This window comes from Scyliorhinus torazame, chromosome 21 (genome assembly GCF_047496885.1).
Source record: "Scyliorhinus torazame isolate Kashiwa2021f chromosome 21, sScyTor2.1, whole genome shotgun sequence".
NCBI classification, from domain to species: domain Eukaryota; kingdom Metazoa; phylum Chordata; class Chondrichthyes; order Carcharhiniformes; family Scyliorhinidae; genus Scyliorhinus; species Scyliorhinus torazame.
This window is the reverse complement of record NC_092727.1, coordinates 93,199,324-93,408,720: the sequence shown is the minus strand read 5'-3', so window position 1 is coordinate 93,408,720 and position 209,397 is coordinate 93,199,324. Positions and strand designations below refer to the sequence as shown.

General features: G+C 49.0%; 1 protein-coding gene across 4 annotated transcripts; it reads left to right on the top strand.

The window, feature by feature from the left end:
* Nucleotides 1–56,564: 56,564 nt before the first annotated feature.
* LOC140398411 (gap junction gamma-1 protein-like) lies at nucleotides 56,565–207,067 on the top strand. Of its 4 annotated transcripts, none has more exons than XM_072487075.1 (3): nucleotides 175,249–175,467; nucleotides 185,697–186,020; nucleotides 203,066–207,067. In XM_072487075.1, exon 3 carries the CDS (start codon nucleotides 203,094–203,096, stop codon nucleotides 204,264–204,266), a length of 1,173 nt encoding a protein of 390 aa, XP_072343176.1. In that variant the 5' UTR covers nucleotides 175,249–175,467; nucleotides 185,697–186,020; nucleotides 203,066–203,093; the 3' UTR covers nucleotides 204,267–207,067. The 4 variants fall into 4 exon arrangements, with proteins under 4 accessions (XP_072343175.1, XP_072343176.1, XP_072343173.1 ...); XM_072487072.1 differs by lacking the exon at nucleotides 185,697–186,020 and adding an exon at nucleotides 175,789–175,857 and having other exon boundaries at nucleotides 175,250–175,467; XM_072487074.1 differs by lacking the exons at nucleotides 175,249–175,467; nucleotides 185,697–186,020 and adding an exon at nucleotides 56,565–56,865.
* The last annotated feature ends 2,330 nt before the right edge of the window (nucleotides 207,068–209,397 follow it).

Below are 209,397 nucleotides of genomic sequence, written 5' to 3'. Positions count from 1 at the left end.
CATCAATCGGTACACGCAGCTCGCGCATACCCCCTCGCGCGCATATCTGATAAGGTCAATCAGATTGCGCAGTACCGGGTCTTCTCAACAATTGAACTGAAGTGCGCCTACCACCAGCTCCCCATCCGGACGTCGGACCGGCCATACACTGCCTTCGAGGCGGATGGTCGCCTCTACCACTTCCTTAGGGTGCCTTTCGGTGTCACAAATGGGGTCTCGGTCTTCCAAAGAGAGATGGACAGAATGGTCGACCAGTACGGTTTGCGGGCCACCTTTCCGTACTTAGATAATGTCACCATCTGCGGCCATGACCAGCAGGACCACGATGCCAACCTCGATAAATTCCTCCGCACTGCCACTCTTCTCAACCTGACCTACAACAAAGAGAAGTGTGTGTTCAGCACGACCCGGTTAGCCATCCTCGGCTATATAGTCCAAAACGGACTTCTCGGGCCCGACCCCGAGCGCATGCGCCCCCTCATGGAACTTCCCCTCCCCCACTGCCCCAAGGCCCTCAAACACGGCCTGGGGTTCTTTTCCTACTACGCTCAGTGGGTCACAAACTATGCGGACAAGGCCCGCCCACTCATTCAGTCCACCCAATTCCCCCTCGCGGCCGAGGCACAACACGCTTTCGGCTGCATCAGAGCAGACATCGCCAAGGCCGGGATGCGCGCAGTGGACGAGTCACTGCCTTTCCAAGTAGAAAGCGACGCTTCAGACGTCGCCCTTGCCGCCACTCTAAACCAGACAGGCAGACCCGTGGCATTCTTTTCCAGCACCCTCCATGCCTCGTAAATTCGACACTCATCCGTCGAAAAGGAGGCCCAAGCTATCGTTGAAGCTGTGCGGCATTGGAGGCATTACCTGGCCGGTAAGAGATTCACTCTCCTTACGGACCAAAGGTCGGTAGCCTTCATGTTCAATAACACACAGCGGGGCAAGATCAAAAATTATAAAATCTTCCGGTTGAGAATCGAGCTCTCCATCTATAATCACGAGATCTTGTATCGCCCCGGTAAACTCAACGAGCCCCCAGACGCCCTCTCTCGAGGTACATATGCCAGCGCACAAGTGGACCAACTCCGGCCCCTACACGACAGCCTTTGTCACCCGGGGGGTCACTCGATTGTACCATCTGGTCAAAGCTCGCAAACTGCCCTACTCCGTCGAGGAAGTAAGGACAGTCACCAGGGACTGCCAGGTCTGTGCGGAGTGCAAGCCGCACTTCTACCGGCCAGACCGTGCGCGCCTGGTGAAGGCTTCCCGCCCCTTTGAACGCCTCAGCTTGGATTTCAAAGGGCCCCTCCCCTCTACTGACCGTAACACGTACATTCTCAGTGTGGTCGATGAGTACTCCAGATTCCCCTTCGCCATCCCATGCCCCGATATGATGTCTGCCACCGTCATCAAGGCCCTCAGCACCACCTTCGCTCTGCTCGGTTTCCCCGCCTACATCCACAGTGACAGGGGATCCTCATTCATGAGCGATGAGTTGCGTCAGTTCCTGCTCAGCAGGAGTATAGCCTCCAGCAGGACGACCAGCTACAACCCCCGGGAAAACGGGCAAGTAGAACGGGAGGATGGGATGGTTTGTAGGGCCGTCCAGCTGGCCCTACGGTCCAGGAACCTCCCAGCCTCTCGCTGGCAGGAGGTCCTCCCTGACACTCTACACTCCATCCGGTCACTATTGTGCACCGCCACTAATAACACACCCCATGAACGTATTTTTACCTTCCCCAGGAAGTCCACATCTGGGGTGTCGCTCCTGACTTGGCTCGCTGCTCCAGGACCAGTCCTTCTCCGTAGGCACGTCCGACTCCACAAGGCGGACCCCTTGGTGGACAGGGTTCACCTGCTCCACGCCATCCCTCAATATGCCTACGTTCAGTTCCCCGAAAGCCGCCAAGATACTGTCTCACTCAGGGATCTGGCACCGTCAGGTTCCACCCCACAACACCCCCCCACCAATACGCCCCGCCCCCCACCTCCCACCGCGCCGCCAATATTGACCCCACCAGACCACCCCCCCCCTCCCCTTTTCCGCACAAGAGGACAAAGAGGACTTCCGCACGCTCCCAGAGTTCCCCGATGACTGGCCAGCATCAGCACCGCCACCACTGCCATCGGTGCCACCTCCATCACCGCCAGCACCGACTTCGCCGCCACCGTTACGCCGCTCGGAATGAAGCACCAAAGCACCGGACCGGCTGAACCTTTGATGGGCTCCGGACCGTCAACATGGACTTTTCTTTCCCTACCACTGTACATAATTGCACTAATTGTATATAGTTTCCCGTCACCCCCACCGGACTCATTTTTAACAGGGGGCTGGCTCTGCCCACGGAGAACTGTATAAATATGCATGACCTCCAGTGCCCTGCCATTTCGCCAGCTGCAGCAGGAGGCCACGCATCTGACTGTAATAAAGCCACAGTTGTACCCAACTTTGGTCTTTGTGAAATTGATCGTGCATCACCCACGTCCCTGAAGCATTAGCCTAGGCCTCTGGGTCACTAGACCAGTGACAATACCACCAGGCCGCCATCTTTCCCTTATTTATAGGACTGGTTGGGCCGAAAGGCCTGTTTTTGTGCCCCGTATCCTATATAAACCTATGAATATCTGAAAGAAGACAAGCCCTAATTATTTAATCATGCTTCACAACTTTATAATCTTGTAATCTTTATTAGTGTCGCAAAGTAGACTTACATTAACACAGCAATGAAGTTACTGTGAAAATTACCGAGTCGCCACACTCCGACGCCTGTTCGGGTACACTGAGGGAGAATTCAGAATGTCCAATTCACCTCACAAGCATGTCTTTCGGGACTTTTGGGAGGAAACCCACGCAGACACGGGAAGAACGTGCAGCCTCCTCACAGGTAGTGACCCGAGACGGGAATCTAACCCGGGCCCCTGGCGCTGTGAAGCAACAGTGCTAAACACTACCGTGGGTAGCACAGTGGCACAGTAGTTAGCACTGCTGCCTCACAGCATCAGGGACCCGAGTTCAATTCCGGCTTGGTTCACTGCCTGTGTGGAGTCTATACTTTCTCCCGTGTCTGCGTTGGTTTCCTTCAGGTGCTCCAGTTTCTTCCCACAGTCCAAAGATGTACAGGTTAGGTGGGTTGGCAATGCTAAATTGCCCCTTAGTGTTCAGGGATGTGTAGGTTAGGTTATGGGTTTCCGGGGGTAGGGAGGGGTGGTTGGGTGAGTGGATATGGGTAGGGTGCCCGTTCGAAGGGTCGGTACAGACTCAAAGGGCCGAGTAGCCACCTTCAGCACCATATAGATTCTATGACTTTAAATACTGGGACTCATTTTCATTAGTAATTATATATTTCCAATTAAATCGAATAATTAACATCAAACAATTAACATCTATAGGATTAGACTTCCGGGTGCGGCAATGCGGAGCTGAGCCACACGATTCGGCAGCTCCCGCTACCACGGATGTTCGGGCTCGTTAGAAGAGCCCCTACGGAACTTTTTTCGAAACTAACCTGTGGGGAAGGTAAGAGGGAGGCCCCCCTCCAACTTGTATGAAACGGACTCGAAGCGTAACGGCCACAAAAGTGACATTGGAGCAACGGGAAAAACTGGGGAAAAAAGACAAAATGGCGGCGGCCAGAGACAAAGTGGAGCTGCAGGAGTTTATTAAGCACTGCTTCGAGGAGCAGCGCGAGGAGATGCGTAAGGAAATGCTGGCGCCTATGCTTTCGGCAATCGAAGGACTAGGGATCACCCAGAAGGCCCACGAGGTTCAGATCCAGGGGGTACAAAAAAGAGTTGGTCAGAACGAGGACGCGATCTCGGGCCTGGTGGTGAGAGTGGAGCTACACGAGGCGCTACACAGGTGGTGGGCGGGAAGACTCGAAGACCTGGAGAACAGGTCGAGGAGAAAGAATCTGCGGATCCTGGGTCTCCCTGAAGGAGCGGAGGGGGCCGATGCCGGGGCATACGCGAGCACGATGCTCGGGGCGATGATGGGCAAGGAGGCCCTTTCGAGGCCGCTGGAGTTGGACGGGGCACACCGGGTGCTGGCGAGGAGGCCCCGGGCAAATGAGCCACCAAGTGCGATGGTGGTGAGGTTTCACCGGTTCACGGACAGAGAGTGGGTCCTGAAATGGGCCAAGAAGGAGCGGAGCAGTAAGTGGGACAATGCAGAGATCCGAATATACCCGGACTGGAGCACGGAGGTTGCAAAGCGGAGAGCGGGTTTCAACCGGGCCAAAGCGGTGTTGCACCGGAAAGAAGTGAAATTTGGAATGCTGCAGCAGGCACGACTGTGGGTCACATACAAGGGCCAACACCACTACTTTGAAACGCCTGAAGAGGCGTGGACATTTATACAAACCGAAAAGTTGGACTCTAACTGAGGGTTTGTGAGGGTGGGGGGGATATTTGAGGTTTGATGTGTGATGGTTGTTGTATATAGGGGGTCAATCACAATCACGCGCAGGAAATGTTACATGGGCTGGGGGAGAGAGACAAGGCCGTGATAGGAGCTGCGCCAGAGGGCGGGGGAGCGGGCTTTGGAAAGCGCGGGGTCTTGTTTTTCCCACGCGCGGGAAGAAAGGTGGGAGGGGGAACTCCCACACGGGGAGGTCAATGGGATAGCGGGGGTAGCCGGGGTCAGCAGGTGTCAGCTGACTTACGGGAGTGACATGGGGGGAGCAAAAAAGCTAGACAGGGGTCTAGCGGGGAGGGGGGGGGGGGGGATGGAAGGGGAGGAAAAGGGTTGCTGCTGCACTGGCCGAAAGGGAATGGGACATAGATGAGGTGGTCGGGACGGGGGGACTGGAGGGTGAGGGCATGGACACGGGACTGGCCCAGAAAAGGAGATGGCTAGTTGGCAGGGTGGGAGGGGGGGGTGGGGGGTGGGTGAGAGCCCCTCCAATCCGGCTGATAACGTGAGGGGGCTGAATGGGCCGGTGAAGAGGGCTCGAGTGCTCGCGCACTTAAAGGGACTGAAGGCGGACGTGGCCATGCTCCAAGAGACTCACCTGAAGGTGGCGGACCAGGTCAGGTTAAGAAAGGGATGGGTAGGACAGGTTTTCCACTCGGGACTGGACGCGAAGAATAGAGGGGTGGCAATATTAGTGGGAAAGCGGGTGTCATTTGAGGCCAAGACTATTGAGGTGGACAATGGAGGGCGATATGTAATGGTGAGCGGTAGGCTGCAGGGGACGTGGGTGGTGTTGGTAAACGTATACGCCCCGAACTAGGATGATGCAGGATTAATGAAGCGCATGTTGGGGTGCATTCCGGACCTGGAGAAAGGAGGCCTGATAATGGGAGGGGACTTCAATACAGTGTTGGACCCAGCACTGGACTGCTCCAAATCAAGGACTGGAAAGAGGCCGGCGGCGGCCAAGGTACTCAGGGGGTTTATGGATCAGATGGGGGGAGTGGACCCATGGCGGTTTGCAAGGCCGCAGGCCAGGGAATTTTCTTTCTTTTCCCATGTACACAAAGCCTACTCCCGGATAGATTTTTTTGTTCTGGGCAGGGCGCTCATCCCGAGGGTGGAGGGGACGGAGTATTCGGCCATAGCCGCTTCGGACCATGTCCCGCACTGGGTGGAACTGGAGCTGGGAGAGGAGAGGGACCAACACCCGCTGTGGCGGCTGGATGTGGGACTGCTGGCGGACGAGGTGGTGTGTGGGAAGGTGAGGGGGTGTATCGAAAGGTACTTGGAGGTCAACGACAACGGGGAGGTGCGGGTGGGGGTGGTATGGGAGGCGTTGAAGGCGGTGGTCAGGGGAGAGCTAATCTCCATTAGGGCTCATAGGGAGAAGACAGAGGGCATGAAAAGGGAGAGGTTAGTGGGGGAAATTTTGAGAGTGGACAGGAGATACGCAGAGGCCCCGGAGGAAAGATTACTTGGGGAAAGATGACGGCTCCAGACGGAGTTTGACCTGTTGACCACAGGGAAGGCGGAGACACAGTGGAGGAAAGCGCAGGGGGCGACCTATGAGTATGGGGAAAAGACTGGTCGGATGCTGGCACACCAGCTCCGTAAAAGGATGGCAGCGAGGGAAATAGGGGGAGACAAAGATGGAAGGGGAGCCACGGAGTGCGATGAAAATAAACAAGGTATTTAAGGCCTTCTATGAAGAGCTGTACAGATCCCAGCCCCCAACGGGGGAAGAGGGTATGAGACGATTCCTAGACCAGTTGAGATTCCTGAGGGTGGAGGAGCAAGAGGTGGCTGGTCTGGGGGCACCAATTGGGTTGGAGGAGCTGAGCAAGGGTTTGGGGAGCATGCAGGCGGGGAAGGCCCCGCGACCGGACGGATTCCCGGTGGAGTTCTACAGGAAGTACGTAGACCTGTTGGCCCCGCTACTGGTGAGGACCTTTAATGAGGCAAGAGAGGAGGGGACCCTACCTCCGACAATGTCGGAAGCGACAATTTCTTTGATCTTAAAGCGGGACAAGGACCCACTGCAATGTGGATCGTACAGGCCGATCTCGCTCCTCAATGTGGATGCAAAGTTGCTGGCAAAAATGCTGGCCATGAGGATCGAGGACTGTGTCCCAGGGGTTTATTCACGAGGACCAGACAGGATTTGTAAAGGGTAAGCAGCTAAACACCAATGTGCGGCGGCTCTTAAACGTGATAATGATGCCATCGGTGGAGGGAGAAGCGGAGATAGTGGCAGCTATGGACGCAGAGAAGGCCTTTGACCGAGTAGACTGGGAGTATCTCTGGGAGGTGCTGCTTAGGTTTGGGTTCGGGGGAGGGTTTATCAGTTGGGTTAAGCTCCTTTACAGAGCCCCGGTGGCGAGTGTAGTGACGAACCGGCGGAGGTCGGAGTACTTTCGGCTGTACCGAGGGACGAGGCAGGGGTGCCCCCTGTCCCCCCTGTTGTTCGCATTGGCAATCGAACCATTGGCCATATCATTGAGGGAGTCTAATAAATGGAGGGGGGTGGTCCGAGGGGGAGAAGAGCATCGGGTGTAGCTATATGCGGATGACCTGTTGCTGTACGTGGCGGATCCAATGGAGGGGATGGTGGAGGTCATGCAGACTTTAAGGGAGTTTGGGGAGTTTTCGGGCTATAAGCTCAATGTAGGGAAGAGTGAGCTCTTTGTATTACAGGCGGGGGACCAAGAAAGAGGGATAGGGGTCCTACCGCTGAGGAGGGCGGAGGGGAGCTTTCGGTATCTGGGGATCCAGATAGCCAGGAGTTGGGGGGCCCTACATAAACTGAATCTGATGAGGTTGGTGGAGCAAATGGAGGAGGATTTTAAAAGATGGGACATGCCACCGCTCTCGCTGGCGGGTAGAGTGCAATCGGTCAAAATGGTGGTCCTTTCGAGGATTTTGTTTGTGTTTCAGTGCCTTCCCATCGTGATCACTAAGGCCTTTTTTAAGAGAGTAGGCAGGAGTATTATGGGGTTTGTGTGGGCGAATAAGACCCCGAGGGTCAGGAGAGTGTTCCTGGAACGCAGTAGGGACTGAGGAGGGTTGGCGCTGCCAAACCTGGGGAGCTACTACTGGGCAGCAAATGTGGCGATGATCCGCAAGTGGGTTCTGGAGGGAGAGGGGGCGGCATGGAAGAGGGTGGAGATGGCGTCCTGTAAAGGAACGAGCCTGGGGGCGTTGGTGACGGCACCGCTGCAGCTCTCGCCGACAAAGTATACCACGAGCCCGGTGGTGGCGGCAACGCTAAGGATCTGGGGCCAGTGGAGATGGCACAGGGGTGCAATGGGAGCATCGGTGTGGTCCCCGATCAGGGGTAACCATCGGTTTGTCCCGGGGAAGATGGACGGGGGGTTCCAGAGCTGGCATAGGGCGGGGATCAGAAGAATGGGGGACCTGTTCATTGACGGAGCGTTTGCGAGCCGAGGGGCATTGGAGGAGAGGTTTGAGTTACCCCCTGGAAATGCCTTTAGATATATGCAGGTGAGGGCTTTTGTGAGGCGACAGATGAGGGAATTCCCGTTGCTCCCGGCACAAGAAATTCAAGACAGGGTGATCTTGGGTGCATGGGTCGGGGAGGGCAAGGTGTCGGCAATACACTAGGAGATGAATGAAGAGGGGGAAGCGCTGGTAGAAGAGTTGAAGGGTAAATGGGAGGAGGAGCTGGGGGAGGAGATCGAGGAAGGTCTGTGGGCTGATGCCCTGGGTAGGGTTAATTCCTCCTCCTCGTGTGCCAGGCTCAGCCTGATAGAATTTAAGGTGGTTCACAGAGCTCACTTGACGGGGGCGAGGTTGAGCAGGTTCTTTGGGGTAGAGGTCACATGTGGAAGGTGCTCAGGGAGCCCGGCGAACCATGTCCATATGTTTTGGTCATGCCCGGCACTGGAGGGGTTCTGGAGAGGAGTGGCGGGAGCAATATCTCAGGTAGTGAAAGTCCGGGTCAAGCCAAGCTGGGGGCTAGCAATATTCGGAGTGGTGGACGAGCCGGGAGTGCAGGAGGCGAAAGAGGCCGGCATTCTGGCCTTTGCGTCCCTAGTAGCCCGGCGAAGGATCTTGCTAATGTGGAAGGAGGCGAAGCCGCCCAGCGTGGAGGCCTGGATAAACGATATGGCTGGGTTCATAAAGTTGGAGAGGATTAAGTTCGCCTTGAGAGGGTCTGCGCAGGGGTTCTACAGGCGGTGGCAACCGTTCCTAGACTATCTCGCGGAGCGTTAGAGGAAGGTCGGTCAGCAGCAGCAGCGACCGGGAGGGCGGGGGCGGGGGGGGGGGGGGGGGGGGGGGGGGGGGGGGCTGCCTGGGGGGGGGTGTTAATAAATATATATATTTTTAAAACATCTATAGGATTAGACTATTGTTGGGATTTTCTGGCCACATCAAGGTGGGACCTGCCGTGGGAGATGTGGCAGCCACTCAAAAAGTTCATTGACTTTTGGCAGGACTGGATAACCCCAGTAGTGGACAGGGCTGGAAAATCCTACCTTTAGGTCCTGGAAATGCAAAGAGCTTTAAAACTAGGATTGAGTTTTAAAGAAGGTATATTATAGTTTTAGACCAAAAATCATGGGGTTGACTTTATGTGATTGACATTTACAAGTATGTACAGTAGGCCTCTCACCAGCCACAACCGTAATTGAGTGGCATCATTCAGAGCTGCAAAGATAATTTTAGTGTCATGTGTCGGAGGTGAGATGCATTGTACAGCCCTATGAGTGAAGACGTGTAGCATGTTGAATTGGTAGACATTGCCAAGTTGATTACTTTGGTTCTGTCTTCACAAAGGTGGATGCAAATAACATACAGAAATGTTGGGGAACACAGGATTTAGTGAGAGGAAGGAACTGAAGGAAATCAGTATTAGTAGAGAAATGGTGTTGGGGCAATTGATGGGATTGAAGGCTGATAAATCCCCAGCACTGAATATTTCTGGGAGATGCTACTTCAGAATGCTGACAGCCACATGGACATTTGGCATGTTTTTAATGTGGTATCACAGGTCAGGTGCGTAGTCCTTCCATTTGAAGTTAGCTGTAAGTTAATAACTGACTCCGGAGTCTCAACTTCAGAAGGAATTTTTCACTCAACAAGTCTCTTTCAAAATCTGAAACTTCAGATTTGCCAGTACCTCCCTGCATTTCACACACATGGGCCAGGATTCTTCGCTATCCATCGTGGTGGGCCGTACCGGCGCCGAGGAGTGGCGTGAACCACTCCGGCGCCGGGCCGTCCAGAAGGTGCGGAATCCGCCGCAACTTCAGGGGCTAGGCTGGCGCCGGCAGGGTTGGCGCTGCGCCAACCGGCACCGAAGGGCCTCCGCTGGCCGGCGCGAGTTGGCGCATGTGCGGTAGCGCCAGCGTGTTCTGGCGTGATCCCAGCGCATGTGCAGGGGGGTTCTTCTCCGCGTCGGCCATGGCGGACCGTTACAGCGGCCAGCGCGGAGGGGAAGAGTGCCCCCACGGCATAGGCCCGCCCGCAGATCGGTGGGCCCTGATCGCGTGTCAGGCCACCTTGGGCCCCCTCCCCCCCCCCCCGAGGCCAGATCCTCCCGCGCCCCCCCAAGGACTCCGCAGGCCACCCGCAGAGCCAGGTCCCGCAGGTAAGGACCCTGTTTGATTTACGCCGGCGGGACTGGCCGAAAATGGGCAGCCACTCAGCCCAGCGTGGAGCGGAGAATCGCCGATGGGGGCCACTGCTAACGGCCCCCGACCGGCGCGAGGCGATTCCCGCCTTCGCCGAAAAACCGGCGCCAGAGAATCCGGCAGCCGGCATCGGGGCGGTTTTCACGGCCCCCCCCCCCCGGCGATTCTCCGGCCCGGCGGGGGGTCGGAGAATCCTGCCCGTGGGCTTTGCATCCTTATTTGCATTGGCACAATTGACAAAACCATCTCTCAAGAAATCATCTTTGTACTGCTTTGTTCCTGAGTTACATTTCTTCCTTGCAGGCTGTTAAGCAGAGGCCCTGGAGCTCTATAGAGGTAACAGCTCTCTCCAGCAGATTTAGTTGTGAAATCCTGGCCAGTAGGTACATTGCCTATTTGAGCCTCTGGCAATCTTTTCCTTGTAAGAAAATGATCCGTCTTTGCCGTCCTCTTGTTTTGCCCGCGAGCAGGTAGAAAACGGAAGAAGCTCTCCTCTGTAATTTAGTGCCAAAAGCACATACATACAGGGTGCTTAACGTCAAGTGTACGTACAGGGCCCATGACCTGCTCACTGTTCCGCTTCTGGCTGAAAGACTGTACACAGCCTAATTTCCTTCTTATTTCTCAATAAAAACGGCGGGTAGCGGCCATTGGGCGCGTCTCACATGATCAGGACTACTGCGGGAACGGCGCGACTGGTTGCTGAGCGACTCTCCCGACACACGCCTGCAACCCTCCTGACACGCGCCAGTGTCCCTCCCACAAAATCCCCGGGATGCGCAAGTAGTTCATAAGTTAAGAATTTGCGTGTGTGGATAGGCAGAGCCCCCTTTTAGTTTATGAGTGGTTTAATTTGAAAGTAACCCAGCAGACCAACTTTATTTTTAAACGAGATGAAGGTTGGTGTGATGAACGGTTACTGCCTTATCATCATGTAAGGTGATGTCCCCTTTAAGACCGGGCTTGGAACCCTGGGGACTCCGCCTCTGGCTCCGCCCATCTGGGAGCCATACATAAAGGGCTGCCTCATGGTCTGAGTAACAGTCATCTCTCGTCTCGAGCTGTAGTATAGTTATTAGTCTAATAAAGCCTTCTTTACAGTTTAATCTCGAAGCGTCATTATTGAGGGTACCTCAATTTATTGGACTAAACTAGATTCAGGATGGACGCAGGCCTAAAACCAGAGAAGCTCAATCTGGAAGCACGAACGCCGGAGGCAAAGGAAATTTTTTTATACTGGCTGCGGTGCTTCGAGGCCTACCTGGACTCCGCAGAGATTCCCATCCTAGGGCCACGCAAGCTGCGTCTACTCCACGCCCGGGTGAGTCACAGAATCTCCGCCACGCTCGAAAGGCGATGACTTATGAGGAAGAGATTGAGTTGCTCCACAAGCGGTTTGTCAAACCCGTCAATGAGGTGCACGCCCGGCGTCTGCTCTCTACCTGCCGGCAGCGCTCGGGGGAATCGCTTGACGAGTTTGTTGAAAAACTCACCGCGCTTGCCAGGGACTGTGACCATCACGATGTGACAGGGGAAGTCCATATGAACCTGCATATCAGAGATGCTTTCGTGTCCGGCATCCGCTCGACCTACATCCGGCAGCGGCTGCTCAAAAACGGGGCAAAAGACCTCCAGGAGACGCTAACGCTCGCCTCCTCGCTGGAGGTGGCCCGACATAACTTGGGTACGTACCCCGCGGACTCTGCCAGCCCCCCCCGGACTTCCTCAGACTCAACCGTATTACAGGCCTGCGCCACGCGGCAACCCGCTCACCATGGGGGCACACACCATGCTACTTCTGCGGGCAGGGCCAGCACCCACGCTGCCCAGCCCGCTCCGCGATCTGCAGCGACTGCGGGAAGAAAGGGCACTTTGCGAGGGTCTGCCTGGCCAGACCCAGGGGCCAGAAAAACAAAGAACAGCCGGCCCGAAAATCAGGCTCTCAGGCCCGCAGGCCTCGCAATGCTGCTGCGCACCGACCCGACACGCCCTCTTCTGATGCGTCATCAGCCTCGTGCGAATCATGGGAGCGGCCATCTGGTCGGCGCCCATCTTCTCGACCCGACACGTGCGACCGACGGCAGCGGCCATTTTACGAGTCCGACTCGGCTGACGAATCCGACTACCCGCGACTGGGTGCGATCACCCTCGATCAAACTCGGCCAAAACACCTGCAGAACTCCATGATGCAGATCCAGGTCAACGGGCACGACACTGCATGCCTCTTCGACTCCGGGAACACGGAGAGCTTTATCCACCCTGAAACGGTAAGGAGCTGCTCCCTACGCACCCATCCCGCATCCCAAACCATAGCCCTCGCATCTGGGTCCCACTCGGTACAAATCACGGGGTACTGTATTGCGGATCTCTCGATCCAGGGTGCCAAATACACCCGTTTCAAATTTTATATCCTCCCTCACCTCTGTGCCCCCTGCTGCTCGGACTGGATTTCCAGTGCAGCCACCGAAGCCTGACACTGAAGTTCGGCGGACCCTTGCCCCCCGTCACAGTATGCTGCCTTGCGACACTGAAAGTCGCACCCCCCTCGCTATTCGCTAACCTCACTCCTGACTGTAAGCCCGTCGCCACCAGGAGCCGGCGCTACAGTGCCCAAGATATGGCTTTTATCAAGTCAGAGGTCCAGTGTTTACTGGTAGAGGGGGTCGTCGAGGCTAGCAACAGCCCTCGGAGAGCGCAAGTGGTGGTAGTCCAGTCCGGGGAGAAGAAACGGATGGTCGTGGATTATAGCCAGACCATAAACCGATTCACGCAACTTGATGAGTACCCCCTTCCTCGCATCGCGGAAATGGTAAATCGGATCGCCCAATACCGAGTCTTTTCCACGGTCGACCTCAAATCTGCCTACCACCAGCTCCCCATCCGACCAAAAGACCACCCCTATACTGCCTTCGAAGCAGCCGGCCGGCTCTTCCACTTCCTCAGGGTCCCCTTTGGTGTCACAAATGGGGTCTCCGTCTTTCAAAGGGCGATGGACCAAATGGTGGACCAGTACGGTTTGCGGGCTACGTACCCGTACTTGGACAATGTCACCATCTGCGGCCATGATCAGCAGGACCATGACGCTAACCTCAAAAAGTTCCTCCAGACCGCCCGAGCCCTTAACCTGACCTATAACGAGGGCAAATGCGTTTTCCACACCACCCGGCTGGCCATCCTCGGCTATGTCGTGGAAGACGGGGTCCTAGGTCCCGGTCCCGACTGCATGCGCCCCCTTAAGGAACTCCCACTCCCCCGCAGCCTCAAGGCCCTCAAACGGTGCTTGGGGCTTTTCTCCTATTACGCCCAGCGGGTCCCCAAATATGCAGACAAAGCCCGCCCACTCCTAAAGACCACCACTTTTCCCCTCTCGGCTGAGGCTCAATTGGCCTTCAACCGCACCAACGGTCGGTCGCCTATATGTTCGATAACACGCAACGGGGCAAAACAGAAAACGATAAAATTTTGAGGTGGAGGATCGAACTCTCCACCTACCCGTACGATATCAAGTATCGTCCAGGGGAGCTCAACGAGCCCCCAGATGCCCTGTCCCGCGGCACATGCGCCAACGCGCAGGAGGACCACCTGCAAGCCATCCACAATGACCTCTGCCACCCGGGGGTTACCCGGCTCGTCCATTTCATCAAGTCCCGCAACCTACCTTACTCAACCAAGGAGGTCAAGGCCATGGTCAGGGCCTGCCAAGTCTGTGCGGAGTGCAAACCGCACTTCTAGCGGCCAGACAAGGTTCGGCTTGTGAAGGCCTCGGGCCCCTTTGAGCGACTGAGCGTGGACTTCAAGGGGCCCCTCCCATCCACCAACCGTTATGCCTATTTCCTTACCGTGATCGATGAGTTCTCCCGTTTCCCATTCGCCATTCCCTGCACCAACATGACCTCAGCCACGGTGATTAAGGCACTGCACAGCATCTTCACAATGTTCGGTTTCCCTGCTTATATCCACAGCAACCGGGGTATATCGTTCATGAGCGATGAACTGCGTCAGTATCTGCTCAGCAAAGGCATCGCCTCGAGCAGAACGACCAGTTATAACCCACGGGGAAACGGGCAGGTGGAGAGGGAGAACGCGACCGTGTGGAAGGCTGTCCTTCTGGCCCTGCGGTCGAGAAATCTCCCAACCACCCGCTGGCAGGAGGTCCTACCCGATGCCCTACACTCCATTAGGTCACTCCTCTGCACGGCCACGAATGAGACCCCTCACGACTGATTGTTTCTCTTCCCCAGGAAGTCTACCTCCGGGGTCTCGCTTCCACCTTGGCTGATGGCTTCGGGACCTGTTCTTCTCCGGAGGCACGCGAGGAGCCATAAAACGGACCCCCTAGTTGAAAAGGTCCGACTGCTCCACGCCAACCCCATTTACGCCTACGTGGAGTACTCTGACGGCAGGCAAGATACGGTTTCCCTCCACCACAGACGCCCCTTCCCGCGCCGCGCCCCTGCAGGACCCGTCGCCCCCTACAACACACCCCCTTCCGGCCCTACCACCCATTGGTGAGCTCCTACCGTGCCCCCCCTTGTGCCCCCCCCTTTACACACCCCGCCGGCGCCAGCTCCGCTACCCCCGGCCCTGCCTAGTTCCTCTGCCCCGACCCGGACCGAAGCTCCGACCGCTGTGCTCCCGGATGTGCCCTCAACCAGGACGTCCGTGCCCGCCGCACCACCGCCCGAATTGAGGAGGTCGAGGAGGACGATCCGGCCACCGAGACGGATGGACCTATGATGGCACTTCACCCCCGCCGGACTCCTTTTTAAACAGGGGGTGAATGTGATGAACGGTTACTGCCTTATCATCATGTAAAGTGATGTCCCCTTTAAGACCGGGCTTGGAACCCTGGGGACTCCGCCTCTGGCTCCGCCCATCTGGGAGCCATACATAAAGGCCTGCCTCATGGTCTGTGTAACAGTCAGCTCTCGTCTCTAGCTGTAGTACAGTTATTAGTCTAATAAAGCCTTCTTTACAGTTTAATCTCTAAGCGTCATTATTGAGGGTAACTCAGTTGGTTTATTACTAAACTACTGCTGACAGTTACTTCTGTAATAATGATAAAGTTACAAGCTAAAATATAGTTACAAAGATTGAAATACCAATCAAGTTACTTAAAGATGAGATTTTCAGATGCGTATCTGTGAGATATTGTTGCGGGCCCATTGCTTGAGCTCCTTGAGTGAAGAGTGTGGTAAACCACTTTATTGTGCTTATTGTATTATATTCACTGAGCTGTGTTGCACATGCCTGGGCTTGTCCAGGCTGGCTCTGCCTGTGGCTCCTCCCCTCGGGGCTTCTGTATAAAAGTGGCAAGTCTCCGCCTCCGGACCCAGTTCGGGTCCAGAGGCAGGAGGCTTGCTGTTAGTGTATTAAAGCCTCAGTTATGTTTATCACTCTTTGTCTATTATTGATGGTGTACCAATTTAATACACTAAACTTCTAAAGATAGACTCTTCACTCAAGATGAACTCCTCACTCAAGCCTGATCTCTTGCAACCGGACCCACAAGCAACTGACGCTACAGAGACTTTTGAACACTGGCTAAGCTGCTTCGAGGCCTACCTCGCATCTTTCAACGAAGACTTCACGGACCTCCAGAAGAAGCCGGTCCTCCATGCACGGGTGAGCCCAGGAGTCTTTAACTTCATCAGTGATGCCCCCTCATATGCGGAGGCGATAATCAGGTATATGCTCGGCACCTCCTCGCCACGAGACGCCAACGCCCTGGGAAATCACTCGCGGAATTCCTGTGCGCCTTGCGCATCCTCTGTCGAAACTGTGACTGCCGGGCAATATCGGCTACTCAGCACGCGGAGCTGCTGATAAGGGATGCCTATGTCACGGGCATGCACTCGAACTATATCCGCCAGCGTTTATTAGATGGGGGGACACTCGGCCTCCCAGAGACAGTACAACTCTCCAACTCACTGGAGGTGGCCTCCCAGAACATGGGGGCCTACACCTCCGACCACGCCTCGTGGGCCTCGTGGGCGCAGCCATCAATCAACTCGGGCGCAACGCAGTTCTGCGCCGCGCAGCGGCTCGCCAACGCCGGAGGCCCGAAGTGCTACATTTGCTGCCAGGATACTCATCCCCGACAACGCTACCCGGCATGGAACGCTACTTGTAACAGCTGTGGGAAGAAGGGCCACTTTGCAAAAGCCTGCCAGGCCGGACCCCCCCCCCTTAAATCTTCTAGGCCCAGCAGCGCTGCCTGCTGCCGGTCGGGGCCACCCCCAGCTGCCGCACCACCCACCATGTGCGACCCGTGGGTGCCACCAACGTTAATCTCAGCCGACACGTGCGACCCATGGAGGTCGCCATCTTGGATGCCATCTTGCACCTCTCCCGCCACCTGCGACCCACGGGGGCCACCATCTTGGATGCCATCTTGCACCTCTCCCGCCACCTGCGACCCACGGGGGCCACCATCTTGGATGCCATCTTGTGCCTCGCCCGCCACGTGCAACTCATGGAGACCGCCATCTTGGGACTCCTCCGCTGCCTCCCGGGAACCCAGATCGCCCGACCGTACGCTGGCCGCTGCTACCGCTGACCGGTCCGCCGACTGTCTTCCGACACTCGCCTCCGTCACACTACACCAGTAACGGCCGCACCACCTCACGAAGTCTACAATGACCGTCTGGACCAACGGGCTCGAGACGGCCTGCCTTTTCGACTCCGGGAGCACGGACAGCTTCATACACCCAGATACGGTAAGGCGTTGCTCCCTCCCCATCTTACCCGTGACCCAGAAAATCTCCCTGGCTTCCGGTGGATAGCACAATTGCTTCACAGCTCCAGGGTCCCAGGTTCGATTCCGGCTTGGGTCACTGTCTGTGCGGAGTCTGCACATCCTCCCCGTGTGTGCGTGGGTTTCCTCCGGGTGCTCCGGTTTCCTCCCACAGTCCAAAGATGTGCAGGTTAGGTGGATTGGCCATGATAAATTGCCCTTAGTGTACAAAATTGCCCTTAGTGTTGGGTGGGGTTACTGGGTTATGGGGATAGGGTGGAAGTGTTGACCTTGGGTAGGGTGCTCTTTCCAAGAGCCGGTGCAGACTCGACGGGCCGAATGGCTTCCTTCTGCACTGTAAATTCTATGATAATCTATGATAATCCGGGGGGTACTGTGTTGCGGCCCTCACTGTGCAAGGCGTAGAGTACACCAACTTTAGGCTCTACGTCCTCCCCATCTCTGCGCTGCCCTATTACTGGTACTCGACTTCCAGTGCCACCTCCAGAGCCTTAGCCTAAAGTTCAACGGACTCCTGACCCCCCTCACCGTCTGTAGCCTCGTGACCCTTGAGGTCGCCCCACCCTCCGTCTTCGCAAACCTCACCCCGGACTGTAAGCCCATCGCTACCAGAAGCAGACGCTACAGTGCCCAGGACGGGGCCTTCATCAGGTCGGAGGTCCAGCGACTCCTGCAAGAGGGGATCATTGAGGCTAGTAACAGCCCCTGGAGAGCCCAAGTTTTGGGCGTCAAGACTGGGGACAAGCACCGGATGGTCATCGATTATAGCCAGACCATCACCCGGTACACGCAGCTCGATGCGTACTCCCGCCCCCACATATCTGACATGGTCAATCAGAGTGCGCAGTATCGAGTCTTTTCTACAGTTGACTTGAGGTCTTCGTACCACCAGCTCCCTAGCCGCCCGGAGGACCGCCAATACACTGCCTTCGAGGCAGACGGCTGCCTTTATCACTTCCTCAAGGTTCCCTTCGGCGTCACCAACGGGGTCTCGGTCTTCCAAAGGGAAATGGACCGAATGGTTGACAAGTACGGGCTGCGGGCCACGTTCCCGTACCTAGACAACGTCACCATCTGCGGCCGTGACCAGCAGGACCATGACGAGAACCTCCGGCGCTTCCTCCACACCAAAAAACTCCTGTACCTCACTTATAATAGAGAGAAATGCGTCTTTCGCACAACCCGCCTGGCCATCCTCGGCTATGTCGTGGAACTGGAGTCCTAGGGCCCAACCCCAACCGCATGCGCCCCCTCCTGGAACTCCCCCTTCCCCACTGCCCCAAGGCCCTGAAGAGATGCCTGGGGTTCTTCTCTTACTATGCCCAGTGGGTCCCCAACTACACGGACAAGGCCCACCTACTGATCAAGTCCACCACGTTTCCCCGGCGACTGAGGCCCGGCTGGCCTTCGATCGCATCAAAGCAGACATCGTCAAAGCCGCGATGCACGCTGTGGACGGGTCCATCCCTTTCCAAGTGGAGAGCGATACGTCGGACTTTGCTCTGGCCGCTACACTCAACCAGGCGGGCAGGCCCATGGCTTTCTTCTCCCGTACCCTCCATGCCTCTGAAATTCGACACGCCTCCATCGAAAAAGAGGCCCAAGCCATAGTAGAAGCTATGAGACATTGGAGGCATTACCTGGCCGACAGGCGATTCACTCTCCTCACTGACCAACGGTCAGTTGCCTTCATGCTTAACTATACACAGCGGGGCAAAGTCAAGAATGACAAGATCCTGAGGTGGAGGATCGATGTCTCCACCTACAGTTATGACATCTTGTATCGGCTCGGGAAGCTCAATGAGCCCCCAGATGCTTTCTCCCGCGGTACATGTGCCAGCGCACAAGTAGACCGACTCAGGGCCCTCCACAACGACCTCTGTCACCCGGGGGTCACCCGCTTTTTCCACTTTATCAAGGCTCGCAACCTGCCCTACTCCATTGAGGAGGTCTGGGGCGACATTCTCCGGAAACGGCGCGATGTCCGCCGACTGGCGCCCAAAACGGCGCAAATCAGACGGGCATCGCGCCGCCCCAAAGGTGCGGAATGCTCCGCATCTTTGGGGGCCGAGCCCCAACCTTGAGGGGCTAGGTCGGCGCCGGACGAATTTCCGCCCCGCCAGCTGGCGGAAAAGGCCTTTGGTGCCCCCCAGCTGGCGCGGAAATGACATCTCCGGGCGGCGCATGCGCGGGAGCGTCAGCGGCCGCTGACGGCATTCCCGCGCATGCGCAGTGGAGGGAGTCTCTTCCGCCTCCGCCATGCTGGAGACCGTGGCGGAGGCGGAAGGGAAAGAGTGCCCCCACGGCACAGGCCCGCCCGCGGATCGGTGGGCCCCGATTGCGGGCCAGGCCACCGTGGGGGCACCCCCCGCGGCCAGATCGCCCCACGACCCCCCCCCCAGGACCCCGGAGCCCGCCCGCGCTGCCTTGTCTCGCCGGTAAGGAAGGTGGTTTAATTTACGCTGGTGGGACAGGCATTTTAGCGGCGGGACTTCGGCCCATCCGGGCCGGAGAATCGAGCGGGGGGGCCCGCCAACCGGCCCCGCCGAATATCCAGTGGGGGAGACTTCGGCAACCGGCGGGGGCGGGATTCACACCAGCCCCCGGCGATTCCCCGACCCGGCGGGGGGTCGGAGAATCTCGCCCCAGGTCTGTGACCAGTGACTGCCAGGTCTGCGCAGAGTGCAAACCGCACTTCTATCAGCCAGACAGAGCACATCTGGTAAAGGCCTCCCGACCTTTTGAGTGCCTCAGCATGGACTTCAAAGGGCCCCTCCCCTCCACTGACCATAACGTGTACTTCCTCAACATCGTTGACGAGTACTCCAGATTCCCCATCGCCATCCCCTGCTCTGACATGACCTCTGCCTCCGTTATCAAGGCCCTACACCGTCTTTTCACCCTGTTCGGGTTCCCCGCCTACATCCACAGCGATCGGGGCTCCTCCTTTATGAGCGACGAGTTGCGTCAGTTCCTGCTCAGCAAAGGCATCGCCTCCAGCAGGACGACCAGCTATAATCCCCGGGGAAACGGACAGGTGGAGAAGGAGAATGCGATGGTCTGGAAGGCCGTCCTCCTGGCCCTACGGTCGAAAGGTCTCCTAGTCTCCCGCTGGCAGGAGGTCCTCCACGATGCGCTCCATGTGCAGCCACTATGTGCAGCCACTAACCAGACTCCTCATGAGCGTATGTTTGCCTTCCCCAGGAAGTCCACCTCTGGGGTCTCGCTTCCGTCCTGGCTGACTGTCCCGGCGCCCGTCCTTCCCCGCAAGCATGCGAGGAGCCATAAAACCGACCCCCTCGTCGAGAAGGTTCTGCTGCTCCATGCATACCCCCAATATGCGTACGTGACACACCAGGACGGGCGGCAGGACACGGTCTCCCTTCGGGATTTGGCTCCTGCAGGCTCCCCAGCGACAACCACCACCACACCCTCCCCCCACCTCCGCCCACATCTCTCACGAATTGACTCCCGCAGGCTCACCAAGGACAAGCACCACCACCCCCGCCCATACACCGCACACCCTTCGCCGACTCAACATCTGGGTGAAGAAGATGACAACACACTCCCGGACGCGCAGGTCTCGACGCCAGCGGCAACACCACAGCCGGGACTGAGGCGGTCACAGCGGAAGGTCAAGGCCCCCGACAGATTTGACCTTTAACACCACTTCACCCCCGCTGGACTTTTTTTAAACAGGGGGTGAATGTGGTAAACCACGTTATTATGTTTATTGTATTATATTCACTGTGCTGTGTTCTACATGCCTGGGCTTGTCCAGGCTGGCTCCGCCTGTGGCTCCTCCCCTTGGGGTTTCTGTATAAAAGTTCTCAAGTCTCCGCCTCCGGACCCAGTTCAGGTCCAGAGGCAGGAGGCTTGCAGGGGTTACAAAATGGCGGCGCCATGGAACGCATGTTGCGGGGGTGGAGCAAGATGGCGGTGCCCATGAAACACATGTATTGCGCGGAGGGGAATATGGCGGCGCTCGCTGATCGCACATGGTCTGGGGGGCAGGAGAAGATGGCGGCGCCCATTGTCCGTGACTGGGGGGGGGGGGTGCGGGCCTGGCACACTGCGGCAAAGTGGCCCTTCTTCCCGCAGGCTTTACAAAGGGCAGCGCGGGACGGGCAGCGTTGGCGGGGGTGCTTTTGCTGGCCGCAAAAGTAGAATCGGGGCTCCCCGGGGTTTGCTGGCTGGCGTATAGCGCAGGCATTTTGGATGGGCAGTGCCCACACTGGGGCGGCTGCCTGTGAGGTCCATGAAGCGTAGGAGGGGTGGGCCGCGTGTTTGGGGGTGTAGGACTGGACATTGCGCAGGGCGACCGTCATGGAGAGCGCTAACATTTTAGTCTCTGCGAGGTCGCGCGCGGCCCCTTCTAGGAGCACTGACGTATGATATCTGACCCAATTCCAGTCACAAAGACGTCCCTCATAAGGAGGTCTGAGTGTTCCTTAGCTGTAACGTCCTGGCAGTCACAGTCCCGGACTAGTGGGATTAGGGCCTTCCAGAGGTCTTCTATGGACTCACTCGGTAGTTGAGAACGAGTTGCGAGTGCGTGCCTGGCGAAGAGCGTGTTTGTCTTGTACTCGTAATTGTCCTTGTGTCGAGTTATGGCTTCGGTGTAGTTTGGTGCATCCTGGAGCGGGAAGAGTTTGGAGCTCAGCCTGGAATATAAGATCTGGATCTTCTGAGCCTCCGGAACAGGGGTCGGCGCCGCGTTGACAGCCAGTGCTGGAAGTCCTTTCTGGTGTCGCTTGAGTGAGGATCCAGCTGCAGGCGACCTGGTTTAATACGGAGGTCCATCCTTCGAAACTGATACCAATAAATTGAGGCACGATCAATTTGACTAAAGACGAAAGTTGAATCCAAACTGAGGCTTTATTGGTATCAGATGTGTGGCCTCCCACAGTAGCTGGCAAAATGGCTGCGAGCTGGAGGACACGCATATTTATACCCCGCCTCCTGGGCGGAGCCAGCAGGCAGGGGCCACAGGCGAACCTGTACTGCAGGTCCTACTGTACATCCTCTAATATAAATACAATAGTGGTTTACCACAATGACCATCTCGTGAGCAAAATAGTGGAGGTGGACAGGGAATATTCGAGAGTGCCCACTGTGGAGGGATTGGCAATGAGGAAAAAGTTGCAGGGCAGTTTGACAGGCTGACAATGGGGAGGGCGGTAGGGCAACTGCATAGGGCAAGAGGGGTGCAATATGAATATGGGGGGAGAAGGCGAGCCGCATGCTGGCGCATCAGCTGTGGAGGCAGGCTGCGTCCAGGGAAATATTGAAGATACGGACTGGGGCTGGGGATGTGCTGTTGGAGTCAGGGAAGCTAAACGAGACATTTAGGGAGTACTACCAAGGACTTTACAAGGCGGACCCGGGGGGAGAAGAGCGGGACATGGGGCGGTTTCTGGACGAGCTGGAATTTCCCCAGGTGGAGGAAGCAAAGAGGCAGGCGTGGAGGAGCCCCTGGGGTTGAGGGAGGTGTTGGACAATATCAGGGGTATGGAGTCGGTGAAGGCCCTGCGCCGGATGGGTACCCGGCAGAATTTTATAAGCAATTTGCGACGGACCTGGCACCACATCTGTTGGGGGTGTTTAATGAAACACTGGAGAAGGGGGAGTTGCCGGAGGCGATGATGCAGACAGTAATCACACTAATCCTGAAAAAGGGGAAGGACCCGGTGGAATGTGGGTCATATATGCCCATATCAATATTGAACACGGACGTGAAAGTATTGGCTATTTTGTTAGCGGGGAGGATGGAGGATTGTGTCGCTTGTGTGGTTGCAGAAGATCAAACAGGCTTTGTGAAGGGCAGGCAGCTCGCGGGTAATATGAGACGTCTGTTGAATGTGGTGATGAATCTGTCGGTGGCTCTGGTATTAGAGGTGGTGGTGTCCATGGATGCGGAGAAGGCAATTTATCGGTGGAGTGGTGATACTTGTTCGAGATTTGGGAAGATTTGAATTTGGGCCAAGATTTGTGGCATGGGTGCGGTTGCTGTATGTGGTACCAAGGGCGAGGGTGAGGATGAATGATATGAGCTCACGAAGCTTTGACTTACACAGGGGTACGAGGCAGGCATGCCTGCTATCACCGTTGCTGTTTGCGCTGGCCAGAGAGCCGTTGGTGATGGCTCTCAGGGGGTCGGCGGAGTGTCGGGAGTTTATGAAGGGAAAGAGGGAGCAATGGGTGTCTCTCTATGCCGATGACCTCTTGGATCCATTGGAGAGTATGGGAAGGATTATGGGCCTGCTGGTTTGGAGGGTTCTCAGGGCACAAACTTAACTAGGGAAAAGCAAGGTATTCCCGGTGAATGAATTGGGACAGCAGGCTAATTTAGGGTGGATGCCATTTACGGTAGCAAGGGATAGGTTTAGGTATTTGGTGATTCAGGTAGCGAGGGAATGGATGGAGATCCACAAGTGGAATTTAACAAAGCTGGTGGAGGAGGCCAGGGAGGATCTCAAGATGTGGGAAACACTGCACTTAAAGCTGACGGGGAGGGTCCAAGTGGTGAAAATGAATATTCTGCCGAGGTTCTTGTTTATCTTTCGAGCTCTCCCGATCTTTATACCAAAGGCCTTCTTTTGGAAAGTGGACACAATCATTTCGGTTCCGAGTAGGTATTCAGGGAGCCCGGTGGTGCAGTCCACGGTGAAGATATGGAATCAGTTGAGGAGGCATTTTAGGGTGGAAGGGATGTCGGTGCTAACGCCCTGTGCGATAATCATGAGTTTGAGCCGGGGGGGATGGATAGTGTATACAGGGAGTGGAGGGAAGTGGGGCTGGTCAAGGTGAGGGTTCTGTATTTGGAGGAAGGGTTCGCCAGTCTGGAGGAGTTAAGGGAGAGGGAGTGAGTTCAGGTATCTGCAGATTAGGGACTTTGCGTGAAAGGTCTGGGGGATCCCTAGTTAGCCAGAATACACCCTGCTGGAGCGAATGCTGCTTCCGAATGTGGAAGGCGAGGGAAGAAGTGGAGAAATATACAAGCGGCTAGCAGGAGGGAGGCGAGCGGGTGGTGAAGATCAAGGAGAAATGAGATGCGGGGTTGGCAGGGGGGATCAATTGTGGAGTATGGAGTGAGGCACTGCGTAGGGTAAACTGGACCTCCACTTGTGCAAGGATGAGCCTGATACAGTTTAAGGTGGTGCACAGGGTGCATATGACTCGGGCGAGAATGAGTGGGTTCTTTCAGGGGGTAACAGATGAGTGTGAGAGGTGTGGGCGGGGGCCAGCGAATCACGTGTACATATTTTGGGGTTGCGCAAAATTGGGAAGATTTTGGGCGGGAGTGTTCGCGGTCTTAGCCAAGATAGTGGAGGAGGAGGTGGACCCGGACCCTTTGGTGGCAATGTTTGGGGTTTCAAAGAAGCCGGAACCCATGGAGAGGAGGAAGGTTGATGTTGTGGCCTTCGCCTCTCTGATTGCACGGCAGCGCATTTTACTGGAGTGACGGTCGGCATCACCACTGGAGGTAACGGCTTGGTTGGGTGACGTGTACGACTTCCTGCGGTTAGAGAAGATAAAGTATGAGTTAAGGGGATCTGGAGGGGGGTTTGAGAAAAGGTGGGGGATGTTTGTGACCATGTTTGAGGAGCTGTTCGCCATGCGCCGAGGCGGGGGGGGGCGGGGGGGGGGTGAAAATGGGGAAAAATCTGGACAGACTGTATAGTTGATTGCTGGGAAGTGTGTCTCCCAGGGTGTTTCTTTGCTGTAACCTGTTTTGATACATGTTTGTAATAAATGCATTAAAAAAAATGAAGTCCCTTCTTGTCTCCTGTTCCCTCAGAGGCCAAGGGTTTTCGCACCTTTTTAGATGAGAGGTTACAATGGACATCGCTGGAGAAGTATTTTGTATTTTAAAGTCTCCTCATATCCAACTCTAAAGAAGATTTTGACAAAGTTTAAACTAATACAGAAACCAATAGAGGACTAATACATACATATTTCCATTTCCAGAAAAGCTCAGTGTAAAATTTTGAAAACATAAAGGTTTCTTCAAAATAATTGGCCATAAAATCTGCAATATCATAATTACATGTTGGTGACTGCGCTAAGATCCTGGAAGGTTGTAAGACAATCAGAATCCTCATATTCAAATTACAATTTTAGCGTACTCATTCATCTCTTCCTTGCATTCAAATGAGGTTTGTGTAAGACCATGGGCGGGATTTCCCAGACCCCTGCCCCGGCAGAGGTGACCTGCCACTGGCTGTTGGCAGGATCTTCAGGCCCCCCTGCCAGTATGTCCAGGGCATGTCCCCCACCCTCCGCTGCTCGGGAATGTGCCATGGGGAGGCTGGGCGGGGGGGAGCACCGTGGGCAGGACCGGAAGATCCCGCCAGTGGAAGGCCCGGAAAATTTCAGACCATAAAAGAACTGCACCTTCGATACACGGTAAATAATGTTCACCAGTTCCATGCATACGATTTTATTGGCTATCCATTAGAAAGGTTTCCATTAGCTGCAAATCAATTTTCTAGATTAGCCTCCTGGCAACGGCTAGCTTCAGCTGTGACCTTAAACAAAAACCAAATCATTCTTTAATGTGAAAATTGTATCAAAACCAGGAAGCAATTTACCCCAAGTAAACATGGCTAATGTTCTTTGCGATTTGTTGATCCCTAGATCAGTGGAACTGGAGGATGAATTTCTGCTCAGCAATCAATTTACGAGAGCATCATGTTCATTGGAATTATCATCCGACTGGTATATTTGGGCCATGTGTGAGAAAAGAAAAATATCATAATTGCCAAGGATCTATTTGCATTGGGAATTGGTTAAGTAGACAGGACGCCAACAAGTCAGAGCAGATGAGGCCTCAAAATGAAAGGGCTTCATTTTGTAACTATGTGGATCAGAGATTGTTTTAGTCCAACAGGGCTGAAAGCTAACTCCCGGTCTGCTTCAGAACTGATCCACCAGCAAGCGATTGCGTGGGAGGCTGAAAACCATTGTGCCCTGGCGTTAGATGTTGTGCTGTGTAAATCTGATAGAAGGGCTGAAAGACGCTGGTATGAAGTGGAGTGAGATCACCTCCTACGGGGCAGAATCTCTCATATTTATTCCAATGTGATCCTCACCGTGAGTCTGGATTCTGACTGCTGCAGTTGATGGTAAGGAGTGAAATCACTTTCACCAAAATTACAGCCTTAACTGGTTAAATTTAAAAAAAAGGATTATACAAGTCGAGGACTGAAAACAGTATGATAAAAATATACTAGCAACTTAAGCTTGACTTGTCTATTTATGTCAGGGGCTCTGGATGCACCTCATTCTGTGTCAGTCAAATGGAATTCTGGAAACAAAACATCACTTCTGCCTATGGAACTCAATCTCAGATACAGTCATCTCTGACTGTCCTTAAATGCAGAGATGTTAACAGTCAACCGTAGCTTTCTTCATTAATGTATTAAAACAGAACATTTTGCTGCCTCACTTTCAGATTGACCAGGTCCGCCCTCTACTGCCCATAATTGGTATATTTTCTTTATGTTTATAACTCGGACTCCTCCTCACATGTAGAAAACTAATTGTATTGATAGAATTGAATAAACTCAGCAGAGAGCTTTTTAAAACATTTGCTCTCCCAGATTTCTGAAACATATTTGCGTTCCTTCTCTCCAGTGTCTTTGTTTAAACATCTATTGAACCTTAGAATTCCTACAGTGTGGTGGAAGAAGGCCCATTCGGCCCATTGAATCTGCACCAGCCCTCTGAAAGAGCATCCTACATAGGCTCGCACCACTGCCCTATCCCTGTAACCTCATCTAATCTGCATATCTTTGGACACTAAGGGACAATTTAGCATGGCCAATCCACCTAACCTGCACATCTTTGGACGATGAGAGCAAACCAGAGCAGTGCTAACCATTGCAGGGAAAGGGGAGGGGGCTCACTGTGATGGTCGCAGGAAAATATAAAAATAAGTTTAAAAGATTAAATGAGAGAGCCATGAGCAACGTATCTTTCCTGAAAGTACATAATTTAGGTTAAATCAGTGACTTTGATTTAACAAACGACTTCAGAACAAATTAATCGCCAGGAATAGGCTGTGTAAATTTCTCGAGTTTACTATCGGAGAAAACCTGAGGATTACATATTCGATGCCAACATTATACCGTGAGTCAACATGATTTCAGTTGGGGAGGATTTCATGCGATAAATCCTGTTGACGTTTGCTAGAAAATTACATCCGAAATAGACTGAAAACCCCAAAGATGCACCTTGACTTTCAAAAGGATTTTGTCTGCCTTCTCATGTCCAGAGCAGGAAGATTTTGTAGCTTTGATGTTCTTTAAGGAACCCAGTGGTAATAGCCACCCTAAGGATGTGGAACCGGTTTAGGTGGGATTTCGAACTGGACGAGATGTCCACGGGGGCCCCCATCGGCAACAATCATATGTTCACACCAGCGAGGATAGATGCCACATTTGGGGCGTGGGAGGAGGACAGAGGGACGCTGATGGTAGAGGACATGTACATGGACAACAGACTGGCGACCCAGGGGCAACTTACAGAGAAGCTCCAACTCCCGAAAGAGAACAAACTCAGATATCTGCAGCTGCGTAACTTTCTCCGCAAGGAGAGAAAGTAGTTCCCTCAGAGACCCACGCACATTCCTTGACAAGATGATAGGGTTGGACTGGTTAGGAGATGACAAATGCGGCAATATATATATAGACGGCTTATAGAAAAGGTCAGGACTCCACTGGATGAGTCCAGATGGAAGTGGGGAGAGGAACTGGCCACAGAGATAGGGGGAGGCCTTCTTTGAGACTATGTCCAGGGTGGTGGGGGTCATGATGGAGCCGTGCCTGTCTGTGGTGGTCTTCTGGGTGTCAGAGCGCTCAGAGCTCTGGACAGAGATAGGGGACGGACACCCTGGCCTTCGCCTCACTGATTGCCAGGTGGACGTTTGCTCGGGTGGAAACCGTCAGCGCCACCCCGGGCCTCGGAGTGGCTCTCAGGCCTGGCTAAATTCCTGAGGCTAGAAAAGATAAAATTTGAAAGAAGGAGAGATTCCAAGGCACTCGGAACAAAATCGCAAGCCTCTTCACTGACCTGTTTGCAACCAGCAGCCAACAAGGGTGTGGGGGGAGCTAGTTAGGGTAGGGGGGAGGGGGGGGGGGGGGCAAAAAGGGGGGACATGGAAAGCTGTCCAGAGGGAAAGGTGCTGGCGAGGAAAAGGGGAAAAATGGGGAAGAGGGCCAAACACTGAAGGGATCACTGGCCTCCCCCACACGGGGAGAAACCGAGGTATCGAATGGACCCACCCGCATTCGGAAACCCAAGCGCAAGGGGGGAGCGTGACCTCCCCGCCACCCCCCCCCCCCCACCGCCCCTCCCACCCACCACCAGTGAAACGGAGTTTACTGACAAGCAAGGGAAACGAGCAACTACATCTGTGGGTAAAGCTGGAGGCAGCCCTTACCGCCAAGCAGCAGGAGTCCTGGCTGAACCATAACAAGCCATTGTAAATACCAAGCACTCATGTATAGATCTAAATATCAAGTAGCATTGGAGCCCTAGTTACAGTGACAGCGAGGAGCTCCAATCTTGTTGTTCCTATTGTTGGTTATTATTGCTATTGCTGCATTGCCTATTACAGGCGAGACTCAGTTTCCTCTATGATTTTTTCTGTATAACTCAAAACACCAATAAAAATATTTTTCAAAAAAAATGAAACACACTTTTCTATAAAATATGAATTATTTTCAAAAAAACATGCTAATTTCTTAGTATTTATTTGAATTTGATTCCATTTATTTTTGATATGTTAATCATCATGATAATTTCAGCCTTTTTAAAAGAAAGCATTCGCTTAACATGCTTCAATTAGTGTGAGTGCCATTTTAATCAGTGGCGTATGTTTCCCCATTCCTCGGTAATACAGAGTTGGACACACGCCTTGTCCCAAAACCTCTCCAACAAAGAAAATAAAGAAACAGCCATTGAAAGCAGATGGTTGCGTGCAACCACTAAAACACCATCATGATATTTCTGGCTGTTTCCAATCTGTCATAATGGAGGTGCCCTTTTGTCAGACCACAAAAATTACCATTGTTTATGTCTGCTTGGATAAAGTGCACTTCTGCCATAAGGACTGCCTTCTTGTTTAATAGGCCAGGTGATTTCAAGAATAGATGGCCAATTCTCCATTCCTGAGATTGTGTTGACCCCAGGGCAGGATTCGTGGACTTCTACGGCAGCAAAACTGGTGCCGCAGCTGGACCGATTCAGCGACCATTGAGGGGCGAGCACCGGCACAATTGATTCCAATGGGAAATGATGCTAGATTCACCGGGTCCAAGATTGGCACTCAGCAGGCTGACAAGCTGTAGCCTCAGATACACACTATGCTCCCCACACACACCATCCTGGCCAACAAGGTGGCAACAAGACGCGCGGCCCCGATATTCACAGACATGGAACTGGAGACCCTGCTGAATGTCGTGCTGCCGCTGCTCTTTCCAGCGGTACGCTCCACAGTCCCAATCCCCCCTTTAGGAGCTACTGTGGCAGATGCCCTTGGTGGGCCATGTGACATCCCACTGGTGGATGGTGGCCAGTTGGGGGTGGGGGGTGTCATAATATACACCAGTATATCATGGTGCAGCCACACACTGATGGACACACAGTGGGACCAATCAACATACACAACACCGCAGCCAATCACCAGTTAGAGCACACGCACTATAAAGACAGGGGGCATCAGAGTTCCCGCTCATTCGAGTAGCAGCTAGCTAGGAGCACAGAGCTCACAGCCTGCAACACAGACATTCACCATGTGCTGAGTGCATCAACTGGTTAGGACAAGGCAAAGGTCTTTAGTTAAAGCTAGTAGCGTATTTACCCACAGTTCAAGTATGTTTAAATAGTTAACCTTTTAATAAAATAGTGTTGCACTACTTCAAGTGTTGGTGACCTGTATGTGATCCAGAACACCCAACACATCATGATACCAGGAGTGGTTGTATACTAGCACTTCTTAGACCTAGGCAAGTGATCTGCCTTCCGCCAGCATTCTGTCATCCTGCAACATGGACAACATCAGCCCGCCGCTGCCGCTCCGCATCGCCGGCAACCTCGGGGCCAACTGGAAGATTTTCAAACAGCGCTTCCAGCTCTTCCTCGAAGCCATGGACAGGGAGGGCGCCTCGGACACCAGAAAGATTGCTCTTCTCCTCTCCACGGCCGGGGACCATGCCATCCACATTTTCAATTCTCTCACCTTTGCAGATGACGAAGACAAGACGAAGTTCAAGACGGTGCTCCTCAAATTTGACACTCACTGCAGCGTAGAGGTGAATGAAAGTGAATGAAAGCGCTATGTGTTCCATCAGCGTTTGCAGGGTAAGGACGAACCTTTCCAATCCTTTCTAACGCAGCTCCGCATCCTTGCGCAATCTTGCAGCTACGGGCCCACCTCCAACTCCATGATTCGCGACCAGATCGTTTTTGGTGTTCAGTCGGACCCCCTCGCCAGCAGCTCCTCAAAGTAAAGCAACTCACCCTAGCGACTGCCATCGAGACCTGTGTCCTACATGAAAATGCCACCTGTCGGTACTCCGATATACAAGCGGCTGAAACGGCGCGGCAAGGTCCCCACGAGGTGGAATGGGTCCAAGTGATTGAGCACCTCCAAGGCCTCAGCCTGGATGAGGGCGGCCATTTCGCGTGCTTTTCGCGGACTCCCGCGCTTGTACGCCCCAAACAAGGGGACGGCGACATGGAGGAACGTAATGCGCAGGCGCGAACCACGCATGACCGCACCGCGCATGTGCGGTGGCGCAGCAAACGTGCTGACGTCACGACGTGCGGCAACTGTGGCTCCGCCCATTTAAAGCGGCAAAGACCTGCAAAATCTCAACAATGCCTACAATGCGGAAGACTTGGCCACTATGCTGCCTGCTGTCGAGCAGCTCAGCCTTCCAATTCATATCGCTTCAGCCAGCCTCGCAGGAATGTTCGGGCAATTCAACCCACGGTCACCGAGTCCGATTCCGACCTCCCGCACAGCAGTGACACCGAGGACCCGAAGGCGCCTTTTCGAGTCGGTGTCGTAACGAAAAACAGGCTGTCCCCGAAGCAAAGACACCAGCCGCTGTCGGTATACAGCATCGATCCAGACGATGAGTGGTGTGCCACCCTGATGGTCAACCGGTCCCAAATACGATTCCGCCTGGACACTGGTGCCTCCGCCAATCTCATGGTGTGGTCTGTTTTCCAAAGCCTTCATGTCAAACCAACCATTCTCCCATTGGCCTGCCAGCTATTGGACTACAATGGCAACATCATTCCTGCTACCGGCTCATGCCAACTCGAAGTGACGCACAAGTCACAAAAAGCCATCCTTCCTTTCGCGATCGTGGGCTCCTCGAAGGACTCTCTGCTTGGCGCACAGGCGTGCAAGCTGCTAAACCTCGTTCAAAGAGTTCACTCTCTCTCTCCTGATGACGCGTCTGCCTTCCAGGATGCTGACTTCAGGGCGCAACTCAACGCCATCATCGACCAGCACCGCAACGTCTTCGAAGGCATGGGCACGCTCCCATATACTTACAAGATTGTACTCAAACAGAACACCACGCCTGTGGTGCATGCACCTCGCAGAGTCCCAGCACCCCTCAAGGACCGCCTCAAGCAGCAGCTGCAGGACCTCCAAGACCAAGGAGTGATCTCCAGAGTTACGGAACTAACCGACTGGGTCAGTTCCATGGTGTGCGCAGAAAAGCCTTCCGGCGAGCTCAGAATCTGCATTGACCCAAAGGATCTGAATTGCAACATAATGAGGGAGCATTACCCAATCCCCTAGCGCGAAGAGACCACATGCGAGATGGCTCGCGCCAAGCTCTTCACCAAACTTGACGCCTCGAAAGGATTCTGGCAAATTCAACTAGACAGATCCAGCAGGAAACTGTGTACCTTTAACACCCCTTTTGGCAGATATTGTTACAACAGGATGCCGTTTGGGATCATATCGGCGTAAGAAGTGATCCACAGGATCATGGAACAAATGACGGAAGGCATTGAAGGTGTTCGCGTCCAAGTCGACGACATAATCATTTGGTCCACCATCCCGCAGGAGCATATCATTCGCCTCCAGCGCGTGTTCAAACGCATACGGGAGCAGGGCCTACGCCTCAACAGAGCCAAATGCTCCTTCGGCCAGACTGAACTCAAGTTCCTAGGGGACCACATCTCCCAGTTGGGTGTGCGGCCGGATGCAGACAAGGTAGCTGCCATCACAGCCATGAAAAGGCCAGAGGACAAGAAGACGGTCCTCCGATTTCTGGGCAAGGTCAACTTCCTGGGGAAGTTCACCCCTAACCTCGCCTCTCATACCACAGCTCTCAGGAACCTGGTCAGGAAGACGACAGATTTCCAATGGCTTCCTGCCCACGAGCGCGAATGGACAGAACTTAAAACCAAATTTACCACGGCCCCGGTATTGGCCTTTTTTGATCCAGTGAAAGAGACAAAAATTTCGACCGATGCCAGCCAACCTGTGCTCCTACAACGCGATGAGGCCTCATCATGGGCCCCCGTTGCATATGCGTCACGCGCCATGACCCCCACGGAAAAGCGCTACGCGCAGAATGAAAAGGAGTGCCTGGGCCTTTTGACTGGTGTCGTCAAGTTTCATGATTATGTGTACGGCCTTCCCCAATTCACCGTCGAGACCGACCATCGCCCGCTGGTCAACATAATACAAAAAGACTTGACCGACATGACGCCTCGCCTCCAGCGCATTCTGCTCAAACCCCAGCGATACGACTTTCAGCTCGTATACACCCCGGGCAAAGACCTGATCATAGCCGACGCTCTGTCCAGGGCAGTCAACACCCCGTGTGACCCAGCGGGATTCGTCTGCCAGGTTGAAGCCCATGTGGCCTTCGTGGCCTACAATCTACTGGCCACGGATGAACGCCTCGTCCAAATTCGCCGCGAGACTGCGGCTGACCCCCTGCTACAGCGTGTCATGCGCCATCTAACAGACGGGAGGCTCAAGGGCCAATGCCCGCAGTTCTACAACATCAGAGACGATCTGGCAGTAGTCGATGGTGTCCTCCTGAAGCTGGACCGCATTGTTATCCCGCACAGCATGCGCCAGCTTGTCTTGGAACAGCTACACGAGGGCCATCTTGGCATGGAGAAGTGCCGCCGACGGGCCCGAGAGGCAGTGTACTGGCCCGGCATCAATGACGACATAGCCAACACAGTGCTCAACTGCCCCACCTGTCAGCGGTTCCAGCCGGCCCAACCACGTGAGACCCTACAGCCCCATGAGTTGGTCATGTCCCCTTGGTCCAAGGTCGGCATCGACCTGTTCCACGCGCTGGGCAGGGACTATGTTCTGATTGTAGACTATCAAACTACCCGGAGGTGGTACGTTTGCACGACATCACATCGCTGCAGTCATCCGTGGTTGTAAGGACACCTTTGCTCGTCACGGCATCCCACTCACTGTGATGTCGGACAATGGCCCCTGCTTCGCAAGCCAGGAATGGTCCAACTTTGCCAGGAGGTACAACTTTGTGCATGTGACATCCAGTCCCCTGTACCCAATCCAATGGCAAAGCGGAGAAGGGCGTCCACATAGTCAAACGGCTCCTCTGCAAGGCTGCCGATGCGGGATCCGACTTCTACCTCGCCCTGCTGGCCTATCGCTCGGCCCCACTGTCCACTGGCCTGTCACCAGCCCAGCTGCTCATGGGTCGCACCCTGAGGACAATGGTGCCGTCCATTCACGTCCCAGACCTCGACCACGTTCCGGTCCTTCAACGAATGCAACTGTCTCGTGCACAGCACAAGGCGGCTCATGACTCCCGTGCAGCTGATCTCCATGCTCTGGCTCCAGATGAAAACGTCCGCATCCATCTTCCGGATGGTGGCTGGTCTGCAACTGCTGTGCTTCTTCGGCAGGTGGCTCCCCGCTCGTTCCTGGTTCGTCTACCGGATGGTTCCATTCTTCGCCGTAATCGGCGTGTCCTTCATCTCGTTCTGCGCTCGCTACACCAGTGCCACACCTTCCTGTTGTCCCTGACCTGGCTTCCAGCGTCCCGGATGGCTTCATCTGCAGAAAGTGCACCCAACTGGAGCTCCTCACAGACCGCATGGTTCGGTTGGAGCAGCAATTGGATGCACTTAGGAGCATGCAGGTGGCGGAAAGCGTCATAGATCGCAGTTATATAAATGTGGTCACAACCAAGGTGCAGGCAGAGAAATGGGTGACCACCAGAAAGGGCAGGCAGTCAGTGCAGGAATCCCCTGTGGTTGTCCCCCTCTCGAACAGGTATACCCCTTTGGATACTGTCGGGGGGGATAGCCTATCAGGGGAAAACAGCAGCAGCCAGAGCAGTGGCACCACGGCTGGCTCTGATATTCAGAAGGGAGGGTCAAAGCATAGAAGAGCAATAGTAATCGGGGACTCTATAGTCAGGGGCACAGATAGGCGCTTCTGTGGACGTGAAAGAGACTCCAGGATGGTATGTTGCCTCCGTGGTGCCAGGGTCCATGATGTCTCTGAATGGGAAGAGGGCATCCTGAAGGGGGAGGGCAAACAGGCAGAGGTCGTTGTACATATTGGTACTAACGACATAGGCAGGAAGGGGCATGAGGTCCTGCAGCAGGAGTTCAGGGAGCTAGGCAGAAAATTAAAAGACAGAACCTCCAGGGTTGTAATCTCGGGATTATTCCCTGTGCCACGTGCCAGTGAGGCTAGAAATAGGAAGATAGAGCAGCTAAACACGTGGCTAAACAGCTGGTGTAGGAGGGAGTGTTTCCATTATCTGGACCACTGGGAGCTCTTCTGGGGCAGGTGTGACCTATATAAGGACGGGTTGCATCTAAACTGGAGAGGCATAAATATCCTGGCCGCGAGGTTTGCTAGTGTTACACAGGAGGGTTTAAACTAGTATGGCAGGGGGAGTGGGCACGGGAGCACTAGGTCAGAAGGTGAGAGCATTGAGGGAGAACTAGGGAATAGGGACAGTGTGGCTCTGAGGCAGAGCAGACAGGGAGAAGTTGCTGAACACAGCGGGTCTGGTGGCCTGAAGTGCATATGTTTTAATGCAAGAAGTATTACGGGTAAGGCAGATGAACTTAGAGGTTGGATTAGTACTTGGAACTATGATGTTGTTGCCATTACAGAGACCTGGTTGAGGGAAGGACAGGATTGGCAGCTAAACGTTCCAGGATTTAGATGTTTCAGGCAGGATAGAGGGGGTGTAAAAGGGGTGGCGGGGTTGCGCTACTGGTTAGGGAGAAAAGGAGATGGCTAGTCGGGGGGGGGGGGGGGGGGCGAGTAGCCCCCCCCCATTCTGGCAGATAACTTAGAATGTGAGGGGCCTGAACTGGCCGGTCAAGAGGGCCCGGGTGCTCGCGCACTTAAAGGGACTGAAGGCAGACGTGGCTATGCTCCAGGAGACACATCTGAAGGTGGCAGATCAGGTTAGGCTGAGAAAGGGATGGGTAGGGCAGGTCTTTCATTCAGGGCTGGATGCGAAGAACAGAGGGGTTGCAATACTGGTGGGGAAGCAGGTGTCGTTCGAGGCACTGAATACTGTAGTGGATAATGGAGGTCGATATGTGATGGTGAGTGGTAGGTTGCAGGGGGTGCGGGTGGTACTGGTTAACGTATATGCCACGAATTGGGATGATGCCGGATTTATGAAACGCATGCTGGGTCGGATTCCGGACCTGTAGTTAGGAAGCTTGATAATGGGGGGGGGACTTCAATACAGTGCTGGACCCAGCACTGGACCGTTCTAGATCCAGGATGGGTAAGAGGCCGGCTGCGGCCAAGGTGCTTAGGGGGTTTATGGTCCAGATGGAGGGACTGGATCCATGGAGGTATGCCAGGCCGCAGGCCAGGGAATTTTCCTTCTTTTCCCACGTCCAGAGAGCCTACTCCCGGATAGACTTTTTCATTTTGAGTAGGGCGCTAATCCCGAAAGTGGAGGGAACAGAATATTCGGCCATAGCCATCTCGGACCACACCCCGCATTGGGTGGAGCTGGAGTTGGGGGAAGAGAGGGACCAGCACCCACTGTGGCGCCTCGATATGGGACTGTTGGCAGATGAGGGGGTGTGCGGACGGGTTCGGGGGTGTATTGAAAAATACTTGGAGGCCAACGACAACGGGGAGGTGCAGGTGGGGCTAGTTTGGGAGGCGTTGAAGGCGGCAGTCAGGGGAGAGCTAATCTCCATTAAGGCCCACAGGGAGAAGAGAGAGGGGAGGGAGAGGGAGAGGTTGGTGGGGGAGATTTTAAGGGTGGACAGGAGGTATGCAGAGGCCCCCAAGGAGGGGCTACTTAGGGAGTGACGGAACCTCCAGACGGAATTCGACCTGTTGACCACGGGGAAAGCAGAGGCACAGTGGAGGAAAGCGCAGGGTGTATGGGGAGAAGGCGAGTTGGATGCTGGCACACCAGCTTCGTAAGAGGGAGGCAGCGAGGGAATTGGTGGAGTCAAGGATAGAGGGGGAATATGGTGGGGAGTGCGGTGAGAATAAACAAGGTATTTAGGGACTTCTATGAGGATCTTTACAGGTCTGAGCCCCCAGCGGGGGGGGGGGGGGGGGGGGGGGGATGCGACGGTTCCTGGATCAGCTGAGGTTCCCGACGGTGGAGGAGGAGGAAGTGGCTGGTTTGTGGGTTCCCGGTTGAATTTTACAGGAAATACGTGGACCTGCTGAGCCCATTGCTAGTGAGAACTTTTAATAAGGCGAGGGAGGGGGGGACCTTGCCCCCGACAATGTCCAGGGTGCTGATTTCTTTGATCTTGAAGCGGGACAAGGATCCATTGCAATGTGGGTCGTATAGACCGATCTCGTTCCTCAATGTTGACGCTAAGTTTCTGGCGAAGGTGCTGGCTACGAGAATTGAGGACTGTGTCCCGGGGGTGATTCATGAGGACCAGACGGGATTTGTGAAGGGTAGGCAGCTAAATACAAATATGCGGAGGCACCTCAATATGATTATGAGCCCTCGGTGGAGGGGGAAGCGGAGGTACTGGCTGCTATGGACGCGGAGAAGGCCTTTGATCGGGTGGAGTGGGAGTGTCTTTGGGAAGTGCTGCGGAGGTTTGGGTTCGGGGAGTGGTTCATCAGTTGGGTCAGGCTGCTATATGGAGCCCCGGTGGCGAGTGTGGCTACGAACCGGCGGAGGTCGGAGTACTTTCGGCTGTCCCCCTTGTTGTTTGCACTGGCAATTGAGCCGCTGGCCATGGCACTGAGGGAATCTAGGAAATGGAGGGCATTGGTCCGGCGGGGAGAGGAACACCGGGTGTCGTTGTATGCCGATGACCTTTCGTTGTATGTTGCGGATCCCGTGGAGGGGATGGCGGAGGTTATGCGGATCCTTAGGGAGCTTGGGGACTTTTTGGGGTATAGACTCAACATAGGGAAGAGTTAGCTCTTTGTGGTGCATTCAGGGGACCAGGGAAGGGGGATAGACGAGCTACCGCTGAAGAGGGTGGAAAGGAGCTTTTGGTACCTAGGGATCCAAGTAGCTAGGAGCTGGGGGGCCCTGCACAAGCTCAATTTGATGCAGATGGTGGAGCAGATGGAGGAGGATTTTAAAAGATGGGATATGCTGCCACTCTCACTAGCGGGTAGGGTGCAGTCGGTCAAAATAACGGTCCTCCCGAGGTTCCTTTGTGTTCCAGTGCCTTCCCATTCTGATCCGCAAGGCCTTTTTCAAACTGGTAAGCAGGAGCATCATGGGATTTGTGTGGGCGAATAAGACCCCGAGGGTGAAGAGTGTGTTTCTGGATCGTAGCAGGGACAGGGGGGGCTGGGGCTGCCGAATTTGTGTGGCTATTATTGGGCTGCCAATGTGGCGATGATCCGTAAGTGGGTAATGGAGGGAGAAGGGGCAGCGTGGAAGAGGCTAGAGATGGCGCCCTGTGTGGGCACGAGCCTGAGGGTGCTGGTGACGGCACCGCTGCCGCTCTCGCCGACAAGATACACCACGAGTCCGGTGGTGGCGGCGACGCTGAAGATCTGGGGGCAGTGGAGGCGACACAGGGGCGAGGTGGGAGCCTCGGTTTGGTCACCGATTCGGGAGAATCATCGGTTCGTCCCGGGAAGGATGGATGGGGGGTTTTGGAGCTGGCATCGGGCAGGGATTAGAAGAATGGGGGACCTGTTCATCGATGGGACGGTTGTGAGCCTAGGGGGCACTGGAGGAGAAGTTTGGGCTACCCCCAGTGAGGGCGTTTGTGAGGCGGCAGGTGAGGGAATTCCCGCTGCTTCCGGCACGTGGGATTCAGGACAGGGTGATTTTGGGTGTATGGGTTGGAGAAGGTAAGGTTTCGGCGATTTACCAGGAGCTGAAGGAAGAGGAGAAGGCCTCGGTGGAGGAGTTAAAGGGCAAGTAGGAGGAGGAACTTGGGGAGGAGATAGATGAGGGTCTGTGGGCTGATGCCCTGAGTAGGGTTAATTCTTCCTCCTCTTGCACCAGGCTCAGCCTAATACAGTTCAAAGTTACTCACAGAGCGCAAATGACAGGGGGGAGGTTGAGTAGGTTCTTTGGGGTGGAGGACAGATGTGGGAGGTGCTCGGGGAGCCCGCAAATCACGTCCGTATGTTCTGGTCGTGCCCGGCGCTGGATGTGTTTTGGGAGGACTATGTCCAAGGTGGTGAACGCCCGGGTCAAGCCGAGCTGGGGATTGGCAATATTTGGGGTATCGGACGAGCCGGGAGTGCAGGAGGTGAAAGAGGCCGGTATTCTGGCCTTTGCGTCCCTGTTAGCCCGGTGGAGGATTTTGCTACTATGGAAAGATGCGAGGCCAACTTAGTGTGGAAGCTTGGATCAATGACATGGCAGGGTTCATCAAGCTGAAGAGGATAAAGTTTGCCTTGCGAGGGTCTGTGCAAGGGTTCTCCAGGCGGTGGCAACCGTTCCTAGACTATCTCGCGGAGCGTTAGGAGGAGGTCAGCAGCAGCAGCAGACCAGGGGCGGAGGGGGGGGGGGTTCTTTTGGGGTGGCATTTGGGTGAAGGTGTTTTTTTCCCCCTATATTGTGCTTTTAAAGGTTATTGTATATGGGGGAAATCCAATGTATAATTTCTGATTGTTGTGTTTTTGCTTCTTTTTTCTTGTTGGGGGGGGGGGGGTTTGTTGAAAATTTGTTGGAAAATTTGAATAAATATATTCTTTAAAAAAAAGAATCTTGGGATTATTATTATTATTTGAGATAATTTAAAGGGAGTGACTGTTTTACTGTGTTTAATAATAAATTTGGTTGAATCACAAACTTTATTTGTCCATTCTTCATCTCACAACTAAGGGCGCCTGGGTAAAATGTTTGAGTAATAAACAGGTCGAAGTGTCTGAGAATTTTACAGACCACAATTTGCACCTGTCTTCCATCGCCTCCAAGGTAGCATCCTGAAACCATTTCTTGGCTTCACCTTCCCTGTCTCTGTAAATCAACAATGCAATACCAGTCCCCCCTCCACATCCCCTGCCCTTCGCCATCCTGAGAGAGCCAGTACCTTCAGTCACCAAAGATCCATGCTCTTCCATTCAATTCCCTCCCTAATTCTTTCTGATTCTCTGCCTCTTTCTCTGACTTTTGAGACTCTCCTGAAAACCCATCTCTTTGGCCAAACTTCCCATCACACATCCTAATTGGTGATCGGTGACTAGGCACCCATTCTATTTATCTGTGAAGCACCGTGCGATTTAAAAAAAAAACTACATTAAAGATGCCGTATAAATCCAGTTGTTGTTAAAATGGGCTCAGCCAGTTGATCAACTAGTCTATCCAGTAATTATCCAAGCTGGTCAGGCGATGAAGGATTGGAATTCGACCTTTGTTTTGTTTGGGCCGAGGGGAAGGTGTTCACTATTGCTGGACTCGAGAGGATCCAGTCAAGCATCCTATCTACACAATCCATTGGAGATGCAAGTGTGCAACGTGCAATGTAGGCTGAATTTGGATTGAACGTGGCGGAATAGCCTATAGCTTATGAATATCGCTGTTGAGGTATATGCAGTGTTAGGGTTGCTGACCGTTGACTGGTGAATTATCCCAGCAGTCACTGCGTTCGGGGGACAGCCAAGGGAATAATGGAAACAGGTCCTAAAGGCAACACTTTGAAATAAATCCGTTGTTGATTTATTGTATTTTCTCCATGAATGTGTTTGTTATTTTCCACTTGTTAGTAATATACTTAAAAGGTCATATTTAAAAATGACTTGCGTGACTCAATCGATAGCACACTCATTTCTGAGTCAGAAAGTTCAACCCTGAGGCGAGAATTTGGGTGCATTATCTAGGCAGGCACTGTCTCGCTCGGTAATTGTATTGTTGGACCCGCTTTGGCTGCAGATGAAGCTTCTAATGGATGTCTTATTTGCCTGTCCGTGGGTGAAATCGTGTCCTGGTGTGGTTAACCATTATCCCTCTCTCTCAGCTAACACCAGATTGCCTGATCCTTCATTCACTTGCTGCTTGTACAACCTAGCTGTAAGCAGGATGCCAAAGTCAGTTTGATAAACAACAACACTTCAAGAAAATTATTAATTCAGCACGACTTGTTCAGGGGCAGCATTGAGATGTGACAATGCAGTTCATAATTAACATTTCTGTTTCTCAGATGTTTTATATTTACAGCATTTTCAGTTTTTTGTTTGATTTTCAGGATTAATAGTTTATCACTGTGAATCTGTAACTCTTATGGGTTTGAGTCACATCTTTTTGGTTGGAGAATCAGATGAGGCTCAGTTAGTCGCATCTCTGGGCAGGATTTTCCATTCTGTTAAATCTTAAGTCCTGGTTCAGGCGCGAATAGTGGTGTGCAACCAACTTTTATTGCCCTTTTGTCCAACAAGAAGAAAATAATCCTGGGCGTGCCCCACAGTGCCACTCCGTTGGGATGTAAAATGGTGCCGATCTCCGGTAAAAAAACAAACAACTCCCCAACTTGAGAGGGGGGCATTCCCGTACCAGCCTCCCCGAACAGGCGCCGGAATGTGGTGACTAGGGGCTTTTCACAGTAACTTCATTTGAAGCCTACTTGTGACAATAAGCAATTTTCATTTTCATTTTTCATTTCAACTCCCCATCCCCCACATGCACACGGAGCCCAGCCTATCTCCACGTACACAGGGGACCTGCCCCCCCCCCACACATATACGGTGTCACCACATCCTGGGCTAGTGTGCGGTCAATTCCAGCCCAACTTGACCGGGAGATTAAATTAGATTTTATTTAAAATATCCAAGGTCCTTGATTGAGCACAATAAACTACAGTCACCAGGCTTATAACTTTCAAACGCAAATAACCTTTTATTATGCCCAGTACTTTAATTAACAGACAGAATATGTAACTGACTGTCTAATACCCCGTTCCCAGTCCCCCCTTCCTAACTCACCTATTCTACACACACACAGACAAACAGGTAAAGGTAAAATCGCCAAAGTCCCAGGTGACCATGGGCTGCTTTTCCCTTTGAAGGGGAGAGCTGACTGGTGGTGATTTAACCTTAGGATCACCACACCTCAGGCAAGCGGCAAGATTGAGAAGGTGGGGCCTTCATGAATAATGGGAAAGGGTGGTAGAAAAGGAAAGAAAATATAACGAAAAATAAAAGAATAAGGATCTCTGATGCACTGGGATGACTTCCAGTCAATGTCTTTCTGAAGTTCAGGCTTTTGTTTTGGTACTTCTTCCTTTTAGTCTTGAGATAGTTTCGCTGGCAAGGTTGTTTACCTTCTCTGCAGAGTCAGCATAATTTCAGGTTTAAAGCAAAGGATTGGCCAGGCACTCACTGCTTTCAGAAATAATAAAGCAGTTATTTTGCTTCAGTAAACAGGAGGGAGGGAGGGAGTGAGTTCCTTTCACTTCCAACGTCTAAACACTTCTGCCCACTTCTCTCAGAAAGCAGGAACCAATCACCGAGCATTGTCAGGCAGAACACTGTCCCTGGCCAATCCAGGCTTGCCAGTTAACCAAGTCCTTCCAAAACTGGTTCCCAGTATCCACTCGGTGCCAAGGACTCTGGCTTCTTCTCTCCAAAATACGGAAGCTGGGAACTCAGTGGGCGGGATTCTCTGGTCCACCAGGTGCATGTTTCTCGGCCGCGCGCCGTTTGCTGGCGGCGGGATTCTATCTTCCGCCATTTGTCAATGGGATTTCCCATTGTAGCTACACCATGCCCCCGCAAAACCCGTTGGCGGGGGTGTGCTGCCAGCGGGAAAATTGAATTGTAATGACTGGAGAATTCCGGCCAGTGTCCTGGAAATCAGTCTGCTTCAACTGTGAGTCATCTGCTTAAAGGCACACCCCAATTATTGGTCCATGGAACAAAGTAAATAAACAGGCAAAACTCTTACAATGGAGCAATGGAGCCTCTTACAACGGGGCAATGCCAAAAGTACATCCTTGGCTGGTGGTTGTGAAAGGTGCTTTTTAAATGCAAGCCTTTCTTTTTGAGACATGGCTTTACATATTCTCATTTATTGAAACTGTGTTCAAGTCATCTCACATAAACCTACTTTTAAATAAGTAAAGTTGTAATATTGATGAAAAATGAAGAGGCAAGTTGAAGCTTTTCATCTTGCACTCATCAGGCATGGAATTAATGTGTTCCATGATTTTACCCAGCTCTAGTGATGCTTCCAGCCCTGTTTCCTGTCCTCCCCCACCCCTGCATATCCAGTCTGTTGAGGAACTGCTCCATCACGAGTCCCCCTCCGGGGGTTCGGAGGTGTATAATAATAATAATCTTTATTGTCACAAGTGGGCTTACATTAACACTGCAATGAAGTTACTGTGAAAAGCCCCTAGTCGCCACATTCCGGCGCCTGTTCGGGTACACAGAGGGAGAATTCAGAAGGTCCAAATTACCTAACAACACGTCTTTCGGAACTTGTGGGAGGAAAGCGGAGCACCCGGAGAAAACCCACGCAGACACGGGGAGAACATGCAGATTCCACACAGACAGTGACCCAAGCCGGGAAAGAACCTGGGACCCTGTAGCTCTGAAGCAACAATGCTAACCACTGTGCTACCGTGCTGGTAAAAGTTAGCAAAGGCATCGTTAACCTTGTTTGGGTCTGCCACCTTCCTACCATTTCAGTCCCTAACTTGTGCTCTTAATTTGTTTTCTTAGCTGGTGTGCCAGCATGCGGCTGGCCTTGTCTCCATGTTCATAGAGGGCCCCGTATGCCTAGTGGAGCTGGTGGGCTGTCTTCCATGTGGAGAGCAGACCAATTTCCATCTGCAGATTTTTCTTCTCCGCCAGCAGTTCCACGGTTAGGGCGGTGGGGCACCGCCGATCCACCTCCAGTATGGAGTCAATCAGCCGCTGCTTGGCTGCCCTTTCTTTCCTGTCCCTAAGGGCCCTATAAGCTATGATTTCACCTCTGATCACCTCCTTCAGTGCCTCCCAGAGCAGGAGGGTGAGACCTCCCCGTTCTGGTTGCAGATTACATAACCACCGATGGTTTGGGATATCTTTGTACAGAATTCCTTTTCAGCGAGGAGAGCTGCATTCAGCCTCCATGGGGGGCCCGGCCCTTCTCCAATCTCACGTCTATGTAATGTGGTGCGTGGTCGGAGATTACAATTGTGGAACATTCCGCCTTTGTTACCCCTGGAATCACCCTTCTCCCTACAACAAAAATGTCTATACGTGAGTAGGCCTTATGTACATGGGAGAAGAAAGAGAATTATTTTTCTCTCGTGTGATTGAACCTCCACGGGTCTATCCCCCCATCTTCTCTCTAAAGGCGTTTAATTCCCCTGCCATACCTGACGCGGCTCCTGTCCTGGGGTTGGATCTGTCTATTATCGGGTTCAGACACAGTCAAAGCACCGCACCCCCCCCCCCCCCCCCCTCCCCCTGCCCCTCATGATAAGTCGATGGGTATCTAGGTGCGGGATTTTGACCACCGATTTTTGGTGAATCCTGTGTCGTCCAGTTTGGTGCGTATATATTTATCACGGTCTGGCCTTCTTTTCACCTCTGATTGGCTTTAATTAATTTATAATGCACGCATTTCGGACAAACTGTCTGTCTATCAATTTTAAGAGATATATGTATTTGAAAACCTTGGTTCAACTTTCCCATACCATCACTTGCCAATTTTTGTTCAGAAAGTATCTCTAGACTGGCTGTTTCCATAGAGACGGAACAACCAGTTCTTACTGTATAACAATGGAGCCTTTTAGCTAGTTGACGTCACTGGTCTTACAGTCTCAAGCAAGTTTCAAGCAACTTGCAAAATGTTCCCAGCTATTCGGCTTCCCTTACTCTCATGGTTAATATGATTATAGTTAATTATTCTTAATGAGTTCTCATTTGAACCTCTTATATCTGACTAGAAAAATCAATTTCCATCAATCCCTCTTTCTTAAGTGTGTTTCCTGTGGGAAGGCTACATCCACCCTTAGACGCTTGAGATGGTCGAGGACTCTGAATCTCTTCACCAGTCAGTTGCACATTAATATTTGGTTGAGGGGTACTGTCCCCCCTCCTGTGGGATCAACCATGCTCACCCCGTGTGCCTGGCCCTGTTCGTCTGGGCCTGCACTTGCTCACAGGCCATTCAAGATGGCCACCGATTACATTTTCATTTTCACCACCTCCTCAAATGGTCTGCTGCAACCAGCGTGTACTCTCCCTCCCAGTGTACTCCTGTACAGCAGCCTGCTCGCTCGTGTAGTGGTTCCCCTAATAGTCTACCCCCATCTACTCTCTCCGTCTTTCAGTCCCTCCCTCCGTGTCTCTGCCTGTAGTTGCCCATGCTCCTCTCGAATTTTTGCAGCCCGCGTTCTGGCCATTGTCTTTATTGTGGGTTGCCCAGTTCATTTTTCTGGAGAAACTTATTGGCCTCCTCCGATGGGGTTGAAGTAGTGTTCTTTACCATGGTATGTGAGCCATAGCTTGCCAGGGTAGAGCATGCCAGACTGTGCCCCATTTTTGTATAGCGCGAATTTGGCACCGTTGAATTTTGCCCGGCACTTGGCCAGGTCTGCCCCAATGTCCTGGTACAAGCAGATGGAATGTCCTTCCCGCTTGCACCCTCTCGTGATCTTCGCTCACCTCAGGATCCACTCTTCGTTCTGGTAGCTGTGGAGCCGCACAATTATCACCCATGGTGGTTCCCCAGCCTTAGATCTCTGCCAAAGCGACCTGTGAGAGTGGTCCACCTCCGGGGGCTTGGCGAAGCCCTTCTGGCTGACCAGCTTCCCGACCATCGCTGCTATCATTCTGAGCTTGGTTAAGTCCACCTTGCGGACCAGCTTCCCGAGCATCGCTGCTATGTGTTCTGGGCTTGGTGAAGCCCTCCTTGCCGACCAGCTTCCCAGCATCGCTGCAATGTATTCTGTGGGGTTTCTTCCCTTCGTTCCATCTGGCAGCCCCACGATTCTCAGATTTTGCCGACCCGATCGATTCTCTTGTCGTCGACTTTATCCTTCAACCCCTTCTGGGTTTTGTCCAGGCTCGCCACCTCGGCCTTGAGTGCCATGATCCGGTCCCCTTGGTCCATGGTAGTTTTGTAGTTTTTCCGAGATCCGGTGCCATCGTTACCTGAGCCTCTAGCCTCCACTCATATTGTCCATTGCCTCCTACATTGGGTGCTGCCGAGGCCTCCCCTGCTGCCTCGACGGCTGCCAGGTCTTTTTTCATCTCCTCCCTCTGTCTCTGGAGCTCGGAGGTGATGAAGCACATCAATTTGTCCATCAGGGCCTGGGAGCTCTGCGGGGTCGACCCTCACCATGTGCCTCCATGTGCGGTTCCCTGCTCCCAGGCTGGGGATTCCCTCCCCTCGTCTTTACTGGCTTTCCTGCTGAGCGGCTAGTACCTGTTTGTTGGCGTTAAAAGGCCTTATTCAATGTTCATGGACGAAATCAACCTTTCGTGCGACTGCTAAGCTCATGGCCGCCACCGGATGTCCGAAAGCCACAATTTATAATTAAATCAGCCGCTGTCTCATTTGCATTACTAAACTGAGTAACTCATGAAAATAATCTGGATTGGGTTTTTTTTGCAGAGTTTTATTTCACTGTGTTCCACATCAGTGAAGGATGCAGCATCACTGAAATGCCTTCAAATAACTTGAGGCGGTTTCTAATTCAGAAAAGTCTATTACATAAAGATTCATACCTGTCATGGGCTAATTGTTGCAAGACCTTACATTGGCTGCTGGCTGCATAACCACCCTTCGAATGACATTTTCATTCTTTTTTACAATGACCAGTTTATTAGGAATGAGTGACTGAAGCCTCTAGAAATTCCCCATTCATTATTAGTTGGGACAACATGGGATCAATCTAACATTCAGTAGATGGCATTTAATTTCAATACGGCATGACCTTAGCTCAACAACGTTGCCTATGGTGTCATGCACCAGATGTTAATCCTCAACTGTATAGCAGTGAAAAGTAAAACCCGGTTTGAAATAATGCCAATCCATTTCCAGTCGGTTTCTGCTCTGTGAGCCTTCACACATTAAGACTTTATTCTGCCCTGTAGTTCTGAGCCCAATCTGTGTGCCAGTTCCAAATATAGCGTGTGATGTATAATCTTGAGGAGACGAGTGATGCAAAACGCACAGTGTTCTGCTTTATATTATGATCTCGGGAGACACCAGTAATAGCTTTTATGGAAATGTAAAAACCCAGGTATTTACTAAAAGAATGAAGCCACAAGGGTAACAGTTTAAAACAAAACAATTTTATTCCAAAACAAAAATTCAAAGAAAGTCAGTACTAATAAGTATACCCTACCTTAAATAGTCAGTTATATTATATTAAAAATACAATGGACACAGTTATTTGTAAAGTAAATTTCGTAACTCAAATTTCCTTTTACATTTGACTGACACCCCCAAATCTCAAGTCAGATACTTATTAGAAATTGGAAGATTAACTACTTGCCTGTGTAGATTCGTATAAGGGTGAGATTCCTTGTGCCTTCTGCTCACTTCTGGTAAGATTGTCCCTTCAAAGCACGGTGGCGCAGTGGTTAGCACTGCTGCCTCACGGCGCCGAGGTCCCAGGTTCGATCCCGGCTCTGGGTCACTGTCCCTGTGGAGTTTGCACATTCTCCCCGTGTTTGCGTGGGTTTTGCCCCCACATCCTAAAGATGTGTAGGGTAGGTGGATTGGCTACGCTAAATTGCCCATTAATTGGAAAAAATGAATTGGGTACTTTAAATTTATTTTTAAAAAGGTTGCCTCTTCAAGCCTCCACCAACCATCCCATGTTTGCAGACTCCCAGTTCAATACAGGCTTCTCAAGCATCTTAAATGTAGCCACCTTGTGTCAGAACTCTCCCGGTTCTGACATTCTGAAGTATTGGGGTAGAATTTTAATGATGGTGAATGATCATCATTTACCATCCTGAGAGTCTGCACCTAGAGGGCATTGAGAGGGTGGCATGGCGGCACAGTGGTTAGCACTGCTGCCTCACAGCGGCAGGGACCCAGATTCAATTTTGGCCTTGGGTAACTGTCTGTGTGGAGTTTGCACTTTCTCCCCGTGTCTGCATGGGTTTCCTCCAGGTGATCCGGTCTTCTCCCACAGTCCAAAGATGTGCAGGTTAGGTGGATTGGTCATGCTAATTTGCCTCTTAGTGTCCAAAGGTTAGGTGGGATTATGAGGATAGGATGGGGGTGTGGACATAGGTAGGGTGCTCTTTCAGAGGGTCGGTGCAGACATGATGGGCCAAATGGCGTCCTTCTGCACTGTAGAATTCTATGTTCTATGTCCTAATGCGCATCAGTCAACTCTCACACTCCAACTGCTGTTTAACACTCACTGGAGCGTTGATTGGTAGTGGGCTTGGAAGGAAGTTCCACCCATGAGCGCTGTCAGCCAATCAGATTGGTTGACAGCTCTTCAACCCAGGGACGCACAGCACTGCAGTGGCCAGAAGCAGTACTGCAGTGGTCTGCCTGGTACAAAGTCCTGGGACCTTTGAAATGGTGGGGGTGGGGAGGCATTTGGGATGGGGGGGGGGGGGGGGGGTAGACTGGGGTGAAGGTGGTCGCGGAGATCCAGAAACCTTGGGGGGGTGGGTACACCCCCAACTCTTCGGGGTCCTTCTGAGTGAGGTGCACCCACCTCCCCATCTGAAATGGAGAGAAGTTTAAATTGTCACTTTCCCACCCTCCCTGCACTCGCCTGCCTAAAAAGTGAGTCTAGGCAGGATAAGGATATTAAGTGGCTATTAAGTGGCCAGTTAGGAGACTTAATAGATGAAATGGCAGGTTTCCCATCTGAGGCCGTGTCCACCCAAATGTGAAATTGCAGCTTGGGCGGGTTGCCAGAGGAATCCCATCCATTCAATTTTATGCTCCTGCCACCTCAGAACCCACCTTGGGAGGAGTGTAAAATTCTGCCCTTGCTTCCAGAACTTACACTCTCTCTCTTTTCTCAGTTTGACTATTGCTAAAGTCCAAATCACTCTTTGCAGAGTCCTTCAGTTGCCAAGATTTTTAAACCCCTTTAGCTTGCACACAGAATTCCAAGTGGGTCCAGCTTGAAACAAATGTTCTCTGCACCCAGTTTGTTCTAAACTAACACTAAAGCACTTGAACACAGAAACACCCCCAGAAACCTGCTCGCCTGTATAATTAACTTCTGGTTGACCCTTTTTTCTCCTATTGTTTATTTCCCAAGCAGCTTTTTGACATGATCAGTTACTAAAAGCAAGCTGCTTTTTACAATAAATTGTCTTTCAAAGAAACCTCAAAGGGACAAATACCCCAGCGTAAAATGTAAATTTTCCCCGAAAAGTACAAAGGCCATCACAATTTTAAAAAATAATAATTTGTTCCGTACCATTGCTGAAGTAACTGGAAAACAGCAATTATATTCTTCTGAGTAGATAAATGGAGTGCAAATGTTTCATTCTCTTAGGTACTTTTCTTAATAGGTTAGATTTAGTAACTTCTTTCACATATCAAATGCAAAAAAACCCATTATGAATGGAACAATGTTACATATCAGATAGTAAAAGCACAAACACACAGAAGAATATACCAGTTTAATAGCTTTCCATTGATCATTAGTTGGATAACGCCAAAATTTACCAAACCATTTCTACCTTGGAGCTAATTAACTGTTAAGGTTGTATCTTTAGACAATCATTTGATGATCTGCAGTGGATCATGCACTGAAATTTTTGCACACATTATTGACCTTCCTTTATATGTTCCTGGGAAGTGGCAAAACCAGCATTTATTGCCCATCCCTAATTGGCCTTGAAAATATGGTAGTGAGTCATCTCCTTGAACCTCACCAGACTATGTGATGTGGGAATATCCAGAGGGTTGTGAAAGAGGGAGTTCCAGGATTTTGACCCAGCGACAGTGAAGGAATGTTGACATAGGTCCAAGTCAGGGTGGACAGTTAATTGATTAGTGGTTTTCCCAAACTCTCGGCAGTAGAGGTCACAGGTTTGGAAGATGTTGTTGCAGGATGATTCCAGGGGTAACAAAGGTGGAATACTCCACGATTGTAATTTCCGACCTCGCACCACACCACGTGGACAGGCTTTGAGGAGTCAAGAGGTGAGTCGCTCACTCCAGAATTCCCAATCTCTGACCGGCTCTTGTTAGTATTGCATTTATCTGACTGTTCCAGTTAAATTTGGTGACCCCACAAAACTTTGCTGGTGGGAGACTCAACAATGGTGATGCCAGAGAGTGTCAAGGGGAGATGGCCAGACTTTCTCTTGTCAGAGATGGTCATTATTGGAAAACTGATGTGTTGCGAATGTCAGTTTCTTTTCCCAGTTTCCCAGCTTTGATCTCAAACTGATAATGAATCATTATATCCATGTGTTATATTTTCCACTCGGGTACCAGAATCTTTGTTTGTTCTGGTTAGGATGGTGCATGTTGAAGCTTTTCACAGCGGATACCCATTTTCATCTTAATTGAATTCTTCTGAATGTCCAATTTGTTCCAGTCCTGGTTTTATTCCGCTCCTTCCAGTCTGTTACAGTCTATTCTAAAGCATCTTTTCCTCTGCTTTTGCCTCTCTACATTAATAATTCTTCTGTTACATACAGTCCTGGAAAAGGATATTAGAATTGACAGAATAAACTTCGGAATCCAACATCCAACTGCCAGCTCCAAAAACAGTTGCATTGTGGGACATGTTTTGGCCAACTTCACATCCAGAAAATATGTTCTGAATAAATGACTTTTAAGATCTGAGAGATGTATTTATTTCCACGAAATATTCAATAGGACAGTGAAAACTGTGATAAGTCACTGAGGAGAAGCTGCCAGGAAAAGTGAGGGGTTGTGTGGAAGGTGTGGCATGTTCTGTTGCTCCATGATTCAAGGTACGAGGGAAACATTGAAAATTCAATGTTAAACTCTGCTCCTTCCTACTTTCACTATCCAATTAAATCCACTATTTATCTCCTCCAGTTTCTGGCAGCTCAAAGCTGGGGCCAAACAACAAGCCACAGAGTGCAAGGAAAATGGATGATTATAAACCTGGGGCTAGACTCTCTGCACCCTAGCGCTGAAATTGCAGCCGGTGCAGTTTGACGCCGTAATCAGACCCGGCGTAGGCTCGGTGATTCTCCGGGCACCAAAAATTGCCGCCATCGGGGAGTACGCCGCATCGCCAGGGGGCCATTGCCAGAGGCCCGCTCAGGAATCCTCCACCCCTGACTGGCCGAGTTCCTGACGGCATCGAACTAACCTGCTATTGCCGGTCGGGATGCTCGCGTGGCGGCTGCGGACTCAGGGCGGATCAGAGATCAGGGGGAGGGGCCTTATAGGCGGCCGGGGAATTAATGTGCGGGGTTTGAGGGTCGGGCGCGCAGCCAATCGGGGGGTCAGTTTCTTGGGTATGGTTCCGCGGTCCGATTCCGCCATGGAGGACGGTGCGGCCGCTGGAGGCCGCCGCCGTGCGCATGCACGCCCTCCGACCCAGAAGTGCGGGGGCCCGTATCTGCAGCAAAAGCTGAGAGATTCACTCCAGGTCCCTGCTCACCCCCTGCAGGGCTATGAATTTGTTTCACTTTTTTTGCAGGAATTTCAGGAGTAAACCTCCACCGTTTTGACGCCGGCATGGGGACATAGTCTCAATAATGGAGAATCCAGCCGCTGTTCTTTTGTAGAGCATTGGCAATAAGGATGTTCACCTGCCAGTAACTAAGTGTTATAACCTGCCTGCTTACCATTGGCTGGGGACTAATGACAATCCCACAATCCTGTGGGAGTATGAGCTGCCCCAATGAGGGGGGCGGAGAAATCATTAGCAGACTCCCTGTATAAATAAAGCTGGCCAGTTTGGAACCAGCAGAAAGGAGTAAGCAGCAAGCGAGGTTGCTGTGTGTATATATATTATTGTAAATAAATGTTATTTCTTTGTATCCTTGAAACTTGTGCTGGATTCTTCGTGGCCCTCAAAACTAAGGATGAACTTTATATCACATGTAAGTAATTAAATTGCCTTGCAATATCTTAAAAACTGCTGAAGTCTGAAGATGGGTAATGTTGAGATTATATACAGTATAGTCCATCCAGCTCATTCACAGAATAGTTCGCCAGTCTAATAATTAGCTTTGTCATCCAATACGTTTCCACTTGGTTGGAAGAATATATTTTGTGTAAAGGATGAAGAAGGCCAAGTGGAATTATTCTTACATCAAGTTACCATCTTCAGATGCTTCATCAGTGAACTTCCTTCCATCATGAGATGTTTGTTGATTATTACACAATGCTCAGTTCTAGGCCCAACAACTCAGAGACTGAAGCAGTCTGTGCCCGCATGCAGAAAGACTTAGACACTTTTTGTTTGATAAGTGGCAAATAACATTTTCCCCACACCAGTACCAGGCAAATAATATCTCCAACAAGAGAGAATCTAACCATCTCCCTTAGCCATCTTTCTCAATAACTGGACCAGACATATAAATACTGTGACTACAGGAGCAGGTCAGAAATTGGGTGTTGCGGCATTTAACGCGCCACCTGATTCCTCAAAATCTTTCCACCACCTACAGGGAATAAATCAAGTGTGTGGCGGGATATTCTCCACTTGCCTGGATGAGTACGGCTCCAACAAAAGAAGCCTGACAAAGCAATCAGCTTGGTTGGCACCCCATCTTCAACATTCACTCCCTTCACCACCAAAGCAGAGTGACAGCAGTGTGTACCATTTACAAGATGCACTGCAGCAACTTTACAGAGTTCCTATGGCAGCACCTTCCAAACCTGCCACCAGTACCACCTAGAAAAACAAGGGCAGCAGACACATGGTAACACCACCATCTGCAAATTCCCCTCCAAGTCACACAACATTTTGAATTGGAATTATATTACCGTTCCTTCATTGTCGCTGGGTCAAAATCCTGAAACTCCTTCACGAACAGCACTGTGGGTGTACCGGCATCACAAGGGCACAGCAGGTTAAGAAGGCAACTCACCACCATCTTGTCAAAGATAATTAGGTATGGGCAACAAATGCTGACCTTGCCAATGATGCTCACACTCCAAGAGCAACCAAAATAGAAGTCTCCTGTGTGGTAAACACCACGAGTGATATATTGTATGTATTACGGCACTGCCCGTATAGTGCAGGCACAAAAGCAAATTCCTGCCTGCCACCCAGGGATGCGCCCACCTACTCAGAAGCGATGACGCTCCTAAAGGGACATTACGTTAAACCGGTGAATCAAGTGTACGCCAGGCACCTCCTGGCCAAAAGACGGCAACTCCCCGGGGAGACTCTGGACGATTTCTTGCGGGCCCTACAGATCCTTGGTAGGAACAGTGACTGCCAGGCAGTTTCTGCAGTCCAACACACCAAACTATTAATTAGAGACGCTTATGTCTCGGGCATGAAGTCTACATACGTCCGCCAGCGACTATTGGAAGGGGGTAAGCTCAATCTTGCGGAGACAAGGCAGCTTGCTAATTCGCTAGAAGTGGCCTCCCGAAACCTGGAGACCTACACCCTCGACCGCGCGGCACCCTCGTGGGCATCGTGGGCCCCACCAGCTGCCGATTACAGCTCACCGCAAGCCTACGCCGCACGGCAGCCAGCCAGCTCTGGGGGGCCCAAGTGTTATTTTTGTGGACAAAGCAAACACCGAAGGCAGCGCTGCCCGCGCGGAGCGCGACCTGCAACGGGTGTGGGAAGAAAGGACACTTTGTTTCTGTTTGCAGGCCCGGTTGGTCGCCGCTGTTTCCAGGCCCGGCATTTCTACACCCCCACGTGCGACCCAGGGGTGCTGCCATCTTCTCCTCTGCAAGCCACGTGCGGCCCGTGGGCGCCGCCATCTTTGATGCCGCCTGCCATGTGCGCCCCATGGGCGTCGCCATCTTCGGTGCCATTTTGGATTGCGCCTCAGGATGCCTGCTCGTCTGGCCGTTTGCCACCTACTGCTACCTCCGCCACTGCTGACCAGCCCGGGACCTCCCAGCATCTTCCGCAGCTCGCCTCCATTACCCTGGATCAGTGTCGGTCCTGCAACCTCGCAACCGCTACGACGACGGCGAGGATCAACGGGCACAAGACGACCTGCCTCTTCAACTCCGGGAGCACAGAGAGTTCCATCCACCCCACTACGGTAAGGCGCTGCTCCCTCCCTGTACACCCCGTCACCCAGAAAATATCCCTGGCCTCCGGATCCCATTCCATTGAAATCGGGGGTACTGTATCGCGACCCTCACCGTCCAGGGCATAGAGTTCAGCAACTTCAGGCTCTACGTCATCCCCCACCTCTGCACTGCCCTGTTGCTCGGCCTGGATTTTCACTGCCATCTCCAAAGCCTTACTTTGAAATTCGGCGGACCCCTGCCCCCCCTCACCGTGTGCGGCCTCAATGACCCTTATGGTGGATCCATCTTCACTGTTTGCGAACCTCACCCCGGACTGCAAACCCGTTGCCACAAGGAGCAGACGGTACAGTGCCCAGGACAGGACCTTCATCAGGTGGGAGGTCCAACGGCTTCTGCGGGAGGGGATCACTGAGGCCAGCAACAGCCCCTGGAGAGCTCAAGTGGTGGTAGTGAAGACTGGGGAGAAGCACAGGATGGTCATTGACTACAGCCAGACCATCAACTGGTACACGCAGCTCGACGCGTACCCCCTCCCACGCATATCTGACATGGTCAATCAAATTGCACAGTATCGAGTCTTCTCCACAGTAGACTTGAAGTCTGCCTACCACCAGCTCCCCATCCGCCCGGAGGACCACCAATACACTGCGTTCGAAGCAGATGGCCGCCTCTATCACATCCTCAGAGTTCCCTTCGGCATCATCAGTGGGGTCTCGGTCTTCCAGCGAGAGATGGACCGAATGGTTGACCAGTACGGGCTGCGGGCCACCTTCCCGTACCTAGATAACGTCACCATCTGCGGCCACGATCAGCAGGACCACGACACAAACCTCCAAAAATTCCTCCATAACGCCAAACTCCTTAACCTCACCTACAATCAGGAGAAATGCGTGTTCCTCACCAACTGCTTAGCCATCCTTTGCTACATCGTGGAAAATGAAGTCCATAATTATGCGGACAAGGCCCGCCCACTCATCAAATCCACAGTTTTTCCCCTGACGGCTGAGGCCCGCCAGGCCTTCAACCACATCAAGGCAGACATCGGCAAGGCCACGATGCACGCGATCGATGGGTCCCTCCCTTTTCAGGTGGAGACCGATGCATCGGACGTGGCTCTGGCCGCCACCCTCAACCAGGCGGGCAGACCCGTGGCCTTTTCTCGCACCCTCCATGCCTCCAAAATGCGGCACTCCTCTGTCAAAAAGGAGGCGCAAGCCATTGTGGAAGCTGTGCGACATTGGAGGCATTACCTGGACGGCAGGAGATTCACTCTCCTCACTGACCAACGGTCGGTTGCCTTCATGTTTAATAATACACAGGGGGGAAAGATCAAAAATGACAAGATCTTAAGGTGGAGGATCGAGCTCTCCACCTATAATTATGAGATCTTGTATCGCTCGGGGAAGCTCAACGAGCCTCCTGATGCCCTATCCCGCGGTATATGTGCCAGCAAACAAGTGGACCGACTCCGGGCTCTCCACAATGACCTCTGCCACCCGGGGGTCACCTGGTTCTTCCATTTTGTCAAGGCCAGCAACACGCCCTACTCCATTGAGGAGGTCAGGACCATCACCAGAGACTGCCAAGTCTGCGCAGAGTGCAAGCCGCACTTCTACTGGCCAGATAGAGCGCACCTGGTGAAGGCCTCAGCGTGGACTTCAAAGGGCCCCTCCTCTCCACCGACCGCAACGTGTACATCCTCAACGTAATTGATGAATACCCCCGGCTCCCTTTCGCCATCCCATGCCCGACATGACTTCTGCCACGGTAATCAAAGCCCTGCACAGCATCTTCACTCTGTTCGGTTTCCCCACCTACATCCACAGCGATCGGGGATCCTCTTTTATGAGCGATGAGCTGCGTCAGTCCCTGCTCAGCAAGGGCATTGCCTCGAGCAGGACGACAAGCTACAACCCCCAGGGAAACGGGCTGGTGGCCAGGGAGAGAGCGACGGTCTGGAAGGCCGTTCTGCTGGCCCTGTGGTCTAAAAATCTCCCGGTCTCCCGCTGGCAGGAGGTCCTCCCCGACGCGCTCCACTCCATCCGGTGCTCCTGTGCACCGCCACTAATGAGATCCCTCACGAACGTGTGTTTGCCTTCCCCAGGAAATCCACCTCCGGGGTCTCGCTCCCAACATGGCTGACAGTTCCTGGACCCGTCCTCCTCCGGAAGCATGTGCGGAGCCCTAAATCGGACCCCTTGGTCGAGAAGGTCCACCTCCTCCATGCAAACCCGCAGTACGCCTACGTGGCACACCCCGACGGGCGCCAAGACACAGTCTCCATCCAGGATCTGGCACCTGCTGGGTCCCCACCCACGACCCCCGACCTGACACCGCTGCCCCCCCCCCCGTTTGCCTCTTCACCCCTGCGCCACTCACCCTCCCACCAGCGAACTTCACCGCAGCCCCCACCCCAGTAGGATCCGTCCTCCCACTGGATTCACTCAGGGGTGACGAAGACAAGGACAGCACGCTCCTGGATTCGCAGGTGACCACGTCGGCGCCCACATCACCACCAGGACTGAGGCGATCGCGGCGGAGGGTCAAAGCCTCCGACAGATTAAATCGACAAATAGCAGGTCAGATTTGCACAACTTGCCACACCTGCCAATAACAAGAAAATTGGTTGAGCTTACAGAGAGAATGTTGCTCACTGCAGCAAGGCCACCTACCACCAACTTACAATACAGACTTGGCATCGTCAATATTGTGCGGGGTAAGTCAACTTTAATACCTGTGGCATTTTCCACCTGACATTGCAACAATGTCCTGCTCACCGAGGTATCATACAGATGACTAATCGGTTAAGCTAGTCAGCATTTTCATCTCCTTTCCCATTGGATAACACAGCATGGCGAAAAGCTGCAACAGGACTTCTGCATTTTCCAAATTGCAAAGGTTTTACTGATGGATGCCATATGCCCCCAAACATTTGTGATTGGTCAAATCTCCAGGAATCCTTTCAACCAGAGTTGTCAACCAGAACAGATTTTAATGTCGTTACCCATTCCAAGTATAATGGGTTGCCTTGCCAATATAACTAAGGAAAACCAAGGGAGAATGCTCCAGATCCCATTTATCCATGACAGGATTTATCCGTCTCTTAATTGCTGCAGTCTGGTCTCGCATTCAGACAAATTCACAGAAAGGGGGGCCCCAGTTACTACTTTAAACGCATCCAGAGCTGACCGACTCTGTAGTTATGAGCAGTCCTCATCTGTCTCTGCTAACACCGAGGCCTTGGCTCACTCATCAGGAATTAATTCATTGCTTAGCCCACTGCTGCTGATGTACAGACACATTTCTAAGCATATACAAGAAGACAGCTTTCCTGCCATCTCTTGGCAGTAATTGATTTGGGGAAGCATTGGATCTTAAGGAGTCTTGTCTGGAATTCCTGATGGCGTGAACTCCAAATAGTTTGACAAACTGCTGCACACTGAGAGATAAAGTGAAGAATTACAGAAGGTAAGGAGATCTGGGGAAGCTGTCCCTAACTGAAATGTGCAGTACAACCGTTCAGTTCGACCAAAGCATTAATTGTAATCATGGCACACTTGTCACCACTTATAAACAGCGCAAGCCTAAATATTATCAGTATTTTCCAGGTAACTGCACAGGGTCTTTGTATTCTTATTGTTTTGTGAAAATTAGAGTTGCTGAATTGCTTTGCCGCTCCAGGAATCTCAACTATGTGCAGTTACTGATTTGTTCGACCTGTGCTAGATTGCGAAAGCTCTGATTTTGCTTTTCATTTTGGTAATGTGTCTCACTTCCTTGGACATATTTGTCTTGTGGAGATTAGATCAACAAATATTAAAAAGAGGACAATTTACTTGCAAGTTCTTTGTTTTTTTTTTAAGCTTGTCTGTGTTGCCTTTTCAGTGAACTCATTGTGGCCCATACGGAGCTTTGTGATTTCCCTGCGCCCTGGCCATCTAACTTAGTTTTGTTATTTCAATATTCTTTTTGACACAAAACCCCCCCCCCCACCTTTTATTTCCTTTAGGCTAAAAAACTTTATTTTTCGCTCATATGTTTTTATCATGCATTCTTTTTCCGTGTTTTCCACATTACATTCCAGCTCCTTGCTTTTATACCCAGCTGTTTAACAAATAGAGGTCATTTAACTTTTTTACTCCCCCACTCGCACTATTTTAAGCATTGCCCTACCTTCCACCAGTAAAGAAAGAACTTGCATTTGTATAGCGCCTTTGGGATGTCCTTGGGATGTCCCCAAAGTGCTTTGCAATCAATTAAATACTTCTTGAAGTAGGGCCACTCTTGTAATGTAAGAAACATGGCTACTAATTTTTAAACAGCAAGATTTTGCAAACATCAATGAAATAAATGACCAATCCGTTTTCCGGTGTTGAGCACCCTCGCCAGCGTCGGAATTCTCCGTCCTGCCAGCCGGTCAATTGGGCTTCTCATTGTGGGCGCCCCCATGCCACCGGGAAATCCGCGGGCGTGGGTGCGCTGCTGGCGAAGCGGAGGATCCCACTGATTGAGAATCCAGCCCTCCGACCCTGCAGCACTTCCTGTACTGCAGGGAATTGCTAGGCCCAGCGGTGAGGCTTTGACCCACAGCCAAATCAGTTCTGATTAAAGTGCCTGTGGTAAACCACTGTATTGTATTGTATTGTTACATGCCTGGGGTGGTCCCTGCTGGCTCCAGCTGTGGCTCCTTCCCTCGGGCTCACGTATAAAGGTGACTGGTCTCCGCCTCTGATCCAGTACGGGATCAGAGACCAGGAGGCTTTCTGTTTAGTGTATTAAAGCCTCAGTTACATTCACCAGTCGTCGTGTGTTCATTGATGGCATATCAATTTAATAAACTAAACATCTAAGATGAATTCATCACTCAAGCCTGATCGCCTGGAGCTGGACCCACAGGAGCCGACGCCACTGCAACATTCGAGCACTGGCTAAGCTGCTTCGAAGCGTGCCTCGGATTCTTCACCGAAGACTTAACCAACCTCCAAAAGAAGCAGATCCTCTGGATCCTCCAGAGCCCGCAAGTCTTTCTTCTCATCAGGGACGCCCCCTCGTATACGGAGGCGATAATGCTGCTGAAGGGGCACTGTTAAGCCTGTGAACGAGATGTACACTAGGCACCTTCTTGCCACGAGATGACAACGCCCTGGGGAGTCACTAGCATAATTCCTGTGTGCCTTGCGGGTACTCTGCCGGAGCTTTGACAGCCAGGCGGTATCAGCTACCAAACACGTGGAGCTGTTGATCAGCGACGCTTATATCGCGGGCATGAAATCGAGCTACATCTCGATTGCTAGAAGGGGGTACACGCGGCCTCCCAGAGAGAGTGCAGCTCTCAAACTCGTTGGAGGTGGCCTACCAGAACATGGAGGCCTACACGTCCGACCGAGCGGCACCCTCGAGGACCTTGTGGGTGCCGCCATCATCCGACCCGGGTGCGACCCGTGGGCGCCGCCATCTTTTCCGCCATCTTTGATTTCAGCCGCCATGTGCGACCCATGGGGGCCGCCATCTTTAACACCATTTTGTACTTCACCCACCACGTGCAACCCATGGGGGCCGCCATCTTTGATGCCATCGCCAATGCACCCGCCACACGCGACCCATGGGGGCCGCCATCTTGGGACCACTCCGCAGCCTCCCGGAAGCCCTGCTCACCCGATCGTACGCTGGCCGCCGCTACCTCTGACCAGCCTACTCATCACCTTCTGAAGCTCGCCTTCATCATGCTCGACCAGTCCCGGCCCCATCACCTCACAAAATCGACGATGACTGTCCGGATCAACGGGCATGAGACGGCCTGTCTTTTCAACTCCGGGAGCACAGACAGCTTCATAACCCAGATATGGTAAGGCGCTGCTCCCTCCCAATCTTACCCGCGACCCACAAAATCTCCCTGGCTTCCGGATCACATTCAGTAGAAATATGGGGGTACTGTGTCGCGACCCTTACTGTACAAGGCGTAGAGTACACTAACTTCAAACTCTACGTCCTTCCCCATCTCTGCGCTGCCCTATTACTGGGGCTCGACTTCCAGTGCCACCTCCAGAGCCTTACTTTAAAGTTCGGCGGACCCCTGCCCCCCCCCTCACCGTCTGACGCCTCGCAACCCTTAAGGTTGCCCCACCCTCGCTCTTCGCTAACCTCACCCCGGACTGTAAGCCCGTCGCTACTAGAAGCAGGCGATACAGTGCCCGGGATAGGACCTTTGTCAGGTCGGAGGTCCAGCGACTCCGACGCGAGGGGATCGTGGAGGCTAGTAACAACGGTAGTTGTCAAGGCTGGGGAGAAGCACCGGATGGCCATCGACTACAGTCAGACTACCAACTAGTACACGCAGCTCGATGCGTACCCCCTCCCCCGCATATCTGACATGGTCAATCAGATTGCGCAGTATCGAGTCTTCTCCACAGTTGACTTGAAGTCCGCGTACCACCAGCTCCCTATACGCCCGGAGGGCTGCCAACACACTGCCTTCGAGGCAGATGGCCGCCTCTACCATTTCCTCAAGGTTCCCTTCGGCGTCACCAATGGGGTCTCGGTCTTCCAACGGGAAATGGACCGAATTGTTGACCAGTACGGGCTGCGGGCCACGTTCCCGTACTTAGATAATGTCACCATCTGCGGCCATGACCAGCAGGACGATGACGAAAACTTCTGGCACTTCCTCCACACCGCCAAACTCCTGAACCTCACTTACAATAAGGAAAAATGCGTTTTCTGCACAACCCGCCTAGCCATCCTTGGCTACGTTGTGGAAAACGGAGTCCTGGAACTCCCCCTCCCCCACTGCCCCAAGGCCCTGAAAAGATGCCTGGAGTTCTTCTCCTACTATGCCCAGTGGGTCACCAATTATGCGGACAAGGCCCGTCCGCTTTTTAAATCCACCGTTTTTCCCCTGACGGCTGAGGCCCTCCTGGCCTTCAACCGCATCAAGGCAGATATTGCCAAAGCCGCGATGCACGCTGTGGATGAGTCCATTCCGTTGATGGTGGAGAGCGATGCGTTGGACTTTGCGTTGGCCACTACCCTCAACCAGGCGGGCAGGCCCGTGGCTTTCTTCGCCTGTACCCTGGAGGGATGCTTTTCTAATTGGAGGGCTGTGACCAGTGGTGTTCCACAGGGATCAGTGCTGGGACCTTTGCTCTTTGTAGTATATATAAATGATTTGGAGGAAAATGTAACTGGTCTGATTAGTAAGTTTGCAGACGACACAAAGGTTGGTGGAATTGCGGATAGCGATGAGGACTGTCTGAGGATACAGCAGGATTTAGATTGTCTGGAGACTTGGGCGGAGAGATGGCAGATGGAGTTTAATCCGGACAAATGTGAGGTAATGCATTTTGGAAGGTCTAATGCAGGTAGGGAATATACAGTGAATGGTAGAACCCTCAAGAGTATTGAAAGTCAAAGAGATCTAGGAGTACAGGTCTACAGGTCATTGAAAGGGGCAACACAGGTGGAGAAGGTAGTCAAGAAGGCATACGGCATGCTTGCCTTCATTGGCCGGGGCATTGAGTATAAGAATTGGCAAGTCATGTTGCAGCTGTATAGAACCTTAGTTAGGCCACACTTGGAGTATAGTGTTCAATTCTGGTCGCCACACTACCAGAAGGATGTGGAGGCTTTAGAGAGGGTGCAGAAGAGATTTACCAGAATGTTGCCTGGTATGGAGGGCATAAGCTATGAGGAGCGGTTGAATAAACTCGGTTTGTTCTCACTGGAACGAAGGAGGTTGAGGGGCGACCTGATAGAGGTATACAAAATTATGAGGGGCATAGACAGAGTGGATAGTCAGAGGCTTTTCCCCAGGGTAGAGGGGTCAATTACTAGGGGGCACAGGTTTAAGGTGAGAGGGGCAAGGTTTAGAGTAGATGTACGAGGCAAGTTTTTTACGCAGAGGGTAGTGGGTACCTGGAACTCGCTACCGGAGGAGGTAGTGGAAGCAGGGACGATAGGGACATTTAAGGGGCATCTTGACAAATATATGAATAGGATGGGAATAGAAGGATACGGACCCAGGAAGTGTAGAAGATTGTAGTTTAGTCGGGCAGTATGGTCGGCACGGGCTTGGAGGGCCGAAGGGCCTGTTCCTGTGCTGTACATTTCTTTGTTCTTTGTTCTTTGTTGTTCCTCTGAAATTCTACACTCCTCCGTCGAAAAGGAAGTCCAAGCCATTGTAGAAGCTGTGCGACATTGGAGGCATTACCTGGCCGGCAGGCAATTCACTCTCCTCACTGACCAATGGTCAGTTGCCTTCATGTTCAATAACGCACAGCGGGGCAAGATCAAGAATGACAAGATTCTGAGGCAAAGAATCGAGCTCTCCACCTACAACTACGATATCTTGTATTGACCTGGGAAGCTCAATGAGCCCCCTCTGCCCTATCCCGCGGTACATGTGCCAGGGCACAAGTTGACCGACTCCAGGCCCTCCACAATGACCTGTCACCCAGGGGTCACCCATTTTTTTCACTTTATCAAGGCCCGCAACCTGCCTTACTCCATCAAGGAGGTCAGGACCGTGACTTCTAGTGGCCAGACAGAGCACACCTGGTAAAGGCCTCTAGCCCCTTTGAGCGCCTCAGCATCGATTTCAAAGGGCCCCTCCCTCCACTGATCGTAACGTGTACTTCCTCAATATTGTTGACGAGTACTCAAGATTCCCCTTTGCCAACCCATGCCCTGACATGACCTCTGCCACCGTCATCAAGGCCCTGCACAGTCTTTTCACCTTGTTCGGGTTCCCCACCTACGTCCATAGCGATCGGGGTTCCTCCTTTATGAGCGACGAGTTGCGTCAGTTCCTGCTCAGCAAGGGCATTGCCTCCAGCAGGACGACCAGCTACAATGGACAGGTGGAGAGGGAGAACGCGACGGTCTGGAAGGCTGATCTCCTGGCCCTACGGTCTAGAAGTCTCCCAGTCTCCCGCTGGCAGGACGTCCTCGCCGATGCGCTCCACTCCATCCGGTCGCTCCTGTGTACTGCCACCAACGAGACTCCTCACAAGCGTATGTTTGCCTTCCCCAGGAAGTCCACCTCTGGGGTCTCGCTCCCATCCTGACTGGCAGTCCCAGGGTCCGTCCTCCTCCGGAAGCATGCAATGAGCCATAAATGTTGAGAAGGTCCTGCTCCTCCATGCCAATCCACAATATGCCTACGTGGCACATCATGACGGGCGACAGGACACAGTCTCCCTTCGGGATTTGGCACCTGCAGGTTCTCCAGCGATCATCACCACCACCCCTGACCCTACACTGTCTCCCCCCACCTCTACCCACCCACCCGAAGAACTGGCACCGGCAGGCCCACCGGCGACCACCACCCCCGCCCATACACCGCCCCCCCTCCACCAACTCAACAACTGGGTGAAGAAGAGGACAACACGCTCCCGGACGCGTAGGTCTCGACACCGGTGCCCACACCACAGCCGGGACTGAGATGATCACGGCGGAAGGTCGAGGTCCCCGACAGACTTGATTTTTAAGCCCACTTCATCCCCGCTGGACTCTTTTTTTTAAACAGGGGGTGAATGTGGTAAACCACTGTATTTTATTGCATTGTTACATGCCTGGGCTTGTCCCTGCTGGCTCCGCCTGTGGCTCCTCCCCTCAGGCTCATGTATAAAGGTGGCTGGTCTCCGCCTCTGATCCAGTTCGGGATCAGAGGCCAGGAGGCTTTCTGTTTAGTGTATTAAGGCCTCAGTTACGTTCACCACTCGTCGTGTGTTCATTGATGGTACATCAGTGTCAGTATAATTATTGTCTCTGCATTAGACGGTTGTGGATTGAAGACCCACTCCAGATACTTGAACAAATAATCTGAACTTTCACTTCACTGTAGTATTGAAGAAGTACCTCACTGTTAGAAGTACCATCTGCATTCTCAGACGGACTTAAAAGATCTATTTGACGAGGCACTGAGGTTCCAAGGACATAGAATATACTCGAGGCAGGGGGACTTCAATATCCATCACCAAGTGTAACTCGGCAGCACCATTGCCAATCAAGCTAGTGGGATCCTGAAGAGGAAATGAGAGAACCAAAGTGAGGGGGGGAAAAACATTTGACCCTTGACCTTGTCAACCTAGCTGCTGGAGATGCATCTTCCAATGATGGTATTAACAGGAGTGACCATTGCACTGTTTTCGTGGAAAGGAAGCCCCATCCTCACACTGAGGCTACCCTTCATTTTATTGTGTTGAGACTATCACTTTGCTACATGGGGGCAATTTTGAATAGATATCGTGGCTCAAGTTCGTGGGCGGAATCCCCCCATCTGGGGACTATGTCCTATGGTGGGGGGCGGGAATGTGGAATCTTTCTGCTGCAGAGGTGGGTGGGAAAACATTCCAAATCCTGCGGCCCTGACCTCATTAACTGTGCAACTGGGTGTTATTTGTGGGGCAGCACAGGGCTGATGACCCGTTGTCCGCCATCCTAACCAGATGCCATATTTAAAAGGCGGCCAACATCACTTGACCCACTGTTGAAAAAAAAAGGTGACCTCTTGAAAATGAAGATGGATCTCTAGGTGGACTTGAAGGCTGGGAAATGGGCCTCCTGGGAACGAGATAGATGTCCAGGAACATTCTGAGGCTGGAAGATGAACCCCCTCCAGGGCACCGATTCTGGAAAGTCCACCTGCAGATGCTCCCCCCACCCACTGCTGTGGTGCGCTGGGATCCAGGGTTGCCATTGGCCTCCAGAGGCAATACCGAGCATTGTTCAGGTGAGTCTTGGCATCTGCATACCATGTTGTTCCAAACGTGTTTTGCACCGGTATGTTTTCCTGCAGGCACCACGGAGATGGCCAGACCTATAACTGTATCCCATTAGCGGGATGAGGTTCATGCCGGCCTCCAGCGGGTTCCCGATCTGCCACGGCGGCCACCAGGTGGAAGATCCTCTTGTCAATTCACACCAACGTAAAACTGAATTTAGGGCCTCCAGCTGAATTACTCCTCCCCAACCCGTCATTGAACTCAGGTGCTTGGAGGAATTCCGCCCTCTCGACCTATAACCTGTACGAGGCATTAGCAACAGGACTGTACCCTACCATAATCAGTAAACTCATGGCCTGGCATGTTCTTCACACTGTCATTTTTATCAAGCCAGAGGATCAATTTTAGTTTAATAAGGAGTGCAGGAAAGCATGTCAAGAGCAGCACCAGACCTATGCAAATAGAGATTCTCTGATCCTGAGGCTAAGTGTTGACGCCGTCGTAAACACGTCAACAGGCCCCCAGGATCAGCGATCCTGCACCTCACAGGGGGCCAGCACGGCACTGGAGTGACTCATGCAGCTCCAGCTGCCGATACCGGCGTCAAACGGGCGGCACGGGTCTGCGCATGCGCGCTGCGGCCAGCGCGAATTCGCCCGGCGCGGAGTATAAAAAAGGCCCCCACCAGGAGAAGCCGGCTCGCCGATCGGTAGGCCCCGATCGCGGGCCAGGTCACGGTGGAGGCACCCCCGGGGTCGGATTCCCTCCCCCCCCCCCCCCCCACCCCACCCCCAACCAGGTCGTCCCCTGCAGGATGAACGCCGAGGTCCCTCCGGGTAGGACCACACGTGAACGGCGCCGGCGGGACTCGGCCTATCTCAGCGGCCACTCGGCCCATCACGTGCGGAGAATCGCCGGGGGGGGGGGCAACCATGCCGGTGCCAATGCCGCCGATTCTCCAGTCACCGGAGAATCGGCAGACTGGCGTCGGAGCGGTAACGCGTGAATTGCAACCCCCCCTGGCGATTCTCCGACCCGGCCCAGGGTTGGAGAATCCCTCCCAAGAGGTGCCAAACTGGTGAAACTACAACATAAGACTATATGCACATTAAACAGAATAAGCAGCATCGTAAACAATCTCTGAACCAACGGATCGGTTCAAATCTCTGCAATCCTGCCACATCCAGTGTTTTTGCACAGTTAAACAACTAACAGAACAACTTCCCGTACCAGCCTCCCCGAACAGGCGCCGGAATGTGGTGACTAGGGGCTTTTCACAGTAACTTCATTGAAGCCTACTTGTGACAATAAGCGATTTTCATTTTCATTTTTCAGAAGGACAAAGCCAAATCAACATGGTTCAGTGATTGGGCAGCTCAGCATGTGAGAAAAAAGACAAGACTGAAACATTTGCAACATTCTTCAGCCAGAACTGTCAAGTGGATGATCTATCTTTGCCTCCTCATGTGGTCCCAACATCACATATTGAATTATCTCTTCAGCTAATTCAATTTTTGGAATTGTTGTGAAACTGGACCAGATCCCAGTGATGTTTGCTAAAAATCTGATTAGTGTCATGGGAGTATCCCTTTAAGAGATATTTTTGTCTTATCACATGGCTTCAGTGATGTCATTGTGTGCGTGGAGCTGGGCTGTGGCTCTGAATTTTTACTTTTGTTTTTGAGGTGGGAGCTGGCCTGTGGCTCTGGAAGTTAGTTTTACTTTTGCTTTGAGTTTGAACTGGTGTTTTGTTCTGCACAGGTTGAAAAGGAGGGTTTCTCTATCTGCATTTTAAAAGCTATTTCCAGATTACTTAATAATTTAATAACTGTTTTCTGGAAGGAATTCAAACCTGCTGTTTTGGAAAGGAAACAAGAGCATCCAAACCAGGTCTTAAAGACAGTAAGAGTGCTGTGTGCTGGCTACACCTTTGAAAAGGGGTTTCTGGTTTCTGGGATCTTGTTATTAAATTGGAACAGCTATAGGGGGAATTTATTAAGGGTTATATGTAGAGTACTGTAGCGGTGTAGGGTATTTATGTTTGTAGTTGATAAAAATGCTTACTGGATGTGCTTATAAAAGTGTTAACTAAATTTGTAGAAAGAAATGTGTTTTTTTATGAAAAGCGCCTAAGCTCTCTGTTGAATAACACCTGAAAGGCAGGCTCTTGTGCCCATCGTAACCAAAATCAATAAACAGTTGTAGGTCAGGTGAACTCCATGAAATACTTTGGAGATTTCTAAACCCTGGTCCATAACATTCGGGACCAGTAACATTTTGTTTAAAGTAGACAAAGTTTTAGATTCATGACACTTGCTCAGTGAATCAAACCACAAGATTATGGGTGGCTTGGTGGCACAGTGGTTAGCACTGCTGCCTCACAGCACCAGGGACCCGGGTTTGATTCCAGCTTTGGGTGACTGTCTGTGTGGAGTTTGAACATTCTCCCCGTGTCTGCGTGGGTTTCCTCCGGGTGCTCCAGGTTCCTCCCGCAGTCCAAAGATGTGCAGGTTAGTTGGATTGGCTATGCTATATTGCCCTTCAGTGCCCAAAGGTGTGCAGTTTGGGTAGATTGACCACGATCTTCGCATGGGTTTGCGGGGATAGGTGGGAGAGTGGACCTAGGTAGAGTGCTCTTTTAGAGGGTCGATGCAGGCTCGATGGGCAGATTGGCCTCTTTCTGCATTGTAGGGATTCTATGGATTCCATGGGCTTTGAAGAAACAAAAATAAATGTTACTATCCAAGATCAGAAAGATAAAACAATTTACAATATCTATCGTATGCCTCTAACATTCAGGATTTATATGAGGCATGTGAAAATGAACAAGCAAACTGTGGTTGAACACACCACACTGCATAATTAGTGGCAGATATGACTAAGACAGATTCCATCGATTTCTCAACAACCCACCCAGATGTCAGTAAATGCTGTGAGTCAACCAATTTCATTGAATCTCTTGTCTCGCTCCTGAGGGATTCCAGTCTTCAACTTCAAAGCTCTAACCCTGGAATTCTCTCCAAAAGTTACTCCAGCTCGGATACCTCAACGATGGCCCAACTCGCATGGTTTCAGTTTCATCTCCCGAGACTCTGTTCCCGTGGATCCCTCAGTCTGCACCCCAATGCTAACTCATAAGCACAGCTTCAGCTCTTCAGCCACGCCGAGCAGAATATTACTGCTCCAGAGGGATACCTTCGCTCCAGCAACCTGCAGCATGGAGTCACGGGTCTTCTGCTGTTTACTTCAATCGGCGGGTCTTCTCCTGAACCCTCTCAATTTTGGTATCATACTTTACAATTCCTGCAATGCCGTGTTATAATATGGGGACCAGAAATGTCCACAGCACTCCAAGTGGGACAGCAGCCAATATATTTGGGAGCAGCACGGTAGCATTGTGGATAGCACAATTGCTTCACAGCTCCAGGGTCCCAGGTTCGATTCCGGCTTGGGTCACTGTCTGTGCGGAGTCTGCACGTCCTCCCCGTGTCTGCGTGGGTTTCCTCCGGGTGCTCCGGTTTCCTCCCACAGTCCAAAGATGTGCAGGTTAGGTGGATTGGCCATGCTAAATTGCCCTTAGTGTCCAAAATTGCCCTTAGTGTTGGGTGGGGTTGCTGGGTTATGGGGATAGGGTGGAGGTGTGGACCTTGGGTAGGTTGCTCAAGAGCCGGTGCAGACTCGATGGGCCGAATGGCCTCCTTCTGCACTGTAAATTCTATGAAATATTTCAAATTCTATGAAATATTACCATAATGGATCGTGATGAATTTGTGAAGGATGTACGAGTTAAAGAAGTATTATTTTACTCTTTCTTTTTTTCCTCCTGTAGCCTGCTGCTAAAATTGTAATCTCAGAAGAATGGAAAGGCTAAAACTGCAACCCTCAAAGCTGCAATACTCTGGGCTAGATCTTCAAATGTATTGTACCACTTAAGTGTTATTACAAAGAAATATGTGAGATGCAAGGTGAAGACAAACAGAAATTTGAAACTAAAATGCTGGTTTGTCCTCAATAAAGAATTAAATGAAAAAGAGGGAGAAAATGATAATTAGGGAAGTGACATAATCTAGTTCACTATCAGGCTAAATCTGCATAAAGATAGGGGCCAGAATTCCCCGATTGGGAGACTGTTCTCCTGCCGGAGATTAAGCTGATTTGTGCTCAGGCTGGGAGCACAAATCCAAAACCGATTCACAATCACTTGCCATGCAAATTTATGTATGGCAGGGATTGCCACAAACCCTGCTATCAGGCCACCATTTTGAGCGGGCGGCCTGATAACAAGGTCCGGAGGCTGGGCCCCCTGCAACACAATTCAACTCCTCCCCCACGGGACTTTATGGTTTACCCCCCACTCCACAGTACCCACGTTTGGGCACTGAAGGGCAATTTATCATGGCCAATCCATCAACCGTACAGAGTTAAGTGTTTTTTCAAAGAAAAAGAGGAAGGGGGCGATTCTCCAAAATGGAGACTAAGTGTTTGCGCCGTCGTGAACGCCGTCGCATTTCACGACGGTGCGAAACGGGCACGGGGACAATCAAATCTGACCCTCACAGAGGGCCAGCATGGCGCTGGAGCGGTTCACGCCGCTCCAGCCTCCCTTCCCAGCGCCAAATGTGCACCGCGCCAACCCGCGCTGACTTCTTCAGCGTGCCGGCCCCTAAGCAACATGGCGTAAGGGTTCAGGTGCCGGCCGTGCAACAAAGTAGGCCTGGGGGGAGAGAGACCCCATCGGAGGCCCCACCCCGGTGAAGGAGCGCTTTCCCCTGCCCCACAGGCTGCCCCCCGACCCTTCGCGCAGAGTTTCCGCCGGCAGCAACCAGGGGTGAAGGGCGCCGGTGGGACTCTGATTTTTCCGCGCAGCCGCTGGAAACGCGGCGTCAAACGCGCCGGCGCAAATGGTGCCGATTCTCCGCACCTCGGAGAATCGCGCGCCAGCATCGTGGCGTCGTGGCGCGGTTGTTTATGAATATTGCTTTAGTTTCACGGCGACTATTTGAAAACTACTCAAACATAAAGGGAGATGAATTAAGCAATCTAGACCGCTGTGTGTGTGTGGAAGCTGTCAATTGCAGCTTAGTTGGCATGGCGCCATCCCCTTCGGTGCCGGCCTAGCCCCCGGAAGTGTGGAGGATTCCGCAACTTCCGGGTGGCCCGGCGCCGGAGTGGTTCGCTCCGTTCTTGGCGCCGACGTCGGGCCATCCCGCCAATTGCGGGAGAATCCCGCCCAGGATGTTTCGGGAACAATTTTGGCAGTGGAGCATTTAGTCCATCTGCCAGGCTAAGTGACCTTTTAAAATCAATAATTTTGTGTAAGGATTTTACCACTTCAGCACTGTTGGGGATGACAGTCTGTATAGGCTTTGATTCTTCTGTGATTCCTATGACAACAGGAGGATTCCATGTCCCCTCATGCTGAATCCTCACTGTCACTCCCATGTTCATTTCAGGTCCCTCGATCAAAATACTGCTCCTGCTTCTGCTGCTCTGTTTGAGCAGGTTTTGCTCACTGACTTTGGAAATAGCAATTTAAAGCTTAGTTCTTAGTCTTCTCCCCGTGAGGAGCTGTGCTGGAGATGATCCATTGCCTTCTAATGGCATTTTCCTGTCATCCAGCGGTGCCAGATAGGGGTCACTTCTGTACACCTCTGCCTCTTTCAACAGGTGTATCAGGGTCTCCATGGTATGTTCCACTGTTTCTTTCGGTGGTCAGTATTTGGGCTTGATGTAGTGTGGCGAAACTCCTAGTCCCAATCCTGTGCAAATTTTTAAAGCTCAGTGCCTCAGAATTGTGAACCATTGTCTGAGATGAGCACTCCGGGTGTGCCATGGCGAGCATAAAAAATGGCTTCAAATTATTTATTATAGCGCTGCCCTTATTCAGACTCAAAAAGTTAGTAATAATCTACTGCTAGTAGGTACTCACCACTTCAAATGTGATCAAGTCTATGCCAATTTTCTACCAGGGCCTCGCTGGAACAGTGCGGTTGAAATGATTTTTTTTGTTGTGACTGATGGAACTTTTGGTGTCGCGCACACACATCACCGTTTCCCCGATTTATGCTCCCATTCCAGGCCAATAGATTACATCTCGATCTCTTCTCTTGTATGTTTCCATGCTGCAGTGACTATTGTGTACGGCGTTGCAGCATTCCTTCCCTCGGTGTTGTAAGAATGACTATGTTTTCTCCCTTGAAAAGTATTCCCTCTGCTACGTGAAGGTCCTCTCAAAAGTTCCACTACTCTTGAGCAGCAGAAGGGGCTGCGCACTGATTTGTGAGCCAGCCATTTTGAGCAATCTGCTGCAGTTTTCTCAGGGTGGCATTATTCTTGGTCACTTCGCTGATCTCATCCAGTTTGGTTACAGCCACAGGCAATTTTCTTTTGTCAGAATGTGAATCTAAACTTGTGCTTCTTTGTCCTCTTTTTCTGTGATGGGCAGCTGTGTACGTGACACAGTGTCTGTGATGTACGTTTCCTTGCCCGGTTTGTATTTAACTCTGACCTGGGAATTCTGCAGATGCATGAGGAATCTTTGGATTTTTATTGGTGCACAGTACAGAGACTTTTTATATATGGCTTCCAAAACTCTCAGACTCTCTCTCCACCTCTTTGCCACAGACAAACTGGTGGCAGAGTTCCAAGCCAAACACAATTGCCAGCGTTTCCTCCTCTATTTGGGTACAGCGCTGCTGTGTTTCAGTCATTACCTTTGAAATGCTCACCATTGGTGCCTCATTTTGCAAGAGCACAGCTCCCAGGCTGGTGATGTGTTGGGTGTTCTGGATCCGTGGAACACATACAGGTCACCAACACTTAAAATAGTGCAACACTATTTTATTGAATCATTAACTGTTTAACATACTCAGACTGTGGGTTAACACGATACTAGCTTTAACTAAAGACCTTTACCTTGTCCTAACCAGTCGATGCACTCAGCACATGGTGAATGTCTGTGATGCAGGCTGTGAGCTCTGTCCTCCTAGCTAACTGCAACTCGAATGAGCGGGAACTCTGATGCCCCCTGTCTTTATAGTGCGTGTGCTCTAACTGGTGATTGGCTGCAGTGTTATGTGTGTTGATTGGTCCCACTGTGTGCCCATCAGTGTGTGTCTGCACCATGATATACTGGTGTATATTATGACAGCTGGTTTCTGAAGCATCCACTGATATCTTGACTGGCTGACTGACTTTGTAATTCTTTAACACTGGGGTCTGGGTCAGTATTCTCTTTAGATTGGTCAAAACTTCTTGGTGACTTTGTTCCCAGTGCCATTCCACATCATTGTGTAGAAGATCTCCAAGATGTGCTGTCAGGTCTGATATGGGCAAAATAAATTTCCCAAGATAGGTCACCATGTCCAAAAACCTCTCCAAGTCTTTCTTACATTCTGGGGATGCAATGTTCACGATTGTTTCAATTTTCCTCTGGTCCGGCCTCAGCCCTTCACTTGTCAGCACATGTCCCAAATACTTGATTTCAGGAAGATTTACTTGCACTTTTCCTTCTTCAACTTGAAGTTCCTTTCTCGAGCTCTTGCCAGCACCTGTCTCAGTCTGTCGTCGTGTTCATCTCATGTGACCCCCCAGACCAGCACATCGTCATTATAGGTTTCCACAAATGTCTAACCTTTTAAGCAGCTGCTTCACTGTTCTGTGGAGCTGCATTAATACCAAATGGTAAGCGTAAATCTTGAGCGCCCGTATGGTGTGTTAAAGATACAGATAGGAGCTGTATCCATCTAGCTTAACCTACCAGATGCCTGAACTCACCTCCAAGGCTGAGTAGTATTTGGCATCATCTGAGCTTACATTTGATGTCTTCTACTGTGTGGTACCTGGTTTAGGTCGCTGGTATCCAAACAGACTCATGGATTCCCATCAGACTTTTTACAATTACAATTGGAATGACCCACTTTGTCAGTTCTTCAATTTTCTTGATGATGTGAAGTTGTCCCATTCTGTCCAACTCTGCTTTCAGTCGGTCTCTCAGCATTACTGGTATTTTCATGTGGGTGTATTTTGGGTGTCACAGTTCCGTCAGTCTCGATGGTGTGCTTTCCCCTTAGGCAACTGTTATGGGTCTGGGTTTACAGAACCCCAAAGTGTTTCATGGAGTTCAACCGACCCACAACTTTTAATAGATTGTGGTGTGGGAAGCACACGGCGTACTCTCCAGGTGTGATACAGCAATTATGGACAAATGGTTTTTGAAACAAAACAATGTTTATTCTATGAACTCAAGTTAACCTTTTAAAATCAAACATTGAATATCTTAACGCCCATTACATCAAAGATAACCCCAAAGGACTACAACACTAAATAATCCTTCAAACTGTTCCTTTAAATATCCAAAAGACTTCACACCTTCAAAAATAATAACACATTAGGTTACATTCAATATATTTATACTCTTTGGATTGCAGACTTCAACAGACCAGCTCTGAGTTTCTTCCTGCAGCTCTCAGCAAAACGCACAGACACTCCCAGCTGCCTTCTCAAACTGAAACTCAAAAAAGCAGAATGAGCTCAGCTCCCCCCCCCCCCCCCCACACCCTCTGACATCACTTCAATGATATGATCAGCTCCATTTCTTAAAGGTACATTGCTTAAACATCCATTTCTTAAAGGTACTCTCACATGACAGCAACTAATCCCTTTGAACACATCTTTGCACTCACTCAGGTTGTCATCAGAGATGACAGTCGTTATTCTCTTGATTAGCTTCAGATTTTCACAAGCTTTGATTCCAAGAATGGGTATTGCATCAGTTTTCACCACCATAAATAGAAGTGCTCGGGATTATTTTTTGCAGTTCACTTTAAGTGCGTATTGGCTTCCTGCACTAATTTATTCATCTGGGGTAAGTAGACAGCTTCACTTTTGTTTTGGTTGGCCATTTCCCTTTGCTTAGCTTACCATACAGGTTTATGGGAATGGCATTTGCTTGTGCACTAGTGTCAAACTTGAAATTCACCAGCATGTTGGCAATTTGTGAACCAAACTTCTACTTGTCTTCTTTAGAATTAGGGTTAAAGTTCAGTTAGAGTGACTGCATCATCATCTGCAATAATGGACACTTTCTTTGATTTACACCTATTAGCAAAGTGATTTAGTTGATCACTGTCCTTACACTGCTTTCTGTAGGCTAAACAACTATGTGATAAATGCCCCATTCCACGTCAATTGCATTCAAATGTTTTAACAGTAGTTTTATTATTTTTTACCTTCAGGCTGTCTATTTGTTTTTCCCCAGCGCTATTTCTGTTTAACTGCATCCAACTGCTTGACCATGTACGGCGTATCACCATCCGTCATCTGTTTAATCTGGCATTTTGTTGTCTGCCTCTCTGCAGCTGTTTACTGCTTTCTCCTGTTTGAGATCTACTTCTCTCAATAGCCGTTCTCTCAGAGAATCATTTGTGATCCCACAAACTTTCTATCTTGGATCAGTGATTCTTCAACTTCTCCAAACTCAAACAATTTAGCTCATTTTCACAGCTCAGTTACGTACTGACTAATATTCTCATTGCCTTGTGTGAACGTAAATAAATTCTACCTTTCATGTGTAATGTTTTTCTTAGGGCCGCAATAATCTTCTCATTGTTCTGTTATTTCTTTCAAGTCATTTCATTTCGCATCACTTTCAAAGGTGAATGTGCTATGAACTTCTAAGGCTTCTTCCCCCTGCTACATGAAGGAAGATGGACGACTGTGCCTGGGGTCTTTCTTATCACTGCCCATTATTGTAACGTATGGGCCAAAATAGTGCTGGACTCTCTTCCAGTTATCAACAAGATTGCCCTCCAAACCGAGCTCTGTTGGTGGTTTCAGAACCTCCACTGTTGTGTTTAATTTATTTTCAACACTCTGGGCAGGATTTTCGATGCCCCCTGGGTGTTTCGCCAGGTGAGGAAGGAGCAGTGCTCCGAAAGCTAGTGTTTGAAACAAACCTGTTGGACTTTAACCTGGTGTTTCGCCATGGTGGAGGCAGCCCATCATTGGCCACTGGAATTTTGTAGTCCTGCCGCTCTCAACAAGGTTTCGTTGTATACATCCCCCTGCCACCAGGGAATCCACAGCAAGGTTTCTCCGTCAGCAAGACCGGAATATCCTGCCGGTGGGAATGGCCTGAAAATTAGGGCCACTGTCTTGATTTTATGATGCAGGCTGACCAACATCGTTGCTGTGAACTAACTTTATTAATAACACATTTCCGTGACATGAATACACATGTGCTATCTGATCTTTGACCCCTGTTAAGGTGAGCCCCATGTGGTACAGAGTGTACCATATTTTATCTAATACTGAAATGCACTTTCACAATCAACTATTAATATCACACCACCCTCCTCATACCCACATATCTTCTTATGTGGAACAGTGTCAAATGTTGTTTGATTATGTTGCTATGTAGCGGTTTGAAATGTTTCATTACACATTAAAAGTGCAATATAAACACAAGTTGTTGTTGCAGGAGCCAACTGTCTCTGTTCCCACCTAAAAGTGGCCGATCTTACTGTTGAATTTAAATGTTGCTTTATGTAAACCCTGTGTTGCTCTCCGTCCCATACATCCTGCTCGGGTGAGGCAGAATCTCAGAAGAAAGGACACATTACAAGTTGATTTTTGTGTGAATCCCTTTTTAAAAAAAAATCAATCAGGACACTTAATAAAACCAAAATGCAGATCTAAGCACGACAGTAATATAACGCATTTTAATCAACCCTAAATTTAAAATATTGAAAAATTGAATTAGCAGCCTAAAAATAAATTGCACGCACATGTTCAGTCTTGTTGTGGGAGTGAGAAACTTTTCTGCGTAATATTCATTGAGCTATTTGTTTTGTTGATTCCGTCAGTTTGCCTAAAGGCCTGACAATCAGTGTCAGTCGCAAAGAAAATCACTTCCCAACTTGATTCCGTTTAGTTGTAGTTGTTACCTGATGGCTGAGTGAGGGACAAGCTGGTAAACAGCAGCCTCTGTGATATGTTCAGATACATGTTGGCAGATTGTAAAACAAAAATAACAAACAGTCGCTCGAGGGAATTATCAGCATGTCGTCAAATTGAAGATAGTTTCCAGATGATGTGAGACAATCACAGTCATAGGTTTACACCGCAGTTGAAAATTATTTTTCTACAAGAGGCAGTTAAGCTTAACAAGTTGTTTTTTTAAATGCCGAGACACTTCCACCGTTTCTTTCCTTTTACATTGCAGTTAAATCCTGAGTAAAAATCGAGCATATTGTTCTTCTCTTTATTTTAGTGCCAGATAATAAAATGTCTGACTTGAATAAACTGAGGAGGAGTCTTTGCTCATTCTTTGGAAGCACATTGAATTTATTTGGGCAAATATGAACACTCAAAATGTCAAGATCTCGCCAAAAACTGGCATGGAACTCTCCAGTCCCACAGAGCAGTTTTCCCTCCAGATCTTGAGCCACTTTGCCAAAAAGAAAGTGAGTGGGCGTGGTTCACGCCATCACTCTGGTGGGGCGAGGCCTCTCAGAGCCGTAAACTGGCTCCACACAGATCGGGGTGCCAGCTTTAAAAGGCGCCCCGACCAGCGCTGCGATGGGAACCAGGCCACAAGCAATCCAGTGATTTCTTATTGCTCTTCATTCTCTCATTACTCTGCAGCTCACTTAGGGGCAGCACGGTAGCATTGTGGATAGCACAATTGCTTCACAACTCCAGGGTCCCAGGTTCGATTCCCGGCTTGGGTCACTGTCTGTGCGGAGTCTGCACATCCTCCCCGTGTGTGCGTGGGTTTCCTCCGGGTGCTCCGGTTTCCTCCCACAGTCCAATGGTGTGCAGGTTAGGTGGATTGGCCATGCTAAATTGTCCTTAGGGTCCAAAATTGCCCTTAGTGTTGGGTGGGGTTACTGGGTTATGGGGATAGGGTGGAGGTGTGGACCTTGGGTAGGGTGCTCTTTCCAAGAGCCGGTGCAGACTCGATGGGCCAAATAGCCTCCTTCTGCACTGTAAATTCTATGATAAGTATCCTGGAGGTTTCAGCGGCTGTGCATTCCCCACCCCGACTTTCATACCCTCCCCCCACATACACACACACCCCTGACATTCATTCTGGGCACCCTCCCCATTGACATTCATCACTCGCATACCTCTTCCCCCCACCAACCCCCCCGCCTCCGACATAATCACAACCCCCTCCCACCATTGAGCTCCTACAAGTGCCTGTCCCTGGCACTGCCTGGGCATGTCCCTCTACCTCGCCTGGGCCACACTTAATTCTGGGTCCCAGAGGGATCCCCATGACAGCCTCACACCTGGTCCAACCTGTTGTAAACCTCACCATCGATGATGTTTAAAGATCTCATGTGGGGACATCATGTGTCTGGTGGGGGGAGGGCAGGGGGGGGGGGGGGGGGGGGGGGATGGACCTCATTTATTCAAATGAGGTCCATGCCGTTTGTGGGTGTGAATCCTGTGATGGCGTCGGCGAGAGGTGGGGAAAGTCAGGAAATGTGATCTCGCTGGCGAGACTCGCGTTTTCCAATTCTCGTGAAACTTTCTGCCCTCACTGCCGATCCCGTGAGCACAGTCTCACGATTGTGCCCAGAATCCTGGATATCAGGAACAGCAACGCTCCAACTCACAGACTCAGAATTTACTGTGTGGAGGCCACTGGGCCTATCGAGTCTGCACCGGCCCTTGGAAAGAGCACCCTACCCAAGCCAACAAAACCAATCAAACCCATAAAGGTGAAAAATACATTTTGAATAAAAGGGAAAATTTATTAGGTTATTGAGATGATTCAAAGCTGGTGCTTTCTTTTAACATTAGAACGGGGCCAGGCCATTCAGCTCCTTGAGTCTGTTCTACTGTGATCATATATGATTCATATTCTAACTCACCTCACCTACCTTGGTTCATATAATAGAAATTTACAGCAGAGAAATAGGCCATTCAGCCCATCCAGTCTGTGCCGGCCAAGAGGACATCCAGCCTAATTGCACTTTATGCCTCTTCATCCTGAGTATATTATTATTATTAAATCCCTCAATAGGCCTTGGCTGGCAAAAAAAATCAATTGATGTCAGATTTGAGATGATTAATTTATCTCCTTCCGTGGGGAGAGTCACAAACTTTTATTACTCTTTTCGGAACAAAGTGTTTCTAATTTCTCTCCAGAATGGCCTCGTTCTGATTTTTACATCCCCTTGTCCCAGACTTCCCCATCGATGGAAAAGCTTCCCTCTTAGTAACTCCTCACAGAATCGTAAAAATAACTCAATAATATTACTTCTTAACCTCTATATTCCAGGGACTATAAACTTGGTTTATGTAATCCTCGTCATTGTATCACCCTTGCAGGTCTGGTAACATTTTAGTACACCCATGTTTGGCTCCTTCTAAGGCTAAGATATTCTTTCAGATGTGTGGTGACCAGAACTGTACTTGATTTAACTTCATAAATAATTAGAGCTGTACAATCTGTTATTTCATAGAACGCTGACAGGCAGCCATTCGGCCCATCGAGTATGCACAGACTCTCTGAAAGAGAACCCTACCTAGGCCCATTCCCTCGCCCTATCCCCATAACCCCACATCCTAACCTGCACATCTTTAAACACTAAGGGAAAATTTAGCACGGCGATTCCGCCTAACTTGCACATCTTTGGACTGTTGGAGGAAACCAGAGCACCCACTGGAAACCCATGCAGACACAGGGAGAAATTGCAAACTCCACACAGACAGTCACCCGAGGCCGGAATTGAACCCGGGTCCCTGGTGCTGTGAGGCAGCAGTTGCTAACCACTGTGCCACCATGACGCTTAGAGCTGGGCTGCCAATTTATAGGGTGGGAATTCTCAGCCCATTCACGGCGTGTCTTCTGGCGGGAGATGTAGCTTGCCATTGGTACTGGTGGGATTTTCCGGTCTTGCCAATGGCTATGGTGTTTTGTGTGGCTCACCTGTCCCACTGCCAGGGTACCTGCCATGGGAGAGGGGGGGGTGGCATTGACTTCAGCTGGCCTGGAAGATCCCGCTGGCGAGAATAGCTGGGAAATCCCACCCATAGTGTTTTGCTTGTGTATAGCTCCATAGGTGCCATTGCCCTGTCGTATGTCATTCACATAGCCTTGGTATGTGATTGTTGGCAATGTGCCCACCTATAAGTGTCAGGGCATATTGCAGCCAAACTTGGCTGTCCACACATGAGCTCCTAGAGAGGGTGAATGGTAACGATCAGGAGCAGGAGCCCTTGGATTTTTCTCTCTCTTTACTTCCCAACGCAGGTAAGCTGAGGCCAAGTTCAGTGTACATCCCTGTAACCCAGCTGAGTTCAGGTAACGTTGCAGAATGAGATCAAAGCCTCGACCTTTCCATCCTGCATGACATAGCTGCTTGATTATCATAGATTATCATAGAATTTACAGTGCAGAAGGAGGCCATTCGGCCCATCGAGTCTGCACCCGCTCTTGGCTAGTGCACCCTACCCAAGATCAACACCTCCACCCTCGCCCCGTAACCCAGTAACCCCACCCAACACTAAGGGCAATTTTGGACACTAAGGGCAATTTATCATGGCCAATCCACCTAACCTGCACATCTTTGGACTGTGGGAGGAAACCGGAGCACCCGGAGGAAACCCACGCACACACGGGGAGGATGTGCAGACTCCGCACAGATATAACCACCTGGGCAGCCATTCATTTTACAACTTTTACCTATTCAAAATTTGATGCAAATCACATCCTTTAAATCACATTTGAAACTTCATGGGGCCAGTAAAGGATTCAGATTTGCGTAAAATCCCAGGATGTGTGTATCCTGCATTGGCCTACCCTGCTGAAGATGTTGCAGAGTTACCAATACTTCAGTACTGAGTTGATGCCAAACTTAAACATGCGGATGAGAAATAATCCGTGCTAGAATTAGAGTTCTTAAATTCCATTGTGTATTTCCCCAAAAGTGCTTAAAGCAATGATGGCTACAATATGCAAGCCACTGACTCCTGCTTTCACTAACACACGAGGTCTGAGATTGTTATCAGAGAAATCCATGCGATGCTAATGCTTAAAAAGGGAAATAGATCTGTGCTAGGAAATTATCACCCAATTCAGTTTAACTTCAGTTATATGCGATTTTCTAGAAGAGATTATTAGAAGTTGTTCTATAAGTATCTTGAAAGTGTAAGGGCTATTGGGGAAATGCAGCCTATTTCCTGGAAAGTAAATGTCTGATCAGTTTAACTGCATTTTTTTGAGTAAGATTAATAGTTGGAAGATGAGGGAAACCCGATTGATACTAAACCGTCAGAAGTGGCATAATGGAAAGGTGGCAACAAGATATACGTGGGTTACAAGGGGAAGCAAGTTCCAGGATTGCAGGGAAGGGCTTAGGGAATAGGTTACTGCTTCCACATTGGGAATTCAAACTCCTTGCTGTGTGAAGACACCCAAGCAATAAGTGTGCTGGGGGTTAAAGCGCCGCTGTTTAACTTCCAGTCACAGTCATTAATAGATATTGGGCCCAATTGAATGGCCTCATTGCGCCCAACATGGGACCTAGCAAGGCCATGAAACCTCCCGCACGATTTGCAACACTTGGGACGTCTCGCGAGTTCAAATGAGATCTCGCGAGACGTCACTATCTGGATCTTGCCCTCACTGGGCAGGATCCAGATTTGCATATTTTAAGTGAGCAATTAGCGTCACTTAAATATGTCTGTACCCGGGCAGCACGGTGGCGCAGTGATTAGCACTGCTGCCTCACGGTGCCGAGATCCCAGGTTCAATCATGGCTCATGGTCACTGTTCGTGTGGAGTTTGCACATTCTCCCCACGTGTGCGTGCATTTTGCCCCTACAACCCAAAGATGTGCAGGGTAGGTGGATTGGCCACGCTAAATTGCCCCTTAATTGGAAAAAATGATTGGGTACACTAAATTTAAAAAACATATGTCTGTACCAAAGTCTCCCAAGGCCCGGATCGAATGACCTCGCAATGGCGCATGTAGTACAGACGTGGACCAGGCGCCATGGCATCTGGGGGGGCCTCCCAGGCCAACGGAGGTCCCTGGGCGGTCGGGCTCTGGGCAGGGTAGCACCCTGGCACCCCTGCTCGCACCCAGGCACCTTGGCACTGCCAGTCAGCCAGGATCCTAGGCTGTCAGTGTCAAGTTGCTCGGGTGCCAGATTGGGACTGCCATGCATCAGGTCCGCGGGTGTCCTGCCTTTATGTGGGATGAGGTGGGGCTCGAGGACTGCCTAGTTGGTGTTAGGGGGATACAGTCAGGGGGGGGGGGTGGCCTGGAGATCCCCTCCTGAAGAAATGAAGCTAAGTATGACCTAGGCAGGCATTCTTCGCCGAGGCCATAATAATTGGGGTCATTCTTGGCAATGCAGGTGCCCAGAAAACCCCCGCTAAACACGCCCAAAATGTGACTGTTTTTTCCCCATTAAATCACACCCATAATGAACTTTAGCAGAAAGCCTTTCTAAACAAATTTCTGACCCGATCAGGAGTGGAATGAACTGAACCCCTTCTCTCGCCCATCATAGTCAGCCTAACGCTTGCTGGCCATGCCTGATCACCCAATGAAATTCAAATCCCATCACAGGCCGCCATAATCCCAGCCAAGCAGCGTCCTCCTGGCTTTTCTTCCACTTAAAGAGGTTTAAATTTGATTGGGTAGCACTGCGCTGGTTCTGATAATACTGTGTAGCAATACTTACGGCTGATGGGAGATGGAGCTTCTTTCCTTTTGGTTTCTGATGATGAAATATGGGATTGATTTATCAAAATCGCTGGGTTTTGGTTCCCATCTTTTAAAAAAGCTCGGAATCTTTTCCTGCACCTGACCCACTGATGCGCCCATCAATTCCCGCGAAACAGAGAGTAGATGTAAACTGTGGCTTTACTCGACCAGAACAGTGCCTGCCTGCGACTGCTCTGCTAGAGAGAGCCGCCTACAGGGCTGCTGCTCTTTATACCTCCTATCAAGGGGCGGAGTCAGAGTCGGAGCCCATAAGGGCACCAACCTGATACATTCCATGTAATATCGTACAATGGTCCATACGTGGAGCCCACATGGGCAAGAGAGTGATACAGTAACATACAAGGTGAATGGTTAATACAATACGTTCACCACATTCACCCCCTGTTAAAAAATTGAAGTCCGGCGGGGGTGAAGGGTTCACAGGTTCAGTCTATCCGGCGCCCTGATCGTGCGCTGTGATCGCCGAAGCTCTGGTATCGCAGCTGGCCCGGATGTCGTACTCATTCGTGCGGGCGTGGGTGGTGAAGCCGCCGGTGCGGGGACAGACGTGAACTCCGGGAGAGTATCTTCTGGAGCTTCCTGTGGGTCGGTGAAGAGGGGAGGGGGGGCAGGAGGGTTACGGGTACCATGTAGCAGCGGGGGCGCTGGTCAGTGTAGGTTGGGCGGGATCATTTGGGGTGGCGGTAGTAGTGGAACCTGCGGGTGCCAGGTCCCGGAGGGAAACCGTATCCTGTCGGCCATCGGGGTGTTCTATGTATGCCTACTGGGGGTTGGTGTGAAGGAGCTGGACCCTCTCGGCCAGGGGGTCGGGCTTTCGGCTCCTGACGTGTTTGCGGAGTAGGACGGGCCCCGGTGTCTTCAGCCAGGATGGAAGCGAGACCCGGGAGGTGGATTTCCTGGGGAAAACAAACAGGCGGTCATGAAGGGTCTCGTTTGTGGCCGTGCAAAGGAGGGACCTAATGGAGGGGAGCGCGTCGGGGAGGACTTCCTGCCAGTGGGAAACTGGGAGATTCCTAGACCGTAGGGCCAGGAGGACGGCCTTCCAGACCGTCGTGTTCTCCTTCTCCACCTGCCCGGGGGTTATAACTGTTAGTCCTGCTCGAGGCGATGCCCTTACCGAGCAGGTATTGACGCAGTTCGTCGCTCATGAACGACGAGACCCGGTCACTGTGGACGTACGTGGGGAAACCGAACAGAGTGAAGACACTATGCAGGGCTTTAATGACGGTGGCCGCGGTCATGTCGGGGCAAGGGATTGCAAAGGGGAAGCGGGAGTACTCGTCAACGATGTTGAGGAAATACGTGTTGCAGTTGGTAGTGGGGAGGGGCCCTTTGAAGTCAATACTGAGGCGCTCAAAGGGCCAGGATGCCTTTACCAGGTGGGCCTTATCAGGTCGATAGACGTGCGGCTTACACTCCGCGCAGATTTGGCAATCCCTGGTCATGGCTCTGACCTCCTCAGTGGAGTAAGGCAGGTTGCGGGCCATGATGTAGTGGAGAAGCCGGGTGATCCCCGGGTGGCAGAGGTCATTGTGGATAGCCCGGAGTCGGTCATCTTGCGCGCTGGCACACGTGCAAGGGACAGGGCATCTGGGGGCTCGTTGAGCTTCCCAGGACGATATACTATATCGTAATTATAGGTGGAGAGTTCGATCTTCCACCTCAAGATCTTATCATTCTTGATCTTGCCCCGCTGCTTATTATCAACCATGAAGGCTACCGATCGTTGGTTGGTGATGAGGGTAAACCTCCTACCAGTGAGGTAGCGTCTCCAGTGCCGCACAGCTTCCGCGATGGCTTGGGCTTCTTTTTTGGCCGAGGAGTGTTGAATTTTGGAAGCGTTGAGGGTACGTGAATAAAATGCTACTGGCCTGCCTGCCTGGTTAAGGGTGGCGGCAAGGGCAACCTCTGACGCATCGCTCTCCACCTGGAAGGGGACGGACTCGTCCACCGCGCGCATCGCGGCTTTGGCAATATCTGCCTTGATGCGGCTGAAGGCCTGGCGGGCCTCGGCCGCCAGTGGGAAGATGGTAGCCTGAATTAGTGGGCGGACTTTGTCCACATAGTTGGGGACCCACTGGGCGTTATAGGAAAAGAACCCGAGGCACCTTTCCAGGGCCTTGGGGCAGTGGGGAAGGGCGAGTTGCAGGAGGGGGCGCATACGTTCGGGGTCGGGTCCTAGAACTCCGTTTTCCATGACGTAGCCGAGGATGGCTAGTATGGTTGTGCGGAAAAAATAATTTCTCCTTGTAAGTGAGGTTAAGGGTTTGGGCGGTTTGGAGAAATCTCTGGAGGTTGGCGTCGTGATCCTGCTGATCATGGCCGCAGATGGTGATGTTGTCCAAGTACGGAAATGTGGCCCGCAGCCCGTACTGGTCCACCATTTGGTCCATTGTTCTTTGGAAGACCGAGATCCCGTTTGTGACGCCGAAGGGGACCCAGAGGAATTGGAAGAGGCGGCCGTCTGCCTCAAAGGCCGTGTAGTGGCGGTCCTCCGGGCGGATTGGGAGCTGGTGTTACGCAGACTTCAGATCCACCGTGGAGAACACCCGGTAGTGTGCGATCTGGTTAACCATGTCTGCGGTCCGGGAAGGGGGTACGCATCGAGGTGCGTGTACCGGTTTATGGTTTGGCTGTAGTCTACAGCTATCCGGTTCTTTTCCCCGGTCCTGACAACCACCACCTGAGCTCACCAGGGGCTATTGCTGGCCTCGATGATCCCCCCCTGCAAGTGTCGCAGGATCTCGGACCGGATGAAAGTCCTGTCCTGGATGCTGTACCGCCTGCTTCGGGTGGCAACTGGCTTACAGTCGGCGGTGAGATTTGCGAAGAGTGGGGGAGGGTCGACCTTCAGGGTCGTGAGGCTACATACGGTGAGTGGGGGTAGGGGCCCGCCGAACTTCAGAGTTAGGCTCCTGAGGTTACACTGGAAGTCCAGTCCCAACAGGAGAGGACTGCAGAGGTCTGGGAGTACATATAACTTAAAATCGGTGTATTCGGCACCCTGTATTGCAAGGGTTGCGGTAGTGCACCCCCGGATCTGCACCGAGTGCGACCCAGAAGCAAGGGAGATGGTTTGATGTGCAGGGAAGATTGGGAGCGAGCAGCGCCTTACCATGTCTGGATGAATGAAGCTCTCTGTGTTCCCGGAGTCAAACAGGCAAGGCGTTTTGTGTCCATTTACCCGGACAGTCATCATGGAGCTCCGGAGGTATTTGGGTCGCGACTGGTCAAGGGTGACCGCGCTGAGTTGCAGGTAGCCGGTGTGGTCGGAGGTACGGGGATGGTCCCAAGATGGCTGCCCCCGTCGGTCGCACGTGCCGGGCCACAATCTGTCCCCACATGCTACACCCAGGATCTCCACTTCCAAAAACCAGAAAAGTTAACTGAAAAGTTAAATGCAGCTTTTCCTGGGGTCCTCCCAATCCAACATGTAGCAAAGCCTTCACCTGGCTAGCTTCTGGCAGGAGGTTTTTCAATGCACTCACACAAACCCATGCCAATTCGAGAAAGGTGCCCTTCCAGATTTTACAAGCCAAATTCCACACCCCAGTCCATGACCCATCCCAATCTCACACAAGCTCCAAAACCCTGCCCCAAAGAATATCCGGTCTGAGTTCTGTTCTTTTTACCATCTAAACTTTTCACAAATGGGAAAACTCTGGATGTGAATCACCAGTCTCTTGTGGAGGACAATGCACATGAAATTAAAGGTCAGGCTTGGGCCTTTAGGCCTCTTGCTCCAGGGGTTGACACTCTAATGCATTGTAGAATTAACTTTTTATGGTATGATTTAGATTGACCTATAATTTTATCACTTTGGATTATGCGTCATGCATTTGTCATACAATATTTTAGCATCAGCTGTCAGCTAATTAATGAGTCTGATATTCATTTTCGCATGAGCTCAGGAATATCTGCAAGCGTACCTCTGAAATATCCCACATTTAAATGGCAGGAAACTTGCTATACACCCCCTTCCATCCCCTAAAGCCCAGAATAGTCCTGTTTCGCAATGACAGTCTGGGCTGGTGTGTGATTACAGAATTTTCCATGGTTTTCAGTTTGAAATTTGTCCCCTGGAGTTCAACTTAAACTCTTTCTGTGTACGAAGACTCAGGAGGCGCTTGTAAATGAATACATGAGAGTTTTTTGTAGCCACAGAAAATGGCCATTTCAGGGGCATGCACACACAATAAGTGCCGGTAGGGACTACCAGGATGTCGGTCCCTTTCCAGGCTTGCTTTTACATGATCTAGAAATGAGCCCAAGCTTGGCAGGCCTCTGCCCACTAGAGAGGAAGCTCGTATTCCACGGGTCCCATGGAGAGATCGATTTGGGTATTGCCGTGGCCTCTTGAGGATTATGACACTGCAAAATCTTGCTGCAGATTGATTGAGTCATTCATTGTTGAGGTTGAAAGAGCAGGGTTCATCATATCCATGTAGATGGTCTACCCAACTACATAAAACTGCAGAGGTTTAAGCTGAGGCAGCATATGGCTCAGAGGAGGAAGTCAAACCCATGGCGTGGGTCGGACAATGCTGGGCGGACTCATCCCCATATCCCTTGATTCCTAAGAGACCAAATATTGTTCATCTCAGCATTAAATACAGTGAGTGAGGGAGCATCCGCAACCCTGTGAGGTAGAGAATTTCAAAGATTAACAATCCTTTGAGTGAAGAAACATCTCCTCATCCCAGTCCTAAATAATGGTCCTGCTCTCCTGTGCCCCTCTGTTTTAGCCTCCCAAGCAAGTGAAACGATTTCTCAATGCCTACTCTGTCAAGCCGCTTCAGAATGTCCGCTCCACCACCAGCGTGTTTCTTGGCGACGGGAGACGGCGCACCATTCACTAATGGTGGGATTCTAAGTTCCCTCCATTGTCATTGGGAATTCCCATTGTGGCCACCCTACACCGCCAGGAAACCTGCGGGCAGGGGAGAGCTGCCAGTGGGACCAGAGAATTCTAGCCTATGTTTCAATGAGCCCACATCTCGTTCTTCTAAACTCCCATTTCCACCCTGATGCACAATCAATACTCTCGAGACAAAGAGGAGTCATATCTAATCGGCTTTAATCAGCTAGAACTGTACCCAGCAGCGATGATACAGAACGTGAAGGCTGCTGGGACAGCATCGGTCCTTATACCCCGCCTCTCATGTACATTATCCAATGGTAGACCCCTCGGTCTAGCCAATGGTCATTCACCTCTCAGGTACTGCAATACCTGGTATTACCACATTCACCCCCTGTTAAAAAAAAGAACCCAGCGGGGTGATGGCCAGTGTTACTGTCGCCTTTTGTATGGTAGGACCAGGTATTGCAGGTACCATGATGTCGAGGGTAGCAGAGAAAGTTTTTTAAAAAAAAATTGTTTCATGGTGCAGCAATCAGACGATCGGGTGGCCTGGTCATCCTTCTGGAGCGTCTGAGTTTCGGCGGCGGGGGGGGCACCGTGCGCGCGGGGGCATACGCGAGTGCGTTCTTGTACGCAACGTCCATGGACCCTGCCAGGGCCCGGGCCTCAGTGAGGCCCAGTGTGTCGATTTTGAGGAGCCTTCGGCGGATGTCGGGGGAAGCCATACCTGCCACGAAAGCATCCCGAATTAAAAGTTCCGTGTACTTGTCCCCGTCACTGCTGGGCAGCCGCAGTTTTGGCCCAGCATTATCAGTGCCCGGTAGAAGTCTTTGAGTGTCTCATCTGGGCTCTGTCATCTCGTTGCCAGCAGGTGACGGGCATAGACCTGGTTCAGTGGACGAATGTAATGTCCTTCTAGCAGCTCCATAGCTGCAGCATAGTTTGCCGCCCCTTCGATCAGGGGGTAGATCGCTGGGCTGACCCCGAGCGTAAGAGGTGTATCTTCTGCCTTTCCGTGGGGGTGTCGGCAGACGTTTCGAGGTAGCTCTCAAAACACGCCAGCCAATGCTTAAAAATAGCAGCGGAGTTTTCTGCGTGGGGGCTGAGCTGAAGGCACGCCGGCTTGATGCGGAGATCCATCCTTCAAAAGTACTGGCTGATTAAATTGATGCACAATCAATACTCTCGAGACAAAGAGGAGTCATATCTAATCGGCTTTAATCAGCTAGAACTGTACCCAGCAGCGATGATACAGAAAGTGAAGGCTGTTGGGACGGCATCGGTTCTTATACCCCGCCTCTCAGGGCGGGGTTAAGTACATTATCCAATGGTAGACCCCTCGGCCTAGCCAATGGTCATTCACCTCTCAGGTACTGCAATACCTGGTATTACCACACACCCATTTTACTCAACTTCTCTTCAGAGAACACCTTATCCCAGGGACCAATCTAGTGAATTGTCGCCGTACCACCTCCAAAGCAAATATATCCTTTTGTTAAGCGTGGAGATCAAAACCGCACATAGTTTTCCAGATGCATCTCACCAACACCTGGATAATTGTAGAAAGACTTAGTTTGTCACGTACTCCATTTCCCTTGCAATAAAGGCCAACATGTCAACTGCCTTCCGAATTGCTTGCCGCACCCGCACGTCAATTTTCTGAGCTCCTTACACGAGCACACGCAAGTCTCTCTGAGCAGCAACATTTACAAGTTTCGATGCATTGCCATTGCGGTCATTAGCCTGTTCCTGTTCTTGTTTTGGGGCACGAAAATGTCTTGGGTGCACTCTTGATCTCAATGCTGTGTTGAGTTCTAACTGTCATTGCGGAAGTGGTTTTGCAATATGATGCAGCTGTCTGTGTATTCCAAACTCGCTGAATAAGTGAGAGGTCAAACTCCCAAGACCTACTTCCAAAGTACGTTCATAATGTCTGCACAACAATGCTTCTGAGATATTTCCATTCCACCTCTGCCCTCGCCAACAAAAACATACGCTTTATTTAATATTTCCAAAACCAATGATATCATGAACTATTACTGTTCCTAAAAGGAAGGAGTGTGAAGTTGGAAGAGAGAGCGTAACAATTAGTGAGGAGAGAAATATTGACATTGAAACATCTTCAAGGGTGCTAAAATGATGATTGTGATGTTGGAAAAAGGGAAATGTTGTAAAAAGGGAAATGTTGTAAAACAACAAAAGTTGAAATAACAAATATGCAGTGAAAGTAATGAGGGTCAATAGTACATTAAGCATTACTAATGCTGTGAAATTTCATAATGCAATGGATAATTTAAGCCTCATAACTTTACATGACCTGGACCATGACCTGGAGTAGCTGTTTCAATATCAAAATGTTTGCAATCCGTTTTAAAAACTGGCTTGCCACAAAAATCGACCACACATTGGCTGGGCACTACTTTGAGTTCAGATTCAGCCAACTTTCTTTCCCTGCTGAAAGATGCCTCCCATTTTGAAAAATCAAGTGTGTGTTCAATATAGATTGCAACCTATGTTTACTTTTCCTGTTTCATCCACTTCTGTATTTAGGTTGCGAAATGTATCAAGGACCCTTGAAGGAGACTCAAAGGAATTTTCACACAACACTGCAAGAAAACAGAATAAGTTAAAAGTGATTCCATGTCAAATCATATACTAAGAGCCTCACGTTGGTGGTAGCACTCTCATCTCAGAAGATGCTGGTTTCAAGCCCCACTTCAGAACTCAGGTTCATAACCTGGGCTGATGCTTCAGTGCGACACTGAAGGAGTGCAACAATGCTGAGGTTGTTGCCTTTTGAATGAGGTGTTAAAATCGAGATTCTGCCTTAACCGATCGGGTAGGTGGATAAATGTCAAATCACTATTTGACGGGGAGCATAGGAATTCTCCTGGTCAATATTTGTCCCACAACTATCAGCACCAAAAACAGTCTAATTAAACACTGGTCTCATTTTCTGCTTGTGGCAGCTTTGTTGTGCACACATTGGCCATGGGTGAAACATTGCTCAGAGGCAAGGCTGGAAAACGTGGCTCGCCGTTGCAGATGCAGATTATTTCAACCAGTTCCTTGATTAGATCAACTTGAACAAAAATTGGACAGAAGACGTTAACTTTGATACAAGGTTGCCTGAATCATATCCCTAATTCAAAACCTATTGCCGTTCATTTTAAACCATGTCAAGCTCCCAGTTTCAACAAGATGAGGATCTACAGCCGTGAAGCAATGTTGTACATGTTCCTGAGACTTATCATCCTGAACTTTGGTTGAACTTGTGTTTTCCGCCTGCATTGAAATAAATTGCATAAGTTATAGAAGCAGAAAAATGCTGCAGTCTTCTATTATAGGAATACTTTAAAACATATCATTAAGACATTCCCATCTCCCTGCACATATACAGGCACCAATTTGATCTGTGAGATCTGAAGGGTGGCACAGTGGTTCGCACTGCTGCCTCACAGCGCTACAGGCCTGAATTCAATTCCAGCCCTGGATGACTGTGTGGAGTTTGCACTTTCTCCCTGTGTCTGTGTAGGTTTCCTCTGGTCTCCTCCACTGTCCAAAGATGTGCAGGTTAGGTGGATTGGCCATGATTGAAAATTGCCCCTTAGTGCCCAGGGATGCACAGTTTAGGTGGTGTTACGGGGATAGGGCAGGGCAGTTGGCCCTCTGTCATGTGAGAGTACCTTTAAGAAATGGGTGTTTATTACTGCAGTGATGTCAGAGAGTGGGTGGAGCTGGGCTGTCTGTCAGCTTTTTACTTTTGTTTTAGGCTGTTTGCTGCAAGTTTCGTTTTCAGAGCTGGATAGCTGGAGTCACAGCTAGAAGGAGTATTAGAGTCTCTCTCTGTAATCTAAAGACTGTAAGTCGATCCTGGTGATTTAAAACTAATACCTGCTCTCAGTAGTGACTTTAACCTGATGTGCTTCTGTTGAAAGGTTTTTTTGTATGTCTTCTGGATGTTAAAAGGACAGCTTAAGGATTACTTAGTGTTGTATTCTTTGGGGGTTGTCATGTGAGAGTACCTTTAAGAAATGGATGTTTAAGCAATGTACCTTTAAGAAAACAGTGATGTCAGAGAGTGGGTGGAGCTGAGCTCAGTTCAGCCATTTTGAAGTTTCGGTTTTGAGGAAAAGAGTTTGGGTGTGTACTGTGTTTGCAGTGAGCTGTATTTGCTGTGATCTCTGCCACGAAAGACTATCTCTGGATCATTTGGGTGATGTAAACTCATAATAGTGAAGCCTTTAAACTGATGTGTTTCTGTTTAAAGGTGTTAAGTCTCTTGGATGTTGAAAGGACTATCTGAAGGATTATTTAGTGTTGTAATATTTTCGGGGTTATCTTTGAAGTAAGGGGTGTTAAGAGATCCAATGTTTATTTAAGAGGTTAAGTTGAGTTCATGGAATAAACATTGTGTTGTGTTTAAAAGCCCACGTGTCCATAATTGTAATCCCACACCTAGGGAACAAGCCGTGTGCTTGGAAAAGCAACAAATACATTAAAGGGAGAGGTTGGTTGAACTCCATGATACATTTTGGGGTTCTGAAAATGCTTTGCCCATAACAATTGGGGGTTCGAGGGGGATAAAAGTCTATCTATTGGATTGGCTTTTGTGAACTTAAAGACAGTGAAGGATTGTTGCTTTTCCGGTGTGGTACTTTAGTTTAAGTGGGGAGTGTGTTGTGGACAATGGCTCTTTCAGAGGCTCAGACGTTTTTGGGGGTGGAGACTGTCACACGCAGTAGCTTACGGACAGAGACTAAACGCAAACTGTTGGGTCTGGCAAAAACATTGCAGTTAACATTACCTAACAAAATGCGAAAAGATGACGTAATTATAGCAGTGGTTAAGTATTTAAAGTTGCCTGAGATAGAGTTTGACTCATTGGAAATGGCAAAAATTCAGTTGCAAATTAAACAAATGGAACATGAGAAAGAATTAAAGTGGCTTGAATACGAGAGTGAGAGAGAGGAAAAAGAGAGAGGAAGAGTGAGAGGGGAAAAATAAATGGAGAGAGAAGAAAGGAGAAAAGAAAGAATAGCCCTAGCAGAACAAAAAGAAAAGGAAAGGGAGATACAGATCAGGGAAAAAGATAAAGAGAGGGAGTTTGAACTTCAGAAAATGGCCATGAAACATGAAAGTCAGTTAAAATTGGCAGACGTAAAGGGAAACATACAGTTGGATGCTAGTGATGAGGATATTGAGAAAGAGCATCATAGTCAAAGGCTTGGTGGGAATTTATTTAAATATGTCCAAGCATTGCCAAGGTTTGACGGGAAGGAAGTGGAAGCCTTTTTCATTTCATTTGAGAAGGTAGCTAAACAAATGAAATGGCCACAGGACATGTGGGTATTACTGATTCAAACAAAGCTGGTAGGTAGAGCTAGTGAAGTGTTTGCATCACGACCGGAGGAAGTATCTGGAACGTATGAGGAGGTGAAGAAATCCAATCTAAGTGCACATGAACTAGTGCCTGAAGCTTACAGGCAAAGGTTCAGAAATTTAAGAAAAGAATTTGGTCAAACATACATGGATTTTGAAAGGCTCAAACAGAATAATTTTGATAGGTAGATCAGGGCTTTGAAAATAGACTAAACGTATGAAGCTCTCAGAGAAATTATTCTTTTGGAGGAGTTTAAAAATTCAATTCTTGATGTTGTGAGAACTCATGTGGAAGAACAGAGGGTTAAAACTGCGAGATTAGCAGCGGAAATGGCAGATGATTATGAATTCGTTCATAAATCAAAGATTGGTTTCCGACATCAGTTTCAGCCGGTGAGGGATAGAAACCTGGGACATGAGAAATACTCAAGTGGTAAAGGTAAAGGTGATCTGATGGGAGACAATAAAGAGAGTGTACCTCAGATTAAAAAAGAAATCCAGAAGGGTGGAAAAGAAATGAAAAGTTTCAAATGCTTTCACTGTAATAAACTAGGCCATGTAAAGTTACAGTGTTGGTGGTTGAAAAAAAGCACTGGGAAGGCTGATGTGGTAAAACAGGATAAGACAGTGGGATTTGTTAGAGTGGTAAAGGAAAGCCCAAGGGAAGTGAAGGAGGTGCAAACGATTGTACAGCCTGTTCAAGAAGTAATTGTTCAGAAGGTGCCAGATGTCTTTAAAGAATTTACTTGTGTGGGTAAAGTTTACTCATGAGTATCAGGAGGAGCAGGTAAAGAAGTCACAATTTTAAGAGATACAGAGGCTAGTTAATCTTTAATGGTAACAGATGAGGAATTATGTAGTTTGGGAAGAATGTTGCCAGAAAAGGTGGTGATATGTGGAATTCAGGGTGAGAGGAGTAGCGTTCAATTATATAAGGTAGTTTCGGAAAGTCCAGTGAAGAGAGGTGAAGTGGTAGTAGGAATAATAGATACACTATCTTGTCCAGGAATACAGTTTATCTTGGGTAATGATATAGCTGGATCACAGGTGGGAGTGATGCCTACTGTGGTTGATAAGCCAGTGGAAAATCAGACAACTGAAGTGTTGAAGGACGAATATCCTGGGATTTTCCGGATTGTGTAGTAACAAGGTCGCAAAGTCACAGGTGAAGACAAGAGGAGAAATTAAAGAGTGAAGATGAAGTTGAAGTGCAATTATCAGAAACAATTTTTGATCAGATGGTTGAAAAAGAACAAGGACAGGTGGAGGATGAGGCGGATATTTTTAGTTCAGGAAAATTGGCGGAGTTACAACAGAAAGATGTAGAAATAAAATGGATATATCAGAAAGCATATACGGAAGAGGAATCTGAGAGTATACCAGAGTGTTATTACCGTAAAGGTGATGTCTTGATGAGAAAATGGAGACCTGTACATATGCAGGCGGATGAAAAGTGGGCAGAAGTTTGTCATGTAGTATTGCTGGTAGGGTATAGAAAGGAGGTGTTGCGAGTTGCACACGAGATACCAGTGGGAGGTCATTTGGGAATAAGGAAAACTCAAGCTAACATCCAGAAACATTTTTAGTGGCCTGGACTACATAAAGATGTAGTTAAATTTTGTCAATCATGTCACACATGTCAAGAGATAGGGAAACCTCAAACAGTGATAAAACCAGCGCCCTTAATACCCATTCACCATAGAAAGCATCCTATCAGGCTGCATCACAGCCTGTTATGGCAACTGCTCGGCCCAGGACCGCAAGAAACTTCAGAGAGTCGTGAACACTGCCTAGTCCATCATACGAACCTGCCTCCCATCCATTGACTCCATCTACACCTCCCGCTGCCTAGGGAAAGCGGGCAGTATAATCAAAGATCCCTCCCACCCGGCTTACTCACTCTTCCAACTTCTTCCATCGGGCAGGAGATACAGAAGTCTGAGAACACGCACGAACAGACTCAAAAACAGCTTCTTCCCCACTGTCACCAGACTCCTAAATGACCCTCTTATGGACTGACTTCATTAACACTACACCCTGTATGCTTCATCCGATGCCAGTGCTTATGTAGTTACATTGTATATGTTGTGTTGCCCTATTATGTATTTTCTTTTATTTCCTTTTCTTCTCATGTACTTAATGATCTGTTGAGCTGCTCGCAGAAAAATACTTTTCCCTGTACCTCAGTACACGTGACAATAAACAAATCCAATCCAATCCAATCCATTACAGCATTTGAGGAACCTTTTACGAGGGTCCTAATTGATTGTGTAGGACCGCTTCCTAAAACCAAAAGTGGGAAGCAATATCTTTTGACTATAATGGATGTGTCTACTAGGTTTCCAGAGGCCATTCCAGTACGTAATATTACAGCTAAAAAGATTGTGGAAGAGTTACTTAAATTCTTTACTAGATATGGACTACCCACAGAAATTCAATCGGATCAAGGATCAAATTTTACCTCAAAGTTTTTCAAAAAAGTTATGGATAGTTTAGGAATAAAACAACTTAAATCAACTGCGTACCATCCAGAATCGCAGGGAGCGTTAGAAAGATGGCATCAGACATTAAAGACAATGTTGAGGGCTTATTGTCAAGATTATCCAGAGGCTTGGGATAAAGGAATCCCATTTGTACTGTTTGCAATTAGGGATGCACCGAATGAGTCTACCAAATTTACTCCTTTTGAACTAATTTTTGGTCATGAGGTAAGAGGACCACTTAAATTGATTAAGGAAAAGTTGGTGGGTGAGAAATTGGATTACGTATCAAATTTTAGGGAACAATTAAATGGAGCAGGTGAATTGGTTAGACAACATTTGAAAGTTGCACAGAATGTGATGAAACAGGTAGCGGACAAGAAATCCAAAGTTCGTAGTTTTGTCAGTGGAAATGAAGTTTTAGTGTTGTTAACAGTGGTAGGTGAGCCTTTAAATGCTAGGTTTTGTGGACAGTATCAGATTGAAAGGAAATTAAGTGAGGTGAATTATGTGGTAAAAAGACCAGATAGAATGAAGACTCACCGAGTGTGTCATGTGAATATGCTTAAAAGGTACTTTGAAAGGGAAGGAGAGAAATAGGAGGTTTTAATGATTCTGACTCAAAGTGACGAACCAAATCCAGATACCTGTGAATTTGACATACCTCAAATTAAATTGGAAAATGAGGATGTTCTTAAAAATTGGGATGAATTGTTAAGTTACCTTCCAGAGGAAAAACGAACTGACCTGAAAGAGTTATTGATATCACATGGGCACGCTAGTAGCGATAAATTGGGAAGTACTAAAATGGCTATACATGATGTAGATGTGGGAAATGCTGCTCCTATCAAACAACATCTTTTAAAATTGGCACAGGTTAACAAAGAGATTGAGAGTATGCTTACAAATGGCATAATTGAAGTGGGTTGCAGCCAATGGAGCTCACCCATAGTGATGGTACCTAAACCAGACGGTATCCAACAGTTGTGTGTGGACTATCGAAAGGTGAATGTAGTGACAAGAACGGACTCTTATCCTATCCCACGTTTGGAGGATTGCATTGAGAAAGTGGGGCAATCCGCTTTTATTTCCAAATTGGATTTACTTAAAGGTTACTGGCAGGTACCTTTATCCGAAAGGGCAAAGGAGATTTCAGCTTTTGTGACTCCAGATGGTATATACCAGTTCAAAGTTATGCCATTTGGCATGAAAAACAGTTAACTAATACAGTTGTTTCAGGACTACCCAATTGTGCGGTATACATCGACGATCTGGTAGTTTTCAGCCAGACATGGAAAGAACATTTAAAACATCTGAGGGAGTTATTCGATCGACTTCAGGAGGCGGGTTTGGTGATAAACCTAGCCTAAAGTGAATTTGTAAAAGCCCAAGTCACTTTCCTTGGCCATACAATCGGACAGGGTCGACTGGTCAAACGGGATGTGAAAACGAAAGTTATTGGGGAGTTTCCGATACCCTCGACACGACGGGAAATAATGCGATTTCTTGGTATGAGTGGATTTTACCGGAAATTTGTACCACATGTTAGCAGTGTGGTCACTCCACTGACGGACTTGCTCAAGAAGCGTAACACATTCCAGTGGACAGCGGAGTGTCAACAGGCATTTGATGGCCGGAAGGCTGTGTTAACCACTGCTCCTGTGTTAGTCATCCCAAATTATACCAAACCCTTCAAAGTGGCTGTTGATGCGAGCGATGTGGGCGTAGGTGCGGTGCTTCTACAAGACGACGACGAAGGGCTAGAGCGGCCTGTTGGTTATTTTTCAAAGAAATTGAATTCTCACCAGAAAAAGTATTCGACGATTGAGAAGGAGACTTTGAGTTTGGTGCTGGCTTTGCAACTTTTTCGCATTTATGTGACCAGCAATCCATCTGACACCATTATATATACTGATCATAATCCGTTGACGTTTTTGGAGCGATTCCGGAATAACAATGCAAGGCTGTTTCGCTGGAGTTTATTGTTACAGCCATTTCATTTAAAAATAGTACATGTGGCAGGACGGGAAAATGTGATAGCTGATGCTTTGTCACGAATGTGATCAATTGAGAAGGTTTTCGGTTGGAGGAAGAAGAACAAAGAAAAATGGACTATATTATTATACCTGTTTCAGTGTGTTGTTTTCTTTAAATGAAAATGTATATTTACTGTGTGCATTTCTTAGTGGATGGTGCAAAAGTGAAAAATGAAACCATCTTGAAGTTGATGGTTTTTTTTTTTTTCTTGGGGGGAGGTGTCATGTGAGAGTACCTTTAAGAAATGGATGTTTAAGCAATGTACCTTTAAGAAAACAGTGATGTCAGAGAGTGGGTGGAGATGAGCTCAGTTCAGCCATTTTGAAGTTTCGGTTTTGAGGAAAAGAGCTTGGGTGTGTGTCTGTGTTTGCAGTGAGCTGGATTTGCTGTGATCTCTGCCATGAAAGACTATCTCTGGATCATTTGGGTGATTTAAACTCATAATAGTAAAGCCTTTAACCTGATGTGTTTCTGTTTAAAGGTGTTACGTCTCTCTTGGATGTTGAAAGGAATAACTGAAGGATTATTTAGTGTTGTATTGTTTTCGAGGTTATCTTTGAAGTAAGGGGTGCTAAAAGATCCAATGTTTATTTAAGAGGTTAAGTTGAGTTCATGGAATAAGCATTGTGTTGTGTTTAAAAGCCCATGTGTCCATAATTGTAATCCCACACCTAGGGAACAAGCCGTGTGCTCGGAAAAGCAACAAATACATTAAAGGGAGAGGTTGGTTGAACTCCATGATACATTTTGGGGTTCTGAAAACGCCTCGCCCATAACAGGGTTATATTTGAATTAATGGTTGCTAAGATGTTCATTGTATGTTTTAAAAAGGTTAACTTGGGTTCATAGAATAAACATTGTTTTGCTTTAAAAAAATACTTTTCCATTTCTGCTGGACCACACCTGTAAAGTGGGCCGTGTGCTCCCCATACCACAATCTAGTAAAAGTTGTGGGTCAGGTGAACTCCATGATACACTTTGGGGTGCTCTAAACCCTGGTCCGTAACACCTCTTTCAGAGGGTCGGTGCAGGCTCAGTGGGCCAAATGGCCTCTTTCCGCACTGTAGAGTTTCTATGATATATTGCACTGTTAGGTATGAAGAATAGAATATAAACCCTTATACTTTCATTTATAAGTCCAATGCAGTTTCGTGGAAAGTGATTTTATTTCCTTCTAATGAATGCAATTTGGATACATACTCATTTGTTTATAGATGTGTTTTAATTGACTGGCTACCTTTATTACTACAACTTTTAATCTTTCCTATTGTTTTAATATTCATGTAATTTAAAAGGTTGAATTCCATTTCATCGGCTAAGAGTTAAACTATTTTTCTTTCAAGTTAGATTTATAGCAACATGGATATTTTTAAGATAGATTTTATTTCAAATTGTTGCAAATTCTTATGTATTGCTTTTTTTTGCATGCTTAATACGCATTCTTATTGTTGATTAGTTTGTCCTTAATAAAATTGGCAGCATTTCTATTGGCAAGGATAGAAGTAGTTGCCCTTACTGATTGCTTAATTTTTGTTGTAAACCCTACATTCTCTGTAAAGAATTGACCACTCAAGAGAAAAAGATTTGCATTTATATTGCACTTTCCACAACCAGCAAATGTTTCAAAGTGTGTTATAGCCAATTAACTAGTCACGGTTGTAAGGCAGCCATAAATAGTAATGCGATAATGACCAGCTAATCTATTGCTTGCAATGTTGATTGAGAGATAAATATTGGTCAAAACACCAGGGATAACTTGCCTGTTCTTCTTCAAAACAGTGCCATAGGACCTTTAAATCCACCAAAGCAGGCAGTTGAAGCTTTAGCTTAACGTCCCATCCGAAAAATGGAAACTTCAACAATACAACACTCCCACAGTACTGCATTAAAGTGTCAGCCTAGATTTTTTTATGCTCAAGTCCTGGAGAGGGACTTAACCTGGAACCTTGTGATTCGGGGATGAGAGTGTTACCAACTGAGCCATGGTTGACATCGTAATACACCACATGGGACCCACAGGTGGGAATACTTGTCTTCCCCATGTTCCTTGAGGAGTACAAACTGCCTCGCTAGGAGCAGGGTATCTCAATCACCCAGAGTACATAAGGTTGGCCAGTAATTTTGATCTTATTTTTACTCGGTGTGGACTCCCGCCGCCCAGGATTCTCCAAGCATACGCGCCGAAATCGCGCTCGCCGCGGGGGCAGAGAATGGGAAGAATCCATTTGACACAGCACTGGTTGGGGACTGTTGAAAGAGGCCCCCGTGGCGATTGTCCGCGATCAACCAGCCGAGTTCCCGCCGAGTTCTGCCGGCATGGTTCCAACCCGGTTCTACCCAGTGGGAGCGCAGACTCGCGCTGGCCATCTTGGTGGGGAGGGTGGCGGGGGGATCAGATTCCGAGGGTGCCTCCACGACGGACAGGCCCGCGATCGGGAGCTACCGATCGGCGGCAGGGCGCATTCCAGGGGGCCCTATCTTCTTCCGCGCTGGCCCGCTGTGTGGTTCTGCCATGTTGCACGGGGATCGACGTGAAAATGGCCACCGCGCGGACCCGCGGCCGGAAGTGCAGGTCCCGTATCGGCAGCAGGAGCTGCACGGCACATGCCAGGGCCCTGCTACCTCCCTTAACTCTGGAGAATCACGCGGGACTTTTTGAAAAAAGTCTGGAGTGATTCGCGCCCGTTTTCCGGCGGGATTGGGGACGTAGCCCCATTTTCGGAGAATCCCGCCCTCCGTATACTTATTAAAGACAGCTAATCCAAAGGGATCTTTTTTATTTCTTCAGACTATTAACCTAACCCTTGCTTTTCCTTGTGAACCAGCTGGTAGTTAAGCATTACAGATTTGCTCAAATTTAACATGTGTTTCAAAATAAGATCTGAAATACTGCATTTTGCCTGTTTGATAAAACTGATATTCTGGCTAATTACTCTGAACATTGAACACTAGAATTAGTGTGTGCGCAAATAACAGAGGAAGGAGAGTTGCTGATTTGTACCCTGAACTTTGGAGCTCCTTTTAAGGATCCTGTTTATTACATGCCTAGAACGTACATGGTCTCAGATGTAAAAGTAATTGAATCAAAAAACAGCTGGAATTGTTTTGTGAAACAAAATAGAAAAAGTTTCCATACATATCTCCTATCACTTTTTGTCTTTGAATCACACTGCTCTGCATATCACCAGTATTCTCTTCTAACAATAAATTTGTACTCCCGACCTTTAACCTTGATATAATGTTGTTAGTAACTATTAATCTGTGGTAAGTTGTTATTTTCATTCAGTAGCAATATCTGATATGACAACTGCTGTCTAAGGATAGATGAAAAAAAGACATGTAATCACTACCTAGTCCATAAAGACTGCCACATGCAGATGTGGTGCAAATTTGTACGCTAAAAATCCAACCTCAAGTCACCCCATGGGAAAGCAAAAATATAAATTGAAAGTAATTTGGAAATATCTCTGGGAATTTGCTTTCTGAAAGTGGCAGACAAATAAGCAAGCTCCAGGAAAAAAGATCATGCACTCTATCCTCGTGTAACCTAAAATGACTCTTCTCACTGAAGACCTCCCTGTTGAAAAGGAGAAAGGAATCGTATTCATGAGGTGCTCGAGTCCCTCTGCAGTGATCTATCTTCTCAATGATCAATCGTGGAAAGGTTAATCTGGAAATGTTATACTTATTGCAACCTGTTGTCTGATCCCTCTCTCACTGATATGACCCTATTGACTCAGCATTTTGGACAGCCAGATCTCCTGTCTATATCTCACTCATGTTATCCCCAAATTGCCTGAACCTATCCAGATAGCTCAGAACCTCAGGGTTGTGTGTTATTTTTCTCACCTTCCTCTAGTTTCAAGGTTTCACCTCCAAGGTTTCAATATGTAAAGACTAAAACTGGATGTGGGGCCTATAAAAGTGGCCGTATCAAGGTACGTACAGCATAACAAAAATAATTGATACACAGAACCTGGGCAGAATCCATTTTTGTTTTCATTTTGGATACCTCAATCATACTTCCTGGATATATATGTTTCCACTGCAACCCCAAATTCCACGTGAGCCTTTAAGGTTTTATCCACTAAGATCTGCCATTTCCGCTCCTACTCTAGAACCTTTGGTGAGTATGTTTGCGTTGAGATTTGGACTCGAAACTAAACCTCAGAGTAAGAAAGCTTTTGTGGGGGAATAGCCTCATTGGCAAAAAGGACAACCACTAATTTAGAATGCAAGCTAAGAAGATTTATTGGCCAACAATTAACCTTCCAATAGTCGAGGCATGGCACCATACATAGGTTCAAGCCGCTGTATTTCCTTGGATCGCACGACTTCTGGGGTCTTCCCTTCTTCCTGGTCCCTTGCACTTTGTACCTTGGCTCATGGGGTGGGATTTTGTGCTGCCCTCCTCCACCCTTAAAGCATGTTTTGAGGCTGCTAGGGCAGCCTACCATTGGCCGGCGGTGGGTTCTTGCAATCCTTGCTTTTTCTGTGGCTTGCACCCTCCACTGCCGGGGAACCTGTCGTGGTGGGGGGAGGGTCACCATCGGCGGGACTGGCAGAACCCCCCGTTGGGAAAGGCCGGAAAAATTTGGCCATAATGTTCTCTGAATTTTTAACTAAGTCAACTTAACTCAAACATATATGGAAACCCCTTTACAACTTAAAGATTGTAACTGTAATTTCCCAAATCTACCTTATCTGCTGTAACTGTATGCTTCACAGCTGCAACTGTATATGTGCTCTCACACCACCTCCCACCCCTCTCTCTCTGAAGCTGGAAGTAGCTTTGTGACAAAGATCATCAACTTTTCCATTAGACAATTACTTTAGTCTTAATATTGAATTTTAATACTGACCTGGATTCTTATAGCAATCCCTAACCTCACTTCTGGAATCTTATTCCAATCCTCAACCCAATTCCATTGGTCACTTTTGGATTCTATTTTAAGGAATAAGTTTAGAGTACCCAATTCCTTTTGTTCCAATTAAGGGGCAATTTAGCGTGGCCAATCCACCTAGCCTGCACATCTTTGGGTTGTGGGGGTGAAACCCACGCAAACACGCGGAGAATGTGCAAACTCCACACGCACAGTGACCCAGAGCCGGGATCGAACCCGGGTTTCCAGCGCCGTGAGGCAGCAGTGCTAACCACTGTGCCACCGTGCTGCCCACGATCCATCCTTAAACAAAGGGATGTATGAATCCCCAATATGACCATGAATGTCCATATTTGATTAGGTATTTGCTTAAGACTTAAATCTGTCTAAAGCTCAAAATGCATTAGGTTGCATGATTTACAGCAGCAATTTATGTCCAGTTTTAAGTATTGACTGAAAGTTCATAATCTACTGGGGCATGGCGCAACCTTATACACGTGTCAATCAGATACTGCCATTCATAATTTAAATAACAGTCCGAAGTTCGAAATAATAGTCCAAAGTACGAAGATGTGAAGGTTAAATGGACTTGCCATTTTAAATCTTCCCTTTGTGTCCAAAAGATTAGATGAGGTTAAGGGGTTACAGGAATGAGGTTAAGGGGTTACAGGGATAAGGCGGGGGAATGAGCCTAGGGAGGGCGCTCTTTCAGAGGGTCTGTGCAGCCTCGATGGTCTACTCTTGCACTTTAGGATCCTATGATAGGATTCTAACAGTAGTTTACCCCACTTCACACCTCTTAGTCCTGCCCAAATAAACATCCAGACATTGATAGAAACAGATCCATGAAAGAATAGCTCATTATAACTTAACAAAGATGTCAATCAATCAAAGCTAACACTCCACTTCAACCTGTGTAAACAGCCTCCTACTGAGCTGGTCCATTAGTGAGTCTTTGAGCTCACCCAATCAGTCAGAATTACATTGTCTGTTGAATCCTGGCTTCCACTTCCCATTTTTAAAGGCTCTGGAGTTGACCTGACTGTAAAAATCCAAGCCTTTATATTTGCGTTCTGTTCCTAACTTTTTGCACATTTATTGCATTGCTAATAATTTGTAAACATTTCCATTCAAGCCCCCATCAAAATCATTTGTGGAGTTAATGACCAACAATGATCCTGAATGATACTGAAATACCTCTATTGATGACTAGCATCTACTCATGAGAATGCAACAAATTTACTAAACTGTATTTTTCATCTTGCTCGAAATTCTACACAATGAAATATTACCCAATAGCTTTCTGAATAGCATTTTATCAAAGGTTTTCTAGATCATTTCCTTTCTTTCTCAGTTGAGATGGGCAAAACCACTTGAATCAGGCGCCCTAGTTACATCGCTAGTTAACTGCAAGGTGAGATAAGTTTAGAGTGTGTTGTTTACAACTTAATTGAATTAAGTGATGTCTTTGCAACCTTTTCCACAGGCTTGTCCTTCAAAGCGTGTTCCAGCAGCAAACAAAGATTAAACAAGCCAGTTTGCAGACTTTAGAATGCGGCACGGTGGTAGAGTGGTTAGCACTGCTGCATCACAGCACCAGGGACCCGGGTTCAATTCCAACTTCGGGTGACTGTGTGGAGTTTGCACGTTCTCCCCGTGTGTGCGTGGGTTTCCTCAGTGTGCTCCCGTTTTCTCCCACAGTCCAAAGATGTGCAGCTTAGGTGGATTGGCCATGCTAAATTGCCCCTTAGTGTCCAAAGGTTGGGTGGGGTTACAGGGATAGGGCAGAGGGTTGGGACAGGGTAGAGAGGTCTTTCGAAGGACCGGTGCAGGCTCAATAAGCCAAATGGCCTCCTTCTGCACTGTAGGGATCTATAAATATTTAAACTTTAAAAGAGATTTCCAATCGTTCTTTTTTCAATGCATTAGTCTACAGTACCGGACATCGATATTGTTGTAAGCTCCACATCTTTAGTATTCGATTCCCCGCTGGGTCACTGGCTGTGCGGAGTCTGCACGTTCTCCCCGTGTCTGCGTGGGTTTCCTCCAGGTGCTCTGGTTTCCTCCCACAGTCCAAAGACTTGCAGGTTAGGTGGATTGGCCATACTAAATTGCCCTTCGTGTCCAAAAAGGTTAGGAGGGGTTATTGGGTTACGGGGATGGGGTGGAAATGAGGGCTTAAGTGGGTCGGTGCAGATTCGATGGGCCGAATGGCCTCCTTCTGCACTGTATGTTCTATGTTCTATTCCTGGAACTCAATATTAGAGCTTTGTATGCTGGATGTCAGATTCCACTTGGGCATTGACCAGCCTTTCCCAGGCATGACTGCTATTTGTCTGTTCTTTATGCCTTCCAATTATGAATTCCACGGCTATCAACACTGTGACTATTCTTGTAGGCATCTTTGGTGTTTAAGTTGCAGTTAAGTAGCAATAATAAATGGTCATCAAACTACCAGCCAAGCTATGAGAATTTTTTTAAATCAGACAGTAAACTATCTGCCTGACTTTGAAGGTTCATTATGATTTGGCTTCTAGAAGTAATTTATTTTCTCCCTGATTGAGTTTAACAAAAATGTTAAACACAATCAGGATTTCTTCAAGAAGAAAGTTGGCACAATGTTAGCACTGCTGCCTCACAGCACCAGGGCCTGGGTTCAATTCCGGCTTCAGGTGACTGTCTGTGTGGAGTTTGCACTCTCTCTGCATGGGTTTCCTCCAGGTGTTCTAGTTTCCTCCCACACTCCAAAGATGTGCAGGTTAGGTGGTTGGTTATGGTAAATTGCCCCTTAGGGTCCAAAGATGTGCAGATTAGATAGGGTTATGGAGATATGGGGATAGAGCGGGAGAATGGGCCTAGGTAGGGTGCTGATTTGGAGGGTCGGTGCAGAATGGCCTCCTTCTGCACTGCCGGGGCTCTATGTTGAAACCCCCCCCCTTAATTATAAAAAAGCACCACAATAGCCTTCACCTCATTCACCTCAATATACAGAGAGAAACCAAAAGAGCTATCAAAGTACAAAAGTAATTACTTGAGGCTCAGGTTGACTCCTATCAGAACTGTTTTGACAAGCTGATTCTTGGATCCCTTAAAGATTATGAAAGAGATGGCAAACATAGTTTGAGCCAATTTGTTCGTTATGGCAAAGAATTCAAATGCCAAAGGACACATATTCAAAACCTGCGTAAGAAGCTTAGTGATTTTAAAAAAACTAATTCAGACAGAAAATTGTTTCTTCAGATGTTGTAGACTTGTGGGATGAACAACCTGTGAGGGATGTTGAAGAGGAGAGTATAAACAGATTTGAGATGTAATCAAATACATTTCTAGAATAGTGAGTGGGATTAAGAGTTCTGTGAGATGATGAGTAGGTCGGCTTAATCCATTAACAGAATACATGCTGATTAGACCTATAATGGCGTTTCTTGTTAATAAAGCTAATTCTTGTGCTCTTTCATGTGAAATATGAACGGATTCCTTTCACTATTCACCAGCATTGCAGAGTATTATTCCCTATTTAGCTTGCTAATCAGATCTTAATTTGTGTCCACTTTTTAAAATGTAGCCGTACTTTATTATTTTATCAAAAGGGCTTAACTTCCCCTCCTCCCTCCACCCACCAACACTCACCAGTGGAAACTGAACTGATCAGGCACTCAGCTGCCAACACTTGAGGAAGTTTATGCCAGTAAGAAGAAGAAAAGGAATCATAGCGAGGGAATTTCAATTCTTCGTCTGCCCATTCATGCCGTGCAAAGTAATACTATGAGTAAAATGCAAATTGGCTTTGACCACTTATCACAACTATTCTGGTTTGCTTGACTGGTCGTTTTTAACCAGAAGAGGAGCCTGTTCTTTTGGACTACTTCATTACAGTAGCTCCTTTGGCATAGTGACCAAAGAATGTTTTCGTAATGTTATTGCCATTTTCTTCAACTGAATAGTGTCTGAGTCAATGTGACTCCCCAGCTCGGCTCTTACTCATTAGCAAAACAGTAGACATACGAGAGCCAAATTGACTGCTTCCACTCTTTAACAGCTTGGTAAAAAGGCTTTTCTTCATCATTTAAATTGATTCCTCATATTGAGGTCAGATGCACATTTGTGTGCTGGATTATAAGAACATGCTCATCTTGCTGGCATTGTGTACAGATTGCAAGTAGATGTCAATGGTATTTACTGATAACTAGAGGCTGCTTTTCCCTTTGAGATGATTAAACCTGAGGATCACCACACCACAGGCAAAGTTGTGAAGGTGGGGCCTGTCATGATATGCAAACATGCAACCAATGAACACTCAGAATAGGACACAACCAATGGGCAGTCAGGACACTCCGAGATAGCTTCACCACAAGGGGGCATGACATAAACACTATAAAAGGGATGAGGCACTCACACCCTGCTTCTTTCCACAGACAGACATCTAGAGAGTTAGACAAGGTTGATCAGCAGCATCACACCCCAGCACGTGGCTTAGAGCAAGCTGGTACAGTTAGACTGAGTTACTACAGTTAGATTAGCAGAGAGTCAAACTCATTTAAGAACTGTGCTAATAGTTCAATAAACACGTTGAACTCATTTCAGAGTGTGGAGCATCCTTTAGTTAAGACTGCATCAAGTAGCAGCCTGTGGTATCCGAAGCAGCATAACACAACATGATACCAGGAGTGACTGTTCAATCTATTTAGTTCAACTCAGCAAGATCTGTGACAAACAGCTACTGAATACAGGCACAATGGACAAGATTCAAGCTCCTCATCAGCTCAGGACCACCGGCAATCTTAGTGCCAACTGGCGATCATTCAAGCAGAAATTTCAACTATACGTGGAAGCATCCGACTTCAATGGCGCGACCGATGCTCGGAAGATAGCTCTTCTACTCACCACTGCGGGTGACCATGCAATAGAGATCTTCAACTCCTTTCACTTTTCCGAAGGGCAGGACAAACCAAAGTACCAAACCATCCTGGACAAATTCGACAGCCACTGTGAGTTGGCCACCAACAAAATCTTCGAGCGCTACATCTTCAAGCAGAGGATGCAAGGTAAAGACGAATCCTTCAACTCCTATCTAACTAACCTTAGACTGCTAGCGCAATCCTGCAACTTCGGTGATAACACTGACTCCATGATCAGAGACCACATTGTTTTTGGAGTCCACTCTGATCCTCTGCGAGAGCAATTGTTGAAAATCAGGCACATGACCCTGCCAGTCGCGATTGAAACGTGTACTGTGCATGAGCACTCTAAAAATCGCTATTCACAGTACAAAACGGCAGAAAGTGGAAAAACAAGCCCCCCACGAGGTGGCGAGTCTTCAGGCCATCCCCCGGATGCAGCGCCTCCACAATGCCGAAAGTGGCCATTTTGCGCGCTCTTCCCCGGGCCCGATGCATGCGCAATATGATCGGGAACACAAAGCGGCCAAAAACCGCACTGCGCAGGTGCAGACGTCTGAGAACCGCACTGCGCATGCGCAACGATGCACTGAGCGTCATGACGTGTGCGAACTACGGCACCGCCCATTTAAAAAAAAAACGCCCTGCAAGAGGCAAACGCTGTTTAAACTGTGGGAAACCAAAGCACTATGCAGCCCTGTGCAGATCGGCACCACCAGTCAGGAGCCAGCGCTCCCAATTCCGACAGCGGCGCATCAGAAGTGTGCAACACCGAATACATGACTCTGATCGAGGCACTGCGACGGATCCAGATGATGAATACCTGGACAACACTTACCGAGTGGGTGTTATTCCGAAGTGCGAATACTCCACACCGAACACATCGCGAGTCCAATCAATCCTGGCCGTGGATTCCGAGGACGAATGGCATGCAGTGATGATGGTCAACTACTGCCTAATCCAGTTCAAATTGGACACAGCTGCCTCCACCAACCTGATTTCGCAGGTGGACTTCAAGAGAATCAAGAAGCCCCCCACAATCCTTCCAGCTGCCTGCAAACTCCTGGACTACAATGGAAACGCAATCAAGGCACTAGGGTCCTGCCATCTGCAGGTGTCCAGCCGACACACACAAGCAAGCTTACGCTTCGCGATTGTTAAACCAGACAGGGCGCCCCTGCTAGGTGCACACGCCTGCAAGCAACTGAACCTCATTCAAAGGGTCTACACCACGACGCCGTCCCATTCGGATCTTCAGGCCAGCATCGACAACATCCTAACCCAGTACCCAGATGTATTTAGCGGGATGGGCACGCTGCCACCCGAGTACAAGATTCTACTGCGGCCTGATACCAAACCAGTGGTCCATGCACCACGATGAGTCCCTGCTCCACTGAGAGACCGCCTGAAGGCAGAGCTCACGAGTCTACAACAAAAAGGCATCATCTCCAAGGTCACTGAACCAACAGACTGGGTCAGCTCGATGGTGTGCGTAAAGAAGCCTTCGGGGGATCTACGCATCTGCATTGACCCCAACGGTCTAAACAAAAACATTATGCGGGAACATTACCCCATCCCGAAGAGGGATGGCACACGCGCGCTTCTTCACAAAATTGGACACATCCTAAGGATTTTGACAAATCCAACTTGAAGAATCCAGCAGAAGGCTCTGCACCTTCAACACGCCTTTTGGCAGATTCTGCTACAACCGAATGCCATTTGGTATCATCTCGGCATCAGATATTTTCCATCGCATCATGGAAGAGATGATGGAGGGAATAGAAGGGGTTCGTGTCTACGTTGACGATATCATAATCTGGTCCACAACCCAAGAAGAACATGTGTCGTGACTCAAGAAAGTATTCCGACGCATACATGAACATGGCCTCAAGCTAAACAGGTCCAAGTGCTGTTTTGGGACATTCATGCTGAAGTTCCTGGGTGATCAGATTTTGCAACAGGGTGTGCGCCCGGACACAGACAAAATTAAAGCCATTGAGGCAATGAAAGTCCCCGAGGACAAGAAGGCAGTACAGCGCTTCCTGGGAATGGTCAATTTCCTTGGCAAGTTCATTCCGAATTTGGCCACACACACCACGGCCCTACGCAACCTGGTGAAAAAAATCAACCACCTTTGAGTGGAAGGCGGAGCACCGAACAGAGTGGCTGGAGCTGAAAGCCAAGCTCACCACTGCACCCATCCTTGCATTCTTTGACCCAGACCGAGAGACCAAGATATCCACAGATGCGAGTCAGGATGGCATTGGGGCGGTGTTGCTTCAAAGAGATGACACGTCATCCTGAGTACCAGTAGCATACGCATCACAGGCAATGACACCCACTGAGACCAGATATGCGCAGATTGAGAAGGAGTGTTTAGGTCTTCTCACCGGCATCCTCAAATTTCATGATTGTGTCTACAGCTTGCCAACATTTACTGTTGAGACGAATCATAGGCCTCGGTCCACATCATCCAAAAGGACCTGAACGACATGACGCCTCGTTGGCAGAGAATTCTGCTCAAACTCCAGAGGATTTCAATCTGGTGTACACACCTGGCAAGGAGCTCATCATCGCCGATGCATTGTCCCGCTCCGTCAACTCACCCAGTGAACCACTGGAGATCACCCAGCACATTGAATTGCAGGTACAACTGTGAGCAAGCACTCTCCCGGCAACAGATGCGAAGATAATTCTCATCCGAGAAGAGCTGGCCAAAGGCTCCCTGTTGCAGCGAGTCATCCACAACCTCATCAATAGCTGGCAGAAAGGGCAATGCCCTCAATTCTACGTCAAGGACGACCTGACGCTGATCGACGGCATTCAGCTCAAGCTGGACAGGATAGCCATTCCGCTACGTCTCCAGAGCATGGTGCTGTGGCAGATTCATGAGGGACACCTGCGTAGAAAAGTGCAGATGCAGGGCCCGGCAAGCTGTCTACTGGCCCGGCATCAACCAGGACATCACGGACATGGTCCTGAACTGCAAAACCTGTCAGAGGTTCCAACCGGCGCAGAGCAAGGAGACGCTCCAACCACATGACCTAGAGAATTCTCCGTGGTCCAAGGTTGGCATTGACCTACTCCACGCGAATGGTCGCGACTATATCGTAATCATCGATTACTTTTCGAACTATCCTGAGGTGCTGAAGCTGCCAGACCTCACCTCACAGATCGTCATCAAAGCGTGTAAAGAGACATTCTCACGGCATGGCATCCCGAACACCGTCATGAGCGACAATGGCCCGTGCTTCCACAGTCGAGAATGGTCCACGTTTGCCAAGTGCTACAATTTCAGGCATGTCACCTCCAGTCCGCACTATCCGCAGTCCAATGTCAAAGTCGAAAAAGGGGTGCACATCGTTAAGCAGCACATCCGTAAGGCCTCGGACTCCGCTTCCGACACACACCTGCACTACTTGCGTACCGGGCGACTCCCTTGTCCACTGGCATGTCGCCAGCTCAATTGCTGATGAACAGGGACCTGCAGACGACGCTTCCAGCAATTCACCTGCCCAACCTTGATCACCTCCCGGTGCTGCAAAAGATGCAGCAGCTTCGCGACAACCAGAAGCAGGGCTATGACGCACATGCCACCGATCTGGACGTACTATCCCCGGCAGACACAGTCAGGATCAAGATACCGGATGGTGGGTGGTTTGCTCTGGCTGTCGTTGTTCGACAGGCCACGCCCAGATCCTATGTCATACGTATGGCTGACGGCTCCATTGTGCGAAGGAATCGAAGGGCACTGCGAAAAGTTGCTTGCCCACAACCACGTTCCCCTCCATTTCCACATTTCACTGTACCTCGGTACATGTGACAATAAACAAATCCAATCCAATCCAATCCAATGTCGAATTGCCACCTCCAGACACCTCGCACCACGAGGCCACCAGTCGTGCCTCCCACTCGCCTGTCAAGACACCGTCATCCCCTCCACCACCCCTCCAGCGGTCGACGAGGCTCAGGCGCAAGCCTCAGAGACTGGACTTATGAGCATTTGTTTTGTTTGTTCTGTTCTGTATTCCTCAGTCAGTCACATTAGACAGACACACTCACATGTATATACATCTAAAAAAAACAAAAAAAAGGGGGGAGATGTCATGATATGCAAACATGCAACCAATGAACACTCAGAATAAGACACAACCAATGGGCAGTCAGGACACTGAGAGGTGGGCATCACCACAAGGGGGCATGACATAAACACTATAAAAGGGATGAGGCACTCACACCCTGCCTCTTTCCACAGACAGACATCTGGAGAGTTAGACAGGGTTGATCAGCAGCATCACACCCCAGCACGTGGCTTAGAGCAAGCTGGTACAGTTAGACTGAGTTACTACAGTTAGATTCGCAGAGAGTCAAACTCATTTGAGAACTGTGTTAATAGTTCAATAAACGGGACTTCCGGTGACGGCGGGCGGGAGGCAGCCACACGTTGGAGGGCTCCCGTTCGGGAATGGCATTGTCGGGGGTTAACGCCCGGTCCTAGGGCCAGCGAAGGCAGTAAAAGTCGGGAGACAGCACAGAGGAGGGGAATGTCGAAGACCAGCAAAAAAACGGCCGTGAAAAAAGCGGCTGAAAGTCCGTCGGGGCGTGGAAAAGTCACCATCGGAGCCTGCAGAACAGAGTCCGAGTGGTCTAGCCGGGGTGGAAAGTTGGGGGGAAGGAACCGAGGTTGGGAGGAGGAGTTTTACAAGAGGCAGTGGACGGGAGGAGCTGGAGACTTGGGAGGGGGGGGTGTACAACTCTTGGGTATCATGTACGGTACTCTTTCAGAGGCTGGATGGTGTTGAGTGTAGGGGGGGCAGGGGGAGTGGACTCTATAGGTCAATGGTGATCATGGGCGGACCCAGACTCCTTTTTCTTTTTCTCCTTTGTTTTCTGTTTCCACCGTGGGAGGGTTTGGTTTATTGGATGCATATATTGACAGGTGGGCCGTTGTTTGGGGTGGTGGGAGGATGGGATCATTGGTATTGTTAAGGGGATTGTTAAGGGTATTTGTTACCATTTACTGTTTGTGGGTGGGGTGTAAATATTTGAAGGAAAATGTGAAAATGTAGAATAAAAATTTTTTTTAAATAAAAAATAGTTCAATAAACACATTGAACTCATTTCAGAGTCTGGAGCATCCTTTAGTTAAAACTGCATCAAGTAGCAGCCTGTGTTATCCGAAGCAGCATAACACAACTGGGCCTTCATGAATAACCTCAGCTAGTATAGGAATTGAACCTGTGGCTGCTGGCCTTGTTCTGCATCATGAACCAGCTGTCTAGCCAACTGAGCTAAACCGGCCCCCTATTTACTGAATGCAGTGGTCTGAAAGACAAGGTAGCCGAGACTTCAATCAATATTTATGCCTGTAATCTTGAAACACCCATGAGAATTGGAATCACTGAAATTATATCATCATTGTACAAGATTATCGACTTGGTGAGAAAAATTAGATACATCTTTGTGCCAATCCAATTGACAAATGGAATAATTCTCAACCTCATACCCATCAAATGGAGAATAAAAATACAGAATGCTCAGGGGGTATCAGTGAGGATAAGAGATGTTCTGGAGCTTTATAGGAGCTTTTCAGTCCCACACCTGGAAGAACACACCTCCTCGCAAACCCCCCCCCCCCCCCCCCCCCCCCAAGCATCAGAGCAACTGTTACTTTTATTTCAAGCACAAAACAGGGAATCCAGTGGCGTAGTGGTATTATTGCTGGGCTAGTAATCCTGGGGACCTGGGTTCATATTCCACCATGGCCTTCTGTAAGAATCTGGAAATCAAGGTCTAATGCTTTTTAAAACATTTTTATAAATAAATTTAGAGTACCCAAATATGTTTTCCAATTAAGGGGCAATTTAGCGCGGCCAATCCACCTACCCTGCACATCTTTGGGTTGTGGGGGTGAAACCCATGCAAACACTGGGAGAATGTGTAAACTCCACATGGACAGTGACACGGGGCCGGGATCGAACCTGGGTAGGCAGCAATGCCAACCACTGCGCAACCGTGCCACCCATCAAGACCTAATTGGGCAGCACGGTCGCATTGTTGTATAGCACAATTGCTTCACTGCTCCAGGGTCCCAGGTTCGATTCCCGGCTTGGGTCACTGTCTGTGCGGAGTCTGCACGTTCTCCCCGTGTGTGCGTGGGTTTCCTCCGGGTGCTCCGGTTTCCTCCCACAGTCCAAAGATGTGCGGGTTAGGTGGATTGGCCATGCTAAATTGCCCATAGTGTCCAAAATTGCCTTCAGTGTTGGGTGGGGTTACTGGGTTATGGGGATAGGGTGGAGGTGTGGACCTTGGGTAGGGTGCTCTTTCCAAGAGCCGGTGCAGACTCGATGGGCTGAATGGCCTCCTTCTGCACTGTAAATTCTATGATTCTATGATTCTAATGCTGACCATGAATTGACTGTCGTTAAAAACCCATCTGGTTTGCAAATGCCCTTTCGGGATGGAAATCTGCTGTCCTTACCTGGCCTGGTCTACACGTGACTCCACACCCACAGCAATGCGGTTGACTCTTAACTACCCTCTGAAATGGCCTAGCAAACCACTCAATTCGAGGGCAATTAGGGTTGGGCAATAAATGCTGGCCCAGCCAGCAACGCCCATATCCCATGAATAAATTTTTAAAAAGCTTTTGTGGAGCCTGTGGTGTGAGATCCCTGGCTGTGAAGTACCCCATTCCGTTTAAAATTATACTTTGTAAACTTGAGGGGGGGGGGGGGGGGGGGGGGTTTCTGACAAATTTGAGGAAGGGGGCAATGTTGCTCAGACTCACAAAAGATTACCACTGGGGCGCAAATCTGAATTTTGGAACTGGGGTCATGTTACAATCCCTGTGAGGAAAATGTAAATCAAAATAGCCAAATTTATTGAATGTCTCCCAAATTGTGCATTTACCTACACGATTCCACTTTATGTAGCTATTACTTCAAAATGAAGCAGAAGCAATGCAAATTTCATGTGAACCAACGGATAAAAGATACTTCCGATATAAAGGTAAAGTTCATTTTAAATAGGTGAAACAAAAAAGATGCGCCTAATGCACCACAAACCTTTGCACCGTTCCCCACACAAATGTCTATAGATGCAGGGGGCCTAAATTCTCAGCATGGTGGGGTGCGCATCCACCGACTCCAGCAGCCCCGATGCTATTTTGCGCTCTAATGAGCATTGGTTGGATTAAGGCAGGACTTCTGCCCTCACTCGAGAGGACGTCCCACCGTGGAGAACTGCCGGCCAATTAGATTGACCATAAGCTCTCCAGTCCCCTCAGGCACAAATCTGCAGTGGCCAGAAGAAGCACTGCAGGAAGCTGCCTAGAACTAAGTGGGGAGGGTAGGCAATGCCTGGGGGAGGAGGGGGGGGCTCACAAGGGTGGTGATTGGGGTCTCAAGGGATAGACTGGGGGTGAGTGAGGTCCTGAGATCATAGGGCCTTAAGTGGTAGATGTCCTCAGTCAGAAGGGGGCTTCGAATGGAGGCTCCTCCCCCCCCCCTCACCCAGCGTTTCCACCTGAGATCCAACTCTGGTTCCCCCCTCTCCCCTCCCCGCCGAACTGTCATCCATCTGCCAGTCTAAGAATTGGGGCTGGGCGGGAAATGACCCTGGGTCTTCATTGGTGCAAGGGTGGGCTTTCCTTCCAAGGCCCTGCCCACAACACCATAAAATCATTACCAGGTCGGGGCAGATTGGATACCAGAGGGAATCTCGTCCATGCAATTTTATGCTACCCCACCTCAGAACGTGATGGGAGAGGTGGCGGGGAACAGTGTAAAGTTCTGCATATAGTTCCACAATATGTTGTCCTTTGTCCAAACAGGGTAGGTAAGGAGTCCTATTTGACTTTCACCTTTGAGTTTCAAGAGTATGATTATCAGCAGCAAGGATCTACAAACCCCTTTCCTTGAGTCAAGATGGTGTAGTTATTCAGAGTTCTTTGTTATGTGAGAGTACCTTTAAGAAATGGGTGTTTATAAATGGGTATGTATATAAATATCTGTAGTGAGAGTACCTTTAAGAAATGGGTGTTTACTATTGTAGTGATGTCAGAGAGTGGGTGGAGCTGGGCTGTCTCAGCTTTTTACTTTCATTTTAGGCTGTTTGCTGCAGGGTGTGTTTTAGTTTCGTTTTCAGAGCTGGATAGCTGAAGTCACAGTCAGTCGGGGTATTAGTCTCTCTTTCTGTAATCTAAAGACTGTAAATCAGATTTAAAACTAATAACTGCTCTCAGTAGTGACTTTAACCTGATGTGCTTCTGTTAAAAGTTTTGTTTTAAGTCTTCTGGATGTTAAAAGGACAGCTTACGGATTACTTAGTGTTGTCTTCTTTGGGGGTTGTATTTGAATTAATGGTTGCTAAGATGTTCACTGTTTGTTTTAAAAAGGTTAACTTGAGTTAATAGAATAAACATTGTTTTGCTTTAAAAAATACTTTTCCATTTCTGCTGTACCACACCTGTAGAGTTGGCCGTGTGCTCCCCATACCACAATCTATTAAAAGTTGTGGGTCAGGTGAACTCCATGATACACTTTGGGGTTCTCTAAACCCTGGCCCATAACATCTTTTTCAACCAACTCTACCAATAAGACCCTGTTTCATTGTTTGCCACTTTTGGGAAAACATGCAGCTATTTAGCATCTCTGAACTATTAACACAGCCTTCTGTGTTTTAGACTTTTTAGTCAGCTCGCACAGTACCTCCAAGTGCTCCTGTCTGTTTTTCTACCAAACAGAAAAATTGACCTTTTTCCCGAGAGTTATTTGGTTATTTTCCTCACATGAATTCTCTATTTTCCTCTTCTGTCTCTGTCTGCTTTTGTATCTGCGTCTGTGTGTTTATCACATTCACCCTCCAGCTCGTTTAGTGGCTGCTCTCCTTTGTACCTTCAGCTTTCCTTTGTGTCTTCCAGCCACAGGGCTTATTTCTTAACTTCCTTCCTGTTGGCACAGCTGCAGGCCAGGGCCCACCAGGTCACAGGGACAAGTATTTCTTATTATCTAAGAAAATTACAATTGACCCCTTTACAATTGATCTAAAAGTTTTTTTCCAAACACTCTTAAAAGCAATACCGATTCCACAGACCTTTTAAAGAAATTACAAATGTTATTATTATGCTGCTTCCTGGACTTAGGTCATTGCAGTGATGTGAAAGATTTTACCAGTTGCAATTTCTGGTTGGAGACTCGAACACAATTTCATGGTAACCTGGGTTTGGTAATTTAGTAAGAGCATTGAGATTCGTACAAGCTCAATATTCCCATGCTCATAAGTCTTAAGTTGATATTCCACTGCAATCAGGATTGAAGAGACGAAACAGCCAAGAATAACCCTAATCCTTGTTGTTTGAATTTACTGCTGTTTTTTTTTGTTGGGTGGGATTTTCTGCCTGCTGTGGGATCTTCTGGTCCTGCGGAAGGTGACCCGCCCGCGGCATGTTCCCCGGCGGTGGGACAAGCATGCCATGCAGGGGTTTGGAAAATCCCACCGGCAGCCAATAACGCGCTGCCTCGGCCAGCGGAGAACACGCTATGGTGAGGGGCTGGAAAATCCAGCTCGTTGTCTTGATCATAAGTACAACACCACAATCTGAATGTAGAACTGTTGATTCTACTAATAGCTTAGTTATCAACAGACCTTACCAACTGAGACCAGGCAATGTCACTCAAAACCATTGTACACAGTTTAAGGGTGGGTGGGGGGGAGACCATTTCCACCCCCCACCCCCCACAGTGTGCGGCCTGCCATTGGCCAGCCAAGGGATCTACCACCGCCGCTGTCAACAGGTTTTCCCATTTTCCGCACCGTCCGATGCCAGGGAACCCGGGATTTTCCGGTGCTGCTGTCGAGGATAACTGGAGAATTTTGGCCAGTATTCAGCACTCACCAATGTCATTGCACGTCATTGCCTATTGGTCCACCCATTCCTGGTGACCCGTGGTAGCAGAACAGATTTAATCGTTCGACTTTGAAATTTAAGATATACCCGGGGACTTCTGACAGTTTAAAAACTTAATTTTGGTGTTTAAATGGATTAATAATTTGCTGTATTTCATACAATAAATTGTTTAAGCTACATTATCGAAAGGATGCATTAAGATTTTCATCCATCTTGTTTGAGAGCTGTGGCGAGGCTTGGTGAGGGGGATGCTGGGAAAGGTGTTTGGTTAAACCCACATTTCAGACTGAACAAACTTCACTTATATTTGTGGAAAACATAACAATATACTAAAATCATCAGATTTAATGCTGTGGAACAGAGGATGCTGAGGGGAGATATAAAATGTATAAACCCATCATGGGCCTTAGCTGAGAGGTCAACAGACATGGGATTTAAATCTAAAGTAATTGAGAGAAGGATTAATGGGGACATGAGTAGAATTTATTTTTCACCCAGAGAAAGGTGGGGATTTGGAACTCACTGTCTGAAAAGGTGATTGTGCCAGGAACTCTCCTGGCATTTAAAATGCACTTGCCAAGCAGGTGAATTGCCATAAACTAAAGGGCTATGGGCCAAGAAATTAACTGAGTGTTTCTGTTCCCTTTCGCCCTAAGACCGGAAATTCCCGCCAGAGGTCAACAGACCTTTCAATGGCCAATTGATTCCCACTGCAAATGGGACCAAACATTTGACTCCAAAAAGTGGGATTAGAATCTTAGCTATTTTTAGCCGACACAGACATGATAGGCTGAATGGCCACACATTTCAATGAATTTTATTGTATGGCAACAACCACATGGTTGGAATCCCTTCCCAGCAATCATTGTGGCTAATACTAATCAAGTGAGTTTGAGTTATTCCAATGTCTTTTGATCCCTTTGATTTTATTGGCTGACAGTCTGTTATCTAATGCTGGTGTGGTAGGCCAGATGTGCGTGGGCATTCTGCAAGTTTTAGCTTATACAGTAACTCTGGCTGTGTCTTAATCTCAGGACCAGGCCCTGATTTAACGGCTTCTGAGAGGAGGTGAGCTGCTCCGGCCTCATGTTACCAAACAAGCATGTTATTTCCAAATGCTGCCACTACTAACGATGACATATCTGCTGCTATAACTGCATATCACAATCCCAGTGAAGGCCCCCAAACCCTGGCCCCTCTCACTATGCAATCTCCCGCCATACCTCTCAGCTGCTGCTGTTTCGCTCATGTCATCATTTTGGAATCCGGCAAACAGGGAAAGCATTAGTGCTACAGTTAACTTGGTTCTTGTGTTGTGACAGACAGAAGGATACCAGATCTAAAATCAGTCTTCTTAAAAGTAAAGGTTAGAACAAAAACAAAATAAGCTGAAACAACTCCCACCAAAAGACACAAAACAGGGGAGATAAAGGGGGGGGAAACGTTTGGTATGAAACAAAGGAAGCAGAAGGCAAAGAGCCAGCTTTAGAGTAGTGGTTTTCAATTTTTTTTGCCTGTGACCCAATTTTAGCAACCAGCCATCCTTCGGGACCCACGCTGGCCAACCTTCACACTCCACGCCGCCCAAACTTCTTAACCCACTCCGCCCAAACTTCACGACCCACCATTTTTGCTTACCTTTTATGTGACAGGTGAGTCTGCTTCGTTGTCAAGATTTCATTTGCTTTGTTATTAAATGTTACATTTCTGCTAAGGACTTCAGCTGATGATATAACAAAGAACAAAGAAAATTACAGCATAGGAACAGACTCTTCGGCCCTGCAAGCCTGCACCAACCATGCTGCCTGACTGAATTAAAACCACCTACCATTCCGGGGACCTGGGGCGTCATTCTCCGACCCCCCAGCGGGTCGGAGAATGGCCGTTGGCCACCGTGAATCCCGCCCCCGCCGGTTGCCGAAGTGTCCGGTACCGGATATTCGGCGGGGGCGGGAATCGGGCCGCGCCGGTTGGCGGGCCCCCCCCCGCTGGATTCTCCGGCCCGGATGGGCCGAAGTCCCGCCGAGAAATTGCCTGTCCCGCCGGCGTAAATTAAAGTACCTATTTACCGGCGGGATAAGGCGGCGTGGGCAGGCTCCGGGGTCCTGGGAGGGGGGGGGGGCGCGGGGTGATCTGACCCCGGGGGGTGCCCCCACGGTGGCCTGGCCCGCGATCAGGGCCCACCGATCCACGGGCAGGCCTGTGCCGTGGGGGCACTCTTTCCCTTCCGCCTCCGCAACGGTCTCCACCATGGCGGAGGCAGAAGAGACTCGTCCCACTGCGCATGCGCGGGAAACTGTCAGCGGCCGCTGTCGCTCCCGCACATGCGCCGCCCCAACATGTCATTTCCGTGCCAGCTGGCGGGGCAACAAAGGCCGTTTCCGCCAGCTGGCGTGGCAGAAATCCCTCCGGCGCCGGCCTAGCCCCTCAATGTTGGGGCTCGGCCCCCAAAGATGCGGAGCATTCCGCACCTTTGGGGCGGCACGATGCCCGTCTGATTGGCGCCGTTTTGGGCGCCAGTCGGCGGACATCGCGCCGTTTGAGGAGAGTTTCGCCCCATATCCCTCTATTTTCATCCTATTCATGTATTTGTCAAGATGCCCCTTAAAAGTCACTATCGTATCTGCTTCCATTACCTCTCCCGACAGCGAGTTCCAGGCTCCCACCACCCTCTCTGTAAAAATCTTGCCTCGTACATCTCCTTTAAACCTTGTTCCTCACACTTTGCACCTATGTCTCCTAACAACTGACTCTTCCACCTTGGGAAAGAGCTTCTGACTATCCACTCTGTCCATGTCCCTCATATTCTTGTACATGTCTATCAGGTCGCCCCTCAACCTCTGTTGTTCCAGTGAGAACAAACCAATTTTCTCCAACCGCTCCTCATAGCTGATGTCCTCCATACCAGGCAACATCCTGGTAAATTATTTCTGTACCCTCTCCAAGATCTTCTGGTAGTGTGGCGACCGGAAATTGAACACTATATTCCAAGTGCGACCTCACTAAGGTTCTATAAATCTGCAACATGACGTGCCAATTTTTAAACTCAATGCCCCGGCCGATGAAGGCAAGCATGCTGTATGCCTTCTTGACTGCCCTTCTCCACCTGCGTTGCCACTTTCAGTAACCTGTGTACCTGTACACCCAGATCTCTCTGTCTATCAATACTCTTAAGGGTTCTGCCATTTACTGTATATTCCCTACCTGTATTAGACTTTCCAAAATGCATTACCTCACATTTGTCTGGATTAAACTCCATCTGCCATCTCTCCGTCCAAGTCTCCGACCGATCTAAATCCTGCTGTATCCTCTGAAGGTCCTCATCGCTATCCGCAATTCCACCAACCTTTGAGTCGTCTGCAAACTTCCTAATCAAAACAGTTACATTTTCCTCCAAATCATTTATATATATATTACAAACAGGAAGGGTCCCAGCACTGATCCCTGAGGAATGGCAGTAAGCACAACACTCCATTCAGAAAAGCACCCTTCCACTGCTACGCTCTGTCTTCTATGACCAAGCCAGTTCAGTATCCATCTTGCCAGCTCACCTCTGATCCCGTGCGACTTCGTCTTCTGTACCAGTGTGCCATGAGGGACCTTGTCAAAGGACTTACTGATGTCCATGTAGACAACATCCACTGCCCTACATTCTTCAATCATCTTTGTCATTTCCTCAAAAAACTCAATTAAGTTAGTGAGGCACAACCTCTCCTTCACAAAACCTCTCGTTAATACGTCCACGTATTTCCAAGTGGGAGTAAATCCTGTCTCGAAGAAACCTCACCAATAATTTTCCTACCACCGACATAAGGCTCACAGGCTTGTAATGACCTGGATTATCCTTTCTACCCTTTTTAAACAAAAGAACAACATTGGCTATTCCCCAATCCTCTAGGACCTCCCCTGTAGCCAGTGAAGATTTCTCTCAAGGCCCCAGTAATTTCCTCCCTCGCCTCTCTCAGTATTCTGGGATATATCCCATCAGGCCCTGGGGACTTGTAATGTTTTTCAAGATGCCAAATACCTCCTCCTTTTTGATCTCAACATGCCCCAAACTATCTACACACCTTTCCCCAGATGCATCATCCATCAAGTCCCTCTCTTTGGTGAGTACTGATGCAAAGTTCTCATTTACTACCTCACCCATTTCCTCTGGTTCCATGCATAGATTACCTCCCTGTCCTTGAGTGGGTCAACCCACTCCCTGGCTACCCTCTTGCTCTTTATATATGTATAAAGAACCTTCGGATTTTCCTTAATCCTGCTGGCCAATGACTTTTCCTGACCCCTTTTATCCCACCTGACTCCTTGCTTAACTTTCTTTCTACTTTCCTTGTATTCCACACTTGCTTTGTGTGTTCCCAGCCTCCTAGCCTTGACAAATGCTTCCTTTTTCATAGAATTTGCAGTGCAGAAGGAGGCCATTCAGCCCATCGAGAATGCACCGGCTCTTGGAAAGAGCACCCTACCCAAGGTCAACACCTCCACCCTATCCCCATAACCCAGTAACCCCACCCAACACTAAGGGCAATTTTGGACACTAAGGGCAATTTATCACGGCCAATCCACCTAACCTGCACATCTTTGGACTGTGGGAGGAAACCGGAGCACCCGGAGGAAACCCACGCACACACGGGGAGAACGTGCAGACTCCACACAGACAGTGACCCAAGCCGGAATCGAACCTGGGACCCTGGAGCTGTGAAGCCATTGTGCTATCCACAATGCTACCGTGCTGCCCCTGTTTTTGACTAGGCTCACAATATCTCTCGTTATCTAAGGTTCTCGAAACTTGCCATACTTATCTTTCATCCTTACAGGAATGTGCCGGTCCTGAATTCCTATCAACGTACACTTGAAAGCCTCCCACATGCCAGATGTTGCTTTGCCCTCAAATATCTGCCCCCAATCTACATTCTTCCGTTCCTGCCTAATATTATTGTAATTAGCCTTCCCCCAATTTAGCACCTTCACCTGAGGACTACACTTATCTTTATCCATCAGTACCTTAAAGCTTACTGAATTGTGGTCACTGTTCCTAAACTGCTCCCCTACTGAACACCTGGCTGGGCTCATTCCCCAGTACCAGGTCCAGTATGGCCCCTTCCCCAGTTGGACTATCTACATACTGTTTTCGAGAAGCCCTCCTGGATGCTCCTTACAAACTCTGCCCTATCCCTGCCCCTAGCACTAAGTGAGTACCAGTCAATATAGAGGATGTTCTCACTGCATCCATTGAAAAAGTCAAGAGGTTTGTCCTCGAACTCACCATGCCTTCAAATACCTCTGGATTTTGAGTCTTTCATTTGCCAGTACTTCCCTGCATATAACACACGTGAGCTTTGCATCCTGATTTGCAGTGGCACAATTAATAAACCCATAGATCAAGAAATCATCTTTATACTGCTTTGTTCCTGTTTTCAGCTTCTTCTTCATGGGTTGTTCACCAGAGGTCCTGGAGCTCACACCAGCACTGCTGGTAGCTACTAAATGGAGCAATCTCTCTCACGCCCAGAGCACATGACGTCAGTGTACGGGGCCCATTACCTGCTCTCTGCTGCCACTCCACACAGGAAGACTATCAATATATTTGTTTTAATCTACTCCCGGGTCAGCATTCTGAAAGCCAGTCGCAGCCAGCATTTTTAAAAGCCGGTCTTGGCCGTTCGGCACTACTTCCCGCGATCAGGAACGCTGCGACCGATGGCCCCGTGACCCTCCCAAAACCTGCCCGCGACCCACCTGACTGCTTTAGAGAGTCAAGAAAATATGAAAATTATTCAGTCATGATTTTATAATCCCCATTTCATGGTGTGAGCAGCACCAAAGTAGATCCACTAAAAACTGTACAAAATGGAAATTAGGTTATTTGTCTGTTCCTGGTGCTGCAAACAGTCAAAATTGTCCCTGGTGTTGGTCAATTGACAAATAATCTTTAATGTCTGTATCCTTCACTTTGTTTATTTGTCGGTTGCTTTGTATTCACCAAAGCAGATCAATTATAATGATGCACCAGTCCTGATATATCATTTGTTTGCCTCATAATGATGCATGCCTTGGAAACTTCAGTATCCTCCAGAAAATCGCAACCGCAATGCAGAGACTCCACATGCATATGTCCTCTGAGATTTGGTGAAAAATGGACAGGCACTTGATGTGACCTCACAGCAAATTGGCATGTCAAGAACATGAACCCATGGCATCTGAACAACATGTTAGCTGTTAAGAATGTTCGGGTCATAAGTACATTTAATTACATAAGTGGATATTGAATTGTGACTAGTGTACTGCGTGGCATTGTATCTTTGACTGTTTCATACTGAATTTGGTTTTTGTACCTCTGCTTTCAGCTCAAGCTAAATGGCCTGAATGACCAAATTAAGAGCTATAGGTTACAATAGTTCGATTAGCAGGCAATATCTTTTAATTGAAATGGTTCAACATTCTTGATGATTTTTGGATAGTTTTCATTGTACTATTGTTAGTTGTCAAGGCCAAATAGAATAATGGAATTGTTCTGGCGCAGAAAGAGATCATTCGCCCCTTCGTGTCTGTATAGGCACTGCCAATAAGCAACTCAGTGAGTGCCATTCCCCACCTTCTCCCTGTGACCTTGCATATTCCTCCTTTTCAATGAACAGTCTAATCCCCCTTTGAATGCTTCAGTTGAAATTGCCGCCGCACACTCTCAGGTAGTGCATTCCAGACCCTATATTTTGACCAGGTGAGGGGGAGAGAACTTCTATTCAGCCCCAGACTGTTGGTCATAACAAAGGTTATAAAAAAATTTTTTTTCCTTAAATGCCTTTACGAATCCAAAAGTATTTATTTCTTAACAAGGAGCCAATCGAATCATATTTTCTCGAGTCAAAGAAAGAGTAAGTTTATTAGTTACTAAATCTGAGAAAAAATACAATACACTCTGTGGGATTCTCCAGTCTGCCAGCCGTGTGTTCCTCTGCGGCACATCCTCACCGTCCGCGAGATTCTCCGTTTTGGCCACCTGACAGTGGACTTTCCCATTGTCGCCACCTCACGCCGCCGGGAAACCCTTGGGCATGGATGCACTACCGGCAGAACGGAGAATGCCGCCGAGGGAGAATCCTGCTCCCTATATTACACTATATTACACAAATGTCAGAAGTAAGAAAGCTAGAGCCCAATAAAAAATTAAAATAATATACAATTAGGTCCTTTGCTTATTTTTGACACATAGATTGTTCAATGTTGCAGCTGTTTGAAGTTAGTTGATTTCTGTCGAATTCTGGTGTTCACTTTGTTGAAGATTATATATATAAGAGAGAGAGAGATCTTTACTGCTCTCTTCTAGCTGTATTTATGGCTGACTGTGTTGTTTCTTTCTCCTCCTCCTAATTCTGCTTGGCAGAACCAGTTTTTAAACTCTGTCTGTATATTCCCAGAAAGGAATTTGATTATCATGTCTTACATTGATTGTTGCAGACCAAGTAATCCCATTTTGATCTTTTCAACTCTGAAACCTTTGACAAATTTCAAGATGGAAATCAACAGATGATGGAGTTATTTCATTTTCCAAGGGGATTTTGAATGTCTGATCAGTATCTGGATGGTTAGCAGATCCCATTGTCTTGATAGAACTGCAGCTGATCACAGTCCAGCACTTTGCATTTTTAATGCTTTCCTTACAATGGAGTCGCTGTTTGAAGTGCGCCTTAGCACTCAGCAAGTGTGAAATTCCATAACACAGGTCTCTATTGCAGATAGGAACCTGCCACAAAAACTATCAACTTACGGTGTCAGACATCAGGTGACTCATGACAGCCATTTTTGACCAGTGTCTTTTTTTTGTATTTTATAAAAAAGGCCTTTAAACAGTTCAATACATCTATAGTTAGCTACTGAAGTTGTAAGTAGATCTCTTTCAATCAGTTTCCTGTCATTGTGATAGCTGCGTGATGATGTTTTTTCTCATATAGCTTTTGTTTCTTATGTTAATTCCTTTAAATCTGTGCCCTCTCATTTTTGGATCCTTTATGACCTGCGGCTTATGGGACTCAGGCAAATCCTGAGTCCTTGGAAATCTCGTTTATGAAGCTGAGGTAATCTGAGGCTAATTGTTGCATTTTTTTTTTAATTGGTTGGTTTGCTCTGTTTGAATTTTCGGGCGTGGCAGGTTTAGAAAGCGTTTACGGCATTGTTTGGTCACTGCGGATACATTTTAAATCAGAATGCCAAGTTCTATTAGTATTGACAACTTGCGCTGTTAATGGGAACATTGATTAAAAACTTATACCTGGCTCCCAGGCCTCCATTTTATGTTCGTAAGTGACCTGTAAAAACAAATTGCTTGCAATATGTTATCTTTCCTAAAAGAATCAAGGTAATTCAATTTATAACACAAGTTAATCCGAAGATTGTCCAAAGTTTATCAATCCAAGTTAGTCCAAAAATGTGCAGATTAGGTGGATTGGCCATGATAAAAGTGCCCCTTAGTGTCGAGAGATATGCAGGTTAGGTGGGGTTATGGGGTGGGGGAGTCGGCCTAGGTAGGGTGCTCCTTCAGGGGGGTATTCACATCAACCTTCATCTGCACATAGGGATTCTATGGTTCAATGGCTTAATCAATGCGTTTTTTTGTGGAAACGCATAATTTACTTGATGGTAATTATGGTAGTCACCACTAGTAGTATTACACGTTTAACGGTATGGCCCGTATAGTAGAGGTACATGGGTAAATCCCTGCCTGCTGGCTCCGCCCAGTATGCGGCGTATAAATGTGTGCGCTCACCGGTGCTGCAGCCATTCTGGTCCCAGCTACAGGAGGCACAACATCTTTGCTCAATAAAGTCTCAATTATTCCACTACTCTCGTCTTTTAAAAAAATATATATTTTATTAAAGTTTTTCGATCAAAAAGAATTTTCCATTTTTACAACTTTGTAACAAAATGTACATTGACCGTTATTTAAACAATATATTAAACTAACAACAAGTGCAGAAAAAGAACAAGAAAAGAGAAATAATAATACTGAAAAAATAAATATAAACAACTAGGATGGAAAAAAACACAAAACCCAAACACCGAATACCCTCTCCACCCCCCCACCCCCACCCCACCCCCCCCCCCCCTCCCCCTGGGTTGCTGCTGCTGTCTTTCCTGTTTTCCCTTATCGCTCTGCGAGATAGTCAAGGAACGGTTGCCACCGCTTGGTGAACCCTTGAGCTGAACCTCTTAGTGCGTATTTTATTCGCTCCAATTTTATAAACCCTGCCATGTCGTTTATCCAGGCCTCCACGCCCGGGGGTTTGGCTTCTTTCCACATAAGTAGAATCCTTCGCTGGGCTACTAGGGACGCAAAGGCCAAAACATCGGCCTCTCTCGCCTCCTGCACTCCCGGCTCTTCTGCAACCCCAAATATAGCTAACCCCCAGTTCGGTTTGACCTGGACCCCCACCACCTTTGAGATCACTCTTGCCACACCCACCCAGAACCTATGCAATACCGGACATGACCAAAACATGTGGGTGTGGTTCGCCGGGCTTCCCGTGCACCTCCGCACCTATCCTCCACTCCAGAAAATCTACTCAGCTTTGCTCCCGTCAGAACCTTGAATTGGATCAGGCTAAGCCTGGCACACGAGGACGAGGGATTTACCCTACTTAGGGCATCTGCCCACAGCCCCTCCTCAATCTCTTCCCCCAGCTCCTCCTCCCATTTACCCTTCAGCTCCTCTACCATCGTCTCCCCCTCGTCTCTCATTTCCCTGTATATATCGGACACTTTACCTTCACCGACCCATGCCCCCGAAATCACTCTGTCCTGGATCCCTTGCGCCGGGAGCTGCGGAAATTCCCTCACCTGTTGCCTCGCAAATGCCCTCACTTGCATATATCGGAAGGCATTCCCAGGTGGCAACCCGTATTTTTCTACCAATGCTCCCAACCTCGCGATCGTCCTGTCCAAGAACAAGTCCTTCAACTTCCCAATTCCTGCTCGCTGCCAAGATTGGAATCCCCCATCTATCCTCCCCGGGACGAACCTGTGATTGTTCCTTATCGGGGACCACACCGAGGCACCCGTCACTCCCCTATGTCGTCTCCACTGCCCCCAAATCTTCAAAGTCGCCCCACTACTGGGTTTGTGGTATATTTTTTCGGGGGGAACGGTATCGCCGCCGACGCCAGTGCTTTTAAACTTGTTCCCTTACAGGACGCCATCTCCAGCCTTTTCCACGCCACCCCTTCTTCTTCCCTCATCCACTTACATATCATGGACACGTTGGCAGCCCAATAATAGTCACTCAGACTCGGCAGTGCCAGTCCCCCTCTGTCCCTACTGCGCTGCAGGAACCCCCTCTTTACCCTCGGGGTCTTTCCAGCCCACACAAAGCTCATAATACTCCTGTCCACTTTCTTGAAAAAGGCCTTTGTAATCAGTATGGGGAGGCACTGAAACACGAAAAGAAACCTCGGGAGGACCACCATTTTAACCGCCTGTACTCTGCCAGCCAATGACAGGGGCACCATGTCCCACCTCTTAAAGTCCTCCTCCATCTGCTCTACCAGTCGCATCAAGTTAAGTTTATGCAAGGTTCCCCAGTTCCTGGCCACCTGGGTCCCTAGATATCGAAAATCCCTTGCTACTCTCCTCAGCGGCAGATCGTCTATCCCCCTGCCCTGTTCCCCGGGGTGCATCACAAAAAGTTCACTCTTTCCCATATTCAATTTATATCCCGAGAACTCTCCAAACTCCCTGAGTGTCTGCATTATCTCTGGCATCCCCTCCACTGGGTCCGCCACATATAGCAGCAAATCATCCGCATATAATGACACCCGATGTTCCTCTCCTCCTCTGAGCACCCCCCTCCACTTCTTAGAGCCCCTCAGCGCTATGGCCAATGGCTCGATTGCCAACGCGAACAGTAACGGGGACAGGGGGCACCCCTGTCTTGTGCCCCTATGTAATCGGAAATAGTCGGATCGTTGCCTGTTTGTAACCACGCTTGCCACCGGGGCCCCGTACAGGAACTGAACCCATCTGATGAACCCCTCTCCAAATCCAAATCTCTTCAGTACCTCCCACAGGTAGTCCCACTCCACTCTATCAAATGCCTTCTCTGCATCCATCGCCACCACTATCTCCGCCTCCCCCTCCGGTGGGGGCATCATCATCACCCCCAGCAACCTTTGTATATTGGCATTCAATTGCCTCCCTTTAACAAACCCTGTCTGGTCGTCATGTACCACCCCTGGGACACAGTCCTCTATCCTTGTCGCCATCACTTTGGCTAGTAACTTGGCATCTACATTTAGGAGGGAGATGGGCCTGTATGACCCGCACTGCAGCGGGTCTTTGTCTCGTTTCAGGATCAACGATATCGTCGCCTCCGACATTGTCGGGGGGTAGTGTCCCCCTTTCCTTAGCCTCATTGAAGGTCCTCGTCAGGAGTGGGGCCAGTAGGTCCACATATTTCCTGTAAAATTCCACCGGGAACCCATCTGGTCCCGGGGCCTTTCCTGCCTGCATGTTCCCAATTCCTTTAATCACCTCCTCCACCTCAATCTGCGCTCCCAAACCTGCCACCTCCTGCTCCTCAACCCTCGGGAACTCCAGCTGGCCCAGGAAGTGTATCATTCCCTCTTTCCCCTCCGGGGGTTGGGACTTATACAGCCTCTCATAAAATGACTTAAACACCCCGTTCACCCTCCCCGCTCTCTGCTCCATCCTTCCCTCCCCGTCCCTAACTCCTCCGATCTCTCTCGCCGCCCCCCTCTTCCTAAGTTGTTGGGCCAGCAATCGGCTCGCCTTTTCCCCATATTCGTATTGTATTCCCTGTGCCTTCCTCCACTGCGTCTCCGCCTTACCCGTGGTCAGCAGGTCAAACTCCGTCTGTAGTCTCCGTCTTTCCCTGTATAGCCCTTCATCCGGGGCCTCCGCATATTGCCTACCCACGCTCAGAATCTCCCCAATCAGTCTCTCCCTTTCTTTACCCTCTTGTTTCCCCCTGTGGGCTCTTATGGAAATCAGCTCCCCCCCTAACCACCGCCTTCAGCGCCTCCCATACTACTCCCACCTGGACCACTCCATCATCATTGACCTCTAGGTATCTTTCAATACATCCCCTCACCCTTCCACATACCCCCTCGTCCGCCAACAGTCCCATGTCTAATCTCCAAAGTGGGCGCTGCTCCTTCTCCTCTCCTAGATCCAGGTCCACCCAATGTGGGGCGTGATCTAAAACGGCTATAGCCGAATATTCCGTTCCTACCACTTTCGGGATCAGCACCCTTCCTAGGACAAAAAAGTCTATCCGGGAGTATACTTTATCGACGTGGGAGAAGAAGGAAAACTCTTTACTCCTCGGTCTAGCAAATCTCCAGGGATCTACTCCTCCCATCTGCTCCATAAACCCCTTAAGCACCTTGGCCGCTGCCGGCCTCCTCCCGGTCCTAGATCTGGACCGGTCCAGCCCTGGGTCCAGCACCGTGTTGAAGTCCCCCCCCATTACCAAATTTCCCATCTCTAGGTCCGGGATGCGCCCCAACATACGCTTCATAAAACCCGCGTCATCCCAGTTCGGGGCGTATATGTTCACCAGCACCACCGCCTCACCTTGCAACCTGCCACTCACCATCACGTACCTGCCCCCACTATGGTCTTAGCCTCAAACAGTACCCGTTTCCCCACCAGTATTGCCACCCCTCTATTTTTTGTATCTAAGCCTGAGTGGAATACCTGTCCCACCCATCCTTTCCTTAATCTGACCTGATCCGCCAATTTCAGGTGCGTCTCCTGAAGCATAACCACATCCGCCTTCAGTCTCTTTAGGTGCGCAAATACCCTTGCCCTCTTAATCGGCCCATTCAGCCCTCTCACGTTCCACGTGATCAACCGGGTTGGGGGGCCCTTTACCCCCTCCCATCATCGACTAGCCATCCCCTTTTTTAAACCAGCTCCTCACCCGGGTCCTACGCACCCGTTTGATCCCGTATCAGCTCCCCCTCACTCTCAGCAGCAGCAACCCAGTTAGTTCCCCCCCCCCCCCCCCACTAGATTCCCTTCTAGCTTGATTGCTCCCCCCATGTTGCTTCCGGGAGTCAGCAAACTCTGGCTGACCTCGGCTTCCCCCGTTTACCCTTGGCCTCCCTGCGTGTGAGGCCCTCTTCCTTCCTGCGCCCACTTTTCCCGCCGCAATTTCCATAGCGCGGGAAAAAAACCCGCTCTTCCCTCTTGGCCCCGCCCCTAATGGCGCAGCTCCCTCTCCCCTTCCCTGTCCCCTTCCCCACTGGCGCCCACATTTCTTTGTGTCCCCCCCTTCAGTGGGGGGGGGGGGGGGGGGGGGGGGAGAGAAAAAAATTCTCCCGTCTAACATTTTTACAGATAAACCCTCCCCTTCTCCCCCCTTTGCATTTCTTTGCCACCACCTCGCTACTTCTTTCCAAACATCACTTCCTCAAATCTAGTCCAGCTTCTCTTCTTGAATAACGCCTCCTCTGCCGTCTCGAAGTAGTGGTGTTTGCCCTGGTGTGTAACCCACAGTCTTGCCGGCTGCAGCATTCCAAATTTTACTTTCTTCCTGTGGAGCACCGCCTTGGCCCGATTGAAACTCGCCCTCCTTCTCGCCACCTCCGCACTCCAATCTTGATACACGCGGATCACCGTGTTCTCCCACCTGCTACTCCGTGTCTTCTTAGCCCATCTCAGGACCATCTCCCTGTCCTTGTAGCGGTGGAACCTCACCACAATTGCTCGCGGTATTTCCCCTGCCTTCGGTCTTCTCACGAGGACCCGGTACGCTCCCTCCACTTCCAGGGGGCCCGTCGGGGCCTCAGCTCCCATTAAAGTATGGAGCATCGTACTCACATACGCCCCAACATCAGCTCCCTCTGTCCCTTCGGGAAGACCCAAAATCCTTAGATTCTTCCTCCTCGAGCTATTTTCCAGGGCTTCCAGCCTTTCTATGCACCTCTTATGTAGTGCCTCGTGCGTCTCCGTCTTCACCACCAAGCCCTGTATCTCGTCTTCATTCTCGGCTGCCTTTGCCTTCACTCCACGGAGCTCCATCGCCTGGGTCTTTTGCGTCTCCTTCAATCCCTCAATCGCCAGCAACATCGGCGCCAGCACCTCCTTCTTGAGCTCCTCCACACATCGTCGGAGGAACTCCTGCTGTTCCGGGCCCCATACCATCTGGGCTCCCTCAGACGCCATCTTGCTTCTCCCTTCTCTTCTCTGCCGTTGCTCCAGAGGATCCTCCGCAATCTGGCCACTACTATCGCTTCTTTCCATCCACACCCGGGGGGACTCCTTCCTTTGTCGCCTCACACTGGGTTTGGCCGTAAAAAATTTCCGTTGGGGCTCCCGATAAGAGCCCAAAAGTCCATTGAAACGGGAGGTGTCGAAACGTGCGGCTTAGCTGGTCATCGCCGCAACCGGAAGTCACTACTCTCGTCTTTGTGGTAATTGATAGTGCATCAATTTATTGAGCAAAGTTTTTAAAACGATGGATCTCCGCATCAAGCCTGATCGCCTGCAGCTGAGTCCTCAAGCAACCAACGCTACATCCGCCTTTGACCACTGGCTAGCCTGCTTCGAAAGATAACTCCGAACATCCACAGAGGAACGCTCGGACTCCCAGAAGCTCCAAGTCCTCTATTCACGGGTGAGCCCTGACATTTTTCCTCTCATCCGGGATGCGCCCACTTACTCCGAAGTGATGGAGCTCCTGAAGGGACATTACGTTCAACCAGTCAATCAAGTATACACCAGGCACCTCCTGGTCACGAGACAGCAACTCCCCGGGGAGCCTCTGGACGATTTGTGGCGTGCCCTGCACCTCCTAGCTAGGAACTGTGACTGCCAGGCAGTTTTAGCAGTCCAGCACACCAAACTTTTAATTCGAGATGCTTACGTTGCGGGCATGAAGTCTGCGTACATCCGCCAGCGGCGACTGGAAGGCGTTACGCTTGATCTTGCGGGAACTAGGCAGCTCGCTAACTCGTTAGAAGTGGCCTCCCATAACGTTCAATCCTACGCCCCCGACCGTGCGGCACCATCATGGGCCCCACCAGCTGCCGACTCCAGCTCACCGCAAGCCTGCACCACGCGGCAGCCAGCCAACTCTGGAGGGCCCAAGTGCTATTTTTGCGGGCAGCACAAACATTCCAGGCACCGCTGCCCAGCGCGGAGCGCGACCTGCAACGGCTGTGGGAAGAAGGGACACTTTGTTTCTGTTTGCCAGGCTCGGTCGGTCACATCTGTTTCCAGGCCCGGCGTTCCTACACTCCCCACATGCGATCCAGAGGCGCCGCCATTTTCCTCTTCGCAAGCCACATGCAGCCCGTGGGTGCCGCTATCTTCTTCACCGCAAGCCACGTGCGGCCTGTGGGCGCCGCGATCTTTGATGCCGCTCGCCATGTGCGCCCCGTGGCGTCGCCATCTTCGGCTCCATTTTGGATGGCACCTGAGGACCCCTACTCGTCTGGCCGTTCATCGCCTGCCGCTACCTCCGCCACCGCTGACCAGCCCGGGACCTCCCAGCATCTTCCACAGCTAGCTTCTATCACCCTGGACCAGTCCCGGCCACGCAATCTCGCGACCGCGACGACGACGGTGAAATTCGATGGGCACGAGACGACCTGCCTTTTTGACTCCGGGAGCACAGAGAGCTTCATCCACCCCACTACGGTAAGGCGCTGCTCCCTCCCGGCACACCCAGTCACCCAGAAAATCTCACTGGCCTCCGGATCCCATTCCGTGGAAATCCGGGGGTAATACATCGCAACCCTCACCGTCCAAGGCGTAGAGTTTAGCAACTTCCGGCTCTACATCCTCCCCCACTTCTGCGCTGCCCTGTTACTCGGCCTGGATTTCCAGTGCCACCTCCAAAACTTAACCTTAAAATTCGGCGGACCCCTACCCCCCCTCACCGTATGCGGCCTCACGACCCTTAAGGTTGATCCACCTTCCCTGTTTGCGAACCACACCATGGATTGCAAACCAGTCGCCACCAGGAGCAGCGGGTACAGTGCCCAGGGCAGGACCTTCATCAGGTCGGAGGTCCAACGGCTTCTGCGGGAAGGGGTCATTGAGGCCAGCAACAGCCCCTGGAGAGCTCAACTGGTAGTAGTAAAGACTGGGGAGAAGCACAGGATGGTCATTGACTACAGTAAGACCATCAATCGGTACTCGCAGCTCGACGTGTACCCCCTCCCGCGCATATCTGACATGGTCAATCAGATTGCGCAGTATCGAGTTTTTTCCACAGTGGACCTGAAGTCCGCCTACCACCAGCTCCCCATCGCCCGGAGGACCGCCAATACACTGCGTTCGAAGCAGATGGCCGCCTGTATCCCTTCCTTAGGGTTCCCTTCGGCGTCACTAATGGGGTTTCGGTCTTCCAGCGAGAGATGGACAGAATGGTTGACCGGTACGGACTGCGGGCCACCTTCCCGTACCTAGATAAAGTCACCATCTGCGGCCACGATCAGCAGGACCACGACGCAAACCTCCAAAAATTCCTCCAGACCGCCAAACTCCTTAACCTCACGTACAATAAGGAGAAATGCGTGTTCTGCACCAACCGCTTAGCCATCCTTGGCTATGTCGTGGAAAATGGAGTTCTAGGGCCTGACCCCGACCCCATGCGCCCCCTCATGGAACTCCCACTCCCTCACTGCCCCAAGGCCCTGAAACGATGCCTGGGGTTTTTCTCCTACTATGCCCAGTGGGTCCCTAATTATGCAGACAAGGCCCGCCCACTCATTCAGTCCACAGTTTGTCCCCTGACGGCGGAGGCCCGCCAGGCCTTCAACCACATCAAGGCAGACAACGCCAAGGCCACGATGCACGCGGTCGACGAGTCCCTCCCCTTTCAGGTCAAGAGCGATGCATCGGACGTAGCTCTGGCCGCCACCCTCAACCAGGCGGGCAGGCCCGTGGCCTTCTTCTCCCGCATCCTCCATGCCTCCGATATTTGGCACTCCTCTGTCGAAAAGGAGGCCCAAGCCATTGTGGAAGCTGTGAGACACTGGAGGCATTACCTGGCCGGCAGGAGATTCACTCTCCTCACTGACCAACGGTCGGTTGCCTTCATGTTTAATAACACACAGCGGGGCAAGATCAAAAACGATAGAATCTTGAGGTGGAGGATCGAGCTCTCCACCTATAATTACGAGATTTTGTATCGCCCCGGGAAGCTCAGCGAGCCCCCGATGCCCTATCCCGCGGTACATGTGCCAGCGCACAAGTGGACCGACTCCGGGCTCTCCACTATGACCTCTGCCACCCGGGGGTCAATCGGTTCTTCCATTTCATCAAGGCCCATAACCTGCCCTACTCCATTGAGGAGGTCAGGACCGGCACCAGAGACTGCCAAGTCTGCGCAGGGTGCAAGCCGCACTTCTACCGGATCGAGCGCACCTGGTGAAGGCCTCCTGCCCCTTTAAGCGCCTCAGCATGGACTTCAAAGGGCCCCTCCCCTCCACTGACCGCAACACATACTTTCTAAATGTAATTGATGAGTACTCCCGGTTCCCTTTCGCCATCCCATGCCCCAAAATGACTTTTGCCACGGTCATTAAAGCCCTCCACAGCATCTTCACTCTGTTCGGTTTCCCCACCGACATCCACAGTGATCGGGGATCCTCTTTTATGAGCGATGAGCTGCGTCAGTTCCTGCTCAGCAAGGGCATTGCCTTGAGCAGGACGACCAGCTACAACCCCCGGGGAAACGGGCAGGTGGAGAGGGAGAACGGGACGGTCTGGAAGGCCGTCCTGCTGGCCCTGCGGTCTAAGAATCTCCCGGTCTCCCGCTGGCAGGAGGTCCTACCCGACGCGCTCCATTCCATCCGATCGCTCCTCTGCACCGCGAGTAACGAGACCCCTCACGAACGTGTGTTTGCCTTTCCCAGGAAGTCCACCTCCGGGGTCTCACTCCCAACATGGCTGACAGTTCCTGGACCCGTCCCCCTCTGGAAGCATGTGCGGACCCATAAGTTGGACGCCTTGGTCAAAACAGTCCACCTCCTACACGCGAACCTGCAGTACGCCTACGTGGCACACCCCGACGGGCGCTGGGACACAGTCTCCCTCCGGGACCTGGCACCCGCTGGATCCCCACCCACGGCCCCCGACCTGACACCGCCCCCCCCCCACTTTTCCCGGTTGCCTCATTCACCCCTGCGCCACTCACGCTCCCTCCAGCGAACCTCACCATAGCCCCCGGCCCAGTAGGATCCGTCCTCCCGCTGGTTCCACTCAGGGGTGACGAAGATGAGGACAACACGCTCCCGGAGTCGCAGGTGACCAAGTCGGCGCCCACATCACCACCAGGACTGAGGCGATCGCAGAGGAGGGTCAAGGCCCCCGACAGACTGAACTTGTAATGTTTTCCACCACCCCCACCGGACTCTTTTTTTTAACAGGGGGTGAATGTGGTAGTCACCACGAGTAGTATTACATGTATTACGGTATGGCCCGTATAGTAGAGGTACATGGGTAAATCCCTGCCTGCTGGCTCCGCCCAGTAGGCAGCGTATAAATGTGTGTGTTCACTGGTGCTGCAGCCATTCTGGTGGCAGCTACAGGAGGCCACACATCTTTGCTCAATAAAGCCTCGATTATTCCACTACTCTCGTCTTTGTGAGAATTGATAGTGCATCAGTAATATAAACAGAAAAAAACTGGAAAATTTCAGCAGATCTGGCAACATGTAGGGAGTGAAGCAAAGTTCAGGTCTGTGACTTTTCATCGGGACTGACGGGTATTCCAGCATTTCCTATTTTAATTTGAGATTTCCAGCATCCACTGCATGCATTGCTTTTCATTTAGTTCAAGGTGTTTGCTTCTACTTTTTTGTAAAAAAAAAAATAAGAGCTATATAAAGTGCTGGATAATATAGAAGAGTTCCAGAAACTGCTTCTTTCAGACGCTTGGCTAATAGAGGCAAAACCAAAAGGAAGGTTTTGCTTTCCAAATGGAAGCCTCGGCTTCAGACAATAGGAGTGAAGGTTATTTTACTCTTCCAAATCCCTTCTGAATACTTTGCCAGCAATTTGACGTGCCGAAGAGGGGTGGGAAACAAATATATGCACAGTCCTGCATGCACACAAGCTTGCTTTTTGTATAGTGAGGGCTCTCCCTTCACAAAAGAACGGCTGGAAGTAGCGTGACTGATGCACTATCCCAGGCCCTTTTGTTTGCAACATAATGATTTCCATGTGAAAAGACACAACATTCAGTCCAGCTGGAAGACTGAACTGCCAGGTCAGAGTACAGAGCTCAATCACTGTCCCAGTTACATTGAGCTTTGTCTGGAATTGAAAGGGTGAATTTTGTTCTGTTAATTCATCAAATACGAGGTTTTCGCCCTAGAAAGGGAAAGTCATGAGTCCAAAAAGGTGAAGTAGTTCTTTTAGAAGCATTGGTTGTGTTGTTTATATATTTCCTTTACATTTTCATTTTCGATGTGCTTTGAATTACATTGTGCATTTCTTGGAAATCTTACCTGAATAATTCAGTTTCATTTTTTCTGCGAATGATCATTATATTTTACTTCCCTTCATATTAGTAGCTAAATTCAATGTTTTTACCCAAAGAGCTCAGTTTATGGCGAACAAACCCAGCTAATATTTTGCACACTAGTTTCTGCTGAAAATGGGACTGAAAGTGTCGTACATTTTGCTGTCTACGAATATTTTTCATGGTGAAAGATGCAAAGCTGGTGCATTGGAATGTCTTCAAAGATGTCCCGCTCATTACCAAACCACAACATGTTTACTGAAATGTTTTTGGCTGCTTAGAGAGGGTTTCCCAAGTACATGTTTCCCAAGTGAGATAAGACAGATAGTAACCAGATGTATTCTTTTGGACAGCAGCATTACTTACGTGTTTAAACTATTTAAAAAAGGAAATAAGGTATTGCAAATGGCATTAGTAACTTGAATATATGGTTCGTCTTGCTCCAGTTTGGCAAAACTTTAATTATTTTAAACGTTTCAACACCCAACCAATTTTTCAGTAACTCTATTTGCATCTGATTTATATGCAATCACTGTTTTTGTGTGTTGTGTCATTTCTGGACACTCTTTTAAATAATTATTAGCTGCTGCTCCACGTTTAAAGCTTTGCCTATTTTTTTTATTTGAGTTTTACCACGGACAGAATCAACAGAGCTGTTACGGACCAGACAGAGGCCATTTGGCCCGTCGCGTTTGCACCTGCTCTGAATGAGCAACTCACATAGTACCATTCCCCTGCCTTCCCCCTGTAACCCTGTACATTCTTCCGATTCAGATAACAGTCTAGTTCCCTTTTGAATGTTTCAGTTGAACCTGACTCCACTACATGCTGGGGTAGTGCATTCCAAACTCGAAACACGTGCTACGTAAAAATGTTTTTCCTCATATCACTTCCTATGCTAATTACTTGAAATCTGTTCCCTATCACTCTCATTCCTTTTCTGAGTGGGAACAGTTTCTCCCTATCTAATCTGTCCAGACCCCTCACGAATTTGACTACCTCTATCAAATCTCCTCTCAACCTTCTTTTCTGCAAGGCGAACAGTCCTAACTTCCCCAGTCTGTCTGAACCATCTCTGTAACTAAGTTATAAAATTGTTCATTCCTGCCCCGTCCTTACTTTCATATACAAATATTAAGAATGTAAGAAGGGTGGGATGAAAAATAAACAAGAGCATCTAGTTCACCTGTTACCTGGGAGTCGGTGGCGTAACGGTATTGTCACTGGACGAGTAATCCCAGAGCAAGATCTGGGGTTCGAATGCCACCACGGTAGATGGTGAAATTTGAACTGAATAAAAATCCTGAATTTAAAAGTCTAATGGTGACCAGGAACAATTGTTGCAAAAACACATCTGGTTCACTAATGTCACGGAAATCTGCCGTCCTCCCCTCGACTGGCCGATATGTGTCTCCAGACCCACAGCAGTGTGGTTGATTCTCAAATGCCCTCTGAAATAGAGGGCAGCGAGAGATGGGCAGCTAGGGAGGGGCACTAAATGCTGGCCCAGCCAGCAACACCCACATCCTGCAAAATGAATAAATAAAAAAATAAACCATCCTGGTAGCTGTGCGATACACTGACAATGGAGTTAGCAATGATAATGGAATTAGCATCCTCCTCTCATACAATATAAAGTTGTTGTTCCCCAACACTTGGTATTCTTATGATTGTCCTGATGAGAGCAAGATGGAAAGCTTTGACAAAATGTCTTTTTTCAGCAATATTTGAGATAATGGAGATGTCTAATAACAAACTGTCATGAAAATAACGCTTATTTGCCATTTTAAACCCAGCAAATTTCAACAGCACACGTGTTCAAATGAAGAAACGTAGTGCGGGATTTTCAGATAGCAGGGTTTCCTGTCCTGCCGCCTAAAGAATCTGTGCGGTATACATCCCCGCCAATCATGACAGCCCCACACTCAGGTTGAAGTCCTGCCTCAGAGAGCTGCCAGCCAATAGCCCCAGCAGTGCCAGTGACAGCGGTGGTCAGGACTGGGACTACAGGCAGTCTCCAGATTCCAAGTCCTGGAGTCCTGGACCGGTAAATACAAGGGTCTCAGAGCGAGGAGGGAAAGCGTGGCCCAAGGGGGAAGGGAGCACCATCGGCAGTTCTTGGGTGAGTAGGAAACACCTGACATGGAAAGAAAAGCTCTTGAGAGAGATGCCCCCTCACGTCCAACGTCCAAGAAAGGTGACTTGCTGGTCTTCCCTTCCCGCATCTGAATTCCACCTGCCAACCTGAAAATTGAGGTGGATGGGAAGCAGCCCTTATTGGGACAAGGAAGGGTGGGGTGCCCCAAGCCTCGCCCACACCCATCAAATTGCGGGCAGGTTCAGGAGCAGACAGGAGGGCCACCCAGGAAATTTGCAGACTCCCCACCTGCAAACCCACTAGCGGAGGACCATAAAGTTCTGTCCATGGAACTTGCAGTCTTGAAAGCAACCAATTAAGAATGGACCCTATAGATTTTATAAGTTGACTTGAATGTTATTCTGGAACATTATGTTAATGTTTTGCCAATTGCATCATTAAGGCTGGTTTGTTGAGAAAAACAGTCTTAATTGTTTTTGAGCACATGTAAATAGGTGCTCCATAGTGGCTGGACTGCATCATCACCCCCCCAGAGGCAGCTTTTGATTTGATTTTCTAAGTTTGCTTTAGCATTTGACTTTAGTTACAGTGCCCCGTGGAGGGGTTGTCACCCCCTCTTTGATTGTTTTGTTTCACTGATTATTTATTTTTGTTTGTGGTTCTTCAAAAGAGACGATAAATCTGGATAGCTGGGTCACTGGGTTGTGTGGGAAGAGAGCTGTGAGACTGAATAAGCAAATAAACTCTCTCACTAAAGAAAAGCTCTGGGCGCGATCGGCAGGGCATGTTGCGCATGAAAGGCAGCCAGTAGATCCCTCTTCTAGGATCTACCCGGCTCGCCGCACCTTGCATGGTCTAACACGATCTTGCGAGATGTCGCAATATAAAAACCGTCCATTGTGGGCAGGATAACTATCTGGAAAATCAGCTAGTCTCACTCTAATATGCACTTCCCGATCTACCTGAGGCGTTGGGATCGAACCCCTTCGCCTCGGAGACCTCGGGCCAGCGCCATTCAGTGCTGGTCCCCACAAACAGGGACCAGTATGGAATGGCACTGGTGGGGTCTCCCAGGAGATTGAAGGCCCCCAGATGCTTGCCCACTGGGAAGGGTGGTCTCCCAGGGGATCGAAGGTGTCCAGATGCTTGCCCACTGGGAAGGGTGGCACCTGGCACTGCTTGTGCCATCTGGGCACATTGGGTGTTAGCCTGGCACTGACAAGGTACTCAGGTGGCACTGCCAGCTGGAAGGGGCCTGCCAGAGTTCCAGGCTGGCACTTTTGCCACCGTGGGGATCTGGCCCAGGGGTCAGAATGTTCCAGAATAACCTTTTTCATTCAAAAATGGCGTCCCGATCTCATCCTGCACTGAAGAATTAGTGAGCGGAGCTCCTCAGTGCAGAAAGCGGGACTAAGTGTTGCCTCGGCAGGAAGTTCCCCACTGCAGCCCCAAATTGAAACAGAATCCCAACAGATAGCGTGGTGTTTCTCGGCGCTGTGAGTGCCAGCAAACATCCGGCTAAATGCGCTGGTCATGGGACTCTGTTCTAATTTGATTAGATCACACCCTCTGTGCCCTGGGTTTGGCTTCACCAACTGGCCTGAGCACATTACTGCAAGTCAAATTATGACTATGGGAAAAAAGGACTCAAATTCAAATGGGTAAAAGGCAAAGTTTAGAACTGATGCGATTTCTTCATGAACAGTGATCAGTGTTTGCAATGAACTTCCAGGTAGCGCAGTGAAGGAAAAAACCTGGAATCATTTGATGTTGTGATGGGCAAAGAACAGTAGGTTTCTCATTATTCACGCTCTCGGAAAATTAAGATCACGTTCCACATTCTTTACATACTGTGAGAATTTGAGATAGATGTACATAGTTTACCATGTAGCTTCTACAAATGTATTTTGGCATGAACAATTATTGGCTAGTCCCTTGTAAAACATGTATACAAGCACAACAGCTAATGGTTTCCAGACCCTCCTTAACCTGGAAGGGAAATGAAGGGTTTTTATGCAACAACTTGTGCTCTCTGAACAGATTCATTATTCTTTGTCTCTAAAACATAATAGGATGGTTCGAAATATCGTTGTCTTCTTTTTATTTTGGCTGGCACCCTCTCTGGTTTTGACCCAAACCAGTGTTGCCTCGCTATACAGTAGTTAGTAGAGGTCACAATAAGTTTGTTAATGCTATTCTGACTGTACACGTTATCAATCATACTGCATGTCATTGCTTCAATGCCAGAATAAGCAACAGATGGATAGTGTTACGACATCCTGGGCTATTGTACGGTCAATTTCAGCCGCACTTGACCCGGATTCGCAACACAGGTAAGGTCCTTGGTTGAGCCCAATACACTGCAGTAATTAAACAGACATAAAATGTAGCTGACTATCCAATACCCCTTTCCCAACCTACCCTTCCTAACTACACCCACTCTCTACACACATACATAGACAATAAACACAGAGGAGAAAGGGTGGTAGAAAGGAAAAATAAAATAATAAAGGTAAAAGGAGAAGGATCTTTGATGCATTGTGATGACTTCCAGTCAACATCTTTCAGAAGTTCAGGCTTTTGTTTTGATGCTTCTTCCTTCTAAGCTTGAGATGGTTTTCTCTGACACCTTACCTGTAGAGTTTGCATCATTCCTGGTTCACAACAAAGGATGTGCCGGATATTCACTGCTTTCAGAACAATAGAGCAATTCTTTCACTTCAGCATGGAGGAGAGACAGAGAGCGAGAACCCCTTTTACTTTCAAGGTCTGTGCTTCTGCCCAGTTCTTTAAGAAGCCAACATGCAGGAACAAATCATTGACCGTTGTCAGGGAGAACACTGTCCCTGGCCAACCCATTGGTTGCCAGCCAACCAATCGATCCAACTCCCTCCAAACCTAGTTCCTAAGACCTGCTCAGTGCATGAGGTGTCTGGCTAAATGCAAAACCTGGGAACATAATGTCCTGACGAGCAGGCTGCTTCAACTTGAGTCTTCTGCTTTAAAGCACATTCCAAATGTGGGTTCACGAACCAAAAATAATAAAATAACATAAAAGAAATGGGAACAAAGGAAGTAAATAGGAAGGACTCTTACCATAGGTATGATGGAATTTAGAAATGATAGTCAAAGTTGGCCCTTCAAATCTCATTCACAATGTTTTCACAAAAACATTGGGTACTCTCTCAATGGAAGTTTATTTTCTAATGCTGTATTTCAGTTATGAAATATCCATTATATTTCCTCTGTCACATGTGTTAATTTAAAGAGTTTAACTGGTCATCCTATGTATAACAGAAGATCAACCAATTGACATCGAGCATGCTGAACTATTTTGGCCAAGTGTGTATTTGCTTTGCAGGGGTAAAGAGGAGTTGGTTGAAACTATGGTTCGGAACTGTGTAAAAATGGTCATTTTAATAGCAATCATCAAGTTGCACCAATCGAATCACAGCATAGTGACAGCACAAAGGAGACCATTTAGCTCATTGTGTCTGTGCTAGCTTGCTGCAGGAACTACTCAGCTCATCCCATTCCCCACCTTTTCCCTGTAATTCTGTAACTTTATTCCCTCTAGGCTCTTATCCAATCCCTTTCTGATTCGTTGATTGAACCTCCACCACACCTTCAAACACTGCATTCCAGATTCTAACCACTCACTGCATTAAAATGTTTGTCCTCGTGTCACCATTGGTTCATTTTCAAAACAACTTGGGCGAAATTCTCCCCCAACGGCGCGATGTCCGCCGACTGGCGCCAAACACGGCGCCAATCAGACGGGCATCGCGCCGGCCCAAAGGTGCGGAATGCTCCTGGCATGCACATGTCAGGAGTCATCTGGAAGAAGGTCTGGGGCAGCTTGCAGAGACAGGACGGTGGAGGCCTCCAGCAACCGTCGACCCTGGAACACCACGTGCAGCAATGGATGTACATTGAGGAAGAAAAGAGGGCGATGGAAGACGTAGGGAGAAGGCTTCCAGGACCTTTTTTACTCCAGATGGGCTAACCATAAGAAGATATTGAGACTCCGGTTTCCAGTTCTCCATAGATATCATCCCCAACATTACAGATGTGACAACATTTTCCACCTTTCAATCAGTGTGCTATGTACCATCACAGCAACCTCTTGGCCAAAGCCCTGAAATAAACCAAAAGAAATTCCACAACAATTTTATCCAACAAACACTTCCAAAAATACATACAAAACTGAACAATTCACACTTGTGCAGTCCCGAAATATCTGTCTTATCTAAAGTTTAGTCTTTCTTTTATTTAGTTAATTAACTTAAAAGTTAAGTTAATTAACTAAATGATTAAGATCCCCTACAGTGCAGACTTTGTTTGCACTGAGTGCTGAATTTGGTGCATTTGAGTGCGATAGTGAGAGTTTGGTGACCGAGGGAGTTAGGTGAGGAGGGAGTAAGGCGCTCCTTTCATTTTGTTTCCGACATTTCCACAAAGAGTGCAAAGAGAGCCAGGAGTTTACAGAAAGTGTAGCTGACTGGGAGCAGGGTCGGAGGGCGGAGATCTAGTTAGTCCACAGGGCAGCTATATTCTGTCAGGTAAGAGGGGATGGAGGCTAGGCCAGTTACCTGCTCCTCCTGTAGGATGTGGGTGGTGAGGGATACCACCGGTGTCCCCGCTGACTATACCTGCGGGAAGTGCACCCAACTTCAGCTCCTCAAAGACCGTGTTAGGGAACTGGAGCTGAAGCTGGATGAACTTCGGATCATCCGGGAGGCAGAGGGGGTGATTGAGAAGAGTTACAAGGAGGTAACCACACCCAAGGTGCAGGACAAGAATAGCTGGGTTACAGTCAGGGGGAAAAAAACAAACAGGCAGAAAGTGCAGGGATCCCTCGTGGCCGTTCCCCTTCAAAACAAGTATACCGTTTTGGATGCTGTTGGGGGGGATGACCTACCGGGGGAAGGCCCTAGCGGCCAGGTCTCTGGCACTGAGTCTGGCTCTGGGGCTCAGAAGGGAAGGGGGGAGAATAGAAAAGCAATATTTGGAGGAGATTCAATGGTTAGGGGAATAGATAGGAGATTCTGTGGTCGCGAGCGAGACTCCCGGAAGGTATGTTGCCTCCCGGGTGCCAGGGCCAGGGATGTCTCGGATCGTGTCTTCAGGATCCTTAAGGGGGAGGGTGAGCAGCCAGAAGTCGTGGTGCACATTGGTACCAACGACATAGGTAGGAAAAGGGGTGTGGAGGTAATAAACAAGTTTAGGGAGTTAGGCTGGAAGTTAAAAGCCAGGACAGACAGAGTTGTCATCTCTGGTTTGTTGCTGGTGCCACGTGATAGCGAGGCTAGGAATAGGGAGAGAGTGCAGTTGAACACGTGGCTGCAGGAATGATTTCGGAGGGAGGGCTTCAGGTATTTGGATAATTGGAGCGCATTCTGGGGAAGGTGGGACCTGTACAAGCAGGACGGGTTGCATCTGAACCAGAGGGGCACCAATATCCTGGGAGGGAGGTTTTCTAGTACTCTTCGGGAGGGTTTGAACTAATTTGGCAGGGGAATGGGAACCGGATTTGTAGTCCAGCAACTAAGGTAGCCGATATTCAGGACGCCAAAGCGTGTAATGAGGCAGTGGGGAAGGGAACACTGACAAAGGAGAGTACTTGCAGGCACGGAGAGGGGTTGAAGTGTGTACACTTCAACGCAAGAAGCATCAGGAATAAGGTGGGTGAACTTAAGGCATGGATCGGTACTTGGGACTACGATGTGGTGGCCATCACGGAAACTTGGATAGAAGAGGGGCAGAAATGGTTGTTGGAGGTCCCTGGTTATAGATGTTTCAATAAGATTAGGGAGGGTGGTAAAAGAGGTGGGGGGGTGGCATTATTAATTAGAGATAGTATAACAGCTGCAGAAAGGCAGTTCGAGGAGTATCAGCCTACTGAGGTAGTATGGGTTGAAGTCAGAAATAGGAAAGGAGCAGTCACCTTGTTAGGAGTTTTCTATAGGCCCCCCAATAGTAGCAGAGATGTGGAGGAACAGATTGGGAAACAGATTTTGGAAAGGTGCAGAAGTCATAGGGTAGTAGTCATGGGCGACTTTAACTTCCCAAATATTGAGTGGAAACTCTTTCGATCAAATAGTTTGGATGGGGTGGTGTTTGTGCAGTGTGTCCAGGAAGCTTTTCTAACGCAGTATGTAGATTTTCCGACCAGAGGAGGGGCAATATTGGATTTAGTACTAGGTAATGAGCCAGGGCAAGTGATAGATTTGTTAGTGGGGAAGCATTTTGGAGATAGTGACCACAATTCTGTGACTTTCACTTTAGTAATGGAGAGGGATAGGTACGTGCAACAGGGCAAGGTTTACAATTGGGGGAAGGGTAAATACGATGTTGTCAGACAAGAATTGAAGTGCGTAAGTTTGGAACATAGGCTGGCAGGGAAGGACACAAGTGAAATGTGGAACTTGTTCAAGGAACAGGTGCTACGTATCCTTGATATGTATGTCCCTGTCAGGCAGGGAAGAGATGGTCGAGTGAGGGAACCATGGTTGACAAGAGAGGTTGAATGTCTTGTTAAGAGGAAAAAGGTGACTTATGTAAGGCTGAGGAAACAAGGTTCAGACAGGGCATTGGAGGGATACAAGATAGCCAGGAGGGAACTGAAGAAAGGGATTAGGAGAGCTAAGAGAGGGCATGAACAATCTTTGGCGGGTAGGATCAAGGAAAACCCCAAGGCCTTTTACACATATGTGAGAAATATGAGAATGACTAGAGCGAGGGTAGGTCCGATCAAGGACAGTAGCGGGAGATTGTGTATTGAGTCTGAAGAGATAGGAGAGGTCTTGAACGAGTACTTTTCTTCTGTATTTACAAATGAGAGGGGCGATATTGTTGGAGAGGACAGTGTGAAACAGATTGGTAAGCTCGAGGAAATACTTGTTAGGAAGGAAGATGTGTTGGGCATTTTGAAAAACTTGAGGATAGACAAGTTCCCCGGGCCTGACGGGATATATCCAAGGATTCTATGGGAAGCAAGAGATGAAATTGCAGAGCCGTTGGCAATGATCTTTTCATCCTCACTGTCAACAGGGGTGGTACCAGGGGATTGGAGAGTGGCGAATGTCGTGCCCCTGTTCAAAAAAGGGACTAGGGATAACCCTGGGAATTACAGGCCAGTCAGTCTTACTTCGGTGGTAGGCAAAGTAATGGAAAGGGTACTGAAGGATAGGATTTCTGAGCATCTGGAAAGACACTGCTTGATTAGGGATAATCAGCACGGATTTGTGAGGGGTAGGTCTTGCCTTACAAATCTTATTGAATTCTTTGAGGAGGTGACCAAACATGTGGATGAAGGTAAAGCAGTAGATGTAGTGTACATGGATTTTAGTAAGGCATTTGATAAAGTTCCCCATGGTAGGCTTATGCAGAAAGTAAGGAGGCATGGGATAGTGGGAAATTTGGCCAGTTGGATAACGAACTGGCTAACCGATAGAAGTCAGAGAGTGGTGGTGGATGGCAAATATTCAGCCTGGATCCCAGTTACCAGTGGCGTACCGCAGGGATCAGTTCTGGGTCCTCTGCTGTTTGTGATTTTCATTAATGACTTGGATGAGGGAGTTGAAGGGCGGGTCAGTAAATTTGCAGACGATACGAAGATTGGTGGAGTTGTGGATAGTAAGGAGGGCTGTTGTCGGCCGCAAAGAGACATAGATAGGATGCAGAGCTGGGCTGAGAAGTGGCAGATGGAGTTTAACCCTGAAAAGTGTGAGGTTGTCCATTTTGGAAGGACAAATATGAATGCGGAATACAGGGTTAACGGTAGAGTTCTTGGCAATGTGGAGGAGCAGAGAGATCTTGGGGTCTATGTTCATACATCTTTGAAAGTTGCCACTCAAGTGAATAGAGCTGTGAAGAAGGCCTATGGTGTGCTTGCGTTCATTAACAGAGGGATTGAATTTAAGAGCTTTGAGGTGATGATGCAGCTGTACAAAACTTTGGTAAGGCCACATTTGGAGTACTGTGTACAGTTCTGGTCGCCTCATTTTAGGAAGGATGTGGAAGCTTTGGAAAAGGTGCAAAGAAGATTTACCAGGATGTTGCCTGGAATGGAGAGTAGGTCTTACGAGGAAAGGTTGAGGGTGCTAGGCCTTTTCTCATTAGAACGGAGAAGGATGAGGGGCGACTTGATAGAGGTTTATAAGATGATCAGGGGAATAGATAGAGTAGACAGTCAGAGACTTTTTCCCCGGGTGGAACAAACCATTACAAGGGGACATAAATTTAAGGTGAAAGGTGGAAGATATAGGAGGGATATCAGAGGTAGGTTCTTTACCCAGAGAGTAGTGGGGGCATGGAATGCACTGCCTGTGGAAGTAGTTGAGTCGGAAACATTATGGACCTTCAAGCAGCTATTGGATAGGTACATGGATTACGGTTAAATGATATAGTGTAGATTTATTTGTTCTCAAGGGCAGCACGGTAGCATTGTGGATAGCACAATTGCTTCACAGCTCCAGGGTCCCAGGTTCGATTCCGGCTTGGGTCACTGTCTGTGCGGAGTCTGCACGTCCTCCCCGTGTCTGTGTGGGTTTCCTCCGGGTGCTCCGGTTTCCTCCCACAATCCAAAGATGTGCGGGTTAGGTGAATTGGCCAATGATAAATTGCCCTTAATGTCCAAATTGCCCTTGGAGTTGGGTGGAGGTGTTGAGTTTGGGTAGGGTGCTCTTTCCAAGAGCCGGTGCAGACTCAAAGGGCCGAATGGCCTCCTTCTGCACTGTAAATTCAATGATAATCTATGATTAATCTAGGACAAAGGTTCGGCACAACATCGTGGGCCGAAGGGCCTGTTCTGTGCTGTATTTTCTATGTTCTATGTTCTATCTTTGGCGGCCTAGCCCCAACATTGAGGGGCTAGGCCGACGCCGGAGGGATTTCCGCCCCGCCAGCTGGCGGACATGGCGTTTGTTGCCCCGCCAGCTGGCGCGGAAATGCGGCGCATGCGCGGGAGCGTCAGCGGCCGCTGACAGTTTCCCGGCGCATGCGCGGGAGCGTCAGCGGCCGCTGTCAGTTTCCCGCGCATGCGCAGTGGGGAGAGTCTCTTCCGTCTCCGCCATGGTGGAGGCCGTAGCGGAGGCGGAAGGGAAAGAGTGCCCCCACGGCACCGGCCCGCCCGCGGATCGGTGGGCCCCGATCGCGGGCCAGGCCATCGTGGGGGCAGCCCCCGGGGTCAGATCACCCCGCGCCCCCCCCCCCCAGGACCCCGGAGCCCGCCCACGCCGCCTGGTCCCGCCGGTAAATACCAGGTTTGATTTACGCCGGCGGGACAGGCAATTTCTGGGCGGGACTTCGGCCCATCCGGGCCGGAGAATCCAGCGGGGGGTCCCGCCAACCGGCGCGGCCCGATTCCCGCCCCCTCCCAATCTCCGGTACCGGAGACTTCGGCGGGGGCGGGGGCGGGATTCACGGCGGCCAACGGCCATTCTCCGACCCGGCGGGGGGGTCGGAGAATGACGCCCATGATCTCGGTGTCCTCCATTTCCTTCCTCTGTCTAAACCTCTCATGACTTTGAACTCTTCTGTCAAACCTACTTTCAAGCTTCTCTTCTCCAAGGTGAAGAGCTCCAGCTTCTCCAATGTATCCAAATTACCTAAATCCCTCCACCCTGGAACCAGTCTCAGAAATCTCTTCTTCAGATCCTTTTTGAAGTGTGGTGCACAGAATTAGAAACAATAATCCCATAGAGGCCAAATCAGTGTTTTGTAAAAGTTCACCATAACTTCCTGGCTTTTGTACTCTATTGGCGGGATTCTCCGACCACCCGCCGGGTCGGCGAATCGCTGGGGGGTGGCATGAATCCCGCCCCCGCCGGCAGCTGAATTTTCTGGCACCGGAGATTCGGCGGGGCGGTAATCGCGCCGCGCTGGTCGGCGATTCTCCGGCCCGCGATGGGCCGAAGTCCCGGTGCTGCTATGCCGGTCCCGCCGGCGTGAATTGAACCAGGTCCCTGGTGCCAACCACTCCGGGGCAGGCCTAGCCCCTAAAGGTGCCGGCTTGGCCCGTAAAGGTGCGGAGGAATCCGCACCTTTGGGGCGGCCCAACGCCGGAGTGGTTCATGCCACTCCATCCCGCCGGGACCCCCCGCCCCGCCGGGTAGGGGGGAATCCCGCCCCGACCACTATTTATAAAGCCTAGGATTCCAGAAGCCTCTTTATCCACCATTGCAACCTGCCCTGCCATCTTTTCCTTGTTGTTTCGTGGGATGTGGGCATCGCTGGCCAGGTGTGACTAATTGCTCTTGAGAAGGTGGTGGTGAGCTGCCTTATTGAACCACTCCTGTCCATGTGGTGTAAGAACGCCCACGTGTTGGTTGTGAGGGAGTTTCAGGATTTTCAGCCAGCAACTGTGAAGAAACGGTGATATTGATTCAAGTCAGGACGGTTTATGGCCTGGTGGGGGGATTGCTGGTGATGGTGCTCCTATGCATCTGCTGCCTTTGGCCTTTCAGATGGTAGATATCACAAGTTTGGAAGGTGCTGCCGAAACATCCTTTAAAATATAACTGTGGCTATCATTTACAAAACAGAAGCGAAATGGCTCAACCTATGCTGCCTTTCAATCCAAAACCAAATTCATTGCAACTCCACGTTGAGCTTCAGTACGCAGGTGGCTTCTGTGCGTAGACTTGGTCGGAAACTGAACTCCAGGTCATTGTTGGCTCCTTCCCTAAAACATCTGAGAAAATGGACCTTTCACCAAACACCTTGAAAACTAAGGTCCTCTTGCATGAAGCTCCCATAGCACACTCGCCCCATCAATTCAGATGAACAGCGAGCTGATTTAGAAACATTTGGACTATTTTCCATATCTTTAGAGCCTCTTCTCGATGAAGGCAGACATTGACAACAAAATTCATCGTCACCTCACAATCTTTGGCCAATTGAAGAAACGGGTATTTGAAAACCAGGATCTCAAACCCAAGACAAATGGTTTACCGGACAACCGTGCGCTCCTGTAGGATTTGGAAACATGGACAACCTAAAGCAGACAACTCAAAACACAGGAGCAGTATCACCAGTGGTATATCCTCAGGATCCCCAAACTCTGGTGGCAAGAAAGGTGGTTTAACAGTGGTACACTCTCCCTAGCTAACATGCCCAGCACTGAGGCGTTAATCAGTCAAAACAAGCCCGTCTGGACGTGACGTCTGTTCGCCTCACAGCAGACTCCTGAAGCAACTGCTCTGCTTGGAATTGTAGGAGCCTCCCAGAAGGGTAACGGAAGTGCTTTAGGGGTGTCCTAAATGCATCCTTGCAGAGGTTGAACATGTCTGCTGCATAATGGGAGTCTCTGGCTTGTGACCAACCAAAATGTAGACAGCATTAAACACATTGAGCACCTTCATCAAGAATGTGCAGAGGTGAGGCTGAGGCATCGGGTGAGCACACAAACTTCCCAACAGCTCATCTGCGCAACACTCCAAGCACCACCTCCCCCACATGTGGCAGAGTGTGCAGATCAGTTGTTGGCGCTATCCGCCATTCAGAACCCATAGAACCAGAGGAGAAGCAAATCATCTCTAATCCCAAGGGGCTGTGAATGGTGATATACATCACTGTAAGTTCACAAAGAACATAAGAACTAGGAGCAGGAGTAGGCCATCTGGCCCCTTGAGCCTGCTCCACCATTCAATGAGATCATGGCTTATCTTTTGTGGACTCAGCTCCACTTTCCGGCCCGAACACCATAACCCTTATTCTTCAAAAAACTATCTATCTTTATCTTAAAAACATTTCATGAAGGAGCCTCTACTGCTTCACTGGGCAAGGAATTCCATAGATTCACAACCTTTTGGGTGAAGAAGTTCCTCCTAAACTCAGTCCTAAATCTACTTCCCCTTATTTTGAGGCTATGCCCCCTAGTTCTGCTTTCACCCGCCAGTGGAAACAACCTGCCCGCATCTATCCTATCTATTCCCTTCATAATTTTATATGTTTATATAAGATTCCCCCTCATCCTTCTAAATTCCAATGAGTAGTCCCAGTCTACTCAACCTCTACTCAACCCCTTCAGCTCTAGGATTAACCTAGTGAATCTCCTCTGCACACCCTCCAGTGCCAGTACGTCCTTTCTCAAGTAAGGAGACCAAAACTGAGCACAATACTCCAGGTGTGGCCTCACTACACCTTACACAATTGCAGCATAACCTCCCTAGTCTTAAACTCCATCCATCTAACAATGAAGGACAAAATTCAATTTGCTTTCTTAATCACCTTTTGCACCTGTAAACCAACTTTTTGCGACTCATGCACTAGCACACCCAGGTCTCTCTGCACAGCAGCATGTTTTAATATTTTATCATTTAAATAATAATCCCTTTTGCTGTTATTCCTACCAAAATGGATAACCTCACGTTTGTCAACATTGTATTCCATCTGCCAGACCCTAGCCCATTCACTTAGCCTATCCAAATCCTTCTGCAGACTTCCAGTATCCTCTGCACTTGTTGCTTTACCACTCATCTTAGTGTCGTCTGAAAACTTGGACACATTGCCCTTGGTCCCCAGCTCCAAATCATCTATGTAAATTGTGAACAATTATGGGCCCAATACTGATCCCTGAGGGACACCACTAGCTACTGATTGCCAACCAGACGAACACCCATTAATCCCCACTCTTTGCTTTCTATTAAATAACCAATCCTCTATCTCTCTATCCTCTATCTAAAGGGTTAATGTACATACACTACACCTAGCTAGACACTAGAGGGAACACCAGAGACATGACACACAGGCAGTCAACCAATAGGTCAGTAAGATAGGACACGACCAATGGACAGTCACAATACACACAGAGGTGACACTACCACAGGAGGGCATTACACCAACCCATATAAAAGGACACATCACACATGCTCAGTCTCTTTCCAGTGGAGACTCTCAGTGAGAACAGACACAGGGTTGATTGTACACCACTCCCACCACGTGGATTGTAGCAGACTGGTTCGTTAGTCTGAGTAGCTATAGAAGGATTAACAGTAGCGTTGAATCCAAGTAGGAGAATTGTTAGTAGTTTAATAAACATGTTAAAGCTATCTCCAAGTCTGAACCTTCCTTTGTCAGAGTGCACATCAAGGAAGCAGCTTATGCTACGTCAAGAGCATAACAAAACATGGTTCCAGGAGTGAACTGTTTCAATCCATATAGTTAAAACTCAGCAAACAGTGACTACCAGCAACAGCAGCCAGGCAAGATGATGTTCGAGGTTCCGCTTCCACAGCAGCTCAGGTATCAAGGCAATCTCAGTGAAAACTGGCGTTGGTTCAGGCAGAGATTCGAGATCTACCTGGTGGCATCTGACTTAGATGGCGTGGCAGATGCAGAGAAAATAAAGTTTCTACTTACCATCGAGGGTCCAGAAGCAGCTGAAATCTTCCAGACCTTCAAATACTCAAAGGGGCAAAACAAGAGCGACTACCAGGCAGTCCTGGACAAATTCCAAGAATTCTGCGAGGAACATACAAGAAGAAAAGGGAAAAGAGGCACCAAACCTCACCGCGAGGTAGGCTTGCAGCAACGAACGGCAGTTTTGAATTGCAGCCATCTTGGAAAAGGTGCTGCACATGTGCAGTTGCGCGAAGAGCGGACAGAACGGGAAGGTCCGTTTGCGCATGCACGAGAAGCCGCACATGTGCAATTGAGAACAAGGCTCCAAGTAAAGGAACAGCAATATGCACAATCGCTTCCTACGCACTACGTCACATGCTTCATTACGTCAGAGGCCCCAGACCATGCCCACTTTAAGGGGAAATGTCCCAAAACACAGAAAAAACATTTAAAGCCTCAAACCCAGATTCTTTCACCTGGAACGACAGCACAATGCCTGAAATTCAACCAGTAGCTGAAAGTAACCTCTGCAGAACCCTGCAACAAGCAGTTAGCACCGCCCAAAGAGATGATACAGTGCTTGAAGACTATGACTCACACCTTAAATTCTTCTTTGGACATCACGAGCCCAATGCCAGCTCCGACACAAAACGTGATGATATGATCTTGGAAGACAACGACTCAGACGAAGCTTTCACCTTGGGAGGCTACCCCAGTACCAAATCCGAACCGCAACTAGACGTGTTGCACATTGACGTCCCCGATGACGAGTTCTTCGGACTGGGGAATCTTCAGCCCAGCATGTATGACATCCCGACTCGTGAGTGCAGGATTTTGCTGCGGCCTGACGCCAAGAGACAGAGAGCGGTACAAGCCCACAGAGAATGGCCTGCTGCCACACAGAAAGGGGTCCACACACCACGAAGAGTCCCCGACTCCACACAGAGAGTGGTCCACACACCACGAAGGGTCCCAGCCACAGCGAGACAACTGCACGTCTCCAAACAAGAAGTGACTCGAGTGACACAAGCCTCCACAGCCAGCTTGTGGACAGACACCACGATAGAAGCAACGCAAGACTCCAGAGCGCAGTCCTTGCATGAACAAGAAGTGATGACAGTTTCCACAGAGAGACCAATGCACGATTCTACACAAGGAACGCTGCAAGACTCCACAGAGGGAGTGACACAAGCCTCCACTGCGAGCTCGTGGACAGCCTCCATGATAGAAGCAATGCAAGACTCCAAAGCGCAGTCCTTGCATGAACAAGACCATGAGGGTCTAGCAACCTCCTCTGAGCAACCAGCAGCAGACAATGCAAGGCTGCCACGCTCAAGTGAACAACAGAAAGACTATGACGGTCTGCCACGCTCAAGTGTACAGCAAGCAGACCATGACAGTCCACCCAGATTATTTGAGCCACCAGAAGAAGACTCTGATGGTCTACCCAGCTCAAGTGAATGACAAGAAGACACTGATGGCATTTACAATGCAATGCCAGCATCAACATCACCACATCACCAACCAAACAAGAAAGCCACTCGACCATAATAATTAATGAACTTTGGACTCATGCATATGATTTGGACTTATTGTTTAATGATCACTGTTATCATAACTTGTACAGAGTATCACTCATCTACCTAGTTTGTTCAATTTTCTTTAACACTGTACAGAAAATATGTAACATGAAAAAAGGGGGGATGTGGTGATATACATCACTGTAAGTACACAAAGGGTTGATGTACATACACTACACCTAGCTAGACACTAGAGGGAACCCAGAGTCATGACACACAGGCAGTCAACCAATAGGTCAGTAAGATAGGACACGACCAATGGGCAGTCACGATACACACAGAGGTGACACTACCACAGGAGGGCATTACACCAACCTATATAAAAGGACACATCACACATGCTCAGTCTCTTTCCAGTGGAGACTCTCAAGTGAGTACAGACACAGGGTTGATTGAACATCACTCCCACCACGTGGATTGTAGCAGACTGGTTCGTCAGTCTGAGTAGCAATAGAAGGATTAACAGTAGCGTTGAATCCACGTCGGAGAATTGTTAATAGTTTAATAAACGTGTTAAAGCTATCTCCAAGTCTGAACCTTCTTTGTCAGAGTGCACATTATGGAAGCAGCTTATGCTATATCAAGAGCATGACAAAACACTGTGCAAGAATAAAATACGTCCAGGTGTTTCTGTTCCTGCAACACGTTTAAAATGGTACCCTGTAGTTTATATTGCCTCCCCTCATTATTTGACCTAAAATGGATCACTCTCCTGTGCACTAAATGTCATCAACCATGGTTTGTCCCATTCCACAAAATTGCCTTGAAGTCTCACACTATCTCCTTCACAAGTCATTTCTAAACTTGTGTCATCTGTAAACTTTTAAAATGTGCCCTGTACAGGCAGGTCTGAAAGTCTTAAAGTCACCATATTCCCAGAGGACCAGAGGCTGCTCTCCACTTTGAGAGAGAGAGTTGATTAGTGGTGTATTAACCTGAGGGTCACCACACCTCATGCAAGGGACAAGGTTGAGAAGACGAGGCCTTCATGGTAACCTCAGTCAGTACGGGAATTGAACCCATGGTGTTGGCATCGCTCTGCATCACAAACCAGTCATCCAGCCAACTGAGTGAACTGACCTCCCAAGTCTAGAGGCACTATCTACTGGCTATGTTGCGCTCAAACAGCGGTGCAACGTGGCTCGTCGATGCCGGGACAGGCTTCTCCTGGGCTTCCCGACGGCCATTGTGCCTCGTGAGATCTAACTAGATCTTGTGATGCATCGTGATCTGGGCCCCACCCACAATAGCTGGCTGTCATTAATTAATCAACAATTGTCCAAATAACTTGTTTCTTCCAGATTATCATTTCCAAATGTACTCCCACTGCGGAGGTTAAACTGACTGGCCTGTCATTGCTGGGTTTATTCTTACTCGTTTTTTTGGACAAGGGCGCAACATTTGCAATTTTCCAGTCCTCGAACACCACCCTGTATCTAAGGAGAGTTGGAATGATATGGCCAATATCTCCATAATTTCCACCTGTATTTCCCTCCGCATCTTCAGATGCATTGTTTAAAAAAGCTAAGTGACGATGAAACTGACCAGCATTATGGAAGTGAAAAAATCTTCAGATGCATTAGAGTACATTATGTGCTGGATAAAGTGCACTTCAGCATCAAACAGTATTGAGCTTCGTCCCTGGTGACTTATTAACTTTAGCTTTTCTAACACACCCTATTTATCAATTTTTAGCACAGATTTTCATCTACAAAGTGGGAATTGTGAGTCAGGCCATTTTCTGACATCACAACCCACCTCCTGCTTGGCTGTGACCACCCACACATTTTTCATGGTAGGCTGGTGGGGACAGGATGGTGTTAGGACTGCCACCTCTCACAGTAGGTACAAGTTTGGAATGGAGATCAGTGGATGTTGAGGCAGGCAAGTTAGATGACCAGCCTCAGTTTCCAAACACCAGTTGAAAAACATAATCCTATTAAGTTGTCATAACATTTCAAAATAAACAAACAACCATTCAAAAACTCCTTCCAAAACATAATCCTCTTAGGGAACTCTGAAAACGGTCAAAGAAAAGCTCTCAGTCCCCTTGATAAGTGTAACAATAACCCGTGCAGAGCTGAATCTATTAGTGGGTTTGGAGTTCAGACAAGCATTCATAATGAAATTTCATTGCATAGCTGTGACAACAAAGCCTCCAGAATGGAATACATTAAAGCCTTTAAAGTACTGGAACTAAAAGCAATCAGTTGCACTGCTTCAAAGACTGAGCAGATGGTAACCTGCAAATCAATGAAAAAATCAAAACATGGGGTACATTTGAACCATAAAATCTGAATCTCAATACTGTTTGGTACAGAAGATCACTTTACCCATGGATAATGTACTCTAATGTATTTGAAGGTTTTTCCATTTCCATAATATTGCTCAATTTCATGGTAGCGCCGCTGTTTTAAACAAAGCTCTATCAAAAATCACTGCATTAAGAACATATTTAACTTATTACATTTATTACATTTTGATATGTGAAGTTGGTGAGATCTTTTGAACTTATCTGTCAAAAGGTTTGCAACTTAAGACTAGGGTTCCCAATGGTTCCCAATGACTCTGTGATACTATGAACTGCTTGCCTCCCAAACTGGGCCAGATTCCGTGAAAAGAGTGGTGGAGTTGGTTCTAAAATGCCAAACTCCGCAATGGAGCTGGCAAGATCAGGAGTGCTGCACCCTTATCTTGCACTGCTAAAATTGGCAGGTATGGGAATGAGACTGGGAGTTCCAAAATCATGTCCCACCTGTCATTTTCAAAGCCCATCCACCTTGTCTCCAACACAGACAAAGGCATGAAAATCTAGCCCCTATTATCTAGATTTGGATAGACCACAGTCCGCTGTTCACCGTTTGCCCCTGGACCGATCACAGCCTCTGCCTTTTTATTTTAACCTTGCATGTATGAATAAGCTGGTCTGTAAATCGGGTTAAAAAAAGTGAAACATTCTCTTTTTTGGGAGCTTCACACAAATTAACTGAACATACGCACGCGAGTTTGATTCCATATATAAATTGTTAGCACCTTCTCAATGTACATTTTCTGAATCATCTGTAGTAATTCACTTCTGTTGTACATGAGGGGAAAAAATTGACATTGTTTTCATTTTTTACGGCTTCAATATTTAAAAGTTGATGAAATATTTTGAAACAGTTTATATTAACATTTTTTAGACATTGATGTTGATTATTGCTTTTGGAAATTAGTTTTGATTTTCCACACTTAAATCATTGCAAGGGATTTCCAGTGGACATTTTCAAGTATCCCTTATCGTGTGGAAGGCCTTTCTTTTGGATGCCCGTCAGTAATGCCACTGCTGCTTGCCAACAATTGTCCAACCAGGGGCCATATCAATTTACTGTGAAGTGATTCCGGAAGAATTCCTCCTCACATCAGCAAGGCTTCAGACTCCAGCTCAATTACAAAAGAAACAGCAAAAACTCAGCCAAAGAATTCAATGGGACATCAAAGCCATTCTCAAACAGCCTGAGCGGATTATTTTTTCTTTACCCTTTCATGGGATGTGGGCGTCACTGGCAAGGCCAGCATTTGTTATCCATCCCTAATTGCCCTGGAACTGAGTGGTTAGCTAGGGCCATTTCAGAGGGCAGTTAAGAGTCAACCACATTGCTGTGGGTCTAGAGTCACATGTAGGCTAGACCAGGTAAGGATGGCAGATTTCCTTCTCTAAAGGGCATTAGAGTTAAATTAGATCAAAGTTATTTTCTCTACCGACATGTATGGCTGAACGGTGGAGATTTACAGAGTCTCCAGGGTTTGCTCCTCCTCCAAAGAGCAGCATTCAAATCAGTCTCTTGCAGAGGTATCAGTCGGTGTCTGTTAACACTCCTGTACTGGGGTCTTTTCTAGATGTTCAGCAGGTTGCCTTGGATCCTAATGGTGGCATCTGCCTTGGTAAGCTCACCATCATTAGTGATAGCATAATTGGAGCTTATCTCCATCCCCCCACCCCACTGTCACACAAACTACTTCTCAGAGGATGGACCCTAATTGAAGAAACCTTCCTGCTCATCGCGAGATATGTACAATCTATGAAGTTCTTCAGTTTGATATCTATGGAATTATCAGCTCTAAGTTGGGTTTCCATACAAGATATTTTGGATTTTCTTGTCGCCTCCCAATTTTATAGAGTTGGTCTTCAACATTTTAGGGAATAATACAAAACTAGTTGTTCAGTATGGATTAATAAATTCTTCCTCATGGTCAAGCAGGAGCCTGTTCATCTGTTATGGTTTCGTCCATAGAATGCCAAATTGTTCATTCAATGAAATCCCTGTGGCAATTGAAAGAGCCCAATAAGGTGGATGCTTTGGAAAAGGTGGCACGTGACCAGGGAATACTCTAAACGGAGAATGCAGTTTACCAAGTGAGGCAAAGTAATTTAGTCAATCATTCATCTGTCATGAATAGCATAAGGCCGGAACGCTCCTGCAGCAATCCGCAACTGATGCCTGGGACGGATCAGAGATTAGTCAGATTTCATACGAGGTTCTGTTTTAATATTTAATATTTATATGTAATTTATCTCTCAACTGTGTTAGCTTAAAAATGTTTTATTCTAATCAAGGTAGACCCACAAAATGGCTTCCACAATTGTATACGAGGAGAATGCCTTGTATTTTTTGGCTCTGTATTAAGCATTTAAGGCGAAGAGCAATCAAGGCAATTTAACCATCAAGTAGGCCTAAATGATTGAACCAATTAATATGCATCAACTGGCTATTAATCAATAGTATAACTAGATTAAAATAACCTTAACATTGAGAATATTTATCAATCATCTCAGGTGGTCATTGTTATGCATTTTCTGAATGTTATTGACATTGTTGTCCATTGTCTGAATTCTATCTGGCAGGCTGACTTCTCTGGGGCAACACTCTAAATCATAGATTCCTCTGTCCATAAAATCATAACTGTTTTGATCTAGCTGCAGAAGTTAAAAGCAATATGCTATCTGGAGATAGGAACACATATGTACTGTATTAGTTGGGATGTTTTGACTACTACCCTTCTAAGACATGCTTGTCCATTCTTTTAAAAAAATGTTATGCAAAGAAACTCAACTGATTGGTGGCGTCTGCTTAACACTTTCATAAATTGACTCGAAGCTCTTTTATTTGGGTCGCCTTCAATCCCTGCTGCCGCTTGCTTCTGCAAATTATTTATCTGTGTGAATAAACCTATTTGATAGTTTAGTCTGTTACGCAAGTATCTGGCATGACTGATATAAATTGCTTCCTATTAATTATCTCCTGAAGTGACATGAATGTCTCGTGGAAACCATGTATGTACATCTAGATAATAAACAGGCCTTTTTGCCACAGCATGTTATTCAAGATTATTTTTACAGCCAAGGTCTAATTTTAGTTCAAGGTGTAGGCTTGTTGCAGCAGGCTGGCTTTTGTGTTGTGTTGCACGAGCTAAAATTGTAACTATGCCCTCTGTGGGGTGCAGCCAGTCATATCTGCCTGCACGAAGCGAACAGCAGAATATTGTGGATGCTGGCATTCTGTAACAAAAACAAAAAATGCTGGAAATACTCAGCAGGTTATGTAGCATCTGTAGGGAGAGAAACAGAGTTAGCACTTCAGGATTCTCTCCACCAGATGCTGCCCAACCTTCTAAATATTTCCGGTCTTTTCTGTTTTTACATCTGATTGTAAGCTTGTATGTGGAGGCTGAAAGAACAGCATGTTAAAATACCAAGCCATTCTGAACATTGTTCAAGTTTCATCCACTAGTCCCATTTGGTTATTCTCTAACATGATGGTTTATTTTGGTTCTGTTGTAATACGACTTTAATGAATTGCAGCTTGATATCCTTTAGAAATTGCCGCATGACATCACATGAAGGAAGAACGTCATGCAATCCAATTTTAGTTTCACTTATACTTTCAAACAGAACACAGCACAGACAACTTTGCTGCTGATGTGTCTTCGAGTTTTTTGTCCATGTGTACCTGTTCACGTGTGGCCTTGTTACGCGAGGGAGTTATTAGGGACTTGGGTTCAGAAACGAGATTGCAGAAGTAGCAGGCAGTTTAGGGGTTCAACTGACTGAGGGAAAATACTGCTAGCATGGAGTCATCAAGATACACCCACACCTGGCTGAGTTACATCGTCCCAGTCAGACTTAAACTCGTTAGTGGGAATACACAGGATGCCCCCAGATCCATTGTTCTTCAGACACTCCTGTCTGACCAGCTATTAGCCCATTACAGAGTCTGATGGCCTCTCTGTCCGTCAATGGGAGGTTAGTTGCATATCAATAGCATGGCTCTGTTCTTTTGTATAAACAGGAGTGGGCAATCAAACAGCCAAGGTAACAATAATAAGTCCGGAAACCCCAGAGGTCCTTTGTTTGAGGGGGTGGTCGGAGCTTAGAGAGGGAAAGAAAAAGAATCCTGTTTTGAATAGGTAGAGGAGAAGGCTTTGGAAATCAACTGAGAGAGGTCATGAAAGCTGTCACCGAGGCAGGCTTTGGAAAAGGGTTCTGAACAAAAGTCCCGAACAGAAGAAAAGTTGCTTCATAAATGCAAGTTTTTCCTTTGTCTACCGGTGTAAATGGCATGAAAGCTGCATGTTTATTTAAAGTGTTGTTTAATGGGAACTACTGTGGTAAAGTTAAGAAACTACATGTAATCTGCTATTGTTAGGTTTGAAGTTTAAAAGTTTAAATACTGTTTTCTTTTCTTTTCTTTTAAAAAAGTTTTATTATAAAATAACCAAGCCTTGTTTCTTATATTATCACTCTTGGAATGAATCAATCTTTCTACTCTGTCTTAAAACTTAAAAATTTATGGTCCGGTCCAGTCTCTTGACCACAGTTTAGAGCTGACCAGGCATCTGTAACAGCCTGGAATTAATGAATAAACCCACAACCGTGTTTTCCCAATCCCTTGTGAGTGATTGGTGCCTATATATCATTATAAAAGCACAACATGTTCTGCCCTGTTATATCAATTTGCTTTCAATTCAGCAGGTTCTAAAGAGTTGACATCGGCAACATCACAACATAAATTGAACAAGGCTCAGTTATGGTTTGGATCTATTCCCTCAGAACTTGGGTTCAGAAATTAGATTGTAGAAGTAGCAGGCAATTTAGGGGTTCAACCGACTGGGGGAAAATACTGCTTGCATGGAGTCAGCGGGATACGCCCACAGCTGGCCGAGTTACATTGTCCCAGTCAGACTTAAACTCGTTAGTGGGAATACACAGGTCCATTGTTCGTCGGACACTCCTGTCTAACCAGCTATTAGCCCATTACAGAGTCTCATGGCCTCTTTGTCCGTCGATTGGAGGTTAGTTGCATATCAATAGCATGGCTATTCATGCCTAGCACAAAGAATGTGTGAGTTTGGCGCTGGAAGTGAGTTTGTTAACTGACAAGTGACTTTTTGCGTTATGTAATCTCGGCTAGTCGGCCCTGAGGCGAATGGTGAATCCAATTTACCAATGAGCTATGCACTGGAAATAACACAGATTTGCATCAGAATAATCAAGGTGGAGGTGACAAAGGCCCTGGATCAGGGTGTCTATAGCAGATGGGATAAAGTAGCTGTGGAGGTGGAAAATATTTTAGAAGTGCATGTAGGGATGGTTTTTATGATGGGGAGGATATAGGGTCAGACAGTGAACTTGTAATTGCCAAGGTTGTGAACAATCTGGTTCACCCTTAGATAGTGGCATATATGGGGAATGGAATTAGCAAGAATAGGAGATTTGTGGCAAGAACTAAAAACAATGGGCAGAATTCTCCAGCTCCCCCACGGTTGTTTTTTCCGTGATGAAGGCAGCACATCAGCCATTGCCAGCAGGATCTTCTGGAGCCGCTGGAGCCGATGGTGATTTACGTTGCTCCCCCGTGCCACCATTGGAGAACCCTCGGTAAGGGTCAACTTCAGAAGAAATCGCCAATGGGAATGACTGGAGAATTCCACCTATGATTAATTTTAGTAAATTGCAGCTCAGCTCAGATGGATTTTGGACAATCAATATGACAATACAGATAGTGAAGGGATTAAAAAAGATGGCATAAAGATCAAGATGGGTGACATTAGTGTACATGTGACAGCAGACTACAAGTCTTGTGTAGAAGTTAAGGGACAGCATGTGGATGATGAAGAGGAAGGTTCTGAGCATGGATCCTTGAAGGACGCTAGAGGCAACAGGGTGGGAGGTGAAGCTGCTTCTGGCGTTGCCCTGGCTATGATTGAATTGGAAAGAGTGAAAATATAGAATGATTTAACATATCTGGGCTGATGAATGCTTGTGTTTAGAGACTAAGTGTATTTATACCACAATCATCTGACTATATTTTATGAAGCTTTGTCAATTTTTCTGAATAACTTCAGTGCATTGTGTTGGGAACATGTAGAGTCAGTTGTCAGCAGCTCTTAAAAGTCAATTGCTTGATCTCAAAGCTACTCTGTGGCATACTAGGGATGGGAATTTTGGTGGTCTCCAACTTATCATTGACACTATTCACTGGTAAAAGGGGGGAATTGGGGGATAAAATGTATTCTTACATTGATTTGTCTAACAGGTGTAGCAGAGCACAATAACTATCCAAACGGTGGCAAGGTTGTATTGGAGAACCTGCCTTCAGACCTGCCAACATATCGGAATGTTTCTTTTGTTTAAGAATCCCATGTTGAGTTCAACCCGAATTGCTTCATGCATCTTACATCTCTCATTAGGGCTTCAGTGTGTTTTTCAAAGGTCATAAGTGAATTTCTTTGGTCCTAATCTATCCCAGCAATCCATTTGGTCCTCCTGATCTTGCACAATATTGATGGCCGGATATATATCTGGAAATTGAATGAATCATGAGATCTACCAATTCTAATCCGGCCACCTTTACGAAAAAGATAAATATGAACAGGAATATATTCCATTTCATCAGTGTGTGGCTTGTATATGCTCTTCCTGGGAGCATACACAAGCCACACACCGATGAAATGGAATATATTTATGTTCATATTTATCTTTTTCGTAAAGGTGGCCGGATTAGAAATCCGTAGTAACTGCCATCAAAAAAGCCATTCAGTCTGGGGATCCAGGCAGTTAGTGGTCCGGTGTTGTCTTGTATGGCTGATAGTTTTCTAACAGGAAAATGAATGAAGACACCCACTCCACCAAATCAGGCCTGTATGATGGACCAATGAATTATTCAAGATATTAACAGAGGGCCGTATGTGGCACAGTGGTTAGCACTGGGACTGCGGCGCTGAGGACCCGGGTTCGAATCCCGGCTCTCAGTCACTGTCCGTGTGGAGTTTGCACATTCTCCCCATGTCTGCGTGGGTTTCACCCCCACAACCCAAAGATGTGCAGGTTGGGTGGATTGGCCACGCTAAATTGGGGGAAAAAAATAATTGGGTACTCTAAATTTTCTTTAAAAAGATATTAACAGGGAAAGACAAAGATAAACTATGTCCACTGGTTGGCATAATCTAAAAATTAGGGCTAAACCATTCAAGAGAGATGTTAGGAAGAACGTCTTCACTCAAAGGGTGATAGAAGTTTTGAACTCTCTCTCTCACAAACAGCAGTTGAAGCTGGATCAGTTGTTAATTCTAAATCTGAGATAGATAGAACTTTGTTGAGCAAAGATATCAAGGGATAGGGGCCAAAGGCAGGTATATGGAGTTAGGCCACAGATCAGCCATGATCTCATTGACTGGTGCGACAGACCCAAAGGGCTGAATAGCCTACTCCTGTTCCAATGTTCCTAGATTCCTATTACAAGATAGACACAAGTTTCCCTAATACAGGGGAGGATGCTGCGCTGAAATATTCATTACGATTATCAACCTAACGGTCATGAATTGTGCTTTCCCGACCTGGAAGTGGGTTCCACATCTGGCTGCAGTTGACGGTACAGTTCTCTCAAGGCCTCCTTTGGGAAATGCAATCTGCTTGGCTTCATTTCCCTATACACAGCCAAAGAACTCTTCCTTGTCTGGTATGAATAGTTTTCCACACCATTGATGACTTTGATCGTTTCCTCTGATAGTCTGCTTTCTCCAAAGCTTGTAGGTGCAGAGGGGCTTCCAATCAGTGGGACATGCATTTTTATCATTTAGGCAGAGTAACAGTTCTATGCTGATTTCTTTAGCACCCACAGCTTGGAGAAGGGATACAACTTTAATATTTCAGGTGGGCACTTGGTGTTTCGGAGCATTGTGGTCAGGTGCTGCAAATATATCATGGAACTATATCTTCTTTTTGTTTTATCTTAATGAAGCTTGCCCACGTCTGGTGTGCAGCATCACAAATGCTTACACGCCACTCTTTTTTGTGCTGTGGGATCACAGTAGGCCTCAGTGGCTGACAATACAGGCTGCACATGCCCAAAAGCACTGCAAGTGTCTTGACACCTCATTATCTGCCATGTCACCTGATATGTGCCTACTGACCCACCCTGGCTCTTGGTGAAGCAATGCTTCGATTTTTATTCTTCTTTACAAATCTCTACCTCTTCCTCATAATGTGGAGTTGCCGGAGATGCTGGAACATACCTCTTCATTCACCTGAGGAAGGAGCAGCGCTCCGAAAGCTAGTCACATCGAAACAAACCTGTTGGACTTTAACCTGGTGTTGTAAGACTTCTTGCTCTTCCTCATAAGACAACCTGCCTCTCTCTGTTCTCTCCTCCAGCCCCACAACACAGGTTGACATCTACACCTCTCTTGAGCATCACCAAATTTAATCGTTCCATCATTGGTGACCAAGATCCGTAACTTCAGTTGCCAAGGCTGTAAATTCTGGAATTTCCTCCCTGACCCTCTTTATAAACCTACCTCTTCAACCAAGCTTTTGGTCATTTTTCCTCATTTCCCTGCGTGTAACTCAGTGTCAAATATTGTCTTATAAAGCTCCTCAGAAGCACTGGGGGATGTTCTATTACAATGTAGACAATATACAAATAGATGTTGTTGTAGTAGTATTGGGCTTTTTTAATATGAAAGATTAAATCTCTGTTTTGTCACCATCAAGCTAACTGAACTCATTATTTCAGAATAACAAACTCTAATGTCTTCCTGTATCATTGTTTCTTGAATTACCTCGATGTCCTGATTTTCACTGCCCTTTCTGACCACTAAGTCCAGTTGTCGATGACCTTCCGTATGAAGAAATATTTGTTGACATCAGTCTCAACATTTTCTCTCAACTCCAGGATTGGGCAGGTTGTCTTATGAGGAAAGGTTGGAGAGGTTAATATCCACTAGAGTTTAGAAGAGTAAGCAGTGAGTTGATTGAAACCATGAAGATCCTGAGGGGTATTGACAAGTTAGGCATATAGCAGATGTTTCCTCTTGTCAGAGATTCTAGAACCAGTGATCACTGTTTAAGAATAAAGGGACACTCATTTAAGACGGAGATAAGGACAGGGTGGCACGGTAGCACAGTTAGCACTGTTGCTACACAGCGCCAGGGTCCCAGGTTTGATTCCCGACTTGGATCACTGTCTGTGCGGAGTCTGCACGTTCTCCCCGTGTCGGCGTGGGTTTCCTCCGGGTGCTCCGGTTTCCTCTCAAGTCCCAGAAAATGTGCTGTTCGGTAATTTGGACATTTTGAATTCTCCCTCTGTGTACCCGAACAGGCGCCAGAATGTGGAGACTAGGGGCTTTTCACAGTAACTTGATTGCAGTGTTAATGGAAGCCTACTTGTGACAATAAAGATTATTATTATTACTTTTTTAAAAAATTAGAGTACCCAATTAATTTTTTCCAATTAGGGGGCAATTTTATCCTGGCCAATCCACCTACCCTGCACATCTTTGGGTTGTGGGGGCGAAACCCACGCAAACGCATGTGCGAACTCCACATGGATAGAGTCCCAGGTATTGAGCCTGGGACCTTGGCGCCGTGAGGCAGCAGTGCTAACCACTGCACCACCGTGCTGCTCAGATTAATATTATTATAAGTTTTTTCTCTGAATGTCGTGCGTCGCTCAAGCTCTCAAAAGGAAATGGAAGCAGAATCTTTAAATATTTTGAAGGCAGAGCTCTAGATTTTTGATTAACAAGGGGGGTGGAAGGTTATCAGGGGTAGGCAGGAATGTGGGGTTGAGGTTACATTCAGATCAGCCGCAATCTTGTTGAATGGAGGGACAGGCTCGAGGGGCCGCGTGACCTACTCCAGCTCCTAATTCGTATGTTTCTGTGTCCCTTTACTTTTTGAAAATATGATTACTCAACTTTTAACTGATTGATAATTTTGCAATTTGACCCAAGGCAGAGCAAACTGCTTAAAAATGCAAGGGCACATTCCAAGGTGAAGGTGAAAAACAAACAAATCGCCCTTCGGAGAGTGTGAGGAGAGAGACATTTCCTACAAGCCCCAGTTCACCCCTTCTCATCTGCTCATAACAACCCTCCTGAACCAACAACTTTGTGTTGTACTGCCCTGACATATCTTTAATGAGAACTTTATATATTATTTTTGATTTTTTTTCTTCTATTCTATTAAGCAACTCTGAACTTCACACGAGATGTTTCTTTCCCCATTGGAAAGATTTTAAAAAATAAATTTAGAGTACCCAATTCATTTTTTCCAATTAAGGGGCAATTTAGTGTGACCAATCCACCTAGTCTGCACATCTTTGAGTTGTGGGGGCGAAACCCACGCAAACACAGGGAGAATGTGCAAACTCCACATGCCGGGATCGAACCTGGGACCTCGGCGCCGTGAGGCAACAGGGCTAACCCACTGCGCCACCATGCTGTCTCCCCCCCCCCCCCTTTGTAAAGATAGGGATTAGCTTTGTGCTTTGCCTCACTGCCCCTTTTGGCATTCGTTCATTTCTGCTGTGGTGAACACAAGTGGACATAATCTCCCAGTTACATCCCATTGAGGGTGTTGTGGAAGTATTAATAACTCAACTGATTTGGCAATAATGCTCAGCATTCTATTTGCTTATATTACTGTATATAATTTAAATGAAATGATGTAAAGTCAGGGCGGGATTTAATTAAATGGGAAGGCCCCACAGTGAGCGCGTTTAGCTATGTGTTTCCCAGCGCTCACAAACACAAGAACACAATGCTATAAAATGGTACTCGCGTTAAATAGGGACCCTCAGCAGGGAATGTGTGGCCAAGCATAGCCCCATTTTGTGCCCTGAGGAGCTCCGCTTGCTGGAACTCCTCAGTGCAGCAAGGGATCGGGACAACATATAAAAATAGCATCCTGATCTCTGGAGCCCCTGAAGCAATCCCTACCCCTCCAACTCACTATAGGAGGGCCCCAGGCCCCCACACCCCCAACAGGGCACCTCAGCCTGATCGCTACCAAGCACAAAAGGCCAGCATGTCACCCTAGCAGTACCCATGCCAGCTGGCAGTGACACCTGGGCACCATGGTACTGCCAGGGTTCTCACATAGCATCAGCAGTGCCAGAGAGTCACCCTGCCCAAAGGGCATGTACATAGCAGCCGTCATTCCATCTGGTCCCCATTTGGAGACCAGTTTTTTTTTCCCCAAAAAAATATACTTTATTCATAAAATCTATACTAAATATTACAGAACATTTTGAATTGTCTTGACTGTACATTTCCATCAGAGTTACACATTCCCTTGACTTTCTTCCATTCAATTATGATAACATTACACACATATCGCGCTTTACGATACAATTCCTTCTTAAACATTTACATTGTAATGTTAATGACCCAGACCGAGGTGGGTTTACACTGTTACCCACCCCTCGGTGTACATTTGCTGGTAACCACCTTTTTTTTTTCAAAAAATATACTTTATTCATAAAATCTATCATAAACATTACAGAACATTTTGAATTGTCTTGACTGTACATTTCCATCAGAGTTACACATCCCCTTGACTTGCTTCCATTCAATTTTGATAACTTTACACACATATCGCTCTTTACGTTACAATTTCTTCTTAAACATTTACATTGTCATGTTTCTTTTATACATTGGAGTGTTAACGACCCAGACCGAGGGGAGTTTACACTGTTACCCGCCCCTCGGTGTACATTTGCTGGTAAGACCTTACACAGTGGTCTTTCCCCATTGCGCCTTGGCGGCAGTTGCCCCAAGCTTGAGTGCATCCCTCAGCACGTAGTCCTGGACCTTGGAATGTGCCAGTCTGCAACACTCGGTCGAGGATAGCTCTTTGCACTGGAAGATCAGCAAGTTTCGGGCAGACCAAAGAGCGTCTTTCGCCGAGTTGATGACCTTCCAGCAGCAGTTGATGTTTGTCTCGGTGTGTGTCCCTGGAAACAGTCCGTAGAGCACAGAGCAGCTCTGTGTCACAGAGCTGCTCGGGATGAACCTTGACAAATACCACTGCATCACTCTCCAGACATTCTTTGCAAAGGCACATTCCACAAGGAGGTGGATGACCATCTCATTTCCCCCACAGCCGCTCCGAGGGCAGCGTGCAACGGCGCTGAGCCTTCGGGTGTACATGAAGACTCTGACGGAGAGGGCCCTTCTCACCACCAGCCAAGCTAGGTCTTGGTGCTTGTTTGTAAGTTCTGGTGATGGGACCTTCTGCCAGATGACTCTGACAGTCTGCTCAGGGAACCATCCAACGTCCTCCACAGTCTGCTTTTCCCTGAGGGCCTCGAGGACATTACGTGCTGACCACTGCTTCATTGCCTTGTGGTCAAAGGTGTTTTTCTTCAAAATCTTTTCCACGAGGGACAGGTGGTATGGCACGGTCCAACTACTTGGAGCGTTCCGCGACAATGAGGCCAGGCCCATCCTTCATAACACCGGGGACAGGTAGAACCTCAGTATGTACTGACACTTGGTGTTTGCATACCGGGGGTCCACACACAGCTTGATGCAGCTGCACACAAAGGTGGCCAACAGGATGAGGGAGACATTGGGTATGTTTTTCCCTCCCTTATCCAGAGGTTTGTACATGGTGTCCCTTCGGACATGGTCGATCTTGGATCTCCAGATGAATTTGAAGATGGCCTGGGTGATTGCTGCGGCGTAGGGTCGGGTAATGGGCCAGGCCTGCGCTACGTGCAGTAACACCGAGAGTGCCTCACACCTGATGACCAGGGTTTTGCCCGCAATGGAGAGGGAGCATTGCTCCCACCCGCCCAGTTTCTGTCTTACCTTGGCGATGTGCTCCTCCCAGGTTTGGTGCATGCCCCGGCCGCTCCGAACCATATCCCCATCATCTTCAGATAATCTGACCTGACAGTGAAGGGGACAAAGGACCGGTCGCCCCAGTTCCCAAAGAACATGGCCTCGCTCTTGCCGCGGTTTACCTTGGCTCCCGAGGCCAGTTCAAACTGGTCGCAGGTATTCAAGAGCCTGCGTACATACGCGGGATCCGAGCAGAAGATGGCAGCGTCGTCCATATACAGGGAGGCCTTAACTTGCACGCCTGCGCTGCCTGGGATCGTCACTCCTCTTATACCCGGATCCTTCCTAATGGACTCGGCAAAAGGTTCTATGCAGCACACAAACAGGGCCGAGGAGAGAGGGCAGCCCTGCCTGACTCCAGATTTGATCTGGAACTTTTCTGATTCCCACCCATTGATTGAGATGCGCTATAGATGTTTGTGTAGTGCAGTTTGATCCAATTGCGAATTACCTCCCCAAACCCCATTTTGGAGAGCACATCCATCATGTAGGTGTGCGATATTCTGTCAGAAGCCTTCTCCTGGTCAAGGCTGATGATGCAGGTGTCCACCTTCCTGCCCTGCACATAGGTGATCGTATCCCTCAGTAGCACGAGGCTATCAGAGATCTTCCTGCCGGGTACATCACAGGTCTGGTCAGGGTGGATCACCAACTCCAGAGCAGATCTGACCCGATTGGCGAGCTTGGCTAGAATTTTATAATCCACATTCAACAGTGAAATGGGGCGCCAATTTCAAATTTCTTCCCTTTCCCCCTTCTGCTTGTAGAGAAGGGTGATGATGCCTTTCCTCATGGATTCTGGCATGCTGCTGCCCAGAAGCATACTCTCGTACACTTCCAGCAGGTCTGGGCCCATCCAGTCCCACAGAGCCGAATACAACTCAGCCGGCAAGCCGTCACTTCCAGGAGTTTTACTCGTCTCAAAGGACCTGACGGCCTTTGTCAGCTCTTCCAGAGTTAGCGGTTTGTCCAGGTTTTCCCGCTCGCTGTCGCCTAAGACCTCTGTGATAGACGACAGGAAGGTCTGAGAAACAGTGTTATCTGTTGGCTTCAGATCATACAGTCCGGCATAAAAGGATTTGCTGATCCTCAGGATGTCAGACTGCGATGACTTTACAGAGCCATCTTCTTCCATCAGGCTGCTGATCACAGAGGTCTCTCTGTGCACCTTTTGGAAGAAATAGCATGAGCATTGTTCGTCCTGCTCCGCGGAGCAGACTCTGGAACGGAAGATAACCTTGGAGGCCCCCGAGGTGTAGAGCGAGGTTTGCTGGCTCTTCACCTCTTGGAGACCAGTGCTGAATGGCACTTACCCAAGATCCCCAAGGCAAAGGAGATAAATCCCAAGCTTCAGGTAACTCAGGAATCTGCACATTAATGTGAGACTAGCTGTTTCACTTTAATATGCAGATTTGCTAAAAAGTGATCCCACAAAGGGTGGGATTTACATTGCAACGGCTCACGAGATTGCGTTAGATCCCGCGAGGTATTGTGAGCCGGCTAGATCCCGGGAGTGGGGTCTTCCGGATTATCATTGAATTTACAGTGCAGAAGGAGGCCTTCGGCCCATCGAGTCTGCACCGGCTCTTGGAAAGAGCACCCTACCCAAGGTCCACACCTCCACCCTACCCCCACAACCCAGTAACCCCACCCAACACCTAAGGGCAATTTTGGACACTTAAGGGCAATTTTAGCATGGCCAATCCACCTAACCTGCACATCTCTGTACTGTGGAAGGAAACCGGAGCACCCGGAGGAAACACACGGGGAGGATGTGCAGACTCCGCACAGACAGTGACCCAAGCCGGAATCGAACCTGGGACCCTGGAGCTGTGAAGCAATTGTGCTAGCCACAAGGCTACCGTGCTGTCCTGTTTCTATCAGGCACGCCAGAAGCCTATGTAGGCCAGCGAATACAAGGGTGATAGGGGAACGATTCTTGCTGTGAGTTAAGACAAGGTAGCAAAGAATTGGATGGTCTCAAGTTTCTGAAGGATAGAATATGGGAGGCCAGACAAGGACGTGTTGGAATAGTTGACTCTAGAGGTAATGAAGGCATGGAAAAGGGTTTCAGCAGCAGTTGAGTTGAGCCAGGGACGTTGTGACAGGGACGCTGCGCCACAGCGAGCTGCTTTTCGTGTGCTGCATCACTGTAAAATCGTGCCTCAGTGTATTTCAGCTGTTCCATGGCATGCTCGATTCCACCCACTGAGTTTGTATGCGTTATTTTTTACTCCCACTGCACACAGTACTCTGCATGGATCACTAGAACCAGGTATTTCCACCTCACTAATATCACTGGGCAATTCGCTGGCCTACATTGGCTTCTGGCTGGGCAATGTCTTGATTTTAAAAATTCTCATCCTTATTTTCAAATGCTTCCTTGGCCTCACCCCTCCCTCTCTGTGTAATCGCCTGCAGCCCCACAACCTTCTGAGACATCTGCATTCCTGTAATTGTGGCCTTTTGTGCAACCCTAATTTTAATCACTCCACCATTGCCGCTTAGGCCCTAAGCTCTTGATTAGCCTTCCAACACCTTGCTGCTTCTTCACCTTACTGTTGTCTTTTAAGACACTCCTTAAAACTTCTTTGACCAATCCTTTGATCATCTGTACCTCCTTATATGGCTCAATGTCATACTTGGGTTTATTATGCTCCTCTGAAGCACCTTTGGACTATTCATTATGTTAAAGGTGCTAAATAAATATACGTTGTTGTTGCATTGAGCTTCATTTGCTTTGTTGCCTGTCAAGGCATTCTGGCTCCGTTGCTTTCCCACCTGCAAACTTAATTCGCTCGCACTAAAATACATTTCAAGTTATTCATGAAAATCAGGAGGCTCTGGTAGAAATTTCTGGAGCATTCGGCTCTATGGCATCAAGGGTCACATGGAGAGCCTGTAACTATGGCATTGAGATAGAGGATCACCCATATTGAATGGCAGAGCAGGCTCGAGGGGCCGAATGACCAACTACTGCTCCTATTTTCTATGTTTCCACTTTCCAGTCAGCCTTGATGCTGCAGGTATTGGCGCTGCCGGACCTCTGCGAACTAAAGCTTTTGCATTTCTCTGCTGTGACTTCTGATCCTGGCCGAAGCATCAATGGGTCAGCGCTGACACCCACCAGGATAGACCTTCCAAAAAAAAAAGGACGAGAATCGGACAAAACACCTTTTCACGACCGGGGCTTTTAAAGATCACAAGTCTTTGAGTGAGTGGGTGGAAGAGGGGGTAGTCAGTCGGGTCAGGTTGGGGACAGCTGAGTCGGGGATAGTCAGGTTGGGTCGTCAGTCGGGGGTGTGATTGTCATTTATGGCACTCAGTTGTGTTATACTGGCTAATTACTGAGTTAGACCAGGTATTAACCAGCTTACCACTTCCACGGTAAGAATCCAGGTAAAACCCCACGAATCTGTCCCAAGTCTCTGACAGTGAGCTCAGTGTCGGAGACATTTGTGGAGAGTCTCGGGTAGTGGACGTAAGCCCATCATAAGTTTAAACTTCTTAGGTAATTTCCACAACTGTGTGTGCATCAGGATTTCCACAGGATACGGACATGCAACTCACAACTTGCTTCAAATCTCTGACAAGAAAGATACCAGAAGATCTGAGTCAATACCTTATCCAGCCCCATAACATAAGCTAGACCTTCTTATGGTCTGTCATTTGAACTTTTAGCCAGGTTAGTAATATTGACCTTTACAAAACTGAGATAAAATGCAAATGACTGCGGATGCTGGAATCTGAAACAAAAACAGAAAATGCTGGACAATCTCAACGGGTCTGACAGCATCTGTGGAGAGGGAACGGAGCTACCATTTCGAGTCTGGATGACTCTAAGAGTGCTCTTAGAGTCTTTAGATGTCTCTTAGGGCACTATCCAACGGCCATGCTGCGCCCAAAAAGCAGCTCACCGCAGCACAGTGCAGCCGATGAAAGCTGGGAGACCCCGCTCCCGGGATCTACCTGGCTCGTGTGACATTGAGATGTAAATCCCATCCACAATGTGTGGGATTACCTTTTGGCAAATCTGCATATTAGACCGAGGCAATAAGCCTCACTCTAATGTGCAGATTCCCAAGGTACCTGAGGCTTTGGGATTCAACCCCTTTGCTCAGAGACCAGGGTTGTTCGGCTGGGGTGTTGGGAAGACTGGAGAGGGGGCCTCAGAGAATGGGACACCATTTAAAAATGACGTGCCGATCTCTCGCTACAAGGGGTGTGGTGTTGGGTGCTCTGAGGTACAGACGAACCAACACGGTTGCGATTGGTACAACGCAGTTTTATTCCAACTAGTTATTTACACATCTGACTTGGTACTCAGCACGTGGTGACGGGGTGAGTGTCTTGTTAATCAGGTCCTGGCCATGTCCTGTCTCCAGATGGACTGGCCAGCAGGTGTCGTGTTTCTTGTCTTATACTGTGTCTGCTCTTGTCTGTGATTGGCTGTCGTGTTATGTGTGCTAATTGGTCTGTTGGTCTGTCTATCATGATGTGTGTTGTGATGTGTGTTTGAATATCATGATATCCCCCTTTTTTTACAAGATTATGTGCCTACGTGGTTATAAATATAAATGTGTCCTGAGTGCAGCTAAAGGTGTGTGTGCGTGATATTTACAGCATGCACATGTGGCGTAACTATATACAAGGGGCGATGTCAGGTGTGACATGCTAACGAGGTTGTACCATAACAAAAGAAGAAGAGCGTTGAAATTTGGACCGATCAAACGAGGCCTGGAACGATAAAACAGTGACATGTTACAATACAGTAGTTGCTGAAATGTAACGTGTGAACAGTCTCATAAGTCCAGTCTAGTAGGTGGGCGACGAATTCGGGTTGACCACCTCAAGGGTGGGTCGAGAACCACCGGCTGAGATGCGAGCCTGGCCACGGGCGGCGACAGAAGGGGCATGGTATATGGCAGCTCCACGAAGTCGCTATCAGGAACCAGTGGAGGACACGGCGTCTGTGTATGGTTCGTTGCGAGCGTGGAAGTAGGCGAAGGGCTCGCCGATTGCGCCTACGCACGGATCCATCCGGCATGCGTACCAGGAACGGGCGGGGAGCCACGCGTCGGAGAACTTCGGCAGGTGCTGACCAGCCACCATCTGGTAGGTGAATGCGGACGTTGTCTTCAGGGGCCAGGGAGGGAAGATCAGTTGCCCTTGTGTCGTACGATCTCTTCTGGCGATTGCGCTGCAGTTGCATCCTATGCAGTACCGGAGCATGGCCTATTGTTGGTGCCAGGTTGGAAGGCACAGTGGTTCTGAGGGCGCGACCCATCAGCAGCTGTGCTGGCGAGAGACCCGTGGCTAGTGGGGCCGAGCGATAGGCCAGCAGGGCGAGGTAGAAGACCGATCCGGCAGCAGCAGCCTTGCAGAGAAGCCGCTTGGCAATGTGAACGCCCTTCTCCGCCTTTCCATTGGACTGGGGATGCAGAGGGCTGGACGTCACGTGTGTGAAGCCATACGAGGCCGCAAAGGACGACCATTCATGGCTGGCAAAACAGGGCCCATTGTCCGACATGATAGTCATCGGAATGCCGTGGCGAGCAAAGGTGTCTTTGCAGGCCCTGATGACAGCAGACGACGTTAGATCGTGCAGGCGTATGACTTCTGGGTAATTGGAGAAGTAGTCCACTATGATAACATAGTCCATGCCAAGCGCGTGAAATAGGTCGACACCCACCTTCGCTCAGGGGGACGTCACCAGCTTATGGGGCAGAAGCGTCTCAGGAGGTTGCGCCGGCTGAAACCTTTGGCAGGTTGTACAGTTGATCACCATGTTGGCAATATAGTCACTGATGCCCGGCCAGTATACCGCCTCTCGGGCCCTCCATCTGCACTTCTCGACCCCCAAGTGGCCTTTGTGTATTTGATCGAGAACCAGCTGGCGCATGCTGTGCGGAATCACAATCCGGTCCAGCTTCAGAAGGATCCCATCAATGATGGCTAGGTCGTCTCGTACATTACAGAACTGCGGGCACTGCCCTTTGAGCCATCCTCCCGTCATGTGGCGCATCACTCGCTGTAAAAGGGGGTCGGCCGCTGTCTCTCGGCGGATGCGGGCCAGACTGGAGTCGTCAGCCGGCAGATTTGCCGCTGTCAAGGCCACCTGTGCCTCGACCTGACATATGAACCCCTCCGCATCTGGCGGCGTGCTCACTGCTCTGGATAGGGCATCCGCCAGGCCGGGATAACGTTCCCGTTGTAGTTGACCATCTTGCACCGGGATGGCTGGATTGGTGGTCTGACCTTCATGGCATAGAATGCTGACCATGCTATGAGGTTGGCGGAGGCGCCAGTGTCCAGACGAATGATCTGGCCATTCATCGGCCGGATTGATGGTGTTGACCCGGTTCACATCAATGACAGCAACCCGGAAGGCGTCTTGGTCATCTGTGTCGTCGGTTTGGATGTCGTGATATGGAGGCTGGATGGTCCGCACGTGTCTGCGAGGTTGTCGGAGATGTGAAAGATCCACAAGTTGAGCCGCTCGACAGTAGGCAGCGTAGTGGTCCATCTTGCCACAGCGTAGGCATTGTCGGGATTTTGCAGGACATTGCCCTTTTAAATGTGCAGCTCCACAGTTGCCGCACGTCATGACGTTCGTTACGCCACTGCGCATGTGCAGTTCGGTCTTGCATCGGTGGCGCCTGCGCAGCACGTCCCTCAGTGTTGCCGTAGGTTTTGGCACGCACAAATGCGGGAGGCCTTAAAAAGCGCGCGAAACGGCCACCCTCGTCCGGGCTGCTGGCCGGGAGAAACTCGATTGCCTGGATGCGTTCGGCCTCGTGGGCGGCCTGGCTTGCCGATTCGATCGCTTGTGACCCCCTCCGTGCCGATTCGGTCGCCTGAAATTGGGCGTAGCGGCTGGTCGAATTTTCATGTAGGAGACAGGCTTCAACTGCAGCTGCTAAGGTCAGGCCTTTAATTTTTAGAAGCTGCTGGCATAGGCCACTGGAGGCAACGCCAAAAATGATCTGGTCCCGGATCATGGATTCTGAGGTGGTGCCGTAACCGCAGGACTACGCGAGTATGCGGAGGTGCGTCACGAAGGACTGAAAGTGCTCATCCTTACCTTGTAGGCGCTGCTGAAAGATATACCTCTCAAAGCTTTCATTGACCTCAACGTTGAAGCGCTGGTCGAGCTTGAGGAGGGCCGTGTCATATTTAGATTTGTTCTCGCCTTCCGCGAACACCAAGGAGTTGTATACATCGATGGCGTGCTGACCTGCGGTAGTGAGGAGCATGGCAATCTTTGTTTCGTCCGAGGCGCCCTGTTTTTCGTTGGCTCGCATGAACAGTTCGAATCGCTACTTGAAGAGCTTCCAATTGGTGCCCAGGTTCCCAGCGACTTGCAACGGCTGCGGTTTGTTGTGGGTGTCCATGGCTCAGGATGGCAGATTTGCCGGTAAGTGTCGATTCACTCACTGGTACCATGTGGTGTTGGGTGCTCTGAGGTACAGACGAACCAACACGGTTGAGATTGGTACAACGCAGTTTTATTCCAACTAGTTATTTACACATCTGACTTGGTACTCAGCACGTGGTGACGGGGTGAGTGTCTTGTTAATCAGGTCCTGGCCTTGTCCTGTCTCTAGATGGACTGGCCAGCAGGTGTCGCGTTTCTTGTCTTATACTGTGTCTGCTCTTGTCTGTGATTGGCTGTCATGTTATGTGTGCTAATTGGTCTGTTGGTCTGTCTATCATGATGTGTGTGTTGTGATGTGTGTTTGAATATCATGACAAGGGGGAGATCTGCCAAGCGGAACTCCCCATTGTTCAAAACGGGGCTATATGCCGCACTGTGAGCGCGGGGAAACATGTAGCTAAACGTGTACTTAGTGGTCATCCAGACTCGAAACGTTAGCTCCATTCTCTCTCCACAGATGCTGTCAGACCTGCTGAGATTGCCCAGCATTTTCTGATTTTGTTTTACAATGTGGTGTGGGGCAGTGGTCTGTTACATAGTTAGAATGTATTAAATAAGAATAAAATAATCAGCTTCCTGTGTACTGTAATTTTGTCCCATGTGCATTTTGCCCCCGATTGGATCCATGGGGAAATGTATCCAATATATATCGATGAGGATTTATGTAAAAGTGACTCACTTTCCGCCCCAACTCATTACACCAAGAAGCAACAGTTATTGCAAGTGTGAGTGCTGCCGGGGGGGAAGGGGGAATAGCGGCTGCAGCCACACAATGCAAATAGACTTGGATCTTCCTGTGTAAACGCTGTTGCAATCTCTCCCACTGTCAGCCTCCCCGCCCCACAGCTGAGAGGCGAGTTTCCGCTCGGAAAGCCTTGCCTGTTAGATTCGCCAGCGGGAGAATTTAGGGGGCGGATTGAGAGAACAGGGGGATTCGAGTTAAGTTTTTTTTGTGTTAAACTGCGAAAGCAGCGGAGAATGAGCTGTGCTCCGCCCAGCAATATCAGCGAGAGGTAAGAAAGCTTTCTTTTTTTAAAAAAAAGTTGGTGCTTTGTAAAGAAAAAAAGTTTCGCCCCAGCACTGAGCCACTCTGCCGTGGCATCTTTCTGTAACATTTGCAACAAACAAAAATGCTAATCCAGCCCCGGGAAGTAGTTACAGCTGCAGTGTGTGCTTTTTTTGAAAGACTGTTGTTGCTACGGTTTAAGTTTAACCCAACATGAACAAGTTTGGGGTTGAAGGGAAACGATTAGACGTGTCCAGTTTGGGGGTGGGGGAGGGAAATGGGGAGAAAAATAGATCCTCGGTCCTAGTTTTAAACTTTTGCAATCTAGGTTCTCGTCACTCCTGTTCAGGTTGCCAATGAATTGAACTCGTTTGCCGCATTGTTGCTAAAGCCTCGGGTAAGTTGTAACACTTTCTCTCTCTGTTCTCCTTTGTCTCTTTTTCGCGCTCTGCACCTTTTTTTTAACAGACCGCCTATCTCCCAAATAAACCGTTTCAAACCAACCTCTCCCCTAATCTCTCGTTGATTGATTAATTTGGACACTGGCATGGTGACCAATACATTAACACAATTAATGCCGCCAGACCTGCTGAAATGGTCCAGCATTCAGATTTCAGCGTTTGCTTTTACATTTATAATAATTAACAGGTTTCCTGAGCAAAGAAAGGGTCGTCTAGGAGCTGGTGTTCTTCGTTTAAAAGTATCTGAATATCCAACAATGAGAGGGGACCCCCCCCCCCCCCCCCCCCCACATTAAATGTGGTTTCTGTTCTTATTGGGATGGATTGGGGAATTGTTTGCAATAGTTTGATCCCCGTATTTACTGCATTTTTAGGAGCAAGTTGCTGCATTCTTTACATTCTGTGTTTGCATCACCATGAACTTTTTCATTTACAGTTAGAAATGTGATTCGTTTTCGAAGATTGTAGCACGATTAGATCAATTGGGAGCAGGTTTTGATGCAGGATTTTTTATACCCTCATTTTTTTTCTCCTTTTATATAATCACTATCTGCTCCAAAATGCACAATCTAGCCTTTGTAATTTTCATGATTGGCGTTAGCTCTGGAAGTAGGACAAAGGGGTAGTTCCTCAACCTTATTTGTCTTTAAAATACATTTGGAGTATCCAATTATTTTTTTCCCAATTGAGGGGCAATTCAGTGTGGCCAATCTACCTACCCTGCACATCTTTTGGGTTGTGGGGGTGAGACCCACGCAGACGTGGGGAGAATGGGCAAACTCCCCATGAACAGTGACCCAGGGCCGGGATCGAACCTGGGACCTTGGCGCCATGAGCAGCAGTGCGAACCACTGCACCACCATGCTGCCCCTTATTTAACCCATAAGTCTTTTTGCAAGCGGTCTTGGAACTATGTGTCTGCACATAAATGTTTCCAATTTGGGGGCGGGGGCGGGGGCGGGGGGGGGGGGGGGGGGGGGGGGGGGGGGGAAGAAAGAGAATAAATCTACCGGTCTGTTTTACTGTTTGCACAAAGTTTCCCTGCCCAGCTCCTTTCAGGACAACAGGATTTAAACAATTCAGAAATTGATGCCTTCTTGGTCATGAATTTCCGGTGTTTATTTGAGTAGATGACTAAGGAGAAGTAATACAAATGACAATGCCATTTGTAATGGAGTAGATGGTGTCATAGTAGTTATGTTGCTGGGCTAGTAATCCAGAGGACCAGGCACTGGCAGCTGTTGGAATTTGATTCATAAAATCTGGAATTGAAAAGCTAGTCACAGTAATGGAACAATCATTGATTGTTGTAAAAACCCATCTGGTTCACCATTCAGGGAAGGAGGAAGTCCATAGATCCCTATAGTGCAGAAGGAGGCCATTCGGCATCTGCACCAACACTCTAAAAGAACACCACACCCCATCTTTGGACACCAAGGGGCAATTTAGCTTGGTCAATCCACCTAATCTGCACATCTTTGGACTGTGGGAGGAAATCGGGGAACCGGGAGGAAACCTATCCAGATGGGGAGGGGCGGGGGGGAGAATGTGCAAACTCCACGCAGTCACCCAAGGCCGGAATCAAACCCGGGTCTTTGGTGCTATGAGGCAACAATGCTAACCACTGCACCAAAATCTGCCAGTCTTGCCTATGCTGGTCTAATTGTGATTCCATTTATACAAAAACATGGTAGAATTTTAGCTGCCCTTAGACATGGCCGAGCAAACTATTCATTTAAGGGCAGTTAGGGATGGCAACCAATGCTGGCCTTACTGGTGGCCTTACCTTATGAAGTAACAAAGAAAGAAAATTAGCAGGCATCCTTACAGATGCTAATGAATTCTTACAGGCAAAAGGCGACTGGTTTTAAGTACAATTATTTTGTGGATGTCTTTATGGTGTTGTAACATTTTGTTGTATTTAGGATCCTGTAACATTGCAGAAAAGTGGATTGTGAAATTTTTATACTGTAGTCACTTGTTCTGAGCAGAATATCCAACTGTCCAGTTACACATTTGATCCCTTTAAATGTCGGGTTTGTGATTATTTATAGCGATATTACACCAGGTTGAAATGCTGGTAATTGCAGGTTGGTTGTCATGTAATTATAGGGCTTGGCAGATGCCATGTTCAGCTGATACTCCACTGGACAGTTGTTGTCAGATGATTCCATCATTTATATTTCATTTTTATGTTTCTTTGCACACATGATGTAAATCTTGTCATGTAAAATTGGTTAGGAGCCATCCGAGTCGATTCGGTCTCCAACCCCGAGTCTTGCCATTTAGGGTACTGAAAATCTGTAGGTATTTGCTCTTTTAATCCTTCTGCTAACTGAAATTAGGAGAGGCTGTAAGTTGTGTGGGTGGAAGTGGGAAGTTACAAAGGGGCATGGTTGTTAAATTTGCTGCTGGTACAAAAGGACGTTAGAAAGTAAGTTGCAAAGGGGACATAAGGAATCGGCAAAGCGCTATAGATAGGTTAAGCGAGTGGACAAAACCGTGGCAGACGGAGCATAATGTGGGGAAAGATAAACTTGTCCACTTTGGCAGGAAAAATAGACAAGCAGTCTATTATGTTGATGGAGAGATTACAGAACTCAGGCACAGAGGGACCTGGGTGTCCTGGGGCATGAATGCAGTTACTGCCAATGATTAGGAAGGCAAATGGAATATTTTTGTTTATTGTAAGAGGAATGGAAAATAAAAGTAGGATTTTGCTACAACATTTGGTGAGACCACATCTTATAAGTGATGCACCATCAATTACACACGAGGCAAGTTGTAGAAAACAAAGTAATGGTTTTAATAGTCTGAGATGTAGCCTGTCTGCTGCTGAATCCAGACTGGAGACAGGGCTACAGATCAGTCAACTATATACAACACCCAGTGGGGCGGAGCCACGGAAGAACAACAATATATAACACAGTGAGTAACAATGGAACAAACAGTAACAGAGAATATATACAGCGCTGTAAGTAACAGTGGAACCAGAATAACAGCGGTTCACCAGATTCACCCCCCGTTTATTAAAAAAAGGTCCAGCGGGGGTGAAGCAAACTTATAGATTAAGTCTATCAGGAGCTTTAACCGTCCGCTGTGACCGCCTCAGTCCCGGCTGTGGTGTCGGCCGGGACACTCTGGGAGCGTGTAGTCCTCTTCTTCTGGAAGCGTCGACTGAGAGAGAGAGAGACGGTGTAGGCGCGGGGGCGATGGTAATGGAGGTAGACGGTGGAGGGTCAGGTGGGGAACCAGCGGGTGCCAGGTCCCGGAAGGAGACTGTGTCCTGCCGCCTGTCCTGATGTGCCACATAGGCATATTGTGGGTTAGCGTGGAGAAGCATAACCCGCTCGACCAGGGGATCGGTTTTGTGGTTCTTCACATGCTTCCAGAGGAGCACAGGCCCTGTGGCTGTCAGCCAGGACGGGAGCGAGACCCTGAGGTGGACTTCCTAGGGAAGACAAACATACGTCCGTGAAGGGTCACGGTGGCAGAGCACAGAAGCGACCGGATAGAGTGGGGCGCACCGGGAAGGACCTCCTGCCAGCGGGAGACTTCTAGACCGTAGGGCCAGGAGGACGGCCTTCCAGACCGTTGCGTTCTCCCTCTCCACCTATCCGTTTCCCCGGGGGTTGTAGCTGATAGGTCTGCTTGAGGTGATGCCCTTGCTGAGCAGGAACTGACGCAGCTCATCACTCATGAATGAGGAGCCCAGATATCTCTGGATGTAGGTGGGGAAACCGAACAAGGTGAAGAAGCTGTGCAGGGCCTTGATGACAGTGGCCGAGGTCATGTCAGGGCATGGGATGGCAAAGGGTTGAGTACTCATCAACAATGTTGAGGAAGTACACGTTACGGTCGGTGGAGGGGAGGGCCCTTTGAAGTCGATGCAAAGGGGTGGGAAGCCTTCACCAGGTGCGCTCTGCCTGGCCGATAGAAGTGCGGTTTGCACTCCGCGCAGACCTGGCAGTCCCTGGTCATGGTCCTGACCTCCTCGATGGAGTAAGGCACGTTGCGGGCCTTGACAAAATGAAAGAAAAAGGTGACCCCCAGTTAACAGAGGTCATTGTGGAGGGCCCGAAGTCGGTCAACTTGGGCGCTGGCACATGTATCGTGGGACAGGGCATCTGGGAGCTCATTGAGCTTCCCTGGACGATACAAGATGTCGGAATTATAGGTGGAGAGTTCGATCCTCCACCTCAGAATCTTGTTGTTCTTGATCTTGCCCCTCTGTGTATTGTTGAACATGAAGGCAACCGACCGTTGGTCAGTGAGGAGAGTGAATCGCCTGCCAGCCAGGTAATGCCTCCAATGTCGCACAGCTTCCACAATGGCTTGGGCTTCTTTCTCGACGGAGGAGTATCGAACCTCGGAGACCTGGAAGTTACAGGAAAAGAAGGCCACGGGTCTGCCTGCCTGATGGAGGGTAGCGGCCAGGGCAAAATCGGACCCATCGCTCTCCACCTGGAACGGGATGGACTCGTCCACAGCGTGCATCGTGGCCTTGGCAATGTCTGCCTTGATGCGGTTGAAGGCTAGGCGGGCCTCGGCCGACAGGGGAAAAAGGGCGGATTTGATGAGTGGACGTGCCTTTTCCGCATAGTTGGGGACCCACTGGGCATAGTACGAAAAGAACCCCAGGCATCTCTTCAGAGCCTTGGGGCAGTGGGGAAGGGGAAGTTGCAGAAGGGGGTGCATGCGTTCGGGATCGGGCCCTAGGACTCCCATTTTCCACAACGTAGCCGAGGATGGCTAGGCGGGTCGTGCGGAAAACGTACTTCTCCTTTATTATACGCAAGATTAAGGAGCTTGGCGGTGTGAAGGAAACGCTGGAGGTTGGCGTCATGGTCCTGCTGGTCATGGCCGCAGATGGTGACATTATCCAGATACGGGAACGTGGCCCGCAGCCCGTTCTGGTCAACCATTCGGTCGATGGACCGAGACCCCATTGGTGATGCCGAAGGGGACCCTGAGGAAGTGGTAGAGGCGCCCATCTGCCTCGAGGGCAGTGTATTGGCGGTCCTCCGGGTGGATAGGGAGCTGGTGGTAAGTGGACTTCAAGTTTACCGCGGAGAAGACTCGGTACTGCGCAATCTGGTTGACCATGTCAGATATGCGGGGAAGGGGGTACACATCGAGCTGCATGTACCAGTTTATCGTCTGACTGTAGTCGACGACCATCCGGAGCTTCTCCCCAGTCTTGGGCTGGTACTGATCCCTTCCCGCAGGAGTCGCTGGACCTCTGACCTGATAAAGGCCTTGTCCCGAGCACTATGTCGTCTGCTCCTGGTGGCGACGGGCTTACAGTCCGGGATGAGGTTAGCGAAGAGCGGGGGTGGGCAACCTTAAGGGTCGCGAGGCTACAGACGGTGAGAGGGGGCAGGGGTCCACCGAACGTTAAGGTGAGGCTTCGGAGATAGCATTGGAAGTCTAGGCCTAATAAAAGGGGTGTGCAGAAATAGGAGAGGACGTAGAGTCTAAAGTTAACGTACTCTACACCACGTATCGCAAGAGCTGCGACACAGTACCCCCGGACCTCAACAGAGTGTGATCCGGGAGCCAGAGAGATTGTCTGGGACGCAGGAACAATTCGGAGGGAGCAGTAGCTTACTGTATCAGGATGGACGAAGATGTCCGTGTTCCTGGAGTCGAATAAGCAGGTCGTCTCGTGCCCGTTGATCCGGACGGTCATCAAGGAGTTCTTGAGATGACGGCGCCGGGACTGGTCGAGGGTGACGGAGGCGAGCTGCGGGAGGTGGCTGGTCTGGTCGGTGGTAGCGGGCGGCGTCCAAGATGGCAGCCCCAACGAGTCGCACGTGGAGGGTCGTGTAGAAGATGGCGAACAAGATGGCGGACTCCACAGGTCACACGAGGCGGATGACTCGTTAGAAGGGGGTGGTCCCGACAGGCAAGATACCATGCGGCAGGATTTGGACGTTTTAGGCTGGGCCTGGCAGACTTTTGCAAAGTGGCCCTTCTTACGGCACTCGCTGCAGGTCGTGTTCTGAGCTGGGCAGTCTTGTCTGGAGTGCTGACCCAGGCCGCAGAAGTAGCAGGACTGTCCCCCGGAGTTGGCGGGCTGCCGCGCGGCACAGGCTTGTGACCCCCCCCCCCCCGGATCGGGTGATGGCTGCGCCCAGGTCGCCCACGAGGACGCCGCATGGTCGGGCGTGAAGGCATCCATATTCTGGAAGGCCACTTCCAGGGAGTTCATGAACCGCACCGTGTCATTTAGGTAGAGGGTACCCACTTCGAGCAGGCGCTGATGGATGTTGTCAGACCTAACACGAGCCACATGGGTGTCCCGGATCAGGAGCTCGGTATGTTGAACTGCCGTTACTGCCTGGCAGCTACAGTTCCGGGCGAGTACCCGCAGGTCACGCAGAAACTCGGCCAAAGATTCTCCTGGGCGTTAACGCCTCATGGTGAGGAGGTGCCAGGCGTACACCTCGTTTACCGCCCTCACGTCCTGCCCTTTTGAGGAGTGTAATCGCCTCGTCGTACGTGGCTGCAGCTGTGATGAGGGTAAATATTCGGTGGCTCACCCGGGCGTTGAGGACTCGTTGTGCTCCCCTGAGACGGCGTCAGTGGAAGAGTCGAGGTAGGCCTCGAAACAGCTTGGCCAATGCTGGAAGATCACAGTGACATCGGCTGCCTCTGGGTCCAGGTCCAATCGCTCAGGCTTGAGTGACTTATCCATCATACTATCTTGTATTAAATTGATGCACCATCAATTGAATACTGAGCAAGTTGTAGAAAACAAAGTAATGGTTTTAATAGTCTGAGATGTAGCCTGTCTGCTGCTGAATCCAGACTGGAGACAGGGCTACAGATCAGTCAACTATATACAACACCCAGTGGGGCAGAGCCTCGGAAGAACAACAATATATAACACAGTGAGTAACAATGGAACAAACCGTAACAGAGAATATATACAGCGCTGTAAGTAACAGTGGAACCAGAATAACAGTGGTTTACCACAATAAATTCATAAGATGTAGGAGCAAATTAGACCATTCGGCCCATCGAGTCTGCTCCGCAATCATGGCTGATATGTTCCTCATCTGCTACCTACAATGTTACAGACCAAGAGTTGGATTGCAAAATCAGCCAGAGCATCTCCACCCTAGAACACATGACCTAGGAGCAGGAATATGCAATTTGGCATTCCGAGCCTACCGCCCTCCATGTGATCATGGCTGATCCCATCCCGGCCTCAACTCCACTGTCCTGCCTGTTCGACATAACCCTTCAACCCATTACCAAATCTGTCTTGGGAGTAATGTGCACAGTTTTGGTCTTGTTATTTAAGGAAGGATAGAAATATGTTTAGAAGCAGTTCAGAGAAAGCTCACTCGACTGATACCTGGGAGGCATGGGTTGGGTGATATCTCCGCAAAGTCATCCGGAATGCCAAGAGAGAATATCAAACCAAGCTAGAGTCACAGAGAGACTCTCGGCGGTTGTGGCAAGGACTAAACAACATAACGGGCTACAAAGCGAAGCCGAACAGTATCTCGGGCAGCAGCCCACCCCTCCCCGATGAACTCCATGCATTCTATGCTCGGTTCGAGCAGGTAACCAACAATCCGCTGGCGAGTGCCCCAGCAGCCCATAATTCACCCATACCCACCATCACAGCTTCTGAAGTCAGATTGGCCTTCCTGAAAGTGAACCCTCGGAAGGCGACGGGCCCAGACGGGATCCCTGGTCGTGCACTCAGAGCCTGCGCGGATCAGCTGGCAGAGGTATTCACGGACATCTTTAACCTGTCCCTACTCCACTCCGAGGTCCCCACCTGCTTCAAGAAGACCACCATCATACCGGTACCAAAGAAGAACCAGGCAACGTGCCTCAATGACTACCGACCAGTGGCCCTGACTTCAGTCGTAATGAAGTGCTTCGAGAGGTTGATCATGAAGCGCATCACCTCCATACTCCCAGAACGCCTTGATCCACTGCAATTCGCATACCCCTGCACCCGGTCCACATCAGACACCATTTCTCTGGCCCTACACTCATCCCTAGAGCATCTCGAAAACTAGGACTCCTACATTAGACTCCTATTTATTGACGACAGCTCCGCCTTCAACACCATAATCCCAGCCAAGCTCATATCAAAGCTCCAAAACCTAGGACTTGGCTCCCCACTCTGCAACCGGATCCTCGATTTTCTGACCGACCAGACCACAATCAGTAAGAATGAACAACAATACCTCCTCCACAATAGTCCTCAACACCGGCGCCCCGCAAGACTGCGTACTTAGCCCCCTACTCTACTCCCTGTACACACACGACTGCGTGGCAAACCTTGGTTCCAACTCCATCTTCAAGTTTGCTGACGATCCGACCATAGTGGGCCGGATCTCGAATAACGATGAGTCCGAATACAGGAGGGAGATAGAGAACCTAGTGGAGTGGTGTAGCGACAACAATCTCTCCCTCAATGCCAGCAAAACTAAAGAGCTGGTAATTGACTTCAGGAAGCAAAGTACTGTACACACCCCTGTCCGCATCAACGGGGCCGAGGTGGAGATGGTTAGCAGTTTCAAATTCCTAGGGGTGCACATCTCCAAAAATCTGTCCTGGTCCACCCACGTCGACGCTACCACCAAGAAAGCACAACAGCGCCTATACTTCCTCAGGAAACTAAGGAAATTCGGCATGTCCACATTGACTCTTACCAACTTTTACAGATGCACCATAGAAAGCATCCTATCGGGCTGCATCACAGCCTGGTATGGCAACTGCTCGGCCCAGGACCGCAAGAAACTTCAGAGAGTCGTGAACACCGCCCAGTCCATCACACGAACCTGCCTCCCATCCATTGACTCCATCTACACCTCCCGCTGCCTGGGGAAAGCGGGCAGTATAATCAAAGATCCCTTCCACCCGGCTTACTCACTCTTCCAACTACTTCCATCGGGCAGGAGATACAGAAGTCTGAGAACATGCACAAACAGACTCAAAAACAGCTTCTTCCCCACTGTCACCAGACTCCTAAATGACCCTCTTATGGACTGACTTCAGTAACACTACACCCTGTATGCTTCATCCGATGCCAGTGCTTATGTAGTTACATTGTAAATGTTGTGTTGCCCTATTATGTATTTTCTTTTATTCCCTTTTTTTCTCATGTACTTAATGATCTGTTGAGCTGCTCGCAGAAAAATACTTTTCACTGTACCTCGGTACACGTGACGATAAACAAATCCAATCCAATCTTATGAAGTAAGATTGGACAGGCTCCAACACCATTGGTGTTTCGAAGATTGGGAGGTGATCTTGTGGAAACAGACTTGGCAGGGTAGATGCTGAGAGGGTGGTTACACTTGTGAGAGAGACTAGAACTTGAGGTACCTAAAGGGTCTCCCATTTAAGACCGAGATGAGGAGGATTTGTTTTCTTTGAAGGTTGTGAGTTTTTGGAACTCTTCTCCAGAGATGGGTGGAGGCAGTGCCAATTAATATCTTTAAGGCAGAGGTAGATAGATTTCCCTGAATATATTTATTGCCGTCAGATCTTTGCCTGTCTGTCCTGTGGTGATATGATTGAAGTTTTTAGGATTTTGCATGGAAATGACAGAGTAGATTGGAATTTTTTAATTCGCTGGGGGAGTCTAGGATAAGGAGATGGAAAATCAGAGCCAAGTTATTCAGTAGAGACATTAGGAAACAATTATTTACAAAGAATGGTAGAAGCATGGGAAGCTTTGCCACAGAAGCAGTAGGTGGCAGCTCAATTCGTTTTAAAATCACCTAATTTGTTTTTACAGTGCAGTAGGACGCCATTCGGCCCATTGAGTCTGCACCGGCCCTTCGAAAGAGCACCTTACTCGCACGTCCACTCTAACCCAGTAATTCTTTTGAACACCCAAGAGCAATCCACCTAACCTGCACATCTTTGGACTGTGGGAGGAAACCGGAGCGCCCGGAGGAAAGCCACGCACACACGGGGAGAACCTGCGGACTCCGCACAGACAGCAACCCAAGCTGGGATTCAAACCTGGGACCCTGGAGCTGTGAAGCTACTCTGCTAACGTCCATATCTGTGATTGATAAGATTTTTGTCACCAAATTTTAAGAGCCATTGAGCCGTGGTGGGTAAATGGAATTCTGATCTAATTTAGCCATAATCCCACTGAACAGTGGAACAAGCTTGGGGGGTCCAAACGGTTAGAAACACAGGCCAGGATTTTACGCTCTTTCTCCACCTCCCCCCCAACCCCAGTGGGTTCTGAGACGGGCAGGTTGGTGGAGGAGTTCAAAATAGCATGGACAGGATTCCCTTCGGGATCCTGCCTGCCCTAACTGAAATGCAATTTTACGGTGTGACAGACAGGGATTCAGCCGGGAATCTCCCCCCCCCCCCCCCCCCCCCCCCCCATGCTCCTATTAAGGCCCTCAAGTGGCCACTTAGTGATTACTGAAAGGCCTTTTCCCGGACAGCCTCAATTTGTAGGCTGGCGGGCCCCCAATGACTGAGGCTGGGAAACAGAAAATGCTTTTGCCCTTGATCTCGAGTGGGGGTGGGATGCCTTCATCAGAAGGCCCTTTCAGATTGAGGGCGCCCCTCAATCCCATGGACCATAGACTTCTGACCAATTCTTCCTTCCCCATCACCCCCCCCCCCCCCACTCTGCCCACCCAAGAGTTAGATCGCTCCCCCTCATGACCCCCCCCAGGCCATTCCCGACCCACTTCTCCCTGGGACCGCTGAAACTTCCCAGCTTTGCAGTTCCTGAGACTTGGGGCTCGATCAAATGGCCACGCTGTACCTGAAAAGCAGTGCCGCCGTGGCGCAATGTGGCCAATTGAAGCCTCTCCCAGGATCTACCGGGCTTGCAATGCCTCGTAAGATCTAACGCGATCTTGCAAGATGTTGCGATTGGGCGGCATCACCGTTTGCCAATTCTGAATGTTAGAGCTGGACAGCTAGTCTCACTTTATAAACTAAAAGCAAATTACTGCGGATGCTGGAATCTGAAACCAAAAGAGAAAATGCTGGAAAATCGTAGCAGATCTGGCAGAATCTGTAGGGGGAGAAAAGAGCTTAACGTTTCGAGTCCAGATGACTTTGTCAAAGTCTCACTTTATATGCAGTTTCCTGAGGGTTGGGATCTATCCGAGACCGCAGGCAAGCAGTGTTCAGTACTGGCCACTACAAACAGGGATTAGATAGAACGACACTCGTGGGGGTCTCCCAGGGGATTCTCCTCATAGTGAGTTGGGACCTGGAAGGGGGTGGGGGGGGCGGGTGTCAGGGGCCTGATCATCCTGATCTCTCACTGCACTGGAGTTCCGGAAAGCGGAGCTCCTCCGTGCAGGCAGAATGTGCGACCTCGGCTGCTCGTTCCTCGCTGCGGCCCCATTTCTAACCTGAATGACATTTGATAGCGTTGATGTTGCTCTGCGCTGCGAGTGCCGGTATTCATGCGGCTAAATGCGCTCGCTAATGGACTTTGTTCCCGATTAGTCAAGTTGCGCTCCTAGTCTCGGGCGTGGTGCTGCAGTTGCACCTCCCGCCACTGCAGCGCTGTGCCTGGATGATTGGCTGACAGCTCTCCGAGGTAGAATCTCCTCCCAAGTGCAGACGGAGGTACCGCCTGCTGCCCAAGCATTAACTGGCACCAGGCCTGTCGGAGATGCTGGGGATGTATTCCCTGCCAACTCTCCAGAGGATGGGCACCAAGCTCTCGCCATCCTAAAAATTCAGCTCATGGGTAGGAGCGCACATGAAAGCTCTCGGAGATCATTGACCCAATTGAACATCCTGAAGCTCTGTTGGATTGCCATGCTTGGCTCTAATCTTACCTATTCCTCAAGAATCTACTTTTGACAACTTCATCCTTCTCCCACCCTAACAACTTTGGCTGTGCACTTTCCCAACATGTACTGTTGTGTTTCAGGCAGCCACTTGCCACCACCTTCTGGAGGGCAATTAAGGAACGCCCCATCCCCCATGCAAATTTCTCAAATCCAAATACGCCTCTCGGGTGTCATCTGTAAACATGGGACAACTTGCACGTGATGGCAGTGAGCCTCTCCATTGCCATTGATGAAGTGTGTCTCATGCATTCTAACCCCGAGTGTTCTCTGTCACAAAAACTGCCAACAACCACCTCCATATCGCCCACCTCCTTCCTCCTTTTTTTCAGCTCATCATCTGCTGGATGCACTTTCATTCTTTAGTCAAGCCTAGAGAGGCTATAGTTTTCTGATGCTCTCCTGACAGTCCTCCCATCCTCTGCCGTCCAAAAAACCAGGAGATCCCAAAATCCTGCTAACCATATCCTACCCGCTACCCAATCCCACTCTGCTATCAACCTGTCCTCACTGACCTAATGATTCCGTAATTCCAGTAATATTGAATTCCTCAGGCTCATGGTTAAGATTCTCCATATGTATCAGCCACGGCTCGGACGGCTGCACTCTCTCACCTCTGAATCAGGAGGTTCTGGCTTCAAGTCAAACACCTGGGCTTTAGCAGGGAAATTGAAGCTTTTTGAAAAAAAAAATGTTTATTCAAAGTTTTTCAACAAACATTTTCAACCATTTAAACCCCCTCCCACCGTAACAAAAAAGAGAAGGAACAGAACAAAACATAAACATCAATCCAACATAATACAGAACTTGTACAATGGTACCTCCCGCCCATATTGACTCTCCCATATGTTTATGTTTTTCCATTTTCCAGTGCCCCAAGGAAACCCCCCTTCCCCGCCCACCCATATACCCCCCCCCCACCTCCCTGGGTTGCTGCTGCTGCTGACCGACCTCCATCTAACGCTCCGCGAGATAGTCTAGGAACGGTTGCCAGCGCCTGAAGAACCCCTGCACAGACCCTCTCAAGGCAAACGTTATCCTCTCCAGCTTGATGAACCCTGCCATGTCATTGGTCCGAGCTTCCACACTGGGGGGCTTCGCGTCTTTCCATAATAGCAAGATCCTCCGCCGGGCTACCAGGGACGCAAAGGCCAGGATACCGGCCTCTATCACCTCCTGCACTCCCGGCTCGTCCGCCACCCCAAATAGTGCCAGCCCCCAACCATCATTTTAATCGACTGTACCCTGCCCGCTAGCGAGAGTGGCAACATATCCCATCGTTTGAAGTCGTCCTCCATCTGCTCCACCAGCCACGTCAAATTAAGTTTGCAGGGCCCCCCAACTCCTAGCTACCTGGATCCCCAAGTACTGAAAGCTCCTTTCCGCCCTCCTCAACGGTAGGCCGTCTATCCCTCTTCCCTGGTCCCCTGGATGCACCACGAAGAGCTCACTTTTCCCTACATTGAGCTTATAGCCGGAGAAGTCCCCAAACTCCCTTAGGATCTGCATGACCTCCACCATCCCCTCCACTGCATCTGCCATATAGCAACAGGTCGTCCACATACAGCGACACCCGATGCTCCTCTCCCCCTCGGACCACCCCCCTCCATTTCCTGGACTCCCTTAATGCCATGGCCAAAGGCTCAATTGCTAATGCAAACAACAGGGGGGACAGGGGGCACCCCTGCCTCGTCCCTCGATACAGCCGAAAATACTCCGACCTCCGCCGATTCGTAACCACACTCGCCACCAGGGCTCTAATTAGGAGCTTAACCCAACTAATAAACCCTCCCCCGAACCCAAAACTCCGCAGCACTTCCCAGAGGTACTCCCACTCTACTCGGTCAAAGGCCTTCTCCGCGTCCATAGCCACCACTATCTCCGCCTCTCCCTCCACCAATGGCATCATAATCACGTTTAGGAGCCTCCGCACATTGGTGTTTAGCTGCCTGCCCTTTACAAATCCCGTCTGGTCCTCGTGAATCACCCCTGGGACACAGTCCTCAATCCTCGTAGCCAGCACTTTTGCCAGCAACTTAGCGTCCACAATAAGGAGCGAAATCGGCCGATACGACCCACATTGCAGTGGGTCCTTGTCCCGCTTCAGGATCTAAGAAATCATCGCCCCGGACATTGCCGGGGGCAGGGTCCCCCCCCTCCCTTGCCTCATTGAAAGTCCTCACCAGCAACGGGGATAACAGGTCCACATACTTCCTGTAAAACTCAACCGGGAACCCATCTGGTCCCGGGGCCTTCCCCGCCTGCGTGCTCCCCAGTCCCTTAATCAGCTCCTCCAACCCAATTGGCGCCCCCAAACCAGCCACCTCCTGCTCCTCCACCCTCGGGAACCTCAGTTGATCCAGAAATCGTCGCATCCCCTCTTCCCCCGCTGGGGGCTGAGATCTGTACAGCTCCTCATAAAAGGCTTTCACCGCACTCCGCACCGTAGTTCCCCTGCCATCCTTGACTCCACCTATCTCCCTCGCTGCCATCCTCTTACGGAGCTGATGTGCCAGCATCCGGCTCGCCTTCTCCCAATACTCGTACGTCGCCCCCTGTGCTTTCCTCCACTGTGCATCTGCCTTCCCTGTGGTCAACAGGTCGAATTCCGCCTGGAGACTTCGCCTCTCCCTGAGTAGTCCCTCTTCAGGGGCCTCTGCATATCTCCTGTCCACCCTCAGGATCTCCCCCACTAACCTTTCCCTTTTCCTTCCCTCTCTCTTCTCCCTGGTGAGCCCTAATGGAAATTAACTCTCCCCTGACCACCGCCTTCAGCGCCTCCCATACTACCCCCACCTGCACCTCCCCGTTGGCGTTGGCCTCCAAATACCTTTCAATGCACCCCCGTACCCTCCCGCACACCACCTCATCTGCCAGTAATCCCACATCCAAACGCCACAGTGGGCGTTGGTCCCTCTCCTCTCCCAAATCCAGTTCCACCCAGTGTGGGGCGTGATCCGAGATGGCTATGGCCGAATACTCCGTTCCCTCCACTTTCGGGATCAGCGCCCTGCTCAGAACTAAAAAATCTATCCGGGAGTAGGCTTTGTGTACGTAGGGAAAAAAAATAAAAAATTCCCTGGCCAGGGGCCTAGCAAATCTCCACGGATCCACCCCCCCCCCCCCAATCTGGTCCATAAACCCCCTAAGCACCTTGGCCCCAGCCGGCCTCTTCCCCGTCCTAGATCTGGAATGATCTAATGCTGGGTCCAACACCGTGTTGAAATCCCCCCCCCCCCCCCCATTATCAAGCTTCCTATCTCCAGGTCCGGAATGCGCCCCAACATACGTTTCATAAATCCAGCATCGTCCCAGTTCGGGGCGTATACGTTTACCAATACCCCTGCAGCCTACCGCTCACCATCACGTATCGACCTCCATTGTCCACTACTATATTCTTGGCCTCAAACGACACCCGCTTCCCCACCAGTATTGCCACCCCTCTATTCTTCGCATCCAGCCTCGAATGGAATACCTGTCCTACCCATCCCTTTCTTAACCTGACCTGGTCTGTCACCTTCAAATGTGTCTCCTGAAGCATGACCACGTCTGCCTTCAGTCCCTTTAAGTGAGCGAATACTCGGGCCCTCTTAACCGGCCCATTCAGGCCCCTCACATTCCACGTTATCAGCCGGATTGGGGGGCTTTTTCCCCCCCCCCCTCCTGCCGACTAGCCATCTCCTTTTCTACGCCAGTCCCGTGCCCGCGCCTCCCGCACCCTCCAGTCCCCCAGACGGGGGACCCCCGCCCCGACCATCTCTTCTGTTTCCAGTTCCCCCTCGGCCAATGCAGCAGCAACCCTATTTCCCCCCCCCTCTTTCCCCCCCCTTCCCCCCGCTAGATCCATATCTAGCTCTTTTGCTCCCCCCATAACACTCCCGTAAGTCAGCTGACACTTGTTGACCCCGGCCTCCCCCGCCTTCCCGTTGACCCACCCCCGTGTGGAAATCCCCCCTCCGCCTCCTCCCCAGCAATCGGTGTGCGCTCCTCCATTCCCCCCCCTGCTGCTCCGGCCCCCATGCCGCTCGATCTCCGCCCTCCGCCATCTTGTTTTTTCTCCCTCGCTTCTTTCGCTGCTCCAAAACCGCTTTTTTGACCGCTCCACTTCTGGTCCACTCCATATACTATGGAAGGGGGACCTTGCTCTCACCTTCCCACACGGGAAGTCGTTGAAAGATTTCCCTTGGGGCTCCTCTGGAGAGCCCATAAGTCCGTTCTAGCCGCCGAAATGTGCGGCTTAGCTCCGCATCGCCGCAACCGGAAGTGAGGGGAAATCAAAGCTGACACTCCAGTGTAGTACTGAAGCAGTGCTGCACTGACAGAGGTGCCACCTTTTGAATAAGACCTTAAACTGAGATTCTATCCGCTTGACCGGCTGTGTGTCAAAGATGTCATGCCACTATTTTGAAGAACATCAGGGGAGTTATCCCTGGTGGCCTGGCCAATGTTTATCCTACAATCCACATCATAAAAAACATTGTCCTGATCATTGCTGTTTGCTGTGTTGAAAGTGGCTGTCCTGTTTCCTACATTACAACAGTGATTACACTTCAAATGGACTGCACTGGCTGTAGAGTAATTTGAGATGTCTGGTGGTCATGAGAAATGCCTTCCAGGTACCAGATCCTGTAGTCGGGAAGCTTGGGATCAGATTGTACCAGACATGGGGTTTTCCGGATTTTGGGTCCTGGGGTGGAGGGGTCAAACTGTTGATCCTCCATTTTTAAAAATAGTTTACTGGAGGTATTTTCAAATATGTACAGAACAAAAAGACACCAAGAACCATAATAGACCATCAACAATGTAATAACATGTCTCACGCTAACCTTCCCCAATCTCTCCTACCTTTCCAGTATAATGCTCGACCCCCCCCCTAACAAAAGAATGAAAAATGAGAGGGGGAAAACCCTCCTTCACCCTTCCAGCTGACATTCTGGCACTCTCTTTTTAAAAGAAAAAAGTCGCTGAACAGCTTCCAACTCGTGGAAAACCCCTGGTCCATACTCCTAATGGCGAGAAATTCTGCCAGGTTGCACACCCGTGTCCCCACTCTTAAAGGCTCCAATCCCACCAAGTCAACAAGATCCTCTCCGGGCTAGCAGGGAGGTGAAGGGCCGCTAGGTCAGCGCCCCTCTCCACCTGAGCACCCGGATCTTCTGACACTCCAAATAGTGCTACACGTTGGCTTGGTGTTACTTCCACACCCAGAACGTTTGACGATATTTCCGCAACCAGAACCCCACCAACCTCGGACAGAATATGTGGGTATGGTTCGCCACTGTCCCGGCACAGTGCCTGGAGTGGCCCCTACCCCCGGGAGGAATCTATTCATCCTAGACGTTGTCATATGTGCCCTGTGCACCACTTTAAACTGTATTAGGCTTAATCTCACGAATTACGAGGAAGTGTTAATCCTGCACAGGGCCTCACTCCAAGCCCCCTCCCATATCGCGCCTCCCTCCGCCCCAGTTCCCGTTCCTCCTCCCACTTCTGCTGAATTTCTTCCGTTGGCGCTTCCTCCTTTTTTACTCAGCTCTGCATACATAGCTGAGATCTTGTCTTTTCCCTATCTCGTCCTCTGATAACAGCCTATCCAGCAGCCCCAGGGTGGTAACATTGGAAACGAACTCAGGAAGACCCTGATCTGTAGGTACCTGAACCCATTTCCCCTTCGGCAACTGATTCACCACCGGATTTGAGGAGTGTCTGTTCAATGAGAACGGCAGAGGCACTGATGTCAATGCCCTCAAAGTGGTTCCATTGCACGAGGCCTCCTCCACCCGTCCCCACACCGACCACTGTCCACTTTTGAACCATGGCAATGTTTGCTGCCCAGTAGTAGTTGTGCAAGTTTGGCAGTGGCAGGCCTCCTCTCTGCCTGCCTCTCTCCATGAAAACTCCTGGTTCGAGAGGTCCTCCCCGCCCATACAAAGCTCAAAATCACCTTGTTCACTTTTTCTTTCTTAAAAAAACACCTTGGGTGGATGAGGATCTGGTGGAAGGGCTGGGAACCCCAATTGATACTGAAGAAATAATGGAGGGGTTGGCGGGCATGTAATCTGGCAAGGCCCCGGGGCCTGACGGCTACCCGGTGGAATTCTATAAGAAGTTTTAGGAGATATTGAGCCCACTGCTGGTGAGGGCAATTAATGAAGCAAGAGAGAAGGGAGCCCTCCCCCCAACGGTGTCGCAGGCCTCTATTTCATTGGTCCTGAAACGGGAGAAGGATCCGGAGCAATGCGGGTCATACAGGCCAATTTCTCTACTGAATATTGACGCCAAACTGCTGGCTAAGATACTGGCCACAAGGATAGAGGATTGTGTCCCAGGGGTGATGATAGTGGAAGACCAGACGGGGTTTGTAAAGGGCAGGCAACTCACGGCCAATGTTCAAAGGCTCGTAAATCTTGTCATGATGCCCGCAGAAGGAGGGGAGATGGAGTTAGTGGTCGCGATGGATGTGGAGAAGGCTTTTGATCGGGTGGAGTGGGATTACCTGTGGGAGGCGCTGGGAAGGCTTGGGTTTGGTGAGGGCTTCATTGACTGGGTGCGGTTACTCTATCAGGCACCAGTAGCTAGTGTGCGTACGAACCGGGTTATTTTAAACTACACCGAGGGACGAGGCAAGGGTGTCCCCTTTCCCTGCTACTGTTTGCTCTGACCATAGAGCCATTGGCCATGGCGTTAAGAGCCTCTAGGTACTGGAAAGGGCTGGAGGAAGTTATGCGGATCTTAGGGGAATTTGGTAATTTTTCAGGGTATAAATTGAACATTGGCCGGGGGGGTGGGGGGGAAGAGCGAGATGTTTGCGATCCAGGCGAGAGGGCAGGAGAAGAGACTGGGAGAGCTGCCGTTTAGAATGGTAGGAAGGAGCTTTCGATATTTGGGAATCCAGGTGGCTCGGGAATGGGAGGCACTGCACAAGTTAGACCTAGAACAAATGAACGAGGACTTGATGGGACATGCTCCTGCTATCACTGGCGGGGAGGGTACAGACCGTGAAAATGACAGTCCTCCCCAGATTTCTGTTTGTCTTTCAGTGCCTCCCCATCTTCATCCCAAGGGCCTTTTTCAAGCGGGTGAATAAGGTTATTGCGGGCTTTGTGTGGACGGGTAAAACCCTGCGAGTGAAGAAAGTGTTGCTGGAGTGCAGTCGGGGGGAGGGTGGGTTGGCGCTGCCGAACTTTTGTAATTACTACTGGGCGGCTAATATAGCCATGATTAGGAAGCAGGTAGTGGGGGAGGGGTCGGTGTGGGAACGAATGGAGGCAGCGTCATGTAAAGACACAGGTTTGGCAGCACTGATAACGGCGCCTCTCCCGTTCTCGCCGGCCCGATACTCCACAAGTCCGGTGGTGGTGGCGGCTCTGAGAACCTGGGGGCAGTGAAGGAGATGTAAGAGAGTGGAGGGAGCATCGGTTTGGACCCCGATTTATAATAATCATCGGTTTGTACCGGGTAGGCTGGATGGTGGGTTCCGGACATGGCAAAGGGCAGGAATTAGGAGGATGTGGGGTCTATTTAAAGACTGGAGCTTCCGCAGCTTGAAAGCCTTGGAGGAAAAATTTGAATTGGCAGCAGGGAATGGGTTTAGGTATCTGCAGGTACGAGACTTTTTGAGAAGGCAGGTTCCGGCCTTCCCGCTGCTGCCGCCACGGGGGATACAGGACAGAGTAGTCTCCAGTACATGGGTGGGAGAGGGGAAGGTATCAGACATCTACCAAGAACTTATGGAATCAGAGGAAACTCCGGTGGAGGAGCAAAAGGGCAAGTGGGAAAACGAGCTGGGGGGAGAGATAGGGGCGGGTCTGTGGGTGGGTGCCCAAAACAGGATTAACACATCCTCATCATGTGCCAGGCTCAGCCTGATACAATTCAAGGTAGTCCACCGGGCACACATGACGGTCGCCCGGATGAGGAAGTTTCTCTGGGTAGAGGACAGGTGTGCGAGGTGCGCGGGAAGTCCAGCAAATCATGTCGTCATGTTTTGGGCATGCCCGAAGCTTAGAGGGTTTTGACAGGGTTTCGCTAAGGCGAGATCCACAGTACTCAAAACACCGGGTGGTGCCGAGTCCGGAGGTGACGATCTTGGAGTGTCGGAAGACCCGGAAGTTCAGGGGGTGAAAGAAGCTGACGTTTTGGCCTTTGCCTCCCTGGTAACCCGGAGACGGATCTTATTAATGTGGAGGGACTCGAAGCCCTGAGTGTAGAGACCTGGGTTAGTGACATGGCTGTGTTTCTTAAGTCTCGAGAAAATAAAGTTCGCCTTAAGAAGGTCAATGCTGGGGTTCCCCCGGAGGTGGCAGCCGTTCGTCGACTTTCTAGGGGAAAATTAAAATGTCAGTGGAAGCAGAATTCCAAAAAGAGGGCGGGGGGGGAGGGCCAGACTGTTGTTTTATTGTTGGGGGGGGGGGGGGCTGAAGATTGTGATGGGTGAAAATGTTTATTTTGCCATGTTTATGTCGCTGCTATTGTTATTATTATAAAACTTGCAAATACCCTAATAAAAATATATTTTTTTTAAAAACCGCCTTGGGCAAGAAAATCGGGAGATTTTGAAACACGAATAAGAATTTTGGCAAGACCGCCATTTTCGGTCTCTGAACTCTCCCCATTTGTGATCGTGGCAGCATATCCCATCTCCTATAGTCCTCTCTCATTTCCTCCACAAGTCTCGTCATGTTTACCTTCATATGGCGCGAGGCTGGGCTCAGCTCCAGTGCTCTTTTCCCCCTCCCACCTCCCCAGTACCCCATTCTCTTGCGGCCCGTGGAGCCATCGCCAATGGCTCAATCGCCAGAGCAAAGCGCAATGGGGAGAGTGGATACCCCTGCCTTGTTCCACGTTGCAACGCAAAGTACTCAGAACTTGCCCTCGGGGCCTTATACAGTAAACTAACCCAGTCGACAGCCCCTGTCCAAACCTGAACCACTCAAACACATCAAACAAGGACACACACTCCTCCCGGCCAAATGCCTTCTCCGCATCATAGACACCACCACTTCCACCTCTTTTTCCCCTCTTGCAGGCATCATGATCACATCCAGTAACCTATGTACATTGGCCGCCAACTGTCTGCCCTTTACAAGTCTCTTCTGGTCCTCCCCAAAGCTCCCGATACACAACCCTCTATCCGTGCAGCCAGCACCTTCGCCAAAGGGTCTGCGTCAACGATCAGTAACAAAATCTGCTAATATGACCCACGCTGTTTGGGGTCATTGTTCTTCTTTAGGATGAGTGAGATGGATGCCTGCAACAACGTGGGGGTGGGGGGTGTATCACCATTCTCCAGCGCCTCGTTATACATCCCCATCAACATGAGACCCAGCAGCAACCCAAATGGCTTATAGAACTCAGTTGGGAATCTGTCTGGGCCTAGGCCTTCCTGGACTGCATCAACCCCACACATTCCCATCACCTCACGCAGCTCCACTGGGGCCCTGAGCCCATGCAGTCTCATCTGGTCCTCCCTCAAAACTTTTTCCCTCATCCCCTGGAGGCAGTTCCAACCCGTATAATTTCTGGTAAAATACTCCGTTCATCCCCTCCCCGTCTCAGTTTGGTTATTACTTTGCCCCCCCCCTCATCTCATCCGATCAATCTCCCTCGTCACCACCTCTCCCCTCAGCTGGTGCGCAAGCATCCTGCTGGCTTTCTCTCTGTAATCGTACACCGCCCCTCTAGCATTGCGCAATTGCCTCACCCGCTTCTGAGTTGACACAATTGCAAATTCCATTTGGAGTCTTTGTTGGTCCTTTAGCAGCGCCTCCTCAGGCATCAGAGTATAGAACATAGAACAATACAGCGCAGTACAGGCCCTTCGGCCCACGATGTTTCACCGAAACAAAAGCCATCTAACCTACACTATGCCATTATCATCCATATGTTTATCCAATAAACTTTTAAATGCCCTCAATGTTGGCGAGTTCACTACTGTAGCAGGTAGGGCATTCCACGGCCTCACTACTCTTTGCGTAAAGAACCTACCTCTGACCTCTGTCCTATATCTATTAGCCCTCAGTTTAAAGTTATGTCCCCTCGTGCCAGCCATTTCCATCCGCGGGAGAAGGCTCTCACTGTCCACCCTATCCAACCCCCTGATCATTTTGTATGCCTCTATTAAGTCTCCTCTTAACCTTCTTCTCTCCAACGAAAACAACCTCAAGTCCATCAGCCTTTCCTCATAAGATTTTCCCTCCATACCAGGCAACATCCTGGTAAATCTCCTCTGCACCCGCTCCAAAGCCTCCACGTCCTTCCTATAATGCGGTTACCAGAACTGTATGCAATACTCCAAATGCGGCCGTACCAGAGTTCTGTACAGCTGCAACATGACCTCCTGACTCCGGAACTCAATCCCTCTACCAATAAAGGCCAACACTCCATAGGCCTTCTTCACCACCCTATCAACCTGGGTGGCAACTTTCAGGGATCTATGTACATGGACACCTAGATCCCTCTGCTCATCCACACTTCCAAGAACTTTACCATTAGCCAAATATTCCGCATTCCTGTTATTCCTTCCAAAGTGAATCACCTCACACTTCTCTACATTAAACTCCATTTGCCACCTCTCAGCCCAGCTCTGCAGCTTATCTATATCCCTCTGTAACCTGCTACTTCCTTCCACACTATCGGCAACACCACCGACTTTAGTATCGTCTGCAAATTTACTCACCCACCCTTCTGCGCCTTCCTCTAGGTCATTGATAAAAATGACAAACAGCAACGGCCCCAGAACAGATCCTTGTGGTACTCCACTTGTGACTGTACTCCATTCTGAACATTTCCCATCAACCACCACCCTCTGTCTTCTTTCAGCTAGCCAATTTCTGATCCACATCTCTACCGTCGAAATGGCCTCCATCAGCCTTAACCTCTCTGCCCACTGCACCCTCTCCTTATCACTTTTAGCGATAAACTCCCATAATCACAGCCTTCAGTGCCTCTCATACCATCCCGGCAGAGACCGCAACCTTGTTATTCTGGTCCACATAATTCCGAATGGCCCTCTCTATCATCTCGCAAACTCCTTTATCAGCCAGTAGCCCCATGTCCATCCTCCACTGGGTCCTCTGTGGGTGGGGGTGGGGGGGGGGGGGGGGTGGGGGGGACCCCCTCCCACCCGTAGATCCACCCAGTGTGGCGGATGATCTGACCCCACGATCGACGAGTATTCTGACCCAACCACTCTTGTCAACAGTGCCTTGTTCATGGCAAAAAAGTCGATCCGGGAATACCCCTTATGTACTTGCGAGGGGGAAAAAAATTATTCCCTCATCATTGGCCTCTCGAACCGCCACGGGTCTACCCCGGGGGGCACCTCCGCCCCCCCCCCACACACTCTCACACACACACACACACACACACAAAAGGAACAGCCTGTGCGTGTCCAAGCCGGGGATCTTCACCAGAACCCGCCTCATTAACTCCACATTTTCTCAGTTTGGGGCACAAATGTTGCCCAACACACCACAGTACCTTCCAGCCTCCCGCTCACCATCACAAATCTACCACCCGGGTCAGCCACAATCTGCCCCACAACAAAGGCCACCCTCTCATTAATCAGCACAGCCACCTGTCTCGTTTTTATGTTTAGCCCCGAGGGCAAGACCTGGCCCACCCAACCTTTTCTTCAGCCTCGTCTGATCCGCCACTTTCAAATGGGTTTCTTTTTATAATAATCATAATCTTTATTATTGTCACAGGTAGGCTGACATGAACATTGCAATGAAGTTACTGTGAAACTCCCCTCGTCGCCACACTCCGGCGCCTGTTCGGGTACACGGAGGGAGAATTCAGAATGTCCAATTCACCCTAACAAGCACGTCTTTCGGGACTTGTGGGAGGAAACCGGAGCACCGGAGGAAATCCACGCAGACACGGGCAGAACGTGCAGACTCCACACAGACAGTGACCCAAGCCGGGAATCGAACCCGGGTCTCTGGCGCTGTGAACCAACAGTTATTCTTGCAGGAATACTACATCCACTATTAGACTCCTTAACTTCTTAACCAGCCATACTTTTGTCTTGGCCAGCTTCCCCAGGTCATCATTTCACATTCCATGGGGCCCCCACAAGGTATTCCCTGCCATTGATTCTCCTGGTTCGGGTACATGATCCACAGCCGAGCCGGCAACAATATTCCAAATTTTACACCTCCCTTGTGTCGGGTCAAGTTAACCCTGTTAAATCCAGACCAGTGCTTAGCCAGCTCTGAGCCCAAATCCGGGTAAATCCAACCTTTACCAGGTGCACTTCTTCGTCTGCTTCGCCCATTGCAGAATTTTCTCTTTCATCCAGAAACCTGTGTAGACGCACCACCCTCGCTCTCGGGTGCTCACCCACCCTCGCTCTCGGGTGCTCACCCACCTTCAGCTTCATCCTGAGGGCTCTGTGCGCTTGGTCCAGCTCGAGGGGTCGATCAAAGGCTCCCTCTCCCATCAACTTTTCCAACATTTGCGCTACATAATCTGTGGCCTGCAAACCCTCGATTCCATCCGGCAGCCCTACTATATGGAGATGGTGACGTCTCTCTCGATTTTCAATCTCTTGCACCTTCTCCCGCAGCTTCTTCTTGCTCTTCGCTACCAAAATGATCTCCGCCTCCAACAAGGGCAGAAAGTCCTCGTGGTCGGCCACCGACTCCTCCATCTTTTGAAGCGACGCACCCTGGGATTCCAGCCTTTGTTCCACCCTCTCAACAGCCGCCCAACTTGTGTCAGTTACCCTGGCAAGATTTTCCAAGGTTTCAACACTTGTTGCCAGAATTTTAGTGTTCGGAAGTCGACCAGCTGATCGGTCGACCACTGCGCGGAAGTGCAGCCTTGGGACCCCCTCGCCGCCGCCATGTGTCTCGCCACGCTCGAAAGAATTTCCCAGTCCGTTTGTTGTCGCTTTTTGTTTTGGAAAGTTGTTCTAGTCTGGTAAGAAGAAGACCTACCCCAAAGGAGAGTGTCTCACACTCCTCACTGATCCACTGCTTTTTTGCTGTTCGCCCGCATATGCGGGTGTTCGGGACTAAATAGCACTATATCGTGTGGGAGCCACCAAGTCCATGGTTGCCACGGACGTCCCGTCGATCCTTTTTTTGGACTGAACTCTTTTAATCAGTATTTCAATAATTTAACATGTTTCTCCTCCATGTATTTGTTCTCTCTTTACTGCTTGCCATATTTTTCTCTCTCCATTTGTATTACATAGAACATACAGTGCAGAAGGAGGCCATTCGGCCCATCGAGTCTGCACCGACCCACATAAACCGTCACTTCCACCCTATCCCCGTAACCCGATAGCCCCATCTAACCTTTCTGGACACTAAGGGCTTTAGCATGGTCAATCTACCTAACCTGCACGTCTTTGGACTACGTTAAACTACAAAAGCAAGTTATTGTAGATGCGGGAAGTCTGAAATAAGTCTTTCCTACATTTTTAAAAAAAAATTCTTATTAAAATACATGTTTTCTCATAACCATCAGTTCTGCTGACGGTACACCTGAAATGTCATGCCCTGTTTTTCTCCTTGAAAGAATGTTGACTGATCTGCGTATTTGATAAAGGTCACTGTAGTTCCATGCACAAGACCTGGTGTTTGGATCCTTTCGGATTCTGCGACGCTGTATAAGGGGTCCAGTACCTATATAAATGCTAATTTTAATTTTCCACGTTTTTTTCATGGAATTGTCTCCCTATCTACGTTGTTAATCCCTCCAATCAGAGACCCAACCATCACTCCTCCCCCAGCCAACTCCTCAAAACTCTCCATTGTTGCAACTCCATTCTTTTGTGCACTCTCACCTTGCCCAACCCCTTGTGACCTTGGCATTAGCGGCTTTGATCCCATTTTCTGGAATTCCCTCTCTAAAATCTTCCCTTCTACTTTCTCTTAGAGCACACCTCTTAGGACAAGCTCTCGTCACCCCCTCTGTGGTTCCCCATTTATATTTTCACGAATCTATGAAGTCTTCTTGAAATATTTACTATCTAAGAGCTGCTAAATGCAAGTTTCTGTCTTTTCTTCTTTCACCCCCTCTCCCTCTCTCTCTCTTCACCCTGCGTGTGTCTGTCTTTCCCATAGCAGTGCTGTGGCTCCACCTTGTGAGGAATACAAATACTACAAGGAGAATATTTTCCACTTCAAACGCTTCAGGTGTCCCGGAACAATGTGAGATGTAAACCTCTTTGGCTTTGGAAATGTACCTAGTGGAGACTTTATTTTAGGAATAAAAAGGGCTTTGAATCCCCAGGAGAGGATTGCAGTCCTTTTCTCCGCAAAGTTTATTTTTTATTTTTTGCAGCCATTTGCGTTACGGTTGTTGAATGAGCAAGCATCAGCACAGTCCCACGGAAACAGCAATGAGGCCGATGACCAATCAACCTGTGATAGGTAATGGCAATGGTGGTTAATTGATGAGTGTTGGGCAGCACGGTAGAACAGTGGGTAGCACTGTTGCTTCACCGCTCCGCGATCCCAGGTTCGATTCTCGGCTTGGGTCACTGCCTGCGGACTCGTTCTCCCCGTTTCTGTGGGTTTCCTCCCACAAGTCCCAAAAGACGTGCTGTTAGGAAATTTGGACATTCTGAATTCTCCCTCAGTGTCTCCGAACAGGTGCCGGAATGTGGCGACTAGGGGCTTTTCACAGTAACTTTGTTGCAGTTTTAATGTAAGCCTACTTGTGCCAATAAAGATTATTATTGTTATAGAACCACAGTTTAATCCCCTGCAAAGACGAAAGATGAGGCAGAGGTGCAGGTGAGCAACTGCTGAAGATGCAGTATTGATCAGGTTTTGTTGAAACAGACATGGCAAATGGACTCTTGATGCTTATTATGCATCTTTTTCTGGAAGACCAACAAGGTAACTCAGATGCTGGTCAGGCAAAGGCCTTGTACATTGATCTGTTATGGTACTGTGTTTCTTTCTCCCTTTCCCTCAGTTTGCCCTTTCTTCCTCTCGCTTTTGATAAACTATCTCTGTGAAACATTAACCTCTTTCTCTTCCAGGTGTTTACATTTCAGATTTATTTTGCCTTCCTATTTATATTATATAATTTGAAGGGTTAAAGGCACTATAGTCCGCGAGGACCCTTTTGAGAGAGAGCTGACTGGTGGTGATTTAATCTGAGGTGGATTGGCCACGCTAAATTGGCCCTTAGTGTCCTATGGTTAGGTGGGGGTGATGGGGCAAACTTGGTGCTCTTTTGGAGGGTTAGTACAGACCTGATGGGCCAAATGGCCTCCATCTGCACTGCGGGGATTCTATGATTCTAACTGCTCTGTATTCTAACTGTCTAATTGTAATTATTTGTTGTGTTGCAGGGGTCGATCATAAAGCTGATTGAATAACATGAGCTGGAGTTTTCTAACACGCCTTCTAGAGGAAATCCACAACCATTCCACGTTTGTTGGCAAACTGTGGCTGACTGTTCTCATTATATTCCGCATTGTGCTCACAGTGGTCGGAGGGGAATCGATTTACTATGACGAGCAGACCAAGTTCGTTTGCAATACAGGACAGCCAGGCTGTGAGAATGTTTGCTACGATGCTTTTGCTCCATTATCCCACGTAAGGTTTTGGGTGTTCCAGATAATACTGATTGCAACCCCATCTATTGTGTACCTGGGTTACGCTGTCCACAAAATTGCTGGAACAGAAGATCATGACTATGGACGGCAGAAGCCAAGGAAACACCAATATGCCGTGCAGTGGAAGCAGCATCGTGCTTTGGAAGAGGCGGAAGATGACCATATTGAGGATCCCATACTGTATCCAGAGATAGAGCTGCACCGCGATAAAGAGAACCCAGATCAAAAGAGCTTGACCAAGCATGATGGAAGGCGTCGCATTAAGAGAGACGGTCTGATGAAAATTTATGTTGTGCAGTTGCTTACCAGGACTGCCATAGAGCTGAGTTTTCTTGTGGGCCAGTATATTTTGTATGGCTTTGAGGTGGCTGCGAAGTACCAGTGTCAGAGGGATCCCTGCCCTCATCGGGTAGATTGCTTTGTATCTCGGCCAACAGAAAAGACTATATTTCTTCTAATAATGTACGGAGTAAGCTGCCTTTGTTTAGTCATAGACATCTGGGAGTTGATGCATTTGGGATTTGGAATGATGAGGGATATACTACGAAACAAGCAAAACTCTATGACTGATGCTAGTTATAGTTACCCGTACACGTGGAACACGCCATCAGCTCCCCCTGGTTACAACATTGCTGTCAAACCAGATCAGATTCCATACACGGAGATTTCCAATGCCAAAATGGCTTACAAGCAAAACAAGGCAAATATTGCCCAAGAGCAACAATATGGTAGTAATGATGAAAATATCCCGGCCAACTTGGAAAGTGTGCAGCAGCAGCTGAAAATGGCCCAGGAACGACTGGACCTGGCGTTCCAGGCTTATAACGAGCACCACAACCCCTCAAACCACCCCAGAGAGAAGAAGAGGGCAGGATCAAACAAGAGCAGTATAAGCAGCAAATCTGGAGAAGGGAAAACCTCTGTGTGGATTTGATAACTATTTTGTTGCTCAGCTGTCTTCACTGGCAGACAGACTTTCAGAGATGGCTTACTATAAATGACAATGCCTATTCCAAATGAATAGTTCAAATTATTTGTCTCAGTTATGTTAAATAGCCATTTGAGATCCACTTCAGGTCATAACCAAAATGTGCTGTCTACCACAGTACTGGTATATTATTTTAATTCCAACTATGGAGGTCTAGATTGGAACTTGTTGCAAATTAAGCTTTTTTTTTTTTTTGTTGAAGAACTCTGCTAGCTGTGGAGGTGACTTTTGTTGGGTAGAGGTTGGCAATGTAATTGCCCTTATTGGATCTGATGAGTTTATTCCTTCCATTCACCATATTGCCAAGTTGGGTAAGGGCATTTTGAAAATGGAATGCAGCTCTCGGCTGTATATACAAAACAAGTGCCTTTTTTTTTTTAAGGAAGAGGACAGGGACAAACACAAGTAACAGGTCAATTATAGTCCCATCTGAGCTGCATGGTCATGGTCAGTGAATCAAGGTTACTGCAGGCTTACATTTGAATAATTTTGTGCAAAAGATTGAAATTTTTAAACGTAATTTTGTTCTCTAGATGTGCTTCTAGTATCTTTTTTTAAATTTTGATACTTGCACACAACATTTAAGGTTGCTGGTTTCCCAAAACCTTACAGCGACTTCAAATAAGATAAGACACATTCTACAATTTGAGAGTGCCGGCTGTCTGTTTAGATACCTCTCAAAATAATAAAGTTAAGATTTGATTCCGATAGATCTAGAATGAAAATTGATGTGGGTGCAGAATCCATCTCGATGTTTTGTTACTTTACAGTGAAAATTCCGCAGGGATTGCTGATATGTCATAGACAGCAGCATACCTTCAGTTGCAAGAGAATCCACATCACGCTCTCTCAAGATTTCTAATCATGATCCTATTCAGTAAATTATTTTACGAGCACCCTTTTATTATGAGACGGAAGGTAAGCAACTAGCGTAGAACATTCTAATATCACGCAGGATCTAATATTGCGCAGGATAAGATTTGGCACTTAACAAAGACTGTTCATATTTGAGGACTCATCTGTGATGCTAAATGATCTTTCGCATGGAAAGTACAGCTTCCTATTTTTTTTCATCTTCAGTCTGAAGATCTGGGGTTTTCTTTTGAGATGCATGTATCTGAGAGCGGAAGAAACAACATGTACTAGGGCACGGTTTGATAAATTTTGGTATCATGGAAGGTTCAACACTTGAGCACTACAACTCTTGTCCTCTCGAACAAGACGCTTCTGCTGAAGAATGATTCATTGCACAAAGAGCAGGCAGCCACCATGGCGCCTTGGGTAGTAAGGGTTCCTGAGAGAAGACTTTCCAAAACCACTTCTTTTCACTCCTTTCCCCAATTGGCGATCCGAAATGAATTGAATGCAAAGTTGTTGATCTTCCTCAATGTTCTGTGGTCAGTTGTTGTCGATTGTGTTCCAAAAAGAAGCCATCACATCCACTTGGTGACTCGAACATTTTTGTTTTTTAAGTTAATCGTACCAAAGCTTATAAAATGGATCGGATATGGCTGTGGTGTCAGTCATGATATAACGGGCAGAGTCCTCAATACCAGTGTTGAACGCGTTTTATTATTTGAAAACATATGTTTACATTTTTTGTTACTGAGCACAGTTAAGTAGAATGCATAATATCTAGCGCGGATTTGGAATTAAAACTTAGCATAACAGAAGGTTAACACTCCCGGTCTGAGAGAAGGAACCTTTGCTGACTTTGGGTTTGGGTTTTTTGGCTTTTTTGATGGCCCACATTGGTATTTTTGACAGGATTGCCAAATTAAAATCCACTGTCTTCAAATATTTCAGAAACACTCAACTCCTGACTTCCAAGGCACCAAATGTACTTTTTAATGTTTCTGTACCAGAACAAATTGTAACATCTTGAAAAATGCCTTTCCTTTGGTTTCAACATTGCAAATAACTTTGTGCTTGGCTAAGTGTTTCTGTAGGTCAGAGCGATGAGAGAAGATGCTAGAAAATCTCCGATTGAGGAATTTTCCAGTTTGTCATATCTTAATTATTTGTAAACCCGTTCCATATGTACTTTTCAGCCAAAATATCATTAGGTTCAGGGAGTGTTTGCTCCAGTTAATGTTTGCAACGCTCTTGACTGTCAACAGTTTAAAATGTGTTCTCGTCATGGATGCAAAGGCCACTTCTGATTGAAAGTGCATTCATGACTTCATGTTGAAGCTGTGTTCTCAAGATGGACCTCGCCTTTCTTTTTAGCTAAAAGGGAATATAGTTAGACAGAGCATTAAATATTTTCAGAATATTGAACTATGTTTGTAAATGTGTAATTGTTTTTGAATTTAGCCATACAGCACTTCTTTAGCAAAGTGATGGGAGTGCCAAATGGAAAACTGTCTCCAACTTTAGTGATTCAATTGAGTCACTTTATGAAAAGAATTAGGTTGCCATATGAAACAAAAACCAGGTGCCTTTTTTGTGTTGCTGTTACCTACTTTTGGGGGGGAAAAAACTTTCATGCTACATTCCAAACTCTGTAAAAGTCAAATTTTGTTTCACACTGAAATTGTGTGTATGTGGAGCCAAGTCTTCAGTTGTAACTGTCATTGCATCATCTATGCAAATTATCCTAGTTTTATCTAATAGTTGGCTGTTTTTAAAAAAAAAAAAACGTTGTCAACGTATTTGAAAAAAACAACTGTTTGAAAGCCTGCCTGTTTTCTGCATGTTTTCAAAAGTACTTCAGAATTGTAACTACAAATAGAAGTTTTGTTCTATATGATGTCTGTCCTTTTCTTTTACTTGTGTATGTTTGTGTCGTAATATTTAAAATGGTTCCCTTCCAGCAATTTGAATGGAACCTGGATGAACTTCCATGCCTCAAGGAATGGGAAGGGGGGGGCGGGGGGTTGTCGGGTCGACATCAAACATATTGATCTAATATTAATGCCTAATGCGAACGTATTGTGTCCAATTCTGGCCGCCATATGTTGGGGAGGGTGCAGAAAAGATCCATGAGAAGTGATTCTAGGGACAAGGAGGTAGATTAGAGATTTTGAGACTATTCTTGTTGGAGAATGGAAAGATGAGCAGAGGTTTTACATAGGTATTCCAAATCACTTGGGGGGGGGGGGGGGGGGGGTTTGGGTTGGTTTGGTCTGGTCAGAGTAGATAGTGAGAAATTACGGCTGGAAGGATCGAGAACCAGAGGACTGAGATTTAAGTGATTGTGAAGAAGAAGCAACAACGGCAAAACATTTTCACGTTTCACGCAGCGAGTGAGTGTATGTTGGAGGCAGATTCAATCGAGGCATTCAAGTTGGAATAGGATCATTGAAGAAAAAAATAGGACTATGGACAAAAGATGGAGGCGTAGCACTGGATACTTTATTGTAGGTGTTTCCGCTCAAATGAGTTCCTGTCGTACAGGTCGTAGAGTTATTGGTAGAAATTTTGAGTACTAGAAAGATGTGGTCAAGTTAGGGTTGTCGTTCTCTCCCTTCATGCCAAGAGCCTCCAGTTATCTCAGTATGCCCAGTCTGCCTGTTCTCTGCTCCAGCCTTTGCCCACATGATATTGACCCATTCTTACTGTTGCAGGAGTGGGCTCTCTTCCGGGATACCATGCCATCCAGGGGGAAGCTGGCTCTCTTCCGGGATACCATGCCATCCAGGGGGAAGCTATGTGGCCCTGTCTGGTTTAAAGTTCATGGGGTAGAGCTTCTGATTAGTAAAGTTAACTTAGGAGCACGTAAAGCAGTGGTGCCGCATTCCTGTGAGTCCTGTTTTAAAAAGGCCTTTAATGAGTGCATTGCTGCTAGGATGGTGTCTGTAGACACATTCTTTTAATTCAGGAGAACAATAAAAATGCTTGTGACCTTTGGGGGAGAAGTAGTCAATACCTTGGCTTTGGCCAAAGCCTCTGAATTAACAAGAATATGAGAATTTTCTGCCTCTATCCCCAGGAGAGAAGTGGCCATCTCCCAATTGAGTCATTTGTAGGAAACTATGGTCTCAAGTGAAGATGATCTTTTTGATAAGTTGAAGTCAATGAAGATGAACATGGGAATCCTCTGCATGATACAGAACAGTCGTTCTCTTTGCCCACATTCAGTCCAGCAGAGCAGCTGACGTTGGTGGAAGTTGGCCTGTTTGTGCTAATGAATTGCAGGATGCTTAATAGTGAATGCATTGCATTTCATTATGGCCAGTCCAGATCAGCAGCAATACGTCACTAATTGGGAGCAATCATGATTAATCTTGCACTAAATGTGGCAGAGTGAACCAGATGGTCCTCTTTTGGTTTTGGTATCGCTGGGTTTGAATCGAGCCCAGACTGTCGATCAGCAGAAGAGACTGTAAAAAGCGGATGTGAATCCACTCTGGGTGGTGGGAACTTTGATTCTGGGAGACAATTGCAATCCAATGTTGGAAATAAATGTCCCGTTGATGAGATGGGATGGATGCTGAGAGCTTTAATTAGCAACTGATTTCGTCAAGTCTGATTTGAAAATCTCAATGTTATCACTGGGGTCCATTTAAATGGAAAATTTTCTATTCTCTTGATACAAGTTTCCATAATTGATTTAAATCCCAATTCTCAAAAACTATTTTAATGTATATCACGCTGAAGGGTAAATATAATCTTTATTATTAATCTTTATTAATAATCTTTAATCTTTATTATTGTCACAAATAGGCTGACATTAACACTGCAATGGAGTTACTGTGAAAAGCCCCTAGTCGCCACATTCCGGCGCCGGTTCGGGTACACTGAGGGAGAATTCAGAATATCCAATAACAGCACGTCTTTTGGGACTTGTGGGAAGAAACAGGAACACCTGGAGGAAATCCACGTAGACACAGGGAGAACGTGCAGACTCCACACAGACAGTGACCCAAGCCGAGAATCGAACCTGGGACACTGGAGCTGTGAAAGTAACAGTGATAACCACTGTGCTACATGGCTGTACCTAGCTCTATTAATAGTTACGTCAGCACACATCTCATCTCTGCAAAGCCTTACTTCCTATTTTTTCCATTATAAATTCTTACATCCATATTTAGAGTAGTCAATGTAAAATGGTCACGGTGATAATACTCTTAAC

Excerpts from the sequence above, each read along its gene's own strand:
- LOC140398411 (XM_072487074.1), top strand. The coding sequence starts at position 203,094 with ATGAGCTGGAGTTTTCTAACACGCCTTCTAGAGGAAATCCACAACCAT.